This window comes from Stegodyphus dumicola, chromosome 10 (assembly GCF_044657685.1).
Source record: "Stegodyphus dumicola isolate Sdum_Otavi_A_Nest chromosome 10, ASM4465768v1".
Taxonomy (NCBI): domain Eukaryota; kingdom Metazoa; phylum Arthropoda; class Arachnida; order Araneae; family Eresidae; genus Stegodyphus; species Stegodyphus dumicola.
Window position 1 is genome coordinate 57,874,224 of NC_140777.1, and position 288,358 is coordinate 58,162,581.

Below are 288,358 nucleotides of genomic sequence, written 5' to 3' on the forward strand. Positions count from 1 at the left end.
CAATCGATTGTCCTGTTGATGAAATTCGTGAAGAGTTTGGAAATGTTGGGTATAAAGTGAGAAAAGTTTTCCAAAAGCACAGATCACAGGATGAAAGATGCTGAGTACGACAGGTACTCAGCATCTAAAGTACCTGTCGTATATTTACTATCGTTGGCAGCACTAAAATTATATTATATGCAATGGCAACAGTTATTGTTAGTTTAAATATTGTTCTTACAATGTAACAACTGTTTTATGTGCAGTTTTAGTTGATTAAAGCTTCATTTGAGCTTCTTAAAGAAAGTGCTTGATTATATTTACAATAATTTAATCAACTAAAACTAATTTATACTTTTTATTCCAAAATGAAAAACCTTTTGAAACCAGAAAGATTTGATGTTGACCCTTCCTGTGTTGGAGCGAAATCTAAATGAACTTTTTCAAATTTTCTCACACAAGTGAAGGAGCCAATTGAAGAAAGAAAACTACAGCTGTTATGCAATTTCGTATCTGCAAATGTTTATCAATATATTAATGATTCAAAATCCTATGACAATGCAATTAATGTTCTGGATTCATTGTACATTACTAAAAAATGAAATATTGCCCGGCACTGTTTAGCATCCAGATTCCAACAAACGGGCGAGTCTGTAAATTAATATTTACAAATATTAAAACAGTTGAGCAAGGAATGTGAAATTAAGTCTGTTACTGCAGAAGGTAAACATGAGTATATTAGAGATGCATTCATCCCGGGTTTAAAGAATCCCACGCATTCGAGAATTATTAGAAAATGCCAGTATTTCGTTAGAAAAAGCTTATGACGAAGCTAGAGCCTTAGAACTTGCTGATCATCATTTTGCCTAATATTTAATATCTTCCTCAGCACCGGTAGCTGCTGTTGAACAGTGCGAGATCAAAAATGACGATAGTGAACAATTGGCAGTAGTTGCTCCTATTCGACACAGAAAATGTTTCTTTTGTGGAAGAGACCTTCATTTACGACGTATTTGCCCAGCTAAGGATGCAATATATCGAGGATGTGGTAAAAAGGACCATTACCAAAAGGGATGCAAATCCAAACAAGTATGCAGTACTACTATTTAATTCCACAGCGGCATTTTATACGCTAGCATCAGCTTCAATGCTTCCTCACTGTCTTGAAAGGTCAATAACTAAAGGCCTAGTAAATGGAGTTCAGCTGAATGCCCTAATTAATACCGGTAGTTCACTAAGTTTTATAAATCAGTGTTTTCTAAAAAGATGTCAAATTAAAGCAAAACCATATTTTGGTAGAATAACCATGGCTAGCTCTTCTCTAAGCTCAGATATTACAGGCTGTATTCTTCTGTTGAGATAGAATTTAAAGGTGACAAACCACCTCTTAGAATTTGTTCATTAGCAACTGCTCTTGTAGCCCCTGTGTCATTCCTCTCTAATTTAACGCCTGATTGTACAGAGTCAAGACCCCAAACTGAAGAAGATAGGACATTCATAGCTACAGAAGTATGTAAATTACTTAAAGAAGGTGTAATTGAACCAAGTAATTCTCCTTGGCGTGCACAAGCTTTTGTTGTGAAAGGAGAACATCATAGACCCAGAATAGTAATAGATTATTCGCAAACTATAAACAAATTCACTATGCTTGATGCTCACCCATTTCCGAAAATTGAAGAGTTGATTTAGCATGTATCAAAATATAAAATATTTAGTACAATTTGTAGAGTCATTAGGTTAATTGGAAGCGAATCATTAGGTTAATTGGAAGCAGAAGAGAAGAAAAATATGCAACCGCCTTCGCCGGGAATCGAACCACGGACCTCTGGAATACCGGCCCAGCGTGCTGCCGTTACACTACGAAGGCACGCTAGGGAAGTGGGAGAAATACCTTATAAACTGCACCTTCATTTAGGTTAAGTTACTCTATGCTTATGATCAGGTTACTATCAAAGAATCAGAGAAACACTATACAGCAGTGGTTTCCAAACTTTATTTCATCACGGCTCCCTTAAAAATATTTGATCATATGGTGTCTCCCTTCCATTTTATAAAATACTACAAACACAAAAATTTTTAGTACTAAAACATTTATTATGATACACTCTTATACACAAGAAAAAACCAATAACAATATTTTATTATTGGCGCATAATGAGATGGATGTGCTTGCCTATTAGCGCAAAATTTATCAAATCTCTGTGTCATTGATGAGATAGCTATACGAAGCTCCTTTTCTACAACCAAACGAGCACGATATTTCGATTTTATTGCAGATAATGCAGAAAATCCTGTTTCACATAAAAAAGATGTTGCGAAAGGCAGCAATACTTTTAAAGCTTTATTTTACAAAATATTATATTCACTCTTAATATCTAGCCAAAATTGAATCAGAGATACATTCTGAAATTGTTTTAAAGATCACAAGATAGTTCAATCAAGTTTTCTTTCTGAATTACTTGTTAATTCAAATTCGTCATCTTCTTCGTCGATAAATGGATCCACGCATATTTTGTAAAATCAAGATCGTCAAAATAATTCAAAAAATGAATTAACAAACCATCTAAGTGTTCAACAAATAGATTTTTGTTTGCTTTTATATTAACTTGGGCGCATAAATTTAAAAGTGGAAACATGTCGAACCTATTTTTTTCCAAATTTGTCTTCCATATCTCCATTTTTTAATGAATGCTTTCACTTTATCTTTTTGAATCAATAAATGCATTTGTAGCCCTTGCATCGATTTATTCAAAACACTCAATTTTCCAAAAATTTAAACCAAATAGGTAAGTTTAATAATAAAATTATCATCCTTAAACATATTTGCATCCTCATTAGGACTTTCTTCGAGAAAAATTGCAACTTCTTTGAGTTCCAGTACCCTCTGAACAAGATCAGTAAAAGTTGAGCATCTTAGGGTAATGGTTGATCAACCATCAAAAATGCTTTTGCTTGTGAAGGTAAGGTTTTACCTTTCAAATTATGGATAAAAATTTGATTTCCATAAAAGAAATAAACATACTGAATTTAAATTTACAATTTACATTCACATTCACATTGTATTTATTTCCCTTAAGACACCTGGAGAAATGGAATTTTTAAGAAAATTATACTTGATTTATGTGTAGTTAATCAGACAAACAAGAATATGTTTTGAACTGAAGGCAAGTATAAACTAATCTACATTTGAAAAGAAGCAAAAATTTTCTTAAGTACCTTAATTTACTAAAAACAAAGGTATTCCTGTTGCTTTTATATAATCATATTTTACAGAAAATTATAACTTAGTGTATACAAAGAAAATATTCTAATCAAACATCTCCGGATTCGACAAATTTCACCCAAAATTATGATGGAAGGTGAAATTTTTTGAAAAATAAATAAAAAAAAAAGCTCCCAAATAATTACAAAACTAAAATATGCAACATTATAAATTTCATTACTAATTTGTTACAGTTTATGTGATGCGGCGAAAACTGAAACATAGCTCAATAAATTATAAACATACTTAAACACATTGTTTTACACAGTAGCTGAAATACATTCGTAAAAAATAGTATATTTAATGACTTGCCAGTTTAATTTAATTCAAATGAGTGAACAATGATTATTTCATATATTTTTCGCAACCTGAAAGTATAAACACAATAAAATGTTGTTTTGTTTTAATAGCATATAACATAATTAAAAAATAATGTTTCATAAGGCATTCTACATTCCAAAATATCAATAGGATGCTGGCATATATCGTAAACACGACATAAACAAGAGTACGACGGGTCTACGAGCTACGTTACAAACAGGCAGCCAATGATTGCTGAGCTACCCAAATGCACAAACCTTTAGGATAATTTAGAAACCTTGCCTCTGTATCACTTTTGCGCGAGATAGCCAACGCACTTCACAATAATACAAAAGTGAGGTGAGGTGTAAGCTTCCATATCCTCACACAGCTTTGCAAATAACCTAACTTTTAATGGACTGTTTTTTATGTAGTTTACAAATTTCGTCACTTTTGTAAAAACGTAGTTAAGTTCCTCACTCATATTTTTTTGATACGAGAGCTGCTCTGTGGAGCATGCAGTGCGTCCAGAGAACATCGTGTGTTTTCCTTTTAATTAGTGCTTGAAGGCCAGTTTTGTGTCCTGATATTGACTGTGCACAGTCTGTACAAAGCCCAATGCAATTATTACACAATATGCCGTTCTCATCAAAAAAATTGTCGATTATATTAAAAATTTCAATGGATGTGGCTTTGCCAGGAATGGGTTTGCAAAATAATATGTCTTCAATTATATTATTCTCTTCAGCATATCGAACATATGCAATTAAATGTGCGTCCTTAGCTACATCGGGTGCTTCATCTACTTGTAAGGCGAATTTTGAAGTGCGCATCTGAGAAACTAATCAATCGCAAAGATCGACAGATATATCATAGATTCTTCTGCCAACAGTGTTATCAGCAAGCGGTATTTCTCACAACAGTTTTGCATATGATTCGCCAAACATTGTTTTGGCCATATCAATAGCTGCTGGTAAAACTAATGTTTCCCCTATTGTGTGTGTTTTTTTACACTTTTACATTCACATTCACATTGTATTTATTTCCCTTAAGACACCTGGAGAAATGGAATTTTTAAGAAAATTATACTTGATTTATGTGTAGTTAATCAGACAAACAAGAATATGTTTTGAACTGTTCCCCTATTTATGTTTCCACTATTGTGTGTGTTTTTTTACACAATTTACATTCACATTGTATTTATTTCCCTTAAGACACCTGGAGAAATGGAATTTTTAAGAAAATTATACTTGATTTATGTGTAGTTAATCAGACAAACAATGCGGTTCTGTAAGATATTAAGTACGATGCCAGGAACGCATTTGATGGAATATAAACTGTTTTTTTTAACGTTTGCTTTTGTTTAGTGAACTCATCCAATTTTCTTTGAAAAAATTCTTTTGACTTGCCAACGTATTGAGAATGCCTAGTTTAAATGTGGTGTTTTAATTCTCCGGGTCTCATACTATTACACACACACCGATCGTATTTTATTCTCGAGTGTCAAGATGTAGAAACATTGTTTTACTCGACTTCTGAAAAGAATCTGGAAGAAGGAGAAGAGGAGTAGTGTGGTAGGCGGGAAAAGAGAGTCAGGTCCGCGCTAGCGGCGGTGAAAAGGAGGGGGGAGTTCAGTGTCCCCCTCCTTTTCACCGGATGTAGCAGCGGGTGACAGACCGCAGAGTCAGTTAAGCGTGAACGAGTCAATTAAGGTTGTAATTCTTATGTGGGTAGGATGTCATGTGGGTACTGATGTTTTCAACGGGATACGGGGAGTGTCTGAGAGTGCTAATAAGGCTATTACTGTGGGTTTGTACTGAATAAAAGAAGTTGACTGCTAATCGTTTAATATACTCTTGAATAAGTTCGATTTGAAGGTATTTGGTTTGATTAATCCAGTCTATTTCTTCGTCAAATATTTCAGGGGGTGGAGGATAGTATTTTGTTTCCCTTACGGAAAATTATTGCCTTTGTTTTATCAGTGTTAATTTTAATCCTCCAAAGGGTGAGCCATTTTTCCAGTTTTATGAGATAGTTTTGGAGTTGGTTTCTTACGGTGACTACTGTGCAGGCTTTAGTAAGTGTGGCGGTGTCATCAGCAAAGAGTGCAAGATGAACAGAAGGAACTTTAGGAATGTCTTGTGAATAAATATTAAAAAAATACGGCGAAAGTGCCGACCCCTGTGGGACACCAGCTTTAATTACTCTGGTGATTGAGTAAGCAGTACCGATTTTGAGTCTGAATGTTCTGTTGCTGAGAAAAAAGGCTATTAAGCGAATAAAATGATCTGGAAAATTGGGAGTGATTAGTTTGTAAATAAGGCGGCGATACCATTCCCTCTCAAAAGCTTTCGCGATATCGAGGACTATGGCACCGGTCGGAAGCTTTCAGTTGTAGCCTTTAGTGATAATGTTGATAACTCTAAGAAGATGCTGTGTAGCGAATTTAATTTAATTAAGTGATTCATAAAAATCAAAATTTTAATTTGTAATTATTCAAAATTTGAGCTACACAAGTTTGGTTATATTCTTTTTGGGCCTATTAATTCTAGTGTAATATATTTTGGCTTTCCGAGTTTACGCGAACTGCGTCTTCAATCTTGTACACGCAAACAATGGATAAGTATTTCTTTCTACGTAATAAACTCAGTTTTTCATGTCAAAAATTAATTTGATTTCTTAGTATTTAATATCATTAGTTGCAGAAAAATTAGCTCTTTAATTTGGCATAACTTTCGTTTTTCTAACTTTAATTGCATTTCAGTTATGAGCTTTAATTAGTAGATTTTTCTTCGTTTCGCTTGTGATTTAGTTAAAGGGGGATGAAATGCCTTCTTTCCGGTCGAAAAGTCACTTTTTGCGAGTTTTCAGCGTTCTTTCGTTGGGACCCTTGCAGGGTTATTGAAATTCCTAATTTCCCCCGGTCACAGGTGGTGTTTATTTGGCGAGGGTTTGGCGACATAGATTTTCCGTTGAGGTTTCAAAGTAGTGGTTTTGGCGAGTTGATAACATGAGGGTATGCTGTTGTTGCAACTATTTCAACTTTCGGCGAAGAGTGGGTTGCGCCAACTTGGCAGTCCGGCGCTCTCCCTTTTAACGGGTTGTTTTGCGGGACGAACACACTTTTTTGCACTTTTTGCACTTCTATTGCCCTTTGAATTGGCCGGAGGCGACAGCTGACTCCGACGAAGAAAATGGAGCTCCCGCCCGATAGACCTACGGGCCTCTTGGCTAAGCGCTTTGAGCGCGGGCCGTAGGTATGGGCATCTATGTCTTCAAAAAAAATCGAAATTCTTTCATCAGTTTTTTTTTTTGTTGTGTGTGTTTGAGTATCTCAAGAAAATATACAGAATTAAATTTCTAGAAAAATGATGCGTGCTCCCAGCGCACCCATATGATTCGTCGCTTCACTCGGAAACAGAGCGTTAATTTACAACCGTTGCTTTTGGAACCTGTAGAATTTGATTCCTCATTTCCCGCTGAAGATGTCAGAGAATTGGTTTGAAAGTTAGTTCCTGTTAATTTCCTCGTATCTCCATATCCGGAAATGTATTTCACTTATCTTGCCGTATTGGAACCTCATTTGTTCATCCTAAAATCTACTAGAACTTCTAGGCTACCGTAATGTCTCCATACAATTACTTTTTTTTCCCTTCAACAGGCTGCCAGCATTCCTCATGAGCTTCAATGGATTTTTTTTTTGTTGTTGTTGTTTGATTTCCCTCTGCTCAGCGAACAGATAAGTTCTTTTCTTTTTTTTTGGTTAATTCTTGGTTAGTTAAATATTATAGATTTCTGCAGTTAAAATGATTGAATTAACTTAATTTGTTGAACCTTAAATTTTTTTGTAGTTGATAATTTTATCCTAACTCTATAGAAATCATTTTTCTTTGGTGTATCAATTAAGTAAAGCATTAAATTGAATAAAGATTTATAACCTTATTAAAATTATTGTAACTTAACTTAATGGTTAAGAAAATTAAGTTCTTCAGGAAATTATTTAATTGAATTTTTTTTTTTACTCATTGGTGAGGATGATTTGTAATAGTGCTTGTATTAGAGCATTCTTGCTTCTCTCAGGACAAACTTGTTTGTAGAAGAGTAAATGTGTCATTACTTATCTTTATCCGGTTAAACCATATTTAATTAATCAAAGGAGAAAAAATTAAATAATAAAATTATTATGTGCAATAATAGTATTTAAATGTTGATATTGAGTGCAATATTAAGCAATATTTTTTGTTATATTGATGAATTCTATGTGAAGTGGAAAGTGTAACTTGTTAAATTTATTCTTTTTTTTATTATTTTCTCCCCGGGGAGGGTAGTGTTCTGAAATTTATAATTTATTTTGGTATATTTTACCATATGTGCAATAATAGTATTTAAATGATGATACTGAGTGCAATATTAAGCAATATTTTTTGTTGTATTGATGAATTCTGTGTGAAGTGGAAAGTGTAACTTGTTAAATTTATTTTTTTTTTATTATTTTCTCCCCTGGGAGGGTAGTGTTCTGAAATTTATAGTTTATTTTGGTATGTTTTACCGGATTTGCAATATTAAATTTAATAGTAATTACAAGGATGTTAAAAAAAATAATTACTCAGAAATGTTTGATGTGTAAAACAATAGTTCAAATTTTGTTGAATATATTTTGATATTTTTTTCAACTAATGGATATATATATATATAATTGGCATTAATAGTTAAATAAATAAGTTTTCTAGATCATTCAATGGTAAAATTTATTTTGTGTGTTCATGATTTTTACCAGTCTTTACTCAAATGAATTTTAAGGGTTATTTCGAAATAAACACAATGCAATTAGAACAGGTTATTGACACTGGAATGTTATGGTACGAAAGAGTATTATGGTGTTATGGTGAATTAGTAGGGTACCCTTTTTGGTAACTAACAAAAATTAAAATTTAAAGAAAAAAAAAAAAAAAACAGCATAACATTTTTGGTGCCGTGACTTTTTTTTTGCCATAACATTATTGGTGCCGTGAACCTTTGAACCAAATTTTAGCACTTAACAATTTTTGTTGTGCTGTTTATTTTTGCACCACCTTTGGCTTGCTCTTATAGTTGAACTTAATTTTCACTTGAGACTGGTGATTGTCATGTGTACTATTGCATATTTATGTGAAAGTTTTCTTCCACATGTCTAGGCTTTTTACTGAAACCCTACTCGTTAGTTAGTTACAGTGACAGGCCTATACATTGGTCGTATTACTGTGCTTATTTTATACTTATTGTTTGAGGTTGCATACCAGATATGTACTACTGATACACATTTGGACTTTAAAACTATTGTATCCAACACAAACATTTTCACGCAGTACCTGTTGAGTTAAGTATTTTCTTTTTGTGCAAATTTTGTATTGCATTTTTACATATTGATTTTGAGGATTACTGTTTCACACTTTTGCGACTGTATGTTTGCAACATAAGGTTAAAAGGCACGCGTGTTAATCACACATTGGGATACAACCCTACCTTTATGTGCTTGCAATTACCGATATACATTTATCATCACTTTTAAGTTTTGGTGAGAATTGCATTTGTGTTAATGAATTGATTTTTTTTTTTTTTTGCTTATTGCTTTTTGAGTGATTATTTTGAAGAATTTTAATTTTAATTAATTGAATTAGTGTCAGAGCAGTACTTTGTGTTCAAGAATTAGTAATTTTCTTTTAAAACCTCTTGTGATGTGTTATTGGATTTGTTTTCCATTGAATCAGTACCTAAATGAATTGAGTTAAAATTTTGGATTTTTGAAATTTTGAAAAATCTGAAATGTTTGTTTCTTAAAGTTAATTTTCGTTAGATTTGTAAAGTTGCGCGGGACCAGTGATTGTTTATTTAGGGATTGATTGAAATTTTTTTTGGAAGTTAATTTTCAGCCGGAGTGAAGTTTCTTGTTTGGCTTTCTGAATTTGAGTAATTGAATTTCTACTTAGTTTGTGAATTTTGTGAACATTTATTGCTGTCTGAGAAATGTGTAAAAAAAAAAACAGTAAATTAGAGAGTTTTGCATTTTACAGCAAAATTTTGAATCGTGAATTTTGGGAAAACAAAGATTTTTTTTTTTTGGAAAGGTAGAGTTGGTTTTGTTTGAAGTTTTGGAAATGTAGTTAAAAGCTATTATTCTTACTCATAGTTTTGGCTTTTCAAGTAGTTTTAAAGGTAGATTCATAGTGAGGTGCTGAGATGGAGAACGCGGTGGTTCTTCGGTGGTCGACCGCGGTATACAGTTAAGTTTTTATCTCCGAGATTTCTGGGTACGGAGGGTCCGAGACAGTGTGGGTGCTCGACATGTTTGACGGCGGCGATTCTTGCGGCCTATTATTTTCAATTTCGTCGCTGAGATTTCTTTTCCCATTTGTGGAACAGTCTGAACTGCTCGTTCGTGCTGGAGTATCTATTTTGCTTTCGAAAAGATGGAAATATGGAAAGTCGTCATCGCCTGAGGTCTGCTTTGGTCTTTTGTCTCCAGTTTCGACCCCCTTCTCTTATCTCCAGTGGAACTTCGAAAACGGGAAGTTGATTGAGTTAATGTGCTGCTTAAGGGAGGAATTTGAAAACTATGAACTATGAAAAGGCTCCGGTTCCGGAAAACAACGATGAAGATTTAGTAGTTATTGTTTCGGAGATTTGAAATTGGATCAATGGATTTAGGCAGCTCCCTGAGTCTCTCAAAGGTGGTACGCCGATTTCGTGAGTGACTTTTTATTTTGATACATAATCTTTTTAAAATTTGGAAATGTTTAATACTAAGGCAAGAGTTGACATGTTAAGTAGATAAAAATTGAATATTTTTACCAAATTTCCAGCTGAGATAGTAAATTTTTATTTAATGTTTAATAGTCAGAAGTCAATTGAACTAATTGGAGGAAGTGAATCTTTGTTTTAATGTTTAAGTGCTATGTTCAATATGTTTTATTCTAAATTAGTTTTTTTAAATGAGTTTAATATTCTTGAGTTCCTGCTTAAAATGATTAAGAACTGTGAAGTGTTTCACGATGATTTTTGTATTAATGGATTAATGTTAAATATAAGATTGATTTGAAAAAAAAAAAAAAAAAAAAAAAAACTATGAGTAACTTTAAAAGATTTTGTAGGGGTAGTCTGGCCAGCTATCTTAAGTTATAATGTGTGGCAATTGTCAATAAATGTGTTTATTATCTTTATTTTTGTATGTTTTTTTGTGTGTGTTAATTGTGGTCTACTGTAGGTCACCCATGTGATCCTTACGGAAACATGGTTTTTCAACCGAACCTGGGTAATTATATTGCGGTAGTAGAAAAATTTATTTTAGTGTTGGTGACTATACGATCGGATTGCTGAATTTATTTTGCTTTGAAGAGTAGACTTCTTAATTGTGAGTTTGTATCCTTCCCCGGTGTTTGAAGAGATCTGTGTGGTATTTGAAATGTCAAAGGTTTAAGGCTATCTCTAGATTTTGTACTGAAATTTATGTGTTTTCAGGTTGGAGATATAAATTAGTTTTAATTTAGTGAGAGATAGCCTGTTAAAGATTTTGTTGTGGAAGTGCATAATTAATCGTGATTCTACTTAAACACCAGGGAGGATATCTTTCTTTGATGTCTTTTAGATTTAAAAGTTTTGATTTTGTAAGTGCAAAGTTTAGTAGTTTAGTAGTTAGTTTTAGTTTGTTTTTTTTTTTTCTGTCGCGGCACCAAGCAGTCAGTTTTAAAGAGATAAAAGTTAAATGAAAAATATTATTTTTTTTTCTGTTGTGTAGCGAATTTAATTTAATTAAGTGATTCATAAAAATCAAAATTTTAATTTGTAATTATTCAAAATTTGAGCTACACAAGTTTGGTTATATTCTTTTTGGGCCTATTAATTCTAGTGTAATATATTTTGGCTTTCCGAGTTTACGCGAACTGCGTCTTCAATCTTGTACACGCAAACAATGGATAAGTACTTCTTTCTACGTAATAAACTCAGTTTTTCATGTCAAAAATGAATTTGATTTCTTAGAATTTAATATCATTAGTTTCAGAAAAATTAGCTCTTTAATTTGGCATAACTTTCGTTTTTCTAGCTTTAATTGCATTTCAGTTATGAGCTTTAATTAGTAGATTTTTCTTCGTTTCGCTTGTGATTTAGTTAAAGGGGGATGAAATGCCTTCTTTCCGGTCGAAAAGTCACTTTTTGCGAGTTTTCAGCGTTCTTTCGTTGGGACCCTTGCAGGGTTGTTGAAATTCCTAATTTTCCCCAGTCACAGGTGGTGTTTATTTGGTTATTCGAGTTGGAATTAGATTTTGAATTAAATTGATTTAAACTTTGTGCTTTGTAATTGAATTTTAATTTTTTTGTATCACTGCTCTCCGTGACAACTAGTTTTGAGTTGATTATTAGTTTGGTGATTAACATGTGGTACCATTATGTACTCTTTTTTTTTCCTCTTCGTATTTAGTAACTTATGTAAAACTTTTCCATTGTCTGTGGGTCCTTCCCGATCATCGGAGGGATGTTGTGTAGCGAATTTAATTTAATTAAGTGATTCATAAAAATCAAAATTTTAATTTGTAATTATTCAAAATTTGAGCTACACAAGTTTGGTTATATTCTTTTTGGGCCTGTTAATTCTAGTGTAATATATTTTGGCTTTCCGAGTTTACGCGAACTGCGTCTTCAATCTTGTACACGCAAACAATGGATAAGTATTTCTTTCTACGTAATAAACTCAGTTTTTCATGTCAAAAGTTAATTTGATTTCTTAGTATTTAATATCATTAGTTGCAGAAAAATTAGCTCTTTAATTTGGCATAACTTGCGTTTTTCTAACTTTAATTGCATTTCAGTTATGAGCTTTAATTAGTAGATTTTTCTTCGTTTCGCTTGTGATTTAGTTAAAGGGGGATGAAATGCCTTCTTTCCGGTCGAAAAGTCACTTTTTGCGAGTTTTCAGCGTTCATTCGTTGGGACCCTTGCAGGGTTATTGAAATTCCTAATTTCCCCCGGTCACAGGTGGTGTTTATTTGGCGAGGGTTTGGCGACATAGATTTTCCGTTGAGGTTTCAAAGTAGCGGTTTTGGCGAGTTTGATAACATGAGGGTATGCTGTTGTTGCAACTATTTCAACTTTCGGCGAAGAATGGGTTGCGCCAACTTGGCAGTCCGGCGCTCTCCCTTTTAACGAGTTGTTTTGCGGGACGAACACACTTTTTTGCACTTTTTGACACTTCTATTGCCCTTTGAATTGGCCGGAGGCGACAGCTGACTCCGACGAAGAAAATGGAGCATCGCCCCGATAGACCTACGGGCCTCTTGGCTAAGCGCTTTGAGCGCGGGCCGTAGGTATGGGCATCTATGTCTTCAAAAAAAAATCGAAATTCTTTCATCAGTTTTTTTTTGTTGTGTGTGTTTGAGTATCTCAAGAAAATATACAGAATTAAATTTCTAGAAAAATGATGCGTGCTCCCAGCGCACCCATATGATTCGTCGCTTCACTCGGAAACAGAGCGTTAATTTACAACCGTTGCTTTTGGAACCTGTAGAATTTGATTCCTCATTTCCCGCTGAAGATGTCAGAGAATTGGTTTGAAAGTTAGTTCCTGTTAATTTCCTCGTATCTCCATATCCGGAACTGTATTTCACTTATCTTGCCGTATTGGAACCTCATTTGTTCATCCTAAAATCTACTAGAACTTCTAGGCTACCGTAATGTCTCCATACAATTACTTTTTTTTCCCTTCAACAGGCTGCCAGCATTCCTCATGAGCTTCAATGGATTTTTTTTTTGTTGTTGTTGTTTGATTTCCCTCTGCTCAGCGAACAGATAAGTTCTTTTCTTTTTTTTTGGTTAATTCTTGGTTAGTTAAATATTATAGATTTCTGCAGTTAAAATGATTGAATTAACTTAATTTGTTGAACCTTAAATTTTTTTGTAGTTGATAATTTTATCCTAACTCTATAGAAATCATTTTTCTTTGGTGTATCAATTAAGTAAAGCATTAAATTGAATAAAGATTTATAACCTTATTAAAATTATTGTAACTTAACTTAATGGTTAAGAAAATTAAGTTCTTCAGGAAATTATTTAATTGAATTTTTTTTTTTTTACTCATTGGTGAGGATGATTTGTAATAGTGCTTGTATTAGAGCATTCTTGCTTCTCTCAGGACAAACTTGTTTGTAGAAGAGTAAATGTGTCATTACTTATCTTTATCCGGTTAAACCATATTTAATTAATCAAAGGAGAAAAAATTAAATAATAAAATTATTATGTGCAATAATAGTATTTAAATGTTGATATTGAGTGCAATATTAAGCAATATTTTTTGTTATATTGATGAATTCTATGTGAAGTGGAAAGTGTAACTTGTTAAATTTATTCTTTTTTTTATTATTTTCTCCCCGGGGAGGGTAGTGTTCTGAAATTTATAATTTATTTTGGTATATTTTACCATATGTGCAATAATAGTATTTAAATGATGATACTGAGTGCAATATTAAGCAATATTTTTTGTTGTATTGATGAATTCTGTGTGAAGTGGAAAGTGTAACTTGTTAAATTTATTTTTTTTTTATTATTTTCTCCCCTGGGAGGGTAGTGTTCTGAAATTTATAGTTTATTTTGGTATGTTTTACCGGATTTGCAATATTAAATTTAATAGTAATTACAAGGATGTTAAAAAAAATAATTACTCAGAAATGTTTGATGTGTAAAACAATAGTTCAAATTTTGTTGAATATATTTTGATATTTTTTTCAACTAATGGATATATATATATATAATTGGCATTAATAGTTAAATAAATAAGTTTTCTAGATCATTCAATGGTAAAATTTATTTTGTGTGTTCATGATTTTTACCAGTCTTTACTCAAATGAATTTTAAGGGTTATTTCGAAATAAACACAATGCAATTAGAACAGGTTATTGACACTGGAATGTTATGGTAGGAAAGAGTATTATGGTGTTATGGTGAATTAGTCGGGTACCCTTTTTGGTAACTAACAAAAATTAAAATTTAAAGAAAAAAAAAAAAAAAAAAAAACAGCATAACATTTTTGGTGCCGTGACTTTTTTTTTGCCATAACATTATTGGTGCCGTGAACCTTTGAACCAAATTTTAGCACTTAACAATTTTTGTTGTGCTGTTTATTTTTGCACCACCTTTGGCTTGCTCTTATAGTTGAACTTAATTTTCACTTGAGACTGGTGATTGTCATGTGTACTATTGCATATTTATGTGAAAGTTTTCTTCCACATGTCTAGGCTTTTTACTGAAACCCTACTCGTTAGTTAGTTACAGTGACAGGCCTATACATTGGTCGTATTACTGTGCTTATTTTATACTTATTGTTTGAGGTTGCATACCAGATATGTACTACTGATACACATTTGGACTTTAAAACTATTGTATCCAACACAAACATTTTCACGCAGTACCTGTTGAGTTAAGTATTTTCTTTTTGTGCAAATTTTGTATTGCATTTTTACATATTGATTTTGAGGATTACTGTTTCACACTTTTGCGACTGTATGTTTGCAACATAAGGTTAAAAGGCACGCGTGTTAATCACACATTGGGATACAACCCTACCTTTATGTGCTTGCAATTACCGATATACATTTATCATCACTTTTAAGTTTTGGTGAGAATTGCATTTGTGTTAATGAATTGATTTTTTTTTTTTGCTTATTGCTTTTTGAGTGATTATTTTGAAGAATTTTAATTTTAATTAATTGAATTAGTGTCAGAGCAGTACTTTGTGTTCAAGAATTAGTAATTTTCTTTTAAAACCTCTTGTGATGTGTTATTGGATTTGTTTTCCATTGAATCAGTACCTAATTGAATTGAGTTAAAATTTTGGATTTTTGAAATGTTGAAAAATCTGAAATGTTTGTTTCTTAAAGTTAATTTTCGTTAGATTTGTAAAGTTGCGCGGGACCAGTGATTGTTTATTTAGGGATTGATTGAAATTTTTTTTGGAAGTTAATTTTCAGCCGGAGTGAAGTTTCTTGTTTGGCTTTGTGAATTTGAGTAATTGAATTTCTACTTAGTTTGTGAATTTTGTGAACATTTATTGCTGTCTGAGAAATGTGTAAAAAAAAAAAAACAGTAAATTAGAGAGTTTTGCATTTTACAGCAAAATTTTGAATCGTGAATTTTGGGAAAACAAAGATTTTTTTTTTTTGGAAAGGTAGAGTTGGTTTTGTTTGAAGTTTTGGAAATGTAGTTAAAAGCTATTATTCTTACTCATAGTTTTGGCTTTTCAAGTAGTTTTAAAGGTAGATTCATAGTGAGGTGCTGAGATGGAGAACGCGGTGGTTCTTCGGTGGTCGACCGCGGTATACAGTTAAGTTTTTATCTCCGAGATTTCTGGGTACGGAGGGTCCGAGACAGTGTGGGTGCTCGACATGTTTGACGGCGGCGATTCTTGCGGCCTATTATTTTCAATTTCGTCGCTGAGATTTCTTTTCCCATTTGTGGAACAGTCTGAACTGCTCGTTCGTGCTGGAGTATCTATTTTGCTTTCGAAAAGATGGAAATATGGAAAGTCGTCATCGCCTGAGGTCTGCTTTGGTCTTTTGTCTCCAGTTTCGACCCCCTTCTCTTATCTCCAGTGGAACTTCGAAAACGGGAAGTTGATTGAGTTAATGTGCTGCTTAAGGGAGGAATTTGAAAACTATGAACTATGAAAAGGCTCCGGTTCCGGAAAACAACGATGAAGATTTAGTAGTTATTGTTTCGGAGATTTGAAATTGGATCAATGGATTTAGGCAGCTCCCTGAGTCTCTCAAAGGTGGTACGCCGATTTCGTGAGTGACTTTTTATTTTGATACATAATCTTTTTAAAATTTGGAAATGTTTAATACTAAGGCAAGAGTTGACATGTTAAGTAGATAAAAATTGAATATTTTTACCAAATTTCCAGCTGAGATAGTAAATTTTTATTTAATGTTTAATAGTCAGAAGTCAATTGAACTAATTGGAGGAAGTGAATCTTTGTTTTAATGTTTAAGTGCTATGTTCAATATGTTTTATTCTAAATTAGTTTTTTTAAATGAGTTTAATATTCTTGAGTTCCTGCTTAAAATGATTAAGAACTGTGAAGTGTTTCACGATGATTTTTGTATTAATGGATTAATGTTAAATATAAGATTGATTTGAAAAAAAAAAAAAAAAAAAAAAAACTATGAGTAACTTTAAAAGATTTTGTAGGGGTAGTCTGGCCAGCTATCTTAAGTTATAATGTGTGGCAATTGTCAATAAATGTGTTTATTATCTTTATTTTTGTATGTTTTTTTGTGTGTGTTAATTGTGGTCTACTGTAGGTCACCCATGTGATCCTTACGGAAACATGGTTTTTCAACCGAACCTGGGTAATTATATTGCGGTAGTAGAAAAATTTATTTTAGTGTTGGTGACTATACGATCGGATTGCTGAATTTATTTTGCTTTGAAGAGTAGACTTCTTAATTGTGAGTTTGTATCCTTCCCCGGTGTTTGAAGAGATCTGTGTGGTATTTGAAATGTCAAAGGTTTAAGGCTATCTCTAGATTTTGTACTGAAATTTATGTGTTTTCAGGTTGGAGATATAAATTAGTTTTAATTTAGTGAGAGATAGCCTGTTAAAGATTTTGTTGTGGAAGTGCATAATTAATCGTGATTCTACTTAAACACCAGGGAGGATATCTTTCTTTGATGTCTTTTAGATTTAAAAGTTTTGATTTTGTAAGTGCAAAGTTTAGTAGTTTAGTAGTTAGTTTTAGTTTGTTTTTTTTTTCTGTCGCGGCACCAAGCAGTCAGTTTTAAAGAGATAAAAGTTAAATGAAAAATATTATTTTTTTTCTGTTGTGTAGCGAATTTAATTTAATTAAGTGATTCATAAAAATCAAAATTTTAATTTGTAATTATTCAAAATTTGAGCTACACAAGTTTGGTTATATTCTTTTTGGGCCTATTAATTCTAGTGTAATATATTTTGGCTTTCCGAGTTTACGCGAACTGCGTCTTCAATCTTGTACACGCAAACAATGGATAAGTATTTCTTTCTACGTAATAAACTCAGTTTTTCATGTCAAAAATGAATTTGATTTCTTAGTATTTAATATCATTAGTTTCAGAAAAATTAGCTCTTTAATTTGGCATAACTTTCGTTTTTCTAGCTTTAATTGCATTTCAGTTATGAGCTTTAATTAGTAGATTTTTCTTCGTTTCGCTTGTGATTTAGTTAAAGGGGGATGAAATGCCTTCTTTCCGGTCGAAAAGTCACTTTTTGCGAGTTTTCAGCGTTCATTCGTTGGGACCCTTGCAGGGTTATTGAAATTCCTAATTTCCCCCGGTCACAGGTGGTGTTTATTTGGCGAGGGTTTGGCGACATAGATTTTCCGTTGAGGTTTCAAAGTAGCGGTTTTGGCGAGTTTGATAACATGAGGGTATGCTGTTGTTGCAACTATTTCAACTTTCGGCGAAGAATGGGTTGCGCCAACTTGGCAGTCCGGCGCTCTCCCTTTTAACGAGTTGTTTTGCGGGACGAACACACTTTTTTGCACTTTTTGACACTTCTATTGCCCTTTGAATTGGCCGGAGGCGACAGCTGACTCCGACGAAGAAAATGGAGCATCGCCCCGATAGACCTACGGGCCTCTTGGCTAAGCGCTTTGAGCGCGGGCCGTAGGTATGGGCATCTATGTCTTCAAAAAAAAAATCGAAATTCTTTCATCAGTTTTTTTTTTGTTGTGTGTGTTTGAGTATCTCAAGAAAATATACAGAATTAAATTTCTAGAAAAATGATGCGTGCTCCCAGCGCACCCATATGATTCGTCGCTTCACTCGGAAACAGAGCGTTAATTTACAACCGTTGCTTTTGGAACCTGTAGAATTTGATTCCTCATTTCCCGCTGAAGATGTCAGAGAATTGGTTTGAAAGTTAGTTCCTGTTAATTTCCTCGTATCTCCATATCCGGAACTGTATTTCACTTATCTTGCCGTATTGGAACCTCATTTGTTCATCCTAAAATCTACTAGAACTTCTAGGCTACCGTAATGTCTCCATACAATTACTTTTTTTTCCCTTCAACAGGCTGCCAGCATTCCTCATGAGCTTCAATGGATTTTTTTTTTGTTGTTGTTGTTTGATTTCCCTCTGCTCAGCGAACAGATAAGTTCTTTTCTTTTTTTTTGGTTAATTCTTGGTTAGTTAAATATTATAGATTTCTGCAGTTAAAATGATTGAATTAACTTAATTTGTTGAACCTTAAATTTTTTTGTAGTTGATAATTTTATCCTAACTCTATAGAAATCATTTTTCTTTGGTGTATCAATTAAGTAAAGCATTAAATTGAATAAAGATTTATAACCTTATTAAAATTATTGTAACTTAACTTAATGGTTAAGAAAATTAAGTTCTTCAGGAAATTATTTAATTGAATTTTTTTTTTTACTCATTGGTGAGGATGATTTGTAATAGTGCTTGTATTAGAGCATTCTTGCTTCTCTCAGGACAAACTTGTTTGTAGAAGAGTAAATGTGTCATTACTTATCTTTATCCGGTTAAACCATATTTAATTAATCAAAGGAGAAAAAATTAAATAATAAAATTATTATGTGCAATAATAGTATTTAAATGTTGATATTGAGTGCAATATTAAGCAATATTTTTTGTTATATTGATGAATTCTATGTGAAGTGGAAAGTGTAACTTGTTAAATTTATTCTTTTTTTTATTATTTTCTCCCCGGGGAGGGTAGTGTTCTGAAATTTATAATTTATTTTGGTATATTTTACCATATGTGCAATAATAGTATTTAAATGATGATACTGAGTGCAATATTAAGCAATATTTTTTGTTGTATTGATGAATTCTGTGTGAAGTGGAAAGTGTAACTTGTTAAATTTATTTTTTTTTTATTATTTTCTCCCCTGGGAGGGTAGTGTTCTGAAATTTATAGTTTATTTTGGTATGTTTTACCGGATTTGCAATATTAAATTTAATAGTAATTACAAGGATGTTAAAAAAAATAATTACTCAGAAATGTTTGATGTGTAAAACAATAGTTCAAATTTTGTTGAATATATTTTGATATTTTTTTCAACTAATGGATATATATATATATAATTGGCATTAATAGTTAAATAAATAAGTTTTCTAGATCATTCAATGGTAAAATTTATTTTGTGTGTTCATGATTTTTACCAGTCTTTACTCAAATGAATTTTAAGGGTTATTTCGAAATAAACACAATGCAATTAGAACAGGTTATTGACACTGGAATGTTATGGTAGGAAAGAGTATTATGGTGTTATGGTGAATTAGTCGGGTACCCTTTTTGGTAACTAAGAAAAATTAAAATTTAAAGAAAAAAAAAAAAAAAAAAAAAAACAGCATAACATTTTTGGTGCCGTGACTTTTTTTTTGCCATAACATTATTGGTGCCGTGAACCTTTGAACCAAATTTTAGCACTTAACAATTTTTGTTGTGCTGTTTATTTTTGCACCACCTTTGGCTTGCTCTTATAGTTGAACTTAATTTTCACTTGAGACTGGTGATTGTCATGTGTACTATTGCATATTTATGTGAAAGTTTTCTTCCACATGTCTAGGCTTTTTACTGAAACCCTACTCGTTAGTTAGTTACAGTGACAGGCCTATACATTGGTCGTATTACTGTGCTTATTTTATACTTATTGTTTGAGGTTGCATACCAGATATGTACTACTGATACACATTTGGACTTTAAAACTATTGTATCCAACACAAACATTTTCACGCAGTACCTGTTGAGTTAAGTATTTTCTTTTTGTGCAAATTTTGTATTGCATTTTTACATATTGATTTTGAGGATTACTGTTTCACACTTTTGCGACTGTATGTTTGCAACATAAGGTTAAAAGGCACGCGTGTTAATCACACATTGGGATACAACCCTACCTTTATGTGCTTGCAATTACCGATATACATTTATCATCACTTTTAAGTTTTGGTGAGAATTGCATTTGTGTTAATGAATTGATTTTTTTTTTGCTTATTGCTTTTTGAGTGATTATTTTGAAGAATTTTAATTTTAATTAATTGAATTAGTGTCAGAGCAGTACTTTGTGTTCAAGAATTAGTAATTTTCTTTTAAAACCTCTTGTGATGTGTTATTGGATTTGTTTTCCATTGAATCAGTACCTAATTGAATTGAGTTAAAATTTTGGATTTTTGAAATGTTGAAAAATCTGAAATGTTTGTTTCTTAAAGTTAATTTTCGTTAGATTTGTAAAGTTGCGCGGGACCAGTGATTGTTTATTTAGGGATTGATTGAAATTTTTTTTGGAAGTTAATTTTCAGCCGGAGTGAAGTTTCTTGTTTGGCTTTCTGAATTTGAGTAATTGAATTTCTACTTAGTTTGTGAATTTTGTGAACATTTATTGCTGTCTGAGAAATGTGTAAAAAAAAAAAACAGTAAATTAGAGAGTTTTGCATTTTACAGCAAAATTTTGAATCGTGAATTTTGGGAAAACAAAGATTTTTTTTTTTGGAAAGGTAGAGTTGGTTTTGTTTGAAGTTTTGGAAATGTAGTTAAAAGCTATTATTCTTACTCATAGTTTTGGCTTTTCAAGTAGTTTTAAAGGTAGATTCATAGTGAGGTGCTGAGATGGAGAACGCGGTGGTTCTTCGGTGGTCGACCGCGGTATACAGTTAAGTTTTTATCTCCGAGATTTCTGGGTACGGAGGGTCCGAGACAGTGTGGGTGCTCGACATGTTTGACGGCGGCGATTCTTGCGGCCTATTATTTTCAATTTCGTCGCTGAGATTTCTTTTCCCATTTGTGGAACAGTCTGAACTGCTCGTTCGTGCTGGAGTATCTATTTTGCTTTCGAAAAGATGGAAATATGGAAAGTCGTCATCGCCTGAGGTCTGCTTTGGTCTTTTGTCTCCAGTTTCGACCCCCTTCTCTTATCTCCAGTGGAACTTCGAAAACGGGAAGTTGATTGAGTTAATGTGCTGCTTAAGGGAGGAATTTGAAAACTATGAACTATGAAAAGGCTCCGGTTCCGGAAAACAACGATGAAGATTTAGTAGTTATTGTTTCGGAGATTTGAAATTGGATCAATGGATTTAGGCAGCTCCCTGAGTCTCTCAAAGGTGGTACGCCGATTTCGTGAGTGACTTTTTATTTTGATACATAATCTTTTTAAAATTTGGAAATGTTTAATACTAAGGCAAGAGTTGACATGTTAAGTAGATAAAAATTGAATATTTTTACCAAATTTCCAGCTGAGATAGTAAATTTTTATTTAATGTTTAATAGTCAGAAGTCAATTGAACTAATTGGAGGAAGTGAATCTTTGTTTTAATGTTTAAGTGCTATGTTCAATATGTTTTATTCTAAATTAGTTTTTTTAAATGAGTTTAATATTCTTGAGTTCCTGCTTAAAATGATTAAGAACTGTGAAGTGTTTCACGATGATTTTTGTATTAATGGATTAATGTTAAATATAAGATTGATTTGAAAAAAAAAAAAAAAAAAAAAAACTATGAGTAACTTTAAAAGATTTTGTAGGGGTAGTCTGGCCAGCTATCTTAAGTTATAATGTGTGGCAATTGTCAATAAATGTGTTTATTATCTTTATTTTTGTATGTTTTTTTGTGTGTGTTAATTGTGGTCTACTGTAGGTCACCCATGTGATCCTTACGGAAACATGGTTTTTCAACCGAACCTGGGTAATTATATTGCGGTAGTAGAAAAATTTATTTTAGTGTTGGTGACTATACGATCGGATTGCTGAATTTATTTTGCTTTGAAGAGTAGACTTCTTAATTGTGAGTTTGTATCCTTCCCCGGTGTTTGAAGAGATCTGTGTGGTATTTGAAATGTCAAAGGTTTAAGGCTATCTCTAGATTTTGTACTGAAATTTATGTGTTTTCAGGTTGGAGATATAAATTAGTTTTAATTTAGTGAGAGATAGCCTGTTAAAGATTTTGTTGTGGAAGTGCATAATTAATCGTGATTCTACTTAAACACCAGGGAGGATATCTTTCTTTGATGTCTTTTAGATTTAAAAGTTTTGATTTTGTAAGTGCAAAGTTTAGTAGTTTAGTAGTTAGTTTTAGTTTGTTTTTTTTTTCTGTCGCGGCACCAAGCAGTCAGTTTTAAAGAGATAAAAGTTAAATGAAAAATATTATTTTTTTTCTGTTGTGTAGCGAATTTAATTTAATTAAGTGATTCATAAAAATCAAAATTTTAATTTGTAATTATTCAAAATTTGAGCTACACAAGTTTGGTTATATTCTTTTTGGGCCTATTAATTCTAGTGTAATATATTTTGGCTTTCCGAGTTTACGCGAACTGCGTCTTCAATCTTGTACACGCAAACAATGGATAAGTATTTCTTTCTACGTAATAAACTCAGTTTTTCATGTCAAAAATGAATTTGATTTCTTAGTATTTAATATCATTAGTTTCAGAAAAATTAGCTCTATAAATTTGGCATAACTTTCGTTTTTCTAACTTTAATTGCATTTCAGTTATGAGCTTTAATTAGTAGATTTTTCTTCGTTTCGCTTGTGATTTAGTTAAAGGGGGATGAAATGCCTTCTTTCCGGTCGAAAAGTCACTTTTTGCGAGTTTTCAGCGTTCTTTCGTTGGGACCCTTGCAGGGTTGTTGAAATTCCTAATTTTCCCCAGTCACAGGTGGTGTTTATTTGGTTATTCGAGTTGGAATTAGATTTTGAATTAAATTGATTTAAACTTTGTGCTTTGTAATTGAATTTTAATTTTTTTGTATCACTGCTCTCCGTGACAACTAGTTTTGAGTTGATTATTAGTTTGGTGATTAACATGTGTTACCATTATGTACTCTTTTTTTTTCCTCTTCGTATTTAGTAACTTATGTAAAACTTTTCCATTGTCTGTGGGTCCTTCCCGATCATCGGAGGGATGTTGTGTAGCGAATTTAATTTAATTAAGTGATTCATAAAAATCAAAATTTTAATTTGTAATTATTCAAAATTTGAGCTACACAAGTTTGGTTATATTCTTTTTGGGCCTATTAATTCTAGTGTAATATATTTTGGCTTTCCGAGTTTACGCGAACTGCGTCTTCAATCTTGTACACGCAAACAATGGATAAGTATTTCTTTCTACGTAATAAACTCAGTTTTTCATGTCAAAAATGAATTTGATTTCTTAGTATTTAATATCATTAGTTGCAGAAAAATTAGCTCTTTAATTTGGCATAACTTGCGTTTTTCTAACTTTAATTGCATTTCAGTTATGAGCTTTAATTAGTAGATTTTTCTTCGTTTCGCTTGTGATTTAGTTAAAGGGGGATGAAATGCCTTCTTTCCGGTCGAAAAGTCACTTTTTGCGAGTTTTCAGCGTTCATTCGTTGGGACCCTTGCAGGGTTATTGAAATTCCTAATTTCCCCCGGTCACAGGTGGTGTTTATTTGGCGAGGGTTTGGCGACATAGATTTTCCGTTGAGGTTTCAAAGTAGCGGTTTTGGCGAGTTTGATAACATGAGGGTATGCTGTTGTTGCAACTATTTCAACTTTCGGCGAAGAATGGGTTGCGCCAACTTGGCAGTCCGGCGCTCTCCCTTTTAACGAGTTGTTTTGCGGGACGAACACACTTTTTTGCACTTTTTGACACTTCTATTGCCCTTTGAATTGGCCGGAGGCGACAGCTGACTCCGACGAAGAAAATGGAGCATCGCCCCGATAGACCTACGGGCCTCTTGGCTAAGCGCTTTGAGCGCGGGCCGTAGGTATGGGCATCTATGTCTTCAAAAAAAAATCGAAATTCTTTCATCAGTTTTTTTTTTGTTGTGTGTGTTTGAGTATCTCAAGAAAATATACAGAATTAAATTTCTAGAAAAATGATGCGTGCTCCCAGCGCACCCATATGATTCGTCGCTTCACTCGGAAACAGAGCGTTAATTTACAACCGTTGCTTTTGGAACCTGTAGAATTTGATTCCTCATTTCCCGCTGAAGATGTCAGAGAATTGGTTTGAAAGTTAGTTCCTGTTAATTTCCTCGTATCTCCATATCCGGAACTGTATTTCACTTATCTTGCCGTATTGGAACCTCATTTGTTCATCCTAAAATCTACTAGAACTTCTAGGCTACCGTAATGTCTCCATACAATTACTTTTTTTTTCCTTCAACAGGCTGCCAGCATTCCTCATGAGCTTCAATGGATTTTTTTTTTTTGTTGTTGTTTGATTTCCCTCTGCTCAGCGAACAGATAAGTTCTTTTCTTTTTTTTTTTGGTTAATTCTTGGTTAGTTAAATATTATAGATTTCTACAGTTAAAATGATTGAATTAACTTAATTTGTTGAACCTTAAATTTTTTTGTAGTTGATAATTTTATCCTAACTCTATAGAAATCATTTTTCTTTGGTGTATCAATTAAGTAAAGCATTAAATTGAATAAAGATTTATAACCTTATTAAAATTATTGTAACTTAACTTAATGGTTAAGAAAATTAAGTTCTTCAGGAAATTATTTAATTGAATTTTTTTTTAGTACTCATTGGTGAGGATGATTTGTAATAGTGCTTGTATTAGAGCATTCTTGCTTCTCTCAGGACAAACTTGTTTGTAGAAGAGTAAATGTGTTATTACTTATCTTTATCCGGTTAAACCATATTTAATTAATCAAAGGAGAAAAAATTAAATAATAAAAATTATTATGTGCAATAATAGTATTTAAATGATGATATTGAGTGCAATATTAAGCAATATTTTTTGTTGTATTGATGAATTCTGTGTGAAGTGGAAAGTGTAACTTGTTAAATTTTTTTTTTATTATTTTCTCCCCTGGGAGGGTAGTGTTCTGAAATTTATAGTTTATTTTGGTATGTTTTACCAGATTTGCAATATTAAATTTAATAGTAATTACAAGGATGTTAAAAAAAATAATTACTCAGAAATGTTTGATGTGTAAAACAATAGTTCAAATTTTGTTGAATATATTTTGATATTTTTTTCAACTAATGGATATATATATATATATATATATATTTGGCATTAATAGTTAAATAAATAAGTTTTCTAGATCATTGAATGGTAAAATTTATTTTGTGTGTTCATGATTTTTACCAGTCTTTACTCAAATGAATTTTAAGGGTTATTCCGAAATAAACACAACGCAATTAGAACAGGTTATTGATACTGGAATGTTATGGTAGGAAAGAGTATTATGGTGTTATGGTGAATTAGTAGGGTACCATTTTTGGTAACTAAGAAAAATTAAAATTTAAAGGAAAAAAAAAAAAAAAAAACACCATAACAAAGTTGGTGGCAAGTGCTATGATGATTGCGAAAACCAAATTGTTCTTCCGTGAGAAAATTCATGGAAGGGTTCATTTTTTGGATGTGGAAAAGTAGAATTTTCTCAGTAACTTTAGACAGATGGCTAAATAAACTGATAGGGCGATTGTTCTGTGGGAAGGTGGGATTTTGTTGCGGTTTAACAAAAACAATTATTATAGCTTGCTTCCATGAGCTAGGAAAATGAGCGATTGCTGACCTAAAAAATATTTTCTGAATTCTAACTACTTTTTGTCTTTTTCCGCCTGTTAAAGCTTACAAGAAAAAAAGTATCATCGACTTTTTCCAGCTTTCAAAATTTTTTGCTCCTCCAATAAACTCATTTTCTACGCGGAAAAACAGTCAGAACTAAAATGTTTACCATCACAAAAAACGCACGATTTCGTAGCCTTGGAACCAGAAGCAACTGTTAATAGCTTTGCAGCTGTCGGTATCTCGTTGCGTAAACATTCTGCACTAGAATGCTTCTTTTTTACTGACTTATTATTATTATTTTGATGCTTCCCTAAACCAAAACCAGCTGTAGCTGAGCATATTCTTTCCTCTTCCTCTACTTCAGATCTCAAAAACTGTATTAAATTGTTTAATGGATCCTTCGCTTCCGTTTTAGAGTCGGAAGAATTACTACGATTCCATGCTTTTAAAAAATATGCTGGAAAGCAGGACTCAACCATTGGATATAATATAGAGGCACATTTATCAGTTGTCACATCTAATGTTTCCAAAGCAAGCTAATATGATTCAAGTTTATCGTACAAAGAAGTTAAGGAAAACTTTTCCTATTTGTTTGAACATGTTGTTCAGAGGCCAATATTAAGAGTAAAGAAGCCATCGTAGGACAACACACTTTATTTACACGAATAATGAATAAAATGATCACACAGGAAATTATACTGACCATCACACAGCAAATAACATCTCACCATCTCCATACGCTCGAATGACGGATGTGTCGGGAGAAGAGACAGCTGCGCCATCATAATTAATACGCATGCGCATAAGAAAAAACGTTCGCTCGCCTCTACCCAACACAGCCCTCCTGCGAGCAACATTTTTTCAATACAAAAATGAAATACAAACAATATGTAACACATTACATTAAGAAATTAAGGAAATTATTTTCAATGTATACATTAATTTTTCTTCACTGACACTTTTAGTAAGAAAATCTGCAATCATATTATCAGTATGTGAATATTCCAACTTAATGACATTGTCCTTTGTTAAGTCCTTCATAAAATGGAAACGTAAGTTCATGTGTCTGGATTTCGTAGAAGATCTGGCACACTTGATGCACTGGATGGGAGCTTGACTGTCTGTATTCAAGATCACTGCACAGTTCAAAAATTGTTTGCATTTTAATTCTGATAATAAATTTACAGTCCAAATAATATCCTTACAAATTTCAGAAATAGAAAATAATTCTGCTTCACAAATAGACAGACTAACACTTCTCTGCTTACGACATTTCCAAGAAATCAATGAATCACCTAATAAAATAGTACCACCAGAAAATGACTTACCATTTTCTGCATTTCCCCAGCTAACATCAGCATATGCATTTAAAACTCCAAAATCATTGCTATAGAAAAGTTTTTTATTTTTTGTATTTTTTAAATATCTTAATACCCTTTTAGCCAAAAGATAATGCCTTTTTTCTGGTACATGATTAAATTGTGACAAATAAGTTGTTACAAATGATATATCAGGACACGTTTTATTCGCTAAATATAAAAGTCCCCCAATTAATTCCTGATACAAAATTGCATCAATGTTTTCATTTGTACATGAAAAACCTTTATCTACCCCTTTAACGATTGGCGTTTTTACTGCTTTACAATTTTCCAGATTGTGTTTAGTCAATAAAGATTCAATATATTTTATTTGAGACAAACATATACTATTTTCAAGTTTTTCTATTTGCATTCCCAAAAATTTTGAATTAGTATTTTCATGTAACTCAAATACATTTTTAATTTTAGAAACAATATTTTCAAGCATTTCTTTATTATTACAGAATACAGCTAAATCATCAACATACAAACACAATACAAAAATGTTTTTGGTATCATTATAAATGAATATACAATTATCAGATGCTAACTGTACCAGTCCAAGTTTTTCTAATTCAGTTTTTATTTTCATATACCAATTTCTACCCGATTGAGGCAACCCATAAATACTTTTCTTCAATTTACATACTTTTCCTTCTCCAATCAGTTTTTCATAACCAGGTAGAGGAGTCATATACACATCCTCGTTTAAGTCACTGTACAAGTATGCTGTTTCTACATCGTAAAATTTAACAATCAAGTTTAATTTACCTGAAAGTGCAAGCAATAATCTAAAACATTTAATGTTAACTACTGGTGAATATGATTCGGTATAATCCTTATTTTTTATTTGATTAAACCCAGCCGCTACTAATCGCGCTTTATATTTTACTTCCCCAGAGTCTGCTTCCTTCAAAGTATACACCCACTTACTTTTTACTAATTTTGTTTTTTCAGGCCTCTCAACTATTTCCCACACTTCGTGTTTATGTAATGAATCTAATTCATTTTCCATTGCGGATTTCCAGTCATACCAATTAGCACTTTGTTTTGCTTCTGAAAAATCATTCGGAACATTACTGATTATACTTGACGCTAGTTGTTTTGATTTGAGCCTCTCGGATCGTCTTAAGGTCCATCCACACGATCAAGGATCAAGGAAGTGCAATTTACGGAGTTCATAGGCAATTACGCCTTTACCTCCACATCTTCAAAGGAAATTTAATCATCCGAAAGAGGGTATTGTCAAATAGGGTAAAAATTTTGATAAGCCGAATGACTTGGAGTAAGTGCCTTCACACTGAGTCAAAAAAAAGGCAAAAAACTCAGAAGGTCTTAATTTTGCGCCGAAAAAGGGCCAGAATAATTTAGATAGGGGCAGCCATAAAAATTTTGACTAGAAATATAAAAGGTGAAGTTTCCTTGAACCTTGATAATCATTTTCTTGGCATACGTCAGATGAAGGGCACGCAGGGGAATTCCGATGCGCGCTCTTCGAGGTGGGGGGGAGGGGGGAACCTGTTTACAGGTCGAAAAAGTGGTTCTGTCAGTGATCAGCTGGGAGGGAGAAGTTTCATTTTATTTTTGACCGCTAGTCATTGCGGTTTTTAAAAGCCAAAAAGGACGCTGTTAAGCGCCTAAGAAAGTTCCTTCTTAAAAGAAGAGAGAAGTTAAAATTTAAAGAATATTTTTCAGTTTTAGAGGGAACTTTTTCAGTTTTATTTTAGTTGAAAGATGATAGTAAGTTAAAGCAGTCCTATTTGACTGTGATGTTTCTTGTTAAAGGAACGTTAAAGAGGTTCCTCGAGTTAATGCCGTGTGCATTAAAGAACTTCAGAGGCGGGGGGGGGGTTAAGGAACGAGAGGTAATTATTCACGTGGTTATCGGTGTGCTCATATCTAGCCCGTTTAAAAGGCAGAGCCGAATATTCCCTATTGAGTACCGCTCTGGGTCTCTTTCGGGAAGAAGCAACTGCAGGATCGTATACGGGTAGCATATGAAGCACAGGATTAGCGACACGTTGAATATTTTTGAAAAATTTTTCCGAAAGTCGCTGTATATAGCGATTAATGGGCATAATTTTGAGGTCGTTATGAATCTCTTCGTTCCGTACATACCACGGAGCTTTTAGAATTTGCCAAAGCATTTTAGATTGAAAAATTTGGACATGTTTTCTGTTAGTCAGTGCGCATGGGCCCCATACGGGACACGCATACGTAAGAACCGGCCTAATCATTGATTTGTAGAGCAAGATTTTGTTATCAGTTGACAGGTCGCTATGACTAGCTAAGAGGGGGCGTAGGGCGGTCTTGACAGCTGTCGCACCCGCTATGATTTTGCGGATGTGAGGCTGCCAAGTTAATTTTGAGTCTAGTAAAACACCTAGATATTTGTAAGAAGAGACCCAGGGAATAGGTTCACCGAAGAGCATTAAATTGGGTAAATTTGGGATATTTCTTCGGATGAACATGGTGGCAGCACATTTTGCGACATTAATTTTGATTTTATACAGACCGAGCCAGAGTTCTAAGGTCGAAAGGTAACTCTGCAATTGTGTGATTACCTGGAGGGTGTTGGAGTGTTGAGAAATGATGGCTGTATCGTCTGCGTATAATGCAAGATCGATATTTGGGGCCTTAGGAATATCATTTACATAAAGGTTAAAGATTGCGGGGGCGAGGAGACTTCCTTGAGCCACCCCAGCATAGATTGGGCGGGGAGAGGAGAATTCGTGGTTAACTCGCACGCGGAAACTGCGTCCGGTCAAGTACGAGTTAATAATTTTAATGAGATGAGCCGAAAAACCAAGCCGCATGAGCTTGTAAATAATCCCGTCATGCCAAGTCCTGTCAAAGGCTTTGGCAACGTCTAGATAGACAATTCCAGTTCTCTCTCGCTTACAAAAGCCTTCATGAATGAATTCCACTACACGGAGTAACTGGTGTACCGTGGAGTGTTTAGGTCGGAAGCCGAATTGTTCCGGGATTAGTAAATTTTGATCCCGACAGAATTCATTCAGGCGATTAAGTAAGACAAATTCATAGATCTTAGAGAGAGAAGATAACAGACTGATGGGTCTGTAATTGACGGGCAGGTTTAAATTTTGTCCCGGTTTTGGAATGGGAACGACTGCTGCAATTTTCCAACAGTCGGGGAAATAGCTTCTCCTGAGCATTAAATTTATGAGGACCGTGATCCATACAATAAACATAGGGGGGAAGTTTTTGATCATGCGATTCGAAATAGAATCTATGCCAGGTGCCTTGTCAGGTTTCAGTTTTTCAATGAAAACCATGACTTCAGAAGGGTCCGTCGGCCTGAGTTCTGGTGTGGTAGGTTGTGATAGAAAATCTTTAACCCGTGCTTGTATGCGCCCCTGTGTAACCGGACGGTTACAGTAGGAGTCGTGGTTTGTTGTGAATTGAGTTGCAAGGCTGTCAGCTATGACATTTGCCTTTTCTGAGTCAGTGTAGGCCATCTGCGCGCCATCGGCCGTTTGAAGGGGCGGAATGTGTGTTTTATGTTTGCGTAATCGGGCGGCTGCGCGCCAAATCGATTTGTCTTCAGTCCTTAGGGACTCAATGAATGTTTTCCACTCCGCTTGTTTTAATAAGCGGGTTTCGGTCCTTATCTCGTTCTGTATCTTGCGAAATTGGGCACGGATATTGGGATCTCGTGACCTTTGCCAAATTCTTCGCAAGTAATTTCGCTGCTTAATTTTGAATTTAGTCTCAGGTGGGAGCCTAGCACCTGGATGTTTACGTGACTTTGAAGCCGCAGCTCTCGCTTCTTTCAGTAAAGACTCCAAACTTTTGATATGCCTGTCAAAGTCCGAATTGCTGGAAATTTTGATGGGAGGGAGTGAAGTTTTTTCCAAAGTAAATCTAAAGTCGTCCCAATTTGTTGAGACTTGCTCCTCTAATTTTGAGTATCGATTTTGAATATCTAGGGATATCAAAACGGGGTAGTGATCAGAGTCCAATTCCTGAATCACTTTTGTCTCATGCCGAAAGAATATGTTATAAAAGGCAGCCAGATCAAGAACTGCAGGGGACCCTCTATGAGGGTAAAAGGTCGGGAGGGTAGGAGCAATGATCTGTACATGGTTACTCTGGCACCATGAATTTAGACTAATACCATACCTGTTCCTGTTAGAACAAAACCATGCGGTATGGCGTGAATTTAGATCACCAGCAATTATTAGGTGATTTGAAATATTCAAAATTTTATCAAAGTCACTGACAGGAAAAGCTTCCACGTGCTGTAGACAGTGGAGGTAAATAAGCTGAGACTATTGTCAGCGGGGAGGAATTTTGAAGGAAAATTTTGATGATAGTCGCTTCCAAAAAATTTAAATCAGGGGTCGGTATCATGTGGTGCTTTAACGAACGCTTCACATAGATACAAGTGCCGCCACAGGGATTTCTGCCCTGTGATACCCTGTCAGTACAATAAATGTCATAATTCCCAATTTTGGGAGTATTCCCTGGGGTAAGGTGAGTCTCTTGGACTAAAAACACGTCAATATCGTGCTCTACTACAAAATCACGAACTTCGTGAATTTTTGAAGTTAAACCATTGGCGTTCCATGTGCAAATGGTCAATTCTCTGATGGTGTTTGAACTGTTATTTATACAATTGAATTTTATGCCGTTGTTAAAGGTTCATCACTAAAAAAACAGAAGACATGGGTCTAAAAAAGCCTAATTAGGTTGAAAGCTCAACATAGCTTTCATAAATATAAAATGCCCTCATTAAAGCATCTGCATGCCTGAGTTTAGGCATTGCTTTTTTGAAGGCAAGGAGCAGAATATGCTTATCTACCGCTGGGTCGCGGGAGATTTCAATTAAGCATTTTAGTGTAGATGGGAAGACGTCGTCTGAATCATTGCTACACTCTGCTGTGGCTGACACTGCTGGGGCTGCAGGGGCTTCTGCAACCGGCAGTCTTGGATTCGTGGATTTGAATCCGTGCTCGGTGGTGTTCTTCACCATCTGTGCATAAGATGGTGAACTGACGTTGCTTGAGGGAGCAGGCATGGGACGTATTGTCTCAGCAGTTGCTGGGGGCTTAGAAGAACCCTGAGGGGGGCTGTTTGAGCAGCTGCCCTAGTCCTAGGCGCGGAATTTTTCCATCCACACAAGTACGCTCGAAACGTAGCTGACGAATACGCTTGCGAAGAGTGCGTTTAACCAATCGAATTATTTTGCGCAAAAATCACGTGACGCTGTAATATAGCGTCAACAGAGCGGTATCATGGACCTCATAAGAGATAGACTAACCCAGTGGGCGGGGCGTGCGTCACCGACATGTCGGCAAGAAAGAGTAGGGACGATCTGGTTTACTTTAACACTGAAACCTATGGCATTTGCATCACATAACTGTTTTTAATTATTAAATATGATACGTTGTATAGTGATGAGATTATGAAAGTTACAGTTTTTTCCAAATAGTATTTAATATATCTCATTAAAGCACTTTTTACTGCATTTCGCGCATTTTTTTCACTCGTAATTCGTGTACAAACATCTTTACTTTGGTAAAACGATAAAAACTTTAAGCACAAAATTTATGAACTTAATTTTGCGTACAAATAACGTAAAATTAAATAAGATTGATAATATGTTATGCTTTGAAATAAATAAGGTAAAATCAAACAAGATCTGATATATATATTTTTTAATTTAATGACCATTTTCAGGCAGTGATTTTCAAAACTATAATAACATTATAAGACGATCATTTATTTGATCATATGATTATTAATTATTAACATCATATGATGATTATTTATTTTAATAATTCATAAAATTCGGAGCATAAACGTTTCTCAGAGTAATGAAAATAAATAAATAAATAAAATCTGGAAGCACTCAGATTTTATGTTACGCTCAAAGGGACGTTTTTTAACGCTTTGTGTGTTACCTCTATTTATTGAATATCATGTTCTTCGCACGTAAACAACACAAAATTCAATTCAACAGTAGTATCACAAAATAATTGAAAACAGCATATTTTTAGAATTTCCGCGCTGGAGATAAAAATGTTATTTTCCGCACAGTGTTGCCATTGCTCGCTTTGAACTCGTTGAGTTTCTTAATCAACAATTCATTAAAGTTTTACAAAATATGAAATGGATTAAAACAAATTCGGCTGTTCGGATGGAGGATTACGTTGTTCAAAATTTGATGGCTCTAAATATCGTCGTTTTTTCACAATACGAGAAACATACATGTATTCATTCAGATTATTTATTATTAAATTTCTTTATATATAATACAAGGCGATAATATTTGGTGGCAACAATTTGCAAAGTGAAACGAAGTTTATAATAAAACAGAGCAAAATGCCGTTTCGAAACTAATAGCCTTTCTCGACTACCACCTCTTTGGGCTAATAAATTAAATTCACAGTAAATAAAAAAATCTTATGCAGAATTAGAATTAAATTAAAAAAAATATCACTATAAAATGTTAGCACAATCAATTATTACAGTTTACAATTTTGACATTAGAATAAATGTATAAAGGTTATTAAGGTGTTAAAAGTGTTTATCACTATGATGTACTGTGAAATATAATTGAAAAAACTCCTTTATAAAAATTACGCTATAATATTCACCTATAATCTTAAATAGCAGCACAACTTAGAATTTTAAGCAAAAACTTTAAAAAATTTATTTTTAGGTATTTTAGTATTTTTTATTATTTACACCAATAAAAAGCATAAAAATTATAAGAGAAAATTCTTTGTTTGAAATTTTCTATTAGTTCAGATTTTTTATATATTTTCTAAAAGAAGTAGTTACAAATTTTTTTTCAACATAGGAAAAGCTAAACAAATAGCCAGGCCTGAAAGTATGCAACAGCTTTATAATTATTTGGAAAGTTTAATGCTTGATAAATATGCTAAATTTTTAAAAATCAATCTCAGTTTCAAAAACAAAAATATCTAAAAATTCTAATTTGTGAAATGAGGTGCTACAACCAACTTTTTCTTGACAATTATACCAACTGCAATAGCCAACCATTGTAAGTTTCTGCAAGTCGTCCCTACTCCTCCGGATGTGATCAAGGTGACAGCCGGGAATGCGTCAGAAGAGGGAGAAAAGGCATTTGGGTTAGTCTATTTCTTATAAGGTCCATGAGCGATATCTTATTACTTCGCTGTGCTTCTGTATGTTTGCGGCAAGGCGAAACCGCAAAAAATGGCAGGAATGGGTCCGAAAGATTTATTTAGAGCGACATGTTTGTTCAAAGAGATTTTTTTTATATTTTTAACTGCCTCGTTTGCGAAATGAATATCCGGAATTATTAAATTCCTACTATTAGCTCACACTCTTCCTATATCTTGATCAAATTTTCAGTATATAAAATGCTTTTTATTCATCCACTCAAGTTCAAATACAATTTTTTAAACTTGTAGTGAAAGACACTTGATGTTAATACAGCTTTTTCACGTATTAAAATTTTTAATGAAAAAAAAAATTCTGTTTGTATTTTTATTTATTTATTTATTTGTATTTTTTAAATTTTTCTTTGTGGACCTAAGTAGGAATTGACATAATTTTTGTTTTTTTTTTTTGTTTTTTGTATATTACTTGTTTTTTTATTACTTCAGGATGAGTATCGACCAGTTTGACAGACTTGCAGATTCTATATTGTATGAAAATTAGGGTTTATAAAATTTGTTTGGAATGCAGTATATAAAGAGAATTAAATTTCTTAATTTTCTTTATATACACCATCCACCATATACAGTAGACGCTCGTTTTTACGAACTCGTAGGGACTACGAAAACAGTTCGTTAAATCGAGAGTTCGTAATTTAGAAAGGCATCGGAAATTGTTAGTATTTCACATTTTAATGTTTTCGAGACAGGTTAGTGATACTATTCCATGCTTTTATTTATGTATTAGGAATTATTTTTAATAGTATTACTACTTAATAAATGATATCCATTCTATTAAACAAACAAGAAATATAAAATATTTGTAAAACGTACCTTTATTAAGTCATTGAGCAACAAAATAATCACTTATCTTTGTCTGTTTTAAAACAACAGATTGTACAATGCAAGACTCCATCTTCTCTATATTTGTTAGCATTTCACAATTATCACTGGCCTCAAAAAATCGTCTAAGTTCTGACAAGTATTCAGCAGCTTGTTTTAAAGTCGGTCTTGGTGTTACTTCATTTTCTTCTTCTTCTTCTTCTTCTGGATCTGAAAGTCTCTCATTCTTGTTGATTATGCTGCTAATAATATCGTGATCCGATATTTCCTCCGTGCAGATGACATTAGAATCCACATTTAAAAAATCCCCGAATGAAAGTTCTGGCAACTGTGGATTTCTACGGCGAAGTTCATGCATGAGAACCTCATCTTCGTCGTGATATCTATTGTCATGGGTTTCTTCAGTTACGTCTGTTTCTTTAATAAAACCTGCATGTCGAAAGGCTTTAGAAATTGTTTCATCTGAAACATCATTCCATGCACTGATTGATAAATGCATTGCACCAAGAATATCAATCTGATAAGGTTGTTCTCTTTCCAAGCCAAGGATTACTCTTTGCAAGAGCACTGTCTTATATTTTCGCTTGAAACTATTGATTATCCCCTGATCCATTGGCTGTAAAACTGCAGTTGCATTTGATGGGAGATATTCCACACGGATTGCCTGAAGCCCAGTGACTTCCATGTGTGCAGTACAATTCTCCACGATTAAGAGAACTTTGCGCTTCTCTGCTGAAAAACGGTTATCTAAATCTCTCAACCATTTTTCGTAGATGTTGCCAGTCATCCAGGCCTTATTATTAGCATAATATGCAGGAGGAATCTTCTGAACATTTTTGAAACACCTTGGTTTCAGATATTTTCCAATAAAGAGCAGAGGCAATTTTTGTGACCCAGTCATGTTGGCTGCAGTCAAAACTGTAAGTCTCTCTTTAGCTTTATTACCTCCAACACATTTATCTCCTTTGTAAGCTAATGTTCTTTCTGGCAAAATCTTAAAAAACAAAGCCGTTTCGTCCGCATTAAAAACGTCATCTACAGCGTATTCAGAAAGAAGCAATTTCAACTTTTCTTCTTTCCATTCATTTGCTGATGACGTGTCTACTGCTGCACTTTCACCACACACTTTCCGGAAACTCAAACCATTCCGAAATTTAAATTTCTGTAACCAACCATCCGATGCTTTAAAATCTTTGATGTTTAATTTGGAAGCAAAAAAGTGTGCTTGTTCTTTAAGTATATTTCCATCAATTGGAATGTTTAAGCTTCTCATCTTTCGAAACCAAACAAGCAAAGCCCTTTCAAATTTGGGTGTTTTAATTCTCGAAAATATTTTCGAGAGGAGGGTCCACATTCATCGTTTCCGTTTTTAGCTCCAAAGATCTTCTCTCTTGCCTTTAAAATCGTCGATAAACTATTTTTAGGAATTCCATATTTCTGAGCAATTTGTGTCTTGCTTAATATTTTTTCGTCAACTTCTTTTAAAATCTTCTTCTTTATTTCAACCGCTAAACAAATTCGTTTCTTCATTTGCGACATAGCTCTAAGAATCTTACTTAACAAAAACTGGCCGAATCTCCCTCTCGACTAACGAGACTTCACTGATTGAGTTGTCCAGATCAAATGACTATGACATTACAAAAAGCAACAACTCTCTTTTAGAAGCAACCCAAACCCCTTTAACACGAATGGTCTCACCCCCACCCAACAACATCAGGCCGATGCTCTTCTGAGAGCCTCTCACAACAAACAACACCATAAATTTGTCCTAATTCCCTCTCTTTTCCGCCCCCTCCTTCCTTACTGTACTTCTTCGAATGTTTCGCACTTGCTGCCTCGAAATAGTTGGAGATTTTATTTGACCTTCACACTTCGTCCCAATGAAACACGCAGAAGTATGAAAACTGAGTTCGCAAAAAAAGAGATTTTCCTGATTTGTAGTTCGTAAATAAGAGCGCAAAATTACATTACATCTATGGGAATGTATTCGGGACCATTCGCTAGTTCGTCAAATCGAGAGTGTTCGTAAAAAAGAGGTTCGTAAAAACGAACGTCTACTGTAATAAAACCAACTCCATATTTTTTTAACTCCCCCTCCCTTGGTCTTTTGTTTTTCTTTTTATTTATTTTTGAATTTAGAATGAGGTTCAAACTTTGTACAGTTTATGAGAAATTATGTGCATTATAAAATATGCAATAAAGTAAAAATAAAGAGAGAATTTATAGATGATATATGATAAAGAGATGCAAATTTAAATTTAAATTTTAACTAACACGTATAAAAGTAAAAAAGTAAAAATGCAAATTTAAAGCCAAAATAAAGAAAGAAAGCCAAAATAATTTTGAAAAAATTAAAAAAAAATGAGCAAACAAATAAAAGATTTAATTCTCGAACTAATCTACAATATCATTTAAATTAAGAAGCATAAGTAAATCAAGTGCAAAACCAATCCATGAAAATAAATTAACTAATTTAGCAAATTAAAATTAAACCAAACAATTTTTTAAAAAATGCATAAGTGAATGACTGTTGAGTAGGCAGGAGACAGACTTATCAAGGGGAAGTTGCCTCCAAACCTAACTCTCCAATCATTCAATTCGTGTTACGTCAATCCTAGAACATTGCTAGAAAACGCTTCAGTTCAGAGATGGTTTTGGGCTGAGGTAGGTCGTTAATTGCTTTGACTCTTTCCGGTAAAGGTTTGACTCCATTCTGGGTATAAGACATCCAAGAAAGGAAACTGAGGGTTGACCAAGTACACATTTGGATGGATATAGTTTTAATCCATGATCTTTAAGGCGAGTGAAAATCTGACGCAGATGTTGAAAATGTTCTTCCGCATCTGTAGATGCAACCAGGATATCATCAAAATATGGGATGCAGAAATCGAGGCCAGACAGTACTTGGTGTATGAAACGCTGAAATGTTTGGCCAGCATTGCGAAGGCCAAATGGCCTCAAAGAGACCAAATGGTGTAGTCACTGCGGTCTTGGGCACATCTTCAGCATGAACTGGGATCTGATGATATGCTCTGGCAAGATCGAGGGTAGAAAATATGTTTGTTCCATGAAAAAGATGGGTACAGTCTTGGATATGTGGGACTGGATATCTGTCAGGGACTGTGACGGCATTAAGTCGACGATAATCTCCACAAGGCCGCCAGTCACCATTAGACATTTTAACCATGTGAAGTGGACTGGCCCATGGACTTTTAGATGGGCGAATGGTTCCCTGTGCTAGCATGAATTCAAATTCTTTGCGAGCAGCTTTTAGCATCTCCGGAGAAAGACGACGAGGCTTGGAAAATACAGGTGGGCCATAAGTTTCAATGTGATGATACACTTCTGGCTGATGAGTATGCTGTCCTGATTTGGATGGGTTTAAAATGTCAGGGAATTCTGCTAATAACCGATGAAACCGTGTGCTGCCCGATACAACACTTATGTTGGTAGGTACGTTCGATATGTGAGAAGCTTGGCCCTGTGATGTCAGCTGAATTGTAGCATCAATTAAGCAATTATTCTTGACATCCACTAGAAGGTGGAAATGTGTCAAGAAGTCGACACCAATAATTGCTTGAGTTACATCCGCGATAATAAAAGGCCAGTTGAAAGTCCGGCGCAAGTTTAAATCAAGTGTCAATAGTTTGGTGCCGTAGGTTGCAATTTGGGTACCATTGGCTGCATACAGTACAAGTTTATTAAGTTGGTGAGCATTTGTTTTAGTTCTCGGGAGCACTGATATGTCAGCTCCAGTATCTACTAGAAAACATAACTGAGTTGAACGATCAGCCAGTACTATTCTGTTGATGTGACGGACATTCTGTTGGCCAGCAGAAGACCGCCCATTTAGTTTCCCGCTTGTTCAAAAGTGCATGGAGGGGCACACTTGCGAGCTTGAGAGCCAAAATTCATATGATAAAAACATATGCCACTTGTGGGTTCTTTGTACTGCGTTCGAGTATTGTGACGAGATCGACTACTGCTTCGGCCACGAAATTTATTACGTGGGCCCTGATTTGATCGATTGTATCTCCGTGAAGCATGAAGACTTGTAGAGGGTTCAGATACTTTTTTGGTCAATTCAGCCACTTGTTGTTCGAGGGATGAACTGGAAGGTGCAGCATTAGCAGCACTGACATAAGCTGGAGTAACAAGTTCATTAATTTTGTCAGCCATTGCTGCTAAACGGGTTAGATTTTCATTGGAAGCAGCAAGAATTATTTGTATGTTATTAGGGAGACGCGAAAGCCATAGTGTCTTCAACAAGTCGTCACTAAAATGGCTTCCTGCCAGATCACGCATTCGTGACAGCAAGTATGAAGGTCGCTGATCTCCAAGTTCAAGTCCTTGTAGTAAAGTACGTATTTTTGAAGATTCACTTTCTGAATAGATTTCAATGAGCCGCTGTTTCAGTTTGGAGTATTTATCACAATCAGGTGGTTTGAGAATTAAGTCATGCACTGAATTCAGAATATCAGACTCAATTGCTGCAACTACATGGTTGAATTTTGTAGAATCCTCACTAATGCGAGCGATAGAAAATTGCGCTTCGATCTGAGCGAACCACAATGAAGGATTATTTTTCCAGAAAGGCGATGGCTTCACCGCAACGCGTGTGATTTGTGGCTCTGGTGGAATATCGTCGGGCATACTGATGGATAATTTTCACTTTAATTAATAAACACTTAACAGCACAAATATTGTAGTATGAGGATACACTATTGATATTTTACCATGATAACAATAAATATTTTAACCATGCAGAAAAAATTTACGTAACGATACACACACAAATAAGACAGGGTCAGCAATTACACACACAAATAATACTTTACCGAAATGCATTTGAAAAGAAACCCCTATTTGAGGAAAAAAATGATGCGTTCATTTTGTATTGCGCACACACAAAATCACCACTTCACACTGCTAAGGCACTTTCGAAGGAAAAAGGAAATCACTCCCGTAGCACATCGGAAAAAAATTCACTACTTTCGAACACTGAGGGAAGAATTTTGCCGTAGCACGTTGCAGAAAAATTACTGATGTAGCACATTTAGCGAAAATCACTATTGTATCACATTTGTCACAAAAGTTGAATGATCGAAGAATTATTGCACGACTGGCGAAGTCAGCGGAACGGAACAGATCACATTGATGATTTGCTGAAGCTCCTTGCGATGATATGCAAGACTTTGAAAAAAAAACACAAGCAATATATATCAATACTTCTAGAAATAATTGAAGGGGTGCGTTGTAGCATACGCTTAATGTCCATATTCGTTGTTATTTTTAGTCAGTTCTTCAGAATGCCTTGGATGCACGTGGCTTAGGGTCGTTGAAAATCCATTGTCAGTAGCGTGCTCAGTCAAAATGTCACCACTTTTGGTGGTCGTGTGCTTAATGCATGATATAATTAAAGAAAATAAGAGTAGACAATCTCCTATAACAAAAGAATATATTAAGTACTAAATTACAAATTAAATTACATTACAGAGCTCGGAACACAGTTCATGCTACCGTCGCGTACAGTTGTCTGAGTGAGTAATGACGTCGCTTTGCTGCTCCGATTAAGAACTGGATTTTACACGTGGCGCCATCTCATGAATAGAAGTTAAAGTATCTGTCGGAACGCCACATATACCATAAAGGCAGTAGTTTCTTTCAGAACATTCGGATTCGTATAATATGTGTAAATGTGACGAATAAAATATACCATCATGGCGGTAGTTTTATCAGTACATTCGGATTCGTATAATTTTCGTAAAAATAACGTGTGGAAAATAACGATCAAGAGTCAACAGTAACTTCAGCCTTTTTCATTCGTATAAATTTCGTAAAAGTAACGTGCAAAAAATACCATACCCTTATTTCACCAAAATTATACGTATATTTTTGGAGACGTGCTGCCTGGGATATGTTTCTGAGGTCATATTTAATGGCTCAAAACATGGAATGTTTCTGTATATAACTGAATAATTTAGGAAAATTTTGAATGTCATTAGAATCCTTTAAAGGTCTTATTTTCAATAATTTATCTATATGGGCGTTTATCAATACATCTTTATTTCCAAATCCTTCTGTGAGAAGTTTTACTGAATTTTCATAATTTTCTTCGGTTAGATCGAAACCTTCAATGGTGTTATAAGCAGTACCTCCCCAAAAGGATTTCAAATAATTAAATTTACTTGTAGCGTCAAGCGTTTTATTTTGGTGTATGGTTGATGAAAAAGTGTTCAAAAATGTCAGCCATTCACAGCTCTCACCATAAAACTTCGGAATCGTAAGTTTAGGAAGCTTTAGATTCTGACTTTCGGTTTTAACGTTTTCTATCATACTTTCACTTAACTGTTCAGTGCTTTTTAACACGCTCAATTTTTGTTGTTCTGTATTAATTTCTTTAAATTTTTTGTTAGCTTTGTATTTAAATGTAGTTATTCTTTCACGATATTCGTCAACACCGTTTAATTCCTGGTATAGATCCTTTATGTCTATTAATTGTTCTATATCAGCATCTGTTTGTTTTAACTCCTTTTATTTTTCATTTAACAGTTCTAAGGAAATTTCTAGTTCCTCTGCGTTCACTTCTGTTTTTGATAATTCAGTTTCGATTCGGCCAATTACTTTTGTAAGGGCTGCCCTTTTGGCCGCGTTTCCTTTTCAATGTATCGATTAATTCCGTCATTATTTAATATTCAATAATTCAACAAGTATCAGCAATTCACTAATTATTAATGCTTATGTAATATCTATATCACCGATATCAATTTAGACAATTTCAATAGTTAGGAAAACAGCAGCTATCAAGTCCCTGTTCGGGCGCCATGCTAAAAATTTTATCAACTTTTTACTATTAAAATTTTTAGATCACTGAATAGATAAGTGAAAATTCACTTACCTTCTAAAGGGCTGCCCTGAACTACCTTGCTTAGGTTTTGATACCCGTTAGTTGCTGATGTTCTATTCACAGCGGAACACTACCATAAAATTTTTTTAAGAAACTTTAATTAACATATGAAACAAATTTACATAATATTTACAAGTTACAATCAATACAAAGATTATGTTTCTAATATATATGGAGACGGTCTACCGTTTCGACTTTTGTTAGACGTGTCACCCGTTAAACTAATTACTTTTTGTCTTTTCCGCCAGAGGGTTTTCGTGCAAGCTGAGTTATTAGAACACAAACGTGACAAACGTATTCCTCCTCCGCATATGGGCATCTGGAAGCCTAAATTTGGAATTTGTTTTATTATCGATATCATATTTTGTATCACTTTAACGAATTTTTGAGTAAGAATCTCAACGATTTCAAAGAGAGCACTGGCATCACTGTACGAGGGGGGGGGACCACATTTTTTATCTCCAGCGTGCGAGACTGCGCATCGGAAATTCAAAAGATATCTTCATTTTAAAATTATTTTGCGATATTGCTGTTGAATTGAATTTTACGTTTTAAGTACGAAGAACATGATATTAATTAAAAGGGTAACACTATTGTAGTAACAACTCTGTATCAGACAAGCGACAACTCAACTCTTATGTTTACTCAAGTATCACGGCTGTAGCATGCAGTAATAAACGATTACGTTGCTTGCTCTTAATATGCATTTTAGTTATTTATTTGTAAATTGCTTTTTGTTTTAGCTCATATTGATTTATCGATAACCGCAACAGGTTATGGGCTCAGCGTGTTTTAAATCTGCTAAAATTTTTGAAAAGCGAAGTGAACCGCGTGCTAGACGCTATGGATTTGAAAGTACAAATCGACAAACTAGAAGGTGCGGAAAATTGGTGAAAGTGGAAGTGGCAAATGAAAATGCACTTTAAACAATATGATCTCACGTCAATTATTGATGGAACTAAAATTTGTCCGATCGCTGTAAAGGGCGATGATAGTGCGGAAGAGCACGTGAAGAAGGTGGCTGAATGGCGGCGTGATAACGTTAAGGCAGCCGCGCTTATTGCAAGTACGTTGAGCGCTTCTGTAGCCGATTTATTGGTGACGTACTCGAATGCAAAGGACATTTGGGACAAATTAATTAGTGTTTTTGAGCAAAGCAGTATTCAGAGACTTAACTTATTGATGACACAATTTTTTCAAGTCGGTAGAGATACTAATGACAATGTTGCTACACATGCAGCTAAAGCTGAAAGAATCTACACAGATATGAACGGTGAATTAAATCGTATAAGATCAAGTAATATTCCAGAAGAATTATTGCATGGCAAAATATTGCTTACTGTGGGTCCAAAAGTCCAGGAATTCAGCAATGTTTGGGAGTCTCTAGACTGTGATAAACGAACAACCAGGAATCTTGTTGAAAAATTGTGTACAATTGAACAACGTGTTAAATCTAATGCTGCTTCGGATTATGGTGCATTTGCAGCTCGTGTGCCTGGTTTTAACTAAAAAATCTGTGAAAAATGGGGAAAGACTTCCTGAAAGTACTCCTGTAGGTAATAAATCTAGTAATTTTAAGCAAAAGAACTGTTTTAAGTGTGGTTCGAATACACATCTTTGTAAGGACTTGTTGCACGTGGTTGCGGCTGTGTGCAACAACAAACTATGCGTATTGGAATTTCCCAGTGCTTTTAAGGATGAATTCATAACATGCCATAAAAGCCAATTTTTGATAACAAAAACACTTAATCACATCACAATATTAAAACTTAATTACTACAGTCGACAGACAATCACGTTGGAGGAAAGCGAGCGACCAACCGCACCGACGACGAGACGTGACTGTGTGTCGCCGAAATCACCTTCGGTTACAGTTAGTGATAACGGCGCGCGGTTGGCGAGTACAACACATGTTTACAGAGTCGCCACAGACTGATCTAAGAGAAAGTCAAATGTCTCAAAGCATAATACAGGTGCATTTGCCGCTAGTGCAAACAGTACACACCCTGATGTTTGGGTCTGTGATTCTGGTGCTTCACACCACATGACTACTAACAAACAGAACTTTACTTCGTACGAACATTTTCCTGTGGCTATTGAGGTATCACTTGCTGAAAATAACAAGATCTATGCATATGGTTCTGGAGGAATAAACATTGAAGTTTGTATTCAAGGTAAATGGTATGATGCTCACATGCAAAAATGTCTGGTATGTTCCTGATGTGAAACGGCATCTCTTCTCTGTACAGCAGACTACCAAGCACGGAGTTGAAGTAAAAATGACTGAAAGGTATGCTGAATTTTTTCGTAATGAAGAACTTGTTGCAGTTGGATCCTGGAGAGATGGCACATACATTAAGTCTATGAGGATTGTTATCCCAGCAAGTCCAGCTGAGATAAGTATTGCTACAGAGACTGAATCTTTGCAACTATGACATGAACGCCTTGGTTACCAAAATAAGCGGTACGTTCGAAGACTGCTAACTGATATGGGCATATCTGGAAGTTTATGCAGTGACAAGTGAATTTTGTGATGAATGTGCTCTTGGAAAAGCTCATCGAAAACCCTTCAAGTCACGTCCCTATAGAGCGATGTCAACTGGTGAAATCATTAATGCTGATGTTAATGGCCCTATGTCTGTGGGCTCCTTTAGTGGTGCAAGATATTACGTTTGTTTTAAACATGACTATAACAAATATCGTAAAATCATCTTTTTGAAAAAGAAAAGTGATTTTAGTTGTTGCCTACGTACATTTCTCAATTAAGCCACTAATCTTGGCCATGTTGTGAAAAGTTTCCGCTGTGATGGAGGAGGAGAATTTGACTGTGGTGAAGTTCAAAACATACTTGCTGAAAAAGGTATAGCACTAACCCTCAGTGTACCATACTCACCAGAGCCAAATGGCGCAGCAGAGAAGGAAAACCGAACAATTGTTGAACTGGCTCATTCTATGCTTGCAACAAGTGCATTGCCTCGGTCACTTTGGGCCAACGCATGTGACACCGCAGTGTATCTGCTAAATCACACTGGTTTATCCCCAGATGAAAGCAAAAGTCCCCATGAGCTTTGGACTGGTGAGCCAAAAACTAAACTTGACCACCTGAAAGTATTTAGAACCGAATGCTGTGCACATATACCAAAGATCTTCAGACGTAAGTTTGAAGACAAAAGTGTTCGTGGTCATTTTGTGGGGTATGTAAACAAGAAAGATGGTTATAAGATCTATCTGCCCTCTCAGAAGAAAATCATACAATCTCGATATGCTGACTTCAAACCAGAACGTTTGTGCACCACTCTTGTGACAGTGGAGGTGAAGGAAGACTTAAATGAAAGGTATGAAGAAACTCGGAGTGAAGAACGTAATCTATCCAAAGAACAAGAGCCTCTTAGAAAATCTGGAAGAAGCCGAAGCTGTCCTGCATGGATGAAATTCGGAGAATATCTGATGGTAAACATAGCTGCAGTAGAAGAATTTGAAAACAGTGAAAATCCATCCACATATTCCGAAGCTCTTTCGTCAAGTGAAAGTGACCTGCGGCTAGAAGCCATGAAAGAAGAAATAAAAGCCTTTCATGAAAATGAAACATGGGAACTTGTTGAGAGACCCACAGGTTCCAAAGTTATCAACTGTCGATGGGTGCTGAGGAAGAAATTTAATCCAGATGGTACTGTGGAGCGACACAAAGCTCCTCTTGTAGCCAAGGGTTATGCCCAAAAAGCAGGATTTCATTACGACGAGACATACAGCCCTGTTGCAAGATATGACACTGTGAGAGCTTTTTTTGCTGTAGTGGCAAAAGAAAATTTGTACTTGCAGCAGTTTGATGTAAAGACTGCATTCTTGTATGGAACCCTTAAGGACACAACCATTCTTCATGACACAACCAGAAAGCTTCAATGATAATAGTGGGCGAATCTGTAAATTGCATAAAAGTTTATATGGACTCAAACAAGCACCCCGTTGCTGGAATCAGTGTTTTGTGAATTTTCTGAAAGACCAGGAAGTGGAAGTTAGTACAGCTGATCTTTGCTTGTTTATCAGACACAGAACTGAAAAAAAAACTCCTTGTTGTTATCTATGTAGATGATGGCCTTGCTGCTGGGACAGACAAAGTTGAAGTGGAGGAGTTTATGAGTCTACGGCTTGGTCAACTTGGTCATTCTTTTCAGATCACAAGGGTTCATGGAACCAGTTTCTAGGTATGAACATAATAATATTGAATGATGGTTCAATTTTTGTGAATCAGTGTGCCTATTTGAAAAAGAGTTTTCTCAAAATTTCATATGGACTCCGCCAATCCAGTGCCAACTCCGAGTGACAAAAGCTTTGTTTTTGATGACACAGAAAACAAACTGATAAGAAAAGAAGTCCCTTATCGCCAGGCGGTTGGCAGTCTGATGTACCTTGCAACTGCTACAAGACCTGATTTACTTTATGCTCTAAGCATTGTTTCTGAAAGTCTTGAAAATCCCAGGACAATGCTGTAAAGCGAATTTTTAAATATCTAAGAGGAACTGTAGATTTTGGCCTATTATATCAAGCAAAGTGTCATCCCAATGAGCTTGAAGTGTACAGCGATGCTGATTATGCAGGTGCTCAAGAACTGGAATGGTCTCTAAATTTTCATGTGGAGCCTTCTCGTGGAAGAGCCAAAAGCAGAAGAGTGTGGTGTTATCTACTACAGAGGCTGAATATGTTGCTGCAAGTGAGAATGCTAAAGAACTAATTTTGCTGAAACATCTGCTCAGTGACATAACAAATCTCGAAACTCCCTCTCTTCTCGTAGATAATGCTAGTGCTGTGAAACTTGCCAAGAATCCTGAATACCATAAATATTCATCCAAGCACATAGATGTCCGTCATCACTTTGTGCGAGAAAAATTCATTGATGGTGAACTGTTCATCAAGCATGTTCCTGGTAAAGTGCAATTAGCAGACATCATGACTAAACCATTGCCTAGTGTTAGGTTCAAAGAACTGTATACCTTTTTAGGATTGTTTTCATTTAATAGTCTTGTTAATGAATGTTAATTTAATCTTAAATAAGTTGTGGCTTGTGGAGGAAGTATTGTAGTAACAACTCAAACTTTGTATCAGACAAGTGACAACTCAATTCTTATATTTACTCAAGTATCCCGACTGTAGCATGCAGTAATAAACGATTACGTTGCTTGCTCTTAATATGCATTTTAGTTATTTATTTGTACTTTATTAATTGATTTTTGTTTTAGCTCATATCGATTTATTGATAACCTCAACAAACACAGGAAACGTTAAAAAAACGCCCGTCTGAAAGCTTTCAGATTTTTTTTGGCCTAACTTTAAAATGCTGTAATTATAATTATCTCAGAAAGAGTAATAGAATTCTTCCCCTTAGTATCCAGATGAATAAAAGGTAATGAATGCCATAGTTTTTTCCTTCATGATTTGATAAATGCACAGGGAATAAAACCTACAACTTTTAAGAAAACGTAGCATATTTTATCTATTATTTTAAATAAGTATATAAATAAATATAATAATTATAAATAAGTATTTTTAGCTTTTTAAACGTCATAAAATCTTACAGTAATGACATTTTCTCTTCTTTTTTCTATTTTTTCAAGCTATTTTTTCATGCACAGTTTTCTTAAGGCTGTTTCTGCAAATTTAAAATGTTTAATTCTTCGCCGCGAATTGAGTCTTTGCAGTCAATGTCAACATGGTTATGTCCTCACTCCTCACTTCCTGTTTCACGGGGGAAAGCTGTATGGATTACACCTTCTCTTTTAAGTTCTGGGGTACGCCGACTTCAATATGAATCGTAAATTCCATTTTATGCATCCAAAAGGTCATACACAAAATGTTGAAGAGCTGTAGGGTTTTACCAAGCGGCGAAATAAGAAACAACGAGGTGCGACTTATCTTGAGTACTGTCTAAGGGAATCTGTATGGCGAGTCCTTAGGACAAGAAAATGCATATTAAACCAGTCCCAGAAATATGGCAATTAAGAACTCTACGTAAGAATTTAACATGAAATTGGAGCCATTATGATGGAAACTATAAAGATAGAAATATTAAAAATCCTCACTTTCAGATACCCTCTCCAAGTTGATCACTCAGAATTCGCAAGTAAACCTTCTCTCCTGTGATACTGGTTTCCGAGAAAACCATATATTTTCGGTAAGCTTATGTCATGAGTAGAAAAACCGTGAAATATTAGGGACAGAGGGACAAGTGTTTAAGAGTTATAGGGCCCACAAAGTATCAGAAAAGTGTTGGAAACATAAACCCAAAATTCGCAAAAATGCTCGTTTCACGTATTTACATATGAATTACTAATATGGTAAAAAGGGGACCTCAATATAAAGGAAGAAACAACTCATTGAAAAGAAACAACAGATGTAGGGATGTTGAAAATGTGACTTATTATTGACTTCAAACCAAATCTATCACAAGAGACAATGTGCAATTCATCAAATAAACAGTGAGATGGGCAGAAAGACAGTTCACAATGGGCACATTTTAAAAAATCGATAGCCTCACACTTTACACATTCATCGTTTGTTTGTCAATAAATCAAAGCAGTAATCCATTGGCGCAATCCACATTCCATCTTTGTTGTCCAAGTATCTATCCTTATAAAAAGCATACTTCATCAAGTTCTTAAAACAAGGAGCGTTGAATTGACATTAGTGAAAAAGACTGCAGGGCCAGAAAACTATCGCGATGCCAAATGTGCTCCTGTGTTTCGATAATGATGGTGTCCATTATGAAACGAACAAAAGATTTGTAGTATCTGTAGAAATGAATATCTAGACGCTGGATCATTCCTGTAAATCCTTCAGCTACCAGTTTTTTTTTACTTTACCATCAGGTACTTCGGAAGTAGACAATGCATGAAGATACAAGAAATAGAGTCGTCATTACGGAAATACGTCCATCTAAAATACACACTTCAGTGATACTTTGTGGGTTTTACAGCTCCTAAACGCTTGTCCCTCTGCCCCTAAGACTTCACAGTTTTTCTACTTATGATATAAGCTTTTAGAAAATATATGGGTTTCCGGAAAACCGGTATAAAAAAAGAGAAGGTTTACTTGTCAGATGATTTTTTTTCCTTTGAGGAAGTCATCTAGTCATCTTAGGTGATGTTTGATATCATGAACACTTACGTTTTATCGGTGGAATGTTATTTCTTTTCTTTTTGCCATGAGGTTCACTTATGCCAGAATTTATGTAGATTTTGAATAGCAAACAACTTTACTATTAAATCTATAATTTTACAAAAAAAAAAAAAAAAAAAAAAACCAGAGTTTGTCCTGCTTTTGCTAACCTGCCAATCCAGGGTTCGTACGCATTTCTGCACATGGAAATTAAGAACCATTAATGAAAAAAATCATGCACCCATCAACAAATGGGAACTCAATAAAATTAATTAAAGATATTTGCTATGCCTAAACCTTATTTTTGTGATACTATCATAAGAATAAAATTGATCCACAAGTAGAATGCATTATTATTAAACATAATTTAATAAACATAATTATAAAACTAATTTGTGAATAAAATCAACTTTATAAAATTTATCAGGTAACATTAAATATTTTACCCTCATAATAGTTGGACATATTTGAAGAGTTTACTCGATCCGCTTGTTTTGGGGCATAGTTTCCACACAAGGGAATTAAATGATTCATTGGAGTTTTGTGTTTTTGCCCCAAGGCAACGTTTCAAAAGTTTGGGATCTGAAAGATCTTTAAATATAGGTTTTATACAGTCCATCACTGCAGCTGGCATGCTGTTCTTGTGTTGGAATCCTTTCTCAGAACCAGCAGCTTTTGCTCTTTGGAACGCACACCATGAATTCTCACCTTGTGGACAAAATTCGTGAAGAGGTTCATCATCGGTAGAACGTTTATGATAGAATATAGCCCACACAGCTTTACGCATATCCATGCATGATCCCTTGTTGCTCCTAATAGCATTACCATAGTACGTTGTGATTTGATCTATAACTTTATCTGTTAATCGACCTTTTCCACTTAGTGGCTTATGATCAGCCAATTGTTTTCCTCTCATATTGATTTTTAATTGTCGCAACCTATTACCCATTCGTTTCTGTACATGACCAACACATTCGATTTTTTTCAACACAATATCACTTCCATAGTTATGATTTTTCTGCAATTCAGAAAATGTTTTCGTATCACCATCCCCAATATAGCTGACATATTGGACACTGTGCTTTTCTATGGAACGATTGAATATTTTACATATTCCATCAACTTCCATCTTACCTGCAGATCCTTCGTGATTTTTTATACATTTTTGTTCATGATTTGCTTTCCATAAAAGATATTGTGCTCCATACTTTGGCCCTTTCCAAGATTCACAACCTTTACAGTATGATAAAAGTACCTCAATGTCTAAAATTTTACCAGTTTCTGCACTAATTACACTCGCAAATCCCACGCGTGATGAATGGCCGCGCGTTTTCCATGATCCATCCCCACTAACTGTGAGGTCTGAGCAGCCAGTTGCTTCAATTTCTTGTTTCGCAGCATACGACATAGACATTTCAGCAATTTTTGAAGTTGTCGACAGCATTTTTCTTAATTTTCTACAATATGCAGATTTTTGGATAGGTGGTGGTAAGTCCATTACACCACAAAATGTGCGCATACCTGCAAGACCTTGACTAATACATCTCATTCCATACATAAATCTTTCATTAATTTCTGGAATGTTTTTCTTGTCACCCATCACAGACGAAGAATAAAAAGAAGTCAGTTCACCACAAGTATCGCAAAGCAGAAAAAATTTTGAAGATAATCCATTAGTGTTGTTTTCGCACACTTGTACATCTGATCCACATTGTTTACAACACAGATACTTGGAAATATTACTGAATAAAATTTCGATATCCAAAATTCTATATCCTTTAAATTTAGAATCAACAATTACGTTTTCAAAACAACTAGAATTAAGTTTTCTTGCTGAAGCACTCACAAAAATGCTTTGCTTGTCTGGTGTTGTGAAACGATTACCATGAAACTTTCGCTTCTTCTGACGCTTGCCAGAAGAACGTTTAGGAGTTTCACAATCCATATTCATAACTAAATTAATAAAGTACTTGTAAAGAGTATTTAAAGCGTACTATTTAGTTAATATAATCAGTAAATACACACAATAAACCACGGTAAAATCTTATAAACAAGGCAACAAACTTCAAACGAAATCACAGTTCTTAAACTTAGCTCTCATTTTCTACTACAACGTGACAAGCAAGCGATAACGTATCAAAACAAAATTAAAGTAGAAGTAACGTTTCATCTCCATCTCGTCTCCTTCCACTGGCATATTTTTATTTAAAAATAGCAATGGCTGGCTTTCAGCACACGAAATTCAAACTGAGGCCCTTTAAAACTATAAACAAACACTACAGCAGCTGCCACGATCATTGCGGGTGTAAGAAAAACAGCTGCTTCGATATTTACATTATTTTCAATATCTCGCAAACTAATGAACGTATGAAAAAAACAATTACGTCAAATTACTCAGAAATGATTGGGCTATAAAAATATCAGAAAATTGAAAAATCGAATTTTTGAAAATTTTAAAGGTGTACTGTCCCCTTAATATTTGAAAACGTATTGTTGTTTCAGCAACTCGGCGTACTACATACGTACCCTTTTGAATAAAGGCCAGTCTTAATGCTAGGTAGTTGTATGCTAATTCAAAGTTAGATTTTAGTTAGAGTTTTAGTTAATAGTTTTATATTTTTACGTTCAGACAACAAGTGGTTGGTCTCTGTATCCCGAAGTACGGGAGTATCTGTAAAGTAATAGAGAATAAAGGGCTTAGTATAACCTTCCTGCTTGTGTCGTCTATTCCACACAATCTGGAACAGAACTTTAGTAAGTTCCCTGTTCTTATTCAGGATACAGTATGTTCCCGAAGCAAGTGAAGAGACATACATCTTCTGACAAGGTCGGAAAAGGTTTAAAAAAAGCTAATTCTTTTTTTTTTTTTTTAAAAAAAACCTTAGAACAGAAAGGCATGTTCTCATGCTAGCAAAATCAACTACAGCTTATGGTGATCCAATTAAACAGTGACAGTCAAATTCAAACTAAAAGTGTGGACTAACGGTCAAAGATCAGACAAGTTAATTTTAATATAAGCTGGCTCAGTTACACGTCTTAACAAACTCGTAACTCGTCATAACCTAATTATCACGTAACAAATTCAAATATCAGCAGCGATAACACAAAAATGAATAATTACAAATTATCAGAGCTGGTAGGAACTAATGCAGGGTGCGAGCGATGGCCAGAAACAAATTCTGTGTCTTCCAACTCCAAATCCTTATCTAGGTGATTTTCATTCTGGTGAGGAAACGGAAAATTATAGCAAAGGCTGAAATTATAAACAACTGCTTAATTTACATAATAATGACTGTACATATCTTTGAAGAATATTTTATTTTCTCTTTATGTATTCGGTTTCTTTTTTTCAATACGTTTCCTCTTTATTCTAGAATTTGTGAGTTTAATTAAAGATTTCTGTTATTCTAAAAAAAAAAAATCAATGCTCGTAGATTTTATAAGAAAAGGTGCTAATTTTATTTCTTTAGTACTGTGAACAGTCAGAATAAATATGAAATGATATACGGTAAGGCCTGGTTACAGAGCTGATGTAGTGTCAGCCCTGTGTATGATGCAAAAGCTGTAGCTAGGGTTTTCAGCGCCCGGGGACAGCTGAAGATTTTGCTCCCCCTCCTGTATGCCAAGAATGAAAAACATTTAATTCTAAAATTTTGTAACATCAATTTGGCATCCCATGTATGCTGCGCCCGGGGACAGATTTTCCCCTTTGCCCCATCCTAGCTACGCCACTGATCATGCATTGAGACATATAAGATTAATAATTTAAATTGTCCGTTTTCAATTTCTTTATTAATGGAAAAATTTCTTTCTATAAATGCCTGTCCATGTGATAAGATTAGAAGCATTTTTGATATTTTCCATGCTTGTGTCTAGTGAAAAGTAGAGAAAACAATGAAAAGATTTTAAGTAAAAGACTTCTAGTATCAGAAGTAAAACATTTAAATATTAGGTTTCCATTGTTTTTCGGAAAATTTTCCAAAAAGTAAAAGTTTATCACAAACTTTCTGTAAAATACATCCATTACGTGTTAATACCATGAAGACATTTGTCTGGAATCTTCTAGATTTGTGGAAATGAAAATCTTTTCCTTAAAATCCTACTAAACTTTGCAAGTTGCAGTTTTGCAAACTACCCCTACCAATTCTGCAACAGCAAAAAGGCTGAAATATTTTTAAAAAATCAGAGGAATTTTCTCTATAAAATTAATTTAATAGAGAAAAACTGACGCATATTGAGACAAATACATGGGAAAAACTCTCACCATGAAAACATTACAACGAAGACAGTTTTAATTAATTACATAGCTATTTTGCTTTTGCTAAGAGTTGTTTCATAAATTGTGCTAAAGCGGAAAGCATTCATTACCTTGTTTATTTTTCAGATTCAAAATTTGTATAAGTCGCCAAAATCGGAAGTATATATGATAGCGAAAACTAAATATGTTTCATTTTAATGTTATTTTTGAATACAATTTCAATGTATTAGCATTATTTTAATGAAATTGGTCAATGTTAATATTTTTAAAAAATATCGTCGAAAAATTCCCAGATTTCAGAATTAAAAGTTTCCTATAGAAACTGATCTTAAAATTGCTCAAATGTTGATAAGTCGCCAAATTTGGAACCGTTTAATAAAGAATTCACATTCTCAAAAGTGAGCAGTTGTTTAAGAGCTCTTCATTAGAGAAAATGAAATAATTTCGAAATGCTTATGTTTCACTTCTTGCTCAGAAACTTGAGTATCCTACCATTTATATTAGAAATAGGAACAAACTATAATCCATGAGCCTATTCACCCATTCAAAAGATAACTATATTTGTCAATGAATCGCCAAAAATATTTGTCCAAAATGCTAATTAACATTCAAAATGGCAGTGGTAAAAATTTCAGATGATTAAAATTAATGACCTCCTGCCGAATTTGGTCGAAATTAAGGATTTTTAAGGACCAAAACCGATTGGTCGAAATCAAGGACTCTTAGGCTGCTATCACACGTCGGTTCGTTTCGGACAACTTTTTGGAACAATTTTTCTGCTTTGCCACAACAGCCAATCAAAATAGATCGCTTTGGGATTAACACAGGAGAAACTGGTTCCCCATTACAAACAAGCTGATAGCTGATTGGTTGAAAACGAACAACTTGCAATTTTTTTCGAAAGCCCATATCACATAAGGCCAATATCACACGGACACACGAACACACGAACAACTCCTTTGGACAATTTTTCTGCCTGGTTTACTATTGACAGAAAGACGTGCGAATTTTTCCTTCCTTTCCAAAAAAATTGCAAGTTGTTCGTTTTCAACCAGTCAACTATCAGCTTGCTTGTAATTGGGGAACCAGTTTTCCCTGTGTTAACCCCAAAGCGATCTATGGGGATTGGCTGTTGTGACAAAGCAGAAAAATTGTTCCAAACAGTTGTTCTTCCGAAACAAACCGACGTGTGATAGCAGCCTTAAGGACCGTACGAACCCTGGAATCATAGTGAAGACTATATATTTACTGGGAGTATTTTAAAATGAGGTTAGATTTGATTTGATAAGTGGGTGCGTTCAAAATTCTGTTGCGATCTAGGTAACCCCGTAATCGCTACCTAGGTTAGATTACAATAGTTGAATTTATATCCTTCGCAAAAGGAAACTTTTTGCTGAAGCCAGGTTCAGGTTGCGAGTAAATTTGTAATTGTATATTTTGATTTAAGTTTTCACATGTAGTAAGTTAAAATAAACATAAAAATGTTTTAATTTTGTGCTTGTTTGATCATCAGCTATTCTATCAGAAATAATTCACCTCACAAAAGAAGGAGAACACCTTATTTTTATGGTAGTAGTCATCACTAAGTTATTTGTATCCATTGCAGGTGTCACAACTTTCTTTTCGGATGTATTGCTCACTTCCAAATGTGGTTGCTTTCGGGAGTTGATAACCTACAGAGAGTGATGATGCAAATTATCCAAATGACTTTTATCCTTTGAGGAGGTGGCACTAGAGAAGTGATGTTCAATAGCAATGTTTATGCTTTCAAAAACACTAGTCACTTTCAAAGATGGTCTCCTTAGAGAGTTGATTGCTTTGAAGAATTCTCTATATTTTTACAATATTTATGTAAGCAACAGATTAATTTGGATTTATCTAGGGAAAAAACTTCTAAAACATTTTATTTCACGAATTTTAAATAAGAAAATGATATTATTCACAAAAGTTATGTCTATCATTATCTAAGTCCCACAGAAAGTTATCATGCAATATTAATTAGCTCTTAAGCTAAGAAATATTATAGACACTCAGTATATTATTTAATTTGACTGTGTAAGATTAGAAACACAGTAGTCGCTCAGTTTATTATTAGGGCTGGTAGTTTTGCCCTCTAGAAATTTCTAGAAGAGTTATTTAATTTGACTGTGTGAGATTAGAAATACGGTAGTCGCTCAGTATATTATTAGGGCTGGAACATTCTGGAATGTTGTGGGAATAGTCTGCAACATTCAAGAACATTCTGGAATGTTCTGGAACATTGTGGACTATTCGAAGACTTTTTTTGTATGGATGGGGGTCACCCATTGGTAGGGGTATATAAAGCAAAATCCGTGGGTTCGAATGTCAGTTTTTTATCAGTGAAGTGCAGCGAGTGAATAAAAGCAAACAGTGAAGTGTGAGTAATCAAAGTGATAAGGTGATTGAATATAAATCGGAAATAAAGTGTGTAAAGTGTAGCGTATTTCTTAGTAAAAAGTTGATTTGATTTATATTTTATAGAATGCCCAAACGTAAAAGAGGAGATTTTGCCAGTTCTAAAGCAAAACGGGGGGGGGGAATGTTTACATTCCCAGCTAAGGAGAATGAGCACCGTGAGAAGCAGAGAAACTGAAGAAGAACGAAATGAATGACTTGAAGAATCAAGAATCTTATTCGCCAAGAAGATAAATGTTTAGCAATAAAAAACCAACTTAAGTACAACTTGGAATGCCAGCACCATTCCTCATCAGGCAGATATCCTCGACCTGCTACTTACTTACACCTCAATTCCGATGTTCACTTGAAGTTGTATATGAACTGACTTCTGATCATTTGCCCGGTCCTCGTTACATTTGGTATGATCAAAGAAAGAAACTGCGAGAAAATTAATCTTACTGATTGGAACCTTTTCAAAGACATCTTGCAGGTGAACCCCCGCCCCGAATATTGAAAATCTAAGGACCAGAAATGATATAGCTTCAGCCATTGATATTTTGACAGACAGCATAAACACTGCAGTTAATAACGCCTCTCGTGAGGTTAATAAGGAGCAATTTGCCGGTAGGCTGCCGAAGAGCAATTGGGATTTAATTAAAGATAAAAACCGACTAAGGAAAAGATAGAATTTGACTTGGAGTCCTCTGGTTAAGAGAGAGTTAAATGAATTAAACAGGCTCATTAAAAAGAAAATTAATGAGCACAGAAATGAGGTTTGGGAAGAAAGGATCCTGAATTTAAACCCAGAGGACGGTTCGGTATGGAAGTTTATTAAAAACGTTAAAGGTACAGCTACTTGCAACAGGCCCATTTATATTGACAACAACATTGCCACTACTAAGAAAGGAAAAGCACATATACTGGCGGAGCACCTAGAACAGCAGTTTATGCCAAACCGCATCTCACGTAACATCGAGTTTACCTACGAAGTTTGCTATTATCTACGCGACTGGCTAAACGCGCTTACAGTCAGAAATTTCCCAAAATTTGCATCGCCCTCTGAGGTCCAGGATATTATTAAGAAATTAAAGAGATGAAAGGCACCTGCCTATGACACGATTAGTAACACGGCTATTAGAAATCTGCCTTTCAATTGCGTCACGATGCATACTAGCATCATAAATGCAAGTTTAAATTTAAGTTACTTTCCCTCAAATGGAAGCATGCGAAGGTTATATTACTTCCGAAACCCGGCAAAGATAAAACAAAACCTGATGGATACAGGCCTATCAGTTTGCTTTCAGACTTCAGTAAGATTTACGAAAGAGTTAAATATAACAGATTAAAGCCTTATTTGAACGTCCTTCCTCCGGAGCAGTTCGGGTTTCGAAGCAAGTTGTCCACCACAAAGCAGTTAGTAAGGCTTACAGAGTTTTGCGGAGACGCACTTCATAAGCAACAGAATGTGGCAATCCTCATGCTAGACGTGCCGAAAGCTTTCGACCGCGTCTGGCATGAGGGACTTATCTACAAATTCCCTCAGGGGGAATGTGATCATAATTGTAGTCTTTTGTTTGACACTTGCGCGAGAGCCTTGTGGAATTCAAAGCGAGTTAGCTTGACCCATCTCAGGAAGAACGTCGGGAGCCATCCAGTACCATCTGAGTTTAAAAGTGTTCAACTAGCGGACATTTGCAATACGCATTCCCGTGTGGAAATAGACCTTGCCGTGGTCTGGGGGCTCCCTCGAAAAAGGGTCTAACGTATTTCCACTCACCAAGTAGCATGTCCGGTGAGAACCCCAGGGTATGGGACTTGTGAAAAGCAGCCACTGCATAAATTGGGCCCATTAAAGGTTCATGCAGTGGTCCCTTAGTTAGGAGCACAACCCCTACACGCTGTCTTGCGCCTAATTACAATTCAAGGCAAGATGGTACGTCGTAAAGACACCGGGCTGGAAAGTCGGGCAGAAACCTCCGAAGAGCAAAAGGAGGGTCCGGCGGTGAAGGCTCGACCAACATTTACTGACAATACAGATAGGTTGACACCGGAAGATGCAACTTCCACTGTTGATAGTGTGCAGGAGACACTTGAATATATGGATGATTTGCTAGGCATCCTTACACAATATGAGATTGGTAAGAAACCTGCTAAAAGCATTAAGGAGTTATTTGTTAAGGTTCTAAATGTAATTACTAGTAAAAACCAGATAATAGCAAAATTAGAAGGTCAGTTAGAACAAACAGCAAACATCGAAGATTTCATTCGAGGAGTAGTAGCTACAGAAAAACCCACTTATGCCAGCATGGCTAAAAAGGGAATGTCAACATCCAGGAATAGATCACGGAGCAGACAAAAGAAGAATCCAGAACACGTCACAAGTCTATCCCAAGAAAGAGATGACTTCAGAACAAGTCAAGGATAAAGTTACCAAATGCGTAGATCCAGCACAGATTAAAGTGGGATTAAGAGCCGTAACGAAAGGCGGGATCCTGATACAAGTAAATGAGAAGGAAGAACTAGATATTCTAGAAGAAGCAATTCGATAAAATAAGAAGTTAAGGGATATACTAGTCGAGTCTAAAAGACCCTAGAAGATTCACCCCAAGATTATTACCTACAATGTAGACAAGGACATCGAAAAAGAGGAGCTGATAGATAAGCTAAAAACGCAAAATCAAATTCTAGAAGACGCGGAATTAAGAAGTTCTATTCTCAATGAGTAGATTCGGAACCAACTGGGTACTCTCCGTAGACCCCACGAAGTTTAAAGAGATCATGCGCAGAAAAAAACTCAATATCCAATGGACGAGAAACAGTATCAGAGAATATATTAGGGTATCTCAATGCCTTAAATGTTTAGGATTTAACCATTGAGCCAAAAACTGTACGGCTAATATGAGATGTACCAAGTGCGGCTCGGAGGAACACCAGCAAAAGGATTACAAAGCCAAGAAAGCCCAATGTGTTAACTGTTCACAGTTCAATGAAAAGTACAATACTGAATTAAATACGGAACACGGCAGTAGAGACAATAGATGTGCATGCTACCAAAAGGAACTTACAAAACTTAAACAAAGAATAGACTTTGCAAATTAACTTACAGCACTCAAGGAGTGCTACAACGTATCTTAGAGAATATTTAGAAAGTAACAGTAGCATCAAAATAGCATGCCTTCAGGAGATCTATCTGAGGGAAAATGAACTCAGAGGCTTCCGATAAGTTTTAAGAAGTTTTATGCAACTAACAACGCTAAGACAGTAATTATAATTACGGACAGAGACGTTCCAACAATAGAATTATTTAGTCAGGACACTATCGTTGCAGTTAAAATTGATTCCGACAATCCTTTCATTGTGATTTCGGCCTACAGCTCTCCAAATCAGGATATTGATCCGACGCTGGTCGAAATGGAGCATTTTCTGCATTCGCACGACCAAACTCCGATAATCCTAGCAGAAGATCTAAATGGGAAACGCTCGATATGGGGCCCTACGCAACCAGACCCCAGAGGCTTGAAAATCTACGACTTCGCAGCAGCAACGGACCTTACGATCCTCAACGATCCACAAAGCCCTCCAACCTTCACAGGGGTTACATGTAACTCCTGGATAGACATAACTTTCTTCAAAAGTCATGGTAAAATTAAAGTTTCAAACTGGCAAGTACTCGAGGACGCAAACCTCAGCGACCACAATTACATCAGTTATGAAGTGAAGATGTCAGTTATCACTCTAAATTCTACTGAAGACTTAACATCAAACACGTGGACTGGTTGAAATTCCGGGAAACCCTTTCAACCAATTATGTAACAAAACCAAAGAGGAACTCGATTAAGGAAATAGATAGCTTCATAAAGGTCAACACCCAGTTAATTAAAGATACCCACGAAGCGACTAAGAAGAAACTTCCATCACAAAATTCGCACCCGCGGAGTAACCCCTGATGGAACCCGCAACTGACAATCTTAAGGAGCAACGTCCGAGCACTCAGAAGAAGGTTCCAAAGAGCCCCAGCGGAATACAGAGCACAAAGGAGGGAAATATACAAAAGAGAACAAGCCACCTATAGGAAAGCATTGTTTCAAGCAAAAAGATCGTCCTGGGAGGCTTTTTGGGACAAACTCCAGATATCTTCCCCATTTGGAACCTTCTACGAAGTAGCCAAAGGCAAAAGTCTAGGCCCCCTCAAACTCTGTGCAATCTCAAAAAACGACGGTACCCAAACCTCTACAATAGAAGATACGATTTCTGAAATAATCTCCTACCACTTCCCGGACGACCACGCCATAAGCGATGACGCCCAACATCATTAAGTTTGGCAAAGAACTCTCCAGCCGCCCAGTACACCAGACGAGCTCCCTTTTACGAAAAAAGAAGTCAGAAAAGTAATTGAACATACGACACGAGGTAAAACACCAGGGCTAGATAATCTCAGTATTGATCTAGTAGAAGAATTAAGGTTGGTCAATGTCCAAGATCTAACAGATCTTTTCAATGCATGCATCAAGAAAGGGTACTTCCCCGAAACACGGAAGGAAGCGGAACTTGTACTCTTCCACAAAGAACGGAAGGATAGATCGAAACCCAATACATACCGACCCATCTGCCTTCTGTCGGCATGGGGGAAAAGTATTGGACAAACTGATAACGCAAAGACTAACTAATCACCTAAGAAAACAATAAACTATTAAACCCGTCTCAGTTTGGCTTTAGCAAAGGAAAGAGCACAATCGATGCATTAGAGAACCTAATTCAGAAGATAGAAGAGAATCGACATAACAAAGTGCATACCTGCATTATAACTCTGGACATCACTTCGGCCTTCAACCAGCTGTGGTGGCCGATGATCAAGGACCAACTGGCACAACTTAACTGCCCGAGCAATCTCTATAGGATAATAAGCAGCTATCTACATAAAAGAAAGGTGACGTATACGAGAGACGGAGTTAAAATTACGAAATCTTATAATAAAGGGGCACCACAAGGCTCAAACATCGGGCTGATATTATAGAACCTTGTCGCAAACACGGCATTAAATCTAGACTTTGAAGATACCGCCTATATTCAGGCATACGCAGACGACTTCATCTTAGTTATTAATAGTGGAAATCGCACAACAATAGAAAGGAAAGCCCACAGGGCGCCACAAATTATAACGGAATGGAGTCACGCCCACAAACTTAAATTTAGTATTGAAAAGACTAAAATGATGATAATTCCGAAAGGAAATAAACTGATCAGCAACCCACCAAGGATTAAGTGGGAAGGACACCCATTGAGAAGACAAGATACGATCAAGTATCTAGGCTTCGTAATAGATAAGAAGCTCATGTGGATCCCCCACCTGACCGAAATCAGAGATAAAACAAGTATCCTCCTCAACAATCTGAACCGCATAGTCGATTCAAATTGGAACCTAAAAGGTCGACAACTAAAAGACCTCTACCTAAGGAGGCATAGAACGAATGATACCATATGGATGCCAAATCTGGATGACCGGAACAGTCAGAATACAGCATAAGCTCCAACAGATACAGAGAATTATCCTATTAAAGCGGACCAAAGCTTTTACCACGACGCCCACAACAGCCCTACAGGTACTAGCAGGTACCCTGCCGTTAGACCTAAAGGCTGAAGGAGAACGATGTATATACCGCTTAACACATGGAAAGCAAAACCATAAAATTCTGGACACGGAGATAGATCTTTGGATTTAGCCAAGATTCTATACCCACTCAAACCACCCGGCAAAAGTTAAAAACTTTAAATGGACAAAGGAACTCCTGACAGGAAGATCCTTAGAAATCTTTACCGACGGGTCAAAGATAAACGATAAAGTAGGCACGGCATTTGTTGCCCTCAATAATAACGAGCCACTATACAAAGCAGCCAAAAGACTGAGCGATCACGCCACCGTGTACCAAGCAGAGTCGAGAGCCTTGAAGGATGCCGCCCTCTGGGCCGGCCAGTTTAACTCTCTGGAAATCAGCTTCTACACTGATAGCATGAGCGTCCTACAAAGCCTCAATAAAACCGGGTTCATCCCATATCACATTGCAGCACTGAAAGAGATCTTGGCAACGCTAGGGAATAATAACAAGATCTCTCTCCACTGGATAAGATGCCACCAAGGCACCGCAGGAAACGAGTACGCCGATAAACTAGCAAAAGAGGCAACAGACTACGTAGTCCCAGACTGCCTCACACCACTCTCAGAAGAAGCCGCCAAAATCTTACGTATCCTACTCGACTACTGGAAAGACTGATGGAATACGGCGGACACAGGACGTCATACCCACTCCATCCTCCCTCACGTGAATCTCAAAAGACTCAAGTCAGACTTCTACTGCCTACAAGGACTCACAAACCATGGACGCTTCCCGTGCTACTTTGCAAGGTTCTTCGACCGCAACCTGAGCTCCACAGCAGCAAAAGCAGACGCACATTACCTAACAGAGTGCCCTCTAACGAAAGACCTGAGAGCTAAACACTTCTCCTCCTTGGGACAACGTCCGAGCCTGACAAGAATCCTCACCGACTATTATGGACAAAGAGGCACCTGTGCCGTCATCAGATTCCTGAATGACCATCAAAGCGACTTTATAATTGAAAGTTGATAAACCAGGTTTAAATTACCTGAAGTATGTAATTGGCAGCATGCCAAATGTAAATAGCTAAAATTTTTGTACTAACAGCTTTTGTTCTAAACTTCCACTATTTTTGTAATCTAAGTTAATATTGTGTAGTTTTGTATAATTAAAGATAGCTGAAAAGAAAGGCAGCTAGATGAACACGCAACGACCAGAGTGATTTGACTCGACCTGTAGTGCCCAATGAGAGGCGAAGCAAGCTGTAATAAATTATTATTATTATCTACAAATTAATCCATTATAATATATATATATAGAGCTAATTCAGCTCATTGTGTCCTTCATCCAAGATAGAACTTTTACGGTGGCTATTGGAAAAGATCACTCCAGCATCAGGCCAATAAATGCAGGGATCCATTTTAGATCCAATTTTATATCTAATTTTGTAGCAGATTTTCTTATGTCGCAGCTAGAGAACAATTTCTTTCTGGGATGTTACGCGGACGGCACGGCCTTCGCCGTTAGGTCCGCAAATGCAAATTTTGCTATTCGTAAGCTGCAGAACATCATGCCTAGCATTGAGAATTGGTGCACAAATTGGAGACTATCCATAAACACCCAAAAATTTAACTTGCTCATAGTGCAACGAAAACACACCAAGACACAGGAGAATATTACATTATTTAATGAAGTAGTCCCAAAAGCCACCTATCTTGGTATAGTAATTAATGAACAACTTACCCGGAAAGAAACATGTTCGCAAAAATGCGTTCCATGTTATTAATAGCTTAAAGTCCCTTCTAGGAAAATGTTCATGTCTTGACCTGCCAGTCATCACATATGCATCGCCTGCTTGGTCGACGATACGTAAAAATATTAAAAGGATGCAACTAATACAGAATAGAGTGCTTTGTACTGTTATTAACGCGCATATGTATGTTAGTCACTTAACTCTTCACCATGACTTGCGGCTGGATACACTTGAGAAGCACATGCGCAAACTTAATAGGCACTTTTATGATAAGGCACTTAAGTGTGATCACATGAATATTTTCCAGACTTTCAACTACGTCATATTAATGGAGGATAAAGACGTACGTCCATTCGCGGCCCACCTCTGTAACTCAAACTTCCCCACTTGATAAATTTCGTATATATTTGCAGATAAGTTTGTATTGCATTATATGACAACGTCTCCACCTCTGTCCATGATCCTTGGCTCTCCTGACCGAATGATGCCGGTCCCCTCTTTTTGCTACTTCCTATTTACTGTATTTACGTGACGATTGACTTATCGTGATGTAGCCATTGTGGCTAGTTTGATAGAGCCGGATACGCAGTTCACAGGACTGCATTGCCGGCAATAACCTGCCAGTCAGTCCAGCATCATGACAATATGCTTTCAGTGTGCTGAACTTCGAAATTACAGAGGAAAACAGCTACAACATCAATGAACTACTTCAATACATTACTCACAACAAACCACTCTTCAATGACAATAATAATAAAACGACGTTATTATAGACCGGATCAACAACACTGGCGGAATTATTTACTTGGACACACCAGGTGGCAAATGTTTCTAATAAATCTATTGCTGGCAGGAATGCGTGCTAAACAGCACATTGCACTCGTACTGCATCATCCGGCATTGCCGCCACACTTATGGAATGAGGACGAACTGCCCATTCCACCCTACAACTACCATTGAATATAGCCGAAGAACAATTCCCGGTATGTAAAATCTCAAGAGCATCTGGATGGGGTGAACTTATAAAACAAGCTAAAATTATCTTCTGGGACGAATGTACAATGACACATAAAAAATCACTCGAAGGCATGATCAGACCATTACGGGAGTTGAGAGGAAACTCTTAAGTGATGGGAGGTGCTCTACTCATACTCTCAAGAGATTTTCGACACACACTTCCAGTTATCCCCAAGTCAACACTAGCAGATGAAATCAATGCATGCTTAAAAAAAATCCACATCTCTAGCCACACATACAAATACTGCAACTAACAAAAATAAGATAGATAAACTATCGAAAAGTGAAACAGCAGCATATTTTACTCAAAAACTTAGAAATAGGTGAAGGCACATATCCTACTGACCAGACAACAGGCCTCATTGAACTCAACAGTGAATTTCTGCAACATAGCCACTAACTGAAAACGAACTCATTGACCAAATTCATCCAAACATTGTTCACAATTATAGCAATCCGTGGTGATTATTTCAAAGGGCAATTTTGGCAACTAAAAATAATATTTAGACGACATCAACTTTAATATTCAAAAGAAAATTCCTGGTGAAGAGAGAATATACAGATCGATTGACACGATGGTAAACGTTTAAGAAAGTGTTAACTTGCCTACAGAATTTTTACAAGTACTAGGAATATCATTGCCTTCGATTAAACATTGGATCTCCAACGAACTCAGAAATCTCAACTCACCAAAACTAAGTAATGGAACAAGGATGGTCGTCAAACAGCTATCGAATAGCATCATCAAAGCCAAACTTATGGCTCGAAAGTATAAAGGACACACAGTATATATCCCCAGAATACCACTGAATTGTCATTCCAATTTAAAAGACTGCAATTTCCAATCAAATTAACCTATAGTTTTACAATTAACAAAGCGCAAGGGCAAACTTTAAAACATTGCAGCATCAACCTCAAATACACCTGCTTTTCTCACGGTCAGCTACACGTAGCTTGCTCTCGAGTAGGAAATTCGAAACATTTGTACATATAATACACCAGATAACAAAATGAAAAATGTTGCTTATAAACAAATATTGTAAATAGTTAGAATAAGTTTTCAATAAGAAAATTTTACCTCTTATATTTTAACTGTTTATCCTTTTATTCCAACTACCACACAATATCATATGAACTCCCTGAGCGAAGCCGGGTACCACAGCTAGTATGTAAATAAAACTTAACCTTTTAAAAAATATTTGTACTTTGCAAAACACAATTAATGGGCTCTGTAACTAAAATAAAATTATATTGTGACCATTAATGCATTTGTTAATTTTTTCAGCTACTGCGCAAGCATTTTATTTCAAGATAGGGCAGTGCAACATAGAGCTTTTCAAAATCAAGCATTAAACAATCACTAATTTGATATGAGCACTGGAAGCATGATGCACAGTAGTAAGCGGGCGTACCCGGCCGGCGGAAGTGACATCACAGAAAGAGGGTGTGGTCTCCACCATCTTAGATCACGATGTAGATGGAACGACATCATCATAGTTTCGTTTTTATTCTGTGGCAACAATATTTTTCTGGTTTTGTGCCAACGAACTCTTGAACCACGTGTTTGGGATCACATCAATTTTAATTTATTATTTCATATTAATTGCTTTTCATCATTTACTCTTTTTAATTAGTATTTTAATTATTTAGTATGCCATTATTTTAATTATTACCTTTAATTTTTATTGAATTTAATATTATTTTCCCTGAATTTTAAAAATAACTCCACGAGCGAGATTCGAACCCGCCATCTCTTGCAGAACAGAGCATTACCCCTTCATCCTATCAAACTTGTTATTTCACCTTTTCCACCATGATGTCAGTAAGAAGAATTGCGCATGCCTGAACCTGCCTTGAGAAAACCGTGTCACACATTTGTTTTTTCACGAACGCACATAGATGGAGATTGCAAAAATCTAGTAAATCAACTCTTGTGAATGAACGTGGAGGATTTCTTCTGCGCCATCCAATGACTTGTCAGTGTTAGAGAATATACATAAGGAGTTGAGAAATGAGTTTGAGGCTATGAAAATTCAAGACAATAGCTCAAAGTTTTAGGAATTAATTGGAACCCCATGAAGACTACTTTAAACTTTTTTGTGTTCATTTCTGGAAAAAAGTTTAAATACACTAAAAGAGATATCCTTTCTGATTTAGGGAAAATATTTGACCCATTGGGTTGGTTTGGTCCTTGTATTATTTATGTCAAAATCTTGATACATGTGGAAATTCCATTTATTGTGGCATGAACCTGTTAGTGATAAATTTGCTACAAATGAAAGAGTTTCCGAAATGATTTACATCTTATTCATTTAAAAATACCAAGATTTGTTTTGATTCCTGACGTAAACTATATTGATATTTGTGCATTTTGTGATGCCTCTGAGAAAGGCTACTGTGCAGCAATTTATTTGCGTTCAGTGTCACGTAATTTGGACATCAAAGTCTCACTCTTAACATCAAAAACGAGAGTTGCCACTCTGAAGGTGCAATCACTACCACAATTAGAGTTATGCACCACAGTTTTGTTAGTGAATTTACTTAAATCAGTGTTAGAACATTTAGAGCTTCCTATACGTAATGTTTTCGCTTGGACAGATTCGACTGTTGTAATGTCCTGGATTTCTGAAGAACCAAAATACCACTGGGTTCCCTTTGTTGCAAACCGCATTGCCAAAATACAGAATACAATTCCTCATGTAAGGTGGAACCATATCAATGAACCCAGCTGATTCAGGTACAAGAGGAATGTTTCCAGCCAAATTTCTGAATTGTGTGCGATGTTTCATGGGATCTACTTCGTTATTCACAAGATTTCGAAACATGTACTGACAGCGAACATCTTTGTGCTGATGTAGATTATGAAGGAGTTCTTAGAGAAGACAGAAAAACGTGCCTTTCAGTATCTTGTATAGTAAAGGAAAATGTCATTTTTAAACGGTATTCATCTTGGACAAAATTATGTCGTATAGTTGCTTTATGCCCAAGATTCATTTACAACTGTCGAAACTCCTCCGAAAATCGTTTGACAACTGATGAGCTTTGATTAGCTACCAAAAAAGTGTCAAGAATCTTATTTTCCTCAAAAGCTCTCTTGTTTAAAAATATTGAGAGAATACAATTAACTCACTTCCTTGACGAAGAAGGCGTCATTCGAGTAGGTGGTCAGTTAAAAAATGCAAACATTCCTGAAAATAGCAAACATTTTAATTTGCTTCCAAAAGAAGGACATGTCACTAATCCCATCGCAACTCATTACCATGTCAATTATTTACTCGACATGCTAGTCAAGAGCACTTTACGAATACAGTTTTGGATTCTTTCGGTGAGAAGTGTAGTGAAAATGATAATTCACAGATGTATTCCTTGTATTAGAAATCAAAGACTGTGACCCAGATAATGGGTGATTTACCCTCGCCCAGAATTCAACCATAAAGACCTTTCGCAGTCACTGGTGTTGATTATGCTGGTCCATATTCAATTAAGTCCGAAGTTGGGACACTTTCAAGTGTTACATATCCATTTTTGTGTGTTTCTCAACAAAAGCTGTACACTTGGAGTTAGTCATTGATCTATCAACTTCAACTTTTTTAGCAGCTCTAAAAAGATTTATTGCCCGACGAAGCAAAACATCTGAAATTTCGAGTGACTGTGCTACTAACTTCAAAGGTGTTAGTAAGGAACTGAAGGAGATTTACAAAAATGCAGCTCACATCGAAAAAAGCAGTGAAGTATGCAACTACATTACCTCAGAAGGTATAACTTGGTTATTTAATCCTCCGACATCTCCTCACTTTGGTGGCTTGTGGGAATCTAATGTGAAATCCATGAAATTTCATCTTAAATGAGTATTAGGATCCACACTTCTAACTTATGAGGAATTTTTAACAGTGCTTACACAAGTGGAAGCGTGTATGAATTCCCATCCCATATGTGCGATGTCTAGTGATCCAAACGACTTAAGTGCATTAACTCCAGGTCATTTTCTGATTGGAGCCCCTTTGGTTGCCATTCCTGAATCTGACTTGAGTGATGTGAAATCTTCAAGACTTAAACATTGGTCTTTAGTTCAATGGACTGTGCAACATTTTAGGAAACGATGGTGTGCAGAGTATTTAGCAACACTTCAACAACATGTTAAGTGGTTTCGTGCATCTCCAAATCTAAAATGTGGTGACTTAATTCTGACCAAAACCGAACAACTGCCTCCAAACCAATGGAAAATTGGAAGAATTGTCTTAATTCATCCAGGCAGAGATAAAAAAGTTAGAGTGGCTACAATCTATACAGCCGCTGGTGATTTCAAATGAGCTATTAATAAATTGTGTCTTATCCTCAATCAAGACTAATATGAACTATGGACTTTTCTCATATTATTGAACTTTAATTTTAGTTATATTTTCAATCAATTTTTTGTTAATGTTATTATGTATGCTAAAACTGTCTTTTTTTAAACCTTAGAAGGCCGGGGGGGGGCTATGTTTAGTACTTCTAATTCTGAGTAATTTCTAGTGTGTATTTGCTACAATAGATGGCACTACTGCCTGATGATTAAATTGTAGTTGCTATGGTAATTAATACTTTTTAAATATGTGGTTTATGTGTTCTATTTTTTTTATTTTTTTTTTTTTATTTTTTTTTTTTAAATTGCTACAGTGCTTTGAGTGATGTGTGCTGTGTTGTCACGTGGACGGCATTTCTTCTATTTCAAAGTGTTATATAAAACAAATAAGTGATATTACAGTGTAATTACTTTTTCTTTTTGTGAAATTATTCTTAATCATCATGCAAAAAAAGTAGTCAAAATGGATATTTCCATTGAAATCTGATAACTGAAAATTTTCACGAGTACAGTACTTCCTTTACTTCCAATACAGGAGTAAAAATAACAGTGAACAATAATTTATTATTGTTCAAGAAAAAATATTGCTAAACTGAGGATCATTTGTTGTTGATTTTATACATTCTGGGCTAGTTTAGTGAAAACTTACATTTAGTCAATATATTGTTAAATCACAGAGTTGATAAACTGAAAATCAACTGTATGCTTTTTGAATCCTTTATTTTAATCTCCTTGGCTTTTCCATCACATAATATAAAATACAAGCCAGGTTCCTTTAGAAAGTTCCTCTCATGACATTCTTTCCTCCAGTGCTTTATGATGCTACTACCCAATTTTAAATGCTTTTCAATAATGTGATGCATTAAATTCGGAATGTTAGCTTTAAGAGGTACTAAGGATTTTTTTTTGGGGGGGGGAGAGAATATGATTAGTCTTTCTCATGATATTTTTTTGCTCAAGCATCTCTTTAAGTGATCATAAAATCAATAACAAAAATTAGATTTTATTCGCTTAAGTGAATCACAGCATGAGACCACTAACATACAGCAAATTTAGCATAGCTCAATTAGAATAGAAGATAATACATGTCCCGAAATGTGTATAAAATTAACTTGATTCATTAGTAATAATGGAATTAGGAATTCAAAATTGGAAAATGCTCATACATTTTTCACTTTTTTCGATACTAAACCTGAACCTTACTATACAATGAGTGTAACTTTTACCGAACCGCTTTTAAATTCTACACCGAGTGATTCGATTTATAGTGGCTCACTGTTCAAGCTGCAGACGCTTGACACTTTAGCTGCAGATTAAACTAGAAAATCATCTGTACTAGAAAAATGAGAAATTCAACCTCCCACACCACCAGAGGCATTAAAGGAGATTTATGAAACTAACAGTTTTTTACAATGCTTTTGGAAAGTATCATAAGTTCTTAAATGTATATCTTCTAATCTAACTGAACTTTTACAAGCTATATTAAATTATATGAAAATCCCAATATATGTAACAAAAAATTGACATATTTTTAAAACAGTCCATAAGAACTATGTCCATGTCCACAATACAACAGTCCACGTCCTGCAATACAAACAATATGATCTTACATAATGAGAAATGGGAATATTTAAGTAGAATAATTCATAAAAACTCTAATTTTTGCCTTCCTATACAAATTATAAAATATATTAACACGGTGACGCTAGCCTGACCCACTGGTGGGTCATAATTGTTTTGTGGGGCAGCATGGCCCACCAGTGGGTCATGCTTGATTGTTCCGTGCCCGGCATGACTCACCAATGGTTCACGCTTGTATATATAATATATATAGTACAAATTTTTATTTTAATTATTCAACAGCATACATTAACATTTCAACATTATAATCAAACATTCAATACAAAACAACTTAAAAGTTAAATATAATTATTAATTTTTTGTATGCAATTTTTTAAAGCAAGCTAAACAAAGTGCCAGCTTGCCCTTACAATTATTGCAATATGCTGTTACTCTCTTTGCTCTGTTTGTGGCATACTGAGTACTTTTCAGGTCTTCATCGTGGATCCTTCGTAAATATTTAAAAAAATGTATTTTCTTTTTTATTATTATTGGATTGATGAAACAGATCGCTAATTCAAGCGCCGTCGGACGAAAAGAAAAATGAATATTCATGCTGCTGCCAATGTAATAATGCAAACTGAGATATTCTTTAAATGGTTATGTCATGAATTACAAAGGCATTTTATAAAATCTTTATTTAGAAATCTTAATTAAATTAATATTGTGTAAAAAGTGAATTGAGCTTTTCTGAAGTTAAACAATTTTTTAAAGTCAACTGAAACGTAAAATGCACAGCATTTTGAAGACAAATGGGAGGTTCTTCAGAAACAATTTGAAAATTATGCAATTTTTCTTCAGACATATCAAGCCTCTTCATTGAAAATTAATGGCAAACAAACAGTCTTTATCAGTCTTGTAAATGCTTGTCGTATTAAAACTGCATGCATTACTTATCTTAACAATTTCTTTTATAACCAATGGCAAATCAAAATTTAGAATATATCAAAAATATAAATGTTAGGGTAAAAAGTGTAATAAGTCTTTTTTGAATTAATATTTAGCTTTTTGTCAAATAAGTCAAACTCTGATTTTAGTATATGTCCAGAATTTAAAAATATTTACCTTTTTTTAAGAATAAGTGTAACCAAGTAGTTTCATTTCAAGTGTGCTTAGGCTTAATTAAAGATAATATCAAATAAAGATACATACTAAAGATAATATCAAATAAAGGTACGTACTTTCAGTTTTTCATTCATAAATAAAAACAGTATATCAAAGCTTCAAATTATACAAGCACAGACGTACACAAAATAGTAAAAAAACATATTTTTGTCACATACTTGCTCAGTCTACAGGTTTAGTAAATAGCACATAGATTTTCATGTTAAGCAGCACAGGTTAAAATGAGAAGTAAAATCATAATCAGCATGATTCATTACAAAAGACTGGCTGTTGTCACCGCTGCCGCTTGCCTGGAGTGAGACCTACTAATTAGAATGATGTACGTGTGAGTAACACGTGCATACGAAAATATCCCTAACATTAACTAGGAAAGCCGAAATCTTAGTTAAGATAGACATGTTACAATTAATAATCAAATTTAATAAGGAAAAGTAACAGTTGCCGGGTACATTATAATGGCTTAAGAAATTCAGAGCACAGTACAGATGCGAGTACACAAGATCACATATTTCGGCGAAGCAGAGACGCACACATTTGTTGAAGTAGTTCCACTTGACTGCGGGGAAAAATCTTCTCTCTCCGTCAGTCTGTAGGTTTGCCAAACGGGTTTACTGTTTCGCCAATTGGCGCTTTTCTGTACAGTTTTTAAGTCCGTATCGCCTGTTTGGCGCTGCCGCTGCATACTCCCTCCGCAGTGTCAACGAAATGTGACATACCGATGCGGGGGTCGGATTAATCGTCCAGAACGGGTGATACAATTGTCCGAAGTTTTTTTCACACTCTTGGAAGCAACTTGAGAAGAGTCCATGGTTACAAAAGCGGGTTTCAGTCTATCTATGGAGATCGTTTGCTTAGTCCCTTTTATTTCGAGATCAAATGTTTTATCTCGTCTTTCTAGCACCTTAAATGGTCCATCATAAGGAGTTTAGTGGTCATCATAAGTGGTTTTCTAACTCCGTCGTGTCGAACAAACACATATGTGGACTTGTGAAGGCGTGGATGAATGAAACATGTTCGCTGGCCGTGGCTAGAAGTCGTGGTCGGGCGGACACTGGCAAAGTGAGATTTTAAATCCTCCACAAACTGTTTGGGGGACGCATCCGGAGGTGTCGGATTGAAAAATTCTCCTGGGAGACGGATAGTCTTTCCATACACCAGTTCAGAAGTGGTTGCTCCTATGTCCTCTTTGAGAGCGGCGCGGAAACCCATCAGCAGCATTGGAAGGGCAGCCACCCAGTCACTGGTATTGTGCGCTTTTAAGGCAGCTTTCAAAGGACGGTGGAATTCCTCGATCAGTCCATTCGCCTGTGGGTGGTACGGAGACGTCCTGATCCTCTTGATTCCCAATAATTGGGAAAGGGCTCGAAATAAGCCGCTTTCAAACTGTCGCCCTTGGTCGGTAGTAATAACAGTCGGACAACCAAATCGAGTAATCCAGTGGTCATAGAAAGCCTGTGCTACTGTGCGTGCTGTTATGTCTGGTAATGGTACTGCTTCGGGCCATCTAGTAAATCTATCTATCATAGTTAGACAGTAATAATTATTTTGAGAAGGAGGTAGGGGACCGACAAGGTCAAGATGGACGTGATCAAACCTCTGTGATTGGTCTGGAAACTTCACTAACGGGGTTCTAGTATGCCTGCTTACTTTTGCTTTCTGGCACGGTATGCACTGCCGTGCCCATTTCGCGCAATCTTTGCGGATGGAAGACCAAACAAACCGTGAACATACTAACTTTGTTGATGCGCGAATGCCGGGGTGAGACAAATTGTGCAAGGTGTCAAAAACTTTCTCCCGGAATGCTGGAGGAATGTAAGGACGGGCGTTACCTGTTGACACATCGCAATATATCGGTAAGCTACAATTTGGTAAGGTAACTTTTTTGAGATGTAGAACTTTTGACTCTTTAAGCAATGTTTGTAATTCTGTGTCGATTTCTTGCATTTTAGCGATTTCCTCATAGTCGATAGGGTTAGGCATGCTTATTACTTCTATACGTGAAAGTACGTCGGCAGCGATATTCTCCGAACCTTTTATATGGCGAATTTCAGTGGTGAATTGTGAGATAAAGTCTAACTGCCTAGCCTGACGAGGTGAACACTTATCCAAACGCTGTTGGAATGCATACGTGAGCGGTTTGTGATCGGTGATTAAAGAAAAGTTCCGTGCTTCCAACATATGCTTAAAATGCCTAATAGCAGCATAAGCTGCCAATAGCTCTCGATCATACGCACTATAGTTCCTTTCCGCCTGCGAAAGCTTTCGTGAGAAAAATGCGAGAGGCTGTAAATTTCTATCAACTATTTGTGATAGCGTTCCACCGATCGCGAAGTCTGATGCATCAACCTGTAAAACCAACTGGGCATCTTTCTTCGGGTGTGCCAAAAGAACAGCATTAGCGATTAGCTGTTTGCACTTTTGAAATTCACTCCGCGCTTCCTCAGACAAATTCAGGATTGTCTTATCATTTTTCTTAGCCCCTTTTAAATACGAAGTTAAATGTATTTGATTCTGGGCTACGTTGGGTAAAAATCGATGGTAAAAATTTAAAAATCCTAAAAATCTCTGCAAATCTTTTACCGTTTTAGGAAGTGGGTAGTTAAGTATCGGTTCCACTTTGTTCGTCAGAGGCTTGGTACCATCTTTATTGCTTATATGGCCTAAAAAAGATATTTCCGGAACGCCGAAAACACATTTCGAAGCGTTAATTGTCAATCCATATGAAGTTAATCTTTCAAAAACAGTACGTAGGTGAGATTTATGCTCATCTTCCGTATCACTAAATATCAAAATATCATCTAAGTAGACGTAGGCGAATTTTAGATCTCCAAGAATTTCGTTCATAAACCTTTGAAAGGTTTGAGCTGCTCCGCACAGTCCGAAATTTAAAAACGGAAATTCGAAAAGACCAAATGGGGTGCAAACTGCAGTTTTCGGTATATGATCTGGATGGACTGGTATATGATGATATGCCCGAACGATATCAATTTTTGAAAAAATTGTCTTTCCGCTAAGCGTATTATTAAAGTCTTGTAAATGCGGGATAGGGTATCTGTCGGGTTCGGTGCACGCGTTTAGTTTTCGGTAGTCTCCTACTGGCCGTATGTCGCCCGAACTTTTAGAAACTACATGAAGAGGTGATGACCATGCTGATTTTGATGGTCTACAAATACCTTGATCTATCATAAATTGAAATTCTTTTTTTACTGCTTCGTATAACTTAGGGCTTAACCTACGCGGTTTACTGTGCACAGGAGGACCGTTTGTTTCGATGTAATGAACCGTACTATGCTTTACTCTACCCGAATCGGATTTTAACTTCAGTACGTCCGGAAAATCTTTCAAGATTCTGTGATATGGTGAATCACAAGATATTAACTTTACCGAAAAATAATTTTTAGAATCGGAAAGAGAACCAATACGAGTTAATTTCGTAGTATTATCGATAAGCCTACCTCGTTTTAAATCGATTAAAAGATCAAAATGCCTTAAAAAGTTGGCTCCTATTATAGGCACTGGTACATCGGCGATTAAAAACTTCCACGAAAAGTTTCGTCTAAGTCCTAAATTCACAGTTAACAATTTTGTTCCATACGTAGAAATTCTGGAATTATTCGCGGCAAATAATTGAAGCGAATCAGGATGCATTTTCTTAAACTTAGAAGTCGGTGTCACACATGAAACATCGGAGCCCGAATCAATCAAAAAGTTAAAATTTAATCTGTTATCGTAAACATGTAAACGACATGAATGCGCGACTGCCGATGAATTTCGATCGACAGCCGCTACTGCTAGTTTTCCTGGGCCGTAGTGTTCTGAGAAAAGGAACAAGGTGCTCGACATTTTCGTGCATTATTACCGAATCACGAATGAAAATAACAATAATTGTTCACACGCTCTCGGGAATGCCCACGCGAAAAACTACGTGCTGTGTTATGTTGATCCCGGGGGAAATTATTCCTCGTTTTTCCGCGGGAGAGTCGCTCGACTTGTTTACTTAGGGCAGAGATTTCACTCCTTAAGGCCTTAAGCTCCTCGAGGGGGGCACCAGAATCGTTAGGGTTTCTGGGGGAACTCGCCGAAGCTGCCTGGACCGCGAACACGCTGTTGTTCGGTGGCGTGCGCACTTCAGCTATCTTATCAGCCATTTTTGCCAAATTGTCTAAGGATTCCGAACTGATTGATAAAATGGCATGCACCTCGGAAGGTAAGCTTTGCAGCCATAATGATTTTAAAAATTCGTCAGTTATACAGTTTTCACCTAATTCTCTCATTTTTCTCAATAAGTGAGATGGTTTGTCGTCCCCTAAATGCAATTCAGAAATAAGTCTGCGTATTTGCTCGCTTTCCGAATCTGAGAATTCTACTATTAACCTAGCTTTAAGGGCATCATATTTAGCCGTCGCTGGGGGATTAAATAAAATATCTGATACTGCGGAAAGAGTTTCAGGGTCTATCGAAGAAACCACGTGGTTGTATTTTGTACTATCGCTACTAATCTTCGCTAAAGCAAAGTTACTTTCAACTTGAATAAACCAAAGTTTAACATTTTTTTTCCATAAAGGGGGAATTTTAACTGCCACGTGTGAGATTTGTGGCTCCTGAACCGCCATATTCGATTCCTCATTGGTTTGGCCTTCCGATCCTGGCATGGTTGCCAATTATAAATATATCGTAAATCATAAACTTAATGTTTTGCACTATACCTTATCAAAACAGTATCAATTTAGAATAAAATAATGAAGACATTCAATATCTCAATCAAAGTGTGAGCACACATATTACCCAAAGATCAATTTTAAACAATCAATAATTAAATTAAAACTATAATTTTAGAGCAAAACATATCACAAAAACATAATTAAGACCAATCACAGATAATTAAAAAAATTTGACCACATACCTGTAAATCCTCCTTAAGTGTGATAAACCACGTGTAATCCGTACGATAAAATGAGGAGGAAATAAATAGGGTTGAGCCTTTATCAGTCATAAGGAAGAGCATTGGCATCAAAATAAGGCATATTTTTAGTTTGTAAACAAAGATTGAGACAGATAGTCATTAGGGATCCTGATGGGTCACCAATGATGTACGTGTGAGTAACACGTGCATACGAAAATATCCCTAACATTAACTAGGAAAGCCGAAATCTTAGTTAAGATAGACATGTTACAATTAATAATCAAATTTAATAAGGAAAAGTAACAGTTGCCGGGTACATTATAATGGCTTAAGAAATTCAGAGCACAGTACAGATGCGAGTACACAAGATCACATATTTCGGCGAAGCAGAGACGCACACATTTGTTGAAGTAGTTCCACTTGACTGCGGGGAAAAATCTTCTCTCTCCGTCAGCCTGTAGGTTTGCCAAACGGGTTTACTGTTTCGCCAATTGGCACTTTTCTGTACAGTTTTTAAGTCCGTATCGCCTGTTTGGCGCTGCCGCTGCAAGAACAAACCTGAAAGACCTGATGTAGGCATAGTTGGCAAGTTTTGAAAGTTAGTTGGGTTCTGCCTAATGCAGTTAGCATTGTAACTTCGTGTAAAGTTCCAGGAGTTGTAACCTAGTTAATACTTTAAGGTTCCAATAAGCCACTAAAGCACCAGAGATGATAAGTTGTTTTATATTATTTTAAGTTTCACTAGATGCGAAGAATAAGTTTTACATTAATTTTTACATTTTTGTGATTTATCTTGTGACCGCAGTAAGGATTAACCACTTCCCAGTTTTGCCAGAATGGCATTTGGGCACTTGGAAATGGCACTTTTTTTATTTTCCAGAGCGCTGCACGGGCAACATTTTTTTCTAGTCTAATACACTGATTTGCCCGAATTTCTAGCTTGTTTAGTGTGTAATGTTTCTAACAAATGGCGCTAGTAATCCAATAGAGTTAGAATTGCAAAACAACTGGTTTCAAGGTTAGGTTTTACTGATTTCATGTATGCAAGTAAAGGCGCGATGCTGGAAATACTATTTCCTTTAAATTTGGACCTAAAATAAAAGAAGAAATGAATGATAATGAGATACTCTCACTCAGTGGCGGCTCGTACTAAGCACTGTGGAACTGCAGCAACCCCTATTTCCACTTATTATTATTTTTAATATTTAATATAGTGTGCCCTTTAGTCTTAAATTCTTTCTTTATACTTTTACAATACATAATCCTTAAGCTTAATGTCAGTAGCCATCTCCCACTTTGTGAAAAAGGTACGAAAGCCTTTGTTTGGAACTGCGTGCTTCACAGTTCCAGCAATGTGGTGTTTGGCTGTTCTGCGCATACGCACACAGAAAGCAGCACGCGAGCTGGGGAGAGAGAAGAGCACTGTCGCTCTTGCAGTACCGAAATTATGGCATGTTGCTGAAAACGTGATTTCTTTTTACTCTGTGCGTGTGGTATTCCTCCATAAGGTGGAACTTTATCATACGGACCATAAACAGAGTTCATGAAAATTTGCAACTTTTTAAAAAATTGCCTTACTGAAATTCAGTCAACATCAAATGCAGATCAAGCTATTGCAAAAGCAACAGGAATTTTACAATATCTAAATGATGATAATTTCAAGTTTTGGTTAGAGATTTTTTATCAGATTCCTCGTGTTGACATAATATACAACTCAATGCAATCCAGAGAAATTAGTGTGTTTAAAGTTTTCAAAAGTGCTATTTTAGAATTAAGAAGCTCAAAGTACTGTAAGAATTTTTCAAAGACACTGATGGCAGAAGATAAGGAAATATGTGACTTTATACTATGTATTGATATAATGCACAGATATTCTTCCATTAAACACGTAGCAGCTGCTAAATTGTTTAACAAGAAATGCTTAGTTTTAGGAATGAACATTCTACAGAAGAAATAGTACTGACTACTGAAGCATATCCAATGATTGGCAAAGAAAAGCTTGAAACTGAATTAAAAGTATTCTATTGTAGGTCTGATATCCATGAATACTGCAAATTAATTGAGCTACTGAAATTTATCTTTGAAAATAATCTAGATGATGTTCTTAGTGAAATTACAAAACTGATAAAAATTCTCTTGAGAGTTTCCATGACTACATCAGAGGCAGAACGCTGCTTTTCAACATTGAAAAGAATAAAAACTTTTCTAAGAAGCACTAAGAATTCGGAAAGACTAAATGCACTTGCATTTATTTCAATAAAAAAAAATTTCCTCAATTATCATCCAGAGATCAAGGAGAAAATTATTAATCTTTTCGCACAAGTTAAAACAAGAGGAATGGATTTCATTTTTAAATGACTAGACAAAGATTGAACTGTAACAATTTTCGTTAAAGTAATTAAGAAATGTTTAATTTTCTTCTTGTAAGATTTCATGAAGTTTCAAAATAAATTTTCTTCTTATACATGTTTGTTTCCTTTTACACAATTTTAAAACAAAGGTTAAATTTTTTTGGACAGCACCCCCATCTACTAATACTACCCCCACTAATTTTAGCCACGAGCCCCCATTGATAAAAAATTGAGACCAACAAGGCAATGTTTTGTGTGTTGCTCAAAAAGGAACAATTTTGGAAAACGGATGAGAAAAGAAATGTGATATTTTTGTCCTAACTGTGATGTTGGATATGCTTGTCTCCCTGTTTTAAAATTTATCATGCAAAAACTGAATTTTAAAAGGAAAATTAATGTAATAACAATAAAACATTTTTAAATTCGTACATCTATTTTTGTAAAATGTTTTTTCCAGTTTGCTTACTTGTTCGAAAAAAGCCAACTTTAGGGAAAAATGTGCTTTTTACGATGAAAATAAAAATTAGCATAAATCAATAACTTCAACACTTGTAATAGTTATAAGTGTTGATTTGGGTTTATATAATGAATTTCTTCATAAAAATGTTTATCAAAAATATGCTTATTTTTTGTCATAATACGACTGAAAAAAAATTTAAGTGGTTAATAAAAGGCAAAAACTCTCTTTAATATGCAGAGATAATTTTTAAGGGCAAGCAGTTAGTTATAATTAAATTAGGTGGTTAGCTAACCTTAGTCATTATGAAGTTACATGACCATTATTACATTATACTTGTTTTGTTACACTATTTGTTAAAAAAGCTATATAAAATCCCAATTTAATAAAATTTCACTGTTTAAAATGCATATAATTTATGACATTGATTCTTAAACAATATTAGGACAGTTACACATTAAAAGCTACAAAGCATTCATGTTTTATAGCAACAACACACAACAAAACATTTACGAGTCTTTTTAATTTGAAGCCTTACCAGACATTTTGGGTAGTTTATATCGATTTCCTCCTCTTTAAGCAGCTTTTTTAACAATTAGAAATTTGTCTCCAATGTACGCAAACCAATGTACTCTCTAGTTTCAACATGCGTTATCTCCTAACTTGTCAACCTTTCCACAATGTATCTATGAGGGTTTACCTGATCTGGTAAAAGTTAAATAGTCCAAAATCCCAGATAGATGCAAAGCAAATTATCACAATGTCTGAAAGCAACTACAAAGTCAGACAAAGGTTTAAATAAGCCTCTTATTTAAAAAGGACTTAGAACATAAGGCATGTTCTTATGCTAACAAAAGCAATTACAGCTTGTGGGGATGTAATTAAACAAGAAGAGTCAAATTCAAACTAAAAATGTGGACTAGTGATCAAAGACTACACAATTTAATTTTAATTTCAGCTGGTTCAGTAAGTCTATCGTCATAACAAATTCAAATGTCCGCAGCGAAAATGCAAAGACAAATAATTACAAATTATCAGAAGTGACAGGAACTAATGCAGCAAGCAAGCAGAGGTCAGAAACGCACTATCTTACACTCTAAAAACTTCAGTCTAAAAAACCATCTAAGTGATTTGTATTCCAATGAGAAAATAGAAATGAGAAATTATAGTAAAGGCTGAAATCCTAAACAACTGGGTAATTTACAAACTGCACAAACAAATCTGATGTATACAGCACATCACTTCCTTGCACGGTATATTAAATTATACACATTTTTTTCTGCATTCCATTTAAACATGTTGAATTAACAGTTAGTGAATTCTGAATTAAATCTATGTCATCAATAACACATAATCCACAACAAAATAAATGCACTCTTTAAAATTCACTACATTTATTCATGAAAGTGACACTTTGGTGCTAGGTTTGCTTAGCAGCATTATATCTCCTTCATTTTATAACTCAAAATGCACAAAAATTATATCATCTAAAAAATTAGTTAATTTCTGCCACATGTTCTATTCAAACACTATAATAAATCTAAAATGATGTATAAAAGAAAGCAAAGAAATAAAAATGCCAGTGCGAGAGATGATTGTGCAATTAGAAGGGCTACCACATCTACATCAACAGTTATACTATCATTGATTCAACACCATTTGCCAACTTTCAGGGATTCAATTCGCAGAAGGCAAGGTGATGCTGGGCTCAGATCTCTACATCTATTAAAAGTCGTCGTCTTCCACAGAGCTGCTCTCTTTCAAGCTGGACAGTGTCCAACTAGAGAAATGTAGTCTTCAGCAATGAATTATTGGGCAGGCCAATTCAGCCGTGTAGTAATACATCTCAATGTGCTGACCAGTTGCTCCATTTATAGCATAATCTACCATGGAGGGTCATTTGGCAATTTAATGAACTCCAAGCCCACCGGATATCAGCTTGTATAGCTGCCAGGGGTGGCATTACCACCAACTGTTTTTTTACACCCTTTGTATTACTACTTGTAAATAAAATGCTATTTTCATCCCAGCTTTCGAACATTTGTTTATCTATTCGAACACTATACTATTGCTGAATTTCATGGTTGCAGCTCAATTCTTTCTGAATGCATTTTTTTTTTTTTTTTAAATCTATGCGTGCATGGGATATAGTTTGATATAAAAATAATGCATATTTTTATGTATTGTCTTCTTTTTAAATACCATATGCCAGCAAGTAATGTGGCATTTGGGAAATAATTTTAGGTCCAGTGCCAATCATGCACTGGCATGTAGTCAATTAATTCCCTGATGAAAGGCGTAGTGATCAGTATGATGCATATAATCATCTTTTATTATTCCTTTTTAAAATCAATTTCTTACAAGAATTCAGCATATTGGTACAATCTATGTCGGGGCAAGAACTATCAATACAACTTCACATGACTGGCAGCAAAAGTGTTAATTATATATAGTAAGGGTGGCCATACTTCAGAACAGTAGAAGCTGCATGTTAACATTCATGAAATTTTGAAAGCCACAACTGGATTTTACAAGAGTCAGATTTTCCTATTTAAACTGCTTTAAAAAGCTCTGAAGGAGCTTTTCATGAAAAGAAATGTTCGAGTAAATTCATGAGAATTTTGCATTTGTGTATTAAAAGTAATAAAAATAAAATATAAATTAGATCTTTTATTTTTCCTACTATACTCAGGAAAATTTGTTTTACGATATTCATATTTGAAATTATTGTAAAATGCAACTGAACATTCTTTTTTCAGACAGAGCAATTTTAATTTAAAAAAATTTTTTTCTTCCTTCTCTTCTTTATGACTGTGGGATGATTTTTAGTAGAAGTGCAACAAATGAATATTGTTGGCAACTCCCTTTACCGATGATATAGACGAAATACCTAGTTCAACGCAAGTGAGCTGCTATCGTTTGAACTCGCGCTCTAAACTTTAAAATATTCTGCACAGCATCCATCCATTTCATTCTCTGAATCCTTATATACTTTACTACATCTATTTCTTTAAAGCATTTATAGAGTTCAGAGTTAGTTCTTCTTCTCCAGATATTGTTACATTTTATGCCACCAAAAATACTTCTCGAAATTTTTCTTTCAAAGACAGAAATAATACTTTTGGCTTTTTCTGTATCGCCCAGGTCTTGGCAGAGTATGTAATAATGGGTCTGATTAAGCTTTTGTAAATTAAAATCTTCGTTTTTCTGCCAATGAAGTTAGACTTCAAGTATTTTTTTTTAGACCGAAAAAACATCGGTTAGCATCTGTGACACTGCTAGGAATCTCGGGCATTAAATCATTGAGAGTATTAACCTCTCATCCTAAATATTTAAATTTGCTAACAGTTTCAAATTTGTAATTCCCAATTTCAAAACAGAGATTGCTGTTATTACCACATGGCATGTATTTAGTTTTATTTTGGTTGATTGCTAGATGCATTTTGCTGGCTGCAGCCTCTAGAGATGTAAAAGCCTCTCTAAGTAACTTTGGACTGTGTGCAACTATGTCAATATTGTCAGCAAACGCAAAAATCTGAACAGATTTTTTAAAGATAGTTCCACAGGTATTAATGTTGGAGTCTTTTATGATTTTTTGGAGGGCAAGGTTAAAAAGCAAGCAAGCCAGTGCATCACCCTGTCTGAGCCCACTTAAATTAATAGGCTCAGAAAGATTATTATGGATTTTAACCCTAAGTTTTTTCTCAATAAGAGTAATGGTGACCAAATTTATAAGTTTTTCAGGTATAGCAAATTCTCTCATACCTTCAATTAAATATTTTCTGTTTATTGAATCGTAGGCAGTCTTAAAATCAACAAAAAGGTGGTGCGTTGCAATAACATTCATTAGGTTTTTCCAAAATTTGCCTAATGCTAAAGATTTGTTCTGCTGTAGATTTTCCTTTGCGGAAACCACATTGGTAATCACCCACAATATTTTCTGTATAAGTTAAAAGTCTATTAAAAAATATATTGGAAAATAGTTTGTAGAAAACACAAAGGAGACTGATTCCCCTGTAGTTCGTACATTCCAAAATGTCTCCTATTTACTTTCTTGAACAAAGTAAAAAGGAAGTATTGTAATCGTGAAAAGTTTCAGGCAGCATATTTCATATATAAAAGTTTTAGGCAGTATATTTACGAAAATATCCATTTTGACTGCTATTGAATGCAATTTAACGATGTATTTGCGTGATATCTGTATGTAAGGACAGAAGAAAATACTCTTTTCCTCCAAAAAAATTATAACGTATGTACGAACGTATGTACGTATCTCGCATAACTCAAAAACGAGTAGCCTCAGAACGTTGAAATTTTGTATATAGGACTGCTATAACATGTAGATGTGTACCTCGTATTTTGGTTGCAATCGGCTGCACCAAACGTATATAAATATACTTATATATATATCCACTCTGTTACCCAGCTCAGTGATCTCAGTTTCTTTACTCTTATACGTTTGTAAATTGTACATTTTTTGCTTTAAAAATGATTGAATTATATTGTTCTTATCTTCTGGTTAAGGTTTTTATGCCTTTAGTAAATCTGTAGGCAATATTTTTAGAATTATCAACAATTTTAAAGTTGTTGAAGTGTCGCTAAGCCTAATAATTTTTTTGATGGCTGCCATTGTTTGTTTACATTTGAAACAGCAGGATAGTGGATTTGTTCCAATTTAGAGAAACTTAGCTTCGCAACAACAAAGATAACACCTTATTTATTATTGCAAATTAAATCATGCTTAATCGAGTCTGGAATTTTTTTGAGAGGAAATAAGTGTTTAAGATTTACTTTGTAATTTTTAATACAGATATTTTGAGTTTTTATGTATTTTTGCCTTGTCACAAAGTGAGAACTGAATTAATTGAATGAGAAATACTCAATTGTCTGTGAAAGACTGTTTCTTTTTTGTTTCGTTTGCTTAATTTCTTTTATACATCGTTCTAGCTTTATTATAGTATTTGAAGAGAACATGTGGCAACGATTAGATAATTATATTCTTTAAATGATATAAATTTTGTGCATTCTGAGTTATAATATGAACGAAATATAATACTGTTAAGTGAACTTAGCACCAGAGTGTCACTATGATAAACAAATAGTGTGAATTTTAAAGAATGCATTTATTCTATTGTGGTTTATGCGCTGTTAGCGAAGTAGATTTAATTCAATCCAATAAGTTTAAATGAAATGCAAGAAAAAAATGCATATAATTTAATAATTAATAATATTCCGTACAAGTATTTAATAATTTAATATTCTGTACAAGGAAGTTATGTGGTGTACACATCATATTTTTTATGTATAGAACAGATGATGCTCAGTTTGCAATCTTCGGGTAAAACTTCTTGGATCCAAACTCATTCGATGAGGTGGTGTTTTTCCTCAATGTTTTGACCTGCAGCACTTTTAATGAGCTCTGAAGTAATTAAGTCAGGGCCTGGGGCTTTGTTATTTTTGAACATTTTAATTCCTTCTCTTACTTCTCCCAAAAATGGTGGCGGGATACTATCAGTGTTTACAGAGGTATTTGGGTAGGTTAAAGACTCATCCCGTGTATGATCATTCAACAAATTACTAAAGTGCTCATTCCACCTGTGGAATACCTATTTTCTGTCATTTAGGATGATATTGTTTTTATCTCTACAGGCAGTAGTTCTAGGCTTAAAATCTTTGTGGCCTAAATGAATTTCACTATAGAAAGCACAGCTTTCATTGGACCCCCTCAGATGTTCAACATTCTTAAATTGGTCATCGAGAAAGTCTTTTTTTAAGCCGGTGGATCTTCTCCTGTTTTCTAGATCTCTTATATTCCTCAACAGAGCGTCCTGAATGTTACTTTTGGACCATATTTTTATAAGCAGCTCTTTTTGTCTGTGTTACAAGGAAGCACTCATTATCAAACCAATCATGTATTGTCTACAGCAAACTGAATTGTGTAACTAAGTCTGATCCACACCCATTGCCTTGTATGGATGAATTTCTTCATAATGTAAAGCAAACTAGATATATGTCTACCATAGACTTAAAATCAGGTTATCACCAAGTTAAGATATATCCTCTTAACTGATATACAAAGGCAAAACTGCCTTAGTATATCAGATTGGAGTCTTATAGATTCACAAGGATGCCTTTTGGATTGAAGACAGCACCAGCCACTTTCCAAAAGTTGATGGATATTTTCCGGAATGGGTTAAAAGTCAGCACTCTTACTTATCTCGACGATATTATTATTGTGATGTCTTTTCTACTTTTGAGAAGCATCTCGAAGACTTGAGCTTAGTGTTTGATTGACTCTTGAAATCTTCATGCTAATCGAAACAAATGTCATTTTGCTTGTTCTTAAGTGAAATATCTCAGACATTATATCACAAGCTCTAGAATTAAAGTAGACCTTGCAATAGTAAAAGTCATTCAACAAATTCCCTCACCAAAGAATGTGAAGCAAGTATAGAATTTGCTACAGACTTGATGGTGGTATTGACGCTACATTCGTAATTTTGCAGAGATCTCAAGACCATTGAGTAATCTCATTCCACTTGGAAATGGAGACAAAGAAAGAACATTTCTAAGAATGCTGTGTAAAAGAACTAACACCACACAATTCTTCCTCTGGCTACTTACAGAGACGTCTTTGTAGCCAGGGGGGGGATTGTAACAAATGAATATCGTCGGCAACACCCTTTACCGATGATATAGAGAAAATACTCAGTTCAATGCACGCGAGCTGCAGATGTGAGCTGTTATTGTTTGAACTCAAGCTTTAAAACTATTAAAGTAATTCCATTTTTTGTTTTATCATTCTTTTCTACAAGTTGTTATTAGGTGTTAATAAAACGTCATTTAAAATTATCTCCTAATTAACTGATTGATTTTCTAAGGATATAATACAGAAGTACATTAAAATCAAAAAACAGGATTACAGTGTCTTGGTGAATATTACAATGTAAAAAGCTTTTTCTGTGAGTAAAAAATAGTATAAAAACAGATCCAGTAATTATTCTTTATTGTTAACTTAACCCACATTCCTCTACAAATAAAATACTTGAAATGAGACAGCGCACGCTACAGAGATATGGCTATTCGAGAAAGGTTTGTTTGAATCTGGCTAAGTACACGAGATGTACCTGCTGAAGGGAAGAGATGTCTTCATGATGAATTTTCTAAAGGAAACTGGCTCATGTACATGCTCTTTGAGAGAAAAAACATTATTTTAAAATAAGCTGTTAGCTTTTTAAATATTCTGCATAAAAATAACAATTAAGTTTTTCTCATACAATTAACAGGAGAATCGACATACTGAGATCAAACCTAGAACTAAAAATTTAATTTTTTAGATGCAAACTGGATTATCAGTTACCTGATATTTTTCCTGAGAATGAGAAATTTACATTCTTAGAACCCAAGAAATAAAAAAAAGTTTTGAATTTCCAAAGCTCAAATCTTGGCGTTGCTTTTATTATTCATTTATCTTAATTTTTATTTTTTTATAATTCTAATTTTTACTTAAGAAATTGCTGAATAATTTTAACCCAAAATTTTGGAAAGATTAGTCTTCGTGGTTGTTAAAAAAAAGCAATTGTTGCAATTTTAGAATTGTTTGAATCACTGCCCTGTGTTCCACTGTATGGCATCCAATGAAATTTGCACTCTAGTAATCGGTGCACTGGTCTTCCTCGAAAATTCTCGATAATTCTAGACATAGAGAACCTACTAGAAACTACTCTTGAAAATTTCTAAGATGTTGTGGTACGTAAACTCTGCAATGCAAACTTGACTCCAGCTGTTACTAGTCAAATTATTCAGTTATGCTGCTGAATATATATTTGTTAATTGAAATCTGAGCTGTTACTCAAATGTACTTATTGAACTATATTAAGAAAATGAACTAAAGTTTCAAAAGTTTTCCTGAATTTTTTCTTGTTTTATTTTCTAAATTTTATTTGCATCATTTAATAAATAAAAGTTTATTCTTAAAAAAGGCATTCTCATATGTTTTTAATTAAACTTAGATTTTAATATTGAGCATTTTAAAAAAAAAGTCCCCCCCCCCCCGTTTTTGAACTATTTTATTTGATGGATTCAAGAGATCTAATATTTGAAATATATGAAAATCTTTTCAATTTCAATTTCAAAATCAATTTGGCTTCAAATTTTGAAGAAATTCAAGATTCCACCTACCTTTAGTTTTTTTCAATGCAAAGTAAAAATTATATATATGTGTAATATTGCTCTAAAACATTCTAGATTCATCAGTATAATGGCAATGTTTATAGATTCCTTTAAAGCATATTGAGGAATGCAATCAGAATAAAATTCCTCTTTTCCCCGCCTCCCAATGCAGTCATGAAAATGCCAACTAGGGCAATAAAAAGGGAGTTTCATGAGTTAAAGTGTAACTAAACAGTAGAACAGATGTGATGGTCAGCTATGCAAAGGAAAATTCACACAGGCTCTTGAAAATTGTTGAAATTCTTTCAACATGTTGCTCATCACTCTCTGAAAAGTTGCTGCTAAGTTCCACAGGCCAAAAGGTAACACTTTAAAATGATATTGACCTTGATGAGTTTTGAAGGATGTGCATTCATTGTTCTTCCATCGGTATAGCCCAATATCCTTTGAATAAATCCAATGTTGTTACAACATTTGCTGTTCCTGTACTGTACATTCAAATCGATGGCAATTTGCATAGGAAAATCGTCTGGCTTTGTCATGAATTCTTCAATCCTGTGCATTCAATAATGCTCTATAGTCTAAACACAATCTAAAATTTCCACCTTTCTTGCTTGCGCAAACTAATGGGTGAGCTATTTCTGCATTAATTTCTTCTATTAGTTCTGACTTCAATAATTCTTCTACTTCTTCGTCAACCTTGGTTTTCAATGCTTCAGGAATCCTGTAGATACAAGGTTTCTTCCTCTCCATATTGGGTATTAATCTAATTTTATGACCTTCAACTTTGGCTACTTTCAGCTTTCTGGTGAACAGTGCTCGGTGTTGACTGATAAGAGCAATTAATTTTCTTCTTTGCTGAGGATTTAAATTTTCTAAATTTAGATTTGGATCTATTTTTAAATCTTCCACAAGGTTGACACATCTTTTTTTGGCAAAATTATAATTTCTCCAAATTCTTCTTCATTTTCAAATATCAGTCCAACTGCATTGACACTAGCTTGAAATTTTCGAATTTATTTGAATGAACATGCTTATCTTTCCATTGGGCAGTTTTACTTTACAGGAATGAGGTGGGCAATGACTAACAATTTGGTCCAGTCCAATGTGCCTAGAGTTTGTTATTTGAATCTGGGATAAGTAAATAAACTTTTCCATGATTTTGAAACTTTTTGGTATTGACCTTCGTTTAAAATATTCACCATATTTTTGTTGTTTCTCATTTGCAATTAAATTCATTTGTTCCAAACCTACTTTTAAGTGCTGTAAGTAATCCACTGATGATTCACTTAGATTAGGTAGTATAGGTTTATTTCTCCTGACCATGAGGACCTCAGTACTGCTAAAAGACCTCTTTGCTGTCTTCCGTACATCAGCTGAAGTGGTGAGACTCCAGTGGTGCAGCTCAGTACTTCCTGGTAAACAAAGAGCAAGTATGGTATGTGCTTATCCCAATTCGAAGGATCATTCCTGGAGACACAATGTAACATTTGCTTGAGCGACTTGTTCCATCTTTCTACCAATCTATTTCAAGCACTCTAAGCAGTAGAGAATCTTGGTTGAGAACCTAGCCTTTTCTGAAATTCTTTAGTTAATTTTGAAACAAAGTTACTTCTCTTGCCACTAGCTATTGTATTAGGGATTCCTATTCTCATAAATCAGGGTTCATAGCCACATTTTAGTTAAAAAAATAAGCACCTATAAGCACTTTTCAAGCACATTTTAAGGAAAAAATAAGCACCTGTCTAATTACATTATACACAACTGCATAACCTTAAAAGAAAAATTAGACTTGTAATTTAAAATATAAGCAATGCAATATTTATTAAGAAAATGAGCATTACCTCAACCATGGAAAACAATTAACTTTTTTTTTTTTTTTTAATTTTAAATGACAGTTCAATTTACAGAATTAGTTTACAAAGAGAAGAAATACAAACTATGCAGAACTAAACTATATTACAAGATTTAACGATGAAATTTCAGTTCAAATTATAGAAAATAAATAATAATAAGCCATATTAAGTGCATTCGTTTGGCACCTAATAAAAAATACAATTTATTTTTCCACTCATATTAATATTTAAATAATTTAACTTAAATCAAAATTCTGAACAATTTCTAAATTTTCATTGCATAACAGTTTTCCCTTAACATATATTCCAAGCAAAGTAATTTAAGTAAAAAAGAGGCACATTTCTGAAATCAGAAGACGGGAAATTGCTTCATGCAGTCTCCTTTAACAGTAAAAGCTTAACTAACCCGCATACTCGGAAACTACCAAATATTCCGGATAGTAACTAGAAAAAGAGGAGTGGGGGAGATAGTAGCCGTTCTTTAGATTTCTCGGCTAAATAAATGATTTTGACATTTTGATATATACATCATATAAAAACAGACCAACGGAACTGAGAAATATTCTGCTTAGAAAGCACAGAAAAACTCTTTTAAGTGTTCATAAACAAATCTCAGACTGAACATCAAAATTAATTATCTCTGCAAAATACCGCAAACTTTATTGCGCAATACGAGCGGCGTAATTCTTCCACATGTGATATTACGCAATTGGAATCAACAGCTGCCGTAATTCGGAGAATAAAGAACTAAATAAAGGAAAAGAAAGAGACTTACTAATTTGGGATGTTTCTGATTCTAATTTCAACAGACTGCGTTAAATTTCCAGAATAGAATCAATCTTCGCTTAGGTTGGATAGACCGCAAAAACTTTTAGTCCTATTCAATCCAGACTGGACAGTGTGTGTGTGTGTGTGGGGGGGAACCCGCTGCCTTCAATATTAGAGATTTTGCGGAGAAAGTGGAGAACCTCCCAACCTCCATACTGTATAATGTATTGGGGGGGGGGAAAGAGAAATTATTTTGACTATTCGATTACTTTCCTTTTATTTAAGCCATTCCATATATTATTCCCTATAAAGCTAATCTGTGTAAAAACACACCCATTTTTGGAAGTTTATCTATACTTCAGCAGTTACTACAACTATATTATTATAAATATTCATGCATATACTCATAATATAAGCATAAAGATCATAATAAACACAAATATGAACTGACCACGCGGAACGAGAATGCAAATTATTAAAATCTTGATAGAAATTCAAACCTGAGTAGTGGGAAGAAAAGAATACCGAATGTACCGGAATTTTCTACCATTTTTGCAATTCTTTGATCAATAGAACGACATGCCCCTGTCTGTACTCTCTCGCACACCATAGGTTACGGTAATGCAGAGAAAGGGGGGGAAAGCAATTTCCGGGAGTATGATTCACCATCTGACGTTGCATATATGGAAGGAAAGTTGTTTATTTAGTTCCGGCTTTGGTACGGGAAAAAAATACACGTTCATTAAAAAAAAAAAAAAAAAGCACTAAGCAAAAAATAAAAAAATACGAGCTTTAAAGAAAAAGTAAGCACCTATAAGGGCCTTATAATATATTTTATTTTCAAATATAAGGACTTATAAGCACTTGTAAGGACCGCTACGAACCCTGTAACTATATCCAAAAATGCATCACGAGTGGCTTTCACTGTCAAGCATCTCATTGGTATTGCTTCTGGCCATCGGGAATGTTGATCTACCAGGTACAACATGTATTTATGTTTTCTAGCAGAAGGAGGTTCAATAGATCCAATAACATTGATATTCACCACTTCAAAAGGTAATTCTGGTCTTCTAACACGTGTGATGGGAATCTTGTCCAATCTCTTTTCTGGACTCTTCAACTGACAATTTTTGCCTGTTTTACAAAAGATTTTGACATCCTGTACAATTTTTCCAGTTGGTTCCAACACTTGTCTTGGAATTGGGAACACAATTGGGAAAACAGTCTGTCCCAGTATTTTTTCTTGGTGATGTAAAAGATGATCAATAAATAAATATTTGTCCTTCTTTTCTATAGCTAACTTCCATGCCTCTCTCAGCAAAGGACAGGTTGACTGCTCCTGGCACATGTTTTCGGCAGGCAAAAAGTCTATACTTACGTGAGTGCTTGATTTTTCCCCTTTGGTTTTCTCCTCCAAAAGCGTCAGAATTATTTCTTTCTGAAATGACCATGTTTGATTCTTCTTCTCCAGGAGGATTAATCAACAGTTCGCCTATATCTTATTAGTCAGTTAGTTAATCTAGTTATTAAACAAGGCACATTCAGCTTATTGGTCACTGCAATTAATGTATCCACAAAATTAAATAAATCACTTCCATGATTCTTATAAATAGGTTCATGGCAATCACTCTTTTGCTTCAATCAATTGTCCGAAAGCAGGGGTTAGCATGATTTTACTCCCTTCTGTGTCTTCTAAATCTAGAATGAGCGATGAATGTATGATCGTTATCTGCATTCAAGTCCATGATAGTTTCTATTTTCTCAGAGATTATTTTTATAAACTTCTTTGTAATAGTTGTAGAATACGTTCTTCAAATTCAGGTCATAGATGGGATGAGTGTACTTTAACTACTATGGCTACTTTTGATGGCTTATTTGAATTTCTAGGAGTTTTGGGATTATATTTTCCTTTCTTTTCTGCAGTTTCATTCTTATTCTTTTGTCTGGGCAATCTCTTGCGATGTAACAATATAACATTCCTTCTTTCTTGCAGAAGATCTTTCTTGTTTTGAATATTCTCTTTTCATGTGGGGGAATATATTTATTTTGTGCACATGTTGTATCAGGAATCATGGAGATCGTTTAATTTCATTTTGTACTTCTACAAAGATTTTCTTTTCGCTGTGAAATAGATATCACATTCTTTAGCTAATTCTTGTGGCTTCAACTATTTATTTCCTTGGTGTATTGCAACGCGTGCTGCAGTTTTTTCATCTAGAGCTTGAAAAATTTAACCAGAATAATTAACACATTTTCAAATGGGTTCAGACAGGGTGACGCACTGGCCTGCTTGCTTTTTAACCTTGCCCTTCAAAAAATCATAAAAAGACTCCAACATTAATACTCTTGAAACAATCTTTAACAAGTCTGTTCAGATTTTTGCATTTGCTGATAATATTGACATAGACGCACACACTCCTAAGTAACTTAGAGAGGCTTTTACATCTCTAGAGGTTGCAGCCAGCAAAATACATCTCGTTATCAACCAAAATAAAACTAAGTTACATGCCATGTGGTAATCAGCCCCTATTTTGAAATTGGGAATTGCAGATATGAAACTGTAAGCAAATTCAAATATTTAGGATCAGAAGTTAATATTCTCAATGATTTAATGTCCGAGATCCGTAGTATAGTCACAGATGCTAACCAATGTTTTTTCAGTCTAAAAAAATACTTGAAGTCTAATTTCCCTAGCAGAAAAATGCAGATTTTAATATACAAAAGTACAAAAGCTTAATTAGACCCATTCTTACATATTCTGCTAAGACCTGGGCAAAGACAGAAAAAGCTAAAAGTATCATTTCTGTCTTGGAAAGAAAAATTTTGAGAATTATTTTTGGTGGCATAAAATGTAGCAATATCTGGAGAATAAGAACTAACTCTGAACTCGATAAACCTTTTAAAGAACTAGATATAGTATAATATATAAGTATTCAGAGAATTAAATGGGCAGGACACCTGTGCAGAATGGAAGAAATCATGTAACTAGAAAGATCTTGGCCAGACCATTTGGCACCTGAAAAAGAGGGAGACCTAAATTTAGATGGCTCGACTCTTTGGAAACAGACTTAAGAATTTAAAAAATAACTAACTGGATGTCCAAGGCCAAGGATAGAAAAGTTTGGAATTCGATTCTGAGGAAGGCAAGGGCCCATCCTAGACTGTCTGGCAATCGAAGAAGAAGAATTAACACCGAGTGTTTCAAAATCTTTTGCTTCTCTTGATTTACAGTAATAGAACCATGTAGCTACTAGTTGTGAAGCAAACTAGATATGCGTTTCGCTGGAATAACGTTCAGTTCTTTAAAAATATTCTAAGCAGGCTTGATGAGTAGGCTGATATTCCTTCAGAATAAGAGTTTCCACTTTTTCGTAATTTCGTAGATCTTCATCCTTTATATAAACGAGGAAATTTGAAACTTTTTCTCCAGTTAGTTTCAATAACATTTCCGATTTGAATTCTTCTGGAAATTTCTTGTATTTAAACGCTTTTTCAACAGAATCAAAAAATATATTCCATGCTTCTGCTCTTTTCGGTACTGGTATAGTAGGTGTTTCTACTCCTTTGATCAGCTTGTCGAGGGAAATTTGTTTCTCATCCTGTGTTTTGGATTGAAGGTGTCAGACTTCTACTTCCTTCATTTTGAGTTGCTCGAATCTTCATTAGTTCTATTTCATGTTCTCTTTCTAGTCTCAATATCTCTTCTTCCATTTGTATTCTTTCGATTTCTTCTTTTCTTCTTCTGTTCTCCACCGTAGTAATCAGGATTTCTTTCACAAAATCATCACCTGCGATGTATTCTCTGCTATTCTGGAGTTTGTGTTTCAGTTCAGCCAGCTTCAAATCTGTGCTTGATTCTTTGCCAATTTCCAATAGAACAGTTACCCTTCTTTCTTCATGTTTTTGAACATTTAGTTTTTTAAAAAACTTTTTTAACTTCAGAATTAAACAATTCTTACGCTTTTATTCCCATTTGGAAATGCGAACTTTTTCCATATGTTAGATGTAAAGTTAGGTCACTTTTGTTTTCAATGCTCTGAGCTCTTGTTCTCATTATGCAGAGTGTGTTGTAATGCCTTCATGGTTAAGAAGGCACCATTTGACAAGACGAAACAAAACATTTATTAATATAACATTAAGGCATATAATTTTACTTGGAGCAGTGCACTGCTCCTATAACATACAATAATTGAGCACTTCAGTCCTCCCCGGCTAACATTCAACTCCTCTAAATTTAGCAATCTTTTTGGAAGAAGAGGCGAAATGCGAAAAGTGCGCTTTGTTGATCGCCAAACAGCCACCAGATACTACAAATATATATATTATACAATACATCAGACACTTACTCTTGTAAAAACAAAACAATTTAAAAAAATATTTTGAGTTTTAGCTTGCATTTTACAGGACACAAATATGACTCTCAGCCTATTCAGATGCCACTGAAAAGTCTGCTTACACCTGACTGTAAATTCAGAAATTAGATATTTTATCTGATCTTCAGATTCCAGAAACATATTTATTTAAAATTTGTGCTAAAATGGAGAAACTTCTATAATAAAAATTTTTTAACTACAGTACATTTTCTAGGTTGAAATATGTTATACTTTATGTGATCATGCCTCCCATTTTTTTGTTGATATCTTAGAGTAACGGGAAGCTTACTTTTAAATAATTCAGTTTTACATTATTCAGCAACAGTCATTTAATTTCATTAAATATTTTCAATAACTAAAATTTCAGCTTAGAATTACAAATTATGCATTCTTTTACTCATTCATATATATGTTTCTTTGAATTCATCTAGTTCCACTTTTAAGCATTTTGAAACCTGCGACACATATTGAAACATTTTGTACAGTAAATTCTAAATTAGCCAGGATAATACCAAAAGTTTAAAAAAAAAAAAAAGAGAGAGAGAAAAGAGGAATAACTGATGCTATTAACATAAAAAACACTATTTGTGGGTAAAAACAACCACAAATTCCTATGATATGATTGCTATTACCTAATATTATCCTTTTCCATGGGCAATTTTGTTTTATGATCATTTTTCTAATCTTATGCAATAAACAAGCTTTATTTTTTTCAATAGAGTCTGGTTAATCTTTGCAATCCGATTTATCTAGAGCTGATTGTATTTATCAAGGGTTTTAAATCAAATTCCTTCAGTTTCCTCAACCTTGATATTGCTGACTGCATTGCTGATTAATATGGTAAAAGCTCAGTAACAGTAAGTTTTTATACAGTCAGTAAAAGTTTTTATAGAGCAAATTCCAGAATATATAATTTTTTGGCTTAGTAAAGATACAATAGAAACTTAACTATCCAGCATTCAACTAATCAGAAAGCTTTTGTAATTAGAATGCTTTAGAATTACAGAATTAATGGGGCAGATCAACAGTATGAAGTACATCTACAGGATTATATATAAAGAATTTAATTAATGTCCTATAAGATAGGATGAATAACAAACAAGAAAGGCATAAAATACTCACATAATTCAAGCTAGATTACAAATTTCAAGAATATCTTCAACAATTTGATCCTTCATTTTAGCAGTTAAATCAGGACAAAATAACTACAAGAAGGAAAAATATCCATTAAGATCTGTATCTGAAATTTAAATGATTTTTTAATACAGATAACATTTATAACAGCAAATATATTTAAATAGTCGCAAAACTTATAAAATTTCTATGCTAATTTCCAGCACATACAACTCAAAGAAAAGCACATCTTTTGTCCATTGATATTAGCTGATAAAGAAAAATAATTTATTTTGAAAATTAACAGACTTTTTAAATTTTTATCAGAATGGACCAGGAGCTGTGTAAATCGGAGAATTTGGTAGATTTCAGGTATGTCGTCACTGTTGCTTAAATTTTCTCCTTTATAATTTTTACACTAAATGCGGACTATTTGTGCACATAAAGCAAACCAAAACATACTCCTTAAACTGGCAGCAGAACGAATATACTGAAAAAGACTATTTTCTTTAAAGCCAGATATGGTACAACTGACTCCTGTCTTTTATTGCTTTAGGTGATAAAGTGATCTGTGTGCAATCCACGGTTATCATTCATGGTAGCTTCTGGCTGGAGAGTGTTCCTGATTCCTAACAGTTTATCTCTATTTTGATAAGATCTAACGATTTGCTATTGGGCCAATATGATGGGAAATCAAGTAGAGATACTTCATTACTAAAACATTAGAACTCTGTAGCCTTTTCATGTGAATACTTTTTTTTACATCTGCTATGTTTTTATTCCTATCAAAAATCTCAAACAGTCTGAAATGCACCTGCAATACAAACAATACAGATAATAACATAAAACTAATATAAATTTCCTTTTCATCACACTTTAAAAAATATCAAAGTATGAAATTTTGTAAATAACTAGTTAATCTAAAAATTTAGATTATCCTGAATGATTGATTTTATTTTATACTTTACATTACATATGTAAATTATATTGGAAAACAAATAGTTTGGAAGTTTTCTTCCATAGTAAAATATATACAGATCAGTTTTTCTGAAAATTCTTTCTATAAAAGTAAACATTTTTTTCGGCCCATAGCCAACAACTTTGTTAAAATTAAATAACAGTATGCAAGCATTTTCCCCAACTTTTACATTATAAATAAAAATCAATTTTAAATCTTTGCTATTGTTATTACTATTTTAACATGTAACAATTACATTACCATAAATCATATTCGAATATGCAGAGCTACAAACTATGCTCATATCCTTTATGTTTCGTAAAGCCCATTTTTCAGTTTTTAACCAGTTGCGCTACGACTAAACTTCACGGTTGCGGTGCCATGCACTACAATATAACAAGCGGTAAAGTTTCTCATTTACGCCGCTCCACGTCTGCGAGTGCAATCCAGAGCTGTAACTCCAGAAATAAACAATCTCGTTGTTAGGCGACGTGTGCACCACATTATTTTCATTTTTGCGATAAATGCCTATCGACGTGGTGTTCACGCCTCTCACGGTGTTCCACGTGGTGTTCACATCGCTCACGGTTTAAGACAAAAGCATCTCGATGTGTGTGGCACGTCTTTTTAGTGCAAGTGGTTAATGTCCTTATGAGCATGAAAGCTGAGTCAAAAAATAAAAATGCATTTGTGTTGCTAAATGATTACTGAGACTGATCGAAGATAGTTATTCTTATGTAAAAATCTATAAAAACTGTTCTTCAAACAAATATTACATTACAAAATTAAAACAAGTTGAAATATATAATGGCTTATATTTTAATTCAAGAAAAGAAATAATTGCAGCAGTATTAACACTTTATATTGGATATTCTTGTCAATATACATATATCGAGGGAGAGATAACACAAATCTCTTTGTTTATACGTATATGCGCTCTCTATATATGTGTATATAGATTAAATATTCCAGGCTTATACATTAAATATCTCAGGCTTGCTTGGAATTATTCTTTCTACATATAAAATATGTGAATATTTTCATTGACTATTTGTTCCACTTTGAATAAATATTGCATGATGATCAAATTCATATAAATATTCATATGTTTTGTTTTTCCCCTTTTTTGTGTTTGTTACTTCAAGGTTGGTTCTAACTATCTTTTACTATCAACTTTTCTTTGAAAATATTATATTTTCTAGTAGCATAAACTTATTTAATTATTATTTGCACTCTTTTATGCATGCATATATATGAACTGCATTTACTCAAAAATATGACCTTTATATTTTGAGATAAATTTTAATAAAATAAAAATGCAAGTGAATATTTGATGAAAGCGAGGTTCTGATCAGAACAAAAGACAAGCTAAAGTATTAAATAAAATATTTTATTATGGTATATAAAGAAAAATTAATGATAGTTTAATGCATATTTGCTTTCATACATACCAATAACCAATATAGCAACCACCAGTGTCTGAACAGTAAAGGTCTCTGAACACTGGTTTTTCAACATGGTTCAAATTGCAGCGAATGGGCAGTCTGCAAGGGAGCTTTTGTAGTGTCCCTCATATGCGAGTCCTGTTTTTAAAGTAATAACCATTTAAAAATTCCGGTACAGCAGCAGTGCAGTTGGCATTCTGCGCGGGCATACTATTTACCTACACTTGTTAGCAAGGCACAGGCATCATTACAGAAACTTTCAGATGTGTTAGTGTTTTTAAGTATTTAATATGGCTCCGCCAACTGAGAATCCTTCTGACTGTGCAGTACGTTTAGTGATTTATTTTCTTAGTGATAAAGACATGAAAGTGGCTAACATTCCTCAGGTTTCACATAGTATTTCATATGAAACTGTGAGAGAATGCTTAAACTATAAAAAAGTGCATGCTGAGTACCAAAAATGTTGACAGAGGTACACAAAAACAAATGTTTAACCCATTAGTCGCTGGTGTTGCATTGACGCAACGGTCAAAATAAATGCGTATATAAATATAACTAACTAAGATATTTTATACCAGCAGATGATTTTGTGTAGGGAATATTATGAAGATTATTTCTGTAAAAAAATATTTGCCATCAACAATCATTTTGTTTATAATAATTAATCTCACACTTTAAGCAAAATTTTCGACCGGGTATTTTTGCTGAAAATATTTAATGAAAGAATCGCCGTCTTTATGAGTGATCTATTTTTAGTCAAGGCCATCGTTTATCAGAGCATTACATCAGTCAGATGTTTATATTTGTGTTGGGAAGGAAGGGAAAACAAGTGTTCGGTTAGTCAATCTCCTTTTTCACTCATTCCTTTCGATGTTCTGGTTCATGTTCTGGTTGTTTAAAAATGTCTAGAACAAGGTATCTTACATTATAAGAAGCCCTTCAAAGATTTTTTGATGACGAAACAGATGATGATGATGTTAATAATGACCAGAATGAAACTGATATTGTTGTTGTTCTCCCAGAAATTGCAGAGGCTAGTGACGAAGAAGAAAGTTATGGCAATGTTTTAAATAATGATAATGATATTTTACCAAATGATACTGCTGGGGAGATTGAAATTGACGTAAGAAGTAAGTTTCAGCCTTCTAAAAGCAGTTATAGTCATACTAAAAAGTTTAAAAAGCAGAAGACTGAAATCTTGAAGTGGATAAAAAAGGAACTATTAGTTATGTCTTAGGAAGAGTATGAAGAAAGTGATAGAAGAGAAATTATAAAAGATAAAACACAAGGTAAAACTAGTGCACAGATTTTCGGTTTTCTTTTTGGTTTAGACATTTACTCTCTTCTTGTTGAACAGACAAATATATACGCTCAGGGGGGGAAGGGGAAAGAAAAAAAAAGGCTCAGAATTTATTGCATCTGAAGCCTATATAAGAAGATTTATTGGAATACTATTGCTTACAGGATATCATTCTTTACCTCAAGAAAAAATGTATTGGTCTTTTGATAAGGGCATTTCTCTTCCTGTTGTACGAGCATTGATATCACGTTTGCAGTATAAGAATATGAAGCACAATTTGCATTTGACAATACTCAAATTGAAAATACTGATAAATTATATGAGGTGAGACCATATCTAAACTTACTAAATATCACCACTTTTTACTACTGGAAATATAAAGTCTCTTTTAGATTTCATACGTGAGAATGCATTATTCCTTTTTCAACCTCCTATAGAGAGTGTAGAATTAGCCAGAAATAGATCAGCAACAGGAAGACCTAGTAAATTCAGCATTCAAAAACCATTGCATAAAGATGGTAGACATTTTATCGTAAAGTCCGTTGATAACAAAAAACTTTGTTGTAAAGAGTACCATAGCCAAACTGTTTATAGATGCAAAGTACGTAATGTAGCTTTAAATCATGATCGTAATCAAGCTTTTCATGCTTGAATCTTTCAAATGAAATAATCTGTATTTGTAAAAGAAATACAATGTATATTTTAATATTAAATTAATTACAAGTAAAGTGATTTGTAGATTTATAAAACGTTATACAGCTAAAAAGTAATCCAGCGCTCCACTCAAAAGAAACATCACACGAGTACAATCCTACTCACTAAACATCCGTAGTTTTATTCCGCTGACGTTGCGCGAACGCAACACTTGCTTTTTCCACAGGTAAGAGCATTTTTTTAAAATTTTCAATGTAAATTTATGTTATAAATGCTTAATTTAATATTTGTTATTATTTTCACGATAAAAGAAACATTCCTTGTAGTTTTGGCGGTTAATGGGTTAAGGAATGCTTAATTTTCCTTCAACACTATAGTGAGGAAGGTAATCATTTTTTAACCCTCTAAGCAGCAAGGCCATATATATACGGCCTAAAATATTTATTGATATCTGTAAGAACCTATATATATGTGTATATTAAAATATGTCAACGAAATTAAGGGAATATGTCAAAAGAAAACAAATCCAGGTATGAAATACCAGGAGAGTTTTTACATTAAAATCAAAAAATAATTTGTTCTCATAGTAGTTTTTGGAAATTTGTGCTTTCTTAGCAAAAATCCTGGCCGCCCAGAGGGTTAAGCCAAACTGTAGCAAGGGACGAAAACTAGGTGGTTTATGCTACACCATACTAGAAGCAACAATCCATGGAATGGCAACATTCATAAGCATTCAAAAGAGTTAAAAAGTTTCAGTTAAGAAATTCATATATACTGTGGAGAGAAACAGGATGTTGCTTGTGGATGTTCTGGAGCATGGTGACTGTGTCATGCAATCTAAAACAAAAGGTGTGGTATGAGCAGGGGGATCGTTTTGCTTCATGACAATGCCCATCCATGCATGGCTAAACAAATTCAAAACCTCATTGTCTCATTTCGCTCCATACAGTCCCAATCCAGCATTCAGTGACTACCACCTACTCCTACATTTGAAGAAGTATCTAGGTAATCTTCGCCACAACAACGTCAAAATGAGTCTTCCAGCGGATGTCAAATTAGGTGGCAGACTTCTACGAAAAAGGGATTAAAAAACTGGTGCAACTGCTGTTGTGTGCATAAGGGTTTGTAACAGACCGAATGCACACAGATCCAACACTAGGTTAATAAAATTTATTTTAAGGAAAGAATCACTTCAAAGTTCTGAACTTTCCACAAAGATAGTCATATAATTCTTGACAGTATCAGAATACAGTCAGTAGCTATATTTCAAACTACTATGAACATTAAACACAACACAATGCAAAGTGTACCTAAAGAGAAAGCTACCTGGAGATATCTCAGTATTACGATCTTATGCCGAGCTAACAGTAACAACTACAACTGAGAGCAGATGCTCTCTCTCCGGCCTTGCATAGTTTTAAACTGGCCACAAAGATATTTCTAGTACTTTCTGCTTCTAAAAATTACTGGAAGGCAATATGAGGGTCGAGTTGCAGCTAATAAATAGTGATCAATTACATTTATTCAGTTATAATACTGATTGTGGTGATACCAAGACAGGACAAAAATGCTTCCCATAAAATGAAATGAAGCTATCCCCACCCCTAAAACCATATAGCCCTCCAGTTGCTATGCTTTAGTCAATTAACCTAACATCAATCTAACAAGTATAGTGGATGCAGACAAATTGAAATCGCTCAACTATTGGATTGACAAGAAAGTAATGTCCGTTTGCCCAAATAGATAGCATCATGTTCATTTTATTATTCTTTTGCCAATCTTACCATTTTTCCCCCCTTCTTTTGTGATTTGGCAGGTGACACTTTTAGGTTGCTAAGGAACAAATTATATTTAGTTTTGTTTACAATTGTCAATTTATAGTCAATTTCAACTAGGGCTGTGGAGTCGGTAGGGAAAATGACCGACTGCAACTTTGACTCCTGGAATTTTAAAGACACCGACTCCCTGATATATATATATGTAAACATATACACATGGGTTACAACTTTTTTTTTAATATAAAAGAAGTAATAGATGCTACAGGAAAATTATTGATGGCATAGCAAATTATTTATATTAATTAGCATTTATTATGGAATGGAAAAACTGGCATTAGTTATTTCTAAGAAACAGTATAGTTTTGCCAAGATCTTCTCTGTTGGAGGGCCATAGATCCAATTTGATAAACTTCAGAGCTGAGAAGAGTCTTTCCACATTAACTTGAGTAGGAGGAAGAGCTATTACTGTTAGGGCTACTTCTTTTTACTTTTCAGGATATATTTTTATAAGTTCTAAAAGAGGTGTCTTGCGCAATCATATTTCTCTACTTCTTCAAAGGCCGTGTAGAAATCTTGTTTGTGTTTTTTCATTTTTATTTTCATTATTATTTATCTTAGCCTTTTCAATATTATCCAAAAATATTTCTCAAAATCTAATTATCACTGGAAGAGAATGATAGAGACTCAATTGCAATATCTGCAGTTTGACTTTCCTGATTCGAATTCTCGAATTGCTCTGAGAATAATTTCATTCATAATAGATGACTTTCTTTCTTTGTTCATAGATGGCCTTCTTTGCCTTTTTAATATGTTCATCATCCAAGAAAATTCGGTGTTTCGGATCTACATATATTGAACGCAGCAAGATCTCATTGTCTAGCAAACTAGTTTCTCTTTTCTTTATTGAAGAAATGATTCCTTCTGCAATAAGCCCTTCATTTCAGAAAGAACAAACATCACATTCTTCCACTCTCGCCTCCTCTCAATTCTTCAGATTGTTGCTTTTTAGTGGTTATATATGGTCTAGAAAGAAGAGTTTCCAATTCTGAAAGATCATTCCACAGTCTTTCTGTTAGTGAAACATTAGGCTTATCTACATCTTCTAAAAAAATTCTCAATTCTAACAACCTCTTTATCATCAAATATGTACTTCCTTATCGTGTTGCTTGATCAATAATTGCTCCTTTTTCTGCTTACCTAAATTTACCAGCGAGATTTTTAACTAAATGAATCAGTTTAATCACTAATGGCAAATATCACATCCATCCTCCTCCCTTATATTTATTAATATGTCAATAAAATAGAAAATAACTATTAATGTATACAGTCCATAAATAAATATAATAACTCAGGTTGTCATTACTTCTTTTTCCATGCATTTTAATTTCATTTCAAATACAAACTGCCCAACAAAAACTGGAGTCGAAGTCGACCTGCTTTTAGCAACTCCAACTCCGATTCCTTTTATCCCAAAATCTGCCCGACTCCGATTCTGACTCAACAGCCCTGGTTTCAACATGGGGTGCAAAAATAAACACTCAACATATTTTACTTTGTTATTTTCACAAAGGTACGAAAGCAGCTGAGGCACACAAAGAGATATGAAGTTTATGGTGTTGATTGCTTAACAGAATGCATATGTCAGAATTGGTTAAAAACCTGTCATTCTGGAGATTTTTCACTTGAAGATGACAAAGGTTCTGGGCATCAATAAATGTCTTCAGTGACATAAATAAAAAAAAAAAGATCATGGTCCCAGCACAAATCATATCAAAATCTAAAATGCATCTGAAAAAGATCATACTATCAATTTGGTGGGATTATCAAGGTTTTGTGCATTTTAAACTGATTCCAAGCAACCAAATGGTCAACTCATGTTTACTGCTAACAACTTATGAAACTGGGGAAGCAATCCAAGAGAAAAGGCCAGCACTGGCACATTGTAAAGGAATAGTATTCCACCATTACAATGCAAGGCCTCACACATCTTTAACACATATGAAATTATTGGAGCTTGGTTGGGAAATGATGTAGCATCTACCATATAGATTCCACCTAGCACCATCGGATTATCATTTATTTTGAAGTTTACAAAACTTTTAAAAAGGTAAAAATGTTGGTAATAACGATGACTTCAAATTGCACTTGGTTGAGTTTTTTGCCTATAAAGCTCAGAAGTTCTATGAATACAGAATCATAAAGTTACCAGAAAAATGGCAGAAGGTCAAACAAAAGGGAAGATATTTGACTGATTAAAGATTTTTTTTTTTTTTTTTTACAGAAAAAACTGTTTTTCTTCACCCTAAAAAAATGAAATTACTTTCTTGTTAACCCAATAGATGTGGCTGTCGAAAATGGTCTGAACGCAAACAAAAAGAAGATTTTTTTGTTTTTAACATTGGTAACAGTAGAGCAGTTGTAAAAAAAGAAACATTTTGACATTGGCTGTAATTCTTTTAGTATCATTGGTGATTTGGTCTACATATGCTGTGCTTTTGTAACTATGTTTGTCGTAAGAATTGTGAAAATAAAAGGGTTTTCTACAAAAGTTACTCTTTAAGTACTGTTTGATGATTTTCTACCTATTACGCTCCTCCTGGAATTTTGATTCTTTGGGTTATGTAAAACTTTTTTTTTTTTTATTTTGAACTGCAGAACTTTTAAATTTTAAACTTTAGTAGTTTCAAACTTTTTAAAATTAAAATTTTAGTTATAACTTTTTAACAGTGGCTACCATAATTAGACATAGTTACACAATTTACATATATAGTAGTTATTACCTATATATGTGATTTATTTAGCATTTAAACAGCCTAATTATTCCATACAGTACATTAATTAAATTCCTTTCTCTCATTCTGCAACTAATTACAAGATTCTACCAAAATTTAGATAAAAAAATATAACAAAAAGGGGATTATTCTGTAAATACTGTATATACAGTAAAAATAAGAAAGGCGAAAAAATAACTTTTTTGAACATATGTTTGCAAAACTGCTGGGGAAAAAAAGCAAATGAGCAGAAATTAACATGCTAAGTATAGTAGATTTTGAAAGCATATAAATTAGTGATTCTTTCTCATTTACAACCAAATGACCAAATTACACAGACAAATATAAATGCAATTTTTAACATTCTAAATAATTGAATATAAATCATTTTTATCATTCTTTCTTTGCTTTTTTTTTTTTTTTCTTTATCTGAATATTTGATATTTTGTTCTATACAAAGAAATTTTGAATTTATATTTAAAAAATCTGATAAACTAAGCATTTTAATTTGCTTATTTATTGTTGCACATACAGCCCCCCAAAAAAACTTTCAAATAAAAATTTTGGAAGGTTTAAAAACAGGTTCAGTACTGGATGCAACAGGGAAGTGACATTGGTTACCTTTAAAATAGATGCTGTCATTTTCATTGGTCTAGTGATTCTAGACCTGATATTACACACTGAAACCTGATATTACACTTTAATGGTCAAAAAATGAATTGATCGAAACTCCATTTTGGGATCTTTTTTATTATAAAAACATCATTTTTATTATACTTTTACTCAAAACATTAAATGTTGTGATTCATTTTTTTTTCTTTTATTCTTTATGTTGTGAAAGTAAACAATTTTTAGAAAGTAAAACTTGCACTTATATTCCCCCTAATACATTGCATAACTACGTGCACCTGTGTGGGGAAAAACCGTGGTACTGGGAAATTAATCTTGTACGTTTTCCGCGGCAGTTAAAGAGTTAAGATAAAGATTTTAGTATCAAAAATAAAAACATTCAAATATTGTATTTTCATTGTTCTTCCAGACATTCTCCAAAAATTAAGAAATTCATCGCAAACATTCTGTAAAATACATCCATTACGTGTTAATACCATGGAGACATTTTTCATTTTGTCACATATTTCTGGAATCTCCTAGAACTGTGGGTCTATAAACCTTGCCTTGAAATCCTTCTAAGCTTTTCAAGCTGCAATATGTAAAATCCTAAAGAAGAATTATCTCAATCAATTCTGTAACAGTAAAAAGCCAGAAATATTTTGAAAACAAAATGAGGGGAAAAGTGTAAAATTAATTTTATAGAAAAAAAACTCATGCATATTCTGAGAGAAACATGGAAAAATCTCTTACTATGAAAAAATTAAAAAGAAGACATTTTTATTTAATTACCGTATTTGACGGCATACAAGATGCACACTTATTTAGAAGGCCACACACAAGGGAAAAAAGTTTAAATAGTCCGCGCGACAGCGTGGTGCCACAGTAACTTAAAATGTGGTTTCTTTTAGTTCTCACATTTTGTAAAATTCAAATAAACACTCATTGAATGCAATTACCAAACATATTTTTATTAAGGAAAATTAACAAATGGCAAGCTATTTTGAACATGATATGTAAATTTTAATAATGAATAAATGAATGAACGGCAAACAATCAAACATAATACAAAATAAAGCAGAAACAACAAAAAATACAGATTCAAGGAAAACGTTGCCTATCATGAAATTAGACTTTATTCACTTTCAAAACCATAAAAATCCTTTTCATTATCATCATCACCAAAATCTAGAATATCTTGATCACTACTGTTTCCGTCATCGATAGTATCACCTTCTTCGAATAATGCGTCTTCTTCTGTTCCGTCTAGAGCATTACTGATTCTGCACTTCTTAAATTACTTATTAATTACTTCAGCCTTTATGTCTTCCGAAGATCCCACTCGCACACTTGTGAAATAGAAGGCCGCTTCATTCTATCTGAGGGTGTGAGGGCGTGATGTGGCTCTCCTATCCACTTGTTCCATCGTTCTCACACTTTTTCCTAAAATGGTTTATTCACGGATACATCTAAAGGCTGCAATTGGCTAGTCAGTCCACCAGGAATGACAGCTATCTGGGTTTTTAATTCTCTTGCCTTATTCTTTATGGTTTCAGTTCTATGGGCACTAAACTGATCTAAAACCAAAAGAGAGGGTTTTTTTAAGAGTCCACCAGGTCGCCTCGCTCATACATTCTGCAACCACAGTTTCATTCCAGCTTCGTCAATCCAGCCTTTTAGTAGATGAACATGAACAATTAACCCGTTGGAAGTTTTTCTTTCGGATGAGTTTTTCTTTTGAAAATGAAAAACGGCGGTAGTTTTGTGCTGTCAGCACATGTTAGAACTACCGAATATCGGGTTTTTTAATGATCTGTGGTTTTTATGGTTATTGATTTAGACCCTTTAATACTCACAGTCTTGTTGGATGGTACATCAAATATGAATGGAATTTCATCCATATTTCCTATTTGACTGAGCTCAAAAGAAGTTTTCTTGCGTGCATTTATAACAAATCTATGAAATGCTAGCATTTTTTCTTCATAATCTGCTGGCATTTTCTGTACAGTAGTTGTTTTTGTGCGCATTGATAAGCCTTGCCTTTTCATGAACCTGTAGCACCAGCCCTCAGACCCTGAAAAGTTCTGATTCCCATGTTTTTCTGCAAATCCTTTGGCCTCATTGATTATCATTTTAGTTGAAACACTTATCCCAGATTTCCTCTTATCTATCACCCACATTTTTATGGCATTTTCAAGTTCAGGCCAAGACAGAGCTGGGCATCGAAGGTTATGTTTTTGTTTTTTAGCAGTCTTCAGTTGATCTTCCTGCAGTCACCAAGTATGTATAATGTTTTTCGGTAGGTGGCAGACCGAAATGCCTTGCTGCTGCTCTGTTTCCATGCACTTTGGCGTAGTTTAACATTCCTAGTTTATACTGAATTGTATAGCTTAATCTCTTGTTTCCTGTAGTCATATTTTCCAGGGTATTTTTTTTAAACAAATAGTTTTAAGAACCGATATTGACACGTTTATACAGAGTAGCACCGATGCCGAAATTTGCGTCGGCTGAGTCAAAGAAAATCCATGTAAAGAAGAAAAGGCTCCATAAACGTAATGTGACTGTCGAACCTGTTTGAACTTTGACATCAGCTTCGAGCTTTGCTTCTTTTTGGTGACAGATATTTCACGCATGCGCAAAATAATTATGGCAGATGTAGAAAAAGTTATGTGTGTCTAGACCTTTATCCGGGCTAAAAATAGCATTCAGTATTGAAAGTTAACCTGTGTCCTTCACATATAAGACGCAGGTAACTTTTTTTGAGACCAAATTTAGGAAAAAAAGTGTGTCTTATATGCCGTCAAATATGGTAAATAGCTAACTTTGCTTTTGCCAAGAACTGTTTCCTAAATTGTACTTTATAGCATTATAAAGTACAATTAATGATTTGAAATCTTGTATAGTAAGTTGCCAAAATGAAACCTATGCCAAAATGAAACTTGCCAAAATGAAATATGACAGCGAAAAATAAAATATTTTTATTTCAATATATCAGCATTATTTTAATGAAATTTATCAGTGCTACAATCTTTTACAAAAAATAGTAAAAAAATTACCAAATCTCGGAATTAAAATTTTCTATAGAAACTGATCTTAAAATCGCCAAATTTAGAACAGTTTAATAAAAGAATTCACATCCCCAAAAGCAGAAATTTGTTTAAGAGCTCTTAATTAGAAAAAATTAATTTCAAAATGCTTATGTTTCACCTCTTGCTTAAAAACACGAGTATCCCGCCATTTATATTAGAAATAGGAACAAATTATAACCCAATCATTCATTCAAAAGATAATCATATATCTCAGTGAATCTCCAAAAATATTCCTCCAAAATGCTAATTCACACTCAAAATGGCAGTCGTAAAATCAGATAGAAATTTCAGATGATTAAAATTCATTCCAAAAAAACTAAGGACCGTACGAACAGTGTTCATAGTTCTTCAAAAACTTCACTAAATTATATATATCCAGGATATTTACAGTCACATTAAGGAACTCAAATCTCCAGCCACTCTTTCTAAATGCCTGCATATAGCACCTCAAAGAAGATTATTTAGCTAATTGATAATTTAGCTGTTATAGAAGCTTATGTAATGTTTCTATAACTTACCACATGCTAGTAAAACTACCTATTTCCAATTTCCAAAATTCAAAAGATGACAGAAAGACATAAAAAGCAGTTGCTTATCATTAGACCAAGGATGGGCCACGAAGATCTTTTAGTGCATCACACAGGCAAGGCTGCCAAAAGGTGCGATAGTATTTGAGTGACAAATTTTTTTTTTGTGGTGCCTTTTTGTTTTACAGAACCTGATCAGGCATGGTGAGGGGAACATACCTCCAAGGTAAAGTTTAAAAAAAAAATTACGAATTTAAACCAAAAATGTGTGTACTTGATAACGTTCAGTTTCTTCTATCTGCATACACATTTGGCAGAAAAAGGGGGGCATCAATGATTAATCAAACATTTTTATAAATTTAAAACTTAGCATACATTTTTATTATATACACTGTATTGTAAAAACAATTATTAGGCGGCCAACCAGAATAGTGGTTAGTTTCTAAATCATATACTGAAAAAAATTAGGGGGGACAGCACATTACTGGAATACAATCGGCGAAACTTCAATCTTATTCGTTAAGTAATAGTTTTCATAACAGATAGTTTGCAAATCATCTTAGTATGCATGTTTAAAGTATATTCAGCACATATGCAAAACTGTTTTGCTTTGTATAGTATTACAAATATATTGATTTATGCAAGAAAGGGTTATTTATTTAAGTGTGCTTATGCTTGCCACTTGCCATTAAAAGGCAGAAATTTACAGGTAAACAGCACGGTAATTTAGTTTCAAATCCTGGCTACATTCTGCCTGTGGAATTTTATGAAAAGAATGGCCATTTTATTATATTCCAATAAATAAAAAAAACAAAGACAAATGCAGAAATTCCATCTGATATTTGTACAATGATTTATTTCCAATAGAAGGTGCCAATTCTACCCACATGAGCTCGACACTAGAAATAAGTAAACCAAATAACTATTATTAAAAAAAAAAGGGCAAATCTTTTTGCTCTCTAATCATTTGTTAATGATGTGATTTCTTCACTGTAGCATCATTTGATAGGTCTGGTAGCAGTAAAATATAATTTAATTTGTGGTTTTCTGAACAAAGTTCTTCAGTATGAATGATATCTTTGTCTTGAAAGAATTTATCACTATTTTTTGTAATTTAGCTATTGCCAAAACACATAATTCACATTTAAAAAAATCAACATTTTAATAAATAAGCAACTTACAACTGTTAAAGCAGAAAAAATTAGAGGTTTCATATTCATTTTTCGTGCTTATTTATAATGACATGAAATAAGATAGATTACCACATTTGGAGCTTTGGTACATAGTTACAATTTATACCCTGTTAACCAAAAGCACCTAATTTTTTAAGCAAAACTTGGGGGGGGGGTCAAATAATGGTCAGAATCTATGTTAGCTCCTTTTTAACTTCTAACATCAAGTAAACTAAGACTATGTTACAAGCCCATCAATACATGGTCAATCTGATTCCATGTATTCCCATCTGGGGAGTGCCATGTACTTTTATGTATGTCTCTGAGCAAAACATGTGCTCCTAATGACCATTTCCACTTCAACTGCAGTCTAAACGTATATTTCTATTGTCACTGAACTTGTTCAGGCTATGTTTTCCATTATAGTTCTGTACATTATAATCTATACCTTCTCCACATTAAGATATCCTATAACCACTTTTATATCATTAGATGGGCATTTGTTGTAAGTTTCTTCCAGCTTTACATAAAACATCTCTTTTTCTGGTTCCACATTGTCCTCACTAGGTGCATGTGCACATATAATGCTCAAGTTTATGGTATGGTCTTTACTTGTATTTTACAATTCTTTTGTTAACAGGCTCAAAATCTATAACTTTATCTCAAATTCTTTTATTTACCATGGACCTTGTACAGAAGATGTTTATCTTGTCAGCCAAAATATAGGCCAGAACTTTTCTTGTCTAGTTTTCCTTTCCTAAGCATTTTATCTCCTGCACAGCCAATATATCAATTTTATATATAATAAATTTATCTATTAAATTTTTCAGTGCTCTACTCTTAAAACAGCACGAGTACATTCCATGGTTCAATCCTCATGTTGTCTGGATAAAGTTTGTCTGGTCGGCTTCATGCTCAGCCTTCAACCTAGAAGACCAGTCTTCTGATACCCGTAGGTGCAGGGTGTTCGGCTATACCCCCCAGACACAGGATACCTATTTTAGTCACCTTTTATGACATGCATAGGCTATGTTGGGACTATTCTTTCACACCTGGTCACCACACAGGTGTCTGATATAAAATACATTAATATTTAATTAGCTATAGTAAATTTTATATTCTTCTGCTAATTTTATTTTGTAATTGTTTTACACTTTCATACTCAACATTTTAAAATTTCAAATTTAAAAACATGGAAAGCTTTAATTTGCCAAATTAATTTTATTATTTGTTTTAAAAACGAGGAAAACAAATTTAATAAATAATGCACATACCATCGTGTAAATAAATTTAATGTAACCCTATATTGATGTAAAACAAAATTAAATACAAACATTGATTTATTAAACCTTGGTTGAATCTTTACATAAAGTACTATAAATTTCTACAGTAATAATACATTAGTAGAACTGAGACAATTCAGATCAAAGTTAAGGAAAATCACAAGGGTTATGAGAATGAAATATGGCCACTTTAAGTTTCATTAATTCAATAAATTTCATTTATGCAGTAAAATATTTCCTTTCACAAAGCCTAAAAATTAAAAACTGGGAGCTTCAGTGATCTACCGAAAGGTCAGGAATATCGGAGTTATGCCATATTATATCTGAAAAGTGTTTTCATTTGATATTTTGCTTAACCATTCTAGCATAAACAACCTAATTAAATAGTCAGGACATCATTTTATATACAAGCACAGTGGGACATGTACAATAATTTTATTATTGCAATAAATTCTTACCTTATGCCATTCATCAGAAATTGTTGGCTGAACATCAATGTTTGTAAGGGCTGCCTGAATGGCAGCAATAGCAATATGACTGGCTTGATAATCCAGACACTTTTTTGATGTGTAAAAGTCTGATATAATCTTCCACACACATTCCATATATGATTCCCAAACCAAAACTATTTTAGATAAAGGTAGAAGATTTCGAGAATAAAATGCAACATACTGAAAGAGAAAAGTAACAAATATTAAGTAACTATTGATTTTACATTTAACTTCGGAAAAATTCAATATTATCTAATTATCAGCACCTCCTATGAAAAGTAACTAACTCATGGGCAATTTTGTGACCTACCGGGCCCCCCCCCCCACAAAAGGCTAAGAATATGAAAGAAACTGAGAAAAAACAAAAGCTTACAGGACCAATATTTACATATATTTGCAGCTGGTGGAATGGTTAACTCTCAGAAAGGTACTTGACATATTTTTCTATCAACAGAACTGGCAAAGATTCCACCAAGCTGTGGCAAAGCCTGAAGGAATACATTATTTATTTAGTTAAATAACTAATAGATACAAGTCACAAATATGGCAAATAAAACCTTAAATAACTATGAGCTCAGCTTCTGAGACTATCTGGCAAAGAAATTCATTAACCCTCTGACCAAAATGAGGGTTTTGCTGAGAAAGACATTTCCAAACACTGACACAAGAAAGAAGTATTTTCTTGATTTTTAATGCCAAAATGCCTAAAATTTTATACCTGGATTTATGCACTTTTAACATATTGCCTTAATTTCTAGGACATATGCCAAGGTGCATGTACTCTTAAAAATACACTTATATACACTTAAAAATGTCAAAAACATTCTACGCTGTATTTCTACAACCTTGTCAGTCAGACAATTAAAACTAGCACTAGTCATTCTGGTGACCAAAGATCCCTAATGAATTATAATGACAAAACTAAGAAATTGAAGTCACATAAATTCACCAAATATGAATCTAAGTAGTATCACAATCTGTTCCATGAACTCTTTGACAGTGCCATTTTGACAAATTATACAGTCTTTTAACATTCTAACTATATACATTGGTTTAACCAGCCTTGAAACTTTGAAAATACAGTGGTACTGGCATATACTGTCACTAATTCGTTTCAAATCCTGCTACGTTATATCAAACAAATTTGTCCAATATGAAAATTTGTTCTACTAAAAAAACCATACTGTTATTATTATAACATTATTTAACTCTAAAATACAAATGCAGTGATTGAAATATATACTTTACATAAATGAAGCACTACTCTTAATACTGTACTATGCACCACATCAAAAGCAATTTTTCAACATGATATAACATCTCCAATCTTTATTTGATAATCGACTTCAGTCCTTCCCAACATAAGCCAATTAACAGCATCGTTGTTTATCACTACCGTAGATACCACCATACTCAGCATATGGTATGCAACCGGCCAAATAACAGATATGTATGACATCTTCACAGTTTTCAACAAAGGGGTACTGTAACACAAGTAGACACTCATAGGCAATCGTAAGATTATCTCAAAAGAAGGAAACAAATGTTGCGCATGCAGTCATGACTAGATGAACTCTATTCATATTCCAAACAAATGTGAAGACATGAGAAAGAAACTGTCGTGTTTGATGACATTGTCAAAAATGATCAACAGCAAAATATGTAAGTGCCTTTAAGTGTAAATTCATGTGTACTCAAACCACAGTACCATCACCAAGTCTTTTGGAAATTAAGCTTTCAGGACCATCAATGAAAAAAAAATTAAGGACCTATCAGCAAACAGAACTTAATAAGTTAATGCAATCATCTATGCAACTGCCTGTTCTCCTGCAATGTTATTTTAAAAATTAAACAGGAGTATGTACATCATTATTACACAATATAATACTTAACATAAAAAAAGTTTAAAAGAAGTTTGAGAATAAAATCATTACAAATTTTCAAGTAGGTAACATTATAACAAATTTTTAAAACATGTATATTTTACACTTATAATACAAACGTGGGGAAAATTAAAGGAACAATTAGAAGAAAGGTGCTTATGCTAATTTTATTAAGTGAAGCTGAATGACAGGTCATTAGTTATCAGGTATCTCAAGGTCAACGTTGGGATTCATATTCACTACACTTATACATGCAAAATTTTTACACCTATTCTTTAAGCATATGTAGAAAGAAATGCAAGGGGTACTTCAAATTCTAATTTCAAAAATTGTTTGAGAAATGGGTAAATTTTTGTATGTGAAAGATTGAATACTTCATTGAGAAGGCATTTGATAGATTGTAAAGAACAATATGTGATTGGGAGAATGGAAGCAGGGCAAACACTAGCACAAATCTATATCGACTTAAGAATAGCAAAAAGTACCTTGTCGAGAACCTGAAAATTATTTTAAAAACTGCTCATATATGTAGACCAGGTCAAGGTTGAAAAGTGCCACACAAACAGCCTGTTTAGAGCTCTTATTTGGAAATGATTTCTAAAAGAAATAGGAAAATGACCCCAGTCCAGACAGCAAAGGAATTCACTGCAGCTACAGGAGCTTGAGTATCCAAATAAACCAAGAGTGACAAATTGTATAAAAGGGGCCTGTATGCAAGGAAATTCATGATCTACTTCCTACTCCGCTAACTTAGGTTCCGAAATGCACCAATTCCAGTTGTGGTGTAGAGATTGTCATGATTTAAAGTACCGAAGACTAGAGCCAAATTCTGTTTACTGATGACTCAGCTTTGTTTGGAGCATGATTCCAGACACATTACAATCTGGAGAGATAAAAATACATGCAATAAGGCTGCAAACAATCAGGAAAGGGACCAGTACAAAGGTTACTAAATCAAAGTGTTGTGTAATTTGAAGGAAAAGGCTAGAGGGCGCTGTTGCTCGCATAGTTTAAGGAAGAAAATAAAGTTTGTTCATGTTGAAGGCAGCGGCCTAAGAATATGCTCTGTATATAGTGAACATAAAATATTGTTAAAAATGTAAAAGTGTTAAAATTAGTAAATTCACTGAACCACCATCACCACCATGATTTGGAAATGCAAATTGCAAAAATTATTAGATGGTGCATGCGGCGTAAATTAAGGCTTTGTGAAGATTTTAGGTGTTCGATCTAAGTGTTTCGATTTGAATTTAACAATGGATATTTCATATTCAAGGGACAATGGAATTCCAAATAAAGGTAGGGAAATCTTAAATTTATTATTTAGTGATTATTTATAGTAAATTAGTAAGTATTTATTATCGCTGTCGTGGGTGTATTTAAATTAAATAAAATGGAAGATAAGTTAGATAGGTTGAAACGTAAACGTTCCACATTGAGATCTTCTGTTGCTAGGTTAATTAAAGTGATTGAAGATAAATTAAAAATTGAAGGGGAGGAAAATTTGATTAAAAAAGTACAAGAATTGTTTGAATTATTAACAGAAAAGAAAAATAATTTGAGAATGCTTGATTATGAAATACAAGAGTTAATTGATGTTAACTTAATTGAAGAAGATTATAGTATAAGCGAAGAATACAATGACAAATGTATAATAGCTTGTAGTCAAATTAAGCAGTTTCTAGGTGCGGTTACCGCAGTACCACCAGCAAGGAATCCCCAAAGTTCCGATTTAAACCAGTCTAGTGGTAATGGAATTTTGCATGTAAGTTCCAGTTCCAGTGGGAGTAGTACGCTAAAATTACCAAAATTAATGATTGATAAATTTTGGAGAGACCCCAAACAATGGAATGAATTTTGGAATAGTTTCGAAAATTTGATAGATAAAAACGAAACGCTTTCAAAAATACAAAAATTTGCATACTTAAAAACATTCTTAACGGGACAAGCTTTGAATGTTGTTTCAGGCTTTGAATTAACAGAAAGTAATTATGATAGTTGTGTAGCATCACTAAAGGACAGATATGATCGAAAAGACCTGATCATTAATTCATTCATGAATAAAATTCTCAATTTAGAAGCCGTTAAAAATTCTGCTAACGTAAATTATATGACGAATTAGAAGTTTCGATTCGTAATTTGGAAACTTTAGAAGTAACTTCAGGCTCATATGAACATTTACTAATTCCAATATTATTAAAATTAATTCCGCACGATTTAGTTTTGGAATTTAATTGGCAAAGAGGATCGAAAGATAAAGTTGAAGTTTCGGAATTAACACAATTTATTAAAACGGAAATAGAATGCAGGAAGTTTCAAATCTAGTATTAAATGAAAGGAAAAATCCTGTGTCTCCGCGAGTTGATCAATCAAAATATGAAACTAGAAAATATATAAAAAATACACCCACGGCTGCATTTCATGCTGCAGTTAACCGAAAATGCTTCTTTTGTGGTAATTTGCATGAGTCATTTAAATGCGAAGTGAATGTTTCTGATAAATTAAAGAAACTAAGATCCAAAAACCACTGCTATTCTTGTTTTAAAAAATTTCATACATCAAAAAAGTGTAGAAATAAAACTAAATGTAATAAATGTGGCGGTATGTATCACAATGAATCGATTTGTACTAATAAATCCCTTGTAAACAAAAAGTTGGAACAAGGTTATTCCGAAAATGAAACTGAATCTCTGACTTTGAATTCTCAGGAAAGAAAGAAAGTTCAAAACTTAAAATTGATTGCTTCTGTTCCTCAAGGTGATAATAATAATGACTGCAATGCCAGAGAAATATTATTACAAACTTGTACAGTTTATGCTTGCTCTAAGTATAAATCAAAATTAACTAGGTTAATTTTTGATCAAGGCAGTCGCAGATCCTTTATAACGAAAACATTGGCTGACTATTTAAAACTTACTCTAATCCGTTATGAAAGACTTTCTGTTTATTCATTTGGTGCCACGAAGGCAATGAATCATTCCTATCCAGTAGTTGAAATCCAAATTCAGAATTGGAAACAAAATAATAAAATAAAAATTGAATGTTTGATCTCGGATGTTATTTCCTTGAGGCCCATCAGTGTGCCTAGTAAACAAATTGCAGACTTTATGGAGTGTCTGGGTTGCAGATCGCGGATTGCTCAAGAAAAAATAACACAGATATAGAGATGTTAATTAGCGGGGATGAATTCTGGAATGTAGTTTATTCAGAAAGAAATAAATATCTGAAGGGTTGTACACAGTCAGTTCTGTGTTTGGTTGGGTTGTTGCAGGAATCGAGAAAAATAAAAAAAATAAAAATTGTTCTGAAAATTTAGCGGTAATGACAAACACTGTTGTACTGAAAGATTTAAGAGAGTTTTGGGAATTAGAGCATATGGGAATTAATGATTCTGATGATTATTCCGATATTGACTGCGAAATAATAGACCAGTTTGAAAGAAATTTGCACTTTAAAAACAGAAGATATGAGGTAATTTTAATCTGGAAATACAGTCCGAATAATCTAGGAAATAATTTTAAGGTAGCTAAGAAACGATTCACAAACCTTCACAATAAACTAAGTAAAACTCCGGAGATTTTTCAGGAATATAAAAATATAACTGAGAACCAGATATTAGAAGGAATTGTAGAGGAATGCCCGAATAATGATACAAATTTGGGATATTTTATGCCGCACCGAGCAGTGATACGACCTAGTGAAACTACTAAGGTAAAAATTGTGTATAATGCTAGCTCAAGGACAGAGGACACAAATTCGTTAACTGACTGCCTTGAATCGGGACCTAATCTAAACCCAAATATACTAGACATTATGTTAAATTTTCGTAAGTTTAAGGTAGCATTTTGTGGAGACGTTGAAAAAGCCTTTTTGATGATAGGAATTGCTGAAGGTGATAGATATCCTGTACCCCAGAACGAGCACTATATTGTCTGCATATCACACATTTGCTGATGATACTCTTAACACGCTGTCTTCCCTTAATGATCCAATATTTGTCTCTGATCTGAGTTAGTGTCGATTTAACTCCAGCATGGAATACCTTTTCATGTGAGTCTATGATGATCAATTCAGTAAACTTGCACTTAGAGGGTAATAGAATAGGAAGTTTTAAATTCTCGTGACAGTCTTCAAATTGAATGCAACCTTTCAACCAAAGAATTCCCTCCTCATCAAGCCTTGGATTAAGGGAGTAGATGGAAGAATCGAGAATTGATTTTTTATTTGATAACTTAATTATTTCCACTTGATATGATTCTCGTTGCGTAATTTTTACCCAATAATGTTCAGCTGCTTCAATCTCAAAAGCACTTAAAGGTCCATTCTCTGTAGACCTTTTCCGAAGCCTCCCAATAAATCTAAATACATAGGCAGTAATTCGAAGTAATTTTCCTAAAGAACTGAATTTTTCTATATGCAAAATTGGGGATTCATTGTTAATTACAGGTACAGTCAAAATAATACCTTTTCTTAACTCTAACGATTTTGAATTTGGTTGTAATTTCTTTTGTTTCGGAAAGTTTTCAGTAGGAAAACGTAACCAATGTGGCCCATGCCACCACAGATCATTCTTAACTAATCACTGAGCACTTATTCCTCGAGTCAGTAAATCGGAAGGATTTTGTTTTCCTTCACAGTGGTTTCACAATTTTTTGTTGCATATACCCTGTATTTCTGTAACACGATTGGCGATAAATGGTTTCCAATTATTTGGCGAACCTTTAATCCAAATAATGGCGATTTCGGAATCACTCCAAAAATAAACATCCTCAATTAAATCACCAAACAATTTTTTTAAATATTTGATGATAGGAATTGCTGAAGGTTCTAAAATTTCTTTGGTTTAATGAAAATAATGATTCTTTTAAGATTATGGAAATGTGTAGCGTAGCTTTCGGTTTGACTATATCTCCTTTCATTTTGGCCGCCACTCAGTCATTAGTTAAGAATGATCTGTGGTGGCATGGGCCACATTGGTTACGTTTTCCTACTGAAAACTTTCCGAAACAAAAGAAATTACAACCAAATTCAAAATCGTTAGAGTTAAGAAAAGGTATTATTTTGACTGTACCTGTAATTAACAACGAATCCCCAATTTTGCATATAGAAAAATTCAGTTCTTTAGGAAAATTACTTCGAATTACTGCCTATGTATTTAGATTTATTGGGAGGCTTCGGAAAAGATCTACAGAGAATGGACCTTTAAGTGCTTTTGAGATTGAAGCAGCTGAACATTATTGGGTAAAAATTACGCAACGAGAATCATATCAAGTGGAAATAATTAAGTTATCAAATAAAAAATCAATTCTCGATTCTTCCATCTACTCCCTTAATCCAAGGCTTGATGAGGAGGGAATTCTTTGGTTGAAAGGTTGCATTCAATTTGAAGACTGTCACGAGAATTTAAAACTTCCTATTCTATTACCCTCTAAGTGCAAGTTTACTGAATTGATCATCATAGACTCGCATGAAAAGGTATTCCATGCTGGAGTTAAATCGACACTAACTCAGATCAGAGACAAATATTGGATCATTAAGGGAAGACAGCGTGTTAAGAGTATCATCAGCAAATGTGTGATATGCAGACAATATAGTGCTCGTCCTGGGGTACAGGATATCGCTCCACTTCCTCCAGGCAGAATCCAAGAGTCGCCTCCATTTGCTGTGACGAGGTTGGACTTCGCCGGTCCATTTTATAGGAAAGACAGGCAAGGTAAAGTTTACATGCTGTTGTTAACGTGTGCGGTCACTCATGCCTTACATATAGAGATAGTAACTGATCTCAGCAATGAAAGTTTTTTGCTAGTTTTCCGAAGATTTTTAGCTCGCCGAGGACTGTGTACCACTGTGTACTCCGATAATGACAAGACTTTTAAAAGAGCTGACAAAGAACTAAGACATATTTTCAAAACTTTCAGTGACTCATTTGTGAAAGAATTATTTTCTGCTAGAGGCATAAATTGGAAATTTATTATTGAGAGGTGTCCATAGTGGAGAGGGTTTCGAGAGCGTATGGTACGAACCATAAAATCAGCTTACGCAAAATTATTGGTCGATCATCCCTTACTGTGAAAGAGCTTGAAACAGTGCTCATTAAAATCAAGGCAATGATTAATTGTAGACCAATTACCTACGTGTTTACCGATCCCAATGAACCTTCTCCACAAACACCTTCTCATTTTCTGGTTGGTAGACAATTACTATCTCTGCCTGCTACTAAAATAACATCAAATAACTTGATGGGATCAAGAAATGCAATTATTAAACGATATAAATACCATCAAGATATTTTAAATCATTTTTGGAAGCGCTGGAGATCAGAGTATCTTTTTAATCTGAGATCTGCCAATATTTGTCCTCCACACTCTAACGCATCTCTTTAAAATCAATGATATTGTCTTGATTCAAGACAATAAACATCCTAGAAATCTCTGGACAATAGGTAAAATTTTGGAGTTAATGCCAGACAGAGATGGTAAAATAAGATCTTGTATAATTAAAACACCTACTGGTACCTTAAAAAGGCCTATACAATTATTATATAATATGGAACTTAACTAATGTTTGTATTTTGTATTTTTAGGTTTGATTCTCTTGACCTTGCAGATAGGTATCATTTAATGTTTTGTAAAATTTATGTGCTTATAATTATGTATGCATATTTGTTATATTTAACCATTTCTCTAAGATTGATTGTTGAAATATTAATTGAATATTCTAGAATATATTATTGAAAGATGAACTCACCACTGAGTTCAGGTGGGAAGTGTTGTGTAATTTGAAGGAAAAGGCTAGAGGGTGCTGTTGCTCACATAGTTTAAGGAAGAAAATAAAGTTTGTTCCTGTTGAAGGCGGCAGCCTAAGAATACGCTCTGTATATAGTGAACATAAAATATTGTTAAAAATGTAAAAGTGTTAAAATTAGTAAATTCACAGAACCACCATCATCATCATGATTTGGAAATGCACAAATTATTAGACAAAGTATGGATGAACATCATTCCGCATGGAAACACTGACCTACACATTTTTACCAGTGCAATTACGAATGCTAAATGTACAAAGATAAGGTTCTTGACCCTTATGTCAAGTTGTTTACATGTACAGTAGGTAATAACTTTCTTCTAATGAACAATAATGCTCATGCCCATTACATTGTACTAGTGCATTATCTTGAAAACCAAAGAATTTGCAGCAAAGAAAGCAGTTGGAATGCCTCCCATACTCTCCAAATTTAAATCCAACAGAACTTGGATGGAATGTATTTGGATGTTGACTTACATTACTGTAACCTTCACCTAACATTCTCCTGGAGCTTCAAATATTATTCATTGTGAATAAATTTTCTTAGCACATTAAATCCTGGCCTATCTAATGCACAGCATAGAAATGTTGTACATTATGGCTGCATTTCAGTCAGGAATGACCATGCATCTTACATACTGTATATTTCGGCATATAGCATACACCTATAAGAATTATTTCAGCTTTTGGACATTTGTATCAATAAAACTTTCAAAGAAAATTTAAAATGATGGTGAAATACGTGACTGTTAGAAGGTGAAAAAATGCTATTACATCATGCCAGTCTAGTAATAGCGTACGAGTGCATACTAAAAGTATGGAATGAAATTCAGCCTGGCATAATTCAAAAGTCATTTAAAAAATGTAGTATTTCAAATAATCTAGATGGAACAGAATTCAGTAAAGTGTCTGAAGATACAATGAAAGTAGAATATAATGAACTTTTCAAGTTATCCGACAATCAAAATTTTTAAGTTTATAAGGTATATCATTTCATTTAAATAAACAGCATTTAAGGAGATGTAGAAACCTAACTTCTGTATGCTCATCTTTTCTGTATTTTTAAATCCAGCATGTAACACATAAATTTTCATCTTATTTTTTTGTATTAAAAATGTGTGTTATACGTAGGAATGTACGGTATATAGCTCCTGTTTATGTCTAAAATGTTATAACTTCAAATGAATGAATATTTCATTAGACTTGGACTCTTCACATGAACAATGCAACATCAAAATTTTTTGTTTTATTTATGTAGGTGTTGTTTTGTTAATAAACTAGTTTTCATCATACCTTATAATGCTAACTAATCACCCCAAGAAGCCTTATTTTAAGGTAGTTATAACAAGCAAATATGTTCTCTCAATTTTCTATACTTTTGAATATGGAAAATCACAAAAATAGAAAATAAAGGAAATTAAACATTGCAGGAATAGAAAAGATATTTCCAAATCATTATAGCCCCCATTATTTAAATGGCACTACCAGCCTTTTTCTTGATAATCTGTACCAAAGTAGCAAGTCTACTTGAAGCTGTAGGCAAACTATGGCTAAACAATCAGTAGTCCTAACTATGGCTAAACAATCAGTAGTCCTAGTCATTCATAGTCCACTTGACATGATAAAAGCTCCGAGTAGGTTGGTCACTTTGTCACAGATAAATTTCTATACAGATACTGACCTTAAAAAAAAAAAAAAAAAAAAAAAAAAAATCCCGGGTGATCATTCAGTACACACATATTTTAATGGAGCTCCATGAAAACTTGATCAAATCTGTGAAAGCCTTCGAAAGAAGGTCCTTAATGTCATACTATGGGTGACTGAAATGTGTATAAAACCTTTATATTCAAGATAAATATATGCATTCCAGCTATGTGATACGATTATAAGAGTAGAAACTTGCTTAACATTCAGTTTAATAACTTAAGAGAGTTTTTTTTTCATTCTCTAATCATAAACCTAAACCCCAACAAAAAATCAGATACCCTTTCAATGCCTCCAGACTGCCAGGTTCCATTCATTCTTTTACTACAACTATATGTTCATTTTCCCAACTTGTTTTCTTCAGTTCCAACAACTACACCAGAATCTCCAAACAAACTACTTTTGCACACATACATTTCTACACATAGCTCTCTGCAAAACCTCATCCTATATACTGCACACTTCTCTGAGACATATATATCAAAAGAAACTAAATCTCAGGTGGTCAGTTCCATGTAAAGATTTCTAATGGAGTTCCATAAGCCTTTCAGGTTGTGTCAGCACTAGAAACAGGGCTCTGCAATATCATATTCTAACTGATTGAATGGTGTATGAAACCTTCACTTTAAAGACAATTACACCTTCCATCTGAGACAATTATAGAGTACTGTTTAATGTTTCTTTTAATAAATCTGAGAAGAGTTTCATCATTCCTTGAACAAGCTTGGAGAGGGAAAAAAGATCCCTTATATGCCTCCACATAGTTAAATTCCATTAACTCTTTTACTATGGTTAAATTCTTGCTGTCAAAATGTGATTTCATCAATTAAAACAGTTGCACCAGAGCCTCCAATTATACTATTTTCATATACACATTTCTATACATCTCTGCAAAACCTCATCCTGTCCTAAGATATTTCTCCGAGACATTGATCTCAAAAGAATTGGGCAGTCAGTTCCATCTAGACGCATTCTACTGGAGATCTACAAACGTTTAATTGAGTCAGTGTGAACCCTGGAAACACAGTTCTTAAATGTCATAGTATGACTGACTGAAAGGTGCATAAAACCTTTTTGTAAGACATTACGTGCATTTCAGTTACAGACAACTACTGAACCCTACTTTATGATTCGCTTAATAACCTTGAGAAGAATTTTCTTCATTCTTTAATCAACAAGCAAGGGGGGAAAAAGTCAGACCCCCTTTCATTGCCTCCATGCAGCCAGGTTCCATTCGCTCTTTTACTATGAGCCATGTTCCATTAATTCTTATACTATGCTTATATACCTATATGTTTGCAAACAAATCTGCTTTCATCAATTTCAACAAATGCATCAGACTAATTCATTTATTCAAATAAAATATAATAACTAATTCATTTACTAAATTCGCTTATTCAAATAAACAAATCAAAGTTCTTACTAGTTTCTGAATCATATGCTAATTTGTTAACATCTTCATGAGTACCTGAGAAAATTTCCTTTCACTTTTTGATTTTATGTAATTAAATTTTTCCTCGATGATTTCCCTTTTCATCTTTGAATTTTTGGATATAAATAAAAATTCTGTTGTTCTAAAAAACTGCATATATCTAAAACATGCAGCAGAAGTTGCTAATCTTTTTTATGCAATTTCAGTGCTCAGAATAAATTTCGAAAAGTTCAGAGATGATATACTATGCATTCAGATATGCAAAATAAATCTTTTGAACTGCTAGTTTTCAATACATTTATTAAAAGAGAGATTCCTTTCTATGGATGCCTGTCTATATGACGAGAATAAAACCATTTTTGCAGTTTTCCATGGTTTTTAATAGAAAAAAAAAATAAAATAAAGGAGATAGAACTGTGTCAAGAAAAAACATTTGGTATCAAAAGTGGAAAAAGGTATTTTCTTATTATTATGGCAACCTTTTAAAACAGTGACATGAAACTTCTTGTTAGTAAATTGCACTAAAGCAGCAACCCTACTCAGCGCTCTTTGCAAATTGTGGCCAAAAAATTTAGTACCTTTGCAAAAAATGTTAAATTCTTAATTAATTCTGCACATAAGATCTTTAAATAGTGCAGCTTTTATAAAAGCTATGAAAATTCATCAAAATTAGTAGATATGCTTTACATTTTGCTAGAAACTGTAATCTAACAGAAAAACTGCTTCAACAGCCAACCACTATTCTTCTCTTATTTTATTGATTTATTTTTATTTGGATAGTTATTTCTTTGCCACAGGATTGCTTTGCATGGTCTGTCTTGTTTCTAATAGCACTAAAGCAGATGACCTCTCTTCTCAACATTTAGATAAATTTCAATTGGTCCACAGATATTTTTTAGAGTATCCTCAACCTTTTCAAATACCTATTCATGTCTTTGAGCTTTCCCATGAAGAATTAATTTTCAGATAAGAGCGAGCGAAATCTTAAGCTTTATGAAGTTTGAACTTTGACCTTCTTAACGGTCACATTTCCCTCCCAATAAATCAAAGCATGGCTACAAGATTTATTGAAATTTAAGAAGCTTTTTTTTTTTTTTTTCATTGCAAATAAGATTGTATTTTATTAATAACACCTATTTCAAAGACTGTCCGAAAAACAATCAGAAGTTTCAAAACTTGTTCCAGGATGGCCAAAAACATCAATCTTCAAATGTTCTTGTTCAGGATGGCCAAAACAAAATTCACAAACATCAATTTTGTACAACATCAATCTGTGATGGCTTTGTTATATGCTACATGGTGTGAATTCTATATTCATTTAAAGTGTTAATTTTGATAATGAATGGCAGTAACAGGAAAGTGATGGAAATGTCAATGAGAAAAATTAAGGAATTTTTGTCAAAGTATTATTCAGTCAATGATGCAAAGCACATGAAAACTTAATTTATTCAACATTTTACAACCAGGAGAGCATTTATTACCTTTCACAGAGTGTGAAGCAAAGACAAGCAGTAAAATTACATTTCAATTTCTAAGAACAATGTTTCATAACTACAGTAGGATGTTGTCAAATGAATTATACAAAAATTAGACAATGCACATGCAAACAAATATTAATGAAAGAAAGTTAAAAACACATTTCAGGAAAACAATGCACAAACAAAACCATAAAATAAATGCAAAGTCTTTAAGGATCAAAAATCATTTCTGAAAACTCTAAAGACTTAAAGATGTTTAATTATCATATGAAATCAACTAATGTGTATAATATGGTCATGCATGGTTTGGTTACTGTTTGCATGCATACTTGAAAACATGAAAAAATAAAATTGCAGAAATTCTATTGTATGTTGAAATTGGAAGTGCATATAATCAGCAAAGTACTAAAAATTCTGAAGAAAGTAAATGTAAGTTCCCAATGCATTTCTGAACATAAAACTAATATTAATTTTTTAACTGAAACAGCAAAAATGTTTGAATAATTATCCAAACATGCTTATTACAAAATTACACTACAATTTTTAAAAGAAATACTACAAAAGAAATTAACATTAAAAGTACGTAATAAGTACAAATTTAAGTAAATACTTTATTCACTCTATTTTTTAAGTTTTAATTCTTTACCTCATGTGCGATATTGTGCGAAGTTAGACCTTCCAGCATTCTGAACAAGAAAAGCTCAGTGATCTTCAGAGATTTTTCAAGGTCAATTTTAGTTTCACTATACAAATCCATCAAATATTCGCCTTTCACCATACTAAATACATTAAAAAACTTAATTAAAAAATAAATACAAATGAAAATATTTAACAGTAAATAGCAATTTTTTTAAATCCCAAGTATGAGAAATGTTATCATACGGTTCATCAAAAATGATTTTCTAAAATATAACTCAAAGCAGTGTTAAATCTTAAAGAATGTGTGTGGGGGAAGATGTAGGGTTTCAGAATTTAATGGTCATCAAAAGTGATTTATTAAGGTTTTTTATGCTCTCACTAAGATTGCAGTGTACATACTTGCTCTTGCGTCCCTCCCAAGCTTTATTATTAAGCATTGTTTCCTTCGCACTTACACTGCACACAGTTGAACAACAAAAATCACAAAATTTTTAAAAGCTGCATAGCAGCATATAAAGCACTGTTAAGTGTTAGCATACACTTTATTTTTTCAGTCTTTTCTCAGTTCGTAATATCAATATTTAGTTGTCTTAGTAAGATGTTTAATAAAAAATTCAATTCAACAGCAAAATCATAAAATGTTTAAAAATATCATATCTTTATAATTTCTGATAGTTTTATGTGGTGATGAAATTATTTTATTCCGTACTTTGCTGCTACTACTTGCTTTTGAATTGTTGAGTGTTAATCAAAAATTCATACAATTCACAAAAAATATGGAGTGACTAATAAAAAAAAATTCAAAATTTGTATTTCCAGATGCAAATGTTTGAGAGGAGGACTAAAACTTGATGGATCCAGGTACCGTCATTTTTCACAATATAAGAAACATAAACACACACACCCAATTTCTTCATTGTTTCTTTAAAAATAATACAGGGTGGTAATACAGTACAAAGTCCGTAATCGAGACGTCCATTATCTGGAATGATCTATAATCCGGAATTTTAATCATTTTTATTCTTCACATAGTGACCAGATGGCTGATTCATGACATATCTACGATTTTTAGAATATTAATAGGCAGCCATAACTATCTTCAAAAAATGGTCGAAAGAGACAGAACTGTGGATCACAGTTAAACTATAAGCTGAACACACCAACCCAAGTGGTAAGCAAATGCTAATATGCTTTTTAATATATACATGGCGATTTTAAATTACTTTTACAAATTAAGAGGGGTGATAGTACTCATCCAGATGAGTAATAATTATTATATAACGTAGGGTCGCATTCCACTCAGAGGCAGAAAAGAATAATATTAGAATTCCAATCTGAACTTACAACAGTGTTAGGAGTGTGAATGAATGAGACCAAATGTTGCACAATCAGTTTAGTGACAAACTCGCACAGAGTGCATGAAATGGATAAAACCGAAAAATTGGCATTCGAGTGTTAATTAGAGTTGAAACTTCGATGGTTAACACTCAAATGCACATCTTTGGTCAACAAGGTCTCAACCTCGCAAATGATTGCAACAAGTTAATTATCTAAATTATTAGGGGTAAATTATCTATTGGAGAGAAAACTACTTTGATAACAAGTATCAAGGTAGCAGTTGTTTTTCTCTTATTCTTTAATGGGAGGTATTCTTGCGCACTGACCTCCCCCCCCCCCCGATTCATTGCTATGTGTTTCAGTAAACCTTTCTAAATAAATGATTCTTTTATACTAATAGCTTGCAATTTTAGTTATTTCTTTTTTTATTAAAAATACTAACAGTTTTTAGCGTGTTTTTATTGATGTGCTACTTCAAAATCATTGATCTATATTCTGTGGCTAATGGATTCACATTCTGTCGTATCTTGTGTTATTAAGAGACACTGACGAAAGAGTTTGTTATCTGCAAAGCGTTTGTTTGTCTTAAGGATTTTCGCGACCATTTTTTTAGTTCTGTTCACTGAACACATCGTCTGTGCTACATTTTTAGGTAAGCACTGTTTATTGTACATTGAAGTGAATGATATCAGTAATAATTAATATGTAATAATAAAGTGTAATTTAAATGCTATAAACAAAAAGAAATACTGGCAGTAGATTAACTTTTATTTGTATAACAAAGAGTACAGAAGCAAGGACCATTATCAAAAGTCATCTTATTTTTGTCTCGCTGCTTAGAAATTTTATCTTAGGGAGTCTTTATTTGGTAGATATAATTCACTTTTTGTTGTTTTTAATGTTAAAAGATAATGAGAAAAAAGAATTGATTTTATGCCTTTTAAGTGCAGTACTTTCATCGAGTTCAGCTATTTCTCGAAATTATTCACAAAATAATTACTTACTTCCATGTGTGGTTACCACCACATTATAAATGAAGCCATACTTTCATAACCTCGTTTTAGTTATAGAGAACACGTTTTTTTTTAATTATTATAACTTTATAAATGGTGTATTACTTTAAAGCACTGAACTTTTCTACTTTTTTCCTATATGTAAATTTCGAGATTAGTATTAAAATTTATTATATCAGATCTTTTTTTTTCCGCAAATTATGTCCCACTTTTACACATATTTGTGTTGTTAAAGTAATCCAATTTCCTTATTAAGAGATTTAGTTAGAGAAAAATATTTTCCAGTTTAGGTCAAATTATTTAAATATGGCAAAACATACAAAGACTGCCTACTTAAGAGAAGGGATGCCTTTGTGGAGGACTTTCTAAAAAAACTAACTGTTATTCATTTTAAAGAAAAACATGAAAACCTGTGCAAATGCATTTGTTACTTAAAAGATTAAAAGAATATATTTATGTATTAATTTTTTAAATAGGTACATAAATTATTTAAATGAAAACAATATAAAAATAAGGAAATTACATTTCATATATATGAAGGAAGTTAAAATTTCACTTGTGACAAAAGAGTATAAATTAATATTAATTTGTCTCTAAAAGTGCAAGTTACTTCATGTTATAAAGAAACCGAATTTAAAATTGTATTTTAAGAAAATTTGACCTATTGCAAACAATTTTATAAATGTAATGAAAATAACTATAAATCGAAATGCATATTTAAGCTTCACCGATAAAGTTTATTTGAAATAATAATTTTATTTTAAATTAATACATTTCACTTCTGCAAACAATATATTTTATTTTGTTATTATAAACTTAAAAATTACATCTAACCCTCTAATTACGTCTAATTTAATTATCTAAGCTTTTCACATCTAGTTTTGCTTTAATGAATGTATCATTTGCAGAAACAGACATTGAAAAGATACTAATTTCTGCAAACGTATTTAAAAAGCTTAGAAAAATTAAGAAAGGAATCTTTCACAAAGGAATTTTAAAATTTCATTGTGATAACTTGGAAATTCGCATATTATAAAACACTGATGAATTAAAGTAAAGTCTTTGCCAAACAGGCGAAGAAAACCTGATTTTAAGGTAAAATATAACTTCATGGAATCTTTTTTATTGGGACAGACCTCAATTCTTTGCTGCATTTAAATAAGCAAATAAATTTCTTTGGAAATTTTATAACAGAAAAAAAATTCTTGGAGAGTCAATCGAAGGTTCTGAAAACTCCGTATAATTGCACTGCATTATACTGTGGGACAAACAAATATTTCTTTCAATGTAAGGGGTAGGACTTTTATATTTTCATTATTTTTTAATTTTAACAAAAGTTGTAAAGTTATTCCTATAAAATTAAGTAGTGGAATTACTTTTATTTTCATAAATACAGCCAATTTCAATTTGAACTTAAGTAAATAACAAAAATTCAGTTTTAATTGCGTAGTTTCTAAAACAAAAGGCATAAACGTGTTTTCATATTTCATTTCACATTGTGTTTTCATTTTTTTATATTAAAGAAATCAAATAATCTATTTCTCTTCAGTTAAAAGTATACTAAGAAACTGTTTTTTTAATTCTCGTCTAGTAAAAAAACTATAACATAATTGCTGAAAACATGTATTAATGCCTTTTTGACATCTTAACAGTTTGAAATCATTTCTGATTTCAATAAAGAAATCAAATGAAAACTTTAAATAAAACTGAAGTACTTTAAAGAAAGGAAAGCATCAGGGCTTTATCGTCAGATTTAAATATCTGAAACTAATCTCATAATTGCTTCTGCTAAATATTTTTATTACATTCCAAATTCTTATTTATAAAGTATATGTGCCCAACCACTTTCAAATGCCTGATTCACCCAAAAAAAGGCAGGGCTGTGTTGTACAAATTCATTTAGATTAAATTAATAACTTTTTGAAAGTATGCATTGTAACATGATATCTTCATATTATTTAAATTAAAAAACTGAATCGTGTTTATATTAAAGGAGAGGGATAGCAAGTATGTCTGTATCTCATGTAACCTCATATTTACATCAAAACACATTTTCTGAATCCTCATCTTTGCTCTGAAAAATCGTATTAAAATAATTCCAAATGCCCTGATTTCATTGTACGTTTGCAGAAATTTGTGGATAGCAAAAAAAATCTTCATTGATTTTGCTCGTGCTTCTATAAAGCTCATGCATCTCTGGTATTTTTCTCATTGATAATCGCTTCATTCTTAATAATAATTTTTAAATTTTCAATTGTTATATATTAAATATTACTGCTATCATTCAATCAGTATAAAATAAGTGTTTACTCTCCATATGTGATGATTAAATAAAGGATTTTTAACGAATGAGGAGAAAAAAGGTATTAAGAAATATAGTTATTATAAACATTGCAAGCCAAAGAATATTTTTTGAAATATTTCTATTTTGAAAGAGGGGGGAGAAGGTGTTAAGAAATAAAATTAAATTTTTAATAAGTTATAATAAGAACTCAGATTTTTAATACAATTTAGAAATTTTGGAAACATATGAACTGTCTTTAAATATTAAATTCTAAAGAATGAAAGCAAAATTATGTAGCTTCTAGACAGCTTATACTCAAAAGTATTAGCAATGTAATACGGTTAGAGAATGACCACATGATCACTTTAGCATCACATATATTGTAATACGTTCTGCATTTTCCGTACATTCTAGTTTATACCGATGTGTAATTAACATAAATGGGTTACAGTTATATAACCTTAGTAGGGTGAGATACAACTTCAGTAAGATGAGAAACTTTCAAATGATTATATTGGATATTTTCAATTATATAAAAATTTCGAATATTACAGAAGTATTTTAATACCTTGAAAAGTATACCTTACTGGACCATTAAAACATTGTAGTTGTTACCTGTTCTCTAAAATAGGAGTTCATCACTCTAATCATTTAGAAAGTAATCTAGTGTTGTGTGAAATCCATTTACATCTTTAGTGACAGTATATTCATGGCACTTTATTATGCTGCATTCATGGCACTTTATTATGTTGCATTCATGTCACTCTATGGCTTTATATTAAAGTCGAAATGAGTTGTTACATGAATGTCGCAGTGTGACCTCATAACAATAACACAGTATAATTTCACAACAAGACTACAGCACAACTATGCATCCATGTCACAGTGTGACTTGATAACAATGTCATAATGTGACGTCGCAAAAAGCAGACATTAAGCCATTCCTACAACATTTTTTAATGTTGCAGCGATGTGCCGTGCTGTTGGGGCAAGTGTTTTATTTTCTGGCTTTTATAAGCTTTTTAATTAGTCATGAGAAGCTTCTAGCACTTTCTCAAGGTTTCTGGAAAGCAAAAGCAATTATGAGATATTTATTTATTAAATGCACATGCTCCTGTATTTTTACTTTTTCGACGTAGCTTTCTCTTGAAATATGTCCCGTGCTGCATTGCACGGGGAAATGGAACAATTTTAATTACAATTCTACTTGAAATAGCAAACTAAATATGAAATCTGTAATATGTTATTAATGCATGCAATAAAACAAATATCTCTGTATACATTCTTTAAACTGTAAGTTCCACATTCTGTATAATGCACATCAAAACATGCTTTTGCTTTGTGCAGCCTGTTAACAACTGCAGAATTAATTCTTTTCGACATGATCAAAAGCTGAAACTTTAATTTTCATCAAATTGCTGTAATAAAAAGAGCCTTCAAAAAATAATTAAGCTGGATCAAATCAGAAAGTTAAGGAACAGCACAATCTGTTATATTGGCTGAAATTCCTTGGAATCACTAAAGTATAATTTTAGCCTAGCTTAAGCTACACATAGCAATAATGTATCACAAGATTGGGGATGAAAGACAAGTTGTCTTTTAAATTTTGTCTTGCTTCTAATACGTATTGAGACAATTAAGCCTGATTGTATTAGTTACTTATTACACTTGAGTCTTTTTCTTGCACATGTTTATGGCTTATCTGAATCCTGAAATAAATAAATTCCCACATATACGTAAGGCTTCTTGAAGGCTTGGGCTAGATATCATACCACCTAATGCAGTCTCTGCGGGTACTTAATTGTGCTAATAACCGCTTAAGTTCTAAATTTTTGCATCCCCTAAATTTTGGATCACAGTGCTTTCCCTAAATTATAAAAATAGTTTCATCCTTTAATTTTGTTGATTGTGATTCTCTAAATTCCAAAAATCTTGTCTTCAGTAAATTCTGCCGCCCAGTGCAGCATACAAGCTCTGGCTCGCCATATGAGCTCTGGCATCGGTTCTGGGTTTTCCATGAAATTAGCCCAGTATTAAATGCATGCATGTTACTGAATATAAGATAAAGTACTTCTTAATTTATGAACCTTTAATTTGTATTCCAGCAAAATTTTTTAACAATGAAATATGTTCACATTGTGAGGACTAAAATATTAATTATATTCTTATATTTACCAAATATAAAAAATACTTTCTATTGTTTTCAATGCATACATTTAGCATCTTGATAAATTTTTAAAATATTGTCACGCAACACAAATATTTGCTGCAAGCTTCATGTGCAGGCGGACCAATATTTACAAAGCTTTATGTTGAATAATTAAGCTTTTCCTTCCTTAAACAAAACCATAAATCTGATATGGCAATTTATTAAATAATATCATATCAAGACTTTTTCCCCACACTTAGCAATACTATTTTTAAAAGATTGTTTTAAATACTAATTGCTTATGAATTGCTTTATATTCTAAATCTTTAATTTTTTTGGAGAATAATTCTTAAACTAATAAGTCTATCATAATTGCTTAACTTAAAACTATTTTACATACTTAACTAAAATATGCATACCAAGTTCAGACTACAGTTTCAGTACACGCTTACACAATTTTTACTTTACCTTGTAAATATTTTTAACATTATGAAATTATTTTGATAATTTTATATGAATTTAACTATTTCTTGATTTTTTAAAAATTTTATAAACTAACACACATTCAGTGAATTTTTATAATGCTGCTATGTGCTCTCTTCTTTTCCATAAATGAGTGAGAATATGAAACTGCTCATTGCAAAGAGTCTCCAAAAAAGTTATTAAATCATGCTCCTGCTTTTTATACTTCTAATATGTCATTGTTCAGAAATAAATTAGAAACAAAATTTTGAAATGCCAAGATTATAAGAAACTCAAATTATCCAAAAGAGAAATGGTACAATTTCTTAAAATTAATGATGACTTAAATTGGTTTTACACAAATACTTTGTATTCAGTTTTTATAGTAACAAAGCTAGGTCAAGTTATTTGAATACATTAAAGACATCAGGGCTATCTGCTTAAAATACATGCCTTTGTAAAGGACACTCTAAGGAAAACTAGCTTGTATTCATGTTAAAGAACCATGAAAACAAACCATGCAGGAAACCTGTTTGCCTGGGATTGAACCCAGATTAGGGTAAACTACCAGTATTCAGCTATCTTTGCCACTCGGCCATAGATAATACTCACAGCAACATTTTTTTTTCCCCTGACTGTACAATAAATTGCTAATTTGATTTTTTAAACAATTTTTTTAAGAGAAGCCCACATACAATTCGGATAAAATAAGGCAAAGCTATTACTAGCTTTTGCAAAATCTTAAGGGTATCAGTTTATTAAAAAGCAAGATTTTTACATGCTCAGGTTTCTTAAAAACAGCTAAATTTATAATACTTAAAAATATATTACAATAAATGCATAAGAAATTATTTCTATGAAGCTATGGAATTTATGGAAAAATTACCATGATAATTTTTTCTAAGAAATGAAAATATTTTTAAATATACGTCACTTACTGGTAAAATGTTAGTACCACCTCTGTTTCATTTAAGGTTTCATCAAATGAACGAGAACTCAAAGACAGAGCAGCAGCAGCAAGCATCTGTAAATCATGGTAAGATTTAGAAACAAGCATAGTAAACAAGCAAAGTAAAATTTTTCTGCAAAACATTTTCTCTGAAAGTACCCTTTATGCCACCCTTCCAAAAAAAAAATCTGATGCAGAGACCACATGACTTCCTTGTACCAAAGATTAAATTATACACTTCTTTTGCTGCATTTCATTTAAACTTATTTTCTCGAATTTCATTAAAGATAGATTTGTCATTCAATTAATTAAACTCTCACTTCCCAGTAAGGCAAAAATGCATAAAACCTCAAAATATTTTAAATAAAAATAAAATAAAATAAAATAAAGAAATAAAAAAATTTAAAAATACAGAAAAATATAAAATGCTAAATATAGACAACAATTAAACAATTTTTACGATTAAAATAGAATTATGCAAAAACAAGCATTTCGCCCAGGAGGCAACAATGCAGATTTTTCGATGCACAAAACAAAGTTTACTTTCGGTCTCATTTGACAAAAAACATTGACGGTGCAGAAACTGGCTTAATTCACTATTCTGCTAAGTTTGAAATGTAAACAAATATAGTTGTTATGGTAAACAAATATTAGGCTTAGCAGCACTTAAAACTTTTCAGTTGTTAATAATTCTACAACTATTGCATGCAAGTAGATTAATTAAAGGCATAAAAGCCTTAACCAGAAAATAAGAATAACATAATTCAATCATTTTTAAAGCAAAAAATACACAGTTTACCAACATATAAGAATAAAAGAAGGAAAAAAAAAAAAACTGAACTCACTCAGCCAAGTAACAAAGTGTGTGTATATATAGCATATATATATTTATATACTTTTGGTGTTGCCAATTACAACCGAAAAAGGCAGCGCAAAACTACATGTTATAGCAGTCTTATATACAAATTTTCAAAATTCTGAGGGTACTCGTTTTTGAGTTATGCAAGATACATACACACGTACAGACGTAACGAAAAAAATCTCTTCTGAATCAATTTTTAAATCAATTTCATAATCCATTTGGGGAAAAAGAGTCCTTTATTCTGTCCTTACTTACAAACATCATGCAAAAACATCATTAAATTGCATTTGATAGCGGTCAAAACAGATATTTTTGTTGAAAAAAGATACCCAGAATTTTTTGAGATTACAATACTTCCTTTACTTTGTACAAGAAAATAAAAAAAATCTCACATGTACACCACGACTTCCTTGTACAGAATATTCAATTACAGTCAAAAGTCGTTAATCCGGACCTCAAAGCTACAAACTTTCTGCGCATGCGTCAACGCATAATGCGTTCACGCATGCGCGAAATATTTTTATGCATGCTCGTAATACCTTTACGCATGCGCATTTAATGTATAAGGGACGGTATAAGCTAAGCTAAAATTATCTAATTACCTATTTCAGTTAATGTTGCAGATTGCATTGTTCCTTAATTGGATCCGACTTATTATTTTTTGCAGACTGTTAGAGCAATTTTATAAAAGTAAGCTTAAACTTTCGATTATGTCAAAAAGAATTTCCGATTCTGGAGCTACCAAAGGATCTACAAAGCGAAAGCATGTTCCGATGTCCATCAAACAAAAAGTGGAATTGCTGCAAAAAATGGATAAAGGCTTATCCTATGATTCTCTAATCATTCTGAAATATGTTTATCGATTTCACGCTGCTCTGCAGGGGGAGGGAGGGCACCGCCGCAAACAGTGAACTGGAAGTTGATCTGTCAGCACTATCCTTATCTTCAGGGCAGAGGTTTTTATTTTATTTGGCTTATAATTCCTTACTAAATGTAGTATTTCATCTCGATGTACTCCGTCTTTGATATGATTTAAATCAAATTCCTTGTAATTATAAATATCACGAATACACATCAAATAGTTTTCTGGTTGCAATTTTCTAATTTCGATTATGCGTAATGTATGCTTTACGCACGCGCGCGTTGAAAGAAATGTTTAATAAAGTAAACAAATAAATATTAAACTTTTTTTTGTAAATTTTGATACCCTTTAAATCATATTTGTTCTTTGTTTCATAAATTACAGTTTCATATTTTTAATTTTATAATTTCTGCATGCCATCTTACCAGATTTAAACTGATGATCTATAATCCGGAAAAATCGATAATCCAGAATCGCCGAAGTCCCGACGAGACTGGATTAAAGACTTTTGACTGCATTTCATTTAAACTTACTAAATTGAATTAAATCTACTTCGTCCATAGCATATAAACCACAATACAATAAATACGCTTTTTAAAATTCACTATATTTACCATAACAATAATCTAGTACTAGGTTCACTTAAGAGCGTTACATTTCATTCAATCATCAATTCATCCCAGTAAAATTTTGATATGAGCAGTAAGGAGATACATGTAAAGAAAATTAAAAACTGAATAACAATCTATTTCCTGAACAAACATAGATCCAGAACAATTATATGTTTGTATGCAAAATTAAGAAATCTGAAGTTTATTTTTACAAAAAGTATTTAATATAAAGTATTAATTGTGCAAATATGCAGAGCTGTGATTGTGAAAGGGATGTAAGAGGATGAGAGGTTTTGGGCAATTTGTGTGCTTCGTGATATTTGCCATGTTTCTTTGTTTTCTTTCTTCTCAAGAGTTAGATAAATTTTACAAGGTATCAGGTAAAATGAGTTGCCCAAACATATGGATGACAGAATGAGATGGAGAATTGTCATTAGAAGCCAATCAAATTGAGCTGGTGGCAACAGAGCTCAATGTAATGCCCAGTGTTGTCTACAATTTGTAGAAACAGTTTCAGGACAGTGGATCCACATCAAGAAGACCTGGACAAGGTAAACCAGGATTCACAATGATGAATGAGGCTTGTTATTTGGCACTTTCAATGAAGCAACACAGAACTACTACAGCTTCACAGCTTCCATGTGAGCTGTACATTGCCACTGGAACTCAAATTTCAAGGTCTATAGTTGTCTGAAGTGAAGGGATAAGGCTGTAATGAAAAAAGACCTGCTGTTTGCATTCTGCTCACTGTAGCCTACAAAAGAGTGCATTTAGCATGGTGCAAACAACATGTGCCTTGGACCAGACTTCAAAGAAACACCGTACATTTTAGAGATGATTCATGATTCAGCCTGGACACTGGCTGTCGGTGTACCTGTATCTGGAGAGAGCCTGGAATAAGATACCATCCTTCCTTGATCGGGGAAAAGGATCATTATGGTGGTACAGGTTTTATCTTGGATGGCCACATACACCCTGTATGTGTTTGACAAAGGCTGCCTTATTGCTATGAGGTATACAGAAGCGATCTTAAAGCCCTATGTTCGACATTTCAGAGGTGCATCTGATACTGTGTTCCTGTTAATGGATGACAATGCTCAGCTGGTCGGTGATTATCTGGAAAGTGAAAATATTTGCAACATGGTCTGGTTAGCCTGATCTCCAGACCTTAACCTCATAGAGCATGTTTGGGATGATCTTGGACAGGCAATTTCATCTCACCATCCCCCTCTGAGAACCATCCCAGAGTTCAAAACTGACTTGCTGGAGGAGAGAGATCAACTGACACAGGGACTTCTCTTACCTATTATGTCATCATACTACATGACTTGTCTGGCTGTGAGAGGTGACCATATAACCATAGTAGACTAAATTTCAGTTCAATAATTACAAATTTTAAATGTATATTCATAGCAAATTTCATTAAAATCTGCCCATTAGGTTTTCAGAAATTTAATGTGCAAATTCTCTTAATTCTGCAAACGAGTGCATTACTACAAGGAACCCTCTCTTGAGGATCCTCTAAAGATTACCAATACTCTGAAAATAAACTGGTATTAATATTTACATTATCATGCTCTCAGATAACTACTCTAACCTGACTAAAACCATTAATGCTTAAAATATCTCATTTACTAACAAAGGAGTTTTACATATTACAAAATTTGAAAAGTTCTATTTCTTATATAACAGCAAAATTATTTTTATAAAATAAAGTGATGTTTCATTTGTGTTTACGTAAGAGCTAAAAATTTATTTTACCTCTCGTTTCACCATGTACTTACTTAGCTCACAGTTTAGAGAGACATGATTGGTAAGCTGCATGGTCTAAATAAGAAGAATCACAACTGCATTACATACAGTACATGAGCAACAAGGAGCAAGAGACATCTGGCTGTTTTCTCAACCACCAACCTTGCCTTGCATCAGAAAACTGCTGCTAGATTAAGAATATTGCTAGAAATTATTCTGTGTTAGTAAGTGAGGTTTTATTTTAGATTTAGGCCATTGAACCCAAATGTAAGTCTTGAGTAAAAATCCTAATATAGTAGCCAGTTAGAAATAGTATGTTGCAGCCATTTGCTGAAAAGTCAAGAAAACTTGTTTTGTTTTGCATTATTTTAATTTGAAAGTCACAAGTAGTGAGGTAATAGTTTAACAGACAATTTAAGCTTTAGAGGACGAATCATATCACAGCTTTCAGGAAATGTTTGAGAGATGAATATTTGGTACAGGCATTTTAATTAGAAAGTCAGTAATTTAGTATAGTTTATTTGCTTGTTTAACCAAATGTGGTAAAGTACACAAAGACTATCTACTCAGTGTCAAAAATTTATTACAAAGACTTCCTTCAGAACAGGTTTCTTAAAATTCTCAGATTTAAATTATTTTCGCCCTTCTATCCTGTTCAAAATATCTTCCATCTTCTGTCTGAGCAGTTGGTATGATATAATAAATCAACGTTGAAATTGTACCAAATGCAGTTCACTTCTTTTTTATTGATTTAATATTGATTTTGAAGTTAACAGTTCAATGTATCTATGCATATCTTTCTCTACGTATAAGTAATGAATTAAAACAGTTTTTCTGCAATGGACTTGACTATCAAATGTTGTTCTGCAGAATTTGATGCCAGCTGCTTCTAAAACTACTAAGGAAGTTCATATATATTATGAAAAGCAGTAACTAACATCTTAAACATGTCCTATATACATTCGGTTGAGAAAGGCTCTGAAGATCTGAAACAGCACAGAGGGATTTTAATGTGCAGATACTTCCTGAAAAATGTTTGCTATGTATGAAAAGCATTATACTGTAGAAAGATAGCTCTTGATTGATACAACTGCACTGGCAATACAGCAAGGCCACAGGATGTAAGTGCCATAACATGAGTACTTCAAAAGATGAAGGTAGCCAAATTATCAGTGGCAATGGCTCTCCAAATGGTAATGCCAGCTAACGTGAAAAATGCACTCAACAACTCCACAGAGTGAGAAGTGCTGAAGAAACAGCGACTTCCACAGAGTGAAAATCTCCTCCACACACAAATTTAGCCAAAGAAAACAGAGATTCACAATTTAATTCAATACCTAATAACTAATCTAACACATTTTAAATTTCACAGCTGTGAAATCAAAGTCAGTTTTAAGGTTGATGCTGAGTTAAGTTACAAAGGATGTTAACAAAGCAATTTACCTCACATCTAATATATGCTTTGATGAAAGTGCTTCCCTTAATGCTTTAAACCCATTTTGTGTATTTACTGACTGTGTATTTTCTATTATTGTGTTAAGTTTAGAAACAGATAATTTTTCTAGGTATCAGAAGATCAGGTAAAATTATTTGAATTCATTCCTTAGTAGTGGTTTTCATAAACAGCAATATTTTATGAAACAAAAATACAATGAACACTAATAAATGCTACAAATGTATAAATTAATATAAAGCCTATTTTTAAAAAATAATTCGTTTAATCATTGGCTTTACAAACAGCAAAAGCTACAATAAATAAAATAATTTACCTAAGGGAATTCAGAAGGTTTTAACATCTGTGAAATTATAAAAATCTATTCCTGTGATATAAAGGATCTGGGAAAAAAAGATCGGAAGCTGTGCTGCACAGAAGAATGATTCAAAGAATCTGTAGCTCTTTTATGAATTGAAGGAATGCGTAGCCTATAGATTATCCTGGCAAACCTGCAGATGACCCAAGGACTAAGATAAGAGTGACAAGCCAATGCCTGCAAAGCAATTTTAAACTGCCTGCTATATTCAAATATCTAAATTTTAGATACTTGGACAACAAAATACTCAAAATTATAAGAAATAATTTTAGTAAACGTTCTCATTTTATCTTTATCATTTTAACATCTGTGTGAATAGTATAAAACCTTTAAATAAAAATTGAATCTTAGTGACATCCAGTTAACACTACATGACTAGATGAATCAATATCTGATGGCCAGAAACAGATTTCATGTAACATGAGATATTTTCTGTCCTAATTATCCTTCTACATTCTATCTAACCACAGAAAGCTACAGTTCACATTTACAACCTTGTTTGTACATGAACTTGTCATTTCAGAAATTATTTGAATTACAAGTGCACTAAAATTTAATGTCAAGAGACATTTGATCAGTACTGTAGGGCTTACCAAACTTCTGCATTCCTGAAATATGCCCTTCTATCAAAAAAGGCTGCTGATCTCTGGACTAGGGGATTAAAATCTTCTAAGCACACAATAGACTAAAAATTTCTTCTCAGAGATAAGGGAGAAAATTTCATACTGAAGCATCAAGGATCTTCTGAAGAAATGGGAAAAAGTCCAGGGTCAGAGCTAAATAATGGTGTTTCATTCAAAATGAGGCAAACAGATACAGATCCGTTCACTCTTATCATATGCAATTAAGAATCATCAATACTGGGAATCATAAACCACTTTAGACAGCTTCCTAAACTGATAGAAACATGAAGTAAACTATAAGGATTTTAAGGCAGCATTAACCATTTGAATACTGCTCAGCTCACTTCACAAATGAAGTTTAGAATTAAAAGGTAAAATATATATTTTGGAACTTTTTACCATCAGTTGGTCCTCTGGTGAAAGCATTTTATCCTACACAATCCACTGAACAAGTTAGCAATAATCAGGAAAGCAAATGTGTTTATGTATTTCACAGCTTACCTGTAAGGCAGAACTGAGGGAAATCTGCATGAAGCTACTGTGAGGCATAGTCTTTTTTTCGGGGGGGGGGGGGGGAGTGGGGTGACAGGAGGAATACACATATATTCAACAGCTTCCTTCAATGTATCCAGTGGCATAGCTAGAGGGAGGCAAGGGGGCGCATCTGTCCCCGGACGCAGAATCCAAGGGGCGCCAAACTGATGTTACGACATTTTAGAATTAAATGTTTTCCATCCTTGGCATGCAGTAGGGGGCGCGAAATCTTCAGCTGGCCCTGGGCGCTGAAAACCCTAGCTACGACTCTGAATGTACCAGTGTCTGATGATATTTTCACACTGTGTCGATATCAGGCATGAACTAAAATAACTATAACATATTCGAATATATACAAGCACTAAACTTTTGAAAGCCATAACTGTGATATTTCACTCATTATAACTGTCAATAATTCAAAGTTTGTCAAAAATTACCAACCATGTACCCATAATTTAAGATCAATTAAAATAAACTTCAATTTAAAAGCACAAAAACAAATAAAAATGACATTTTCCAAAAGAATTTAAATTTTAAATGTGAATTCAAGAAATTATTTTCTACTTACAGCTGGATCATATGAAACTTTATCTGCACATCGTATGAACTGATGGGCAAAAAGCATTGCTTTTGCAATTGTCGATGATATGCATCTAAGTTTAAGACCTATGAAAAATAATGCATAAATGAAATGAATATGACAATCACTTTGAGGGAGAAAACAGATTGGATAATAATAAAAAAATAATAATAAATACTACCAAAAACTGTTTTCACTTAAAATATATTAGAAAACTGCACAAGTTGATTGCATACATTCCTGGTATTGCAATAAAATGTTATAAATATTATATTCATAACACATAAAAATAGTTATGCTTTTCATCAGGCTTTATGTATCAATAGAGTTGCCACCATCTAGTTGATTTTACATCAACATTTATGTCTGACATTAAGGGGTGTTGGAACCCCAAAATCTTCAAAAAATTGTGATTTCGAATTTTTGCATTTTCAAATTCTCTACACTTTTATCTTTCTAAAAATACCATTCTTTAATCTCTATGAAAATTAAAACTGTAAAAAAAATTAGTTTTAATTTGTCATCTACTGCTTTGATCAATGAGGATTTTTACATAAAAGCACATTTTTCTCCAAACGTGATTTTTTTATACTCGATGTACCTTTTCCCAAGAACTACTGCTCACAGGTATCTAAACTTTTTATGGCTTATTCATTAGGCTCCCTAATACTTACTGAAATGAGCTTTTTGTAATAAACTTAGAAAAAAAAATTTTTAATTTTTTTGTGTGAGAAAAGTGCTAAATTTTATTATGCCTAACAAAATATTCTGTATTTTATTTTAAAATTCAAAATGCTTCAAAAGCTCATTTCAGTATAATCAGATAGGTATACTTTAATTACAGAAAAAATTTCAAGCTTGTATCTACAGCAGATTTTGAGAAAAGTTACATCGAAAATGGCCAATTCAACATTGTCGTTATACAGGGTTCGTACACATTTCTGCACACGGAAATTAAGTACTTTTAAGGACCATTAATGAAAAAATTAAGGATCTATGAGCAAACAGGAACTGAATAAATTCAATTAAAATATTATCTATGCCTGAATTTCACTTTCGTGATACCATCCTAAAAATAAAACAGATCTCTAAGTAGTCTGCATTATTACTAAACATGAATTAATTAACATAATTATTAAAAAGTTTGAGAATAAAATAAACTTTATGCAATTTATCAAATAGCATTAAATATTTTACACTTACAACAGACGGACATATTTGAAAGAAGATAAGTGACATTTAAGTTTTACCCACAGTTAGCTTTATGTTTTATTCTTTTAAATGTCTCATTTTGTCATGTACTTGGTCAGTCTAGAGGTTGAGTAAATAGCAGGTAGATTTTATGTCAAACGGCATAGGTTAAAATGAGAAGTAAGATCATAATCAGCATGATTCAGAACAAAAGACTGAATGTTGTTACTGCTGCTGCTTGTCTAGAGAGAGACCTGCTCATTAGAACAAACCTGAAAGGCCTGATGTAGGTTCGCAAGTGTTGAAAGTTAGTCGGGCTCTGTTTGATGCAGTTCGTGTCGTAGCTTCGTGTAGAGTTTCAGGGGTTGTAACCCAGTTAATATACTTTAAGGTTCCAATAAGCCATTAAAAAACCAGAGATGATAAGTAATTTTGTATTATTTTAAGTCTCACTAGATTCAAAGAATAAGATTTACTTGAATTTTTGTGTTTTATCTTGTGACCTCAGTGAGTATTAATGAAAGGCAATAACTCGCTTTAATACGTAGAGATAATTTTTAAGGGTAAGCAGTTAGTTATAAATAATTAAATTAGGTGATTAGATAACCTTAGTCATTATGGATTTACATGGCCACAATTAAATTTTATTTTTAACAATATTTGTTAAAAAAAGCCCTATTAAAATCTAATCAAATTTCACAGTTTAAAATACATGTAATTTATAACGTTGATTCTAAAACGATATTAGGATAATTGCACATTAAAAGCTACAAAACATTTATGTTTTGTAACAAAATAACAACAACACTCAACAAAATATTTATCCGTCATTTTAATTTGAAGCCTTCCCAAACATTTTGGCTAGTTTCAATCGATTTCCTTCTCTTTAAGCATCTTTTCTAACAATTAGAGATTTGTCTCAAAATGCAAACCAATGCTCTCGCTAGTTTCTGCATCAACCTAACTGCTTTATCTCCTAACTTGTCAACCTCTCCACAATGTACCTATGAGAGTTTACTTGATCTGGTAAAAGTTAAAAAGTCGAAAAGTTTTTAAGTAAAAATAAGTACATGGTTTATGTGTATGTGTTATTTTGAAAAACGCGTAAGGAGTATGGTATTGTGCACGTTTTCCCAATTTTGCAGTGAATATTTGTCATGATTAAGCAGTTTTGTTAGATAAAATTTCTAGCATAAGTGTAATTCGGCTAGTAGATTGTTGGAAGAAGTGTTCAGTAGATAAAAAGAAAAGAAACATGTCTTTACTTCGTGAAGACAAAATGGCGGCGGGAAAAAAAAAAAAATAGAGGGTTGCTGTGGGAGAGTTGGTCGCCAAAAAATCGCCAAGTTACCATAATGTAAAGATCAACAGCAGAAATATAAATTTCATACCGCCACGTAATCACTATAGTATTTACATGACAGCCAGACACACTATCCAGAAAATTTATACTATGGTTCACAAATAAATAAAATCACAAATCCCTACTTCTATCATGCACTGCCATTAAAAATAATCTCCCATACCCTCTTTCCACACTTCCAATTACCCACTACCCCTCAACAGGATAGCCACAATCATATTTCCTTTTGCCGAACTTCAATTCAACAACCATTTTATCTGGATGGAGGGATGCCATCTTCTCAGACACAGAGGCGAACCAACGAGCTCCAGCGAAAGATTTTTCAACGTCAACAGGGTTGCCGTAGAACACACAATTGCGCCAAAAACCAGCACAGAACACATATCGCCACATTTGGTGAAATTAGGGCGTATATTAGAGTTGTACTTTTTTTTTTTTTTTTGTAAATTTTGATACCCTTTAGATCATAATGACTCTTTATTTCTAAATTAAGGTTTCATATTTTTAATTTTATAATTTCTGCATGCCATCTTACCAGATTTAAACTGATGATCTATAATCCGGAAAAATCGACAATCCGGAATCGCCGAAGTCCCGACTAACGACTTTTGACTGTATTCTCTTTCTAAAAGCGAACCAGGTTGCCAATTCGCCGGGTTACCAGCTATGGACGTTTATCGCCATTTTTGGCAATGTTTACATTTAACGGATCCTTTGCGGAAGTGCTTCCTAAAAGATAACAGTAGGTTATATTTTTATGAATTAAGAGAAAATGAGTTTGTAATGAGGTATTTTCATATCCCGTTTCGTTTACTAAACACCAAGTAAGCTGTCTTCAACATACCACTAAAATTTTACTATTTTTCCATGACATCACTATGACTAAGTTTTAAAAATTTGTCTGAAATTAAAATAGAATAAAACAAAGAACTCACACAACTTCATTTATGAAACAATTAATATAAATATACGCACCTCCTTCCAAAATAAAATTAATCGTGGAGGTAGTATTTAGTTCCTCAGAACTCATTTTTACAGTCTAAAACAGTACAGCTAATTAGAGAACTTTCGGTTTCGAATGGACATGTACACACATACACCAGACTTGATTCAAAACAAGATGTACATGTGATGCCAAAGAATAATTTATAAAAATAATATGATGTACGGCTATTTTAAATTTTAATTAATAAAAATCTTAATTGAAAAGAAGCATTACCAGAAGTTTAACTAACCAAGTTTCTATTACGAAAAGGTTCAAAGTGGTTAAAAGATCTGTCTTGACAGAAAATATATATTTCATAAAATTGTGCAGTTCTTCATATATACACTTTTTATGACTTTAAAACCTGAATTAATTCGTATTAATACTAATATAAATATAATACGGGGGACAATAACACTGTGATTCTGCTTATTTGACATACACATAAATTGAGTCATAAATTTATTGTATACATAAATTGGGTTTTTACTGCTAACTGGTGACACTTTGGGGCAGAAAGACTTAGCGGGTGCAAATCAAGACATTTGTCTACTCTGTCTGTCTGTCTGTATGACAAGTGTCGGCGTTCAGCGATTGTCAACTGTTTTAGTAGAGTAATGCAGATCTGAGGAGGAGTACAACACGTCACCCTATTTGCGACGAGAGTGTAATTCCAGGAAACCGCCAATATTTTAATTACAGTCTTGCAAATAGCGAAATATTATTATGAAACTTCAGATGTCATTCCCTGTTGGCAAACTGTTACTTTTCCTAATTTTTATATCTTTATTTACGTTTATTGCGAGCCATGAACATAGTCATGACGGCGGTCATTCTCACACACATGACGAAAAACCTTCATTTAAATATTCTAAGCAAGCTAACGAACCGTATGCATCCGATGAAGTTGAGACTTCCCATATGAGCTCTAAAATTAAAACTAGAAGTGCAATGACGTTGTGGTCTTTATCTTTAGGATCTACTTTACTCATAAGTGCTGCTCCTTTTGTCATATTATTTTTCATCCCTATTGATAATCGTGCTGAACATAAACCTTTATTGAAAGTATTATTAAGTTTTGCATCTGGAGGACTTCTGGGTGATGCATTCTTGCATCTTATTCCTCATGCTCTATTGGCCCTCTCCAGTTCTGATGGAAGTGCACATTCTCATTCACATTCACATTCTCATTCTCATGTCAATACTGATTCTGAGATAGCTGGACATGATCTTACGGTTGGACTGGGAGTTTTGGCTGGTATTGTTGTGTTTCTTATGGTGGAAAAATTTGTCAGAATTGTGAAGGGTGATCATGGCCATTCACATTCATCAGAATCAAAAGACATGAAAACTGCATGTGAAACCAATGACAAATCAAGCTACACTTCATGTAACCAAGACATATGTTCCACAGATGAATTATGTAAATGTGATGCTGATGAATTAGATGTGAAAGAAAACAAAGTTTCTGAACCTGATGTTAAAGTGAAAAAGGAAACGATTGATGGTAATATATAATTTACTAAATTTATGCTTTTTGAAGTTGAATTTGTGTCAGATAATTTTGTTTTAGTAAAAAATCTTATCATCTAGTCCATGGTTACAATATTTTTAGAGGATTTGAGTGAAAGTATAAGAAATAGTTTTGTTGCCAGTAAAATATTAAAAATCTCTCATATTTTAACTCTTTTCTGAGGAGCACATGTAGGCTAAGATTAATGATAAACTCAGTTTAAAGCTATTGCATTATTCATGACATAAATGAAAAACTTTCTTCATTATTAATTGCTATTATTGTGCTATTCCTGCTTTAAATTAAAACTTAGATGCATTTAAATCCCATGATGGATGTTATGAAATGTTTGTTTGTGTGCTTATTAAAACACTTGTTTTTGTATCTGAGGGAAAAATTCAGAACATCATAGAAAAGGCTAAAATTGATATATTGTACTAACATATTTTGTTGAATCATTAGCTCCAAGAATTATTGGTACTTATGTATTAAAGTAGCCTCCTTGGTGCAAGTTTATGATTTTTGCAACTTTTTTTAAAAAGATTCCCAAACCGCTAGTATTTATTATAAGTCGGAAAACACCAACATACAAAAAAAAAAAAAAAAAAAAAAAAAAAAAAAAAAAGCTCACTTCAACAATTTAAATTGCAAATTTTAATTATTAAATAATGATTATATGACATGTAAAAAAAAAAAAAAAAAATCTTTTCTTCAATCTTTACGTGTTGTTCTTCTTTCTACATACATAGCAATTTGTTTTAGCTTAAGAAAAATCAGAGAATTGCAGAAACTCAGCATTGCCATCTATGTACCAAGCAAATCTCATTGTTGTCTTTAGCGATTCTGGGACAAAATTCTGTATTCCTGCAGAAATTTTTACTTTCTCTTACTTGCTGACAATTTTCACAAATGTATATTTTAAAATCGATTTTGGGGGGGGGGGAACTCGATTTGTCAATAAAAACCATTGGAATTTGGAATATAGCAAAAAAAGAAGAAATATAAAAATGGTGATGTTACTTGACCAAAGAATTGTGTTGAATGGTTACTTGAGGAACAGTTATGTGCATGGTTTCCGGAGTTTGGCACCTTCTGAAAATTTGGCAACTTCAGAGTTAAGGTGCAATAATATGCAAGTATCGAATTATTTACATATGTCTGTAAATAGCCACATTAACTAAAATTTCAAAATCATTTTTAATTTGCTTGAAAGTTGCTCTTAATGCTTAACTTTTTCATTGCTTTTAAAATGATATAAATATATGTATAAAATGCAAGTCCTATTCACATAATATTTGGCCATTTTGTAGACCATATGATCACATCATTTAGATAGGTAAAATCGATTATTTCTGCAATTTATTTATCAATTATAGATATTTTAACTCATGCAGGGATGACTATCAGGATTTGGGAAATGTCCCGAGATGCCTGCCCAGGATACTGCTTTATCCAATATTGATGGTTTAAAAAAGATAATCATACTTGTGAAATTTGTGTTGTATAAACTTATAAACTCATAGAAAGAAAAATATATATGACATTGTAAAAAAGCTGAAACATAACCTAATGGCAAACATATTAAACTCTGTCTTAACCTTGTCATTGTAAGCTTGTCACAAATTCATAATTATTAGATCTAATTGGCATAAAAACAATGAATGTCCATGTGCTGCTATCCAGATGATTTCATAGAATGTTAAATTGTTGACACTTTTATCCAAGTCGTAACTGTTCGTCAGTGACTTTCACATGAATGTCTCATCAGCCTTAGTGAGGGTTACGGGAAAACTCAGATAAGCGGCACTTGGTGTAGTTTTTTCTGCCATCTTGAACAGCGAAAAATCTCCTTATCCTTGGGAGGAATTTTTTTGACGCCAAGAGAGAAATGGCGTCAAAAAGCACTTTCCAAAAATTCCCTCTTTAGCCTAATATTGGGGAAGAAGCTCTGCTGGGCAAAAATCGCTCAAGGCAAAGTGTAGCGTTTTCATTGAGATGGTAATGTATACACATAGAACAAATTGTAAACGATTACTTATTGTTGTGATTAAGTAAATCTACGTACTTTTTTCGTTAGTATTTTATATTATGATATATATATATGTAACTGCAGCATTATTAACTTTCATACTTCTCTTTTTAATTCTTACCATTAATTTGAACAGTTATCTGTAATAATGGTTGTATTTGTTTGAAAACAAATTCTTTATATAAATGCAGTAATGATCATGAAAATGCAATATATATCACATAGTTAAAGATGAAAGTTTAAAAAATAAAATATGCCAAATATTGCATTATCGAAATGTATTCCAGCCTATTCAATCATCCAGTCAGGTTTATATTTTCCATTCTAGATTCTTTTACGCACATAATTTTAATTAATAAGGCTAAGAGGGTTATTTTTATTCTTTTTTTCTTGTTTAAGTGCGAAAATAGTTTTCATGTAGATAACCAAAGAAATGTAATCCTGAATTGCATAATTGCAAGGAAACAAGATTTATAACAGGCGCTTCTATGGCCTTTCACGATGTTATGCAATTGTTTAAATTTCAGAAAGAGACCAATCAAATAGAATAGGATAAGGTTATTTGAATTTGTCTGTATTTATTCCATGAAAAGTTAAATCCTAAAGTATTATTTTTGTGCAATTTGAACATTGTCTATAACAGTGGTTTCAAACTGGCAGCCCCCGAAGCAATTTGATGGGGGTCGGCGAATGTATTTCAGTTATGCATTTGTTGCAAATACAATGAAGCAAAAATTTCTATGTTTTACTTATTTGAAGTTTCAGTTTATTTTACATTCATTACTATTAAACATGAACATGAATAAGACGTCAGAAAAACCTATGAATATAAACCTTATTCAACGATTTGAAGATATAAATTTAATTAACTTTTATTCATTTTTTTTTTGTGAAAAAATAAAAAAAAATGCTCATGTTTTGGCTAATAGTTTAAATTTTTTACTGATATACCCAAATTTTATTCCACAAAATCCTCTGCTGTTAAAAAACTGCTTTTATAATACAGTCAAAAGTCTTTAATCCGGGCTCGTCGGGATTTCGGCGAATCCGGATTATTGATTTTTTTGGATTATAGATCATCAGTTTAAATCTGGTAAGATGGCATGCAGAAATTATAAAATTAAAAATATGAAACTGTAATTTATAAAATAATGAGCAATTATGATCTAAAGGGTATCAAAATTTACAAAAAAAGAAGCTTAATATTTATTTGTTTACTTTATTAAACATTTCTTTCAACGCGTGCATGCGTAAAGCATACATTATGCATAGACGAAATTAGAAAATTGCAACCAGAAAACTATTTGATTAGTATTCGTGATATTTATAATGACGAGGAATTTGATTTAAATCATATCAAAGACCGAGTACATCAAGATGAAATACTAATCTAAGTATAGTAAGTTTAGTAAGGAATTATAAACCGAATAAAATAAAAACATCTGCCCTGAAGATAAGGATAGTGCTGACATATCAACTTCCAGTTCATTGGGAGCCACGACGTCTCCCCCCCCCCCGCGCAGAGCAGCGTGAAATTGATAAACAGATTTCGGAACAGTTAAATAAACAAAGGATATGCCTTTATCCATTTTTTGTAGCAATTCCACTTTTTGTTTGATGGACATCGAAACATACTTTCGTTTTGTAGATCCTTTGGGAGCTCCAGCATCGGAAATTCTATTTGACATAATCGAAAGTTCAAGCTTACCTTTATAAAATTACTCTTACGGCCTGCAAAAAATAATAAGCCGGATCCAATTCGAAGATTAAGGAACAACACAATCATCAACATTAACTGAAATAGATAATTAGATAATTTTAGCTTATACCGTCCGTTATACATTAAACGCGCATGCAAAAATGTATTCTGCGCTTGCGCAGTCGTACAGGTCTTGCGCACACGTGTAAATGCCTATGCGCATGCGTCAACGCGGCGCATGCGCAGAAATATTTTAGCTTTGAGGTCCGGATTGTGGGTGTCCGAATTAACGACTTTTGACTGTATAGGGTGTCTTTCAGCCGTGGAAGGGTACAATTCTTGCACACTGGTAGTTTGTCTCGGAGTTAAGCCATTGCTAATAGACTTCCCTCTCCTTAAGCAAATAGGATTGTACTTTTGATATTCTAAATAATTCTAATCGTATTTATACATAAACGTAATTAGAAAAATGGCATTTGGTTAGATTAAACAAATGACTTCCATAAATTAAATATATATATATATTCATATTAGAAGTACAATTAATTTATTTAGAAATTAATTCGTTTGTTTTGTCCAGACTCTCATATATTTAAATATTAAGTAGATTATTTTAAAAATTTTCATTCTAATTAGAAGTTATCTGGAAATACAAGCAATAAGTTAGAAAAAGATTTTAAAAAAATTAAAATAATTTTATTCTTATTAGAAGTGTAATTAATTTATTTAATATAATTAAAAATTTTATGTGTATTTACACATGAGATAAGGTAAGCCATAAGTAATGAAAATGAGCATATTTTGTAATTTTCTTATATAAAAATAAAATTATCTTATTCTAATTACAAGTGTAATTAATTTATTTTGAAAATAATTAAACAGTGAATTCAAACTATTGACAAAGTCATGTGATCATCAGCACAAAGATTCATCTGCAAAGTCACGACACCTAACGCAAAGTATCAACTACAGTCAAAAGTCGTTAATCCGGACTCGTCGGGACTTCGGCTTTTCCGGATTATAGATCATCAGTTTAAATCTCGTAAGATGGCATGCAGAAATTCTAAAATTAAAAATATGAAACCGTAATTTATGAAATAAAGAACAATTATGATCTAAAGAGTATCAAAATTTACAAAAAATAAGCTTAATATTTATTTGTTTACTTTATTAAACATTTCTTTCAATGTAAGTTGTTTAAGTTGCTTCGTTTTATGTGATAATACTTTCTCTTTAATTCTATAAACAGACATACTTTCTTGTTCAGTTACAAAGTTCCGCTGTTCAAGTCCCGTAATTGCTGTGCCGAGAATACCGACTAACTTGTCAAACGAAAATTTTTCATTTTCACTAACCTCTCTGTCACCTTCTTCATGTCTTTATCCATTTTTTGCAGCAATTCCACATTTTGTTTGATGGACGTCGAAACATACTTTCGTTTTGTGGATCCTTTGGGAGTTCCAGCATCGGAAATTCTATTTGACATAATTGAAAATTCAAGTTTACTTTTATAAAATTGCTCTTACAGTCTGCAAAAAATAATAAGCCGGATCCAATTCGAAGATTAAAGAACAACGCAATCATCAACATTAACTGAATAATTTTAGCTTATACCGTTCGTCATACATAAAACGCGCACGCGAAAACGTATTCTGCGCTTGCGTACACGCATATGCGCAGTCGTAAAGGTCTTACGCACACACGTAAACGCCTATGCGCATGTGTCAACGCGGCGCATGCGCAGAAAGTTTTTAGCTTTGAGGTCCGGATTATGGGTGTCCGAATTAACGACTTTTGACTGTATATAGAAAGAAAATACTTTCCTTTTCTCTATCTTACTTAACATCTGGGCTAGCAACCTAAACAATGTTCCAACTATTTGGCACCTATTGCCCAAGTTTGCAAACGCGATTTCCGGAACCTTGCCAAGTGCCAGTTATCTGAGTATCCCCAGGGTTGCTTTCTTCATAATTCTGAACTTCATTGGGGTGTTGGGGCACTTTGTGCCTTACTCTTGTGTCTTAGCAAAAAATGATCAACTTGCAAAAGGTATAAGCACCTTTGGTTTAAGCTGACAACATCAGTTAAATCAGCCTGCCTTTGAATTCATATATATTTCATATTTTTTATTTTAATATACCGTATTTATTCGTGTAATAGCCACACTTTTTTTTGACAATTTTTCATTGTGAAAGGTCTAGGTGCGACTGTTATGTAGGGAAATCTACTACACAATATTGTACACTTTTGATGATTTTCTCTGCTTCAAAATGGGGTGTGACTGTTTCGCAAGTAAATACTGTATCTACTGCAATCCAATCGAAGAAACAAAATCCAATTTAACTTCATATTGTACAGTTTTTTTAATATGTGTGGTTAATGTCCAGATGTTACAATAATTTAATATTAATAGGTTTTTGTAAGTTATTGCGTATCTTTCATGCAAATTAAAGTGAAATCATTTGTCAATAATTGTGTGGTAGTTTCATAGGAGGCTTAAGTTGTCTTTGCTTGGTTTATTTGTTTACGGCAAAGCTCATGAGGGATATCTGCCTAAAGGAAAGGATGCCTTTATGGATGACTCTCTAAGGGAAACTCTCGTATCCAAGTAACACATGGGGAAAACCATGAAAATGTGCATGCAGCCAGCCCGTTTGCCTGCAATCAAATCTAAGTCAAACTGCGAGTATTGAGCTGCTTTATTACTCAGCTATTGTTGGGCCAAGTGGCTTTAGTATATTGATTTTGTCATATTTTAAATTACCAGAGATTCCAGATCTTAGAAGAAGAAAGCATTAATAAAAATTCAGGTTTTTAATTTATCATTTGTGATGTTATTTTCTTTCTCTCGTACTTTTTCTCACTTTGCATAAAATTTCAATTTTAGATTTCAAAATATAATTTTTATTTGTTATTGTAGCTCTGGCTTGTTTTATTAAGCCATTATTATAAAAATAAGTATTAATTACAGCAATTAGTAGAGTGGTTCCTAAGCCATTGGCTGTTCGTGTACTTTCCTAGGATTGCTGCCCCCAAATTTAAAAAAAAAAAAAAAAAAAAATTGCTCAGTGATTAATAAAATTTTTATTTCATACTCACTAAGTACTTATATATCACAAAGTGTATAAAAAGTACTTATGCATGACAATTGCTTATAATGAATTTAAGGAATTTAAAATATTTAATCGCATCACAACAGTCCTGATTTTCGCCGCCTGCATACTTTTACACACTGCACCCCCACTAGGAACAGCCTTGGTAATTAGCAACCTTTTAGTAGTTTAAATTTTAGTTAGCAAGTTGTGATCTTTTTTGTGTATATGTGTGTGTGTTCATCAAGAAATAAGTTTGCATTAAGAAATTCGAGGTTTAAGTCTGTTCCCAAACCTTTCTCTGTCTCACATTCCTAAAAAAATGTTTGACTGGTATTTAAGCCTAGTAAAAATTATCAGTTTTGAAAAGTATATTCTTCCCGTATGAATATCATTTATAGAGAACACAAGTTTCTTGGTACTCTTCTGTTATCAGGATTGGAATGAGAAATGTATGTATATATGCACATGTGTATCTCCTATCTGTGGCAGGTGGAGCAAGACATAGAATACTTGTGGCTGAGCTTAACTTTGGATCTGATGAGTACAGAGAGCCATGTTTCCTCCACTGGAACCTGAAAAAAGCAGATTGGACCAGATATGAAGAGCTAACTGATTGCCTTATGATGGAATGTTTTGTGCCAGATAACGTTAACAAAGCAGTGGGCAATTTTACTGATATTGTTTCCTGCAACTGACTGCATATCAAGAGGTCGAAAAAATATTCTCCTTTTTGGAACAAAGGTCTGCAGATCCTTAAAGAAACTAGAGATGTAGCTAGAGATAGGGCTGACTTTACTAGCCTGGTGAAGAACTATAGAACTTTGTAAGTGGCAGGCTTGCCTGCGGGGAGTTGTTAGAGAGGCCAAGCGTCATGCCTTTTGTGGTTTTGTAGAGGGTGTTGCCTTTTGTAAGGATTCTCTGGGAACATATCATTTCTTTTCAGTAATGAAAAAGAGAAAAGAAATGACCCCATTAGGTTTGCAGATAAGTTCTAACAACTGAGAAAGAAATAGCTGGTGCTTTTAAGGCTCACTGTGCTAGAACAAGTAATTATTGTCCTTTTGGTCAAATCCCAAGAGTTCTTCTTTATTGCCCATAAACTTGGACATTTTTAATTCACCTTTTTCTGAATGGGAACTCAACTGACACATTAAAGAATTGCCGCATAGAAAGAATGCAGGACCAGATGGAATCTTTTCGGAGTTTCTCATTAATTTTGGCAAAAAGTCTATGAATGTCTTTCTCAGACTTAACCTCACTTGGACTATAGGTATTCCCAGTCTATGACATAAAGAAACCAGACGTATTCTCAAAACTGGTAAAGACTTGGGTGTCTTGACCTATGCAATATAACATATTAGGCTAATGTGTAAACTGATTGAACATGTCATTGAAAATAGACTCAATCACTATCTTGAGAAATTCTGTTGTATTTCTGATAGGCAGGCCAGTTTTAGGAAATATAGAAATACTATTGAACAGATAGCAAGACTCTCACAGGAGATAAAAGATGACTTCCATCTTTAAAAGAGTACTGTAGCAGTGTTGATTAACTTTCAGACGACCTTTGATAAAGTAGGGAAAAAAGGGCTGCTCAGAAAATGAATCAATAATGGTATTTGTGGGAATATGGATCACTGGATTAAGTCTTTCCTAGACCAGTGCTTTATCAAAACTAAATTTGGATTAGCTGTCTCTGTATATAAACAAACCAGACAAGGGCTTCCTCAGGGTTCAGTCCCGAGTACTGTTCTTTCCAACATCATTATCAGTGATATTGTTCGTTATCTTACGAATTCACATCCTGGGGTGCAGACCCTTCTCTCTGCTGATGACCTTGTTTTGTGGTTTGTTGACCGGGACATCCATATTATCTAGGATTCGCTTAACATTCCCTTGGACACCCTTTTGTCTTGGTCAAAATACAATGAAATGATTGTAAATATAAGTAAGACAACCTTTCAGGTTTTTACCCATAGTACCAAACCTGAAGATATAGAGCTATTTTATGGAGATCAACAGCTCCACCAGACTCAAGAGGCTACTTACCTGAGAATTTTGTCCCTTTTGTCTTGGTCAAAATACAATGAAATGATTGTAAATATAAGTAAGACAACCTTTCAGGTTTTTACCCATAGTACCAAACCTGAAGATATAGAGCTATTTTATGGAGACCAACAGCTCCACCGGACTCAAGAGGCTACTTACCTGAGAATTATTTCGGATTCTAGGCTAAATCACCGCCAGAGCATTTTTTACCCCTCTCCAGGCCATTTGCAGTTACAAATATTGAGCCTCTGACTCATCGAAGGAAAATAGGTGTTCTCAAGTTGGTCGAGAGATTGATGAGATATGGTGATTTCTGGAAGATGTACAATCCTGCAGAACATGGGTTAAAATCCCAACCTACCTTTTCACATGTTACAATAAACTAATTAAAAACAGCATATCTTTAGAATTTCAGATAGACGATCTCGCGCACTAGAGCTAAAAATGTTTTTTCTCGAATGATGTTGCGGATAGTCCATATTTTAGGGTACCCCTTGGATTATTGCCAAGTTGTTGTTTCATTTATGGTAACCTAATTACTTGAATGTTATGGAAACTCTATTATGATGTGATTGGTTGCATGATTGCAGTGAATTTGACTGATGGGAAAATATTTTTAAAGGCTAAGTTCTGCCTTGGATGTCAGTTAGGAAGTACGTTGCTTATTTTGTGCTGTACGCCATAAAATGGCAGTATGTGATGAGATTAATCTGAAGTTTCTGTACGATTTGGAACAAAAGGAAAGAAAAGCATTAATTGACTGTTATGTAAATGAAGATTTACTTAGTAGTAATTATAAGTGCCCTGTTTGTATGAAGGAAATAAGTATGATCAAACATAAAGATCGTTCAAATGTCTTTGAAATGGTTTGTTGCAAGAAAGGTTCATGCAAGAAATGCCACTGACAGTCCGGCACTACGGAGAATATTTTTGACTCTTATTTTTGTAAATTTATGTGTGATGGCAGTATGCATATTCTAGTTCAGATAATTTTAGAAAGTTTTTTGATGTTGTTAAGCAATTTTGTGTGCCACAGACTGAAAATGCAGAATTTCTAAATATGGTAAGTTGATACAGTCAAAAGTCTTTAATTCGGACATCCATAATCCAGAATGATCTATAATCTGGACCTCAAAGCTACAAACTCTCTGCGCATGAAACATTCTACGCATAATGCGTTAACACATATGCATAATACCTTTACGCATGCACATAATACGTTTACGCATGCACGTTTAATGTATAATGGATGGTATAAGCTAAGCTAAAATTATCTAATTATCTATTTCAGTTAATGTTGCAGATTGCATTGTTCCTTAATCTTCTAATTGGATCCGGCTTATTATTTTTTGCAGACTGTTAGAGCAATTATATAAAAGTAAGCTTGAACTTTCTATTATGTCAAAAAGAATTTCCGATTCTGGAGCTACCAAAGGAACTACAAAGCGAAAGCATGTTTCGATGTCCATCAAACAAAAAGTGGAATTGCTGCAAAAAATGGATAAAGGCATATCCTTTGATTCTCTAATCATCTCAAAATATGTTTATCAATTTCAGGCTAATCTGCGGGGGGGGGGGGTCGACGCAGCACGCAATGAACTGGAAGTTCATCTGTCAGCACTATCCTTATCTTCAGGGCAGATGTTTTTATTTTATTCGGCTTATAATTCCTTACTAAATGTAGTATTTCATCTCGATGGACTCCGTCTTTGATATGATTTAAATCAAATTCCTCGTCATTATAAATATCACAAATACACATCAAATAGTTTTCTGGTTGCAATTTTCTAATTTCAACTATGCGTAATGTATGCTTTACGCATGCGGGCGTTGAAAGAAATGTTTAATAAAGTAAACAAATAAATATGAAGCTTTTTTTTTTTTTTTTTGTAAATTTTGATACCCTTTAGATCATAATTGCTCTTTATTTCATAAATTGTGGTTTCATATTTTTTATTTTATAATTTCTCCATGCCATCTTACCAGATTTTAACTGATGATCTATAATACGGAATCGCCGAAGTCCTGACGAGTCCGGATTAAAGATTTTGACTGTATTTCCTTTTTGTAGTGCGTATATGCGATAACTTGTTATTTCATTATTTTTGTTATTTGTGTAATTTAAAATGTAGTGTTATTGAGTTTCGATTGGCTACAAATTTTGTTCAATTTTGGTGATGAGTAACTTTGGTTTAATATTATCTCATCATTCTCCTTATTTTTTTCAAGTGAAAATAGATCGATGTGTGCAAATCAAGGGAGTTCGGAATGCTGAGTTTGTGCAATGTTTTTGGAGTGAAAATAAATTGATGTATACATGGACACTGAGTTTCTGCAATTCTTTGACTTGCTATTTTGGTTTTGTACAGCGGCCATCTTGAAATTGTACCTTGCTGGCCAATCGCCAATTTTCACCAAGGGGCACCGTGAAAATATATATTTACCAAGTGTTGCCATTGCTCACTTTGAAATCATTAAGTTTGTTAGTCAAAAATTTGTTAAAATGTTATAAAGTATGAAATATAAAATAAAACGAATTTGAAGTACCATACTTTTTTTTCAGTGTGAAATGCACACACATACATTCATTCAAATTCTTCATTATTTAATTTCTTATAATACAGGGCAATAATTTGAAAAGTGGTTGACTATTATAGCGATTCAATGCAAAATCTTGTTTTGAGAATAATAGCCCTTCTAGGCTTCTCCTTTGGGCTAAAAAAAAAAAAAAATGCATGTATGTTCATATATGTGTATGTGTCTACAAATACATTTGTACATACATATATAGATGCATGCATGAACACATACTCCACACATTCATTTCTGAATCCAGTCTTTCCCCCTGATAACAGAAGAGTACCAGTTTCTTATTTTTTTTTTTTTTTTTTTTTTTTATGCAAGCTAAAGTTCTGGATCCAAAATTCAATTTTGAGCTTTTCAAGTATTCTGAAACCCATTCTGGCCTTAAAAAAATACTTTTACAAAATGGTTTGTAAACAGTCATGTTACATGTTGAAAGTCATGTAGATAACATCATAAAATTATCTATACCTGACTGGTGGATAGATTAGATGTTTCCATGATTTTTCCGATGTGTAATGTAAATATGAATCTGTTTTTCATTTGAAGATCTTTATGAAGATATTCTTTTGTGACATAAAAGAAACAGAGTTACTTTCTGATTTTCTGCAGTTTTCTGGTGAAATGGTGAGAAACATTTGTTTAGTCTATCTTTATATCTTGTAGGTGGTGTATTATATATAAATAATAATAATTTATAAGAAACGGGAAATTTGAGGGAAAAGAACAGAAATCCATATAGTCAAAATTTAATTTTAACAAGTGGATACTATTTAACCTTTTGATGATCATCACCGAACTCAGCTCGTACTTCATTTATGCATCGCAGTGGGTACGTATGAACGCAGTGGTCGCATTACAAATATACAACTGACAGATATTACACATATTTGTGGAAAGGAATTGCTTAATCTCATATTTGCCAAAAGGTTAAAAAATACCCATTAAATATAAAGCATGGAAATCCATGTGTACACTAACCTGTATGTGGTACACACATGCAAGGATATTTATTGTATGTGGTACACACATGCAGGGGTATTTATTGTATGTGGTACACACATGCAGGGGTATTTATTGTATGTGGTACACACATGCAGGGGTATTTATTGTATGTGGTACACACATGCAGGAGTATTTATTGTCATGCACATGAAAATATGCTAAAAATGGGCAATTTTACATAAAACTGGGGATGCAGATAATTAGAAAGCAAAAAATAGGGATTTATTTATTCTTCATTGCAATAAGATGCGCAACCAACCAAAGTATTTTACTGAAACACCTGATATGCATAACATGGTGAAATAACAACCAAATTTACCTTGCCAGGCCCTTTCTTTTCTTTTATGCTTTTTTTTTTTTTTTCATTCACCAGCAATTTATAGTGAAACTGCTAAGCAGATAGTTAGTTCCCGAGTCAAGTATATGGGTAGACGTGATGCCTCCATGAGAGTTTTTGGGGTTTTTCCTAGTATATGAGGAAAAGTCATTAAGTAAATGACATCATGTATTTGAAAACAATAGTTAGTACTTTCCATGCTATGTTATTATGTGGCAGAACCCTAGTTCATGATATTAATTTTATTATTTTACTTAAGTACTAGTTGTTCATCTGTAGCTCAGTTTTAAAAACGTGAGGACTGTACAAGAGAGGAGCAGCCTGCATTTTTTTTTTTTTTTTTTTTTTTTTAGGGGAGGGGGTAGGGTCAAAAGGACTGCATGAAAGATATTCATGAAGAAATGTTTCCTGTTGATGGAAAGAAGTGTTTGTATGTGAAGCCAGGCCTGCACTGACCATAGGTGTAAGGTCGTGCAGCGCATGCTGGCGCCCAGTCAAAAAGACGCCAGGCAATCTTTAAAAGAAGCAGTTTGTCTCGCTGCCTGTCTGAACAGGAAAATTCTTGTCTTTGAACACCCCTCTGGGGATCGACTCGGGTAAAACCTGGGAAGCTACTGATTAGAATCTGTACCTAGGCAGTCTCAACCACGGGCATTTAAAATGAGTCTCCACAGAACTGGAGTCGTAACTGTCGATGGATGTTTCAGGCTCAGCAAAGACCGTATGTTGCTGTCTTTTCCATTCCGTTTATTCTGCTGGAGCTATATTGTCAGATATTTCATGATTGTCCGGGTCGATGGAGTTGGCAAATTAAGCGAGCCGTTAAACTGCTTGAGGTTTCCCAGTGGATGCCTGGAACCTCAAAACTGTATATTCATATCCTTCCTTGGTTTTGCCTTGGGGTGCCAAAAGCCGACATCTGTATACCATGACGTAGTGTTAGCAAGCTGATATTGGTGACCCTGTCTGTCTGACAGTGTTTAAGTGACTTTGTTCTGCTGTCCGGGGTTGGGGCCCCCTTTTGAAGGCAGATGTTTTTACCGTCTCTCCAGAACACGGACATGGATTGTCAGTTGCTGAGCATTCTTGTCAACTCATCTTAGTCTTAGCTCGTCGGCTCGACCAATAGGTTAGTGGCATCTTGGATCACTTCTAGGGATTGGGGCGTTTAACTGTGTTAAGGCAGCCTGAAGCTTGACAAGTCTGAGTGCCCCTTCCTTCTAGCACACTGTCTTATTTGACTGAAAGTTATAACCTGGGCAGGACTTTGTCTCTGGTGTTCTCTTCTATCTATCTGAATGTGAAAATACTTGATATCAATATGTATACAAGGGTAGACGCATTCGACAAATTGCTTAATCCTTATTTTGTGTCTGTTGTTGCAATCGTAGTAATTTGTGCAACATTTATCCTTTATGTGACTGCTTGTTGTTATTGTTTTTCTACATATAGTAAGAGCAGTTACATATTATGTTAAACTTAGGTTAACTTTTTAATTCAGAAAAGCAACGATTTGAGCATAATTATTCGAAAACTAGTCATGTTTGATAAAAACTAGTTTTCTCTCATATTCTTCGCTGCATATACAAGGGTTGGAACTTATATATATTGGTTGGAATGATATAGTGGCAACACAGCTGAAAAAACGCTACACAACAAAAGAATATCGTGTATACCACACGTAAACTACATACCTACCTTACCTATCAGCAAAAAGACTCATCCTGCCTATGTCACGCGCGTGCGGAGTGACGCGAAGAACGGATCCTTGTATTAGCTCGCGGTCTAAAGTAAGTGTTGTCAGGATGTTTTCAAAACAAGAACAACGATGTTGGATAAAATTGAATGTGCCAGAGGTCGTATAGCACGACAGTGTCATCAAGGGCTTCAAGAGGCTTGCGGGGAATCTGCATTGCCTTACAGAAGCGTAGCAAGATGGGTGAAAGCATTCAATGAAGGACGCCGAAACGTGGCAGACATGCTGCGGCCAGGTCGTCCGAGTGTCAGCAATGCAGACGTGCAAGCTGTTGCCGTGTTAATGGACAGTGATCGCCGCCAAACGATTCGTCAGCTGGCCGGACAAACAGGATGAGGACATACGACTGTGCTGCACATTCTGAAGGAACGCCTGTCCATGAGAAAAATTGCTTCACAATGGGTTCCACATCAATTGACGGAAATGCAGAAATGGCTACGATACGATGCTGCCCGAACCCACATGGAGCGCTATGAGCGCGAAGGAGATGCTTTTTTACGCCGTATCATTACGCTGGATGAGACTTGAGCCCGATTGTACCAGCCAGAACTGAAACGCCAATCAAACGAATGGCGTCATCACGGGTCACCGCGATGTTCAAAATTTCGTCAGAATCTCAGCAATGTGAAAGTTATGGTAATCCTCATGCACAACTGTGATGGTGTCATCCTAACGCATACCATTTCCCCACAGCAGACCATCACTGTGCAGTATTACTGCTCATTTTTGGAGCACAATCTCCGACCAGCTTTGAGAAAAAAACGTCGACACTTTCTGCAGAATGCTCCTCTCATTTTGCATGACAGTGTTCGGCCGCATGTAGCGCAAGCTGTGACTGATTTGTTCAAGCGATGGGACTGGGAAATGCTTTACCATCTACCATACTCCCCAGATCTAAGCCCTTGTGACTATGACTTAATTCCTAAGATGAAGGAACCACTTCGTGACACTCGCTTCCAAACTGTTCCTGAGATTCTTGCGGCAGTAGACCGGTCCATTCAAAGTATCAACAAAACAGGTGCTGCTACAGGTATTCTGCGACTTCCACATCATTGGAAACAGGTTGTACACAATGCTGGCGACTATATTGAAGGACTGTAAAACATGGTGACATGAATCACTTTTGTATTCCTTGTAAGTAAATAGTTGCCACTATTAAAGTTCCAACCCTCGTATTACTAATATCTAAACCATTTTCCTCTGAAACAGCGGTTCTCAATGTTTGACTAACGCATACCATCTGAACAAAAATTGAAAAACTTTAGTACCACCACTACATTTTACAATGATTATTTTTCAGTGTCTCAAAGGTTTAAAAAAAAAAAAAAAAAAAAAAAAAAAAAAAGTGTTTTTTGCTTTTTTTTCACAACCTGTTGGCTATTTGTATTAAATATGCACAAATACAAAATATTCAGTTAAAAATTGGTTACCATTGCAATTATCAAAATTTAAGTTATAATACTGTTAATAATACTTATAGTTTAATTCTAAAATTTAGTGTGAAATTTGGGCCAGTTTAAGAAAGATCAATTTCTCACTTAGTTTTAACTGTAAATTAGGATTAACTTTTAATTTTATTCTGTATTTAGTATTCAAATACAACATGGAAGAAAATCTTTGTTTTTAGACATCTTTGGTTTAGCCAAAAGTTAACAAGTATGTTATTTTTAAAATATTCAGTTAGAGTTTGATCACAGGAAATTTCTATCAATTGTTCTTTTTCTTTGTGAGACTTTTGAATTAAAATTTAATTTCAAATTCCTTTGTTTCTTTGCATACCACATATTTTTCTCTTGCATACCACCGGTTGAGAATCACTGCTCTAAAGTCTTTAATAAGAATGTTGTTTGTCCTCCACTGGTCATATCTGTTGTAATACTATAAGGTATTTCTCTTGCCTTCTTAACATGACTTCATGGTGTAGTGGTCAGCACACTTGGCGTGTATTCGAGAGGTCCGTGGTTGGGGTATCGGCGAGGGCACTGCTCATTTTTCATGACTCCTTTCAAAAAATAATCCTAATGTCTCTACAATACAAAATGCTAAAAACCTTTCTTCAGTACTCATGTCTGTATTTTCTAAATTAAGGTACCTCATACAAATTGTTATCTGCTCTTTATAGCTGGCATCAGGGGTACAATCAAGTAAAATAGAAAAATGCTTTGCCTGTTTGACCTTATTTAAAATACTTTGCTTTATATTATCCCCTAATAGGCTAATTGTTGAAGTTTATCTCGAAGGTAATGACGCATATTTTTTACTTTGAATTTTATTAATATATATAGACATGATAGGGTCAAATTTTGTGATCATTTCTGTATACTTTAAAAAATTATTATTGCTTTCGAATAATTTGTTACTGGAACCACGGAAGACAAAGTTTTGTTTGGCTAAAAACTGAATAGCATAGATAATTCTTTCAATAACATCGCGACGGCGCACCTTTGTTTAAGACACTCGTGCGGAACGGAAGGGAATCAAAGGCAGTCACCGTACACGACGGAGGTTTTGCATCACTAAGCCTAATTTTATAAAAAAAAGTTTTGTTTCTAACATTTTAATTTTTTGTATCATTTTAGATTATTACTTGAGCTTTTATATATCTTAAAATTAGCACTTAATAATGTTTTTACTTTATTTTACATGAAAATATACTTTAAAAATTGCTTATCTTGTAAAAGAATTTTCGAAAGTGCTATTCAAATTATTCCAAAGTTTTAATTGATAAAATCCATCAATAAAGTTTTAAATTAATAAAACAACACAATAAAGACTATTTACAGTAAAAAGTAAGAAAATTGAAAATGAAGACTGTGGTAAATCTCAAAGAACGGAGAAGTATCACTTTCTAATGCTTTAGAAAATGAATCATCACTCTCATCTGCATTAATAAATGGTTCATTGATGATACAAATGTATTCTTCCTCTGATAAATAGCGCTTTTCCGCCATAATAGACTGGATGTGAGGGTTTCGGAAATATATCTGAAGGGCAATGCTAAACGTAACAGTACTACACATACTAACCCTAAAAGACTGTACATAGTAAAGGAAAAACTAGAATAAAAAAAAAGGAATTGGATATAAAATCAGACCCGCGAATGTTTTCGTTAGCACACTGTGATTTAAAGAACTTACCTCTGTTTACGCTTTGCCTCCCCCACCCCACCCCCACCCTCGCAAGAGCTGATGAGTAAAATACCAAAGTCAAGCAGAATATATCAAACTCAAGGTCAGGAATTTAAAACTGTGTTCATTTCAAAATTAATGGACATAGGATGCCATCTAGTGGCCTTCAGAAAAATGTTCCAGCTTAAAATGTGTATACGCATCACCTGGCCTCTGAATGCAATCTCTAGCGATGAGTAGATGGGGCGCCCGGGTGTAAGAGACGCTCTTAGGGAATGCGTATATGGGACGCCCATCCTGAAAGGGTTAAGCTCTTTTTTTTTTTTAATAAAATTTGAAATTCCGAATTAACAGGTTTATTCTTTCCTAATTATTCTCAGAAATCAGATTAACTCTTTCATTGTTTGGCAATTTTTGACAACAGTACATCTAAAAAATATTTATGTCTGTTTTTGTCTTTTGAAAAACTAAAACTCGAAAGCAGGTTTTTGGTAATATTCAGGACCATTTTTCTATTAAGGCTTGAACTTGGGATGGCAATAATGGACTTGGGCATAATCTGGAATCATCAGGCACAGGAAAATGCATAGTATTTTTGCAGTTTGTTTTGGATCAGCTGCATTGATGTTAAAGGTAATTCCCGGGTGAAAACACGTTCTAACTCTTTCTGATTATTAGGTTTTTTCGGTAATTTCAATGGCAGTTGAGACGTTGTTGGACAACTAGTGCTAGTATCGTCAGGTTGGGTATTCTTTGGGTTTTGGAGAAACTGATTAATTTTAAAGTTCTGTTTTATTAAGTCTTCTCACTTTCTCTTCATTACATTCCAAGACAATTTTTTCTGTTTTTCTTCTGATATCTGGGGGAAAATGAAAACCAAGAATGTGGAAGTAAAAATAAAAGTAGAAAATAACTGTTATAAGGACTTTTGCTTAAAATGCTTCTTCTTAAAAACACTCAGGAAGTCATTGTCTGAAGTATTTTACCTTACTTCTGAAAAAGTGAGTATATCTTAAACCATTGCTTAGAAAATATATGAACTATTAGATCAATACCAAATAATTCAAGGAGGTGGTGGTACTCTTTTGTGTATTTAAGTAAATAAATCAAATTTAAAGTATGTGTATAAGACATAATGAAATAGCGAAACACTTTTCCTTCAGTTTTCTGTGTAGCTAAATATCAAAAACTGGCCAACTTTTGATTTCAAAATACCTTGCATATTTTTACTTCACTTCAGATCTCAAATAGGCATGCTTTAAATTTATGGAACTCCTTAAATATGTCAATCCTTTCTTCTTGAAAGATAATGATTTTTAGTTTAATAAATAAATGGTTCATGTAAAGAAAGCACTTTTCAAGTAATTATGCTCAAATAGTTACTTTTCTGAGTTAAAGCTAACCTAAGTTTAACATAATACAGTCAAAAGTCATTAATTCGGACACCCATAATCTGGAATGATCTATAATCCGGACCTCAAAGCTACAAACTTTCTGCGCATGCGTCGGGCCTTTACGGCTGCAAATTTGTGTGTGCGCGTGCGCAAAATACGTTTACAAATGTGCGTTTAATGTATAACGGACGATATAAGCTAAGCTAAAATTATCTAATTCAGTTAATGTTGCAGATTGCGTTGTTCCTTAATCTTCGAATAGGATTCGGCTTATTATTTTTTGCAGACTGTTAGAGCAATTTTATAAAAGTAAGCTTGAACTTTCGATTATGTCAAATAGAATTTCTGATATATGTAAAGGATCTAAAAAGCGAAAGTATATTTCAAAGTCCATTAAACAAAAAGTGGAATTGCTGCAAAAAATGGATAAAGGCATATCCTTTGTTTATCTGCCCACCAGCGGCCGAGCGGTAAAAGTCGCTGAACACTGGTAGTTTGGTCCGAGGTTCGAATCCCGCGAACGGGCTGGCTGCATGGGCGTTTTCGTGGTTTTCCCCATGTGTAACGTGTATACGAGCCAGTTTCCCTTAGAAAGTTCTCCACGAAGGCATCCCTCCCCTTAGGCAGATAGCCCTCGAGGCTTTGCCATAATCACACACACACACACACCTTTGTTTATCTAAACTTTAACGTTTGTTTATCTTTAACGCCCCGGCACGCAATGAATTGGAAGTTGATCTGTCAGCACTATCCTTATCTTCAGGGCAGATGTTTTTATTTTATTTGGCTTATAATTCCTTACTAAATGTAGTATTTCCGTCTTTGATATGATTTAAATCAAATTCCTCGTCATTATAATTCGCTTCCAATAACGAAGAAAATAACAGAGGTTATTGAAAACGAAAAAATTTCGATTGACAAATTAGTCGGTATTCTCGACACAGCAATTATAGGACTTGAACAGTGGAACTTTATAGCTGAACAAGAAATTATGTCTGTTTATGGAATTAAAGAGAATGTATTATCATATAAAAAACGAAGCAACTTAAACAACTTGTATTGAAAGAAATGTTTAATAAAGTAAACAAGTAAATCTTAAGCTTTTTTTCTTTTTTTTTTTTTTTTTTTGTAAATTTTGATACCCTTTAGATCATAATTGTTTTTTATTTCATAAATTACAGTTTCATATTTTTAATTTTATAATTTCTGCATGCCATCTTACCAGATTTAAACTGATGATCTATAATCCGGAATTGCCGAAGTCGCGACGAGTCCGGATTAACGACTTTTGACTGTATGTAACTGCACTTACCTTTTTATATATATATATATATATATGTAGAATAACAATAACTGCAAGCAATCACTAAAAAAAGTCACAAAAAAGATTAATGTTGCACAAATTCCTATGATTGCAACTATAAACGCAAAATGGAGACTAAGCAATTTGTCTAACATCAATTTGTAACGCATCTACGGCATGCCCTGTACCCTTACATATGCATCGCCATCACGTATTTTCGTTCACATATATTTACAAGATCAGCTCAACTTATGCCAATAACTGCAAAACGCATTAACTAATAAAAAATCAAAGTGATATAAATAGTATAGATCTTATGCATGAACTGCAGTTTTTGCAAACTTTTGAAAGAATTGTAGCATCGGCGGTTGAAACTCTACATTATATCGTTTTCAACAACATAACGGTGTGCAGAAAAGAATTTGGGATATATCCCTAGATATCAACTCTACAGCATTTTTTGTGCCCTGTTGAAATCATAGTTTGAACTTTGTCATAAACTACATTGCGAACAACAATTTATTCAGTGCAAACTTATTGGGTCTGTATACTAATTTTTTTTTTAAATTTTAAGATAATAGTCTTCAGCAATATATTTAATATCCAATGTGTATAGAATATTATTTCGCTTTGGCTGCAGCTTTACTTTTTTATATGATGTTTCTGTTGTTGTTGACTATTGTTCACTTGTTAACCAGAGTCAGCCCAAGCCCATTAAATTTCTTGTGGCAAGGAGCGCAAGATACACCTGCTGTTGGCAACAGCATTGAGCACCTTACAGGTGACAGTGCTATTTAGCTCTTTTCACCTCCCAATTTTGATTAAGAGCATCCGGAGGGCGGGTCCGAGCATTCACCTACCCTTCTTCCCCTACCACCAACCTTTCAAGAGGACTTTTGCCTTGTATATTTAGAGTGCCCCATGGATACTGTACATTTACAAACATCCACGTCTTCTCTAAAATTCGAACCTGGGACCTTAGGCACGGCAGTGAGCAACCCTAACCACTATACCAGTTAGATGGCTTTTTATAACATAAATGTATTTATTATTCTTCAGTAAATATGTGTGGGTTTTAACAAAGCACAAAATGTTTGCGTATTTAGACAAAAGATAAAACTTAAATTTTGTGGTTTTTCATGTTACAGTCAAACGTCATTAATTCAGACACCCATAATCCGGAATGATCTATAATCCAGACCTCAAAGCTAAAAACTTTCTGCTCATGTGCCGCGTTGACACATGCGCATAGGCGTTTACGTGTGCACGTAAGACCTTTATGACTGCGCATATGCATATGCGCAAATGCAGAATACGTTTTCGCGTGCACGTTTAATGTATAATGGACGGTATAAGCTAAACTTATCTTAATTATCTATTTCAGTTAATGTTGATGATTGCGTTGTTCCTTAATCTTCGAATTGGATGCGGCTTATTATTTTTTGCAGACTGTAAGAGCAATTTTATAAAAGTAAACTTGAACTTTCGATTATGTCAAATAAAATTTCCGATGCTGGAGCTCCCAAAGGATCTACAAAACGAAAGTATGTTTCGATGTCCATCAAACAAAAAGTGGAATTGCTGCAGAAAATGGATAAAGACATGAAGAAGGTGACAGAGAGGTTAGTGAAAACGAAAAAAATTTCGATTGACAAGTTAGTCGGTATTCTCGGCACAGCAATTACGGGACTTGAACAGCGGAACTTTGTAACTGAACAAGAAAGTATGTCTGTTTATAGAATTAAAGAGAAACGAAGCAACTTAAACAACTTACATTGAAAGAAATGTTTAATAAAGTAAACAAATAAATATTAAGCTTTTTTTTTTTTTTTTTGTAAATTTTTGATACCTTTTAGATCAGTGTTTTTTTAACCTTTCTAGCAAGTCGCACCCTATTGAATCTGAAAATATATCTCGCGCACCCCATTGAAAAATGTGTTTTAAATTTTTTAGTCTAGAAAAATACATTTTTTTGCGAAACTTATTGTTTATGGAAAAACATTGTACATTTTATATAAATGCAAAACAATATTATTTTTTATTAATTAAGTTAAGACTAGTCTGTTGTTGTTTGTTCATTATTATACTGGCGAAGCGAGGTGCCTTTTTGAAAGACATACGCGTAAGTCATCACTTGCATTTAAGCGATTTCTCGCTTTAGATTTTTATATGCAAAAGCGATGAAAATCCCATTTCACACAAGTAGGTGGTAGCAAAGGGTAAGAGTAACTGCAGTGCTCCGTTCGCCAACTCTGGATAACGTTGTAACTGTGAACACCAGAACTGTTGCAATTCTAATTGTTCGAATTCCATTTGAACAGGTCCACTTGCTTGCATTTCAATAAGATGATCTTTTTTCAGATCACTATCATCCATCAAATTTAAGTCAAATAGAAATGGTTCCAGTATCCATCTCTAAGTTTTGGTAATATTTCCGGTAGAAAATGAATGATTCACTCAATCGTCTCAAATGTATTACAATGTTGGGTATAATTGCATTCTTTTCATTTTTCATAATAACTGAATCAAGCAAGGGAAAGTTTGCTAAATTCCCCTTTTCTACTCGACGTATCCAAATTTCAAAATTTTGCGATAAATGAAGATGATTTTTTACTAGATATTATTATATTTATACCAAATCCTTGCATTGATAGATTCAGTTCATTTAAATGGCTAAATATGTCTGCTAAGTAGGCCAGCCTCAGCATTGCATCATTACTCTCAAAATCTTTTACTAAATAACAGTTTTGACTAGTTAGTAATTGAATAATTTCCTCACGCAATTCAAAAACTCTGTTAAGCATGCGACCCTTAGATAACCAACATATTTTGATGTGATATAGGAGCACGGTATGATCAGCACCGATTTCTTCGAAAAATGCACGAAAAATGCGATGATTAAGCGCTCGCCCTCGGATGTATTTTACTACATTTACTGCTGTAGTTAGATGATGTTTTTAAACTTTCTGGCAATGCTTTCGACACAAGTGCATGACGATGCAACATGTGATGCGTTATTATAGCTTCCGGTAATTCTCATTTCATGTGTGATAAAAATCCTAAATTTTTACCTAACATTGCTGGGGCTCCATCAGTGCATATTGAGCTAATCACATTCATTGGTAATTGATATTTAGTAAAAAAATCTTTGATGCGATTGAAAATATCAGTTCCTCTCGTATTCACCTCCAGCAGCTCACAAAATAGAAATTCTTCTATCACCTCTTTTTCCTTCACATAACTGACAAATACCAAACGTTGGCTACAATTATCAACATCAGTTGACTCATCCAGTTGCATGCTTATTTTTAGTGGACTGATTTTTATGTCTTCAATTACTTGCATTAGAATATCTTCACTGAGATCTTGTATTCGCGATCGTATAATATCATTCGATAATGGAATCTGTTGGATTTTTTTATGTACTTCCGAATCTAAAACTGTTTTAGCAATAATTAAAGCAGAAGGTTTAATCAACTCTTCAGCGATCGTGTGAGGTTTCTTTTTTTCTTTTTTTTGCACATAAATATGCCACTTGATATGACGCTTCTAATAAAGGTTTTTGAATTGCTGGTCCGCACAATTTTAGGATAGTTCCACTGGTATCAAACCCAGCCTTCTTTGACTTCAAGCTGTTCATGCTATGCGCTTTTTCGCCACCATGCACATTGTTGAAATGCTCTAATAACTTTGATGGTTTGAAAATATTTTGGAACACAAAATGCATCGCGGTCGTTGCGTGCCATCTTTTTCGGTTGTGCAGGTAAATCCATAACCGGCATACTTATCGTTCCATTGTCGTTTTTTTGACATGGTGGGGTTCACTATAATCGATTTAATTATTTAGAAATAATGTAATATAATATATATAATGTTCTTACATTTGTAATATCACTGAATTCTATTCGGCTTGAACGGGCAATTAAGAATGTATTAGTCTCAAGAAGTTTCTGGACAAGTCAGAATACACAATACACATGTCGCAGACACAATAGTTGACTCAGCCTAACACAGGCGCAGTAGATGCAGACACAAATCTGTGAATCCGTAGATTTCATTGGAGTAGCACATGTTGAACTCAGCGCATGCACAAGCTGGGATAATGTTCTCCGCTTCTATCGTGGCTTCGTGGCTATTGAGGTTTCTTGAAGGTCATGCTTGTATTCCCACAAACTTTTTTTTTCTCTTTTCTCCGGCACCTAGCTGCCTGTTTGCGTTCGTTTGTAGCGTTTCATGCCTTTTCGTAGCGTAGTGTATACGCCCATCAGCACCGGCTCTTTCCTGTATCTTTTGCCGATAAGTGAGCTAGGTGCTACCAATTTTTATGAGCTTCAGTATTGGGGACACTATTGCAGATTTCAAATATTTCATTATAAGAAATTTAATAAATGATATTTAATAATTTTTATCATTAGGTAGGGGCTTCTCCCGCATCCCCACCCCCGGTTAAGAACCACTGCTTTAGATCATAATTGTTATTTATTTCATAAATTACGGTTTCATATTTTTAATTTTAGAATTTCTGCATGCCATCTTACGAGATTTAAACTGATGATCTATAATCCAAAAAAATCGATAATCCGGAATCGCCGAAGTCCCGACGAGTCCGGATTAACGACTTTTGACTGTATTATGTTAATATTTTTGAATGTTAACCATAAGCAATGTCCCTTTAATATTGTAACTACATAAAGGCGCTCACTAGACATTTGTACAACAGCACCGATTAGTCTTGGCGCAGGCCTGTGTTAAGCTGTGCACAGTTGGGTCAAGAAATGCTTTCAAGACTTGCTGTAAAGTGTGGATGAAAGCTGAAGTGGGCATCCCCTTCAGATTGAGACAGACTCAACAGTACAGAGGCTTGAGAAATTGATTCTATAAATGTAATTATAATAGTAACATTACTCGTTTGGTCCACTAAAAAAACATTTTGGAGGCAAACACTTTGCATGTGACGACGATGTTCAAGATTAATACCTAATGTGCTAGAGACAGCAACCTAAAGAATTTTATGTAGGTGGTTATTAGAACAATCATAAAACAATGTTACAGGTGTATAAATAATTGTGAACTTTATATTTATAAATAAAAATAGTTTTCAGACAAATATCTCCTTAGTTTGTTTTATAATTGCCTTGCATGTCTTATTTATTGACTTCACTTTGTATAATGGGGTGACAAACCAGTTTCTGTAAAAAATCTTTCCTTCCATCCTTCATATCCCTTCTCTCGCATACTTGCGTACACAAGGCGTACATTACCATAATCTAAATCATTGGTTCTCAACCTGTGGTATGTGTATTCCTGGGGGTACGTGATGGCATAAGCAGGGGTACATGAGAAAATTATCAAAAATGCAAAAAATAAACAAAACGTTATAATAAATGCTGATAAAAATCAAAATATTCAGAAAATTAAAATTTGGTATTGATTAGATAGAGAGTCAGTTTGACTAATTCCGATGCGAATATTACTATCCAAAATATATTTAAAAGGAATGTAATAAGTTGTAGCTAGCTCTGCCAGCACTTGTCATATTAACTCATTTGGGTATGATAATTCTCTTCTTTGTTCTGTCACAACATAATGTATATACCGACTGTATTTTTAGCATCTAGTGAGTAATCAGTCAGTAACTCTTTTTCCTTAAATTGTAATATCCAAATCAATTTAAGTGTGGAGCTCTGTTTTAAATGTAGTTTCTTTTAAAGTTGCAAATTGTAAAGTATTGCTGATATAAAATTTAATAAATTTTTAAGAAGTATGTACTTGCACAGAACAGAAACTATTTATATCGAATAATTCCGATTGGCATCTGTTCCAAACAAGTTTCAGAAAACTACCCATTTCAAATGGGCTTGAAAATGCACAGTGATAATGAATGGCTTCAAGGACTTGCTTAATAGTCCAACATTTTTTCAGAAGTAAATAAACTGAGGTTTTTCCAAACAGCCTGGAGTCTGAAAAACTGAATGTATGCTCAGTATGCTGAAAACGTTGTATTTCTGAGAATCATGCATTGAAAATAAATTACACCAAAATTTTCGAGACACTTTACAAATTTTTGTCATAAAAATTAGCTTCACTTTACAAAGAAAGTCAAATATAATATCAGAACCCATTCGAAAAGCTTCCAAGGGCTATTACTGGACCAAATGAAATGAGAAGGACAGATTCTATCAACGAAAATTCCTTTAAAGCAGCCTAAAAATTAATATTCTCAGAAAAAGAACAATTTATACTTTTCTTACTTAATTTATTACAGTTTATTAATTTTGCAATTTTAAAATAAAAGCATTGTAAGATGTATTGTGAGAATACCGAAGAAAGATCGAGGAATATGGATTCTTAAAGGGAGGAGTAGGGGTATACTATAGTCTGTCTCATTAAGAGGTACAGAAAAGGAAAAAAAAAAAAAAAAAAGGTAAGGACTGCTGATTTAAATAATTCATTCATAGATTTTGCTTAAATTTCAAGCACGCACAAGTGTAAATAAAAATTGGTACTTGGAATACATATATACATATTATCGTAACCACTATTGTAGAAGTTTCCAAGTTTTCAATATGTGCATCCATTCTTCAGGACACCATGCCCATGACAGTCCTTCAGCCAAGCCACCCTTTTTGTACACATTCTTTTTGTTATATTCCTTGTTTCAATGGTTTTTTAGACAAAGCCTGATGTTTTTTGCTTTAAATTCAATTTAGAATATGTGCTTGTATAATTTGCCAGCAATGGAAGAAATTGTGCAGAATTTCTGTAAGAATACAGTAATTTGGAGCAAAATCAGAAAAGGGAATAATAATGAGATGCTTTTGATAGGTAGCCAGTGAGCAATACTGATTTTCTGCAGTTTTGTGATTTTTAAGCCAAAAAAAAAAAAATTATGTACACGGGAAGAAGAGCAAAGCAAAAAATTACAGAATAGGTTTGCAAAAATGTGTTATATATTTTATGTGTAATATAATTGGTATTTAAAAATTAAAATTTATATTTCAAATTGCTAAAGTGTCTTTTATTTTGATACATTGATAATGTTTGTTGATTGACACTTTGATAGTTTTGTAAATTTAAAAAAAAAAAAAGTCATGCCAACATGCAATCGGTATGTAACTTTTACCTCTTCATCTGTAGAAAATCACCAAATTGTGCTAAGGTAGTTGCATCAATACAAAAGTATTTATAAATTCTCTAAACAGAACTATTGAAAGCTTTGTTCTTTCTTTTTGTAAAATTTAAGAGCATTATATTTTTATATAGTTTTTATTTTAAATGTGCTACATGTCTCAGACATATTAATTCTTTTAATATTTTTCAGATTTAAAAGATGAAATCATGGTTGCTGGTTATTTAAATCTTGCAGCAGATTTTCTTCATAATTTCACTGATGGATTAGCAATTGGTGCATCATATATTGTCAATCCTGGTGTTGGTGTAATTACTACTGCAACAATTCTTCTACATGAAGTTCCACATGAAATAGGAGATTTTGCTATTTTAATACAATCGGGTTGCAGCAAAAGAAAGGTAAGGATATTTCTTTGTTTCTTGCTAAAATTCGGAATATTTTCCCCCCTATCCTTAAAAAAGCCAGAGATTTTTTAAAAAACAAAAATATGACAGAAAGGTAAGAAGGTAATGCATTCTCATATTCAATATGAAATAGTTTAATAACTGTTTTCTGTAATGCAAGATGATTCTCAGATTTAATTCTTTAAAAACTTGAGTTAGTATATTTGTTCAATTATGATAACATCTACTTACCTTATTAGATAATAAGAGATGATAAATAAAGCTATAGATTTTCTTTCATTGCAGTGGTTGGATAGTGATTGAATCATTTTTAAGCAGTTTCTATGTCATTATATTATGGCAAATGCAAATTTGTTGATTCTTTGATTATGCTATTGTTACTGCATAATTCTACCATTATTATTATTTATTACAAATTAAAAACTATTATTTATTATTTTAGTTTATATATAGATGCAAAATATAAAAAAATGCAATGGCTTTGCTCTACGCAAACAAGCGACCTCTAATTAAATTTCCACAATTTCAGGATCTTCCCCTTAGACCAGTACTTTCGAGAACATTTGGGCATGTTATGTAACTGCTCCTATAAATGAAGAATTCACGCCATTTTGCGTCAGACCGCTTTCTCCCTCTACTGCTGTTAAGACCTATGCTGCCGCTCTTCTCATCTGCCTCCCTTTGTTTGAATAGTATGCTGCAGTAAATTTAAAGTTAATACTATTTGGTTCAAATTGCTATCGCATATTTAATCTTCAATGACCTGCCATTTGCATTGAATAAAGAGATGGAGCTAAAAAGTTAAATTCTGTGTCTTCAATTCCGATGTTTTCCACTTTCGCCACAACCACACCCGTACTCTGAAGTGACCAGATTGCTAAGCTTCATCATTTCCAGTGCTTGCCTGTCAAAATATTACATATATATATATATATATATTTATAAGAAAAGGAGAGGTAAAAACTAGCTAGAGCCAGCCGTAAAGAACATTTGAACTTCCTAATTCCTGATATTGCATGTAAAACAATGTCAAAGCAACTAAATTCAAGTTAAATAAAAAAATGTACATGAAAAAAAACCTATCCATTATACAAACAATAGAAAACCTGTACAACAAAATCAAAATATGTACGCAAAAGGAAAAAAAAAAAAAAAAAAAAACTATCCAATTTACATAAAATAGAAATATTTTACATAGAAAAACATGGTCAGTCTTCTCTGTTCAAGGTTTCAAACAGAACTTATCAAGTGAAAAGTGCTTGAAGCCTTCAACCAAGTTGATGACCCACTAAAACAAACACGTTTCTTCATTTTACTTAGATTTAGTTGTCTTGACTTTGTTTTACATGTAATATCAGGAATTAGAAAGTTCAAATGTTCCTAATTCCTGTTCCTAATTAGGAAGTTCTTTTTACGGCTCTAGCTCGTTTTTAGCTCTCTTTTTCTTATAAACCTATTGTAAAATTTGCAGCTCAACATGCAGTTTTTGACCAACAAGGTTGCACGTTTTTATGATTTACTACTTTCTACTTTTATATATACGAGGGCTATCCAGAAAGTAGATTACGTTTTGGAATAAAAAAATAAACAAAGTATAGGAAACAAATTTTATTATATACAGATGAAAGCCACACTCAAATACTACTTTTCTACATAGTCACCATACAAATTAAGGCATTTATCGTAGCGATGTACGAGCTTGGAAATTCCTTCGTCGAAAAATTCGGCCGCCTGCGCCTTCAACCACTTCGTTACCTCTTCTTGCAGCTGTGCGTCGTCATCAAAACGCTGCATAGCCAGCCACTTCTTCATTGCTGGGAATAGGTGGAAGTCGCTCGGTGCCAGGTCGGGACTGTACGGCGGATGAGGAAACAACTCCCACTTAAAAGATTCAAGAACTTTACGAGTGACATTTGCCGTGTGGGGCCGGGCGTTGTCGTGAATCAACAAGATCTTAGAGCTCAACATTCCTCTGCGCTTGTTTTGAATTGCTCTTCTGAGTTTTTGGAGAGTTTGGCAATACCTTTGAGAGTTTATTGTAGTGCCTCTTTCCAGGAAGTCCACCAAAATTACACCTTTTCTGTCCCAAAAAACAGTCGCCATCATCTTCCTTGCCGACATTGTTTGCATGCATTTCTTGGGTTTTTGGGGAGAACTTGTGTGCCCCCACTGCATTGATTGCAATTTCGTTTCACAGTTCACATGTTTCACCCATGTTTCGTCACCAGTAACGATGCGATCGAGTAAAGAGTCACCATCCTTATGGTAAGCGTCCAAAAAGTTCAACGCTGCAGCCATTCGCTGATTTTTGTCGTCCTCTGTCAAGATTTTTGGAATCCATCTTGCACAAAACTTGTGGTAACCAAGCTTTTCGCTGATGATTTCGTGCAACAAACTTCGCGAAATTTGTGGAAAACTCAAAGAAAGTTCCGTTATTGTGAAATTTCGATTTTCACGGACTTTAGCATCGACTTTTTCGAGAAGTTCGGCGGTCACTATGCTGGGTCTCCCACTTCGATCTTCGTCGTGAACATTGGTTCGGCCATTTTGAAATCTTATGACCCACTGACGCACTCCACCTTCAGTGATAATGTTGTCCCCATACACTTCACGAAGCTGCCGATAGATTTCTATCGGTTTACAGTTTTTTGCAGTCAGAAACCTTATTACTGAGCGCACCTCGCAGCTCGCGGGATTTTCAATTAACGCAGACATTTCAAACCGTCACAGTATCTGAACGGAGCACAGCACGAACCTCTCACTAGCACGGCTAGATGCAGACTGAGCTGCGCAACGCTCTGACCCCAAGATGGCCGCGCTAGCCCCGCCCCTAGCGGACACAGACGGAAACGTAATCTACTTCCTGGATGGCCCTCGTATATATATAATTTATAATTTAGAAGTTCTTGCTAGTATGGCAGCAGTTTACTATAACAAAAATAATATTAAATAAAATTAAAAATAATATTAAAGACAATAAGTGTGGCATGTCTTTTGGCAGTCAAGGGGTTAAAACTGGTAAATGCTAATAGTTCTGCCTGAATTTGAATCTGTGTGAACAAGCTGTCTGCATGGGCCTTTTTGTGGTTTTCCCCCCGTGTGTAACATAAAAAGTCAGTTTCCTTTAGAAAATCCTCCATGAAAGCATTCCTTGCCTCAGACAGGTAGTCTTTGTGTGCTTTGCCATATTTTAATAAATTAACAATAACTGTAGTGTTAAAGCATGCTATTGGCAGCTATTTCATTGTTGATGGGATAATCCATAAGTACCTAATAACTTATAAGGTTCCAACCTAGAACTTACAGCTATGTGTGTGGAACTTTGAGAACTGGTAAGCGAATAATTGCTTTAGTTCAGGAGACAGACACGTAAGCTTGGGAAGGGTTTAATTACCCTTTATTGCTCATAAAGTTCTAAAGGTGGCCTTATCTCAGAACATACAGAACAGCCTCCACTTGGGCTTGAACTCATGAGTATTAAGAAAAGCAAACTTAACTAATGCTTAAATAAAAAGATATAACCCAAGCTATAAAAATTCTACAGGAGTTGGCCCCTTAAATGCTAACTAAATCGCAAAGCTATCAAGGGCCTGAAATACAGCCAAGCACAGTAATAGCTTAGAGAGAGTGTAGCCAAAAGGCGAACGCACACTAGTCAGAATCTCTAGCTCTCTGACAAAGTCAGTGGAACTTCGCCTTTAAGTACTGCTTTTCCTTCATTTGCATTTAACCGCGAATCTAAAAATACACTCTGGCAGGAAATTTGTAAGCTGAAATTAGAAGCAACATGAAAGTAGCTTTAACTAAAAATATAACTGTTAACTAAAAATACAACTTAGAATAAATCGTACGAACATTTAAATTGTACTAAAGCGTAATTCTTATATTATTTGATACATGAAGCATATAGGATAAATCTGACATTTTACTTATTATTTATACCATACATTTCAGAATATTTTTCTGATTATAATTGCATATTTCAGAGGCCTTTTTGTGTAAATTATATGTTGTGAAAGAATGTTAATGCAGTTGAATCCTCATATAAGCAAGCCTGGGTTATAATAAAATGGTACTCTTCTGTTATTGGGACAAGATTCAGAAATGTATGTAGGTAAGTACATGCATATGCATGTATATGTGTATATACACACACACATGCATGCATAAAGAATATGAACATATGCATACATGAGCACCTAAATTTATAAATACAAGCATATACACATGCATTTCTGAATCCGGTCCTGATAACAGAATAATACCAATAAAAGTACAGACATAATGTTTTAGTCTTATGCAGTCTTCTGTGTAAATAATGTTATTTTACTTGGCTATAATAAATCCACAAATGTGATATAACAAATTATACTGATGTGTTGATCTGAATTTATATATATTGTCAAATTTCTGGGAGTTTTAGCTAAAAAATTACCAACCGTTAAAAATCATTCATGTGTATGCTATTAGGAGAGCAATAAATACCTTTACTATATTCATTCTTCATTTTATGCCCTATCAATGGTCAACTGGTTAAGACATCTGAATCTGGGTTCGATCTGAGGAAAGTGGATTGGCTGCATAGTTGGTTTTCATGGCTTTCCTAATGTGTAATATGAATAAGAGCCAGTTTTCTTTCAAAAGTTCTCCACAAAGTCATCCTTCCCCTTAAGCAGGAAGCCCTGGTGTGCTTTACCATTTTCCAGTGAATTAACGTAACCTTTCGATTGACTCTAATTGTTTGTAATTGTATTCTGAGCAAGAGCACATTCTTATTGTCTAATAAGAAGGCATTCCTGCTCAGAATGCAAGGCAAGACAAGTCAATATAAACTCCATTCAATCTATATAGATTAAAATTTCTGCAAAAATGTTATCTTTATATCTTGCTGTAAATATAAAACATTCTACTTTGAAAATAAAATGAGCATTTTTTAAAAATAAAGAGAACCTGGTTACTATTTGCTGGAAATGCAATTTATTCAATTCTATAATTGTACCATGTGAAAAAAATCAAGGCTTGGTAAATTCCGTTCATCAGAAAAGTTTGAATATGAGGGAAAATTGAGGAGGCCCAAAATAAAGGGGTTAAAGAAGTGTTCTAGTGATAACTAAAGTGTTTCATAGTTGACAAAAATCGCAGTCTTCCAATTATTTGGACGAATACTTCAGGTAAAGGCCCACTCCTAAGTCCTGCTTTGCTGCCTCAACATGGCAGAGGGGAGTCACTGGGCAGAATGGACAAAGTACATCAGGAGCATAGCTCTTGCTAGGGCCACTCTAGGCATGAAGGCTATTCCAATATGCCCAGCTAAAGCATAGCTGGTGAAGATCCTTCAGGGGATTACCGTCTTGGTGATCGCGTGTCCCAATCCTGGGGTCCCAGTGATCTATCTTTTTTTCCATCTCCTTTTAACTGTAACTTTTCTCGTTTCCTTCTCCCTTGTGGTTTTTCTCTTCCAAGGTTGGGGCTTGTCATAAGAAACTGGAACAGTCCTTGTGCCTAGTTTTCAAGTGGCAAGAAAACTGCCCACATGTCTGCCATGCTAGGAGACCCATGTCACTGGAAAGGAGGATCCTGGTAGCTGAGAGGCGAGGTGCTGTCCCCAACACATTGCTTTGGTCTCTGCTTTAGCTAAACGAGGTGGGGGGACCTTGTTGTCCTCACAGATGTCAATTGGCTGGTCACTAGTCCTTGTGTCAGTGGCTTGGGGGTGAAGTTTCGGGAGTCCTGCTTTGGGGAAAGTCGACTCAGTTTGCATATAGGTCTGGCTAACCCTGAATCTGCATGCCCTTTTTGGGCTCCATGGGGGATGGGACGGTCGAACTCGAAGCTTTCTCCATTTAAATATGACCACTGTTATACTTTCCTGTTCCAACAATGCACCTGATATTCCAATTGTAATCGAAAGACTAAGAAGTGACATAGAAAGCACTCTACCAAATGAATTCTGTCCACATTTTTTAATTATAACTAACTTTGAAGAATTGCAAAAAATGTCACCCTTTCTAATAAACAAACATCTTTTGTCTTCTATAGGAGAACTGAAAAATATTAAGAGACTTTAATTACTTCTGTAAGAAAACTGAAAAATATTAAGAGGTCTGGTGACATTTTTATAGAAACTGAGTCTGGAAAGCAGTCCAATAGGCTTTTAAAACTTAACTAAATTAGGACAAGCAAATGTTACAGTAAAGCCAAATAACACCCTAAATTAATCCCGAGGAGTAATCTTCGAAATAGACTTACTGTCAGTAACTGAAGAGGAATTCGTTAAAGAGTTGGTAGATCAAAACGTGTGTGGTGCTTATAGGATTAAAATATGGAAAAAGGTTCAACTGATTCCCACTAAACATGTGATACTTACCTCCAAGTTTCCTAACCTGCCTAAAAACTTCAAACCTGAATACCTAAATTGCTCAGTCATGTCGTATATGCCGAATCCAGTGTGCTGCTTTCAGTGTCAGCCTCCTGTTGTGGTAGCCTCACGTGCACTCGATGTTCGATGGTGAGCTATGGCAGTGAAGGCTGCTCTGCTGCTTCCTTGTGTATAAATTGTAAGGGTGAGCACCCGGCTTTTTCAAGATCATATCTGAAATGACAGACAGAAAAACAAATTCAAAACATTAAAGTTACATAAAACAATATCATTTGCAGAAGCCAAAAGACATGTTCTCCCTAATCAGCCGAGACCTAATACATCTTATGCATCCGCAACGAAATCATTCATATCAATATGAACTCAAACCGCAATACAGGAAAAAGAACTAGAAATAACAGAATGTCCTAGAAGCCAAAATTCAGGAAAGAAGCCTGATGTTGAAAGTAGTACGCCGGTGACTGAGTCCAAAGGAAAACTAGAATGTCCAACAGAATAGCATAGAGATAAAATAAGTAAGGACCCAGGACCCCCAGTCAAAGTTCTATTGCAAGGCATGAGTTCAGGACGTCTTGATGACTCAGATGAAATGGACGTTGAACAAGGGTTATCCCTTCCAAAAACCCCTTCTGCCCCGACAGACAACAACAACAACAAAAAAAAAAAAACTGCTAAAATAAGCATCCATAATGGGTATACTTGTTTTGTGGAATTGCCGAGGATTCCGTGAAAATCTGGATAATATTAAGGATTTAATCAACGCTAACAACCTGCCTGCTTTGCACTTCAAGGAACCTTGTTAAAACCAAGCAGACTTGCTAAGATACGGAGGTATACCATAGTAAAAGAGGGCAACCCGTCTGAGGATCATGTTTGTGGTGGTGTGGGTCTTATTGCCTCTCATTAATTACCCATACACTATACTCTCTTTGATGACCTCCCTTCAAGCTGTGGCAATTCAGATTAATTTACACTTTTTAATCTCACTGTGCAGTATGTATTTACCCCAAAATGAGCATGTTGATCAGCGAGAGTTGGATAGAATAATAGAGCAGTTCCCAGAACCTTCTCTGATTTATAGGTGACTTCAGTGCACATAGTGCCTTATGGGGAAGTAGGGACCTAATCCAAGGGACCAGCAGATCGAAAGGTTAAAGGAAGATCATACTGTATGTCTCCTTAATAATGGAGGATACACCTACTTTTATCAGCCGACTAGAACATTTCATGCAATTGATCTGGTTTTTTGCTCTCCATCTCTACTACCTTTCTGCTCTTTCAGTGTAGGGGAGAATCTCTATGATAGTGACCATTTCCCGGTGACTGTAAATATTGCAGGAGTGTGTGTGATCTCAAGACAACCACACATACTTTAAAGCTGATTGGGATCGTTTTGCATCTTGTGCTGTGCTGACTGAAGAAATGGTAAATGATGTGGAGATTGATGCAGCAATAAAAATGACCTCTGGTGCTGTTGTTCAAGCAGCTGAACTCTATATTCCGAAGTCCTCGCCAAAGTTCTCCAAGTTCCCTAAACCCTGGTGGAAACGTGACTGTCATGAAACTTCGAGAGAACATTAAAAAACTTGGCGTATCTTTCGTCGTTATGTAACACTGGAAAATCTTCTGGCCCTTAAAAGAGCTAAGGCGAATGCAAGAAAAGTGAAACGACAAAGTCAGAGAAAATCATGGGCAGCCTACGTGTCCATTATTACATCCTTAATGTCTAGCAAATAGGTGTAGGAAAGAGTCCACAAAGCCTCAGGACTATATTAATGATTATTCCTTTTCTGCTTTAGAAAGAGATGGAAAGGTGATAAGCACTAGAGAAGAAATAGCTGATGCTTTAGATGAAACGTTTGCTGCTATATCTGGCAGTAGCATTTACTCAAAAGAGTTTCTCTCTTCAAAGATGCGCTTTGAAAGCACTCAGATTGACTTTTCCCATCTTAATGCAAAATCTTATAATAAAAATCTTACCATCTTAGGGTTAAGAAGTGTAATATCTTGGACTGATAAGACTTGCCCTGGTCCTGATAGCATAAGTTATTTGATGATAAAGCATCTGCCTTATAAATCTCTAGTGGTCCTTCGTAATAGGGTATGAAAGAAACAATTTTTCCAACTGCTTGGTGCAGGGCTTTTGCAATCCCTATAGCAAAACCCGGCAAAGATCCGAAAAATGCTTTGAATTGTCGCCCCATTGCACTTATTAGTTGCCTTTGCAAGATCATGGAAAAAATAGTAAATTACCGTCTCACCTACTGTCTGTAGAGTAATCATTGCCTATCGCCATACCAAAGTGGTTTCCGTGAGGGAAGATCTTCACTTGACAATGCCCTGTTTTTAGAAACTGCAGTACACAATGCATTTGTGAAAAGAAATTATGTGGTTTCAATCTTCTTTGACATGGAAAAGGCGTATGATAGAACTTGGAAGCATGACCTTTATAGCACTTTCTTCATGACCTTTATAGCACTGCGGTGTGTGTTAATTTCCCTACCGTCATTTTTAGCGCAGAAACACGTGCCATTTTGAATTCCTTAAGATTTATTTCTAAGCAGAATAACAGAAACTTCATCATCTACTCTCTGAGTGCTCTTGAATCAATAAATGCAAATACTAGTCCCCTTGGTCTTAGAAATTTTAAAGGAATTTTTTAAAAGCGTTTGAGGAATGAAGGTTATTCTATTGTGTACTGTTGGGTGCCTGGACATGCTGGCATCAAAGGCAATGAACCTCGTCGATGTCGCAAAATCAGCTGATGTTACTTCCGAAAATGATGACTCCTCAGGCCCGCGCCAAGCCTAATCGGCTACGTCGGGCAAATGTCTAGCGAGCGTCTTTATGTAGTGACAATATTAAAGGGACATTGCTTATGGTTTACATTTAAAATGAAGCATTATTAACATAATAATATGGAAAACCAAAAAAAAAAAAAATTACATGTTATATTTTGTCTAAATTTGCAAATATTTTGTGTTTTGTTAAAAACCCACGCTCAGACATATTTAGTGAAGAATTATGCATACATTTGCGTTATGAAAAGCCGCCCAACCAGTATAGTGGTTAGTAGCGTGGAGAGTCTCGAGAGTACGTGGAGTTCCGAGAACGACCAAGCAGAGTTGTGAGCTGAACTCCGGAAAACAGAGTCGGTTGCTTTGGAGGAAGCTTGTCTCCACCGTTATTGCCTGACAGTGTAAAGGCTGTGTCTCTGATTGTTCCAGCGTGTTTATAGTAGTTCATCGACAACTGTAAAACGTGTTTTGGAGCTATCCTGACAATACTGACTAATAAAGTGTGTTTCGATACTTCATCAAGTGTCGTCGTTATTCACTCCAAATCTACAAACCCCGTACGAACGTGAAGGAAGAAAATAACGTAACAACTGATGTCAGAAGAAGAGAAAACTTCAACAATATCTTACTTATCAGATTCAAATTGCCAGTTGTTCGCCTAACCTTGCCTTTATCCACACGCTCACCAGTCACCTGTATCTCTCTAATGATGATATTATCAATTCCATCCGGACCTGGAGCTTTTTTGGGTGCCAGGGTACGTATGATGTTGTCCACTTCCATTTGCGTAGGAGGGGGTTCGTCTCTTCTGGTAACTTGGCGAAATTTCATACTGTAGGTTTTTCTCGTTTCTTTTTGCTCCTCTAAGAAATTCTCTTCATCATCATCAGGAAAAACTGCATTTATGATCTCACTGATTACTTCGATGTTGGATGAGGCACTGCTATTCACCATAGGCGAAAGGGTCGTAGGACGAAACACCTTGTTATATGTTATCTTTTGAGTAGGTCCAAAGACTTTAGTGACATTACTACAGTAAGTTCTCCATGAGATTAACTTGGCCTCTTTAATTTTTCTTTTATATAAAGCTCTGGCTTTATTGTATGTTATCATTTTGAGTTGCCGTAGATATGGATCTACCGTGGATTGTGCTTTTCTGCGAAGTGCCCGAACTTTGCTCCTTTGTGTGTTAAGCTCTGGTGACCACCAGGATATCGAGTGTTTTGCCTTTACAGATTTCAAACGATATGCTTTGTGGGCGGCTTGCACTATTTTTGTAACTAGTAACTCGTAGAGAGTATTTAAGGAGTTTCTGTCCAGGCAGTTGTTGAAATCTTTGATAAATTTCTCTACATGTGCTCAAATGTGTTCCCGTAAAACGGAATGTCCTCCAAATGCCGTTTTGAATCTTTTCTTTATTATGTAGTCTATAGGAATATCCAGCTTGTAAGTAATAATTTTGTGATCACTGAGTGATGGCAGGTCACTCACTTATCAGGTTCAATGTTCCGTCTTACTTTCTTCGGGAACATGCAAGAACCTGACTCGGAACAGAGAGCTTACTAAAGCTATGTTCAATAACTGTGGGAAGTAGACAGGATACACAAGAAGGGTATACAAAACCCTTTATTTTTCTCTATTTACAATAATTTCCGTACTTCGGAATACAATGACCCACTATTTGTGGTCTAAACGTAAGAATATAAAACTATAACTAAACTTAACTTTGAAGTAATAAACGTGGAAGATTGGCCTTATATTAACAGGAAGCCGTATGTAGTACCGAGAACCGTGAACACTACAATACGTTTAAAGTTATCAAGAGGATTAAACCTCTGGCCTGGAAGGCAACCAGCAACTGAGTAAAACTTCTAAGGTAAGCGGCCTGCTTCGACTAACTGCTTCCTCTCTTTCGCTTGGCAAAAAGCCACAACTTAAATACTTGGCGCTCGCCAGACAAACTTTGCATAAATACGTTAACGCTTATAATTCTGGCCGGAAGTAGAAAATAAGAAGTGATAGTAAAGATTTAAAATAAAATAAACTTTAGTAAAACTTAAGATCCTTACATACTTCCCGCCAGAGTTAATTAGTTTGAAACTGAGGTCTAAAACGACCTTGTTGAAAACTTTTAGCTCTAGAATCTAACGCGAGGCCAATCTTTTACAAACATTTTTCGCTAGAAACTAGAAATTTAAAAGAAAGAAATTTGTTTTTACAATAGCAGCTCCCAGGATACGCAATTTTTTCATCTGTACTGCATCTAAACAGGAGCTTTTATTCAAATCTGGTTCCTTCCAGAGATCTGGAAGGAAAACTAGTTTAATGAAATGTTACACAATGAAATGGCAAGTAACATGTATAATTATATTTCTCTTAACATTCTTATTTCATTCATGTCTATTTTAATTATCTCTCCCAGTGCTCTCTGACATGTGTTGTAAAAGAACACCAAACACGAATGTGTTTCTGTGTACGTGTTCAACACTTCCTCCTACAATCAAAACACTAAGGTGTTAAAATTCAACATACCAAGACCTCGTAACACACCCTAATTTCAACTATAAACCCTGAGGTACTATTCTGAAAGTGGCTAACTCTGAAGTGTAGCGTCAGAGAGCCTAACTACATCATTCAACCTTTAACACATATTCACCATGATTTAGTCTTTTTACAGGCACACGAATAAAAAAAAATTTTTAACATTACTTTCACTTTTACCATATCACAGTATTTCTTAACATTTAAAATAACAGTTCACATTCTATATAAGAACATATTAACATGCCGTTAATTTTACACATTTGAAAACATACATTAGTAGTACATTGTTAACTTCTATTCTTTTCAAAGCAAGTGCCAATTCTTTCTACATTGAAATACTACATTTCAAAAAGTCTTTCAGACTAAAACTTCTTTCTTGTCAGAATGTTTTAAATAAAATTTATACAATAACTTGTACAATATTTAAGTATTTACACATCGCTATTATACATCACCTTTAGTTTTACGCGCGAGTAATTGAAAAACATAATACCAAAATCGGTAACAACTCATTTCTCGCCCTTTTGGCGATAAAGGTAGACCTCGCATGAGGTAAAACTTCTTGAAATCTGCCACTTGCAGTAAGAATGAAAGATTAACTTAAGTTTGCAAAGTAACATAAAATTTTACTTATCTTTGTGATATTCGGACATTCTTTTCTGAGCCCAGTCCTGGAAAGTAGCGTAGATTGTTGTTTGATTTATCCTCCTTCGTGTGCGGGCTCGCCCTTCAGTGCCTTCCTCTAGAAGCTTTCTTTTTTTTTTTCCAGTTCGGTCACCCTTGAATACCTTCTTTTTCGCCTCTGCCTGTGGTCTTGGCCGTTTGATGGCAGCTGGTCTTGGCGGAACCGGGAAACTTCTTTCGTGTTCCTGCTTGGACCTCGTTGCTGGCCGTTCAAATTTTCCTTGTAACTTTTCCTCCGCCGCTGGTGGCCCTTCCGCAGTTCGGCGACATTTGCTGCGGAGAGTCCTGTCGGATGAGTAAATCTTCCGTTTTAGAGCCGGGTTATAGTTGCCGTCATTTCTCCTGGCTCTCTTTGCATTCGTCGTCCTTCTCCCTTCTTCATTCTGGGGGTGTTCGTGAGCTCTCTTTTTTGGACGGTGGAACGACTTCTTTTTCTTGTTACCTTTAATTTTCCCGCGGGGAAACTTTCTTTTCACTTGTTCCTGCCTCTTAATGGCTTGCCCTTGTACTTGTCGTTGTTCCACGTCTGGAGCTTGTGCCTGCGGTGTCTGCCGTGCCGGATCCTGCAAAAGATCTGCGGAGCAGGTTTCACCATTCCTGGCTTTTAACACTACTACAGCGTGAGTTATTTTTTCTATGACATATGGTCCTTCAAATCGTGGAAAAAATTTGGCAGTTTTATCTTCTGGTGCTGAAGAAAGTGAATGCTTAATTTTTAATACTTCATCCCCTACTTTATAAGTTACTCCCCGTCGTTTCAAGTCATAATACAGCTTTTGTTTTCTCTGTGCTACTTCAGTATTCTTTTTTGCTTCTTTAATTAGTTTTTCTATATCACCCATTTTAAATTCTGGGGCTCTTTGTTGGACATAAAATAATTTATCTAACGGCGTTATAATCTTTCTGCCTAAAAATAACTCAGCAGGAGTTTTGCCCGTTGTATCATGTTTTGCGGTCCTAAGGGCGAAAGCAAATTCATTGACATAGTTATCCCAGCTTTTATGAAAATTTTGAACATAACTACGGATAATTTTCACTATATTTCTATTGACCCGTTCCGCTATATTTGATTGCGGCCGATACGGGACCATTTTTAAATGACGTATGCCCAGTTTTTGGCACATGTCTTCAAATATATTACTTACAAATTGAGGACCATTATCCGATATAACTTTTAGGGGCGCCCCGTATTTTAAAATATATTTATTTAAAATAGAATCAGTAACTAATTTCGCGGAGGCTCGTTTTAAGGGAACAATTTCGGTCCATTTACTAAAATGATCAACCATAACAAGGAGATAGCGACTTTTATTTAACTGACTTTTTGGGAAAGGGCCCAATAAATCGATGCCAATTATTTCATTTGGAAATTCGGATTTAATACTATTTAGAAACCCGGCCGGGCGGAAATTAATATAATTAACTGCTTGACATGTTGGGCAGGACTGGACATACGCCCTTGTTAACTTTTGCAGTTCAGGAAAATAGACTGCCTCGCGTACGCGTTGGATAGTTTTTCGAATACCAGCATGAGAAGCTAAAGGGCTGTCATGGAGCTCCTGCAGGATATTTAATCTAAGACTAGCTGGGATAACAGGTCGAAATTCGTTGTTGGAATTCGTAGTTTTTGTATAGAATAATAGACCATCTATTAGTTCGTAATGGGCCGCCCTATTTCTTATCGCCACGATATCTTGGTGGCTAAAATTTTCAGGATCCTTTAAATACTCATAAATGCTTCCAAACTCAGGATCCTTACCCAGTTCGGTTATTACAGTTTCTCGGGAATTTATTGTACAGGCTGTGAGCATTGCCACCTTTACGGTTTTACCTTCTTCATCTATTTTAATTCTGGATAGGGCATCTGCTATCCAGAATTAAAATAGATTTTCCTTTCCGGGGGTATGCTTGATTACCAGATTATATTCTTGTAGCTTGAGTGCCCATCTTATTAACCTTGGGGATAAGTTTTTCCCTGAGTACAATCTAGTTACCGCCGCATGATCAGAGTACACTGTTATTGGCGCCTTTCCAAAATAGACTCGGAACTTTTGCACTGCTAACAGAACTGCAAGTGCCTCTCTCTCGGTCGCGGAATAGTTTCTTTGTGTTTGATTTAAAGTTCGGCTAAAAAATGCCACGGGTTGTTGATTTTGCGGAAGTACCGCTCCTACCGCATAATCCGAAGCACCCGCTGAAATTTCTAAATTCTCATCATTTTCAGGAAATTTCAAAACAGGGGCTTGCGTTAATGCTTGCTTTAATTTTTCGAAAGCACTATTGGCTTCGGCCGTCCACGAGAATCTTGCCTTTTTCCTTTTTAATTTTAACAATGGTTCAGCAATAGCTGCAAAATCTTTTATAAAGGACCTATAATATGAACAAAGTCCTAGAAAAGAAGAGAGCTTCTTCGCCGTATTTGGCGGCGGATACTTTTGCACAGCGATTATTTTTGATTCGTCTGTCTCGATTCCCTTCTGAGATATTTTGTAACCTAAATATTTTAATTCAGGGGCTGCAAATTTGCACTTTTCGACATTAACTTTTAGACCGGCCTCATTTAATAAAGCAAACACTTGTCTTAAATCCTGTACATGTTGGTCGAGATTATCACTAGTAATAATGATATCGTCTAAATAGATAAATGTGAACTTTCCAAGAACAGGTCTTAACACAATGTCCATACATCGCTGAAATGTTGCCGGCGCCCCTGAAAGGCCAAACGGCATACGCAAAAATGCATAAGTGCCAGACTTGGTTATAAAAGCAGTCTTAGGCACGTCCTCAGGCCTAACCCCTATTTGAAAATAACCAGTCGTTATGTCTAAAGTCGTCATATATTTGGTGGATATTATGTTCCTTAGAATTTCTTCAATAATAGGTAACGGATATACCGGATATTTAGTTATGGAGTTTAATTTACGGTAGTCAATTGCGAATCTCCACCTTTTTGGATGTGTCAAAGGATAGTCATTATTTTTCTTACATAAAACCACCGGGCTAGCATAACTACTTGAGATGGGTGTTATGATCTTTTTACGTAGCATATCGGTGATATGCCATTCTATAATTTTTTCCTTATTCTTATCATACCGGTATGCTTTGTGGTGAACTGGCATTGAATCTGCGGTGTCAATACTATGGTTAGTAACCTGAGTAAATCCTGGAATATCACTAAATAACGAAGCAAATTCACTTACCACTTGTCGGATTCTTCCTTGCTCGTCATTAGGGAGGTGGTCAAGTTTTAACATCGGCGGTTCAGCGTTTTCTGTACGAACTGGTTTCATAGTCAGCTTAAGGGACGCTTCATTAAAATCCAGCGTAGCTTGTGCTTCTGAAAGAAAATCTATTCCTAAAATTAAATGTGCTTGCAGATTCTTTACTATAAAAAACATCACCTTTACTTGTTCGTCCTTGATACGGATATACAAAGGTACTTTACCTACGCACTTACATTTTTCTCCTTGCGCCGCTAACACTGTCGTATTATCCGCATTATATATGCGGTATTTGCGAAAATACTTCCTAAAAAAATCTTCTGCCACACAGGAACACTGCGCGCCGGTATCCAGGAGTGCGGTGGCTGGGATATTATTCACCAAGACTTCAATCTTCGGAAGAGTCAAATTTTTCACCATTACTGTATTTAACTTGTAGGAAGAGAGGTTTTCGTGGCCTTCGGATTTCCGCACCCTCTCGTCAGCAGAAATCCGTTTTAGTTTAAATTATTTTTCCTTTCCGTGCTTTCCTTCTTTTTCCCCTGGCCTTGAGACTTTTTTCCTGGGTTGCTATTGAACTGTCGACGTTCGCCGGCTGTTTTTGAATGCTCGGGTTTCCTTGCCCACTGATTCGCTTTGCTTCCGTAGCCGTGTGCTTGAGTTTGCTGTAGTCTTGGCGTACCAAATTGGTTTCGCTGTTGATATTGGCGTCTTCTTTCGACGTCCGCCGTTCTTCTACTTTCAAACTGGATTGCTAGCTCAAATAACTTTTCCAGTGTAGTCGGATTTCTTAATTCAATAAAGTCTTGCACTTGGGGCAGTAACCTCGGCAAAATCACTTGAATTATTTCAGGATCCGGACGGTTTCCATACAAGAGTTTGAAGACGTGAATTTTTCTTAAAATAAAGCTTGAGAGGTTTTCGATTCTTTGTTGATATATACTGAAAAGTTCCGTTTCTAATTTCGCACGATCCCTTACAACAGGAAAGGTTTTAGTAGGGCAGTCTTGAAATTTTCGTAAGTATAGGTGGGACTTCCTGCTTGACCCAAGAGACTTCTGCCTATACATTTGAACCAGTTAAGCGCTTGGCCCCTCAAAGCGCTGGTAGCTAAGGTAACTTTTTGAAACTCGTGCACGGGGTAGAGCATGAAGTGGTCATCCAATTTTCCCAAAAAACTGGTTACCGGTGAGTTTCCATTAAATGTTGCTTCTGGTTTCATCGAAGCGCGCATGGTCTGGACGATGTAACCAAATCCTTCCAGGGCGGCAGCTGGCATTTCTGGATTCTGAGCCGCTTCTGCAGGCAGCACAGGTTCTTCTTGAAACTCGGCCATGGTTATTCTTCTTCGTTGGGCGCCACTATCAGGTTCAATGTTCCGTCTTACTTTCTTCGGGAACATACAAGGACCTGACTCGGAACAGAGAGCTTACTAAAGCTATGTTCAATAACTGTGGGAAGTAGACAGGATACATAAGAAGGGTATACAAAACCCTTTATTTTTCTCTATTAACAATAATTTCCGTACTTCGGAATACAATGACCCACTATTTGTGGTCTAAACGTAAGAATATAAAACTATAACTAAACTTAACTTTGAAGTAATAAACGTGGAAGATTGGCCTTATATTAACAGGAAGCCGTATGTAGTACAGAGAACTGTGAACACTACAATACGTTTAAAGTTATCAAGAGGATTAATCCTCTGGCCTGGAAGGCAACCAGCAACTGAGTAAAACTTCTAAGGTAAGCGGCCTGCTTCGACTAACTGCTTCCTCTCTTTCGCTTGGCAAAAAGCCACAACTTAAATACTTGGCGCTCGCCAGACAAACTTTGCATAAATACGTTAACGCTTATAATTCTGGCCGGAAGTAGAAAATAAGAAGTGATAGTAAAGATTTAAAATAAAATAAACGTTAGTAAAACTTAAGATCCTTACACACTGTCCAATCTTGTATGTACGGAGTTGTATTGGGAGTTGATATTGTCAGATCTGGGCACATTCGAGCTCTAGATGTTTCAAAGGTAGACGGTGAGTCCTGAGCGTTGATGACAATGAAATGCTTACTGTCCAAGAATTCTAGTACCGCAATTCCCCTTCGGTTCTCCGTGTCAGCACCCCATAGTTGACTGGTGGCGTTAAAATCTTCTGCTATGATACAGTGTGATGCCCCAGTTAGAAGGTTAGAATTAAGTTCTTCTAATAGAGAGGTAATATCTTCTCTCGGGGGTAGATACACAGCAATAATATCAATGCTGCAATTACTAGTGTCTAGTCTGATGGAGACTGTATGCTCTGTGATTTTCATTAGGAGAGGGGAGAGAGGGCCACTGTAAATAATCGCAGCTAGCTGATTCTTTGAGAGAAACGTTCTGCTGTGTGTTGGAACACTGGGAATCGCTCCGTTGTAAATGTATGGCTCTTGGAGGATTCCGACATTGGCAGCAGTATGTGTCATTACTTGCAGCGTATTTATGGTTGCTGCATAGCACTTCTGCAAGTTACACTGTAAAAATCGAAGACCTGCTATATGTTTATTTAGTGTCATCTTGGTTTAGTTCTTAGCAGTGGTCTTTCTCAAGCTCTCGAAATGGGCTCCATACGCTGGGCAGGAACTTGAAGTAGCTGGGTGATCTGTGCTGAAAGAGGTCCCCTTTTCAGAATTACTACTGCAGCAATTAGTGCAGCTCACTTTTTACGAGCTACACTCCTGCGTCAGATGGCTGTTACCACACTTCGCGCAAACTGGAGCGTTTTTACAGGTCCTGCTATAGTGACCGAACTCCTGGCAGTTGTAACAGCGTATGATCCTAATGTACGGACGGAGAGGACAAGACTCAAAACCCACTAAAAGACGGCCTAGCTTAACTAGGTGTTCTGCTGACTTAAGGTCTATGTCTATCACCCAGTTTTTCCTTCCGCTTTGCCCGGAACGGCTTGCTCGTATTTGAAAAGCACTGGGATTAAAATTGGGCGGTTGGTCTACAAGTGCTGCTGTTAGATCTTCTTTTCCTAAATTCTCAGGTACTCCAAAAATAATTACACTTTCCCCTTCTTGGCTTGGGCTCCCGAAATTCAAGTGTCTCTAGTAGTGCTGGCCTGTCCTCGATTGCCTGTTTCAGGCGTAGCATGTGCGCTTTTTCTAGACACCGGATGAGAAGCTGTCTGGACCTTGTGGGCCGAATCTGCACTAAAGTGATCCCTAGCTGGGAGGGTTTCAAATCTGCCGAAAGTTGAGCTTTAATCCCTTCGGGTGTCCGTGTGGAGTTCTTTGGCCTTAATAATAGAACGTGCTCCGATAGAACTGGAGAAGATCTTGAAGGTGGTGAAGTGTTCCACTTCTTTCGTGTCACCTCAGTGAAGGGATATTCTTTTCTGGACTGTTCTTCTGGGGCTGAGGATTCCACTGCTTGATAAGACTCGGAATGTTGAGGATTCTCGTGAGGTGGCTGTAAACTGTGTGCGAGTTGCTGTTGTTGCAGAGCCAAGACTTGTCCCTGTAACTGGGCGAGATAAACCGCTTGTTCCGTTAACATTATGAGAACGGTGTTCACAAAAGATGTAAATTGCTTTCTTTCAGAAGCGTTTAGTCTGCGAGATTTCATTGCTTGTAAGATGAATAACTGGAGTTGGTTACAGATGTGGTTAATTGCTTCCAGCCTGGAGTTAGGTGTCGATGTGCTAGCGGCATCTTTAACAGAAGGGGGAGAATGTTGAATATTATGCTTCGTGCCGACTGGTGATGGGGGAGTATCCGAAGGCATAGTAAGTAAGAGAACACAATGAAGATGCTTTCAGAGCATAAAAACGAATGAAGAGATGAATGATGGATACACATGCACCTGCAATATTCCAGGAATACTGAGTTTACACGACAGCACTGTAAGAAAGTTAGCGGAACATAATGCACACACTTCACAACGCTAAACTTAAATGAGGAGACGCACGATCAGATCGTCGCATGCACTTGGGCTAGAGTAATTATTTACATAATCAGAAGGAAGGAGGGTCGGGTAACCGCGTTACTGGGTCAGCGCTAAATCCCCAAACGCGCAGGGAGGTCACGTGACCTCCGAACTACGTGTAAGATGATGTCACATCAAAGATACGCCCCTTACGCTCAGTAAATTTCTGCGCGTAAATTGAAACATGCTTGTGCAATATGAATTTCAGAAGCAGAGAAAATTTTTCTGAAAATACTAAGCATGTACCGTAGCAATAATAGATTAGATAGTTGCGAGAACTCAATGCGTGCACTTTCACGTCACTAAAAGTGGATGAAGTGATGTATAATGAAACCTCATAAGCTAACAGTCTTTCTTGTATATTGAGTATGGGTACTATAAGAGAAATATATATATATATTTGATTTATATAAAATGTAACGGACACACTTTAACCTTATATATTAAACAGTTCTAATTAAGCACAGAGTGATAATCACGCACACTATTACACAGCATTGAGTAATAACAAAATGACTACTAGAACACGATGCACACACTTTCTAGGATTAAACTCGAATGAGAAGATGCGCAATCAACTCACATAAACTGACATTAAAGTATGCACTATAGCACTATAAGATGAGATAACTGCAAGAACACTATACTTTCACAGCACTGAAAATTTGATTAGGAGATGTATGAAGAAATTTCATAAATAAATTACCTTGCATAAATATTGAGTTTGCGCTGTAGCACTGTGAGAGAAAAGATTAAAAAAAAAAGAAAGAAAGAAAGAGCAATAACATGTGCACACATTCACGGTAAGCACTGAATAAAAAAATTACGCACTCTGTACACTGTAACGCAGCGCTGTGTTTAAAAAAAAAAAAAAAAAAAAGAGATGAATTCTTGAGCACAATACACGCACTTTTCACTGCCCTAAGTAAGTACTGAATAATATTCGCACGCACTATATCAAAGCACTGAATAATATGATGAATACTGGAGCTCTTTGTAGCATTAAACTTGAATGAGGAGATGTGCAATCAAATCGCATACACTGCCGATAAAGTATGTACCGTACTGCGAGAACACGATGCACAAACTTCCGGTATTAATAATGAATAAGGAGATGTATGGTGAAATCTCAAAAATCTTCTTTAAATATATTGAGTATGGGCTATAGCACTAGTTCGGACTGGGGTATGTAAGAGGTAAATACTTCGTAAGCGTTAAAATCTCTTTCAAAATTAGCAATGCACACACTTTCACAGATATGAACTTGGATGAGGAACTGCACTGTAGCACTAATAAAGGAAAATACTGCTTGAGCTGAATGCAAACACGCACTTGGCACGAATGATGTGTGATTACTACTGTTATGTGGCTAAAGATGGCGGTTGACAATCTTTTCCTTCTTGTTTTGAAAAAAAAAAAATAAATAAATAAATAAAAGCGATTTTGGAAGGGGTGGATGTAGAGTAGTATTCGATTACAAGCGCACCCCTGCGCTGCCTGTGTCCGAGACTGAGAGGAGGGGAGAATGCTAAAGTTCCTTTTTCTTATGAGGAGGGCTGTGTGATCACCGAGGCAAGCGGCAGCACGATCGCTGCGCTCCGTAAAAAAGTGAAAATTTTTCCTTTCCTCTTGGTGATTATCAATTCAATTTCTTTGAAAAATGTTTATTTTTCCCCTACAAAACCTATATCATTCCAATGAATTTCGGCTCCGATGTTGACGAGAATAAAACAGCGGACAATGTAAGGATATACTCCAAAAGCCTGGAATTTTAAGATAAGTACTTTTCTTTCATCTAAACTAAATCAAATTTCTATAAATAAGTGCCTTTAAATCAATAAATCTTAATTTTTCATCAGTTTAAAGCATTAAAAAATACTTGAAATTGCCATTGCTTGTGGCTTCCTTTGTGTATCAACTCGAAACAGACGCCAGCGTTATCAGTTCACGTCTGTCAACACTTACAAAGCCCTTAAGGAATCTCGAGAGAGGGAAAATTTGGGGATGAGAGGGATAATTTGGGCATCGCGCTATTTCCCTCTCGGATCTTCTGGATTCTCTTTTCTTTCTAGATCGCTTGAATATAGTTTCGCCTTTAAATAATATTATACCTCACCGATTTTTTCTCATACTGTTCTTTGCTATCTGTTAAATGTCCATATGTAAGGGATGGTTTATTCTTCACCGCCTTAAATGAATTTTTAGAACTATGAGCTTATATAAATAACAGTGTGCCTCATTGTGTTATATTAACATTATTTAACTAGTAATAAATTATGATAGTAAAATAATTAATCTTGTAATAAATTATGATAGTTAAATTAATAAATACTGTTTAATTTGTGTTTTTAATACATATACTCAGTAATTTACACACATAAATATATATATATATATATATATATATTATTTATTTATTTGGGTGTATGCGGTTGTGGTCTTGTATTGTATATGGTTCTATGTTGTTAGTCTGCTGCTGCTTTTTGAAAAATGTATGAAAATGTTGAGAATGAAAGTAGCATAAGTTACTTTGGTTAAATTAATATATACTTTTGTTTGATGACCTTTGTTGATATCTCAGGATGCAAGCGTACATATTACTTTATATTCCATGCTAAATACCTTGATACGAAGAATTTTAACACCGTCAATACTTGTTTTTTCCCCAGTAACACATCTATTCACCATTACCAAACACACTCACTACACAAACACACCTGTGAGACACTATTTATTGTAAATGAAGACAGTTTCTTCTCCTTTTAACTACACTCATGGACACAATCATATTTAGGATATTTTCTACTTCTTTTCCTTTTCTTTCTATAGGCCTTTTTTTTTTTCCCTCTATTGTTTTTGGGCCATTTATTTTAAATTTTATTTTGTCCCATCTTTTCTTCCTGGCCTTTTGAACTCGTACAAGATGTACGAAGTTCCTTTTTACTCTCCTCAAATACGAAATTGCCCCTCTTTCTATATACCTTTCCTTCGCACCTATGCTTGATTTTTCGCCCATCGGTGCAGAAAGACTTAGCGGGTGCAAAACAAGACATCTGTCTACTTTGTCTGTCTGTCCTTTTTCTTATCATCAGAAGGAAGGAGGGTCGGGTAACCGCGTTACTGGGTCAGCGCTAAATCCCCAAACGCGCAGGGAGGTCACGTGACCTCCGAACTACGTGTAAGATGATGTCACATTAAAGATACGCCCCTTACGCTCAGTAAATTTCTGCGCATAAATTGAAACATGCTTGTGCAATATGAATTTCAGAAGCAGAGAAAATTTTTCTGAAAATACTACAGATGCTAACTAAATACAACATACCAAATATTAACATTTTAACATGTATAGCTTTTCAATATACTCTTGTGTTTATTTTAAATCACTGAGAAACATATGAGATTTCAGTTTTAAATTCATTCTATTAATTAGTGTTTTGTGCTTTAATTTCATCATAGTAGTATTAGAAAAAAAATAAATAAAATTAATTAAAAAATTAATTTCTCTATATATTATTAAAATGAATAATTAATTAATTTAAAATTACGAACATTTTGTAATAAATGTGACAGTTTGTATTGTTTTATTTATATCTGAAAGGAATCTGATTTAAATATAAATTATTTACATAATCTTTCGATGGAAAAACTATCATGTGATATATTTAAACAGAAGTTCTACTGGAAGTTTTTTTTTTTTTTTTTTTTTTTTTTTTTAAGTTTTTGCATGTTCAGAATTTTTAATGTGTATATATAAGTTGATTCTGAATAGTTTTGAAAAATATATTGCACCCACACTAAATTTAAATAACAAATTTTTATCCTGTGAAATACACTCAAATTTTAATATGAATGAGCCCTTGTGAAGCTGCCAAGATATTTTCATAGAAAGCTAATATCAATTTAAGGCTTAAAAATGACTTCAAAGATGGATTCCAGGCTTTTCTAGTGTAGATACGGGCCAGTTTCCTCCAGAAAGTCCTTCACAAAGACATCCATCGTTTTAGGTTGATAGCCCTTATGTGCTATAATCAAATAAATTAAACCAGACTTTCGTAAGGATGTGATATTCTTTCTTCCTTATTATTATGGATCCTGTTTTTTAAAGTTTTCAAGATTTTTGTTGAATCGCCAAAGTTAACTATTCTGAAACATCTGGCAGCCCCAACAATGATGATTTACAGTTTACTTATAATGAGAAGAGCTTCGAGGAGACCATGTGATCATATTTCTTCCCATGCAAATGTTAATAATTCATAATCACTGAGAATTTTCTCATCACAAGAAGAGCTCTCATTATTCTATATGTTAATGTATTTTATTTATATTTTAATCTTAAAATTCTTAATTTACTGAGAAGTTAGGAAGATGCTTGCTATATCTTTCTTTCAAGAAATGCACATATTTTACATCACATTCGAATGTGCAAAAATGGACATTCAATAAAATTTCACATTAGTAAAAGCATTTAGAGGTGCAGCGTGAAAATTTGCTAATGAAAGAAAAGTACAGTCAAAAGTCGTTAATTCGGACACCCATAATCCGGAGTCGTGTTGACGCATGCACGTAAGACCCTTACGGCTGCAAATTTGCGTGTGCGCGTGCGCAAAATACGTTTACGAATGCGCGTTTAATGTATAACGGACGGTATAAGCTAAGCTCTAATTATCTATTTCAGTTAATGTTGCAGATTGCGTTGTTCCGTAATCTTCGAATTGGATCCGGCTTATTATTTTTTGCAGACTGTTAGAGCAATTTTATAAAAGTAAGCTTGAACTTTCGATTATGTCAAACAGAATTTCTGATTTATATTTACTAATATGTAACGGATCTTCAAAGCGAAAGTATGTTTCGGAATCCATTAAACAAAAAGTGGAATTTCTGCAAAAAATGGATAAAGGCATATCCTTTGTTTATCTAAACTTTAACGTTTGTTTATCTTTAACGCCGCGCGCAATGAATTGGAAGTTGATCTGTCAGCACTATCCTTATCTTCAGGGCAGATGTTTTTATTTTATTTAGCTTATAATTGCTTACTAAATGTAGTATTTCATTTCGATATACTCCGTCTTTGATATGATTTAAATCTAATGCCTCGTCATTATAATTCGCTTCCGATAGCGAAGAAAGTGACAGAGGTTATTGAAAACGAAAAAATTTCGATTGACAAATTAGCCGGTATTCTCGACACAGCAATTATAGGACTTGAACAGCGGAACTTTGTAACTGAACAAGAAATTATGTATGTTTATAGAATTAAAGAGAATGTATTATCACATGATAAACGAAGCAACTTAAACAACTTACATTGAAAGAAATGTTTAATAAAGTAAGTAAATAAATATTAAGTTTTTTTTTTTTTTTTTTTTTTTTTTTTTTTTTGTAAATTTTGATACACTTTAGATCATAATTGTTCTTTATATCATAAATTAAGGTTTCATATTTTTAATTTTATAATTTCTTCATGCCATTTTACCAGATTTAAACTGATGATCTATAATCCGGAATCTTCGAAGTCCCGACGAGTCCGGATTAACGACTTTTGACTGTATATGTTTTAACAGCTGGTTTAGTTGTTTCAGAATACTGTTTGTAACAGCATAAAATGAAAGAAACACTATAAAAATGTGACTATACACTGAAACATTTTTAAGAGAGAGATGTCTTCTCTGCATATGATCCGCCAACCAAATATGTGAATAGCTGGCCCTGAAAAATTTTGAGCATAGCAGAAAATCTGTTCATACAGCAAAAAACCAAAACTGGCATGATTCTTCCATAATGCTGTACAAATGACAAGTTATGCCAAAAAACTGAAAAATTCTTTCTCGCTCAGTTTCTAAATAGAGAGCCATCCACACTCATGCTAAAAGTTGTCGACCATCTACAAGAGGGAGTGACAGTTTATTCAAACTTCTGGTGAGAATATAAAAGACATGAACTAATAAATATCAGCTTACAGATATTTTTCTGCGGACAATAAATTTCATTTTCTTGGTCTAACAACAGCTGCTCATATATAAAATATAGAAAGACTGTGGAGCTTCGCTAAGTGATGGAATAAAAATTGAAAAAGCACGTTTCACTATCATCATGAATCTTACTTTGCAGAGTTAATATAGCAAAAATCTTTGAGACCTTGGAATGCTTCTTATGCCATATTAAAAGCAATTGAGGAAGCAGGGCAATAACAAAGTGTACATGAGACATGAAGTTGGCAATAATTCTGATGCCAACTTGATGTTTAAAAAAAATGGAAGCTGCAATACTAAAGAAGTATCGTAACATTTTTAAAACTAAGGTTCTGTTTATATTTCAGTTCATTTTGTTGCCATATCAGTATGTTTTGATTTTGATGTCCTCCAATTATAAATGTCTTTTAATTTCTTTTTAAAATATGGAAATGTGTCATTACTCTGTATTACGTATGTTTTAGTTAATTTCAGAAAACTCTACATTACACTTGGACTTGAAAATTTACTGATTTCTCCTCACAGGAAATTTCTAAATCTATAAATGTTTGAGTAGAAAGAGGCTGTGTTGAAGTAGGTAAAGGATATTTAACTGGTTGATAAGGACATTATTTTAATAGCCACTGTATTGTCTATTAAACACATAATTTATCTATTTCTGTATAATATTTGGCACTGTTCCTTTATCAGAACCTAATTCAGAAATGTAGATATGTATGCATGTATTGTTCATATATGTAAGTACGAATGTATGTGTATACACATATGCATATATGTGTACATGCATACATTCGTTAATCTGGTCCCGATAATAAAACAGTACATAATATTTTGCCAGTTGATTTTTTTTCGTACACCTCCACCCATAAGCCATGAGAATATATTGATGAAGCAACGCACCATGTCACCAAGAAGCATTTACGTGGCAACCCATGATGTCACCAAAAAATATTTATTGTTCAGCCCAGGCATATGTATAGCAACCTCCCAGATGGTTTTTCAGTAACATGACTGCAGATTATGATCCTTCCAATGGAAATTTTAATGTTTTGGCCTAGTGGGGGACAGCATAGTGCAGTTTTGATTGTTTTCGGCAAAATCTCATATTTAGCCTTCTGCATCCATAGACTGTAATGTGGCTTGCTTTAAAGACATCATGCACCTCTTTCTTCTTTTTGTTTTTTGAATTTTAATAGCAAGTTTATAATATTCTCAGATGTTTCCTTACCTGAAAACAGATGACTGTGTATATGGTGAGAACAAAAGCACAAAAACTTAGATGTATATGTGTGTTATAGAAAAACAAGTGGTAGTGGATGAATCTTTGCAATAGATATAATGTTTCTTTCCAATGATGCAAATGAGTTATTACAGTTACAGGCCTAATGACCTTACAGGGTATGGATGTCTAGGAATACGAAACGATCAATAATACATATTACAGATAATGAGTAATTTTCTCTTTAGTTCAAGAAATTTTTAAAAAATACCTTAAAATGTGTGATAACTGTGTAACTGTGAAAACTGCATTCAAATTTCAGGTTAGGTTATTTTAATATGGCACAAGTACACAAGGGCTACATGCCTAAGGACAGGGATACCTTTGTCGAGAACTTTCTAAGGGAAACTAGCTCATATTCATGTTACACATGGAGAAAAACAACCATGCAGCTAGATCATTTGAGTGTGTTCAAACCTGGGTTGAACTACCAGTGTTAATAACTTCTCAGTGACTGGTGGGATTCATATTTAATGTGTATTAACAATATTTTCCTGCAATGGAAATGGTTCACAATAGGCAATTGGTAAAACTGAGGAGTGTTGTTAGTTCAACCCAGTTTCAAATCACAATAAATGGATTGCTTGTATGAGAGTTTTGTGGTTTTTTCCATGTGTAACATGAAAGCGAGGAACTTATCTTATAAAAAGTATTCCACAAAGACATTCTTCCTCTTAGGCAAATAGCTGTTCAGTCCTTTGTTATAATCTAAATAATACAGTGTTAATTTGTAAGTATAATTATGATCCAAACAGAACTATATTCAATAATTTAAAAACTTAAAATTGTAATTTTAGAAAAAAGAATAGCTTGTTTATAGACTGTACCAATTGCATTAATAACAGAGTACAGAATAATTTCTTTAAAACACGAAGTACAGTCAAAAGTCGTTAATCCGGACTCGTCGGGACTTCGGCGATTCCGGATTATCGATTTTTCCGGATTATAGATCATCAGTTTAAATCTCGTAAGATGAACCGTAATTTATGAAATAAAGAACAATTATGATCTAAAGGGTATCAAAATTTGCAAAAAGAAAAAGCTTAATATCTATTTGTTTACTTAAACATTTCTTTCAATGTAAGTTGTTTAAGTTTTGCTTCTTTTCATGTGATAATACTTTCTCTTTAATTCTATTAAACAGACATAATTTCTTGTTCAGTTACAAAGTTCCGCTGTTCAAGTCCTATAATTGCTGTGTCAAGAACACCGACTAATTTGTCAATCGAAATTTTTTCGTTTTCAATAACCTCTGTCACTTTTCTTCGCTATCGGAAGCGAATTATAATGACGAGGAACTTGTTTTAAATCATATCGGATAAATTTTGAAACAGTCATCGATTTATTTTCTGTTTTGTAGCTTTGAAAAATTAAAAAGAAAGATAAAAAAATGTATTGTGGCTGGAAATTCTGAAATAGCAAATTATATTATTGATTGGTTTGTTGATTATGTTGATATAATTTATGTCCTTTAAAACAATTCTTTTCCTGCATGCTTATATATTTTTAGCAATATACCATTGCAAGTATCTTATATACTAATAATCTTTTTAACTAATGAAACTAATTCCATGTATGCATACCTGAGAATTAAAATAATAGTTTAATACTAATCAAGTTTAGTGACAGAAATATAGGTAGTAAAGATGAATGCTGAAAACAAAGAAAGTAAGTTGAATGGCTGATATATGTAGAAAAAAACGCATTCCTAGCACTGCTACCTATTATTTTCCAATTTGGCAGAATCTGCATTTAGTTTGTCTTTCATAAAGAAGCAGCCTATACAATTGATATCCATTTTTTTGAATATTCAGAAATGCAGTGTTTCATAAAATTATAGTAGAGGCAACACTGCAGAACAAAAGTGTGTTGAGTGCCACATATAAAATCTGATATTTATTATTTTTTTTTCAGTTTCACTTGTAATGCATGATAAAAGTACACAAACATTTTAAAAACATACTTATTAGAGAAAAAATGAGCATAAACTTTTTAATAGGAAGATGGTGCAGAATTTTTTTTAACACATGTGAGCTCCTTGTTTGAAAAATATGATAATGATAGAAATAGTATTACATGTGCCTGAAATTTTGTTCATTTTATATTTTAATTGCATCATATAAAATTTTTAGACAAATCCACCTAATTTCAGCTTGCAATAAAAAACTGTCATCATTTTGTAATTTCTGATTTATGTATCTGTTGGATTTGAGAAGTCAGAGAATAGAAACTGTCTACCTTTTTTTTTAAACTTTTTTGGCAAGGAAATGATTTAAAATTAGGTAAAAAAAAATTGGAGCCTAGATCTTGGATAAAACTAAATTGATTTTGAAAGCGAGGAAACACCAATTATAGTTTCCCTGGAGCAAAGAAATTCAGTTTCTAGTTGTGTTGATATCATTATAAACTGTTATATGAGACTTAGATATTTATCCACAAGTATGAATGGTGGCATGACAAATATCTGTTATTATGCAAGCATCATAAATCCAATAAAACACACAGATGTTTTAGTAGCAACTATATAAATTTTATTCACAAGTTTGCCCATGATGATAAATGATGTGACATGAGAAAAAAATAGCAAATATATGGAAATGCAGTTGATTGGCATTTTCAAAAATCTAGAATCTATTTTTAAGGTCTGGTTACAAAATAACAGATAACTGTTAATTGATATTTTTTTTTATTCAAACACAGTTCCATTGTGAATTAAATTATTAATCTTACTGTGAGGTTACCATAATCCCAATTTTATTCTGAATATTCTTTGAAAGAGAAATTTATAGACTAAATTTGCCTAGTGTTGCTAAGTTTAGCTTAATCAGTGAACTTGAGAAAGCAACCGTTTTATGTAAAAATAAGATTAAAAACATCTGATACTAGAATATCTTACTGGAGATTTTTTTTTTACGCGCACTACATTTTCTATATAAGACCAATCTAAAAAATGATCACTATTTATTCTTTCGCTTTCTTATACGGAGAAACATAACCAAGCCATTCAGTTGTATAATGCTCGAAATCGTTCAAACGTACATATTCACAGATATCCACAAAGACTTATTTCAGATTTCCGAATCAAAGTTGGGAACCATGTTTACATCGAAGGAAGTTGTTGATGCTGGGCGGAGCTTCGTTGTGACATCGGCTTACGCATGAAGCGACGATCACGTGACCTCCCTACGCGTTCGGGAATTTAGCGCTGACCGCGTTACTGTGTTAAAGTAACGACGGTCAGGAACACAAGCCGGAACAGTAATACTTAGAAAATTAATTAAATAATCAGTGAATAATGATGAAACTTACACAACTGAAGTCCTAGTGCTTTGCTGTAACTGCAGATACAAAAAAATCTCTTGTAAGCCTGAATATTCCGTTCACTGTGAAGCAAAATGTGGGAGCAAAATTCATACGACCTCTTATCTCTGCGTATAGACGCGCATCATTGAAAGGTAAGTATTTAATCATACGATTCGAGATAGAGTCCAATCCAGGTGCTTTTTTGGGATTGAGCTTGGTAATGTATTCACTTACTTCGCTTATGGTTGTGTACTGTATTTCTCTCGTAAAAGGAGAGGAAAGGAAACGTTCAACATCTTTGTCGGAAAGAATTAGCGTTGTTCGCAAAAATCCCTTCATTATGTGGTGTGAATTGAGTTTGGAGGAAGTCAGCAATTAATCCTTCCTTCTCGGTGTCTGTATGAGCCACCACTGCGCTCGTAGCTAAGGACGGAATGTGTGATTTGTGTTTGCGTAGTCTAACTGATGCACGCCAAAGATTTATTAGTTCTGATTATATTGACGCTAATATTAGTTCTGCTGATATGCCGGAATTATCATGGAAATTTGCATGACCTGATCCGGCTCTCTGAAGTAGTGTCGTTCGACGCCTGGCTATATCATTTCTTGACTGACTGCTGCCGTTGTTGTAGGAGCGCTGAGGGTGAGGTAAGGGACGTGACTATTGCCACGTGGTTGTTGAAGTTTCAACTCATTGATCTGGAGGAGTCTTGATTTGCTGTCCTGTGTCTCGTGAGTTGATAACGTCTCCTGATTTGTGGTGAGGTTATTATACAGCATTTTTTACAAACAGTAATATAATATAAAAATTAAGACGGATAAGATAAATTATATACATTATTTACACTATATACAAGTCCCAATAGTATTTCAATATTCCTAAATTAGGTAGGAAAATTTGTATCAATCATAGGAGCTGCAAAGGGCCTTAGCATTCGATCTTCGTATAACAGTTCATAATGGAAGGTACCGAAATAGCTCAGAGTTTCGCACTCAAGGGCTTTGGTGAAAAAGCGTTCATTAGTTCGTTTGAGATATTTGTCTAGAAAGTCCAACTTGAGGTCTTTCTGCAGCTGGTCGTTACGCACGTAATAGTGTGCATTAGTCGTCAGACGGAGAAACTTAGATTGTACAATTTGCAGTTTGCCGATATCCTTATCCGTAACCGCAGCCCAGGCAGGTGAGGCGTAAGTTAGGATAGGCCTAATAGTTAAAATATAAATAAGTTTCTTCTTATTCAGGTCCAGACTGGAATTTTTTCCTATGATTGGGAAAAACGCCAAAGACTGTTGTCATTGGTCGTTAAAGACAATGTAGTTCGAGTATTGTGATTGGTAGAATTGGTCACATGATGCCTTGATCTCATTTTGGAGAGTACGAAATTGTAATTTTAAGTCAGGATTCCTACATCTTTGCCAAAGCTGTAAACTTAGCTTTTAGTGATTCTTGCTGTTTCTAAATTATAATTCAGTGTGAATACCTGTAGTCAAGACAACAGATAAAAAATCATCAGAATTGCACATAGAGTTATTGCTGTGATAATATGCATGGAACTGAGTTCTGTGAAATGGAATAGTCATAAGGATCCCCGAAGGTCTGTAGGAACCACTGGGCTATATAATTGGACCTCAATAATGTGAATATTTAATTAACTCAAAATAAAATATTTGGTACTGTTTCCTTAGCCAGGCACAAATTTTGCAAACAGCAGATTATTATTGTTATTTTTTTAATTTTGGCAATAAATCATTTCACCATCCTCGGTTTAAAAAAATTTAGACTCCGAAATCAGTTGGGTAAATAACAAATGCATTCGAAATATGAAATGAAACCATCTTTCACTCATTATACAAAATGGGAAGCGAAATCAAAAACCAATAAGTTTTGATATCTCCTAAAACCTCCCTTCGACACAGAACTAACAACAAAATTCTAGAATAATCCCCCCCCCCAAATTGGGAAGTGATAAAATTAAACTAACTTTTAACATTCTTTTCTTCCCTAAAACAGAAATCAAACTGTCCTGGCATGCTTTCAACAAGTGCTCAATCTTTTTTTCGTCAATCTGGTGTAAGCTCAGTTATTAAAGTGAGTTGATTCTGTAGATACATATTGTTACGAATTTGGTATTTAAAAAGCTAATATTAGTTCAATTATAAATTATATGGTTTTATTTCTCGCGCATTGCAGCGCGTGACGAATATTAAAAGAAGAAAGCTAAGCCGGAAAATTGAAAATACAAGAGCACGTGCATTTAACATTAAATAAATAAATATGTCTTTTTGATTTCGAGAAAGTACCAGAAAATTCTCGCACGCGATTTAAAAATCTTATAAAAAGAGGAAAACCTCTCAGTTCGGAATAGTTACGTAGTTTGTTGTTTAGAAAATTGCTCTTGTTGATTGTAGCGAATTCCCGGATTAGCTTTCTTTAGCTGTTTTGAATTACGTTCTATTGGACATTTGAGTAGTTAAAAGATAACTACTGTGAGATATTGTAATACTGCATGATAATTTGAGAAAATTTAAGCATTTTTGTTGTGATAATAATAAATTTTTGTTCATTTTTCATCGGACTTGTGCATTCATTTCATAACGAACCCGTACGCACGCAACAATTTTTGGTGTCAGAAGTGGGATTTGAATGCCAATAACAAGAGCGATGGAAGAGCAGTTAAGGCAGTTGATAACAGCCCAGCCTTTGCCTCGTTTAAAGAAGAAATGAAAGAAGAGATGAAATCTAGCCAAGGAAAGATGGAAGGGGCCGTCAACTCCGTTAAGGAAGAAATGAAATTAGGCCAGGAATCCGTTAATGACGAAATGAAAGCCGTTCAAGCAGGTCAAGAAGAAATGAAAAGAGAAATTACCTGTAATAGAAAATAAATTTGAAGCTATGGAAGGCAGAATTGACACAGTTGAAAAAAAAGTTGGACAAATTGAAGAAAAAGTTTCTTCTGTAAAAGATCAAATTGAAGAAAGAGATTCTTCGGTGAAAGAAGAAATAGAAGAAAGAGTTTCTTCTGTAAAAGAACATATAGAAGGGAGAGTTTCTGCTGTGGAGGAACGAATTGAAGGAAGGGTTTGTGGCGTCCAACACCAAATCGAACAACAAATTGATGATAGGGATTCTGCGGTAGCCAAAGAAGTGGATATTTTAAAGAAATTCGTAGCGACGGCAGGGAACAATAGTGATGGTTTTAAATTTTTACCCGTGCCTGCTCGTCCCTCTCTGAAGCTATCGACTTATGATGGGAAGACCTCCTGGCAGGTGTATAAGACACAATTTTCTATCGTGGCGGATGCGAATGGATGGGATTCCCAAACTAAGGCCTGTCATCTCGCCGCTTCTCTGAGAGCAGACGCAGCGGATATCCTGCAGACACTCCGAAAACCAAAGACTTGACTTCGAAGCTCTATCCGGCGCATTGGAGCTGCGCTTTGGCGAGAAATGTTTAAAAGACTACAGCAGGCTTCAATTAAAATCCCGTTGACAGAAGCCCACCGAATCACTCCAGGAAGTCGCCACGGATGTTGAAAGGCTGCCCCATCTCGCCTTTCCGGAATGCCCGACAGAAACAAGGGAAATCCTGTCCTTGCAATACTTTATCGACAGCATCCGGGATACTGAAATACAGAAAGCTCTACAAATGGCGGATGTAAAAGATTTAAAATGCGCTCTTGTGTACGCCATGAAATTCGAGGAAGCCCAGCAAGCAACTCGTAGAGACCACCACCCAATCAGAGCTGCTCATGTCCAGAAACCAAGGGATCAAGTTACTGTTCGTCTAGACGATAGAAATATCAGTGAAAAGAAACCGACCTTAAAATATTCGGCACTCTGGGATTCACTTCACATTCGAAACGGCGTCTTATACCGGAAATTCGAATCGGATGATGGGAAGACGTTCCGATGGCAACTTATACTTCCAAGATCCCGCATTCCTGATGTCCTTAAATAATGACATAGCAGTCCTACAGGAGGCTACTTTGGAATAATGAAGACCTTGCAGAGAGTTCGTGAGCGCTTTTACTGGAATAATGCAAAGGATGACGTGCAAAAGTGGTGCCGATCTTGCGATGCCTGTGCAGGTCGGAAAGGACCGAGGAGACGCAGCCGAGGCAAGCTGCAACGTTACAACGTAGGGGCGCCTTTTGAACGTATCGCCTTTGACATCCTGGGACCTCTGCCACGAACTGCTGATGGCAACAAATACATACCGTTGTCATTGATTACTTCACCAAATAGCCTGAAGCTTATCCTATTCCTGATCAAGAGGCTGCCACAGTAGCTGAGGTAATGATACAGCACTGGATTTCCAGGTTCGGAGTGCCTCTTCAATTACATTCCGATCAGGGAAGGAATTTTGCCTCGGCAGTAATCAAAGAACTATGCAAACTACTCGGCATTGATAAAACTCAAACGACGCCATTGCATCCCCAGTCGGATGGCATGGTAGAGAGGTTCAATCGAACCATCCTTAATGACCTCTCATTAGTGGTTTCCAGAAACCAACAGGACTGGCACAAGAAATTACCACTCTTTTTACTGGCTTACCGCAGTGCTGTCCACGAGACTACAGGCTATTCTCCATCACAGATGCTCTTCGGTCGTGACCTTCGTCTGCCTTGTGATCTATTGTTTGGCCGCCCTCCGGATGCTCCTTCATCGTCTGAGGAATATATTCAAGATCTCCAGGCCCGGTTTGAAGTGATGCACAACTTTGCACGAGAGCGAGTGAACTTGGCGACGGCGAAGATGAAGACCCGATACGACACAAGAGCTACTGAACATCAATTCCACGAAGAAGACAAGGTGTGGTTGTGGAATTCGACTCGACGGAAAGGACTTTGTCCGAAATTACAGTCACCTTGGGATGGTCCGTACACGGTCCTAAACAGGCTGAATGACGTCGTGGTTCGGATTCGTAAGTCTTCGAACTCTAAACCTAAAGTCGTTCATTACGACAGGTTAGCTCATTACTATGGCCATAGTACGTAATGTAAATAATTGTAAATAGTATAAGACCATGGTCCTTTTTGTTCTTAAATGTGTGTTTGATTTGATTTGTATTTAGTATTTGATTTGTATTTAGTATTTGTTTTGTATTTAGTATTTGATAGCATTTGATTTGTTTAAGTTAGTTATTGCATTTATTATTTATGTTGTTTGATATTGTTACGAATTTGGTATTTAAAAATCTAATGGTAGTTCAATTATAAATTAAATGGTTTTATTTCTCGCGCAGTGCAGCGCGTGAGGAATATTAAAAGAAAGCTAAGCCGGAAAATTGAAAATACAAGATCGCGTGCATTAAATAAATAAATATCTCTTTTTGATTTCGAGAAAGTACTAGAAAATTCTAGCGCGTAATTTTAAAATCTTATAAAAGGAGGAAAACATCTCAGTTCGTGGTACAAGCTAAGTAACTTTCTTTTTCCTGTCAGCATTGTGAAGTTAATCATCTCATACGTAAAAAGAAGAACCTTCCAGGTGAGAGTTGGAGACTCCCTTTCCGGAAGGAAAATCATTGCCAGCGGCGTCCCGCAAGGGTCTGTTATTGGCCCAAAATTATTCAACATTTTCGTTAATGATTTACCCAACCCACTGAATGCTAAATCCCTGAAATATGCAGACGACACGGTGATTTTATCGGAATCTAAAAGCCCCCAACTTGCTCTTACTAACCTATAGTTTCACATCAACGTAATAGCTACTTGGTGTCAACTTTGGAGAATTAAAATTAATACTCGACGGAAAGGACTTTGTCCGAAATTACAGTCACCTTGGGATGGTCCGTACACGGTCCTAAACAGGCTGAATGTCGTCGTGGTTCGGATTCGTAAGTCTTCGAACTCTAAACCTAAAGTCGTTCATTACGACAGGTTAGCTCATTACTATGGCCATAGTACGTAATGTAAATAATTGTAAATAGTATAAGACCATGGTCCTTTTTGTTCTTAAATGTGTGTTTGATTTGATTTGTATTTAGTATTTGATTTGTATTTAGTATTTGTTTTGTATTTATTTGTTTTGTATTTAGTATTTGATAGCATTTGATTTGTTTAAGTTAGTTATTGCATTTATTATTTATGTTGTTTGATATTGTTACGAATTTGGTATTTAAAAATCTAATGGTAGTTCAATTATAAATTAAATGGTTTTATTTCTCGCGCAGTGCAGCGCGTGAGGAATATTAAAAGAAAGCTAAGCCGGAAAATTGAAAATACAAGAGCACGTTCATTTAACATTAAATAAATAAATATGTCTTTTTGATTTCGAGAAAGTACCAGAAAATTCTCGCACGCGATTTAAAAATCTTATAAAAAGAGGAAAACCTCTCAGTTCGGAATAGTTACGTAGTTTGTTGTTTAGAAAATTGCTCTTGTTGATTGTAGCGAATTCCCGGATTAGCTTTCTTTAGCTGTTTTGAATTACGTTCTATTGGACATTTGAGTAGTTAAAAGATAACTACTGTGAGATATTGTAATACTGCATGATAATTTGAGAAAATTTAAGCATTTTTGTTGTGATAATAATAAATTTTTGTTCATTTTTCATCGGACTTGTGCATTCATTTCATAACGAACCCGTACGCACGCAACAATTTTTGGTGTCAGAAGTGGGATTTGAATGCCAATAACAAGAGCGATGGAAGAGCAGTTAAGGCAGTTGATAACAGCCCAGCCTTTGCCTCGTTTAAAGAAGAAATGAAAGAAGAGATGAAATCTAGCCAAGGAAAGATGGAAGGGGCCGTCAACTCCGTTAAGGAAGAAATGAAATTAGGCCAGGAATCCGTTAATGACGAAATGAAAGCCGTTCAAGCAGGTCAAGAAGAAATGAAAAGAGAAATTACCTGTAATAGAAAATAAATTTGAAGCTATGGAAGGCAGAATTGACACAGTTGAAAAAAAAGTTGGACAAATTGAAGAAAAAGTTTCTTCTGTAAAAGATCAAATTGAAGAAAGAGATTCTTCGGTGAAAGAAGAAATAGAAGAAAGAGTTTCTTCTGTAAAAGAACATATAGAAGGGAGAGTTTCTGCTGTGGAGGAACGAATTGAAGGAAGGGTTTGTGGCGTCCAACACCAAATCGAACAACAAATTGATGATAGGGATTCTGCGGTAGCCAAAGAAGTGGATATTTTAAAGAAATTCGTAGCGACGGCAGGGAACAATAGTGATGGTTTTAAATTTTTACCCGTGCCTGCTCGTCCCTCTCTGAAGCTATCGACTTATGATGGGAAGACCTTCTGGCAGGTGTATAAGACACAATTTTCTATCGTGGCGGATGCGAATGGATGGGATTCCCAAACTAAGGCCTGTCATCTCGCCGCTTCTCTGAGAGCAGACGCAGCGGATATCCTGCAGACACTCCGAAAACCAAAGACTTGACTTCGAAGCTCTATCCGGCGCATTGGAGCTGCGCTTTGGCGAGAAATGTTTAAAAGACTACAGCAGGCTTCAATTAAAATCCCGTTGACAGAAGCCCACCGAATCACTCCAGGAAGTCGCCACGGATGTTGAAAGGCTGCCCCATCTCGCCTTTCCGGAATGCCCGACAGAAACAAGGGAAATCCTGTCCTTGCAATACTTTATCGACAGCATCCGGGATACTGAAATACAGAAAGCTCTACAAATGGCGGATGTAAAAGATTTAAAATGCGCTCTTGTGTACGCCATGAAATTCGAGGAAGCCCAGCAAGCAACTCGTAGAGACCACCACCCAATCAGAGCTGCTCATGTCCAGAAACCAAGGGATCAAGTTACTGTTCGTCTAGACGATAGAAATATCAGTGAAAAGAAACCGACCTTAAAATATTCGGCACTCTGGGATTCACTTCACATTCGAAACGGCGTCTTATACCGGAAATTCGAATCGGATGATGGGAAGACGTTCCGATGGCAACTTATACTTCCAAGATCCCGCATTCCTGATGTCCTTAAATAATGACATAGCAGTCCTACAGGAGGCTACTTTGGAATAATGAAGACCTTGCAGAGAGTTCGTGAGCGCTTTTACTGGAATAATGCAAAGGATGACGTGCAAAAGTGGTGCTGATCTTGCGATGCCTGTGCAGGTCGGAAAGGACCGAGGAGACGCAGCCGAGGCAAGCTGCAACGTTACAACGTAGGGGCGCCTTTTGAACGTATCGCCTTTGACATCCTGGGACCTCTGCCACGAACTGCTGATGGCAACAAATACATACCGTTGTCATTGATTACTTCACCAAATAGCCTGAAGCTTATCCTATTCCTGATCAAGAGGCTGCCACAGTAGCTGAGGTAATGATACAGCACTGGATTTCCAGGTTCGGAGTGCCTCTTCAGTTACATTCCGATCAGGGAAGGAATTTTGCCTCGGCAGTAATCAAAGAACTATGCAAACTACTCGGCATTGATAAAACTCAAACGACGCCATTGCATCCCCAGTCGGATGGCATGGTAGAGAGGTTCAATCGAACCATCCTTAATGACCTCTCATTAGTGGTTTCCAGAAACCAACAGGACTGGCACAAGAAATTACCACTCTTTTTACTGGCTTACCGCAGTGCTGTCCACGAGACTACAGGCTATTCTCCATCACAGATGCTCTTCGGTCGTGACCTTCGTCTGCCTTGTGATCTATTGTTTGGCCGCCCTCCGGATGCACCTTCATCGTCTGAGGAATATATTCAAGATCTCCAGGCCCGGTTTGAAGTGATGCACAACTTTGCACGAGAGCGAGTGAACTTGGCGACGGCGAAGATGAAGACCCGATACGACACAAGAGCTACTGAACATCAATTCCACGAAGAAGACAAGGTGTGGTTGTGGAATTCGACTCGACGGAAAGGACTTTGTCCGAAATTACAGTCACCTTGGGATGGTCCGTACACGGTCCTAAACAGGCTGAATGACGTCGTGGTTCGGATTCGTAAGTCTTCGAACTCTAAACCTAAAGTCGTTCATTACGACAGGTTAGCTCATTACTATGGCCATAGTACGTAATGTAAATAATTGTAAATAGTATAAGACCATGGTCCTTTTTGTTCTTAAATGTGTGTTTGATTTGATTTGTATTTAGTATTTGATTTGTATTTAGTATTTGTTTTGTATTTATTTGTTTTGTATTTAGTATTTGATAGCATTTGATTTGTTTAAGTTAGTTATTGCATTTATTATTTATGTTGTTTGATATTGTTACGAATTTGGTATTTAAAAATCTAATGGTAGTTCAATTATAAATTAAATGGTTTTATTTCTCGCGCAGTGCAGCGCGTGACGAATATTAAAAGAAAGCTAAGCCGGAAAATTGAAAATACAAGATCGCGTGCATTAAATAAATAAATATCTCTTTTTGATTTCGAGAAAGTACTAGAAAATTCTAGCGCGTAATTTTAAAATCTTATAAAAGGAGGAAAACATCTCAGTTCGTGGTACAAGCTAAGTAACTTTCTTTTTCCTGTCAGCATTGTGAAGTTAATCATCTCATACGTAAAAAGAAGAACCTTCCAGGTGAGAGTTGGAGACTCCCTTTCCGGAAGGAAAATCATTGCCAGCGGCGTCCCGCAAGGGTCTGTTATTGGCCCAAAATTATTCAACATTTTCGTTAATGATTTACCCAACCCACTGAATGCTAAATCCCTGAAATATGCAGACGACACGGTGATTTTATCGGAATCTAAAAGCCCCCAACTTGCTCTTACTAACCTATAGTTTCACATCAACGTAATAGCTGCTTGGTGTCAACTTTGGAGAATTAAAATTAATACTCGACGGAAAGGACTTTGTCCGAAATTACAGTCACCTTGGGATGGTCCGAACACGGTCCTAAACAGGCTGAATGACGTCGTGGTTCGGATTCGTAAGTCTTCGAACTCTAAACCTAAAGTCGTTCATTACGACAGGTTAGCTCATTACTATGGCCATAGTACATAATGTAAATAATTGTAAATAGTATAAGACCATGGTCCTTTTTGTTCTTAAATGTGTGTTTGATTTGATTTGTATTTAGTATTTGATTTGTATTTAGTATTTGTTTTGTATTTATTTGTTTTGTATTTAGTATTTGATAGCATTTGATTTGTTTAAGTTAGTTATTGCATTTATTATTTATGTTGTTTGATATTGTTACGAATTTGGTATTTAAAAATCTAATGGTAGTTCAATTATAAATTAAATGGTTTTATTTCTCGCGCAGTGCAGCGCGTGAGGAATATTAAAAGAAAGCTAAGCCGGAAAATTGAAAATACAAGATCGCGTGCATTAAATAAATAAATATCTCTTTTTGATTTCGAGAAAGTACTAGAAAATTCTAGCGCGTAATTTTAAAATCTTATAAAAGGAGGAAAACATCTCAGTTCGTGGTACAAGCTAAGTAACTTTCTTTTTCCTGTCAGCATTGTGAAGTTAATCATCTCATACGTAAAAAGAAGAACCTTCCAGGTGAGAGTTGGAGACTCCCTTTCCGGAAGGAAAATCATTGCCAGCGGCGTCCCGCAAGGGTCTGTTATTGGCCCAAAATTATTCAACATTTTCGTTAATGATTTACCCAACCCACTGAATGCTAAATCCCTGAAATATGCAGACGACACGGTGATTTTATCGGAATCTAAAAGCCCCCAACTTGCTCTTACTAACCTATAGTTTCACATCAACGTAATAGCTGCTTGGTGTCAACTTTGGAGAATTAAAATTAATACCGCGAAATGTAAAATTGTCCAATTCCGTCGCTACAGAAGAAATGTCACTACGAACACGGATATCAAGATAGAGACTTATGTGATTCCAGTTTGCTCGTCCGCAAAGTACTTGGGAGTTACCCTAGATGCTAGTCTCACATTCAAAGAGCACGTAACCGACCAAGTAAATAAAGCAAACGGAGTTTTCATGTCGCTTTATCGAAATTGAGCTTAAAAGCTAAACGCATTATCTATCTCACTATGATTAGGCCGGCTATGCTCTACGCCGCCCCTGCGTGGGCAATTGCCAGTTAGACGGATAGGAGAAAATTAGAAGTCCTTCAAAACAAAATTTTGAGAGCCATCACTAATGCGTCCTGGTTTGTACGAAATAGCATCATTCATGCAGACTTGAAAATAAAGCTCATTTCTGAACAAATCCTCATGGAGGCGCACAACTTCTTCGAAAAAATGGATAATTCTCCAGTGCACACGCTAAGAGAAATCGGTAATTATGACCCTACGGTGGACAGCGTGGTGAAGAGACCTCGGTCAATTTTACATAATGCGCGGTGGTGATGTAAATATGTAAATTGTGTACATATGAAGTTGTGTTTTATGCTCTATCTAACCTTATTTAACCAAGTACTGTGTTACTGCCAAAATTAGCTATTTGCCAGGAAGCAGGCTAGAGACTCTGAATTAATTACTATGTGTTAAGGACAGTGTATTCTGTGATCTCACCACGCCCACTGCTGTGGTTCTACTCCTGATTACCTACTGGACTGCGCACCCTATCTCAATAACCTTACGCTACGCTACTATCCTGACCGAATGCATCATGCAAGGACTTGAATGCTGTATGATTTTGTTTTCCAAGTACTAATTTCCCAATTTTCGTATATTCAGCTTGACTTCGCCACGGAATGATTGCACCTTGTTCTAATGTCACGCCCCCGGGCGAGGTGCAGTTGCACCTTAATGTACTAAAAACCGTGAATGGCCTTTATAGGCTGCACAGATTGTACAGGTCAAAACTAAAAGTAGTTGTATACCTGAGGTGAATCAGAAATAAATAAATAAATAAGTTCGTGGTAGTTGCTTAGGTTGTTGTTGTTTAGAAAACTGCTCTTGTTGATTGTAGCGAATTCGCGGATTAGCTTTCTTTAGTTGTTTTTGAATTACGTTCTATTGGACATTTGAGTAGTTAAAAGATAACTTCTGTTATATCATCTTCATTTATTCCCGCTTTCCACATTTCTTTAGAAAGTCCATTAATGGGAAAATTTCACCTTTGGTTTGCGATATCGAAAAACCTTCAAATTCGCAGCTTCCTATTCATCATCCTCACCGTGAAATATGGTAGCCGGCCATAAATTATGCCAAGCATTTTTTAAAGTATCTAATACAGCAGATTTTATACTGAAATATTAAAAAAAAATATTTAATTGTCTTGCCATTGTTCAAAAAATTTAACATAGATTTTAAAAATTCTGCTTTATATTTGCATTTCAGCGCGCGCTATTCTGATGTCCATAGGCTGAATGATGGACGTACAATTTGGAGGAAAGAATAACGAGGATAAATTATCTTTCATTAAAACTTTGAGCCAAACAGCAATCAGGACAATTTTAGCGTCATCACGTAAACTATTCAAATGTTGCCGAGCTTCGGGTATTATTTAAATGATTTTCAAACCAATCATTCATTAATGCTTGTGTCATACATACTGTTTTATTTGCACAATATATAACGGGGATGATCGTTACTCCTTTAAATGCTCGAGGTCGTGTATTTTTTCCGACTACGAAACGTTTGCACTTTTGCGTTCCTGCAGCATTTGCGCATATTAAAATTGTTAGTCTCGCTTTGGAATCTTTGACACCAGGTGGAGCCTTTTCTGTAGATGTTGCCAAGGTGTTTTGCAGTTTCATCAGCGTTGTAAATTTGTTCTAGAGACAGTGGCGTAGCTAGGCAAGTGGGCGGGGACATATGTCCCCAGGCGCAGCATCGAGAGGCCGCCAAATTGTAATTAGATTTTAGAATGAAACGTTTTCCATACTTAGCACACAGAAGGGGGCGCCAAATCTTCAGTTCTCGTTCGCTGAAAAGTTTAGCTACGCCTCTGTCTAGAGATAACTTTTCGCTATTAATGAATTCAATGAATTCATCTGCAAATAGTTCAACAGCTTTAGCTGAAGTTTTTTCATCTGAAATTCTTAATTGCCTTATACCATGGTGATTTTTAAATTTGGTTAACCAACCTGTCGAATATGTGCACTCACTTTTTAAGTTTATTTCCTAGTGAAATATTTTAGATTACACCATTAACATTTGACCCTCCAATGGCACGCTCTCACTGTGACGCTGTCTGGACCCATTCAATTATCACTTTGTCATGATCTTCACTTAGCATAACAAATAATTTTTCTATTATTCGTTGCGAGCGGGGTGTCGAAATCCACAAAACATTCAGAAAGTTTCTTTTTCTGTTATCTTATGTCATATGCAGTTAACTTTCCAATGCCATACACAATAACTTTGAGACGGTTATACCTTTATCCATTTTTTCAGCAATTCCGCTTCTTGTTTAATGGACATGCTTTTGCTTTGTACACCCTGTGTCAGCTCCAGAATTAGAAACTCTTTTCGACATAATCGAAAGTTCAAATTTTAATTTTCATAAAATTGATGTAATAATAACAGCCTACAAAAAATAATAAGCTAGAGCAAATTCCTTGGAATTAGTAAAGTGTAATCTTAGCTTAACAGCGTCCGCTGTTCATTATTGGTTATTGTATCATGAGATTGGGGACGAAGGACAACTTGTTCGCTAATTTTTGTCTTGTTTCTATCAATTAAGCCTGAATTGTACTGGTTTAGTTATTTATTATACCTACGTCTATTTCTCCCACATGCTTAGAAATTCCCACATATACTTAAGACTTATCGAAGGCCGGCGTTAGACCGCCTGATGCAGTCTGTAGAGGTCCTAAATTCTGCTACGAAGTGCCTTCCTAAGTTCTAATCTTTTGCCGCCCCTAAATTTTGGATTCTAGTGCTTTCCATAAAATCTAAAAATTTGTTCATCCTTTAATTTTCTAGCTCGTTGTTTCTCTAAATTCCAAACATTTTGTCTTCCCTAAATTCTGCCGCTCGGTGCGACCATACGAGCTCTCGCGCCGGTGCTGGGTTTGTGTGAAAAACAAATCAGTTGTTCTTACTCAGATACGACTAAATGCTGACCTATGAATATCATTAATAAAATCTATTTTTAGCATCTGAAAATATCAAAAGAATTTGTTTGGTATCGCTGCATGAGTCATTACTCAAGTTGTCATGTGTTGATAAGCATGCGGTGATGAAAGAAAAATATAATATATAATGATTTGCCAAATCACCGATGTTTCTATGTGGAATGTTTCAGTTTGAGATGTATGCGAAGCAGATACGCAGGCTACGGAGAAGAATTGTTGATCACACAAATTTATACTAAATTATTGTTTCGTCAATAACGAGGTATTTGTTTAGTGCCGAAGTGAAATTAAGAATCGGGACTCTCCACATGTTTTATTATGGGGGGGATTCAAATGCGCATGCGTAAAGCATACCAAAAAAAATCTGATGTGTACACCACATGACTTCCTTATACGGAATATTAAATTATATGCATTTTTTCTTGCATTTCATTTTAAACTCACCGGATTGAATTAAATTGACTTCGTCGATAGCGCATAAACCACAATAGCATGAACGCACTCTTTAAAATTCACTATATTTGTTTACCATAGCGACACTCTGGCCCTAGGTTCACTTAACAGCGTTACATTTATTTCATTTTTTAACTTGAACTTCTAAACGTATCGCCAGAACTATTACACAAAAGTGTAATTTTGCCGGCTCAGTGACAATGAAGCCTAAAAGGCGCATGACGATAAGAGTTTACTGGCATGGTAATCTCTTTAAGGAGAAACGGAGATTCATTTTATTTAAAAAAACACTTCTGAAGAGAAATTGGAGAAAGCTGGAGAAGGAGCCAAACAGGGCGGAGCAAAGCGAGACATCATGAAAAATCACTGTAATGTGATGCCATCTGTCGAGTCTAGATTTAACTAGTTCAGTTATCTAACACAAGGAGATTCCATGCCTAGAATTTCAACTAAGCACAGTGCTAGCTTGAGTTTTTCCGCTGCAGTCTTCTTTTCTTGAACTGCTCAACAAACGTAAGTAATCTGTTGACAACACCTTTAATTTTGTTAAAGTCCATTTTTGAGAGTTCAGGAAAATTTTCCGGTATGTTAGTCACAGGAGAAACAACTTCCTGTGATGAAATAGCTTTGTTACAGTCTTTGTGCGGCGTAGGAGCTTTCCGATCAGCAGTACGATTCTTGCAAATTTTAGGATAAAATTCACAACCTTTAAAAGAGGCCACATGATTTTTGCCACATCGGACACAAGTGGGTTTGTCATCTTTCGGAAGAGTACATGTATACGTGAGATGGCCAGATTAAACATCTTGGTTGATTATTACAAAATATTTGGCCATGGCCAAAGCGTTGACATATAAAAAACATCATGTAGCTACGATTGCTAAGCTATTTTGGCATACTCACTCTAAGATTTAAGAGTGTACGCTTCTTGTAAATACTACGTCCAGTGTCATCTCTTTTTAAGGAGGTGCGAAGAAGACAGGTAACTTCGTTACGACATTATTGGTTTTCTTAAGTGAATTGGGTAACCTTCAAAACAGGATAGCCAACTTTACAAAGTTCAGTTTTGATTTCATCAGTGCTGGAATCTTCGGTTAATCCTCTGATCACAACTTTGATAGGAGTATTGGCTTTTGTTCTAGAAGTAATAAATTGAACTTCGTTTTTCATAAATACAGCTAAAGCTCCATCACGGTTAAGAGCAGATCGCTGGTAAGAGTACCAGTGAAATTTTTGACACCGTTACTCGGAAACAAAGTTCTTATTTTTTCCCAAGTAACGTCCGGTCTTGGACATATAATCGGTGGTAGTCTTTACTTTTTACATTCAGCAACAGAATCCTTAGGAGATTCCAAGATGCAGTCAGCTTTGGTTAATGGAGCTTCCGTACAATCCATTTTATCATCTGAATCGGGAACAGAATTGAATGCTTCGAATTTATTTGGCATAGAAGTAGAATTTCTTCTCGACAGAGAGGTTGTCTTTGTTGCAGGTTCAGAACTGGTATGAGTTGTAGTCTTTTTTGCTGATAATTTTTTAACTCAGAATGCACAAAATTTATATCATCTTAAGAATTAATTATCTAATCGTTGCCACATGTTCTATTCAAATACTATAAAAACGATGTATAAAAGAAATTAAGCAAACAACAAAAGAAAAAGAAAGAAACAGTTTTTCACAGACGATTCAGTATTTCCCATTCAATTAATTCAGTTTTCACATCGCGACAAGGCAAAAATACATAAAAACTCAAAATATCTGTATTGAAAATTATGAAATAAATCTTAAATACTTATTTCCTAATATTAAAAGAAAGCATTATCTTTGTTATTGCGAAGCTTACTTTCTCTAGATTGCCACCAAATCTACTATTCTGCAGTTTCAAATGTAAACAAATATGGCCGCCATAGCAAAAATATTTAAGCTTAGCGGCACTTAAACAATTTTTAAATGGTTGATAACTAAAAATTTTGCATGCAGATTTACTAAAGGCATAAAAACCTTAATCGGAAGCTAAGAAAAATATAATTCAATCATTTTTAAAGCAAAAAGTGCACAATTCCCAAACATGTAAGAATAAAGAAACGGATTACTGAGCCGAGTAACAGAGTGGATATATGTATATACTTTTGGTGCGGCCGATTGCAACCAAAATACGAGGTGCATATCTACATGTTAATCCTATATACAAAATTTCAGCGTTCTGAGGCTACTCGTTTTTGAGTTATACGAGATACATACGTACGCACAGATGCCACGAAAATTTGTATTCAGAATTTATTTTAAATCAGTTTTATAATTTTTGGGGGAAAAAACAGTCCTTTATTCTGTGCTTACGTACACATGTCTCGCAAAAATGCCCTTAAATTGCATTCGATAGCGGCCAAAATGGATATTTTCGTTGAAATACGATGCCTGAAGTTTTTCGCCATTACAATACTTCCTTTTTACTTTGTAAAAGGAAGTAAAAAAGGAGTTGGTGGTGGTTTTGAAGTCCCAATTTTATATCATTCCGGATATTGGACGTCCAGATATCGGACTTTGTAGTGTATATGATACATAAATATATAGTATGTGTAGTGTGTGTGTGCTGTTATTTTGAATAATAAGAAAAATAAAAGAAAATAGAAAATAAAAGAATCTGCTTTTCTTAAAATGTTTGTTGTTCTTGAATGAACTTCATGAAAATTCCCTTAAGAGGTTAGAGATCAGGTTAAGAAATCATCTCTTAGAAGGTTAGAGAAAAATTTTAATAGTGATTATAGAAAATACTCTCATAATTAAGAATTCGTTCACTGAAAAATTAAAATATTTTTCTAACTTAATATAGCAATTCCAAAAAGCAAAGCCACGAGAGAAAATAAACATTCATGTAATTAACGATTTCAAATGCTGATTTTTTTATAAAACTCTTTTCTGCGGACTATAATGTGAAGTAAATAAAGCACAAATTTTGTTTTATCTTCAGTATTGGTTTTATTACATCAGTAGCAGTATTATAAAAGTAGTACTGCACACAATATTATTTATAATTCCTTTATTAATTTATTTGTGAATTTGTTTATGTTACTGCTATTTAATACACTAAAAAAAATTTTTTCAGGCTATTATGCTTCAACTTCTGACTGCTATTGGTGCTCTTGCGGGAACAGCTTGCAGTTTAATTGCTGAAGATGTGGACGAAAGAGCAACTAACTTAATTCTGCCATTCACAGCTGGTGGATTTATCTACATTGCGACAGTTTCTGTCATTCCTGAACTTTTAGAGAACACAAATTTTTGGCAATCTGTGAAAGAAGTTATAGCATTACTTGTTGGAGTGTTTATGATGGTGTTAATTGCACAGTATGAATGATCTCTTATTCCGTATCAAAATCAAGGAACAAAGTGTTTTGTTTGTTCTAAAAATATTTTTATTATGAATATTATGTTTTTCTCTTGTAACACATTTTACTGTATTTTTGTGCTTCATTTTTATTGTAGCAAAAGTGACTGGTGGGTTACTGAATCAGTGTATACAAATAAGCTGTAAAAGTTCTGATTAAAAGATATTTATGTTTTGGTAATTTCATTTTCTTAAGATGAGACACAAAAATCTTTCCAAAATGCAATTCAAAATGCTATTATAATATTTTTCAATTAATGAGTATAAATAAAACTAGAAAATTTATTTGTCATAACTATTAAAATACAAATTTTGTATGCAAAAATAAGTATAAACACATTTGTTTATTTAAAAATACCTGATCAATTACTGTAATACTTTCACTTGTTACGTTGAGAAGATGTTTAACTTACTCATCAGATTATTTTTAAATTATGTTGTTATGAATTTCGTATTTAGTTAAGCTATTTTTATTGGAATTATAATTAAAATTGTTTTATTTCCCCCTGCATTGCAGCACGAGACATATTTTAAGAGTAAGCTATACTGGAAAATTAAAAATATAGGAGCACATTTAATAAATATCTCTTTTATTTGTATGTAATTTGAATAAATCTAATTGATTACTGTGTTAGCTGTAACCGTAATTCTCTTTTGCTTTGCAGAAATCTTGAGAAGCAAAGAAAATTAGTAGAACACTCACGACCGATTAAAAGCTTTTTTTAAAGCAGGAGAGAAACATCTCGGCTCAATTGTTTAGTGAGCTGGTGTTGTTTACGTTGATTGGATTAGTTTTGTGTTTTGCATTCTGTTTAATGTTTTTAGTAGTTTAAAGTATAGCTACTGATTATATTGCGTGATATTGTACGAATATCTCTGAGGGGAAATCCAGCGTTCTGTTATATTTCTTGTGATAAGAATAAATTTTATTAACCTTTTTATCGTACTTGGGCATTCAATCTGTTACGAACCCGTATGCACGTAACACTTTTTGGTGTCAAAAGTGGGATTGAATGCCAATAACAAGAGCGATGGAGGAGCAGTTAAGACAGTTGATAGCAGCTGTTGCTGCATTTAAAGAAGAGATGAAAACTTGCCAAGTTTGCATTAAAGAAGAGATGAAGCCAGCCAAAGGATCCATTAACTCTTTGCAGCATGGTATGCCCGGTCTGTGTACACCTAAAAATTTCCTTCTGTACGCACAGAAAAATTGAATGAAAAGGATTTATAGGTTACTCTGAACCAGTTCTTTATTTATACTAGATGGCAACCCAACACTATCCAGTCCACATATTTAGCCATGTTTAATTATTAAAGGCACTCATTTTTCAAAAAATTCAAAATTAAAGAAGAGATGAAAGCTTGCCAAGTTTGCGTTAAAGAAGAGATGAAGCCAGCCAAAGGATCCGTTAACTCTTTGCAGCATGGTATGCCCGGTCTGTGTACACCTAAAAATTTCCTTCTGAACTGGTTACTCTGAACCAGTTCTTTATTTATACTAGATGGCAACCCAACGCAAACCAGTCCATATATTTAGCCATGTTTAATTATTAAAGACACTCATTTTTCAAAGAAATCTCCCAGATTTATTTTAGGATATAGAAGGAATTGTTTGAAAAGAAATGTCTATGTTATTTTCTTAGCTGTAAGCTAATCTCCTTATTCTATATTAGTTTTACATTCTTACCTTAAAATTTTGCCGAAAATCGAACGGCGAACATCAGGTGTGCTCAGAATGGTAGCACTGAGAGATTAGGACCAGACCAACAGCTGTACCTTTGTTTCTCTGCAGCTTTCCTGTCAGCTCATCCACAATAGAATAATAGTTGGTCTTTTTTTGGGGGGAGAGAGGTGGTTTTTTTCGTTATTAACTAAGAAATTGTTGGGGTGATTTTCTGAAAGTCAGGAGTAAATTTATCAGTTAGCTGTTTTGATTTTTCATTAGAGCAGTTCTCTTTCGCTTTCGTTCAAAGAAGTTTTGTTAGCGCTACGTTTTGAGTTGTAGACGTTTATTTAATTTTATTTTATAGTTTATACTTTCTAATTGTAGAAATAATATTAGTTTATTTTTTCGAATTTTTAATTATTTTCCAAATGGATCAGAGAGGGCCGACCATTTTTGAAGCACTGGAAGTGCTACTCAAATTGCCTTCAAGTAGTGAATCTGGTACGGATCCCGGTACATGTGCATAACATTCAATGTTGGGTTGTGCTTTTTCAAAAGTGGTGTCACTTTCTTCGAAAAATACCACTATACAAAAATAAATGAAAGTGTAAATATGACATGTAAATAATGTAACTATCGTATGCCCAAGTTGCTTTTTATCATTGATACGCATGTAATCATCATATAACCAAGAAGAGCTTTTTAAAGGGTCTGGAATAGCAGGCCTTCCCGTGGCACACCCTGGGTAATGCTAAATCTGCTACTCTATTCAGAATCTAATGTTTTTTAGTCGTAGGAAACATCTCTTACTCTTTTACGTGCTTCCCAGCACTCTCTTCGAAATTCAGCATGCCCGCTTCGGGCATACACACAGAATTCAAACGATAAGTGCTATCTTCATAAAATTTTACCTGTGTACTCTTCCAAGCCTGATTAGACTGTCTACTTTTCTTTTTTCCTTCGAAATTCCAATTTTAAGAGGTCGCGTGCTTGAAAGGTTTAAAGAGGTGGTGAAAGCACGTCAAGGAAAGATTGAAGCAGAACAAGAGATGAAAAGAGAAATTACCTGCCTAATAGAAAATAAAGGTACTTTTCCGTTTCGCCGGCGCAAATCTTGCCAAGCAGACTTTATTGGCGACACGATACAGTATACACGTAACAAATGTTAGTTCTAAGAATTTTTTATTTTGAAGGCATAAACATTTTAATATCGTTTAAATTTTTATAAAAAGCCAATAAATAAAGACAATAAACTTGTAAAAAGACATTAATTTAAGAATTAACTATGCTTTCATGGTTCAACATCCTGATTCGCAAGTTGATATCACGCGACCCCAAGTGATCTCATCTCACGTAAACTGCTCTACAAAAATCTAATTCTCTTAGTAATTATCTGCGTTAATTTCAAGTTAAATCTTAATTTGGACTACAAGTTTAAAATGCAAGAATTATTTCAATTCGTATGAATAGCTTACACAGAAATTATGTAAAACCGCAGGGCTTTACTTCGCTAGTGCATTCTCATTAGAATTGATGCATTTAACCCTTAACTTTTCCAAATTTTCGCCTTTGGGTGAGCGGTGTGATTGAATTCTAGTTGACTTAATTACCGCGAATGGCCTTAAGGCATAAAACTGAGCTACTGTAAAGGCCCTTTTTTTCGCGAGCCCGTCGTAATCGCGAAAATTTAAACTTTGCGAAATACTTTTTTTTTTTTTCAACTTTACTTAGGTACTTTTGAAATTTTTCAACTTTCGATTCTGTTCATATAAAATTCGCGAAATTTTCAGCTCGCGAAATCACCGATATATTCGTTTTCGCGAAAATAAGGGCCTTTACAGTATCTGGTAAAACTTTTGCAATTGTATCATTAACTCATTTTTTAAATTCAGAATCTTCCAGAGATAAAGACATTTGGTCTATCTAAACAAGAAACAAAGTGAGAAGCTAAAAATAAGTAGATTTTTTTTGTGTGGTTTGCTTTTACTTAACCCTGTATAAAACTTAAGTCGCCAGCGCAGAATATTCTTGCGAACGCGAGACAGCAGTGTTGCGCCTTCTCGATCGCGCTATAGCTCGATGGCAATCTAACCAGACAAGTCTGGAACAAACTTTTCGTGACTCATACAGTAAAAAGGAACCATGAACTTTCCTTTGTATTGTTGCTAAGGTAAGCTTATCACGTTGTTTGTTTCAGGCTTGCGTGTACCGACTTTCAGACGTCGTTTTTCCCTCGGAGTAGAAAAATCCACAATTTTCTTTCCTGCTGTTTATCATGCGATTTATGCTTGCCATAGAAACGCCAGTCAAATCAGTAGCAAAAGTAACAATTTAGTTGCTGGATTAATTAATCAAAGGGCTAGGGTGACTGTCTACCCGCAGTGTTCTTCATTGAAAGGGGCGAAAGTTCAAAATGCAGCCAAAGATATAGATGTCCAGAATGTCTGCATGTAGATATGTTCAGGCAGGATGCCGGGATAGAGTGATCCGGACATCCTACCAGCCCGCATGAACATTGGTCAATTTCACGTCGGGGTCTATCAGTACCTCCTACATACAAAGCCAAGGCTCTAGGGTTGCTTGAACGCTCTAACGTCACGAAAGTCGTCTCTCCACTTTGTCAACATCTGCCTCATGCTCTGGTATTTTCCTTTTTTGTTACTGAGAAAGATGTAATTACATATTCTTCAAAAATAGGAATATAATTGAAAAAGCTTCAATGTATGGAATTTTTTGTGCCTATAATGAAAATGAACACTGAATAAATACCAATATATGCTCAAAAATAGTATTTTTCATATTGCTCAAAAATAGTATTAATATCGTACTCCAGGTTTATTATATGTTACAAAATTTAATCCTACAATGAAGTGAACAAGATCAAAACCGGAAAATTACTAAACAGATATGTGTAAATAGCAAATGTTGTTACAAAGTGATATTGCAAAAATAAAACATGATTAATAAATTTAGGATTAGGGATTTTTAGTTTTAATCAACTGTTAACTTGTCATTATGCATTATTGTTGCCTTTTTATTAAGGAAGAGGATATTTAGTAAAATATATATTCAAAAAACAAACCAGCAACAGCCAGATCTTAAACATGTATTTTATTACCACCATCTGAAGTATGTTAAATCAATTTCTGTTCTATTATTTTAAGTGTAAAATTATTTAAGAAAAGTTAAGATACATATTTGAAATTAGGAAATGCAATCGATGAAGGGCAAATCGGATATACATATTTATTTATTTAAAACCAAATGATATAAGCCTTCTGCAAGGGGGGACTACGTATCATTTTATCTCGTCTTAAGGGAATAACAGCGATAAGTGGCTTCATGTGGCAACCATTCTGTCTGTAGATAAGGACGACTTAGTGACGTATTGTCAGCCGTGCCGTGGCTTTGTATGTAGGAGGTACTGGGTGTATACGCACATGTCCATTCCCCGAAGATCCCGAATGTCCTTAAAGAAATACATAACAGCCCGACAGGAAGTGTATAATATATCCCGTCTATAATAATGAAAATTGCTTAGAGTTGGGGAGCATATCTAATGGAGTAATAAAAGGTCTGACTTGCAAAAGTGGTGCTAATCTTGCCATGCTTTTGCGCGACGGCAAGGCCTGAAGGAACCCAGCCGAGGGAAAATGCGACGTTACAACGTAAAAGCGCCTTTTGAGCGCATTGCGTTTCATATCCTGGGACCTCTGCCACGTGCTGATGACAACAAATACATCCTCGTTGTCACTGATTACTTCACCAAGTGGCTTGAACTTGACTGATTACTTCATCATGCTATTCCTGATCAAGAGGCTGGTCACGGTACCAAAGAGTTAAAATTACAGCAGATTTCCAGATTTGGAGTGCCTCTTCAGATACATTCCTATCAAGGAGGAAATTTGACTCGGCTGTAGTTAAAGAATTCTACAAGTTACTTGGCATCTACAAAACCCAAACGACACCTTTGCATCCCAAATCAGACGATAGAGAGGTTTAATCGATCCAGACTTAATAAGCTCTCGCTGATGTTTTGTAGAAACCAAAAGGTGTGGTGCCAGAAGTTACCCCTGTTCTCACTGACCTATCGCAGTGCTATCCAAGATACTACCGGCTGTTCCCCATCCTAGATGCTCTCGGTCATGACCTTCGACTGCCTCGTCAACTCTTATTTGGTTGCCCTCCAGATGCGCCTTCATCGCCTAAGAAGTACGTTCAAGATCACAAGATTTGAAGTGATGCACAATTTTGCAACGGAGCAAATTAACTTGGCGGCGGAGAAGATAAAGAACCGACAGGATAATTGAGCTACAGGACATCGATTCGACGAAAGTGACATGGTATGATTATGGAATCCTATTCAATGAAAAGGTCATTCTCCTAAACTACAGTTACCTTGTATTAGGAGATAGTATTTTATACTTATTTATTTCCTATCATAAACATGAAGTATAGAACAAGCAAAAGACCATTTATAAATACAAAAACGTAAGTGATGCCATTCACAAAAAGGATAATGTTATTAATAGTTCGCTGGCTTTGCCGCAACATCCTCCCCACCCTGGTCAACCTCCAGGGGGATGACCAGCTGCACAGGTCGGGTAATGGTATGTCCATTGGTGCGCAGAACACAAGTACGGACTCTTTTGTCGCGGCCAAGGATTAGCTCCTCAACACGGACCTTCTTCCAGGTGTGGCGAGGTCTAACATCTTCTTGTAGTAGAACAATGTCCCCTTTCCGTATTTTATTTGTTTCAGATGGATTCCGCACTTGATGAAATGTACGCAAGTACATCAAATATTCTTTTTGCCATCTTTTCCAAAAGGAGTCCATCAAATGTTGAAGATTTTTCCACATATGTTTAAATTTGTTTCAGGATTTGTGGGGCTGGAAGGAATAGTGGTTAATTTCTTTCCTATGAGGAAGTGCGAGGGTGTTAAAGCTTCCTCAGAGTCATCTTTTATTCCATATTTGTGGACAATCGGTCTACTGTTAAGAGCGGCTTCAATATCACATAATACAGTGATCAAACCAGCGTCATCCAAAAGAGCCTTACCTAATGTTTTCCGAAGGCATCGCTTAATTGAGACAATCATTCTTTCCCACCATCCTCCCCACCAAGCCGCTCGGGGGGGCGATGAATTTCCATTTGATGTTGTGGTGGGCATAAAACTGTTGTGCCTTGGCAGAGGATATAGTATCCCACAATAACTTCAGCTCTTTGTCCGCAGCGCAGAAAGTTGTGGCATTATCAGTGTACACTGTATGAGGAAGTGAACGTCTAGATACAAAACGTTGTAATGCAAGTAGGAAGACGTCAGTACGCAGATCGGAAACTAATTCTAAGTGGATAGCTCGAGTTGTAGCACATGTGAAGATGACAGTGTAGGCTTTTGTAGCGGAGTTATTATTTTTTACGTAGAGTGGTCCAGCAAAATCAATTCCGGTAAAAGGAGATGACTTTTGAATTCGCTCAGCTGGTAGTGGAGCTTCTATCTGTTCACTTCTCTTTTGTTTCAGTATTTTACATGGAAGGCAAGTCTTTATCACTTTTTAACGGCTTGTCTTGCTCTTAATATCCAATATTCTGAACGAAGCTGAGAAATTACAATCCGAACACCGATATGATGCATTCGTAAATGTGTTTGACGTATCAGTAGGCTTGTAAAAGGTGAGAACCTTCCAATAATATGAGATGTTTTACAGCATGAGATAAATCAGAAAATTGTAGTCGACCACCAAGAAGTATAATATTGTTATTGAAGAAAGGGTTAAATTGTTTTATCCTTGATTTCTTAGGGAGTGATTTTCCTGTCAACAGAGCTTCATATTCTGAAGGAAAGGATTCTTTCTGAACGGTCTGTATCCAATAAATACGAGCTTGATTCAGTTCTGTGGCATGTAACTCACCCACTAACTTTTCTTGTTTCCTACAGTTGTGAATAAAGCGAAGAATCCAAGATGTTACACGTAACAATCGAACGTAAGAACTGTAGTTTCCAGCCTTTATGATTGGTTGAGTAGATACGATGTGAAGTGTCTGAACTTTTTCTTTCTTTGCCTCGAAGTTATGACTGTAATCTTGAGAAATAGTATCAGAATGAGGCCAATATTGTAGAGATTTGACTAACCATGGAGGGCCGTTCCACCAAATTTCCAGGTTTTTTAGTGTTGATGGTGACTCGAGAAAGTTTGTCAGCTGGATTGTCTTTGCCAGGGCAGTGTCTCTATTGTGAAGGATTGGTATAGGAAATAATTTCTGTTACTCTGTTGCTAACAAAGGTTTTCCATTTGTTGGGGTCACTGCGTATCCACCCTAAGACAACTTGAGAATCACTCCACAATGTTGCATTTGACGAACAGATGTTTGTTTCAGCACAGAAATATTGCAACAATAGTGCTCCCATCAGGGCGGCCAAGAGCTCCAAACGAGGTAAGGTAACTTTCTTTATAGGAGCTAGTTTTTTGCGACTACACGCTAAATTCACATTCGATTGGTCACCTTTAAAGGTAACAATGTACAGAACTGAATCATAGGCACGTTCAGAGACGTCACAAAACAAATGAATAGCAAAAGGAAAATGTGATGAAATCCCTATGCATCGAGGAATTTGAAGGGAGCAAATGTTATCAAGTTCTTTCACAGCTGCATACCATAAAGTTGATAAATTAGCAGGTAGTAATTCATCCCACTTGATTCCAAGAATCCATGTATCTTGGAATAAGATTTTCTCATGAATAATAAACGGTGAAAAAAGGCCTAAGGGATCATAAAAACTAGCAATGCAGCGGAGTAACCATCTCTTTGTAAGTGGTTTGTCTGTAAAAACACAGAGGGAAGTCTTGAATGCATGCTTCAAAGTATCAGAAGTTGTATTCCAGACAATACCTAAGACAGTTGTTTCCGTTTTGTGAGATTCTTCATGTATTTGTAGTACATCTTTGAGTTTCAAAGAGTTTGTAGTCCATTTTTCCATAGGCAATTTTATTAGAGCCATTAAATTCTTGATCTCGTGATATAGCATTATAATGCGTGATTCAGTTTCCATACTAGCAAGAAAGTCATCCATATAGAGATGTTTATCTATCATTGGTGCAGCAATTGGAAATTCTGCGATATGTTTTGCAGCCAATTCTCGTGTCGCAGCACAGAATAAAAACGGACTGCAAGTAAAGTCAAATGGTAAACGAGTAAATCTGTAAACAATTATTTCATCTGTAAAAGTAGTAGGTTGAGATGAATCAGATTTTAATTTGTACCAGAAAAATTTTGTGACGTCCCTATCTTCTTTATGTAGTGACAACTGTAAAAAAGCTTGCTTACCATCACATGTAACAGCGAATTCATGCAATCGAAATCTTAGTAGACAACCAATAGATTCAGGAAGAAGATTCGGGCCAGCTTCCAAGGTATCGTTCAGTGAAATCATTCCTGGAGCATGCGAAGAAGCATCAAACACAATTCTCCACTTGGTTTCAGATTGTGTTTTCTTTCTTACAGCATGATGAAGAAGGTAACTGGCTTCTCATTGGATTCATCTATGGAACAAACTTCAACATGCTTTTGTTCAATGTAATTCAGCATGCAGTTGTCATATTGTGTCTTTAACACATCACTAGATGCACTAGATGCATTTTTTGAAGAGAATGAAATCTGTTTTCCGCTATAATTTTGTTTGTAGGCAAAGGTGTTACGAATGGTTTTCTAGGCAGAGACACAATTCTTCGATTGTCTTCAGTGTTGTAAGTTTTGTGAAATTCTGATAAAATTTCTTCATCTCGAGTAGTCATTTTTCGTTTCTGCGCATCTTGTATCCCTATGGAGTCTAATTCCCAGAAGCAACGTACCTTATCATTTAAACAATCAGTTTTAACTTGCACACAAACTTGATGGACAGAAGTCTTCTCAGCGATTGTAGTATGTGTTCTTGTTCCACTAAGAACCCATCCAAACACTGACGGTACCATAACAAAAGATTCTGAAAGCTTGATTGGAGCTTCTGTGGAAACAATTTGCCAATAATTATCACCACCAATAAGTATTTCTATGGGCAGTGAAGAGTCATCTGGAGGATCAGCAATTCTCAATCTTTTCTTCTGAGCAAAGTGAATTATTTCTGGTGGAGCAGTAGGATGTGTAGTATAGGAATTGGAGCTTTCAAATGCGGAGATCAAAAATGCTTGGTTGCTCCACAAACTTGAAAGTGACAGTTGAACACATCTACGTTGTTCTTGTGAAGTAAAAGATTCAAATACTTGAACTGAAAGTGAGGCAGAACTGACAACTTTAAGCTTCAGTTTTTCAATGAGGTTTGTGTGAACAAAACTTGCTTGGCTACCACCATCTAAAATGCAACGTGTTAATTTAGTAATGCCTGTGGGGCCAGTAGCGTACATACGAGCAGTTTGCAAATGTGTGAAAATTGTTTTAGGAAAGGTTATGTGATTTACAGCACTGTTAGTTATCCGCAGTTGATTGTTTTCAACAGGAGGACAAATAGAAACATGATGCCTTTTCTTGCATTTAGTGCACCGTGCAGTATTTTTTCTTGGGCAGTTTGAAACTATGACCACGGTTAGTACACAGAAAGCAGCGATTTGAAGTTTTAAGTTTCTGAATACGAGTATCATAGTCTGTAACAGTTTCACAATATTGAGGCCAATGTCCTGTAGTATCACAAAATGAACAAAATGGTGAAATTTTCTTACGTTTGTTTACTGTTTTGGAATTGATATTAAAATGTTCTACAGTGCACTTTACGGTGTGATCAGAAAAAGACGTACCTTTAACTCTTTGTGCTGCAACTACACCTTCCACTTCTTCTGCCAAGAACTGCATCAATCTAGTAATATTACCTTCGTTTAGTTTTTCACGCTTGGCATAGATAATCGAGCGGCAACAAATATCATTGGAAAATGCACGAATAATTTTTGGCACTAGGATTCTACCGTATGCTTCAATATTTTCACCCAGAGCAGTTAAAGCTTGAATTCTTCTGTTACATTCTATGTAAAGATCATTTAGATGCGTAGGAGATGGGTCTTGAATAACATTTAAATGTTCTAAGTAATCTAAGTGTGATTGGATAATTCGATCTTTATTTCCATATCTTTCCTCCAATTTTGTTGTTGTTTCATAGGTGTCTCCTATTACACCAATTCCATCAACATGGCGTTTAGCTTCACCATCTAAATAACCTCTGAAGAAAACATGTTTATCAATAACAGAAAGATGTGGATTGGCATTTACAGAAGATTTAAACTGTTCCCAAAAACATTGCCACTGTTCAATTTCTTCTGTAAATGACTGTAGTTTAATTGTTGGCAATTTAACTGTATATGGTTGAGTCACAGGCACTGTAGTAGAATGGTCGCCAAATGTCATCGCCAAATCATTGGTATCCATATTCGAAGCAGTAACATTATTTGTAGTTGGCGATAATTTATTTTGAATAATTTTTCGTACTTTGAAAATTGCGGATTCACCAGTATCTATGTAGTTTTCACACTGCAAATTATCACTTTCATATTCATCGTCAGAAAGGAAGTTGTGAATTTCGTTATCAATTAGTTTCATATCATTTAAAGCTGTTGTTAAGTGATTACAAATATATTCAACTTTCTCAATTGAGAAATCATCGTTCAAAGTATCAATTTCAGTAGAAAAGCAAGAAACATTACTTCGCACGGCTTTCCGCTTTCGTTTCAGTTGCGTCATTTTGTCTACAGCTTCACCGGTTGGCGCCATTGCCCGAGTAGTAGAAAAGAACAAAAACTAAACTAAGTTTTAATGTCGGAAGTAAAATATTTCAGCAAGAATAATCCAACAGTAGGAAGTATAAGTTCAAGGTCCTGTTTCGTAAATGGTTTTTTCGGCACCAGATATTAGAAGATAGTATTTTATACTTATTTATTTCCTGTCATAAACATGAAGTATAGAACAAGCAAAAGACCATTTATAAATACAAAAACGTAAGTGATGCCATTCACAAAAAGGGGTAATGTTATTTTTAATAGTTCGCTGGCTTTCCCGCAACACCTTGAGACGATCCTTATACAGCCTTAAACAGGCTCAACGACGTCGTATTTCGGATCCTAAGTCATCAAATTTTAAGCCTAAAGTCGTTCATTACAATAGGCTAGTCCTATAGGTCATTACAATAGGCAATTACAATAGTTTATTACAGTAGTCCGTTGTCCCCATAGTTTATACAACATCAACAGTGCATTAAGACCATGGTCATACTTGTACGTAAATTTGTAAATTTATGCATTTATTTATTGATTGATTATTTGATTTGTTTGTGTTACTTATGAAAATTATTTTTCTAGTATTGCGTTTCTAGTTGTATGGACGGCTTCTTGTGCAGGGATTGTGCTGCCCTGTACGCGTTGTCCTTGGCAAGGGGTCAATGTTTGGGATTTTGTGTATATTTAAATAATTTTAGTGAAACTATATGTGAAGTTGTAATACCTTTCTGTGTAATGTAACATGGAAATCTAAAGAAGAGAAGCTTTGTCAGAAAGAGGCAAGTCTGCTTGACAGAGAGCAGACTTTGTAAGAGAGGCAAGTCTGCTTGACATTGGGTAAACGTCTATTGCAGTTATGCAGAGACTGGACCAAAATATCGCCAAGCTTGGCAACTTTTAGAAATTACTTGCCAAATTCGGCATCAAAAATTAATAGCCTAAACCATCGCCAGCTTATGATATCTTACCACTTTAACGAGATAGCCACTTACTCAATGTTAAATTGACTTGCCCTTGTATTCTTATACTTCCCGCACAGAATCCTCTCTTTCGAGCATTTCATGATACATTATACAGAAATACGAAATTTTCACATATTGATTTCAGTAAAATTATTTACATATACACAAAATTTGTAAACTGCTCCTTTCCCAAGGACAGCACGCCCCGGGCAGTGCAGTCGGTCACAAAAGTATTCGAAAACCGGCACCCATTCAGAAAATTTACTTTTCCGTTGAGAAACAAAATTGTCTCCAGAGTCCATCTTGGTTCGATAGAAAAAAAACAAAAGGATGGCTCATGTCCAAAATTGGCTAGGTGCATGAAACAAAATAAAACATGACCTATCTGGGTGAGATGGGAAACAAAATGGCTGCTCACGTGATCCATTATTGCGCTCAGAGAAAACGCAAAGGGTCGCTGCGCCCCGTCTCGGTTCGCGAAGAGTGAAAACCCAAAAGATTCTGCAGTGTCTATCTTTGTTGGATGAGAAAACAAAAGGATGACTCATGTCTAATTTATTTAGGTGTGGGAAAAAATATAACGTGACCTATCTGGGTGAGATGTCTCCAGCGATCCAGTATAGACTTTTCCCCCATCTGCAATAGGTGACATCTATAAACAATTCCATTGAAATCTCCTCGAAATATAAGGAACAGCTAGCTCGTGAAATTGTAAGGTATTCCCAAAGAATTCCACTTCTTGAGAAAGAAAAAAACATCCTAGATCTAGAGGAGGTAGAGTGAGAGAAAAAGCATGCTGCACCTTGGACAGCCCGCACAGTTCTGAACAGAAAACGTGGAATGCTTTTATCGAAAAGAGTTGAAAGTGAAAGTAAAAACCAAATCGTCTTGGGTGGAAAATTTTCTCTTGGCTGTCGACTGGGAAAAATTTTTCAAACCTCAGAAAAAAATTCTGAGATGTTAAAAAAAAAAAAAAAAAAAAAAAACCTTTCGTTATTTTTTATCATGTTTTCTAGACATGATAAAAATTAACCCTACCCCCTTTAATGTGGGAATGTTGTCTCACTGTTTCTAAAAATAGACCATGACTCATTCTAGGAATTATATGTTTAAGAAAGGATGAGTCATGGTCTTTGGGTTTCTCCATTCCAAAGTAAACAAAGTGAAGACATCAATTTAATAGAAAAAAAGGAAGAGGTTTTTTTTTTTTTTTCAGCTCTGGAAATATTTTTCCCATTCAACAGCCAATAAATATTTCCAGCCAATACAATTTCATTTTTACTTTCACTTTCAATTCATTTCTTATATCTATAAGAACATTTCATGTTTCTGTTCAGATCAGTGTGGGTAGTTCAAGATGCAGCAACTCTACTCCATCCCACAACCAGGAAAAAAATATGTTCTTTCATGAGGAATTCTTTTGGCTATCGAAACAATGATGACATGATGATTGTAATACATTTCTGTTCTCATGTCCCATGCTTGAACTCAGAATTATTTCCAGAACTCTGAGAATTTTTCGTAGTCAGCTCGATGACCCAACTTTCGTATATTTATTTTTTAAGCCACTCGAGTTTCGACTTCCCATCCGTGTGTGCTGTGCTTTCAACCTAGAGACACATTCCCTGAGCTCTAAGAAAATTTTCCGAGCCCACTCAATCGCTGAAATGGATTAAAAATAAATTGTTTCATACATTTTTAAAGCTCAAGCGTGTTAGGTGTCATGGAAAGAGCCTTTCTTCCCCTGTGCTCTAAGAAAATTTTTCCCAGCCCCCCTCAATCGCTGAAATGGATTAAAAATAAATTCTTTCGTACATTTTTAAAGCTCAAGCGTGTTAGGTGTCATGGAAAGAGCCTTTTTTTCCCCTGAGCTCTAAGAAAATGTTTCCCAGCCCCCTCAATCGCTGAAATGGATTAAAAATAAATTCTTTCATACATTTTTAAAGCTCAAGAGTGTTAGGTATCATGGAAAGAGCTTTTTCTTTTCACAGCCCACTCAATCACTGAAATCGATTAAAAAGAAATTCTTTCATACATTTTTAAAGCTCAAGAGTGTTAGGTGTCATAGAAAGAGCTTCTTTCTTTTCACAGCCCACTCAATCGCTGAAATCGATTAAAAACAAATTCTTTCATACATATTTAAAGCTCAAGCGTGTTAGCTGTTATGGAAAGGGCCTTTTTTTCCCCAGCCCACTCAATCGCTGAAATGGATTAAAAATAAATTCTTTCATACATATTTAAAGCTCAAGCGTGTTAGCTGTCATGGAAAGAGCCTTTTTTTCCCAGCCCACTCAATCGCTGAAACGGATCAAAAATAAATTCTTTCATACATTTGTTTAAACCTCAAGACTCTTAGCTGTCATGGAAACTGAAATTTATGTCACGGTTTGTGTGTCACACGTCGTCAACGGTATGATTTGAGGTGAAACTTGAAAACCCGGTATGAAAAATCTCTTTAACTTCACTTTAGAAGAAGGTGTGGGATAGAGAGATTTCGTCATGGGAAAATGTCTTTCAATGTCCGTCATGGGAAAATGTCTTTCAATATCATGTCATCTCCTTTCAAATAGGATTGAAGGATTTTTCTTAAACTATGTTGGAATCTTGATGCATAAAAACCACGGATGGGAAATTCTGATCCATGGATGGATCATCCAATTTCGCTAGACCCTGATAAACGGTTGCTGATGAAATCCAAACGAGGGGTCCTAGCTTTTCAAATGGGAAACATTTTCCCTAAACGGAAGAATGATTTCTATTCTGTGAGACGTGAAAAATTGGAAAAAAGCTTGTGTTCACAGAAGCTCTTTCTAGAAGAGTGGTCCTGGGTTCAGATGAGGTAGAGAGAGAAAAAGCATGCTGCACCTTGGACAGCCCGCACAGTTCTGAACAGAAAACGTAGAATACTTTTATAGAAAAGTGTTGAAAGTGAAAGTAAAAGGCCAATCGTCTTGGCTGGAGAATTTTCACTTGGTTGCCGACTGGGAAAAATTTTTCAAAGCTCAGAGAAAATTTTGAGATGTATAAAAAAAAAAAAAAAAAAACCTTTCGTTATTTTTTATCATGTTTTCTAGACATGATAAAAATTAACCCTACTCCCCTTTTGTCTGGGAATGTTGTCTCACTGTTTCTAAAAATAGACCATGACTCATTCTAGGAATTCTATGTTTTAGAAAGGATGAGTCATGGTCTTTGGGTTTCTCCATTCCAAAGTAAACAAAGTGAAGGCATCAAATTAATAGAAAAAAAGGAAGAGGTTTTTTTTTTTTTTTTTTTTTTTAGCTCTGGAAAATTTTTTCCCATTGGACAGCCAAGAAATATTTCCAGCCAACACGATTTCATTTTTACTTTCACTTTGGGTTAATTTCTTATATCTATAAAAACATTCCACATTTCTGTTCAGATCAGTGTTTGTTGTTGACGATGCAGCATGTCTACCTCATCCCACAACCAGGAAGAAGAGATGTTGTTTCATGAGGAATTGTTTTGGCTTTCGAAAACCACGATGGCGTGATGATTATAATATATTTCTGTTCTAATCCGGGGGGGTTGTGGAAAATACATTCTCGGTACGTAATCCCCCACCCAGGAAGAACAGAAAATGTTTTAAAAGGAATACTTTGGCCTGACGTTTGAAAAAAAAACAATGATCACAGGGCTGTTGGAATAAGATTGAGAACCCATGATGATGTTGTGCGATGGGGCTAATCTTTTTTACTTAAACGGATCTTCTTCTAAACATCCAAGGTATGATTGTTTCCCTAGATCAAAGAAAACAATACCTTTTTATCTTTTTTACAAGAAAAGTATCCTCAATAATGTTGCTGAAAAGATTAAAGCGATATTTCCTCATGGAACTATTGGACCGCTCGTCTATGGTGTAGTCGGGTGGGATATCGCATTTAATCCCTTTTTACCGACTCACAAATCACGAAAGGAGTGGCTTTCCAGCATCCAGTGCACCCAGCTTTCCTTACAGAGTTCCGTGAAGGAGGCTCGTGGGTATTGAATTCTATTTTTGTGTGTTGTTTCTCAAAGACCCACAGGATGAAATCCATCTTTCTCCCTCGCGATTGACTAAAAGAATTCCTCTTCTTGAGAAAGAACATCCTAGGTCTAGAGGAGGTAGAGAGAGAGAGAGAGAGAGAAAGAGCATGTTGCACCTTGGACAGCCCGCACGGTTCTGAACATTAAACGTGGAATTCTTATATAGAAAAGAGTTGAAAGTGAAAGTAAATCGCGTTGGCTGGAAACATTTCTGTTGGCTGTCGACTAGGAAAAAAATTCTCAGAGCTCAGAAAAAAATTCTGAGTCATGGAGAAAAAAAAAAAAAGAAAAAAAAATTATATATTATATAATATATATTATAAATACTTTTTGTTAATTTTTATCATGTCTTCTAGACATGATAAAAATTAACTCTACTCCCTTGTGTCTGGGAATGTTGTCTCACCCTTTCTAAAAATAGACCATGTATACCAATATACTACAAACGGACTTGAACGCCTGTTCTCAGTATGTAGCTATACAAATTTGAAGGTAAAATAAAATAAAAAAGACATCTTTTGGGGGAAAGGGAGTAAATTTGTATAGGAATATTCTACAAACGGAATTTAAGGCCTGTTTTCAGTATATAGCTATACAAATTGGAAGGTAAAAAAAAATAAAAAAGACATCTTTTTTTTCGGGGGGGGAAGGCAGTGAGTTTGTATAGGAATATACTACAAACGGACTTTAAAGCCTGTTTTCAGCATATAGCTATACAAATTGGAAGGTAAAAAAATAAAAAAGACATCTTTTTGCTGGGAAATTAAGTGAATTTGTATAGGAATATACTACAAACTGACTTTAATGCCTGTTTTCAGTATATAGCTATACAAATTGGAAGGTAAAAAAAAAATAAAAAAAAGATACTTTTTTGGGGAAAAGGAGTGAATTTGTATAGGAATATACTACAAGAACATCAAGAAAAGAACATCATGGGTCCAAGAATTGAAACTGAAAGTCCAAAAACGAAATGTTAACGATTGGGAAGAAAATTTTCAAAGCTGAAAAAAGATTTTGAAAAAAAAAAACCTTCTTTTTTTTTCTTAATTTGATGTCTTCATTCTTTTAACCTTGTAGAAATTAAAAAAGTGAAGACATCAAATTAAGAAAAAAAAAAGGAAGGTTTTTTTTTTTTTTTTTTTTTTTTTTTTTTATGTGTGAAAATCTTTCTAGAGCTCTGAGAATTTTTCCCAGTCGGTTTCTAGAAGCAACTCGTTAACCCACCGGGCGGCTCGCATTCAAATCTATTTACGTCTCGAAAACTGCAGTAAAAATTAACCATGTTTACAATTTTTTTTTCATTTAGAGTGAACTAAAATTGTCCTGAAAACGGCCTTTGTTAGATTTTCTTCCCCCCTCCTTGTAGGGCGATCAACAAGTCGTTTCACTTAAGTGATGGTTTCCTACTGTCCTTTGATTACCGCCTAGAGGCGATTATGCAGATGGGCTGCTTTTGCCCTTACGGAGGAAAGAACACGTTTTGTGTCCTTGCTTTGGTTAGACGAAAAAAGATATTTTTTTCTGGAAATCCAAATTTTTGATAAATAAGAAATAACACTGAAATGCATATTGCATTAATTTACAGGTTTTCTTGCAATTTTTTTTGCTTTGTTTTATTGATTTAAGTTTGACGAAGCCTATTTCCTCTAATAATTAAAGTAATTTTCGAATTCGTATAGCCAATTTGGCGCCTCTTCTAGTGATTCACATGAGCCCGGCTTTGTTGCTTTTTAAGTATAAATGTTATTGATTTTTATTGCGTTTCGGTATTTTAATGTACGTTTATAGAATGTTAATTTGTTTTTATATGCATATTTCAGTAATATAATCTTACGACTAGTGAGACAGTGTAGTTTAACTAATTTTCTGCTTTTGATTCATGTTATCGAGCTTTAACGCTAAGAAAAAATTTATAAGAGGCTTAAAATACCTAATTCCTAAATTAAATTATTATTAAAATAACAAACCCATGCTCAGTGTCAGTCATTTCGACATAATGTTTGTAATTCATTTTACCACAAATTTATTTCGTTTATTTTGTTTCATATTTATAAAAAGGGAGTTTACCTTTATCGCATTTATTGGTTGATAGAAGTTATGAAATATTGAATATTTTGAAACAAATTTCAGTCATAATAACCTTATTAAAATTTTTCTACATATAGACAAGATGTCACAGATACCTCTCAGTTTCCGAACTAAATTACATGGTACTGAAATTCGGTGCATTTTCATATGATTATTTTTGACAGAAAAAGTTACCTTATGTTAATCACAAAAGAACATTGTTTTAATTCTTAATTAAATATAGCACTTGTATTAAATTGCTAAAATTAATTGTTAGGAAAATCTCGCTCTAAAAAATTAGACACTTTTATCTTTCAAAGTGGAATTTTTGTGGTTTTCTCTGTGCATAATGTGGGCGCGAGTAAGTTTTTCTTAGAATGTCCTCCACGGAGGCATTCCTCCCTTTAGGCAGATAGCTCTCGCGTGCTTTGAAGGAAAAATAAAGCAAACCAAAACAAAAACTTCAAAATTAGTGTTTAACATTTTTTTTGGTTCAAATACGCAAATTACTTAGAGATCTCAATTCACATTATCAAATGTTATTATTTAAATAAATAAAAGCAAGCTGAGGATTTCCATTTAAATTGTTTGTTTTAAAATAAAAAATAAGAACAGTAAGTTTTGAATAAACCTTGTCAACATCAAGCAGGGACAGGAACATGCCAATGTAAAATTTAATATTAGGCCAAAAAGAAACGCTTTGACGTAGATTTTGGATAAAACTTAACCAAATTCGCAGATAATCAGAGACAGGCCTTTCTTCAGTAGAGAGAAAAAAAATGTTTCTGAAGTATTTGTGTATTTATAAATAAATGTTTTAATGCTTCCACAGCACTCATAATCGATAAAATTTATTTGATGAAAAGTAGGAAGTTTGCTTTTAAAATTCCAATTTTTCAACCTTTTTCAGTGACATATGCGGCATCGAAAAACACGTCTGGCCAGGAGGCAGATTAATGGCTGAAAAATTCTTAGAATTTAAAGAGGCATCGAACAAGAAAATTCAGGGATGGCGAAATCCTAAGAATTTGGCACTTGACAACGGCAAAAGTTTTAGAATGTAGAGAGCTACAGAATTTAGGCAGGGCAAAATATTTTAAATTTATAGAACATCGGTCAGTAGAATTAAGATCCCACAGCGATTGCACTGAGAAACAAATCGACCTGCTTCTCGATTATGCGGATGGACGCAGATTGACTTCCGAAAGCTCAGTGAAGCAAGAGCTATAAATAATGCAGCTATTTACGATTTCTGCTATAATAAACTGAAAATTAATATAATAATTTAACACTATATATCAGTTTACGAAAACATGATGATACTTTTGAGAAATTTTCTTTAATTCCCCAGTACACTATAAAAAAAAAAAAAAAAAAAAAAAAAAAAAAAAAAAAAAAGTACAGTAGATTATATAATGATATTACTAACAAAATGCTGCCGATGACGCATTTAATTTTTATCTTTTTATTAATCTAAATAAATATGTCATTGAGTTTTCCATAACTTATAGTTTTGCAAATTAAAAATGTTCAATAACATAATAAGTGATTATGGTATTATTGGTATGGTACTATTCAAGGCAAAGCACACGAGGGTTATCTGCCTAAATGGAAGGATGCTTTCGTGGAGGACTTTCTGAGGGAAACTGGCTCGTATACACGTTACGCATGGGGAAAACCACGAAAACGACCATGCAGCCAGCTTTTTCGTGGGATTCGAACCTCGAACCGAACTACCAGTGTTCAGCGTCTTTACCGCTCGGCCGCTGGTGGGTAATATGTGATTATGAAAGCTGTGTAAAAGAAGAAAAATTCTTGAACATTCGTCAGGCAGCATATGATGGGCACCTGCTTGAGGAAAAGGATGCGTTTGTAGATGACTTTTTCAGGGAAACTGGTTTGGTATATTCAACCTAAAATTCACCAAAATACCAAGCAACAAACGCATTCGCTGGAATTCAAACTTAGGCAGAACTACCAGTGTTCAGTTGCAAAAGAGAGTTAACAACATAAACAGGCAACATGTCTGAAATTAGTATTTATTGCATCCAACAGTGATATGATTTTCTGATATAATTTAATGGAATATCACTATAAAAGAATGGGAATCTTTTTTTTTTTTTTTACCTTTTGTAAGGAGATTTTTTTCCACTTTGTTTTCAACATTTGGTTGAAATGCAAATTAAACAAATTTTTACAAATGCAGAATATTGGATAGTTATTGATGATTTCGGGATTCAGTTTCTGAAATCCATTTCATGTATCATTTCCTTAAAAAGGTGATACTGAAACCAACTTTCGAGGAGTAAGATGATTACTAGAAAAGAGTTTCCGATTTCTTTCATTCTTTTATTCCCATTATAAATTTATCCAGTAGTTCTTAGAACATTCTTCTATCCGTAAGTGATGATTTGCTTTCCGGAAAATTTTCTGAAAGGAATAAATTACTTATTCTTCAAACCATGGGAAAATCTTGCCATCGCCGGTACTTAATTCCCTTCATTTACGGAGATAACCTGCTTTGTTATAAGTATGGTACTAGTTTTCTGATTTTTACTGAATTTGCATGCTCAAAGCTATCTAAATAAAGAAACGCTATTGTGAATATCAGGGTTTGAGTACATATATGAAAGGGTTATATATTTTTCAGAATTCCCCTATGAGCTGTTTATTCTTAGGGCAGAAAGAGGAAAAAGCTTGCGTACATCGCCATTCCCGGAAACTAGACAGTACCGAAAACATTACTAGACAGTCCGGATTACCAAACAATAGAGTTTATCTGATTCCTAGTTGTAAAAGCTGACAGTTATAAATTGTTATGTTCATGGCGACCTTCAAAAGGCATCAAATTACTTCAAAAGTTCCGCTGCTATAAATTTTCAGACTGCAATTTTGTTCCTTTAAATTTTCGAAAATACCTATTTTTTAAGTATTTTTCGGTACTTATATTAATATTGATACAAATAATATATAAAGCACCAAACGTAGCTATGATATATTTCAATTTGTCCTTAGTATTTTCTCACATATGGTATTAACACTTTGTCTACACGTTTCTAATGTTGACCATAGTAAGCCTTCTCTTTCCGAATGTATTCAGTTCCTTTTCGCTTTCGTTTTCTGCTTCTTCTTTTTTTTAAAAAATTTTATTTATTTATTTATTTAATATGACCATATCCTGAGTTACCATATTGAGGAGTAAGATGATTACTAGAAAAGAGTTTCCGATTTCTTTCATTCTTTTATTTCCATTATAAATTTATCCAGTAGTTCTTAGAACATTCTTCATTCTTCTATCCGTAAGTGATGATTTGCTTTCCGAGAAAATTTTCTGAAAGGAATAAATTACTTAGTCTTCAAACCATGGGAAAATCTTGCCATCGCCGGTACTTAATTCCTTTCATTTACTGAGATAACATGCTTTGTTATAAGTATGGTACTAGTTTTCTGATTTTTACTCAATTACTCTAGCTATTAGCTAGAGTAGCTACTAGGTAGCATTCATTATAGTACATTCATTATATTCATATAGCTACTAGCTAGCATTCATTATAGTACAAAAACTAATATAGCTTGTCAATATCAACACATTTTTATCTTCAATAAACTCCACGAATTCGATTGATGCTGTAAAAATTACAATTTAATACTTTAGCCAATTATTCTGATTATAGTGATTTAAATTCCGTTTTAGGCAACATATGCATTCTTTCAGAAAACGCGATATATTGAGCACTGCTGTTACAAGTAAATACTGTACATTCAACCATTTCATAATATGTAAATGTAGCATAACTTCTTTTCGAGTGCTTGCACCGAGAGTCTGCTTCAAGTATACCTTAATGGAACTTTATTTCATGAAAATTTAGAAGTATTATAAAAGCCTCAGAATTATTTCCATTGCAAACATTTATGAATTATGCAGAAAAATATATAAGAAAAACATCAATGAGAAACTATTATCGAATATACATTTTATGACAGTAGTAAAACATTTTTTCAGTACCGACGGTATTAAAAAGCTCAATATTGTGATAAGCTAAATAAAATAAAACGGTATTAAAAGTTTAATATTGTGATAAGTAAAAGTATACTAATCTATAACACTCATTTGATATTTTTGCCATTAGAACTATAATGTAATTCTAACCGTTAAAGTAACATTGTATTTGTATTAACTAGAATTATAATTGTAATTTCAATTAAATTTATCAGTACTCGTTGTTTCCTGCACCTTGAGGGAGACGCTAATTGTTATTTTTTTTCTATCATATAAAATACTGTCCTCAGAAAAAAAATGTCTCTACATGATTCTGTCTCCAAAATTAATGGATGAGGTGAACAGAAATAATCTTGGAACAGCCTTTGGGCAAGTGCTGCGAGTATTCGAAATGTAAGACTGTAATTAAACTTCGACCATCCTGGAGACTACACTTTCTTAGAATATTGCCATTCGACAAATTATAAGACCTTCCATTTATCTTTAAAGCTATCTGTTATTGACTGAGAAAAGCTGGTAATTCATTGTAGTTACTTTGTAGTTAAAACTACAACTAACGCAGTTATAATTGTAATTATGCCGCCTAGATGGTATAGTGGTTAGGGAAGCCTGACTGCGATACCGAAGGGCCTGGTTTCGAATCCCGGAGAAGGCATGGCTTTAACTGTTCGTCCTTTCATAGGAGGCGATAGCGGCCCACATATTAGATGCCTCCATAATAAAGTGACTGCAACTTCTGGCCTTGTATAGACTAATGGACTGTGTTGCACTGTAACTGTTCCCAATCTGCCATTGGGGAAAAATAATAATTGTAATACAATGATTGTTCGAAATACAATATAACTTCAAAAGCAATTAGATTTTTCGCTCAGCAGAGTAATAAGTCGTCTTTTGAATACTACTAGTTCAAATCGGATGCCCATTTTGACAAACAATCTAAATGTTTAGATAGCTCCGTGGATTTCCTTATGTGTAACATGAATACAAATCATTTTATTTTAGAAAGTTCTCTATGAGTACAGCATTCTTCTTAAATGTTTCGTTGCATTCAATTAAATAAAGATCTTTTCCTGCTTTTATTAACGGGTGATATGAACATGAGCCAGTTTCCCTTAGAAAGTCCTCCACAGAAGCATCTTTGCAGTCTTTACCGTAATTCAAATAATATGACAATCACAGGTGCATAAGAAAATTGTACTTTTATTTGTTCTTACGTGAAACAATGATGGAAAATAGTTCATGCAAGTACTTTCACTTGTAACTGAATAATGCATTTTAACTATTAAATGGAAAATGTGTGTTATGTTGAATAAAAGACCAATTCGTAATTTTTTTTTTTTTCCAATGGCAGGTAGTAACCGTTTATAGACATTGATCCCTACTAAGGCCGGTCATGTTATTAAGGAGGGAACTAATACGTGGGCCACCGTTGCCACCTATGAAGAGGACGAACAAATTACATTCATGCCCTATCCGGGATTCGAACCCAGGCTCTTCGGTACGGCAACCAGAGTCACGAACCGCTTTACTGTCCGGGCGGTAATCCATAATAAATCGATTTAGTAAAATGTCTAATACACACAGCAATTAAGCATACTGATTGCTGATCAGAATCCTTTTTTACCAGCTAAAGCAATAGGTTAAATAAAATTATGAGACTTAGTTTAGTCCTTGATGATCTCCTTTCTGAAAAGAAAAGGATAAATGTAATTTTTATGATTTATTTCTTGTGTAATGTAAACAAGACAAGCGTCCCGTAACAAATCCTTTGCGAAAACATCCCTTTGCACTGGCATAAACTCTTTGCTTGCTTTCCCTTAATCTTGTAATTTGAGTTCACATGTATATCGAAGATCATAAACATACATATTTGCTTACTAACGTTATGTGCATTTCGGTCTATATAAAATATTTCCTTTAAATAAACTCCTATTTATGTTGGTACCACAAACTACAATATATGTAAGATGATTCAGAAGACATGACAGAAAATATTAATATTTTTCTTATAGGTGATTATCCCGTTGTATTATTTAAAAACTCATTATCCAAAATGCAGAAACATTTCGAATATAATATTATTGACTGTAATTCTCAAATATTATCACGATTTCCTTAGCCTATGTCACTGAAATTATAAGGGGCAGTTGTTTTTTTGATTAAATAGTTACAATCATCTGCTGTGCAATTTTAATTAAGAGATCATTACAATTGCATTGTAATTTTTATTAGATTATATAATTACAGTTATACTGTTTATTCAATTAGATTTCACAATTAAAATGCAATTATAATTAAAATGCATTTGAGTAAATTGTATATGCAATTAAAAATTGTTACATTGTAATTACAAGATAATTGCATAATATTATTCCAATTACTATGTGTTTTCAATTGCATTCTGCAATTACATTTGCAATTAAGATCATGATTTTCCTGGGCTACGTAACTGCTTTTATCAGAAATAATTGCTATCCTAATTACATTATTATAATTACTTACTGGAGTTACAATGACAGTGTAATTGTAATTAGATTATATGATTGCAGTTGCATTGAATATGAAATTGGATTTCACAAATATAGAGTAATTGTAATTTAAATAAAATTACGTAAATTGTAATTGTAATTAAAAAAAAGCTACTTTTTAACTATAACTACTTAGTAATTGCATAATTTTATTACAGTTGCATACTACACTTAGAATTACAATTATGATCCTAATTTCACTATTAAGTAATTCTAATTATCAGAGACAATTACTTTCCTAATTACGTAGTTATAATTACCTACTGCAATTGCAGTTAAAATTACGTTGTAATTAGCTAATATTACCGTAGTTGTGATTAGATGCAATAAAATTTGTAATTGTAATTTGATTATATAATTATAATGTTTGTGATTATCATTGCATTGTAATTGTAAGACTTAAGAATTAAAATGCAATTACATACATTTTTGTTGCATTAAAAAGTATTTACTTTCTAATTGTAATTGCGAAGCTAATTACAATTGCAATATAATTGAAATCACATATTTCAAAATATTGTTGCAGTTTCTTGCAATTTTAATTTTAATTCCAATTACATTTTGCCAAACTGCATCTAAAATTTGGAGAATAATTAGGCTGGAAAATGAAAATTCTCTTTACGAACATAAACATTTAAGTTTACTATAGCTGGTATAAGCACAGAACAGCTGGAAGTTTTGAACGAGCTATTTATTCCGAGCTGTTATTCAAAACCTAACGATAAAACCCATTTGCCCCTAGCGAATAGATAGTTTCCTCTCCTCAGTTACCTCCCGCAAAGAAAAATTATCACCTGTCAGTTTACATTAAGAGCAGAGAGGGGAGGGCACTCTGAGACAGGCCGTATATATGCTGCTTTGCCGTTTCGTGCCAAAATTTAAGTTTACGTATATATGCTGCCTTGCCGCCATGAGGACCAAAATATTTGGACGCATATATGCTGCCTTGCCGCTATGAGAGCCATTATTTTCGAACGCATATATACGGCCTTGCCGCCTGGAGGGTTAATGTATTTAAACCACTCGCGTTTCGGCTTCAGATCAGTCTGTGCTGTGCACTCAACGTGGATACACGCTTCTCACTCTCCTGGGAAGAGCTTCTGTGAAGGTATGTGAACATTTTTTTCTTACTCTTTTGTATTTCATAGACTACAAATATTTATTGAGTCACCCATTTTATAGAAATGTATTCTTATTTCCTTTCAATACTTTGAGGTAGGTAATATTTTCCCCCCTGCTACTGTTTTTGTTTTTCAAGGCTAGAAATGTTTTACTCAATAGCTGTTTTTATAGAAAACACGCTATTATTTCGTATACTGATATATTTTGTGAAACTTTACCAAATCCTTTTCAACAAGGCAAGATCATGTGATCCACAGCTGGCTAGACACGTCAGTGTAATCGGATCACGATTGCCCCATCATATACTGATATATTTTGTGAAAATTTAACAAATTCCTTTCAAGAAGCCAAGATCTCGTGATCCACAGCTGGCTAGACCCGTCAGTGTAATCGGATCACGATTGTTCCATCCTATACTGATATATTTTGTGAAACTTTAACAAATTCCTTTCAAGAAGCCAAGATCTCATGATCCACAGCTAACTCCATTAGTCAGGAAAAACGGATCACAATTTTATCAAACGTATACTGATATATTTTGAGAAACTTTAAGAAATCCCTTTCAACAGGGCAACATCTCGTGATCCATAGCTGGTTAGAGCAGTCAGGATCAACGGATCATGATGGTTCCATCGTATACTGATATATTTTGTGAAACTTTAACAAGGCAAGATCTCATGATCCACAGTTGGATAGACTAGTCAGGATTAACGGATCACGATTTTATCAATCGTATACTAATATATTTTGTGAAACTTTAACAAATCCCTTTCAACAGGGCAAGATCTCGTGATCCACAGCTGGCTAGAGCAGTCAGGATCAACGGATCACGATGGTTCCCTCGTATACTGATATATTTTGTGAAATTTTAACAAATGACTTTCAAGAAGGCAAGATCTCGTGATCCACAGCTGACTAGACCCGTCAGAATTAACGGATCACGATAGTTCCATTGTATACTGATATATTTTGTGAAACTTCTTTAACAAATGACTTTCAAGAAGGCAAGATCTCGTGATCCACAGCTGACTAGACCCGTCAGAATTAACGGATCACGATAGTTCCATTGTATACTGATATATTTTGTGGAACTTTAACAAATCCTTTTCAAAAAAGGCAAGGTCTTGTGATCCACAGCTGACTCCATCAGTCAGGATAACGGATCACGATGGTTCCATCTTATACTGATATATATTTTGTGAAACGTTAACAAATGACTTTCAAGAAGGCAAGATCATGTGATTCAATAGAATTGTTCAATCGTATACTGGCATATTCTGATAAAACAACAGAATGATCCAATTTTGAATACGATCCCAATATGTTTTTATAAAATCCATTTCATATTTTGTAAAACGTGAACGACTGACTTTCAAGCTGGCTGCATGGGTGTTTTTTTTCGTGGTTTTTCCCCATGTGTAACGTGAATACGAGCCAGTTTCCCTTCCAAAGTCCTCCACGAAGGCATTTCTTAAGGCAAATAGCCCTCAAATGCTTTGCCGTCATCCGAATCGACTTGACCTCTCTCCAACTTCCACGGTGTCATTTGAACGATCGAGTCGGCTGTTGGAAAGAAATGTCTGACAGCTGAAAACAATATCTCCACACACCTTCACAAAACCTCTTTCCAGGAGGAAGAAGCGTGTATTCAGCTCCAGTGCACAGCACAGACTGATTTAAAGCTGAAACGCGAGTGGTTTAAATAGATGAGAAACCTCTATAGAAATAATTTGAATATATCTGGTTTTGTGAATCAAGCCGACTGGGAAAAAAATTCTCAGAGCTCAGAAAAAAATTCTGAGCTGTAAAAAAAAAAAAAAAAAAAAAAAAAAAAAAAAAAAAAAAAAACATTTGGTTAATTTCTATCATGTCTTCTAGACATGATAAAAATTAACTCCCTTCTCTTTTTGTCTGGGAATGTTGTCTCACTCTTTCTAAAAATAGACTATGACTCATTCTTGTGGAATTCTGTTGGGCTTTTACTTTCGATTGGGTTTTGACTTTGTTTCAATTCCCCAGTTATCTATAAAAGCATTCCGCGTTTCACTTCAGATCCCTGTGGGCTGTGGAAGAAGCAACACGTCTCTCTCTTTACCCAATCTCATGATATTCTTTAAGAATTTCTTAGCCATTTGTCAAAGAAGGGGACTATAATTGAAGAATTTATAAATTTGGGAACATGTCACCCATGGCAAATCTAAAATCTTGGAAGTGGATACTGGAAAGCCCCGCTCTGATTATAATTCAGAGTTCTAGCATGGGACATTTTTTAGATCAATAAGTTAAACAGTCTCATATTCTCTCGTGACTAGGGTTCTAGATTTGGGTAGAGAGAGATATGTTGCCTCATCAACAGCCCGCACTGTTCTGAACAGAAACGCGAAATGCTTTTATAGAAAAGTGAAGAGTTGAAAGTGAAAGTCGAAAAACGAAATGGGATCGGCTAGGAAAAATTTCTCTCAGAGCTCAGAAAAAAATTATGAGATGTAAAAAAAAAAACCTTTTTGTTAATTTTTATCATGTCTTCTAGACATGATAAAAATTAACTCACCCCCTTTTTGTCTGGGAATGTTGTTTCCCACTTTCTAAAAATAGATCATGACTCATCCTTTCTAAAGAATAGAATTCCAAGAAAAGATTGGGTTTCTCAAAATTTTTTTTTCCTGAGCTCTGAAAATATTTTCCCAGCCGATCTCATTTCGTTTTTCGACTTTCACTTTCAACTCTTCTCTTTTCTATAAGAGTATTTCGAGTTTCTGTTCAAAACACTGTGGGCTGTTGAAAAGGCAACACGTCTCCCTCTCTACATTAATTGGGAATCCAAGATGTTCTAAAGAAGAATTCTTTGAGAATCTCTTAACCTTTCTGAACTTTAGACGAGCTAGCTGGATATTTCTTCATTTCTTTTTCAAGTTTGGGTTCAAAGGATTCTTTTAAATAGTTGCAAGTAAGACGTTGTATCATTTTCTGTTGATCATTATTCTATTAAAAAATTTCAATGCCTAGTTTTAGGGCTACCTATACCCAACATGATTCATATGTTTTACCCTACGTTTTAGATGAGACCCTCTCTTAAAAACATGATTTTTCCTATTCAAAGTTGAAATGATTTTCCAAAAGCTTGATCCTTTTAAAATAAACATGTGTGTTTGTGTAGGTGTGGTGGGACGGTTAGCTTTCTTTCTTACGAGATAGCCATCTCCACGAGATGTGTTTTGGATATCTTCTCCACCCTCTCGTGGTCGCTGAAATCTCGTGATGGCTCAATTGAAAAGGGTTCGTTTATTTTGACTCACAACCACGTTATATTTTTTTGGATATCTCCTCCAACGACTCGTGGAACTCTTTTCTCTGAAATCAGGTATGTTTAGCAAGCCCTCTGAAGTGAAGCTCGGAATACTTTGACAAATTCTGTCGAGTGGATTCTGAAACCATTTTTAAAGGATCTCAGAGAAACACCCATGAAGACATTAGCAACGTGCCATTTTTTCGGAAAGGATGAAGCAGGCTCATGGTGAGAGATGTTGCTGTAAAATGTTTTTTTTTCTTAGGAATTTGAAAAAATTTCCCTAGATGAAAGAAAACAATACCTTTTTTTCTTTTTTACAAGAAAAGTATCCTCAATAATGTTGCTGAAAAGATTAAAGCGATATTTTCTCATGGAACTATTGGACCGCTCGTCTATGGTCTTGTCGGAAGAGATATCACATTCAATCCCTTTTTACCGACTCACAAATCACGAAAGGAGTGGCTTTCCAGCATCCAGTGCACCCAGCTTCCCTTACAGAGTTCCGTTAAGTAGGCTCGTGGGTATTGAATTCTATTTCTGTGTGTTGTTTCTCAAAGACCCACAGGATGAAATCCATCTTCCTGCCTCGCGAATGCCTAAAAGAATTCCTCTTCTTCAGAAAGAACATCCTAGGTCTAGAGGAGGTAGAGAGAGAGAGAAAAAAAGCATGTTGCACCTTGGACAGCCCGCACGGTTCTGAACAGAAAACGTGGAATACTTATATAGAAAAGAGTTGAAAGTAAAAGTAAATCGCGTTGGCTGGAAACATTTCTGTTGGCTGTCGACTAGGAAAAAAATTCTCAGAGCTCAGAAAAAAATTCTGAGTCATGGAGAAAAAAAAAAGAAAAAAATTATATATTATATAATATATATATTATATAATATATATATTATAAATACTTTTTGTTAATTTTGTTTGTTTTGTTTTTGTTAATTTTTATCATGTCTTCTAGACATGATAAAAATTAACTCTACCCACTTTTGTCTGGGAATGTTGTCTCACCCTTTCTAAAAATAGACCATGTATAGGAATATACTACAAACGGAATTTAAGGCCTGTTTTCAGTATATAGCTATACAAATTGGAAGGTAAAAAAAATAAAAAAAAACATCTTTTTTTTCGGGTGGCAAGGCAGTGAATTTGTATAGGAATATACTACAAACGGACTTTAAAGCCTGTTTCCGCATATAGCTATACAAATTGGAAGGTAAAAAAAATAAAAAAGACATCTTTTTGCTGGGAAATTAAGTGAATTTGTATAGGAATATACTACAAACTGACTTTAATGCCTGTTTTCAGTATATAGCTATACAAATTGGAAGGGAAAAAAAATAAAAAAAAAGATATCTTTTTTGGGGAAAAGGAGTGAATTTGTATAGGAATATACTACAAGAACATCAAGAAAAGAACATCATGGGTCCAAGAATTGAAACAGAAAGTCCAAAAACGAAATGTTAACGACTGGGAAGAAAATTTTCAAAGCTAAAAAAATATTTTGAAAAAAAAAAAAAAAAAAAAAAAAAAAAAAAAAAAAAAAACCTTGCCTTTTTCTTTCTTAATTTGATGTCTTCATTCTTTTAGACATGATAAAAATTAACTCCCTTCTCTTTTTGTCTGGGAATGTTGTCTCCCACTTTCTAAAAATAGACCATGACTGATCCTTTCTAAAGAATAGAATTCCAAGAAAAGATTGGGTTCTGGTCTATTTTTAGAAACGGTAAGACAACATTCCCAGATAAAAGGGGGATGAGTTAATTTTTATCATGTCATTTTTTTTTTTTACATCTCAAAATTTTTTTCTGAGCTCTGAAAATATTTTCCCAGCCGATCTGATTTCGTTTTTGGACTTTCACTTTCAACTCTTCTCTTTCCTATAAAAGTATTTCGAGTTTCTGTTCAGAACACTGGGCTGTTGAAAAGGCAACACGTCTCCCTCTCTACATTAATTGGGAATCCAGGATGTTCTAAAGAAGAATTTTTTGAGAATCTCTTAACCTTTCTGAACTTGAGACGAGCTAGCTGTATATTTCTTCATTTCTTTTTCAAGTATGGGTTCAAAGGATTCTTTTAAATAGTTGCAAGTAAGACGTTGTATCATTTTCTGTTGATCATGAATCTATTAAAAAATTTCAATGCCTAGTTTTAGGGCTACCTATACCCAACATGATTCATATGTTTTACTCTACGTTTTAGATGAGACCCTCTCTTAAAAACATGATTTTCCTATTCAAAGTTCAAATGATTTTCCAAAAGCATGATCCTTTTAAAAAAAACGTGTGTTTGTGTAGGTGTGGTGGGACGGTTAGCTTTCTTACTTACGAGATAGCCATCTCCACGAGATGTGTTTTGGATATCTTCTCCACCCTCTCGTGGTCGCTGAAATCTCGTGATGGCTCAATTGAAAAGGGTTCGTTTATTTTGACTCACAACCACGTTATATTTTTTTGGATATCTCCTCCAACGACTCGTGGAACTCTTTTCCCTGAAATCAGGTATGTTTAGCAAGCCCTCTGAAGTGAAGCTCGGAATACTTTGACAAATCCTGTCGAGTGGATTCTGAAACCATTTTTAAAGGATCTCAGAGAAACACCCATGAAGACGATACCAACGTGTCGTTTTTTCAGAAAGCATGAAGGTGGCTCATGGTGAGAGATGAGATGGTAAAATAGTTTTTTTATAGAAAGTTGACAAAATGGAGAGTAGTAAGACACAGTCTCTTTTTTCGAAACTGAGTAGGAGGGTCATTTTGAGATGAGCTGGAAAATATTTTCTGAGAGATTTGAAAAAAATTTTTTTAAGTAAAAAATATATATATTATATAATATATACATTATATAATATATATATTATATAATATATATTATAAATATTTTTATTCATTTTTATCATGTCTTCAGACATGATAAAAATGAACGACATCTCTCTTTTTTCTTTGAAACCTCTCTCAACCTATCTCGTCCTGTTTCTCAAGTAACATTCCTTTCCTGAAAAGCTAATTTCTTTAGAAACCTGAGACAACTCCTTTCCTGAAAAGCTAATTTCCTTAGACACGTAAGACAACAGCTAGAGTCATCCTTCGAACGAAAAAGAGAGTAGAGTTCCTTTTGAATAATGTCGAATAGACAAAGGACGGCTAGCCATTTCCGTTCTATGCTTTTTTCCTAGGGACGATCCACGAAGGGTCCTCTTTTGTTCCCGAAGCATGGTTCACCCATGAATTAAACAAGTAGGCTCGAAACTTTCTAACATCTCAACCTCCACGGTACAGTTTGAAAGGAAGGTCACCCAGCCATCACCCCAGCTATGAAATGAAACGTCCAAACAGTGCACACGTTCTAGAATAAGAACCCTTGTAGCCATTTGGGGGCTCTACAGCACAGACTCAACAGAAACAAAACGATAAAAACTTTCATAGATCACAGAGAGTGGATGCTTAAAAATAAGGTGATGTCTCGTCGATCTAATCAGCTGTAAATAAATGTCTAAGAGCTGTGAAGAATGGATGGCCTACCTTCACAAAAGCTCTTTCTAGGAGGAAAAAGTGTGTATCCAAGCAGAATACACAGCACAGACTGATGTTAAGTCGAAACTGGAGTGATTTCAATACACAAGTATGAATTCGTTCTAATAACCCTTTAGATAGGTCTCGTTTGACTCATCGAGTCGAGAAGGAAAACATTGACGTGTTGCCTTTCCAACAGCCCACACTGTTCTGAACAGAAACGTAGAATGCATTTAGAGATAAGAGAAGAATTGAAAGTGAAAGTAAAAAAACGAAATCGGATCGGCTGGGAAAATTTCTGAGCCGGGAAAAAATTCTGAGGCAGAAAAATAATAATAATAATAATAATAATAATAATAATCCTTCCTTTTTTCTTTTTAATTTGATGTCTTCACTTTTTGACTTTCTACAAGGTCAAAAGAGTGAAGACATCAAATTAATAAAGAAAAAGGAAGAGGGGTTTTTCTTTCAATCTCATAATTTTTCCCAGCCGATCCCATTTCGTTTTTTGACTTTCACTTTCAACTCTTCTCTTTTCTATAACAGTATTCCACGTTTTTGTTCAGAACAGTGTGGGCTGTTGAAAAGGTAACATGTCTCCCTCTCTCTCTACCCAAATCTGGAACCCATGATGATCTTAAGAAGAATTCTTTAAGAATCTCTTACGATTTCTGAACTTTAGACAAGTTGGATGTTTCTTTTCGTGTTTCGAAGCTATGGATGGATCAAGGAAGGCGATTCCAATGGAATGACTTGCGAATTTGGAACATGTTACCTGTTGAAAGCATTTGGGGGAAGGGTGGAAGTATATCCTTTGAGGCTATACTAAACATGAATTTTCTGTAGAGAATTGAAATATGTTTCCCAAAAGGCAGGATGATTTTTTTAAAAACAAAAAATGGGCGTGTGTAGATATATGTGTGGGATGGTCAGCTTGCTCTCTTACAACAGAAACTTCCTCTATTGTTTTTCTCCACGTGATGTTTTATGGATATCTTCTCCAACATCTCGTCGTTACTGAAATGGGTCTCTAGCGAAAGGGTTTGATTTTGTCTCAAGTGATTTTTGTACTGCTGATCCAGGTGTCCCCCGCTTCACGCTACCTATCTTCACCCATTTCTAAAGAATCTCAGAGAAAACTAAAAGGGAGATGGCAAAAAAGAAATAGCCTCCAGTGAACACAACTCAGTGGATAGCTTTTTGGGGTCCTTCCAGAAATATGACCGGTGACCGATAGGTTGTTCAGGGTCTACAGCGCAGACTCAACGGAAACGATAAGGGAAAGACATTCATAGATCACAGAGAGTTCATTCTTAAAAATAGGCTGGTATACAGGTACAATACACAATACAGAGTGATGTGAAGTCGAAACTCGAGTGGTTTAATACATAAGTATGAGTTCCTGCTAGCAACTATTGGGATATATATATCTTGTTTGGATGATCGAGTGGACTGGGAAAAAAATTCTCAGAGCTCAGAGAAAAATTCTGAGCTGAGATATGAAACCCAGAGACGATGACTCATCCTTTGTAAAACATAATTCCAAGAATGAGTCATGGTCTCTTTTTAGAAACCGTGAGACAACATTCCCAGACAAAAGGGGTTTAGTTAATTTTTATCATGTCTAGAAGACATGATAAAAATTAACAAAAAGTATTTATAATATATATTATATAATATATATATTATATATTTTTTTCTTTTTTTTCTGACTCAGAATTTGTTTTTCTCGGCTCTCAGAAATTTTTCCCAGCCGATCCCATTTTGCTTTTTGACTTTCACTTTCAATTCTTCTCTTTTCTATAAAAGTATTCCACGTTTTTGTTCAGAACAGTGTGGGCTGTTGAAAAGGTAACATGTCTCCCTCTCTCTTTACCCAAATCTGGAACCCATGATGACCTTAAGAAGAATTCTTTAAGAATCTCTTACGATTCCTGAACCTTAGAGAAGCTGAATGTTTCTTTTTCGTATTTCGAAACTATTGATGGATCAAAGAAGAAGATTTCAATGGAATGACTTCATCGTTCTAGGATAGAATATTTTTCGAAATCTCTTCCTACTTTCGTTTACACAGAGATGCTTTTCACGAAAGTTAGGTCCTCTTTTACATTTCCTTTTTAAATAGTTGTTCAAAGGGATTTTCGTTCTGCTGATTCAGGTTTCCCGCCCTTCACGCTACCCATCCTCACCCATTCCTAAAGGATCTCAGAGAAAATTGAAAGTGAGATCGCGAAAAAGAAATACCCTCCAGTGAACACAGTTCCAACGACAGTGGATAGATTTTTTGGGTCCTTCCAGAGATATCCCCGGTGACCGATAGGTTGTTCAGCCACATGGGTGTCACGAAAAGGCACACCATGCCTGTTTCCCTCCCTAAAATGTTTCTTCGGAAAAGGGAAAGTTTTTTATTCCCAACCTTTTCTGAATCCTTTTCCGAATCGATACCCAAACCCATCGGCCAGAAAAGTAAATTTTTTAGGAACCTTTCTACTCTTGAAACCCAATATAAGATACGTATTCATTGTAATATTTTTAATAAATTATGCATACATGTATTTTACGAGGTTATTTATTGTTTCTTGCAATGCTTCGTGAATCTTACGTAAAGTAGCTTGGAAGAACCGTATTATTATTTCTTTCTTCTAACCTCTTACAACTATATTGTTTAAAGTTTCTAAGGAATTTCTAATACATTGTGTATTTAGCTAAAGCCTGTGACAAGATGAGTTTAACTCCCCAAAACAATTTATATATAGGCAGTTTGAGTTAGCTGGAATCGTGATCCGTTTTTCCTGACTAATGGAGTCAGCTGTGGATCACAAGATCTTGGCTTCTTGAAAGGAATTTGTTAAAGTTTCACAAAATATATCAGTATATGATGGAACAATCGTGATCCAATTATACTGACGGGTCTAGCCAGCCGTGGATCACATGATCTTGTCTTGTTGAAAAGGATTTGTTAAAGTTTCACAAAATATATCAGTACACGATGGAACAATCGTGACCCGTTGATCCTGACTGATGGAGTCAATTGTGGGTCACATGATCTTGCCTTGTTGAAAGTCATTTGTTAAAATTTCACAAAATATATCAGTATACGAAATAATAGCATGTTTTTATAAAAACGGCTATTGAGTAAAACATTTCTAGCCTTGAAAAGCAAAAACAGTAGCAGGGGGGAAAATATTACCCTACCTCAAAGTATTGAAAGGAAATAAGAATACATTTCTATAAAATGGGTGACTCAATAAATATTTGTAGTCTATGAAATGCAAAAGAGTAAGAAAAAAATGTTCACATACCTTCACAGAAGCTCTTCCCAGGAGAGTGAGAAGCGTGTATCCACGTTGAGTGCACACCACAGACTGATCTCAAGCCGAAACGCGAGTGGTTTAAATACATTAACGAGTTGCTTCTAGAAACCGACTGGGAAAAATTCTCAGAGCTCTGTAAAAATTTTCACACATAAAAAAAAAAAAAAAAAAAAAAAAAAAAAAAAACCTTCCTTTTTTCTTTCTTAATTTGATGTCTTCACTTTTTTAATTCTACAAGGTCAAAAGAATGAAGACATCAAATTAAGAAAGAAAAAGGAAGGATTTTTTTTCAAATTCACTTAATTTCCCAGGAAAAAGATATCTTTTTTATTTTTTTACCTTCCAATTTGTATAGCTATATGCTGAAAACAGGCCTTAAAGTCCGTTTGTAGTATATTCCTATACAAACTCACTGCCTTCCCCCCCCCCGAAAAAAAAGATGTCTTTTTTATTTTTTTACCTTCCAATTTGTATAGCTATATACTGAAAACAGGCTTTAAATTCCGTTTGTAGTATATTCCTATACAAATTTACACCCTTTCCCCCAAAAAGATGTCTTTTTTATTTTATTTTACCTTCAAATTTGTATAGCTACATACTGAGAACAGGCGTTCAAGTCCGTTTGTAGTATATTGGTATACATGGTCTATTTTTAGAAAGGGTGAGACAACATTCTCAGACAAAAGGGGGTAGAGTTAATTTTTATCATGTCTAGAAGACATGATAAAAATTAACAAAAAGTATTTATAATATATATTATATAATATATATATTATATAATATATAATTTTTTTTTCTTTTTTTTTCTCCATGACTCAGAATTTTTTTCTGAGCTCTGAGAACTTTTTTCCTAGTCGACAGCCAACAGAAATGTTTCCAGCCAACGCGATTTACTTTCACTTTCAACTCTTTTCTATATAAGTATTCCACGTTTTATGTTCAGAACCGTGCGGGCTGTCCAAGGTGCAACATGCTCTTTCTCTCTCTCTCTCTCTACCTCCTCTAGACCTAGGATGTTCTTTCTCAAGAAGAGGAATTCTTTTAGTCAATCGCGAGGGAGAAAGATGGATTTCATCCTGTGGGTCTTTGAGAAACAACACACAAAAATAGAATTCAATACCCACGAGCTTCCTTCAGGGAACTCTGTAAGGAAAGCTGGGTGCACTGGATGCTGGAAAGCGACTCCTTTCGTGATTTGTGAGTCGGTAAAAAGGGATTAAATGCGATATCCCACCCGACAACACCATAGACCAGCGGTCCAATAGTTCCATGAGGAAATATCGCTTTAATCTTTTCAGCAACATTATTGAGGATACTTTTCTTGTAAAAAAGAAAAAAAGGTATTGTTTTCTTTGATCTAGGGAAACAATCATACCTTGGATGTTTAGAAGAAGATCCGTTTAAGTAAAAAAGATTAGCCCCATCACACAACATCATCATGGGTTCTCAATCTTATCCCAACAGCCCTGTGATAATTGTTTTTTTTTCAAACGTCAGGCCAAAGTATTCCTTTTAAAACATTTTCTGTTCTTCCTGGGTGGGGGATTACGTACCGAGAATGTATTTTCCACAACCCCCCGGATTAGAACAGAAATATATTATAATCATCACGCCATCGTGGTTTTCGAAAGCCAAAACAATTCCTCATGAAACAACATCTTTTCTTCCTGGTTGAGGGATGAGGTAGAGATGCTGCATCGTCAACAACCCACACTGATCTGAACAGAAATGTGGAATGTTTTTATAGATATAAGAAATTAACCCAAAGTGAAAGTAAAAATGAAATCGTGTTGGCTGGAAATATTTCTTGGCTGTCGAATGGGAAAAAATTTTCCAGAGCTAAAAAAAAAAAAAAAAAAAAAAAAAAACCTCTTCCTTTTTTTCTATTAATTTGATGCCTTCACTTTGTTTACTTTGGAATGGAGAAACCCAAAGACCATGACTCATCCTTTCTAAAACATAGAATTCCTAGAATGAGTCATGGTCTATTTTTAGAAACAGTGAGACAACATTCCCAGACAAAAGGGGAGTAGGGTTAATTTTTATCATGTCTAGAAGACATGATAAAAATTAACAAAAAGTGTTTTTTTTTTTTTTTTTTTTTATACATCTCAAAATTTTTTGAGCTTTGAAAAATTTTTCCCAGTCGGCAAGCAAGTGAAAATTCTCCAGCCAAGACGATTGGCCTTTTACTTTCACTTTCAACACTTTTCTATAAAAGTATTCTACGTTTTCTGTTCAGAACTGTGCGGGCTGTCCAAGGTGCAGCATGCTTTTTCTCTCTCTACCTCATCTGGACCCAGGACCACTCTTCTAGAAAGAGCTTCTGTGAACACAAGCTTTTTTCCAATTTTTCACGTCTCACAGAATAGAAATCATTCCTCCGTTTAGGGAAAATGTTTCCCATTTGAAAAGCTAGGACCCCTCGTTTGGATTTCATCAGCAACCGTTTATCAGGGTCTAGCGAAATTGGATGATCCATCCATGGATCAGAATTTCCCATCCGTGGTTTTTATGCATCAAGATTTCAACATAGTTTAAGAAAAATCCTTCAATCCTATTTGAAAGGAGATGACATGATATTGAAAGACATTTTCCCATGACGGACATTGAAAGACATTTTCCCATGACGAAATCTCTCTATCCCACACCTTCTTCTAAAGTGAAGTTAAAGAGATTTTTCATACCGGGTTTTCAATTTTCACCTCAAATCATACCGTTGACGACGTGTGACACACAAACCGTGACGTAAATTTCAGTTTCCATGACAGCTAAGAGTCTTGAGGTTTAAACAAATGTATGAAAGAATTTATTTTTGATCCGTTTCAGCGATTGAGTGAGCTGGGGAAAAAAAGGCCCTTTCCATAACAGCTAACACGCTTGAGCTTTAAAAATGTATGAAAGAATTTGTTTTTAATCGATTTCAGCGATTGAGTGGGCTGTGAAAAGAAAAAAGCTCTTTCCATGACACCTAACACTCTTGAGCTTTAAAAATGTATGAAAGAATTTATTTTTAATCCATTTCAGCGATTGAGGGGGCTGGGAAACATTTTCTTAGAGCTCAGGGGGAAAAAAGGCTCTTTCCATGACACCTAACACGCTTGAGCTTTGAAAATGTATGAAAGAATTTATTTTTAATCCATTTCAGCGATTGAGGGGGGCTGGGAAACATTTTCTTAGAGCTCAGGGGAAGAAAGGCTCTTTCCATGACACCGAACACGCTTGAGCTTTAAAAATGTATCAAAACAATTTATTTTTAATCCATTTCAGCGATTGAGTGGGCTCGGAAATTTTTCTTAGAGCTCAGGGAATGTGTCTCTAGGTTGAATGCACAGCACACACGGATGGGAAGTCGAAACTCGAGTGGCTTAAATAAATATACGAAATTTGGGTCATCGAGTGACTAGGAAAAATTCTAAGATCTCTGGAAATAATTCTGATTTCAAGCATCGGACATGAGAACAGAAATATATTACAATCATCATGTCATCGTTGTTTTCGAAAGCCAAAAGAATTCCTCATGAAAGAACATCTTTTTTTCCTGGTTGTGGGATGGAGTAGAGTTGCTGCATCTTGAACAACCCACACTGATCTGAACAGAAATATGAAATGTTTTTATAGATATAAGAAATGAACTGAAAGTGAAAGTAAAAATGAAATTGTATTGGCTGGAAATATTTCTTGGCTGTCGAATGGGAAAAATATTTCCAGAGCTGGAAAAAAAAAACCTCTTCCTTTTTTTCTATTAATTTGATGTCTTCACTTTGTTTACTTTGGAATGGAGAAACCCAAAGACTATGACTAATCCTTTCTAAAACATATAATTCCTAGAATGGGTCATGGTCTATTTTTAGAAACAGGGAGACAACATTCCCACACAAAAGGGGGGTAGGGTTAATTATTATCATGTCTAGAAAACATGATAAAAATTAACAAAAAGTTGTTTTTTTTTTTTTTTTTTTTTTTTTTTTTTTTTTTTTTTTTTTTTACATCTCAGAATTTTTTTTTGAGCTCTGAAAATTTTTTCCCAGTCGGCAACCAAGTGAAAATTTTCCAGCCAAGACGATTTGGCTTTTACTTTCACTTTCATCGCTTTTCTATAAAAGTATTCCACGTTTTCTATCCAGAACCGTCAGGCTATCCAAGGGGCAGCATGCTTTTTCTCTTTCTCTATCTCATCTGGACCCAGGAACATTCTTCTAGAAAGAGCTTCTGTGAACACAAGTTTCTTTCCACTTCTCAATGTCTCACAGAATAGAAATCATTCTTCTGTTTAGGGGAAAATGTTTCCCTGTTGAAAAGCTAGGGCCCCTCGTTTGAATTTCATCAGCAACCGTTTATCAGGGTCTAGCGAAATTGGATGATCCATCCATGAATCAGAATTTCCCATCCGTGGTTTGGATGCAACAAGATTTCAACATAGTTTAAGAAAAATCCTTCAATCCTATTTGAAAGGAGATGTCATGATATTGAAAGACACCTCAAACCATACCGTTGACGAAGTGTGAGACACAAACCATGACATAAATTTCAGTTTCTATGACAGCTAACACGCTTGAGCTTTAAAAATGTATGAAAGAATTTGTTTTTAATCCATTTCAGCGATTGAGTCTGCTGGGAAACATTTTCTCAGAGCTCAGGGGAAAAAAGGCTCTTTCCATGACACCTAACACTCTTGAGGTTTAAAAATGTATGAAAGAATTTATTTTTAATCCATTTCAGCGATTGAGTGGGCTGGGAAACATTTTCTTAGAGCTCAGGGAATGTGTCTCCAGGTTGAATGCGCAGCACACACGGATGGGAAGTCGAAACTCGAGTGGCTTAAAAATAAATATACGAAATTTGCGTCATCGAGCTGACTAGGAAAAATTCTCAGAGTTCTGGAAATAATTCTGAGTTGAGTGCCCCGCACAGACTGATTGGAAGCTGAAACACGAGTGGTTTAAATAGCTAAGTGAGAGTTCTTTCTAGAAACAATTTGGAAGTCTTATTTTGATGATCGAGTCGACTGGGAAAAAATTCTCAGAGCTCAGAAAAAAATTCTGAGTCGTGGAGAAAAAAAAGAAAAAAAATATATAATATATATATTATATAATATATATTATAAATACTTTTTGTTAATTTTTATCATGTCTTTTAGACGTGATAAAATTAACTCACCCCCCTTTTGTCTGGGAATGTTGTCTCCTACTTTCTAAAAATAGATCATGACTCATCCTTCCTAAAGAATACAATTCCAAGAAAAGAATGGGTTGGGTCTATTTTTAGAAACGGTGAGACAACATTCCCAGACAAAAGGGGGGTAGTTAATTTTTATCATGTCTAGAAGACATGATAAAAATTAACAAAAAGTTTTTTTTTCCTACATCTCAGAATTTTTTTCTGAGCTCTGAAATTTTTCTTCCCAGTCGACTCGATGATTAAAACAAGACTTCCAAATTGTTTCTAGAAAGAACTCTTACTTAGCTATTTAAACCACTCCAGTTTCAGCTTCAGATCAGTCTGTGTTGGGCAGTCCATCTGGATACAGGCTTTTGGATACAAGCATGGTTTTTCTCAACTCGCAGAAATTGGTTTCCAGCCGACTCGTTTTCACTTTCCCATTCAAGTCGTCTCTTATCTATAAAAACATTCCGAGTTTCAGTTCAGTTCGGAACGGGCAGTTGGAGATGCAACACAAGATCATTCTCCTCCAAACCTGGAAAATACTTACCGATTAGGAAGATAAAGATACGTAAAAGAATAAGCTGTTACGTTATTATTGATTCCATCTCCTTTTTAGCTTCTTCTCGCATGTGTTTCCGATACTTTGCAATTTTCATAGAACTTTTAATGATGGTATAGGAAGGATTAAAGAGTCGATACGGGAAATACTTTCGGAAGAATCGTTTTAACTTTCTTGAGCAACTATCTAATGATCGAGGGAAAAGTGGGCCGGCAATAACCCAAGCCAAAAATTCATACAAATACCGATTACGTTGATCCCATATATTGGACGATGCCATTTTCTTTTCTGCATAATGTCGTCGAAGATCTGTTTCGTTCAGAAGTTTTAAAATTTCGTTTGCTTTTAAGTCAGTTTCAAGAATGACAAGAATAAATAAAAGCATCTCTTCATATTCATAACGATCTATAACTATTTTTCTAAGTTTTTTTAGGTCATTTAATGTAAGAAGAGGACCTTGACACCTTTTAATATGAATTTGTTTCGGGCGCTCCCTTTTTTCACCGAGCAAACGATATAAAAACACGATTTTATTTTTTATTTTATTATACGATTTCCTCTTTTCCTCAGTCAGATACTTTTCATATTGGTCTAATGCTGTTTTATAATAATACTTTATACCGTCACCATATTTTCGATACCATTCATAGAATTCATTAAAATAAAATTCATACTTAGCTCGTGTTCGTTCCGAAACATTCATACGTTTAATAATGTTTTGACATTCCTCCATTGTCGGACATTGTTTGAATACTGTGTTGTCAGGCTTATGTCTATGTTTAGGAAGACCGTTATCCCAACATTTCCATCGTCTCATTCGTTGGTATTCATTTTCTTTGAATCGGACGTTTGGATCTTTTCGCCTTTCTCGTTTTCTCCATCGATTTGCTTCTTTTACTCGTTCCAGTGACCAATAATGTTTCAAATATGCTTTTCTTTTTCTTTTCCTTTCAGATAATGTTGTAGATTCCTTAGTATTCATCTTGATTCCTACCCTTCATTATTAATAAATATCTATTATTTTTCACTTCGTTTTATATTTTTTAATCTAATCCTATTTTGGTACCTAAAAATTAAATTGATTAAAAATATAAGGATTCCATAAAACTTTTAAAATTTCCTTGACCGTAAAATAAAAGAAATCCTAAACTCCTTACCTTTTAAATCTAGTGTGTCTCATAGGACAAACCGGTTTGTCCTATGAGACACACCATATTCAAAAGGTAAGGACTTTAGGATCTTTTTTTATTTTACTAAAAATTGATAAAAAGGTTCATACTAGAAGGTTTCAAAATTGTATTAATGATATTAAATTATTATTAATGATTTTTTGATTGGGTGCCAGGATCAGGAGATATTGATAAAGAAATAACTTAATCAAAAATATATATGTCTGAAAGATAAATACCATGAAGGGGGGCATAGTTTTCATAATGGCTAGCTTGCTATGTTAATAATAAATCATGTAAATGGTCAAGCAAATCACTTATGTAATGACAGATAAATAGTAAAGCTGGACAGTATGAAGGAAAGGCATAAACTTACCCCACTTGTAATCAAAGATTTGAAAAGGATGGAATACGTCATCTTCTTTAAGTCGAAGAGATTCAAACCGTTATGTTCCACCTTGAACAGCACGCATAGATTGGAAATCTGAATATTGTTATCAATAACAAGGATCTTGTGTTGCATCTCCAACTGCCCGTTCCGAACTGAACTGAAACTCGGAATGTTTTTATAGATAAGAGACGACTTGAATGGGAAAGTGAAAAAGAGTCGGCTGGAAACCAATTTCTGCGAGTTGAGAAAAACTATGCTTGTATCCAAAAGCCTGTATCCAGATGGACTGCCCAACACAGACTGATCTGAAGCTGAAACTGGAGTGGTTTAAATAGCTAAGTAAGAGTTCTTTCTAGAAACAAGTTGGAAGTCTTGTTTTAATCATCGAGTCGACTGGAAGAAAAATTTCAGAGCTCAGAAAAAAATTCTGAGATGTAGGAAAAAAAAACTTTTTGTTAATTTTTATCATGTCTTCTAGACATGATAAAAATTAACTACCCCCCTTTTGTCTGGGAATGTTGTCTCACCGTTTCTAAAAATAGACCCCAACCCATTCTTTTCTTGGAATTGTATTCTTTAGGAAGGATGAGTCATGATCTATTTTTAGAAACTGGGAGACAACATTCCCAGACAAAAGGGGGTGAGTTAATTTTATCACGTCTAAAAGACATGATAAAAATTAACAAAAAGTATTTATAATATATATTATATAATATATATATTATATATTTTTTTTTCTTTTTTTTTCTCCACGACTCAGAATTTTTTTCTGAGCTCTGAGAATTTTTTCCCAGTCGACTCGATCATCAAAATAAGACTTCCAAATTGTTTCTAGAAAGAACTCTCACTTAGCTATTTAAACCACTCGTGTTTCAGCTTCCAATCTGTCTGTGCGGGGCACTCAACGTGGATACACGCTTCTCTCTCTCCTGGAAAAAGCTCCTGTTAAGATATATTAACATTTTTCTTCCACTCTTTCGTGTTTTTGCTTCTCTGACAGTTTTTCCCCCTCTAGCCGATGTTATTATCCTATTCTATTGCAATAGTATCCTCAGAATTCCTAGGAGGGTGAGGGGGTGACAGGTCTCCCTACGTTTTACCGTAGTCAACTGTAAAACCCATCCATTTCGAGATTTCGTGGTTGTAACAGTATAATCAGACAGTCGGTCACAAAAGTATTCGAACACCGGCACACATTCAGAAAATTTACTTTTCCGTTGAGAAACAAAATTGTCTCCAGAGTCCATCTTGGTTCGGTAGAAAAAAAACAAAAGGATGGCTCATGTCCAAAATTGGCTGGGTGCATGAAACAAAATAAAACATGACCTATCTGGGTGAGATGGGAAACAAAATGGCTGCTCACGTGATCCATTATTGCGCTCAGAGAAAACGCAAAGGGTCGCTGCGGCCCGTCACGGTTCGCGAAGAGTGAAAACCCAAAAGATTCTGCAGTGTCTATCTTTGTTGGATGAGAAAACAAGAGGATGACTCATGTCTAATTTATTTAGGTGTGGGAAAAAATATAACGTGACCTATCTGGGTGAGATGTCTCCAGCGATCCAGTATAGACTTTTCCCCCATCTGAAATAGGTGACATCTATAAACAATTCCATTGAAATCTCCTCGAAATATAAGGAACAGCTAGCTCGTGAAATTGTAAGGTATTCCCAAAGAATTCCACTTCTTGAGAAAGAAAAAAACATCCTAGATCTAGAGGAGGTAGAGTGAGAGAAAAAGCATGCTGCACCTTGGACAGCCCACACAGTTCTGAACAGAAAACGTGGAATGCTTTTATAGAAAAGAGTTGAAAGTGAAAGTAAAAACCAAATCGTGTTGGGTGGAAAATTTTCTCTTGGCTGTCGACTGGGAAAAATTTTTCAAACCTCAGAAAAAAATTCTGAGATGAAAAAAAAAAAAAAAACCTTTCGTTATTTTTTATCATGTTTTCTAGACATGATTAAAAATTAACCTACCCCCTTTTGTGTGGGAATGTTGTCTCACTGTTTTCTAAAATAGACCATGACTCATTCTAGGAATTATATGTTTAAGAAAAGGATGAGTCATGGTCTTTGGGTTCTCCATTCAAAGTAAACAAATGTGAAGACATCAATTTAATAGAAAAAAAGGAAGAGTTTTTTTTTTTTTCAGCTCTGGAAATATTTTTCCCATTCAACAGCCAAGAAATATTTCCAGCCAATACAATTTCATTTTTACTTTCACTTTCAATTCATTTCTTATATCTAAAAGAACATTTCATGTTTCTGTTCAGATCAGTGTGGGTTGTTCAAGATGCAGGAACTCTACTCCATCCCACAACCAGGAAAAAAAGATGTTCTTTCATGAGGAATTCTTTTGGCTTTCGAAAACAATGATGACATGATGATTGTAATACATTTCTCTTCTCATGTCCCATGCTTGAACTCAGAATTAATTCCAGAACTCTGCGAATTTTTCCTAGTCAGCTCGATGACCCAACTTTCGTATATTTATTTTTTAAGCCACTCGAGTTTCGACTTCCCATCCGTGTGTGCTGTGCATTCAACCTGGAGACACATTCCCTGAGCTCTAAGAAAATATTTCCCAGCCCACTCAATCGCTGAAATGGATTAAAATAAATTCTTTCATACATTTTTAAACCTCAAGAGTGTTAGCTGTCATGGAAAGAGCCTTTTTTCCCCTGAGCTCTAAGAAAATGTTTCCCAGCAGACTCAATCGCTGAAATGATTAAAATAAATTCTTTCATACATTTTTAAACCTCAAGAGTGTTAGATGTCATGGAGAGAGCCTTTTTTCCCTGAGCTCTGAGAAAATGTTTCCCAGCAGACTCAATCGCTGAAATGGATTAAAAACAAATTCTTTCATACATTTTTAAAGCTCAAGCGTGTTAGCAGTCAAGGAAAGCGCCTTTTTTTCCCTAGCCCACTCAATCGCTGAAATGGATTAAAAATAACTTCTTTCATACATTTTTAAAGCTTAGCGTGTTAGCTGTCATAGAAACTGAAATTATGTCATGGTTTGTGTCTCACACGTCGTCAACGGTATGGTTTGAGGGGTCTTTCAATATCATGACATCTCCTTTCAAATAGGATTGAAGGATTTTTCTTAAACTATGTTGAAATCTTGTTGCATCCAAACCACGGATGGGAATTCTGATTCATGGATGGATCATCCAATTTCGCTAGACCCTGATAAACGGTTGCTGATGAAATCCAACGAGGGGCCCTAGCTTTTCACAGGGAAACATTTTCCCCTAAACAGAAGAATGATTTCTATTCTGTGAGACATTGAAAAGTGGAAAGAAACTTGTGTTCACAGAAGCTCTTTCTAGAAGAACGTTCCTGGGTCAGATGAGATAGAGAAAGAGAAAAAGCATGCTGCCCCTTGGATAGCCTGCACGGTTCTGATAGAAAACGTGGAAAACTTTTATAGAAAGCGATTGAAAGTGAAAGTAAAAGCCAAATCGTCTTGGCTGGAAAATTTTCACTTGGTTGCCGACTGGAGAAAAAATTTTCAGAACTCAGAAAAAAATCTGAGATGTAAAAAAAAAAAAAAAAAAAAAAAAAAAAAAAAAAACTTTTTGTTAATTTTTATCATGTCTTCTAGACATGATAAAAATTAACCTACCCCCCTTTTGTGGTGGGAATGTTGTCTCCTTGTTTCTAAAAATAGACCATGACTCATTCTGGAATTATATGTTTTAGAAAGGATGAGTCATAGTCTTTGGGTTTCTCCATTCCAAAGTAAACAAAGTGAAGACATCAAATTAATAGAAAAAAAGGAAGAGTTTTTTTTTTTCCAGCTCTGGAAATATTTTTCCCATTCGACAGCCAAGAAATATTTCCAGCCAATACAATTTCATTTTTACTTTCACTTTCAGTTCATTTCTTATATCTATAAAAACATTTCATATTTCTGTTCAGATCAGTGTGGGTTGTTCAAGATGCAGCAACTCTACTCCATCCCACAACCAGGAAAAAAAGATGTTCTTTCATGAGGAATTCTTTTGGCTTTCGAAAACAACGATGACATGATGATTGTAATATATTTCTGTTCTCATGTCCGATGCTTGAACTCAGAATTATTTCCAGAGATCTGAGAATTTTTCCTAGTCACTCGATGACCCAAATTTCGTATATTTATTTAAGCCACTCGAGTTTCGACTTCCCATCCGTGTGTGCTGTGCATTCAACCTAGAGACACATTCCCTGAGCTCTAAGAAAATTTTCCGAGCCCACTCAATCGCTGAAATGGATTAAAAAATAAATTTGTTTTCATACATTTTTAAAGCTCAAGCGTGTTAGGTGTCATGGAAAGAGCCTTTCTTCCCCTGAGCTCCTAAGAAAATGTTTCCCAGCCCCCCTCAATCGCTGAAATGGATTAAAAATAAATTCTTTCATACATTTTTAAAGCTCAAGCGTGTTAGCTGTCATGGAAAGAGCCTTTTTTCCCCTGAGCTCTTTGAAAATGTTTCCCAGCCCCCTCAATCGCTGAAATGGATTAAAAATAAATTCTTTCATACATTTTTAAAGCTCAGAGTGTTAGGTATCATGGAAAGAGCTTTTTCTTTCACAGCCCACTCAATCACTGAATCGATTAAAACAAATTCTTTCATACATTTTTAAAGCTCAAGAGTGTTAGGTGTCATGGAAAGAGCTTTTTTTCTTTCACAGCTCACTGAATCGCTGAAATCGATTAAAAACAAATTCTTTCATACATTTTTAAAGCTCAAGCGTGCTAGCTGTTATGGAAAGGGCCTTTTTTTCCCCACCCTACTCAATCGCTGAAATGGATAAAAAATAAATTCTTTCATACATATTTAAAGCTCAAGCGTGTTAGCTGTCATGGAAAGAGCCTTTTTTCCCAGCCCACTCAATCGCTGAAACGGATCACAAAATAAATTCTTTCATACATTTGTTTAAACCTCAAGACTCTTAGCTGTCATGGAAACTGAAATTTATGTCACGGTTTGTGTGTCACACGTCGTCAACGGTATGATTTGAGGTGAAAATTGAAAACCCGGTATGAAAAATCTCTTTAACTTCACTTTTAGAAGAAGGTGTGGGATAGAGAGATTTCGTCATGGGAAAATGTCTTTCAATGTCCGTCATGGGAAAATGTCTTTCAATATCATGTCATCTCCTTTCAAATAGGATTGAAGGATTTTTCTTAAACTATGTTGAAATCTTGATGCATAAAAACCACGGATGGAAATTCTGATCCATGGATGGATCATCCAATTTCGCTAGACCCTGATAAACGGTTGCTGATGAAATCCAAACGAGGGGTCCTAGCTTTTCAAATGGGAAACATTTTCCCTAAACGGAGGAATGATTTTCTATTCTGTGAGACGTGAAAAATTGGAAAAAAGCTTGTGTTCACAGAAGCTCTTTCTAGAAGAGTGTGGTCCTCGGTCCAGATGAGGTAGAGAGAGAAAAAGCATGCTGCACCTTGGACAGCCCGCACAGTTCTGAACAGAAAACGTTAGAATACTTTTATAGAAAAGTGTTGGAAAAGTGAAAGTAAAAGGCCAATCGTCTTGGCTGGAGAATTTTCACTTGGTTGCCGACTGGGAAAAATTTTTCAAAGCTCAGAAAAAATTTTGAGATGTATTAAAAAAAAAAACTTTTGTTAATTTTATCATGTCTTCTAGACATGATAAAAATTAACCTACTCCCCTTTTGTCTGGGAAAGTTGTCTCACTGTTTCTAAAAATAGACCATGACTCATTCTAGAATTCTATGTTTTAGAAAGGATGAGTCATGGTCTTTGGTTTCTCCATTCCAAAGTAAAAAAGTGAAGACATCAAATTAATTAGAAAAAAAGAAAGAGGGTTTTTTTTTTTTTTTTTTTTTTTTTTTAGCTCTGGAAAATTTTTTCCCATTCGACAGGCAAGAAATATTTCCAGCCAACACGATTTCATTTTTACTTTCACTTTGGGTTAATTCTTATATCTATAAAAACATTCCACATTTCTGTTCAGATCAGTGTGGGTTGTTGACGATGCAGCATCTCTACCTCATCCTCAACCAGGAAGAAAAGATGTTGTTTCATGAGGAATTGTTTTGGCTTTCGAAAACCACGATGGCGTGATGATTATAATATATTTCTGTTCATAATCCGGGGGGGGTGTGGAAAATACATTCTCGGTACGTAATCCACCCACCCAGGAAGAACAGAAAATGTTTTAAAAGGAATACTTTGGCCTGACGTTTGAAAAAAAAACAATGATCACAGGGCTGTTGGGATAAGATTGAGAACCCATGATGATTTTGTGCGATGGGGCTAATCTTTTTTACTTAAACGGATCTTCTTCTAAACATCCAAGGTATGATTGTTTCCCTAGATCAAAGAAAACAATACCTTTTTTTCTTTTTTACAAGAAAAGTATCCTCAATAATGTTGCTGAAAAGATTAAAGCGATATTTCCTCATGGAACTATTGGACCGCTGGTCTATGGTGTTGTCGGGTGGGATATCGCATTTAATCCCTTTTTACCGACTCACAAATCACGAAAGGAGTGGCTTTCCAGCATCCAGTGCACCCAGCTTCCCTTACAGAGTTCCGTGAAGGAGGCTCGTGGGTATTGAATTCTATTTTTGTGTGTTGTTTCTCAAAGACCCACAGGATGAAATCCATCTTTCTCCCTCGCGATTGACTAAAAGAATTCCTCTTCTTGAGAAAGAACATCCTAGGTCTAGAGGAGGTAGAGAGAGAGAGAGAGCATGTTGCACCTTGGACAGCCCGCACGGTTCTGAACATAAAACGTGGAATACTTATATAGAAAAGAGTTGAAAGTGAAAGTAAATCGTGTTGGCTGGAAACATTTCTGTTGGCTGTCGACTAGGAAAAAAATTTCAGAGCTCAGAAAAAAATTCTGAGTCATGGAGAAAACAAAAAGAAAAAAAAATTATATATTATATAATATATATATTATATAATATATATATTATATAATATATATTATAAATACTTTTTGTTAATTTGTATCATGTCTTCTAGACATGATAAAAATTAACTCTACCCCCTTTTGTCTGGGAATGTTGTCTCACCCTTTCTAAAAATAGACCATGTGTACCAATATACTACAAACGGACTTGAACGCCTTTTCTCAGTATGTAGCTATACAAATTTGAAGGTAAAATAAAATAAAAAAGACATCTTTTTGGGGGAAAGGGAGTAAATTTGTATAGGAATATACTACAAACGGAATTTAAGGCCTGTTTTCATTATATAGCTATACAAATTAGAAGGTAAAAAAAAATAAAAAAAGACATCTTTTTTTTCGGGGGGGAAGGCAGTGAGTTTGTATAGGAATATACTACAAACTGACTTTAATGCCTGTTTTCAGTATATAGCTATACAAATTGGAAGGTAAAAAATAAACAAAAGATATCTTTTTTGGGGAAAAGGAGTGAATTTGTATAGGAATATACTACAAGAACATCAAGAAAAGAACATCATGGGTCCAAGAATTGAAACTGAAAGTCCAAAAACGAAATGTTAACGACTGGGAAGAAAATTTTCAAAGCTGAAAAAAGATTTTGAAAAAAAAAAATCCTTCCTTTTTTTTTCTTAATTTGATGTCTTCATTCTTTTGACCTTGTAGAAATTAAAAAAGTGAAGACATCAAATTAAGAAAGAAAAAAGGAAGGTTTTTTTTTTTTTTTTTTTTTTTTTTTTTTTTTTTTTTTTTTTAATGTGTGAAAATTTTTCCAGAGCTCTGAGAATTTTTCCCAGTCGGTTTCTAGAAGCAACTCGTTAATGTATTTAAACCACTCGCGTTTCGGCTTCAGATCAGTCTGTGCTGTGCACTCAACGTGGATACACGCTTCTCACTCTCCAGGGAAGAGCTTCTGTGAAGGTATGTGAACATTTTTTTCTTACTCTTTTGTATTTCATAGACTACAAATATTTATTGAGTCACCCATTTTATAGAAATGTATTCTTATTTCCTTTCAATACTTAAATTAGGGTAGGGTAATATTTTCCCCCCTGCTACTGTTTTTGCTTTTCAAGGCTAGAAATGTTTTACTCAATAGCTGTTTTTATAGAAAAAATGCTATTATTTCGTATACTGATATATTTTGTGAAACTTTAACAAATCCTTTTCAACAAGGCAAGATCATGTGATCCACAGCTGGCTAGACACGTCAGTGTAATCGGATCACGATTGCCCCCATCATATACTGATATATTTTGTGAAACTTTAACAAATTCCTTTCAAGAAGCCAAGATCTCGTGAACCACAGCTGGCTAGACCCGTCAGTGTAATCGGATCACGATTGTTCCATTGTATACTGATATATTTTGTGAAACTTCTTTAACAAATGACTTTCAAGAAGGCAAGATCATGTGATTCAATAGAATTGTTCAATCGTATACTGGCATATTCTGATAAAACAACAGAATGACCCAATTTTGAATACGATCCCAATATGTTTTTATAAAATCCATTTCATATTTTGTAAAACGTGAACGACTGACTTTCAAGCTGGCTGCATGGGTGTTTTTTTCCTGGTTTTACCCCATGTGTAACGTGAATACGAGCCAGTTTCCCTTCCAAAGTCCTCCACGAAGGCATTTCTTATAGCAAATAGCCCTCAAATGCTTTGCCGTCATCCGAATCGACTTGACCTCTGTTCAACTTCCACGGTGTCATTTGAACGATCGAGTCGGCTGTTGGAAAAAAATGTCTGACAGCTGAAAACAATATCTCCACACACCTTCACAGAACCTCTTTTCAGGAGGAAGAAGCGTGTATTCAGCTCCAGTGATGTAAAAAAAACCCTTTTGGTTAATTTTTATCATGTCTTCTAGACATGATAAAAATTAACTCTACCCACTTTTGTCTGGGAATGTTGTCTCACCCTTTCTAAAAAAAAACCATGTATAGGAATATACTACAAACGGAATTTAAGGCCTGTTTTCAGTATATAGCTATACAAATTGGAAGGTAAAAAAAATAAAAAAAAACATCTTTTTTTTCGGGTGGCAAGGCAGTGAATTTGTATAGGAATATACTACAAACGGACTTTAAAGCCTGTTTCCGCATATAGCTATACAAATTGGAAGGTAAAAAAATTAAAAAAGACATCTTTTTGCTGGGAAATTAAGTGAATTTGTATAGGAATATACTACAAACTGACTTTAATGCCTGTTTTCAGTATATAGCTATACAAATTGGAAGGGAAAAAAATAAAAAAAAAAGATATCTTTTTTGGGGAAAAGGAGTGAATTTGTATAGGAATATACTACAAGAACATCAAGAAAAGAACATCATGGGTCCAAGAATTGAAACAGAAAGTCCAAAAACGAAATGTTAACGACTGGGAAGAAAATTTTCAAAGCTAAAAAAATATTTTGAAAAAAAAAAAAAAAAAAAAAAAAAAACCTTGCCTTTTTCTTTCTTAATTTGATGTCTTCATTCTTTTAGACATGATAAAAATTAACTCCCTTCTCTTTTTGTCTGGGAATGTTGTCTCACTCTTTCTAAAAATAGACTATGACTCATTCTTGTGGAATTCTGTTGGGCTTTTACTTTCGATTGGGTTTTGACTTTGTTTCAATTCCCCAGTTATCTATAAAAGCATTCCGCGTTTCACTTCAGATCCGTGTGGGCTGTGGAAGAGGCAACACGTCTCTCTCTTTACCCAATCTCATGATATTCTTTAAGAATTTCTTAGCCATTTGTCAAAGGAGGGGACTATAATTGAAGAATTTATGAATTTGGGAACATGTCACCCATGGCAAATCTAAAATCTTGGAACTGGATACTGGAAAGTCCCGCTCTGATTATAATTCTGAGTTCTAGCATGGGACATTTTTTAGATCAATAAACTAAACTATTTTTCTAGTCTCATATTCTCTCGTGACTAGGGTTCTAGATTTGGGTAGAGAGAGACATGTTGCCTCATCAACAGCCCGAACTGTTCTGAACAGAAACGGAAAAAGTGAAGAGTTGAAAGTGAAAGTCGAAAAACGAAATGGAATCGGCTAGGAAAAATTTCTCAGAGCTCAGGAAAAAAATTTTGAGATGTAAAAAAAAAAAAAAAAAAAAAAAAAAAAAAAAAAAACTTTTTGTTAATTTTTATTATGTCTTCTAGACATGATAAAAATTAACTCCCTTCTCTTTTTGTCTGGGAATGTTGTCTCCCACTTTCTAAAAATAGACCATGACTCATCCTTTCTAAAGAATAGAATTCCAAGAAAAGATTGGGTTCTGGTCTATTTTTAGAAACGGTAAGACAACATTCCCAGATAAAAGAGGGATGAGTTAATTTTTATAATGTCTAGTTTTTTTTTTTTTTTTTTTTTTTTTTTTTTTTTTTTTTTACATCTCAGAATTTTTTTCTGAGCTCTGAAAATATTTTCCCAGCCGATCTCATTTCGTTTTTCGACTTTCACTTTCAACTCTTCCCTTTTCTATAGAAGTATTTCGAGTTTCTGTTCATAACACTGGGCTGTTGAAAAGGCAACACGTCTCCCTCTCGACATTAATTGGGAATCCAAGATGTTCTAAAGAAGAATTTTTTGAGAATCTCTTAACCTTTCTGAACTTGAGACGAGCTAGCTGTATATTTCTTCATTTCTTTTTCAAGTATGGGTTCAAAGGATTCTTTTAAATAGTTGCAAGTAAGACGTTGTATCATTTTCTGTTGATCATGAATCTATTAAAAAATTTCAATGCCTAGTTTTAGGGCTACCTATACCCAACATGATTCATATGTTTTACTCTACGTTTTAGATGACACCCTCTCTTAAAAACATGATTTTCCTATTCAAAGTTCAAATGATTTTCCAAAAGCATGATCCTTTTAAAAAAAACGTGTGTTTGTGTAGGTGTGGTGGGACGGTTAGCTTTCTTTCTTACGAGATAGTCATCTCCACGAGATGTGTTTTGGATATCTTCTCCACCCTCTCGTGGTCGCTGAAATCTCGTGATGGCTCAAGTGAAAAGGGTTCGTTTATTTTGACTCACAGCCACGTTATATTTTTTTGGATATCTCCTCCAACGACTCGTGGAACTATTTTCCCTGAAATCAGGTATGTTTAGCACGCCCTCTGAAGTGAAGCTCGGAATACTTTGACAAATCCTGTCGAGTGGATTCTAAAACCATTTTTAAAGCATCTCAGAGAAACACCCATGAAGACGATACCAACGTGTCGTTTTTTCAGAAAGCTTGAAGGTGGCTCATGGTGAGAGATGAGATGGTAAAATAGTTTTTTTCTTAGAAAGTTGAAAAAATGGAGAGTAGTAAGACACAGTCTCTTTTTTCGAAATTGAGTAGGAGGGTCATTTTGAGATGAGCTGGAAAATATTTTCTGAGAGATTTGAAAAAAAATTTTTTAAATAAAAAATATAATATATATTATAAATACTTTTAGCTATAATATATATATTATATAATATATATTATAAATACTTTTTGTTCATTTTTATCATGTCTTCAGACATGATAAAAATGAACGACATCTCTCTTTTTTCTTTGAAACCTCTCTCAACCTATCTCTTCCTGTTTCTCAAGTAAGATTCCTTTCCTGAAAAGCTAATTTCTTTAGACACGTAAGACAACAGGTAGAGACATCCTTCGAACCAAAAAGAGAGTAGAGATCCTTTTGAATAATGTCGAATAGACAAAAGACGGCTAACCATTTCCGTTCTATGCTTTTTTCCTTGGGACGATCCACGAAGGGTCCTCTTTTGTTCACGAAGCATGGTTCACCCATGAATTAAACACGTAGGCTCGAAACTTTCTAACATCTCAACCTCCACGGTACAGTTTGAAAGGAAGGTCACCCACCCATCACCCCAGCTATGAAATGAAACCTCCAAATAGTGCACACGTTCTAGAATAAGAACCCTTGTAGCCATTTGGGGGCTCTACAGCACAGACTCAACAGAAACAAAACGATAAAAACTTTCATAGATCACAGAGAGTGGATGCTTAAAAATAAGGTGATGTCTCGTCGATCAAATCAGCTGTAAATAAATGTCTAAGAGCTGTGAAGAATGGATGGCCTACCTTCACAAAAGCTCTTTCTAGGAGGGAAAAGTGTGTATCCAAGCAGAATACACAGCACAGACTGATGTTAAGTCGAAACTGGAGTGATTTCAATACACAAGTATGAATTCGTTCTAATAACCCTTTAGATAGGTCTCGTTTGACTCATCGAGTCGAGGGGGAAAACATTGACGTGTTGCCTTTCCAACAGCCCACACTGTTCTGAACAGAAACGTAGAATGCTTTTATAGATAAGAGAAGAATTGAAAGTGAAAGTAAAAAAACGAAATCGGATCGGCTGGGAAAATTTCTGAGCCGGGAAAAAATTCTGAGGCAGAAAAATAATAATAATAATAATAATAATAATAATAATCCTTCCTTTTTTCTTTTTAATTTGATGTCTTCACTTTTTGACTTTCTACAAGGTCAAAAGAGTGAAGACATCAAACTAATAAAGAAAAAGGAAGAGGGTTTTTTTTTTCAATCTCATAATTTTTCCCAGCCGATCCCATTTCGTTTTTTGACTTTCACTTTCAACTCTTCTCTTTTCTATAACAGTATTCCACGTTTTTGTTCAGAACAGTGTGGGCTGTTGAAAAGGTAACATGTCTCCCTCTCTCTCTACCCAAATCTGGAACCCATGATGATCTTAAGAAGAATTCTTTAAGAATCTCTTACGATTTCTGAACTTTAGACAAGTTGGATGTTTCTTTTCGTGTTTCGAAGCTATGGATGGTTTAAAGAAGGCGATTCCAATGGAATGACTTGCGAATTTGGAACATGTTACCTGTTGAAAGCATTTGGGGGAAGGGTGGAAATATATCCTTTGAGGCTATACTAAACATGAATTTTCTGTAGAGAATTGAAATATGTTTCCCAAAAGGCAGGATGATTTTTTTAAAAACAAAAAATGGGCGTGTGTAGATATATGTGTGGGATGGTCAGCTTGCTCTCTTACAAGAGAAACTTCCTCTATTCTTTTTCTCCACGTGATGTTTTATGGATATCTTCTCCAACATCTCGTCGTTACTGAAATGGGTCTCTAGCGAAAGGGTTTGATTTTGTCTCAAGGGATTTTTGTACTGCTGATCCAGGTGTCCCCCGCTTCACGCTACCCATCTTCACCCATTTCTAAAGGATCTCAGAGTAATTTAAAAGGGAGATCGCAAAAAAGAAATAGCCTCCAGTGAACACAACTCAGTGGATAGCATTTTGGTGTCCTTCCAGAGATATTACCGGTGACCGATAGGTTGTTCAGGGTCTACAGCACAGACTCAACGGAAACGATAAGGGAAAGACATCCATAGATCACAGAAAGTTCATTCTTAAAAAATACGAAACGGGAAAGACATTCATAGATCACAGAGAGTTCATTCTTAAAAATAGGCTGGTATACAGGTACAATACACAGTACAGAGTGATGTGAAGTCGAAACTCGAGTGGTTTAATACATAAGTATGAATTCCTGCTAGCAACTATTGGGATATATATATCTTGTTTGGATCATCGAGTGGACTGGGAAAAAATTCTCAGAGCTCAGAGAAAAATTCTGAGCTGAGATATGAAACCCATAGACGATACTCATCCTTTGTAAAACATAATTCCAAGAATGAGTCATGGTCTATTTTTAGAAACCGTGAGACAACATTCCCAGACAAAAGGGGGGTAGTTAATTTTTATCATGTCTAGAAGACATGATAAAAATTAACAAAAAGTATTTATAATATATATTATATAATATATATATTATATAATATATATATTATATATTTTTTCTTTTTTTTTCTGACTCAGAATTTGTTTTTCTCGGCTCTCAGAAATTTTTCCCAGCCGATCCCATTTTGCTTTTTGACTTTCACTTTCAATTCTTCTCTTTTCTATAAAAGTATTCCACGTTTTTGTTCAGAACAGTGTGGGCTGTTGAAAAGGTAACATGTCTCCCTCTCTCTTTACCCAAATCTGGAACCCATGATGACCTTAAGAAGAATTCTTTAAGAATCTCTTACGATTCCTGAACCTTAGAGAAGCTGAATGTTTCTTTTTCGTATTTCGAAGCTATTGATGGATCAAAGAACAAGATTTCAATGGAATGACTTCATCGTTCCAGGATAGAATATTTTTCGAAATCTCTTCCTACTTTCGTCTACACAGAGATGCTTTTCACGAAAGTTAGGTCCTCTTTTACATTTCCTTTTTAAATAGTTGTTCAAAGGGATTTTCGTTCTGCTGATTCAGGTTTCCCGCGCTTCACGCTACCCATCCTCACCCATTCCTAAAGGATCTCAGAGAAAATTGAAAGTGAGATCGCGAAAAAGAAATACCCTCCAGTGAACACAGTTCCAACGACAGTGGATAGATTTTTTGGGTCCTTCCAGAGATATCCCCGGTGACCGATAGGTTGTTCAGCCACATGAGTGTCACGAAAAGGCACACCATGCCTGTTTCCCTCCCTAAAATGTTTCTTCGGAAAAGGGAAAGTTTTTTATTCCCAACCTTTTCCGAATCCTTTTCCGAATCGATACCCAAACCCATCGGCCAGAAAAGTAAATTTTTTTAGGAACCTTTCTACTCTTGAAACCCAATATAAGATACGTATTCATTGTAATATTTTTAATAAATTATGCATACATGTATTTTACGAGGTTATTTATTGTTTCTTGCAATGCTTCGTGAATCTTACGTAAAGTAGCTTGGAAGAACCGTATTATTATTTCTTTCTTCTAACCTCTTACAACTATATTGTTTAAAGTTTCTAAGGAATTTCTAATACATTGTGTATTTAGCTAAAGCCTGTAACAAGATGAGTTTAACTCCCCAAAACAATTTATATATAGGCAGTTTGAGTTAGCTGGATCCGTGGAAATAATTAGATAATATTTATGTCACGTAAATATTTGCTAACACGTGTTTCGTTTCCTTCTTATCATGCTATTTCAACCATTTTGTTTAGCAATGATCATTCTCAAATAAAAAGGATTTGACAAGACACAAATAGTATTTAAAAGATTGATGAAATAACACTAAAGTCTCATGTTGTTGGAATCACTTAAGAAATTTAGAGTTTACAGACTAGTTCATCCAATTTGTTAACAATATTAGAATGAATACGTATATTTGTAATATATTTCAGAAACGGCAAGTTCTTAAAAAAATTTATTTTCCTGGCCGATGGGTTTGGGTATCGATTCGGAAAAGGATTCGGAAAAGGTTGGGAATAAAAAACTTTCCCTTTTCCGAAGAAACATTTTAGGGAGGGAAACAGGCATGGTGTGCCTTTTCGTGACACCCATGTGGCTGAACAACCTATCGGTCACCGGGGATATCTCTGGAAGGACCCAAAAAATCTATCCACTGTCGTTGGAACTGTGTTCACTGGAGGGTATTTCTTTTTCGCGATCTCACTTTCAATTTTCTCTGAGATCCTTTAGGAATGGGTGAGGATGGGTAGCGTGAAGCGCGGGAAACCTGAATCAGCAGAACGAAAATCCCTTTGAACAACTATTTAAAAAGGAAATGTAAAAGAGGACCTAACTTTCGTGAAAAGCATCTCTGTGTAAACGAAAGTAAGAAGAGATTTCGAAAAATATTCTATCCTAGAACGATGAAGTCATTCCATTGAAATCTTCTTCTTTGATCCATGAATAGTTTCGAAATACGAAAAAGAAACATTCAGCTTCTCTAAGGTTCAGGAATCGTAAGAGATTCTTAAAGAATTCTTCTTAAGGTCATCATGGGTTCCAGATTTGGGTAAAGAGAGAGGGAGACATGTTACCTTTTCAACAGCCCACACTGTTCTGAACAAAGACGTGGAATACTTTTATAGAAAAGAGAAGAATTGAAAGTGAAAGTCAAAAAGCAAATTGGGATCGGCTGGGAAAATTTTCTGACAGCCGAGAAAAACAAATTCTGAGTCAGAAAAAAAAAGAAAAAATATATAATATATATATTATATAATATATATATTATATAATATATATTATAAATACTTTTTGTTAATTTTTATCATGTCTTCTAGACATGATAAAAATTAACTACCCCCCTTTTGTCTGGGAATGTTGTCTCACGGTTTCTAAAAATAGACCATGACTCATTCTTGGAATTATGTTTTACAAAGGATGAGTATCGTCTATGGGTTTCATATCTCAGCTCAGAATTTTTCTCTGAGCTCTGAGAATTTTTTTCCCAGTCCACTCGATGATCCAAACAAGATATATATATCCCAATAGTTGCTAGCAGGAATTCATACTTATGTATTAAACCACTCGAGTTTCGACTTCACATCACTCTGTACTGTGTATTGTACCTGTATACCAGCCTATTTTTAAGAATGAACTCTCTGTGATCTATGAATGCCTTTCCCGTTTCGTATTTTTTAAGAATGAACTTTCTGTGATCTATGGATGTCTTTCCCTTATCGTTTCCGTTGAGTCTGTGCTGTAGACCCTGAACAATCTATCGGTCACCGGTAATATCTCTGGAAGGACACCAAAAAGCTATCCACTGAGTTGTGTTCACTGGAGGCTATTTCTTTTTTGCGATCTCCCTTTTAGTTTACTCTGAGATTCTTTAGAAATGGGTGAAGATGGGTAGCGTGAAGCGGGGGACACCTGGATCAGCAGTACAAAAATCCCTTGAGTCAAAATCAAACCCTTTCGCTAGAGACCCATTTCAGTAACGACGAGATGTTGGAGAAGATATCCATAAATCATCACGTGGAGAAAAAGAATAGAGGAAGTTTCTCTTGTAAGAGAGCAAGCCGACCATCCCACACATATATCTACACACGCCCATTTTTTGTTTTTAAAAAAATCATCCTGCCTTTTGGGAAACATATTTCAATTCTCTACAGAAAATTCATGTTTAGTATAGCCTCAAAGGATATATTTCCACCCTTCCCCCAAATGCTTTCAACAGGTAACATGTTCCAAATTCGCAAGTCATTCCATTGGAATCGCCTTCTTTAAACCATCCATAGCTTCGAAACACGAAAAGAAACATCCAACTTGTCTAAAGTTCAGAAATCGTAAGAGATTCTTGAAGAATTCTTCTTAAGATCATCATGGGTTCCAGATTTGGGTAGAGAGAGAGGGAGACATGTTACCTTTTCAACAGCCCACACTGTTCTGAACAAAAACGTGGAATACTGTTATAGAAAAGAGAAGAGTTGAAAGTGAAAGTCAAAAAACGAAATGGGATCGGCTGGGAAAAATTATGAGATTGAAAAAAAAAACCCTCTTCCTTTTTCTTTATTAATTTGATGTCTTCACTCTTTTGACCTTGTAGAAAGTCAAAAAGTGAAGACATCAAATTAAAAAGAAAAAAGGAAGGATTATTATTATTATTATTATTATTATTATTATTATTATTTTTCTGACTCAGAATTTTTTCCCGGCTCAGAAATTTTCCCAGCCGATCCGATTTCGTTTTTTTACTTTCACTTTCAATTCTTCTCTTATCTATAAAAGCATTCTACGTTTCTGTTCAGAACAGTGTGGGCTGCTGGAAAGGCAACACGTCAATGTTTTCCCCCTCGACTCGATGAGTCAAACGAGACCTATCTAAAGGGTTATTAGAACGAATTCATACTTGTGTATTGAAATCACTCCAGTTTCGACTTAACATCAGTCTGTGCTGTGTATTCTGCTTGGATACACACTTTTCCCTCCTAGAAAGAGCTTTTGTGAAGGTAGGCCATCCATTCTTCACAGCTCTTAGACATTTATTTACAGCTGATTTGATCGACGAGACATCACCTTATTTTTAAGCATCCACTCTCTGTGATCTATGAAAGTTTTTATCGTTTTGTTTCTGTTGAGTCTGTGCTGTAGAGCCCCCAAATGGCTACAAGGGTTCTTATTCTAGAACGTGTGCACTATTTGGAGGTTTCATTTCATAGCTGGGGTGATGGGTGGGTGACCTTCCTTTCAAACTGTACCGTGGAGGTTGAGATGTTAGAAAGTTTCGAGCCTACGTGTTTAATTCATGGGTGAACCATGCTTCGTGAACAAAAGAGGACCCTTCGTGGATCGTCCCTAGGAAAAAAGAATAGAACGGAAATGTCTAGCCGTCTTTTGTCTATTCGACATTATTCAAAAGGATCTCTACTCTCTTTTTGGTTCGAAGGATGTCTCTACCTGTTGTCTTACGTGTCTAAAGAAATTAGCTATTCAGGAAAGGAGTTGTCTCAGGTTTCTAAAGAAATTAGCTTTTCAGGAAAGGAATGTTACTTGAGAAACAGGACGAGATAGGTTGAGAGAGGTTTCAAAAAAAAAAGAGAGATGTCGTTCATTTTTATCATGTCTGAAGACATGATAAAAATGAACAAAAAGTATTTATAATATATATTATATAATATATATATTTTTTATTTAAAAATTTTTTTTTTCAAATCTCTCAGAAAATATTTTCCAGCTCATCTTATCAGGTTCAATGCTCCTTCTAACCTTCTTCGGGAACATACAAGGACCTGACTCGGAACAGAGAGCTTACTAAAGCTATGTTCACTAATTGTGGTAAGTAGACAGGATAAAGACGAAGGGTATACAAAACCCTTTATTTTTCTCTTTATACAATAACTTCCGTACTTCGGAATACACTGACCCTCCACTCGGGGTCTAACGTAAAAAAGTATAAAAAATAAAACTAAACTCTAATTTAACTTTAGAATGATACACGTGGAAGATTGGCCTTATGATAACAGGAAGCGTATGTAGCACAGAGACTGTGAACACTACAATACGTTTAATTTATCAAGAGGATTAAAACCTCTGGCCTGGAAGGCGGACAGCAACTGCGTAACTTCTAAGGTAAGCGGCCTGCTTCGAACTCACTGCTTCCTCTCTCTCGCTTGGCAAAAAGGCCACACTTAAATACTTGGCGTTCGCCAGACAAACTTTGCATAAAATCCTTCACGCTTATAATTCTGGCCGGAAGTAGAAAATAAGAAGTGATAGTAAAGATTTAAAATAAAATAAACGTTAGTAAAACTTAAGATCCTTACATACTTCCCGCCAGAGTTAATTAGTTTGAAACTGAGGTCTAAAACGACCTTGTTGAAAACTTTTAGCTCTAGAATCTAACGCGAGGCCAACCTTTTACAAAACACAACTTCCCTAGAAACTAGAAATTTAAAAGAAAGAAATTTGTTACAATAGCAGTTCCCAGGATATACAACAATCTTTTTTTCATCTGTACTGCATCTAAACAGGAGCTTTATTCAATTCTGGTTCCTTCCAGAGATCTGGAAGGAAAACAATGTTATGTTACACAATGACATTGCAAATAACATATAGAATATACTTCTCTTAACATTCTTATTTCATTCATGACTATTTTAATTATCTCTCCCCGTGCTCTCTGACATGTGTTGTAAAAAAACACCAAACACGAATGTGTTTCTGTCTACGTGTGCCACACTTCCTCCTACAATCAAAACACTAACGTGTTAAAATTCAACATAACAAGACCTCTTAACACACCCTACTTTCAACTCTAAACCCTGAGGTACTATTCTAAAAGTGGCTAACTCTAAAGTGTAGCGTCAGAGAGCCTAACTACATCATTCAACCGTTAACACATATTCGCCATGATTTAGTCTTTACAGTCACACGAATAACAAATTTTTAACATTACTTTCACTTTTACCATATCACGGTATTTCTTAACATTTAAAATAACAGTTCACATGTATATAAGAACATATCAACATGCCGTTAATTTTACACATTTGAAAACATACATTAGTAGTACATTGTTAACTTCTATTCTTTTCAAAGCAAGTGCCAATTCTTTCTACATTGAAATAATACTACATTTCAAAAAGTCTTTCAGACTAAAACTTCTTTCTTGCTAGAATGTTTTAAATAAAATTTATACAATAACTTTTTACAATATTTAAGTCTTTACACAACGCTATTATACATCAACTTTAGTTTTACGCACGAGTAATTTAAAAACATAATACGAAAATCGGTCACAACTCATTTCTCGCCCTTTTGGCGATAAAGGTAGACCTCGCATGAGGTAAAACTTCTTGAAATCTGCCACTTGCAGTAAGAATGAAAGATTAACTTAAGTTTGCAAAGTAACATAAAATTTTACTTATCTTTGTAATATTCGGACATCCTTTTCTGGACCCAGTCTTTAAAGGTACCGCAGATAGTAGCTTGGTTTATCCTCCTTCTTGTACGGGCTCGCCCTTCACTGCTTTCCTCTGGAAGCTTCCTTTTCTCACCAGTACGGCCACCCTTGAATACTTTCCTTTTCTCCTCTGCTTGTGGTCTTTGCCGTTTGATGGCAGCTGGTCTTGGCGGAACCGGGAAACTTCTGTCGTGATCCTGCTTGGACCTCGTTGTTGGCCGTTCAAATTTTTCTTGTACTTTTTCCTCCGCCGCTGATGGCCCTTCCGCAGTTCGGCGACTTTTGCTGCGGAGAGTTCTGTCGGATGAGTAGATCTTCCGTTTTAAAGCCGGGTTATAGTTGCCGTCATTTCTCCTGGTCCTCTTCACATACGTCGTCCTTCTCCCTTCTTCATTCTGGGGGTGTTCGTGAACTCCGTTTTCTGGACGGTGGAACGGCTTCTTTTTCTTGTTACCTTCCATTTTTCCGCGGGGCAATTTTCTTTTCACTTGCTTCTGTCTCTCATTGGCTTGCCCTTGTACTTGTCGTTTTTTCACCTCTGGAACTTGTACCTGCGGTGTCTGCCGTGCCGGATCCTGCAAAAGATCTGAAAAGATTTGCATTTTATTACGATCGAAGTAGGGCTTGATTTGATCAATGTTTGCGGAACAGGTTTCACCATTTCTGGCTTTTAACCCTACAACAGCGTCAGTTATTTTTTCTATAACATATGGTCCTTCAAATCGTGGAAAAAATTTGGCAGTTTTATCTTCTGGTGCTGAAGAAAGTGAATGCTTAATTTTTAAAACTTCATCCCCTACTTTATAAGTTACTCCCCGTCGTTTCAAATCATAATATAATTTCTGTTTTCTTTGTGCTACTTCCGTATTCTTTTTTGCTTCTTTTATTAGTTTTTCTATATCACCCATTTTAAATTCTGGGGCTCTTTGTTGCACATAAAATAGTTTATCTAACGGTGTTATAATCTTTCTGCCTAGAAATAACTCAGCAGGAGTTTTGCCCGTTGTATCATGTTTTGCGGTCCTAAGGGCGAAAGCAAATTCATTGACATATGCTTTTATGAAATATGCTTTTGCATTGACATATGCTTTTATGCCAGCTTTTATGAAAATTTTTAACATAACTACGGATAATTTTCACTATATTTCTGTTGACCCGTTCCGCTATATTTGATTGCGGCCGATACGGGACCATTTTTAAATGACGTATGCCCAGTTTTTGGCACATGTCTTCAAATATATTACTTACAAATTGAGGACCATTATCCGATATAACTTTTAGGGGCGCCCCGTATTTTAAAATATATTTATTTAAAATAGAATCGGTAACCAATTTCGCGGAGGCTCGTTTTAAGGGAAAAATTTCGGTCCATTTACTAAAATGATCAACCATAACAAGGAGATAGCGACTTTTATTTAACTGACTTTTTGGGAAAGGGCCCAATAAATCGATGCCAATTATTTCATTTGGAAATTCGGATTTAATACTATTTAGAAACCAGGCTGGGCGGAAATTAATATAATTAACGGCTTGACATGTTGGGCAGGACTGGACATACGCCCTTGTTAACTTTTGCAGTTCAGGAAAGAAGACTGCCTCGCGTACGCGTTGGATAGTTTTTCGAATACCAGCATGAAAAGCTAAAGGGCTGTCATGGAGCTCATGCAGGATATTTAATCTAAGACTAGCTGGGATAACAGGTCGAAATTCGTTGTTGGAATTCGTAGTTTTTGTGTAGAATAGACCATCTATTAGTTCGTAATGGGCCGCCCTATTTCTTATCGCCACAATATCTTGGTGGCTAAAATTTGCAGGATCCTTCAAATACTCATAAATACTTCCAAACTCAGGATCCTTACCCAGTTCTGTTATTACAGTTTCTCGGGAATTTATTGTACACGCTGTAAGCATTGCAACTTTTACGGTATTACCCTGTTCGTCTAATTTAATTCGTGATAGGGCATCTGCTACGATATTTTCCTTTCCGGGGGTATGCTTGATTACCAGATTATATTCTTGCAGCTTGAGTGCCCATCTTATTAACCTTGGGGATAAATTTGTTTCTGAGTACAATCTAGTTACCGCCGCATGATCAGAGTATACTGTTATCGGCGCCTTTCCAAAATAGACTCGGAACTTTTGCACTGCTAACAGAACTGCAAGTGCCTCTCTCTCGGTCGCGGAATAGTTTCTTTGTGTTTGATTTAAAGTTCGGCTAAAAAATGCCACGGGCTGCTGATTTTGCGAAAGTACCGCTCCTGCCGCATAATCCGAAGCATCCGCTGAAATTTCTAAATTTTCATCCTTTTCAGGAAATTTTAACACAGGGGCTTGCGTTAATGCTTGTTTTAATTTTTCGAAAGCACTATTGGCT

At 34.7% G+C, this 288,358-nt stretch overlaps 2 protein-coding genes across 4 annotated transcripts; one reads left to right on the forward strand and one right to left on the reverse strand.

Annotated features, from left to right (window-relative positions):
- Nucleotides 1-69,842: 69,842 nt before the first annotated feature.
- Nucleotides 69,843-145,130, reverse strand: LOC118193414 (cyclin-Q-like). Of its 3 annotated transcripts, none has more exons than XM_035364494.2 (7): nucleotides 144,974-145,130; nucleotides 141,433-141,530; nucleotides 133,799-133,884; nucleotides 125,622-125,754; nucleotides 111,642-111,854; nucleotides 95,607-95,689; nucleotides 69,843-70,443 (listed from the first exon to the last, which is right to left on the reverse strand). In XM_035364494.2, the coding sequence occupies exons 1-6, from the start codon at nucleotides 145,026-145,028 to the stop codon at nucleotides 95,612-95,614; spliced, it is 663 nt and encodes a 220-aa protein (XP_035220385.1). In that variant the 5' UTR covers nucleotides 145,029-145,130; the 3' UTR covers nucleotides 69,843-70,443; nucleotides 95,607-95,611. The 3 variants fall into 3 exon arrangements, with proteins under 3 accessions (XP_035220385.1, XP_085681082.1, XP_035220386.1); XM_085824956.1 differs by lacking the exon at nucleotides 69,843-70,443 and adding an exon at nucleotides 71,883-71,906; XM_035364495.2 differs by lacking the exon at nucleotides 69,843-70,443 and adding an exon at nucleotides 86,305-86,506.
- A 402-nt stretch (nucleotides 145,131-145,532) lies between these two features.
- Nucleotides 145,533-222,487, forward strand: LOC118193411 (zinc transporter Slc39a7-like). The gene is made up of 3 exons (XM_085824955.1): nucleotides 145,533-146,490; nucleotides 174,196-174,404; nucleotides 222,025-222,487. Exons 1-3 carry the CDS (start codon nucleotides 145,710-145,712, stop codon nucleotides 222,274-222,276), a joined length of 1,242 nt encoding a protein of 413 aa, XP_085681081.1. The 5' UTR covers nucleotides 145,533-145,709; the 3' UTR covers nucleotides 222,277-222,487.
- Nucleotides 222,488-288,358: the final 65,871 nt, after the last annotated feature.

Bases quoted from the DNA above. Each gene is read 5' to 3' on its own strand.
- LOC118193414 (XM_035364494.2), bottom strand. From the start codon at position 145,028: ATGAGTTCTGAGGAACTAAATACTACCTCCACGATTAATTTTATTTTG. The intron at 133,885-141,432 runs GTAAGTAGAAAA...CATGATTTACAG, and splicing joins AAGTTTCATATGATCCAGCT to ATGCTTGCTGCTGCTGCTCT. The intron at 125,755-133,798 runs GTAAGTGACGTA...TAATGTATTTAG, and splicing joins GTGGTACTAACATTTTACCA to TATGGTGAAAGGCGAATATT.
- LOC118193411 (XM_085824955.1), top strand. From the start codon at position 145,710: ATGAAACTTCAGATGTCATTCCCTGTTGGCAAACTGTTACTTTTCCTA. The intron at 146,491-174,195 runs GTAATATATAAT...AATATTTTTCAG, and splicing joins GAAAAAGGAAACGATTGATG to ATTTAAAAGATGAAATCATG. The intron at 174,405-222,024 runs GTAAGGATATTT...AAATTTTTTCAG, and splicing joins CGGGTTGCAGCAAAAGAAAG to GCTATTATGCTTCAACTTCT.